Source organism: Manis pentadactyla, chromosome 16, assembly GCF_030020395.1.
Source record: "Manis pentadactyla isolate mManPen7 chromosome 16, mManPen7.hap1, whole genome shotgun sequence".
NCBI lineage: Eukaryota > Metazoa > Chordata > Mammalia > Pholidota > Manidae > Manis > Manis pentadactyla.
Window position 1 is genome coordinate 29,668,983 of NC_080034.1, and position 220,266 is coordinate 29,889,248.

Here is a 220,266-nt window from a genome sequence, read left to right on the forward strand (position 1 = left end):
ACCACGTGTGCCAATCATAATACCCCTCAATCCTCTTCTCCCTCCCTCCCCATCCACCCGCCCCCTCCTCTCCCCTTTGGTAACTGCTAGTCCCTTCTTGGAGCTGTGAGTCTGCTGCTGTTTTGTTCCTTCAGTTTTGCTTCGTTGTTATGCCCCACAAATGAGGGAAATCATTTGGTACTTGTCCTCCACCTGGCTTATTTTACTGAGCAGAATATCCTCCAACTCCATCCACATTGGTGCAAATGGTAGGATTTGCTTCTTTCTCATGGCTGAATAGTATTCCATTGTGTATATGTACCACCCCTTCTTTATCCATTCATCTACTGATGGACACGATGCTTCCACATCTTGGCTATTGTAAATAGTGCTGTGATAAACGGAGGGGTGCTTATCTCTTTTTGAATCTGAGAACTTGTTTTCTTTGGGAAAATTTCTAGGAGTGGGATATTTATATTTTTAGTTTTTTGAGGAACTTCCATATTGCTTTCCACAGTCATTGAACTAGCTTACATCCCCACAAGCAGTGTAGGAGTTCCCCTTTCTCCACATCCTTGCCAGCATTTCTTGTTCTTAGTCTTTTCTATGGTGGCCATCCTAACTGGTGTGAGGTGATATCTCATTGTGGTTTTAATTTGCATTTCTCTTATAATTAGCAATGTGAAGCATCTTTTCATGTGCCTGCGGGCCATCTGGATTTCTTCTTTGGAGAAGTGTCTCTTCAGATCCTTTGCCCATTTTGTAATCGGGTTATTTGCTTTTGGTTGATGAGGCATGTGAGTTCTTTATACATTTTGGATGTTAACCCCTTATGTCATTTACAAATATATTCTCCCATACTGTAGGATGCCATTCTGTTCTGCTGATGGTGTCCCTTGCTGTACAGAATCTTTTTAGCTTGCTGTAGTCCCATGTGTTCATTTTTGCCTTTGTTTCCCTTGGTGTTAAGTCCCTTTTAGAGCATCCAGTGCACTCCTGCTGGGCTCATCAGTCCAGGCCCTGCTGAGGGGCTACAGCCCACATTGTCTTTTGCACTAGATGCAACAAACAGTTTTGTAACCATTGGGCCACATCAGAGTCAGGCTTTCCTTCTAGCCACCATACCTGGGCCAGTTCATCTGCTTCATCAACTCATGGGGATGCCAGCAGCAAATGGCATCTGCTCTTTTTCAGAATTTTGACGAGAATTCAGTAAGTTGGTGAGTCCATTCAAGCTACTTGCAGGGACCCAGCCTTAACTGTCTATGGTCACATGGCCATCCATCTCACAGGGTCTTGACAGGTCTGTCACACTCAAGGCCTAGAAGGCCTTGGCCCATTTTTCAGCAGTGAAAGAAAATGCACGTCTCATCCTAGGCCCACCTGATGCCCATTCATAACACATGGTAGAAGGGCTTCATCATTTGTGCCAAGTGTGGGATACACACTCTCCAGTAGCCTAAAGGACCCAAAAACTCTTGCAATAGTGTGACAGTTCGGGGGCTAGGAAAAGCCTGAACTTCATCTATACTCACTGCTTCTGGGGTAACTTCAGTCTTACCTGACCAGACAACCCCCAGGAATTTGACTGACAAACCAGGACCCTGAAACTTGGTGCTGTTCACAGCCCATCCTTTCTCCTGTACGTGTTGCAGCAGTCTAGGTGCTGCACAATGTTTGTTGCATGCAGGACTTCTGGTAAGAAAATAAACAGTAAGCATGATACCATCAATATAATGGTACAGCTGCACCATTGGCAGGTTCTCCCATGCTGCAAATCCTGGGCTCCAAGTCCATGACAGACAGTGGGGCTGTGGAGGTGCTCTCGTGGAAGGACAGTGACAGCCCACTGCCATCCTTCCCATGTGAAGAAAAACTGTTCCTGACTGTCCTGTGCTGTGTTTATGGAGAAGAAAGCATTAGCAAGATCCACAACATAATATGTCCCTAGTTCATGACTTAGGGTATTCATGAGGGCTGTACTAGAGGGGACAGCAGCCTGCAGAGGGGTATGCCTTACTCAGTTCTCTGTAACCTATGGTCATATGCCAGGAGCCATCTGGATTTTTTTACCAGCCACACCAGGGGATTAAAAGGGCTATGAGTAGGTTTTATAATGCCCACTTTTCCAGTTCCTGGAGGGGTTCTCCAATTCCTTTATGCCCTCCAGGGAATTTGTATTGCTTGTCATGAGTCACCTGCTGATGCACAAGAAGAGCTACAGGCAGATGCTTAGTAAGTCCACTCAGAACTGCCTTTACCACACATATCCTCAGTCTGAACTCACCTGCAGTGGTCTGCAACCATAGGCCCTGGAAGATATCAATCCCCAAAATATATTTAGAGTTTGGAGAGATATACACAGTATATTTCTTCGGGTATAGATGCCCTATTCCTTACGGGATTCAGGCTTGATTAACTTTGGTGGCCTTACCTCTGTATCCAACTATAACAGCGGGGGTCCCTGAAACCGCTCAGGGTTGCCATAAATCAGTGAACATTCAGCTGCTGTGTCTGCCAGAGCTGGCATGTGTTGAATATTCACTGGGTACCAATGAATTGATATTTGAGCATGTGGCCTCTGGTGCCCCAAGGCGGGTGCCTTGACCCTCCACTCAATAAAACTATAGCCCAATCACCTTCGTGTGTGGGTTCAGGTGAGGATGGCTCACTGTCCAGCAGGAAGTCTTGCAGGCTCACAGGCCAAGACTGTGGCTTTGTCTCCATTTCTTGATCCTCAGCTGCTGGAACCACTGCTCTGGCTTCAGTTGTTACCACAGCTCCAATAAAATTCTGTTCAACTTCCCATCCAATTTCTCTCTGTCCGCTCCTGCCTCTCTCAAATTAATCCATATCTGGGTCCTTATGACGTTCACGGGGCCCTTTAAGTCCTTCCTCTCAGTAGTGGACTGCACTCCCTTCTGTGCCTTCATCACTTTAGCTTCCTCCAAATCTGCCACAATATGGGTAACCTCATTTATTGACTGCCCTAAGTGAGGGGCAAGAATGGCTACTAAGGGCCCAAACAGGGTTCAGGGAGCCATTTGCAGCACCATACCCTTATCTCCACTATAAACAGCTCCCTGTTTGGGTCATAATTTACTGGGTTATAAATGGTATTTTTCATGCCCAAATTCTGTAACACCTGTTAGAGCTTGGCATGCATCTGCCATCTAGTGGGGAAGATGGTAAGTCACTGGATTGGGCTGTATGTACAGTGTGAAGTGTGGCCATCAGCCATTTGAGAAGGGAATGGGTCCCAGGGGTCTGGTGTACATTCTGCACTCGCTGTTGCAAGAAAGGATGAGTTGTCAGGGAAGCCAGATTTCCCATCTCTGATTCAGACAGGAGGATACTCTCCACCTCTATGTCCCAAAGGTACAGGAGCCAGGCTGATATGGATTCTGAGGGTTTCTGCTGAGACTGGAAGCCCAAATCCACAACCTCTGCCTGTGTCTAGGGGAGCATAGAGTGCACTGTGCCCTGGAGAGCGGGCTGTACCTCTCCTGGAGGAACCTGCAGTTGCTTTCTCTTTATTCACTTGGTTACAGCTGGGCAGGCTTTCAATACAGGAGGGTTGGGGCCTCCAGCACCACCTCTGCCTCCTCATTCCCCTTCAGTGTAGCCTCCTCCACTTCCGGAGCTGACGGCAGCTATCTTGCTCCACAGAGCATGTCCTCTGCTACCTCCTTTACTTTCTCCACAGTGTCTCTCAGGAATGCTATCTCAGTGTGGGGAAACGGAAGCTCCTGTGGCCAAGATCCTCACCTGACCCTAAACTACTTGGTTTTCTAATTGGCCTACTGCTAGGCTAGTGCTTGCGCATCCATCGGCAATAAGCTAATATTGACTGAGTCACGATCTAAAGAGCTCTGCCCAGTGCCCTGGGTGGAGGCAGAGATGGAGGAGGATTATGGACCTGCAGACAGTTGGATGCAGATGTGATTCTAGTGCTCAGCCTATCGCCAGGAGAATAGAGCTGGGTGTAACCCTTTTACCCCAGGAATGTTCCATTGTCATTTCTCAGTCTCTTTTAATCCAAAGTGAGCTTGTGTGGGACTGAAACACTCAGTCAAGACAACTGGCTTAGCCAGCAGGATTCATTGTAGACCAAAGAATGGAAAAGGTTACCCTCATGGGAGGGTCACTTCAGCGGGATACCCCTATGAAAGGGAGACATTTGAGTGTCCCCAGTGGACATGTGGTCTGAGGTGGCTGGCCTCCTAGAGGAGTGGACCCTGTCCCAGGACTTGAGGTAGGTGGAGCCCACAGCATAATAAGGAGGTTCTTTAAGAAAAAAGAGTGGCCATTGGGCAGTGGGAACCATGATTTGGCTGTTTCTCACAGTATAAAAATATCTGGGGGAGGGGCGGAAGATGGCGGCGTGAGTAGAGCAGCGGAAATCTCCTCCCAAAACAACATATATCTATGAAAATATAACAAAGACAACCCTTCCTAGAATAAAGACCAGAGGACACAGGACAATATCCAGACCACATCCGCACCTGAGAGAACCCAGCGCCTCGCGAAGGGGGTAAGATACAAGCCCCGGCCCCGCGGGAGCCGAGCACCCATCCCCCCAGCTCCCAGCGGGAGAAGAATAGGCAGAGCTGGAGGGAGACAGAGCCCAGGACTACCGAACACCCAGCCCCAGCCATCCGGGCCAGAGTGCAGACACAGTACGTGCCCAGGGGGCCCTGGATGCTAGGGAAACAGGGCAGCAAAAACAGTGAGCGGGCACTGGAGGCCGGGCGCCGGAGGACATAAGAAAAGCGCGCGACCATTTTTTTTTTGCTTTTTTGCTGTTTTGTTTTGGCGAGCGCTTTTTGGAAGTCTTAAAGGGATAGGGACCCCAATACTAGGGAAACAGGGCAGAAAGACCGGTGATCAGAGGCCTGAGGCTGGCACCGGAGAATAAAGAAAAAGGAGCGACCACCATTTTTTTTTTTTTTAATTAAAAATTTTTTTTTTAATTTTTTTTTTTTTTTTTGGTGGTCATTGTTTTGTTTTGGCGGGTGCTTTTTGGAAGTCTTAAAGGGGCAGGGCGGGTCACTTAATCCAGAGGTAGGGAATCCGGGGATTTCTGGGCACCCTAACCCCTGGGCTGCAGGGAGCAAGGAGGCCCCTTATGGAGATAAATAGCCGCCCAGCAGCTCCTGCTCCAACGCGACTCCACCATTTTGGAGTAGCTGCCCGAGCCAGGCCACGCCCACGGCAACAGCGGAGATTAACTCCATAGCAGCCGGGCAGGAAGCAGAAACCCTGTCTGCGCGCAGCTGCGCAGCACAAGCCACTAGAGGTCGCTGTTCTCCCAGGAGAGGAGGGCCACAAACCAACAAGAAAGGAAGTCCTTCCAGCCGTCACTCGTCCCAGTTCTGCAGACTATTCCTATCACCATGAAAAGGCAAAGCTACAGGCAGACAAAGATCACAGAGACAACACCAGAGAAGGAGACAGACCTAACCAGTCTTCCTGAAAAAGAATTCAAAATAAGAATCATAAACATGCTGACAGAGATGCAGAGAAATACGCAAGAGAAATGGGATGAAGTCTGGAAGGAGATCACAGATGCCAGATAGGAGATCGCAGAAATGAAACAAACTCTGGAAGGGTTTATAAGCAGAATGGATAGAATGCAAGAGGCCATTGATGGAATTGAAATCAGAGAACAGGAACGCATAGAAGCTGACATAGAGAGAGACAAAAGGATCTCCAGGAATGAAACAATATTAAGAGAACTGTGTGACCAATCCAAAAGGAACAATATCCGTATTATAGGGGTCCCAGAAGAAGAAGAGAGAGGAAAAGAGATGGAAAGTATCTTAGAAGAAATAATTGCTGAAAACTTCCCCACACTGGGGGAGGAAATAATCGAACAGACCACGGAAATACACAGAACCCCCAACAGAAAGGATCCAAGAAGGACAACACCAAGACACATAATTATTAAAATGGCAAAGATCAAGGACAAGGAAAGAGTGTTAAAGGCAGCTAGAGAGAAAAAGGTCACCTATAAAGGGAAACCCATCAGGCTAACATCAGACTTCTCAACAGAAACCCTACAGGCCAAAAGAGAATGGCATGATATATTTAATACAATGAAACAGAAGGGCCTTGAACCAAGGATACTGTATCCAGCACGACTATCATTCAAATATGACGGTGGGATTAAACAATTCCCAGACAAACAAAAGCTGAGGGAATTTGCTTCCCACAAACCACCTCTACAGAACATCTTACAGGGACTGCTCTAGATGGGAGCACTCCTAGAAAGAGCACAGCACAAAACACCCAACATATGAAGAATCGAGGAGGAGGAACAAGAAGGGAGAGAAGAAAAGAATCTCCAGACAGTGTATATAACAGCTCAATAAGTGAGCTAAGTTAGGCAGTAAGATACTAAAGAGGCTAACCTTGAACCTTTGGTAACCACGAATTTAAAGCCTGCAATGGCAATAAGTACATATCTTTCAATAGTCACCCTGAATGTTAATGGGTTGAATGCACCAATCAAAAGACACAGAGTAACAGAATGGATAAAAAAGCAAGACCCATCTATATGCTGCTTACAAGAAACTCACCTCAAACCCAAAGACATGTACAGACTAAAAGTCAAGGGATGGAAAAACATATTTCAAGCAAACAACAGTGAGAAGAAAGCAGGGGTTGCAGTACTAATATCAGACAAAATAGACTTCAAAACAAAGAAAGTAACAAGAGATAAAGAAGGACACTACATAATGATAAAGGGCTCAGTCAAACAAGACGATATAACCATTATAAATATATATGCACCCAACACAGGAGCACCAGCATATGTGAAACAAATACTAACAGAACTAAAGGGGGATATAGACTGCAATGCATTCATTCTAGGAGACTTCAACACACCACTCACCCCAAAGGATAGATCCACTGGGCAGAAAATAAGTAAGGACACGGAAGCACTGAACAACACAGTAGAGCAGATGGACCTAATAGACATCTATAGAACTCTACATCCAAAAGCAACAGGATATACATTCTTCTCAAGTGCACATGGAACATTCTCCAGAATAGACCACATACTAGGCCACAAAAAGAGCCTCAGTAAATTCCAAAAGATTGAAATCCTACCAACCAACTTTTCAGACCACAAAGGCATAAAACTAGAAATAAATTGTACAAAGAAAGCAAAGAGGCTCACAAACACATGGAGGCTTAACAACACGCTCCTAAATAATCAATGGATCAATGACCAAATCAAAATGGAGATCCAGCAATATATGGAAACAAATGACAACAACAACACTAAGCCCCAACTTCTGTGGGACACAGCAAAAGCAGTCTTAAGAGGAAAGTATATAGCAATCCAAGCATATTAGAAAAGGAAGAACAATCCCAAATGAATGGTCTAATGTCACAATTATCGAAATTGGAAAAAGAAGAACAAATGAGGCCTAAGGTCAGCAGAAGGAGGGACATAATAAAGATCAGAGAAGAAATAAATAAAATTGAGAATAAAACAATAGCAAAAATCAATGAAACCAAGAGCTGGTTCTTCCATAAAATAAACAAAATAGATAAGCCTCTAGCCAGACTTATTAAGAGGAAAAGAGAGTCAACACAAATCAACAGTATCAGAAACGAGAAAGGAAAAATCACGACGGACCCCACAGAAATACAAAGAATTATTAGAGAATACTATGAAAACCTATATTCTAACAAGCTGGGAAACCTAGGAGAAATGGACAACTTCCTAGAAAAATACAACCTTCCAAGACTGACCCAGAAAGAAACAGAAAATCTAAACAGACCAATTACCAGCAACGAAATTGAAGCGGTAATCAAAAAACTACCCAAGAACAAAACCCCGGGCCAGATGGATTTACCTCGGAATTTTATCAGACACACAGGGAAGACATAATACCCATTCTCCTTAAAGTTTTCCAAAAAATAGAGGAGGAGGGGATACTCCCAAACTCATTCTATGAAGCTAACATCACCCTAATACCAAAACCAGGCAAAGACCCCACCAAAAAAGAAAACTACAGACCAATATCCCTGATGAACGTAGATGCAAAAATACTCAACAAAATATTAGCAAACCGAATTCAAAAATACATCAAAAGGATCATACACCATGACCAAGTGGGATTCATCCCAGGGAAGCAAGGATGGTACAACATTCGAAAGTCCATCAACATCATCCACCACATCAACAAAAAGAAAGACAAAAACCACATGATCATCTCCATAGATGCTGAAAAAGCATTTGACAAAGTTCAACATCCATTCATGTTAAAAACTCTCAGCAAAATGCGAATAGAGGGCAAGTACCTCAACATAATAAAGGCCATCTATGATAAACCAACAGCCAACATTATATTGAACAGCGAGAAGCTGAAAGCATTTCCTCTGAGATCGGGAACGAGACAGGGGTGCCCACTCTCCCCACTGTTATTTAACATAGTACTGGAGGTCCTAGCCACGGCAATCAGACAAAATAAAGAAATACAAGGAATCCAGATTGGTAAAGAAGAAGTTAAACTGTCACTATTTGCAGATGACATGATACTGTACATAAAAAACCCTAAAGACTCCACCCCAAAACTACTAGAACTGATATCGGAATACAGCAAAGTTGCAGGATACAAAATCAACACACAGAAATCTGTGGCTTTCCTATATACTAACAATGAACCAACAGAAAGAGAAATCAGGAAAACAACTCCATTCACAATTGCATCAAAAAAAATAAAATACCTAGGAATAAACCTAAACAAAGAAGTGAAAGACCTATACTCTGAAAACTACAAGTCACTCTTAAGAGAAATTAAAGGGGACACTAACAGATGGAAACTCATCCCATGCTCGTGGTTAGGAAGAATTAATATCGTCAAAATGGCCATCCTGCCCAAAGCAATATACAGATTTGATGCAATCCCTATGAAACTACCAGCAACATTCTTCAATGAACTGGAACAAATAATTCAAAAATTCATATGGAAACACCAAAGACCCCGAATAGCCAAAGCAATTATGAGAAAGAAGAATAAAGTAGGGGGGATCTCACTCCCCAACTTCAAGCTCTACTACAAAGCCATAGTACTCAAGACAATTTGGTACTGGGACAAGAGCAGAGCCACAGACCAATGGAACAGACTAGAGAATCCAGACATTAACCCAGACATATATGGTCAATTAATATTTGATAAAGGAGCCATGGACATACAATGGCGAAATGACAGTCTCTTCAACAGGTGGTGCTGGCAAAACTGGACAGCTACATGTAGGAGAATGAAACTGGACCATTGTCTAACCCCATATACAAAAGTAAACTCAAAATGGATCAAAGACCTGAATGTAAGCCATGAAACCATTAAACTCTTGGAAGAAAACATAGGCAAAAACCTCTTAGACATAAACATGAGTGACCTCTTCTTGAACATATCTCCCCGGGCAAGGAAAACAACAGCAAAAATGAGTAAGTGGGACTATATTAAGCTGAAAAGCTTCTGTACAGCAAAAGACACCATCAATAGAACAAAAAGGATCCCTACAGTATGGGAGAATATATTTGAAAATGACACATCCGATAAAGGCTTGACGTCCAGAATATATAAGGAGCTCACATGCCTCAACAAACAAAAAACAAATAACCCAATTAAAAAATGGGCAGAGGAACTGAACACACAGTTCTCCAAAAAAGAAATACAGATGGCCAACAGACACATGAAAAGATGCTCCACATCGCTAATTATCAGAGAAATGCAAATTAAAACTACAATGAGGTATCACCTCACACCAGTAAGGATGGCTGCCATCCAAAAGACAAACAACAACAAATGTTGGTGAGGCTGTGGAGAAAGGGGAACCCTCCTACACTGCTGGTGGGAATGTAAGTTAGTTCAACCATTGTGGAAAGCAGTATGGAGGTACATCAAAATGCTCAAAACAGACTTACCATTTGACCCAGGAATTGCACTCCTAGGAATTTACCCTAAGAACGCAGCAATCAAGTTTGAGAAAGACAGATGCACCCCTATGTTTATCGCAGCACTATTTACAATAGCCAAGAATTGGAAGCAACCTAAATGTCCATCAATAGATGAATGGATAAAGAAGATGTGGTACATATACACAATGGAATACTACTCAGCCATAAGAAAAGGGCAAATCCAATCATTTGCAGCAACATGGATGGAGCTGGAGGATATTATGCTCAGTGAAACAAGCCAAGCGGAGAAAGAGAAATACCAAATGATTTCACTTATCTGTGGAATATAAGAACAAAGGAAAAACTGAAGGAACAAAACAGCAGCAGAATCACAGAACTCAAGAATGGACTAACAGGTACCAAAGGGAAAGGGACTGGGCAGGATGGGTGGGTAGGGAGGGATAAGGGAGGGAGAAGTAGGGGGGTATTAAGATTAACATGCAAGGGGGGGTAGGAGAAAAGGGAGGGCTGTACACCACAGAGAAGGCAAGTAGTGATTCTACAACATTTTGCTATGCTGATGGACAATGACTGTAAAGGCGTTTATAGGGGAGACCTGGTATAGGGGAGAGCCTAGTAAGCATAATATTCTTCATGTAAGTGTAGATTAGTGATACCAAAAACAAAGAAAAAAAAAAAGGGCAGTTCCTGTGTGGTAACTTCCAACGAGTTCTACACAAGGGTATAAAGGGCATATAAAAGTGTAGGCAAAGGGTCTGTTTGTGTTTATACAGAGGATCAAAGCCTAATTGGGCTACCCCAAAAATGAACTAAGATACGATATGAAAAAGAACTTCCAACATCAGCACTCTCTGGAAGACTCATGCCAGAAGATGATCATCAAAAAACCCCAACAAAGATCCACGCACTGCTACAGCTGTAGATGCACTCATCCCACCAGCTCCTGGACTTGCCATGGAATGAGGAAGGAGATATCTAAGCTGGCCTGTGCATACAGCAAAACAACAAATTTGACTGGATCTATACTGTTGGAACTCAACCAAGAATTTGGAGAAGTGCAAATTGTAGCGCTCCAAACTCTTACAACTACAGACTATTTACTGTTAAAAGAACATATGGCATGTGAACAGTCCCCAGGAATGGGTTGTTTTAATTTGTCTAATTTCTCTCAGACTTTTCAAGTTCAGTTGGACAATATCCACCATGTCATAGATAAGTTTTCACAAATGCCTAAGGTGCCTAACTGGTTTTCTTGGTTTCACTGGAGATGGCTGGTAATTACAGATATGCTTTGGTTATGTAACTATACTCCTATTATGTTAATGTGTGTGCACAATTTAAGTAGTAGCTTAAAACCTATATGTGCTGAAGTTACTCTACAAGAAGATATGTCAAAGAAATAATCAATCTTCCCATGTTTTCTTCCGCCTGCTACTTCTATAGCTTTTCTTCTTCCTTCCTAATTACAACCCTTAAATAGACTTCGTGCCTCATATCAAATTTACCGAGTATCATAATTCTTCCAAGTGGTAAAGATACCTCAAGACAAATGCTGGGCATAGAAGCTACAGGGCATAAATATGCAAAGATGTAAAAAGCTAACCTTTTCAAACAATAAGGCTTCTCTCTCACTTACCAACTTCACATTTCCCTGTATGGCCCCGGAAGATGACTGGTTAGCCAGAGACGGGTAAGATTCCTCAAGGGAGGAACAACCTAAGACAGGCACAGTCGCAGGGGGGCCATCAGGTGAGAAATTGGGGATCAACAGAGGTGAGGCTTAGAACCTCACCCCCCCTGTTCTGAGAGAAATCTTCTGCATACGTGGATGTTTTATTGCCCTGGTCTAGCTTGGATTAACACATAGTCTACAGGCACACACCTGATCATCTACATTTGCTCTCTTACAACACTAAACTATGTTTTCTACCTTTATCTTGTATCTACCTACCACTTCAGCATTTTATTAAAAATAATAATAAAGAGAGAAATGTAGTATCCACACATAAATCAAGTATAAAAACCAAATGAGTATTCATATTTGAACTGACTGTTTAGAGTTCATAATGCATGAGCAAAACCGAAAGTTTCTGTGATGACTGCCCTTGTACTGTTCACTATGTAACTTATTCATTATGTAAGAATTTGTTCTCCATGTAAGAACTTGTTTGTTATGCCTCAGAAGATTGGAGACTGACGAAAATTAGGCTTGGGGTGGATTAATGATTGTGCATTGAGCATTGACTCCCCTATACAGAATTTTATTGTCGTTAACAATCATTTGATCAATAAATATGAGAGATGCCCTCACAAAAAAAAAAAAAAAAAAAAGGACAGACTTCCAATGGTAAAATAAATAAGTAACCGGGATGTAATGTATAGCATAAGGAATATAGTCAAGATAATGTAACCGCTTGGTAGGGTGATAGCTGGAACCTCGAATTATGTATATAAATGTTCTACCACTGTGTTGTACACTTGAAACTAATGTAATGTAATACTGTGCGTCAACTACCCTTCAATAAAAAAATAATAATTAAAAAAAAAAAAAAAAAGACACCATCAATAGAACAAAAAGGATCCCTACAGTATGGGAGAATATATTTGAAAATGACACATCCGATAAAGGCTTGACGTCCAGAATATATAAAGAGCTCACACGCCTCAACAAACAAACAAATAACCCAATTAAAAAATGGGCAGAGGAACTGAACACACAGTTCTCCAAAAAAGAAATACAGATGGCCAACACACACATGAAAAGATGCTCCACATCGCTAATTATCAGAGAAATGCAAATTAAAACTACAATGAGGTATCACCTCACACCAGTAAGGATGGCTGCCATCCAAAAGACAAACAACAACAAATGTTGGTGAGGCTGTGGAGAAAGGGGAACCCTCCTACACTGCTGGTGGGAATGTAAGTTAGTTCAACCGTTGTGGAAAGCAGTATGGAGGTACATCAAAATGCTCAAAACAGACTTACCATTTGACCCAGGAATTGCACTCCTAGGAATTTACCCTAAGAACGCAGCAATCAAGTTTGAGAAAGACAGATGCACCCCTATGTTTATCGCAGCACTATTTACAATAGCCAAGAATTGGAAGCAACCTAAATGTCCATCGATAGATGAATGGATAAAGAAGATGTGGTACATATACACAATGGAATACTACTCAGCCATAAGAAAAGGGCAAATCCAACCATTTGCAGCAACATGGATGGAGCTGGAGGGTATTATGCTCAGTGAAACAAGCCAAGCAGAGAAAGAGAAATACCAAATGATTTCACTTATCTGTGGAATATAAGAACAAAGGAAAAACTGAAGGAACAAAACAGCACCAGAATCACAGAACTCAAGAATGGACTAACAGGTACCAAAGGGAAAGGGACTGGGGAGGATGGGTGGGTAGGGAGGGATTAGGGGGGGGAGAAGTAGGGGGGTATTAAGATTAACATGCATGGGGGGGTAGGAGAAAAGGGAGGGCTGTACAACACAGAGAAGGCAAGTAGGGATTCTACAGCATTTTGCTATGCTGATGGACAGTGACTGTAAAGGGGTTTATAGGGGAGACATGGTATAGGGGAGAGCCTAGTAAACATAATATTCATCATGTAAGTGTAGATTAGTGATACCAAAAACAAAGCAAAACAAAACAAACAAAAAAAAAAAAGGGCAGTTCCTGTGTGGTAACCTCCAATGAGTTCTACACAAGGGTATAAAGGGCATATAAAAGTGTAGGCAAAGGGTCTGTTTGTGTTTATACAGAGGATCAAAGCCTAATTGGGTTACCCCAAAAATGAACTAAGATACGATATGAAAGAGAACTTCCAACATCAGCACTCTCTGGAAGACTCATGCCAGAAGATGATCATCAAAAAACCCCAACAAAGATCCACGCACTGCTACAGCTGTAGATGCACTCATCCCACCGGCTCCTGGACTTGCCATGGGAATGAGGAAGGAGATATCTAAGCTGGCCTGTGCATACAGTAAAACAACAAATTTGACTGGATCTATACTGTTGGAACTCAACCAAGAATTAGGAAAAGTGCAAATTGTAGCACTCCAAAATCTTACAACTACAGACTATTTACTGTTAAAGGAACATAAGGGATGTGAGCATTCCCCAGGAATGGGTTGTTTTAATTTGTCTGATTTCTCTCAGACTGTTCAAGTTCAGTTGGACAATATCCACCATATCATAGATAAGTTTTCACAAATACCTAAGGTGCCTAACTGGTTTTCTTGGTTTCACTGGAGATGGCTGGTAATTACAGATATGCTTTGGTTATGTAACTATACTCCTATTATGTTAATGTGTGTGCGCAATTTAAGTAGTAGCTTAAAACCTATACATGCTGAAGTTACTCTACAAGAAGATACGTCAAACAAATAATCAATCTTCCCATGTTTTCTTCCGCCTGCTACTTCTATAGCTTTTCTTCTTCCTTCCTAATTACAATCCTTAAATAGAATTCATGCCTCATATCAAATTTACCGAGTATCATAATTCTTCCAAGTGGTAAAGATACCTCAAGACAAATGCTGGGCATAGAAGCCACAGGGCATAAATATGCAGAGAAGTAAAAAGCTAACCTTTTCAAACAATAAGGCTTCTCTCTCACTTACCAACTTCACATTTCCCTGTATGGCCCCGGAAGATGACTGGTTAGCCAGAGACGGGTAAGATTCCTCAAGGGAGGAACAACCTAAGACAGGCACAGTCGCAGGGGGGCCATCAGGTGAGAAATTGGGGATCAACAGAGGTGAGGCTTAGAACCTCACCCCCCCTGTTCTGAGAGAAATCTTCTGCATACGTGGATGTTTTGTTGCCCTTGTCTAGCTTGGATTAACACATAGTCTACAGGCACACACCTGATCATCTACATTTGCTCTCTTACAACACTAAACTATGTTTTCTACCTTTATCTTGTATCTACCTACCACTTCAGCATTGTATTAAAAATAATAATAATAAAGAGAGAAATGTGGTATCCACATATAAATCAAGTATAAAAACCAAATGAGTATTCATATTTGAACTGACTGTTTAGAGTTCATAATGCATGACCAAAACCGAAAGTTTCTGTGATGACTGCCCTTGTACTGTTCACCATGTAACTTATTCACTATGTAAGAATTTGTTCTCCATGTAAGAACTTGTTTGTTATGCCTCAGAAGATTGGAGACTGACGAAAATTAGGCTTGGGGTGGATTAATGATTGTGCATTGAGCATTGACTCCCCTATACAGAATTTTATTGTCGTTAACAACCATTTGATCAATAAATATGAGAGATGCCCTCACAAAAAAAAAACAAAAACGGGACACACTTCCAATGGTAAAATAAATAAGTAACCGGGATGTAATGTATAGCATAAGGAATATAGTCATGATATTGTAACAGCTTGGTAGGGTGATAGCTGGAACCTAGAATTATGTATATAAATGTTTTATCACTGTGTTGTACACTTGAAACTAATGTAATGTAATACTGTGCATCAACTACCCTTCAATAAAAAATATTAAAAAATATATATATATCTACAGATGAGAGGAATGTGCTCCTGCAAGAGACATGAGAAATAGCAGCACAAGAACGTGAACGGCGAAGGACTGTGGATTTACTTAAGAATAAAATGGCATTAACACGAGAGGAGGCAGCTCGAGAATGCAAACTGTAAGGTGCTGTGGAGGAAGTAAAAAATTTGTTAAACAATGAAATGGTGTTGCTGCAAGGCACTGTGGAAGAGGAAAAGGCCATGGAGGAGAAGGATGTACCGCCGTGAAAAGCACAAGAGGCAGTGTGAGGACATGAGCCGTGAGTTTCTGTGGAGGAAGTAAAAGACTCTTTGCAGAATGAGATGGTGCTGCAAGGTGCTCTGAAGGAGGCAAAGGCCCTGAAGGAGGCAAAGGACATGGAGGAGAACGATGTACTCCTGTATTGATAGTCAGTTTATCAATTGCTGTGCACAGATTTAAATGCCAATTAGGGCTCGATACGCAAGACACACCACCACAAGCCACAGCTGTTTAGTATACTTTCATTTTATTAAAAGAGAAGTAGGAGGATAAGGAAAAAGGGGGAAACAGGGAAGTTGCAGGGAAGACAAAAAGGAAGAACAAGAAAGAAAGAAAGAATCAGTCTATCGTATTACTAGGACCCCATCATCAGCATCGGAAAACAAATCATTACGGGCAAGTCTCAGAGGACGATAAGGCAGCAGTACTCCAAGAACGATTGAGGGAAGGCTGCTTGCAGTTTCTCCAAGCTGATATTTATGCTAGTTTAAACAAAAGAGGCTCAGTGCAATAGGCATATGCATGAGTCACGTATGGACACGGATCTGGCCAGGAGCCGGGGCCGCGTTCACAACTCACTGTTATAGAAATGTCCCGGGCGCGTTTCCCAAGGTAGTTATCCCAGGCACATAGCCCAAGGACAAGTATCTCTGGCACGCAGCCCAGGGTGGTTGTTCCCTTCTCCCTGAGGAGTGTCCAGCTCCTTTGGGAAAGGGGTGCATACCTTGAGCCTGATAAACTCAAATGACCCCGAGCAGGCCTTAACATTCTATACTTCATTACAGCCCCTGAGGGAAGCACAGGAAGAGGAGCACGAGAATGCCAGCTGTGAGGTGTGGAGGTGAAGGCGAGAGAGCTGTTGACTGAGCCAGCATTGCTGTGAGTCACTGTAGAAAAGGTAAAGGGGGTAGCAGAGGAGGTACTCAGGGGAGTGGAAAGGAAGCTGCCATCAGCCCTGGAAACAGGAGGAGCCTGGGAAGGATGAAGGGGTGGTGCTGGGGTCATGGACCCCTCCTGTATCGAAAGCCCACAGAGTTGCAGTAAAGAAAGAAGATGCAGCAACTGTGGGTCCTCTGGGAAAGGTGTGTCTCCCTCCCCAGATCATGGAGCACTCTATGCCCCACCCCTATACTCAGGTTATGCTGGTAGATTTGGGCTTCCAATTTTGGCAGAAGCCCTTGGAGTCAATATCAGCTTGGCTCTTGCATCTTTGGGATGTAGTGGGAATGGAATTGCTCTGTCTGCATCAGGGATGGGAAAGCTGGATTCCCTGACAGTTCATCCTGCCTTGATGCGGTGGTTACAAAATGCACACCAGACCCCAGAAAGTCTCTCCCTCCTTGATTGGCTTATGACTGCTCTTCACCCTGGATGGTCCAATCAGGGTGATTTATCATCCTCTCCTGCTAGATGGTAAAGATATGCTGAGCTCCAACAGGTGTTAAGGGAGTGAGGCCATGAAAAATGCCATCCATAGTCCAGAGAATTATGGCCCATATGAGGAGCCTTTTACTGCAGGGATGAGAAATATGGTGCTTCAGACGGCTCCCATGTCCCTCTTTGGGCCGCTAGTGGCCATTCTTGTCCCTCACTTAAGGCAACCCATAAGTAAGGTCACCCATATGGTAGCAGACTTGGGAGAGGCTGAAACAATGATAGCACAGAAGGAAATATGGTCTGCTCCTCAGAGGAAGAATTTAAAGGGCTCTTTGAAGGTCACAGGGACCCAGATGTGGGTCGATTTAATAGGGGAAGGAGCAGACAGAGAGAAATTAGGTGGGAAGTCAAATAGAATCTTCCTGGAGCTGTGGCAACAATTGAAGCTGGAGCAGCAGTTCTGGCTGTTGGGGACCAAGAAGCAGAGGCCAGAGACAGAGCCACAAGTCTGGCCTGTGTGTTTGCAAGACTTCCTGCTAGAGAGTGAGCCAGCCTCACCTGAACCCACACAGGAAGAGCATTAGAGGACTTGATTTGACTGAGGGGAGGGTTGAGGTACCTGCCCTGAGGGACTTGGAGAGGACCAGAGGTCACTTGTTGAAATATCAATTTATTGGTACCCAGTGAATGTTCAGCACATCCCAGCTCCTGTAGACACAGAAGCTGAATGTTTACTGGTTTATGGCAACCCTGAGCGGTTTCAGGGACCCCTACTGTAATTGTTGGATACGGAAGTAAGGCTATCAGAGTGAAACAAGCCTGAATTCCATTGGGAATAGGGCATCTACACCCGAAGGAATATACTGTGTATATCTCTCCAACCCCTAAATATATTTTGGGGATAGATGTCCTCCAGGGCCTATGGTTGCAGACCACTGCAGGTGAGTTCAGACTGAGGATATGTGTGGTAAAGGCAGTTCTGAGTGGACATGCTAAGCACCTGCCTGTATCTTTTCTTGTGCATCAGCACGTGACTAATGCCAAGCAATTCAAATTCCCTGGAGGGCATAAAGAAATTGGAGAACCCCTCCAGGAACTGGAAATGTGGGTACTATAAAGCCTACTCATAGCCCTTTTAATCCCCTGGTGTGTCTGGTAACATATTGAGATGGCTCCTGGCATATGACCGTGGATTACAGAGAATTGAATGAAGTCATACCGCCTCTGTATGTGTCATCTCCTCTATTGCATACTTGACAGATACCCTGAGTCATGAACTAGGAACATATTCACTATGTTGTGGATCTTGCTAATGCCTTCTTTTCCATTGAAATAGAACAAGAAAGTCAGGAACAATTTGCCTTCATGTGGGAAGGGCGGCAATGGGCTTTCACTGTCCTTCCACAGGGAAACCTCCACAGCCCACCGTCTGTCATGGACTTGTAGCCCAGGACTTGGCAGCATGGGAGAAACCACCAACAGTGCAGCTGTACCATTATATTGATAATATGCTAACATCTGGTTCTCTTTCAGATCTAGAAGGTGCAGCACTTGGCTGCTGCAACATGTACAGCAGAAAGGATGGGCTGTCAACAGCACCAAGATTCAGGGACCTGGTTTGTCAGTCATATTCTTGGGGGTTGCCTGGTCGGGGAAGACTGAAGTTACCCCAGAAGCAGTCATCGATTAAGTCCAGGCCTTCCCTATCCCTGCAATGTGGCATTGTTACAGGAGTTTTGAGTCTTTTAGACTACTCGAGTGTTTATCTTGCACTTGGCACAAATTCTGAAGCCCTTATACCGTTTCGTTTATAAGAGCACCGGGTGGAACTGGGATGAGACATTTGTGTCTGCTTTTACCGCTTCGAGGAAACTCCACCCGCCGCCGGTACCCGCCGCGGTCAGAGCCGTCGCGACCGCACACCGCGTCTCCTCGCGGGTCCTCGATCTCAGCGAAGGCGAAGGGCGGCCCTCCGCGGCGATTCTTGAGATGGAGTTGCGGAGAGCGCCGCATTTGCAGAACACGTCCTCAGTGTCCTTGCTTCGCATGTCCGGAGGTAAGTTACCTGCGTAGATGTGGCAATCGCTGTTCCCTGCCGGGCCACGAATCACACCACCTCCCGACAAGGCGGCCACGACAAGCATGGACCCGGGCACCGGCCTTCCCACCGAGCCTAGCGCTCGGCGCAGCGAGCCCGCAGGACTCCACGTCTGCCCCATGGCAGAGTGTTTCTGAGATTTATCCTTGGTGCCTGTATCAGAGTCTTCCTTTTTTTTTTTTATCAGGGAGTGGTGTGCTAACATGTGGATACATCCGTTTGGTCATCCATTCTCCTACTGATGAACATTTGAGTTTTTCCAGTTAAGGTACAATATTTTTAAACCAGAATTTTGTTCATGGTATTCACCAGCTTTAAAGTGTTGTCATCTGGTCATTGTCAGCTGCATAATGCAATTAACCAAAACTTGAATTTCTTTTTTTGTTAGTAATACCGTCTGGTTGCCTGTTAGAATCATCTGGGGTGCTTAAAAAACAAAACCCAACAATCAGGCCACACCTGAGACCAATTAAATGAGGATCTCTGGAAGTGGGGCCCGGAGGCAGTGGTTTTGAAGCTCCCCGGGTGATGGCACTGTACGGCCGGTGGGGAGAGCTCTTACATGGTCTTCCAGAGACTGGGCAGGCTGGGTATGTTGCTTGCTAGTCTTTCACTTCCTGAAGTAACTGCGTCTCACTCCTCTTAAGTCTGGTATTTTTTTCTTCTCTTGAATTTGATGACATTCAGATTTCATCTCTCTACTTGTGTTTTTTCTTTAAGGGCTTTTGTTTTCCTTCCTAAAGTATTGTTAAGTTCCTTCTTACAGGCTTTCCATGTCCCCTTTACAGTCTCTTCTCTCTCAGTTCCCCCAGATAACAGGTAGTTTTTCCTTGCACTGACCCTGAAGCCTCCTAGAAGATTGCATTTTAAAGCCCAGGCACCTCTTCAGGTAAGTTCTCCTTTTATGCATTGATTTATTCAAAATATGTCTTCTAATAGGTGGAGCATCTTCAGGCTCATCTATTTACGGTCTTGTTCTGTCTTCTCCTGTGCTGTCTTGTTTCTCTGCTGGGCCATGACCCTGATATTCTCATTCACCATTGCTTCAGTTCCAGGGTCTTCTGGGTTTTGCTGCTTGCTCCTGTATGGATATTGGGAGCGGCTGATGGGACATCTTTCTCCACTGTTGTGGCTGTCTGTACCTGACCCAGAGAGCATTCCCTCCAAAGGTGAGTACTCCCCCTACCTCGCTTCTGTGCCTCCCAGCTGCGGATCTAGAGCAGTTGAGTTCCAGGGGCAGAAACCTGGGCAGGAGAACTGAGAGATTCCAGTATTGGACTGGGGTAGGTTAATGGGCATTTCAGCCCCAGGTCCTGGCAGTAAGGCAGCGCTTGGTCTGTGGAGATTTGTCATTGTAACGTTGCTTTAGGTTGTCTAGTTTGAATATCTAATATAGATTGTTTTCCCTATTTAATGATTTCCCACCTTTAATCTTACATCTGTGGCTTCTTAGATCCCTGCAAGGTTGCAAAATGTAAAATAGATGAGACAGATGTAGAGAATTTAAAAACAATAATAAAACTGATGAGCTTTTCTGTTTTTTATTGTAAAACCTTGCAATGGCAATCCTAAAACATGGCAGTGATAAAATGCTCCTCCCACTGCCCCCCAAAATCTTTTGCTACAATTGCTTTTGTCACTGTTGAATTTCAATTAAAAAACAAGTCTATCTGTGTGCTTAAAATTAGCACACTTCTATTATTTATCTTTAATAGTCTGCATGGAAGCTAATTTGGAGAATCCTTATATATATATATATATAGTAGGAAAATTCCCCCAACACAGGCACATAAACTCCGCTGCATGGGTTCATTTGGAAAGTACGTCTTTAAAGGTTTGAAATCCTACGAGCTCAATTCCATTGTATTTTGTGTCTCCAGCCCAAATGTTCTAGATATTCCTGTATTTAATTAGTGAATATGAAATAATGTCACAGTGGTTGTAAAAATGAGGAAACAGAACTGGAACCACTTCAATTTCCTCAGTTTATATAATCACTTATGTTTTGATTTTGTAAATTTAAAACATGTAAATGGAGTGTAAGGTGTATTTTTTTAATGAAAATATTTATTCATACATGGAATATTCCACGACTGAATATTTTTAAGTTTTGAAATTATTCCTTTTGTCTGTAAAACTGAAGGATGAATCAAGAAATGATTACTGATTGGAACATGATTATTGCTGAAAATAATTTTGTCTATAGAGAAAAAAGTGTTTAAATGATCCCCCCCCACCGGGTATCAAGTGGGCAAATGCCAGTGAGCACAGATGCCAGAGCCCTCGGTGGGGTATCCTGAGAGATTTGCTCCATCAGGCCTTTTGTGTTGACTTCTCTTGGATGGCTGAATTTCACCTCGAGTGTTTTCCTCGGGAAGAGCCCATGAGAACAATATTCCTTGAGTTTTGTATATTCAGTAACGTTTGGGAAGAGTATAAATGTCTTGGGTTACATTTGCTTCCTGCAGGATTTTGAGGCCTTACTGGCTCCCCTGTCTTCCAACTGAATACAGGTGTAGGGATGTGTCAGCCCAGCCACATCCTTTTCTCATACGTGACTTGGTCTGTTTTCATGTCAGTTCAAAGCATTCTTTCCAGTAACTTTGAAGTTCAGTAACTAGCATTTGGAAGAGTTGGCCAATTATATCCACTTTTCCTGGGGCATGGCCTCTCAAGATGTTTAATCATGTATTTTCTTACTGCTGGAAGCAGTTTCAGGGTTCTGTCTTTGAGTCCATTCTTTGAATTTGTTTCCTGGGGGACCCGGACACCAATCACATATATATTGGCTTTCTTACCCATTTGCTGCATAGGTTATTTCCTTTTAAGTCTCCTTCACTATGTCATCTGACTCACTGCTCACATTCTGGCCCTCCAAACTCCCTTCTGTGTTTTTGCAGCATCTATGCTCCCTGTGATGCTCTCAATTTCATTTTCTCTTCCTGCTGCTTTAATTTTCTTCTTTTACTTGTCTTCTAGGTTTCTTCAGCTCACATTTTGCTCCCTTTGTTGCCTTGCTGTTCTCCTACATCTTTTTACGCTTATCTTTGTGCTCTGGTTTCTTGGAAGAGTTTTTTGTTTTTGTTTTTTTACATTTAAGAGAAAATATTGAATTTTCCCCTGCTCATGGGTAACAATGTTCTAGTAAGTGGTCTGTGGCTTTCACATTTACCATGCTGCTTCTCTCCCCTTTCTCCTTCTAGTGTCTTTGTATAGGATTTCCGCTGCTCCCTCTTTGATTATTTATCTTTGATAGAGATGAGTTTTCAGGTGGAAGAGCTGGGGCCCTTTTCTAAACCAGCAAGAATTTTCTTAATGGCCTGGGGTTATTATAGCCTTTCCTTTTCCCCAGCCAGTGGAAGGCGGCAGCCACAGGGATAGTCACAATGCAGAGCCATTAGTATTGGCAAAAAACAGCAGAGTAAGGATGTCCAAAAATTCCTTCCTCCATAAACGCAATGAAGCAATGAGGAAACTGGCAGAATTAACTTTTCCAAACCCTGGAAATTAACTAAAGGCTTATGGCAATTCAGGAAGTGCTTATGCAAGAAAAATTGCTGAATTTCAGTAAGAACAGAGAGCTTTTCAGTGTTTTTTTTTTTTGTTAGCTTTTTATTGTTGTGAAATACCATCTTAACTGTTTTTATTGATGCACATAAATAAAATACACCAATTTAGTGTACAGCTCAGTGAATTTTGCCCCGTGTGTACACTCATGTAACCACCACCAGATCAAGATATTGAACATTCTCACTACGTTTTTTCCTCTTCACATATTTCACCCATATACCCGCCTCCCTCTCCTATGGCAACCACCAGTCTGTTCTCCATGTCCGAGTCCATTTCTGTTTTGTTTGTTCATTTGTTTTGGTTTTCAGAGTTCACATATAACTGAAATCACATGGTATTTGTCATTCTCTGTCTTACTTGTTTCGCTTAGCATAACACCGTCCAGGTCCATCCATGTTGTCACAAATGGCAAGATTTCATTCTTCTTATGGCTCGCTAATATTCCACTGTATACATGTACCTTGTCTTTTTTATGCATCTATTAATGTACACTTAGGTCACTTCCTATTTTTGGCTATTGTAAATAATGCTGTGATATACATAGAAGTGAGTGTATCTTTTTGAATTAGTGATTTTATTTTCTTCAGGTAAATTCCCAGAAGTGCAATTACTGGGTTGTACGGAATTTCTACTTTTAGGTTTTTGAGAAAACTCCATACTGCCTTCCATAGTGGCTGCACCAATTTACAATCTCACCAGCAGTGTACAAGGGTGCCCTTTTCTCCATGTCCTTGACAACACTTGTTATTTCTTATCTTGCTAGTATTAGTCACTCTGACTGGTGTGAGGTGATATCTCATTGTGGTTTTGATTAGCATTTCCCTGATGATTAGTGATGTTGAGCATCTTTTCATGTGTCTGTTGGTTATATCTTCCTTGGGAAAATGTCTATTCAGGTCTTCTGCCCATTTTAAAATCAGATTATTTGTTGTTTTTTTGGTGTTGAGTTGTAGGAATTCTTTATATATTTTGGATTTTAGTTCCTTATTGGATATATAATTTGGAAATATATGCTCCCATAGAGTAGGTTACCTTTTTGTTATGTTGACTGTGTCCTTTGCTGTGCAGAAGCTTTTTAGTTTGATCTGAACTAGCAGTGTATTGTAAAATTTTACATACATATTTTTCAAGCTGTGCAAAGTTAGTTTGGTAGGTCACTATAGTGTTTTTATAAAACAAAATAGAAAAGCAAAATAAAATGCTTTGCACATTGGAAGGATAAGTATTTTTTCCACAGAACTTTTATTTTAGAAGAGTACGTGTGTGAAATGTGTATGTGTGTGTGTGTCTATGTGGGAATAAGATAAAATGCTTCTCATTGTGGTCCCTGGTCTAAAAATTTGAAAGGCATTATACATAACTTCATCAGCAAATATATCATATTTTAATCTGATGTTTAAATTTGGAACTTTCAGGGACTTGGAATTGACTGAGGTTACCTAAGGTTACTGATTGTATGCAAATTAGCCTCAGGGGTCAGTTGATTTGCTCCTAGCACTAATGTCCACACCCTGGACACTAATCTGTGCAGATCTCCAGGGATCCCCCAGGCTGGAGGCTATTTCCTGGCCAAACTACAGCCCCTTCCCCATCAGAGTCCCTTCTGCGCCCCTGGGACCTCAAGCCCCAGCCCTATTTCCAGGAAGGGGTGGTGGGGGGAAGGGAAGGAAAGCAGTGGCTCCTCCCCCAACCTTGGCTGTTTTCTCACAGGCGAGGATGAATTCCACCACACCTGTGACATTTCAGCCCAGGAGGAGACCTCTGCGCAAAGGAAGGACACCTCACTGGCATGGAAAGAATCTCAGCTTTCCTGGGTATCCTTATTGTGTTGTTCTTTTTTAGCTTCCCAGCTTGGTTTATTCTGAACCTGGATCACTTGGACGACTTGTGCACCTACTACCTCCCCTGCGTGCATCCTTCCCCCCTACTTCCCAGTTCAGACCCTTAGGGTGAAAGAGAAAGAGGGAGAGAAGTTGCTTGACTCAACCTTTGACCTTCACCCCTGAGGGATACAGCTTTTAATGGGGGTCCATCTCGTGGATGCTAAGTCAAGCCATGGATTGGCCACCATTGGTCCACTCAGTTGTGTGGAAAGGTGTTAACTGGTAAAAACACATAGGCTTTCTTATCACAGGCTGGGGCCTGGGCCATTTCCTTGGGTGGGTCTGTCTTGTCTAAAGATCTAAAACTCTTGAAATTATAGAATCATAGGGTTGGGAGGATGTAAAGTCATTTGCTCCAACCCCCTGGGATGCTGGAATCATCTGTACAAGTGACGTCCTTCCCAAGTGCTCTGCTAGCTCAACGCTACTCAAACTTGAGCTGGCATAGAAATCACCTAGAGAACCTGTTAAAGTGGTTCCTGAGCTGTAACCCCGGAGACTTTGCTGTAGTAGATCTGGGCTGGCATCTGAGATTGTGCCTTTTTAACAAGCTCCTGGGTACTGCTGGTCCGTGGATGGCACTTGGTGTGGTCTTCCCTAGCCTATTCTTCGGCATGTTCAGTCAGGACACCCTTGCTGCCCTCAGCCATTCCTGGAGGCTTTGTGGAATCCATACTCTGTCTCATACCTTATCCCTGTCCCTACCCTCCGCCCAGCTCTGGGCACCCAGGGGGCCACTAACTACTCACAGCTGTGATCCGCACACTTGACATCTATCTTCTTTGATCCCCAGGGCTCCGATCAGCAGATGGGCTCTGGCAAGGACCTGGGGGCCATCTACTATGCCTCACTTGCCCCCCTGAAATACTTCGGCCCTGAAGACTCCATCTATGTCTGCCCCAATTGGAAGCCCAAGCCTGAACCCCCTCTGGCCGTGGAATATGCCAGCATTGCTGGAAGCAGACCCCAGCCCTCCAAGTCGGCCGCCCTCGAAGCGGAGCCCAGGATCTGAGGGCAGAATTCACTGGGCGGTGAGCACTTACCAAACGCCTACAGGGCACAGGGCAGCTCTACCAGCAAAGGGCTGACTGCAGTGTGGCAACGACAGTTGCAAACCAGCAAGGGCTCGTGCCTCCCTGCGGAGAGGGGCGGAAAGGGCAGCCAAGGAAAGGAGAGCCTTACCGATTCAGAGGGGAGAAGCTTTGAGTCTGAGGGCTGCCACGGGCAGGCTGTGGGGACCCTACAAGGGGTTTCTGGACCCTTCCTCCGGGTCTGGGAGGAAAGCCAAGGGGCCAGAGCCCACCGAGGTAGGGTCTGGGGCCCAGTGCCTCTGATTAACCCAATCTTCATCCCTCTGTGACCCTCCCTTCCTTCCTGTCCAGGGCTGTGAAATCCTGACAGATTGTGCAAGTTCCCCTGGTGGTGACTCTCTCTGCCTGAGACCCTCCTCCCTTCACTGTCCTCTCGGAGCCTCTAAGCCAGGCAGAGAAGGTCTGTCCCCCCACCCTGCTCCTCCTCTCCTTACAGCCCCCCAGTGCTAACTGATTCTCACAGATGACCCTGCCAGGACATGGACGGGGGTTTCCCCTGACCCTCGGCCTCGCCGGGCAGGGCGGCGGGGTGATTGCTTCCCTGTGGGAGCACAGCTCCATCCTGGGCTCCTCTGCCTTCTATGGAAACCGTGACCCACTCTGCTAACTGAGTCTCGGTCAGACACAGTGGGCTGAGGGGCACCTCCTGCTCTGCTGAAGTACACTTTCACGGGGCCCTTCTGGAGACAGGGCCCCTTTCTGTTCTGTGCCCCAAGGGGTGTCTGAGCTCTGGGAACTCCGGACTGTTGTGGGCAGACGGGTGGTGTCCTGCCACATCATGGGGAAGATGGCTTGGAACTGCAGATTCATCACTTCTCAAGGGTGGCATTAAAAGTCGTTGAATCCAACGGGCAGTGGGGTGCCAGAACCACCCTGTAAAATCCCAGTGAGTCATGCAGCCTCTGGTCTCATCTCTCCGAGGACGGAGAACTCACTGCCTCCTACTCAGGCAGCTCTTTTGTGAATGTTTTTGTCAGACAGGACATTGCTTACTCTCAGTCACAATGAGACATCAGCTTTGTCCATAGGATGGGACCTGAGGGTCAGGCTGCAGCATGGCCAGAAAGGAAGTGAGGGGTCAGAGAGGAGAAGGGTAGGCGGGCTGGGGTCTGGCAGGCCTCTGCTTTAGGATGAGGTCTTCCTCTGGGAGGAGGGAGAGGTAAGCACTTGTCACTTGTGACATCTCTGCTGTCATCGTCTACTTCCCAGGTTCCCAGGGTCGAGAATGTGGTCTGTCCCCAGTCTGGAGCTGCATGGGGACACCCAGGAACAACCCCCTGTGTTGGGGTGGGGAGTGGTAGCAGGGGCAGAGCAGGGTGCTCTGAGCTTCATCTTTGTGCCTCACGTCTCTGCCCCGTCGTCCTGCCTGAGTCCTTCTGCAGCCTGGATCTGATTGCTACTAGCTGGGCAATTGCTGCACCCTGGCCTCCCACCCAACAGGACCTTGCTCTGTGGTCACTGGCACTGAACTACAGCATCATTTGACTGCTGGTGCTTTGTAATTCTAGGCTCCTGACAGAATCTTTTAGGGTTCCTGGACTCAATTCCATGTGTGGAGTTGGGGTGCACAGGTTCCCCACACAGGACACCAAGCAATTCTCCAGCACCAGCAGGGTGTCAGACTGCAACTGAGTTCTCACCCTACCTGCCTGGAGACAGCACCAGATTCCCCAGGTGAAGGGCTCTGTTCTTGCCTGTCACAAGCCCCAGGCTGTTACCTGTGCTTCTGACCAACCAGCTACAGATTGGAGGTTCCCACGACCTACCACTAGGTTCTATTAATTTGCTAGAGCTGCTCACATAACTCAGGAAGACACTTATGTTTACCTGTTTAACAAAGGATACTGTAAAGGATACAAATTAACAGCCAGAGGAAGAGCTATGTAGGGCAAGATCCCAATTAAAGGAGCTTTATGCTCATGGAGCTTGGGGCCTGGCTCAGTAGCACTTGGAAACGTTCTGTTTCCCCAAGGGTGGGAGCTCTCTGATAAGGAAACAGGATAAGAAAGGGCCGAAACGCTGTTCTCATGGGTTTTTATGAGGGCTTCATTGCATAGCTATGATGGACTAAGTCACTGACCACTGGCTGGCCCAACCTCCAGCCCCTCTTCCTTCTTCGCTCCCTGGAGGCTGGGGCCTGGGGGCTGTGAGGTCCCTCCCTCTAATCACATGGCTGGTCCCCCTGGTAACCAGCCCTGCCCTTGGGTGGCTCCAAAAGTCAGCTTCATCAATAACAAGACACCCATTGCACCTTTATGGCTCTGAAGTATTTTCAGGAACTGAGCCTTACGACCAGACATATCTGAGAAATATATTTCAGTCATCTGAATATACCCACCAGGGGAGCCCTTCTCACCATGTTCTTCCCAGCCTGGGTTTCCTGCCTGCATTGCTCTGGCTGTAGCACCAGGAGCCACCCCAGGGGTCAGGTGCCTCATGAGCTGTCAAAACCCAAAGGTCTCAGACTAGAGCTCCTGGAGCCATGTTTATTAGAGAAGTACTTCTGGGTGCCTGCTGACTGGTAAGCACTGCTCAGGGTTGGGGATACAGAGATTAATTCCAGTAAGCCAACATTTATGGAGTGCCTCTTAGGGGCTACATTTATCTACATATATTAATGGCTCAAACATCCCTATAAGGTAAGTACTTTCTCTTCATTTAACAGATGGGGAAATTGAGGCACAGAGAGCTTAAGAAATTTCCCAGAGTCACACAGCTAATCAGTGGTGGATCCCAGCCCCTGATATTGTAGCCACAGTGCTTCTGGTCACTGTTCCTTTAAGGATCTCCATGTGCATGCACACACATGCACATGCATGGTGGGTACATGTATGCAGAAGTGACAATACAAAGCACTCATGGCTACAGTTACAGGAATGTTAATGGTGCTTGGGGAGGGTGGGAGGCATGACTTTTTCTCGTAAAAGCCTCCAGAAGCCAAGAGGAGATAGTTTGAGTTTGGCTGACTTAGCTGGGGGTTCAGGGGACAGCTTTGCAATTAACCCCTGGTCCCAGGTAAGAGGACTTCGGTTCCTCCGGCCCACCCTGGCCCAGGAGAGGTCTGGCCCTTCTGCTACCACCAGAGGCCTGAACACACCTTCCAAAGCTGTGACCTCAGGAATGCACATCTTTTTTCATGTCTCAGCACCGATGCAGACATGGCCAAGCCACCCCAAGATGCAGGTCCCACAGGAGGTGATACAACTCCTTGACCCTTGGGATATAAGCAGGCTTAGGCCCGTTGCATATATATGAGTTCCCCACCATTTGAGCCTCATCCTTCTCCCTGAGGGTCTGCCCACCAAATACCAAGTGGGTCCTCCCTTCACTTTGCACCCCCACCCCAGGATCTTTATGCACATGACATCATATGTAAGATTTCATTCATCAACTTGTCTATTTTATCTTTTGGTCATTGTTTTAAGTCACTAAGGTTTGGGATGGTGTGTTATGTAGCACTAAACAAAACAAATAGCCAAGACAAATTTGAAGAACAAGTTCAGGAACCAAGACTTACTGTGAAGTTACAACAATCACAATGCCGTCCTGGCATAGAAAATTGGCCAGGGCAACAGAATGGAGAGGTGAGAAACAGACCCGTGCATATTGGGAAACTTGATATTTACCAGAGCAGGCATTACGAATCGGGGGGAGAGGAGAGAGTACGGAATAGTGCTGGCACAAATGTCCACCCATACGGGGGACAAAGGAGATTAGCGGCCTATCTCATGTCTTACATAAAAATAAGTCCCACGTGGGTTATAAACCTAAAGTTCATTAGTAATCAAAGAAATTCTAATCTTAACTACATTTATACCTAGTGTATTGTAGGGAAAAATATATGTAATATATATATGCATAGATATAAAAATGTATATATTCATATATAGATAACCTCATATTTTCTGATTCTGAGAGCCCATGATAATCACAGAAAAAAAATTTCTGATCACAGAACTAGATCACCAAATGCATTTTTCTCTGTAAAAATGCATCTAAAACCACCAGGTATGTGGTGTTACCAGATTTTTGTTACATGAAAGGTTTATGTCACATAGATGGAAGAACAGAAAAATACTTAAACATGGCACTTTATATAAACTTTAGTGTTAAGTAAGTTCACTATAAAATTCCATCTAACGCAATACAAAGATAACATAAGCTTTTAACTTCTAGATCTGAACTACTTTTCCCTCTTTTTCTTCATTTTTTTTTCACTTTTAAACAGCAAAATATTATTTGACAAAGTAGGTGATAAGTACAAGTATTCGTTATATTAGTCCTTATACGCTTCTGCGTGCTTAAAATATTTCTTAATTTACAAAAAATAGCTATTGCGAAAGTGCAGGCAAAAGCTGCCGCAGACCTCAGCCCAGGGAGCTGGCCTCTGAGGAAGAGGGAGTGGGGCTGAGGAGAGGGCTCAGGGCTGCTGCCACCGGGCTTGGGGAGGGGGTTAAGGCCCTGAGGGCAGCAGAGGAGTGGGGATGGACATGGGGGAAAGAGAAGGGCGGGTGGCAGTTCCCTGCCCGGTATAGAAGATGGTGCGGTGGGGAGGAATTGAGGAACACACAGGATGTGCGGCCAGGCTGACTCGGAGAAGCCTGGTGGCCAGTGAGAGGGAAGGTGAGAGGCAAGTTAGAAGAGAGAGCCAGTTTAGGGAGGAAGATAATGAGTTTAGGTTCAGAAGCATTTAGAAGTATTCAACTGAAGGACAGCTAGGCTTAAGCAGTTGAAGGTGAGCATCTGTAGCCCAAAGGAGAGATCAGGACTTAGGGTCACTTGCTGACCCAGAAGAAAATGGCAAGAAGGTTCTGAGTCTTAGGAGATACTTTTCTTTACAAGGTGAGGGAAAGATGAGGATTCAAAGAAGCCACCAGAAAGGTAGAAGAAATGCCAATATTCCACAGTGCATCAGTCAGGGAGAGCTAGCTGCTGTAACAAAAAAGCCCAATATGAGTTCATTTCTCCCTCCTGAAGGCTGGTGAGGAAGCTCTGCTCCACACGGTCAACCAGGGATGTAGGTTCCTTCTAACTAGTGGCTCTATTATCTTCTACAGCATCAGAGCCCTCCACTGGATCTACACCTGGGCAGCAAATGAGGAGAGAGAACATTGAAGGTGGCACAAGAGGTCAGGCCTGGAAGGGGCAAACTTCATTTCTTCTAGAACCCAGTCACTTGGCTGCCTCTGATTGCAAGACAGGCTGGACAACATAGTCTAGCTGTGTTCTTAGGAGGAAGCAGTTAGGTGAATAACTACTTAGTTTCTTCCAAGAGTCAAGACATGGTGAAATAAAAGTTCTTAACGAATATTCTAAATCCTAGGGCAGCTTCCTTAGGGTTCAGAAATTTGGCCCGTCTTCTCTTTCCTAACTGCTACTGCCTTTTCTCCTGAATGAGCTTCTTTCTCCCCAAAATCCTCACTGGATTTCTCAAAACAAGCTCCTTCGTCCAGCTGTCGTACATGGAACCAGTGTGCAAGCTGGACTGTATGACTTTCCCGTCTTTCAGTTTCATTGGAGGACATCCAGGCTGACACCAACAAAATGCCTTTAAAAGAATCTGAAATTGTACTCTCAAGAAGACAGCAAGAGCACATTTTCAAAGTCCACATTTATCTTTCTGTCAATACCTGGCAGCTGCCTTCTCACTGACGTCCCCTTCAGCTCTCCCTTGACCCAGTTCTCCGTGGCTCTAGTCTTTCGCCCACCCCCCGGTGGTCATTAGTGTCTCCACTGCATAAATTGTGTCTTCTCTGCCAAAAACGTAGAAATCAACACGTTGGGCTTGAAGTAGGTGAGAGTACGGATCCTCCATATCTCTCTGGTCCCTGATATTTTAGTTCTTGTCCTTTAGCAGTTGAGATGTTTGTGGGGATGGTTTAGAGATGTGGGGGTGGGAGGCTGACGGAAGTGGGGTTCTGCTACACGACAGTAGCTTGAACACAAAAGTAAGCTGAAGCCTACTGCAATGATGGATGTATTTACATTGCTCCACAAACCACGAGTGTTTGAAGAGACATTAATAAATGTCATGGGAAAATAATCCATGCTGGTAATAGATTTTTTGCAAATATTTTCATGTTTGAAACTGTTAGAAGCTCAATATCCATGAATAAGAGGCTGATGAAATAAATCATGATATATCCGCACAAACATTAGGTAGGCATTACAGGAAGTGAAGTTAAGCTGTATCTGCGGATACAGAAAGATGTTCTGGATATATTAGATGAAAGAAGGCGAGCTATGAAACTATCCAGCATGAGCTCATTTGTGTTTGTGTCTGTGTGTGACCATATTAGAAAGACTAGAGGAACACACATCAGAATGATCAGAGGGATTCTCTCGGGGGCAATGGGATTAGAGGAGCGGAGGGGAAGTCCACTCAATAAAGTTAATCAGACTGGCCCTGGAGCCAGACTGCGTGGATCTACGTCTAGCTTCCATCTTGTACGAGCTGTATGATCTCAGGCAAGTTATTTACCTCTGTATCTCAGTTCCCCAGCACAATAATATTACCTCCCGCATAGGTAGTGACATAACACGTGTAAAGTGCTTGGGACAATGCCTAACATATAGTAAGCGCTCCATAAACACTAGTGTATATGAGGGGTGGAATTATGGACAACTTATACCTTTTTTAGAGTGAATTTTTATGTACTTTTCACAAAAAATTGATAGACTATAGTTTTGTTTTTTTTGAGAGGGCATCTCTCATATTTATTGATCAAATGGTTGTTAAACAACAATAAAATTCTGTATAGGGGACTCAATGCATAATCATTAATCAACCCCAAGCCTAATTCTCAACAGGATAGACTATAGTTTTAAAAGATTTTAAAACACACTTTATACAGTTATTCTTGTAGTAGACATAATGTCCCTTAAAGTTGTGTTCCACTCAACAAAAAGCTACAAACACCAAATTATAAAATAGATAAGTCATGGCGACAAAAGTACAGCATAGGAAATATAGTAATAATATTGTGACATCTTTGTATGTTGACAGATGGAAACTACCATTATCGTGATGAGCATTTAGTAATGTATGTAATTGTTAAATTAGTATGTGGTACACCTGAAACCAATATCATATTATATATTCAATTAAAAATACATGTGCATGAGAATCACAGAACTCAAGAATGGACTAACAGGTACCAAAGGGAAAGGGACTGCAGAGGATGGGTGGGTAAGGAGGGAGAAGGAGGGGGAGAAGAAGGGGGGTGTTAAGATTAGCAAGCATTGGGGGGGTAGGAGAAAAGGGAGGCTGTACAACACAGAGAAGGCAAGTAGTGATTCTACAACATTTTGCTATGCTGATGGACAGTGACTGTAAAGGGGTTTATAGGGGAGAGCCTAGTAAACATAATATTCGTCATGTAAGTGTAGATTAGTGATACCAAAAACAAAACAAAACAAAATTTTAAAAAAAGGGCAGTTCCTGTGTGGAGACCTCCAATGAGTTCTACACAGGGTATAAAGGGCATATAAAAGTGTAGGCAAAGGGTCTGTTTGTGTTTATACAGAGGATCAAAGCCTAATTGGGCTACCCCAAAAATGAACTAAGATACGATATGAAAAAGAACTTCCAACATCAGCACTCTCGGGAAGACTCATGCCAGAAGATGATCATCAAAAAACCCCAACAAAGATCCACGCACTGCTACAGCTGTAGATGCACTCATCCCACCAGTTCCTGGACTTGCCATGGGAATGAGGAAGGAGATATCTAAGCTGGCCTGTGCATACAGTAAAACAACAAATTTGACTGGATCTATACTGTTGGAACTCAACCAAGAATTAGGAGAAGTGCAAATTGTAGCGCTCCAAAATCTTACAACTACAGACTACTTACTGTTAAAAGAACATATGGGATGTGAACAGTCCCCAGGAATGGGTTGTTTTAATTTGTCTGATTTCTCTCAGACTGTTGGTTCAGTTGGACAATATCCACCATATCATAGATAAGTTTTCACAAATGCCTAGGGTGCCTAACTGGTTTTCTTGGTTTCACTGGAGATGGCTGGTAATTACAGGTATGCTTTGGTTATGTAACTATACTCCTATTATGTTAATGTGTGTGCGCAATTTAAGTAGTAGCTTAAAACCTATACATGCTGAAGTTACTCTACAAGAAGATATGTCAAAGAAGTAATCAATCTTCCCATGTTTTCTTCCGCCTGCTACTTCTATAGCTTTTCTTCTTCCTTCCTAATTACAACCCTTAAATAGAATTCGTGCCTCATATCGAATTTACCGAGTATCATAATTCTTCCAAGTGGTAAAGATACCTCAAGACAAATGCTGGGCATAGAAGCTACAGGGCATAAATATGCAAAGAAATAAAAAGCTAACCTTTTCAAACAATAAGGCTTCTCTCTCACTTACCAACTTTACATTTCCCTGTATGGCCCCGGAAGATGACTGGTTAGCCAGAGACGGGTAAGATTCCTCAAGGGAGGAACAACCTAAGACAGGCACAGTCGCAGGGGGGCCATCAGGTGAGAAATTGGGGATCAACAGAGGTGAGGCTTAGAACCTCACCCCCCCCTGTTCTGAGAGAAATCTTCTGCATACGTGGATGTTTTATTGCCCTGGTCTAGCTTGGATTAACACATAGTCTACAGGCACACACCTGATCATCTACATGTGCTCTCTTACAACACTAAACTATGTTTTCTACCTTTATCTTGTATCTACCTACCACTTCAGCATTTTATTAAAAATAATAATAATAAAGAGAGAAATGTGGTATCCACATATAAATCAAGTATAAAAACCAAATGAGTATTCATATTTGAACTGACTGTTTATAGTTCATAATGCATGAGCAAAACAGAAAGTTTCTGTGATGACTGCCCTTGTACTGTTCACTATGTAACTTATTCATTATGTAAGAATTTGTTCTACATGTAAAAACTTGTTTGTTATGCCTCAGAAGATTGGAGACTGACAAAAATTAGGCTTGGGGTGGAATAATGATTGTGCATTGAGCACTGACTCCCCTATACAGAATTTTATTGTCGTTAACAACCATTTGATCAATAAATATGAGAGATGCCCTCAAAAAAAAAAAAAAAAAAAAAAAGGACAGACTTCCAATGGTAAAATAAATAAGTAACCGGGATGTAATGTATAGCATAAGGAATATAGTCAAGATATTGTAACAGCTTGGTAGGGTGATAGCTGGAACCTAGAATTATGTATATAAATGTTCTACCACTGTGTTGTACACTTGAAACTCATGTAATGTAATACTGTGTGTCAACTACCCTTCAATAAAAAATAATTATTTAAAAAAAAAAAAAAAAAAAAAAAAAAAAAGAGAGAAATGTGGTATCCACATATAAATCAAGTATAAAAACCAAATGAGTATTCATATTTGAACTGACTGTTTAGAGTTCATAATGCATGAGCAAAACCGAAAGTTTCTGTGATGACTGCCCTTGTACTGTTCACTATGTAACTTATTCATTATGTAAGAATTTGTTCTCCATGTAAGAACTTGTTTGTTATGCCTCAGAAGATTGGAGACTGACGAAAATTAGGCTTGGGGTGGATTAATGATTGTGCATTGAGCACTGACTCCCCTATACAGAATCTTATTGTCGTTAACAACCATTTGATCAATAAATATGAGAGATGCCCTCACAAAAAAAAAAAAAAAAAAAAAAGGACAGACTTCCAATGGTAAAATAAATAAGTAACCGGGATGTAATGTATAGCATAAGGAATATAGTCAAGATATTGTAACAGCTTGGTAGGGTGATAGCTGGAACCTAGAATTATGTATATAAATGTTTTATCACTGTGTTGTACACCTGAAACTAATGTAATGTAATACTGTGCGTCAACTACCCTTCAATAAAAAATAATTATCTACAAAAAAAAAAAAGAAATAAAATAAAAATACATGTGCATGTGCTGAGACTGAATTAGGTCAAGGGCAGGCAGACAGCAGTCCAGTCTGGCAGCAGCTGGTGGCGCAGGAGTGGAGATGCAGGGTGGTGGGCCCAAAGGGAAGATCTGGGTGAGAATGGATTGCCCCTTGTGCTCTGGGTCTAGCACTCAGGCCAGGGCATTGCATGGAAACACTGCCACCGTGTGGGGTTCCCTTGGTGCTAGCGTTGGGAATCAGCCCCTCCCCTGGAGGAACCGTGTTCTTTCTTTTTCAGAAAGGCTGCAGTTCTCTAATAAACCCCTTTCATTTTTAAAGCATTTGCTTCTGGCCATGGCAAGACCAGTCTTCAGTTGGCAGATCTCTGTGGTCAAAGTCTGAGTCCCCATTTCCACCCGACGGGCATCCTCACTACTCAGCTGAAGCTGGGACACTGCCACCCAAGGGTGCCTCTCTGGCTGAGATGGCCAAATATGTCCCAAACTCGTTCTGATGCTCCTTCGAGGTCCTCTCTTCACTCCCCACGCCCAGGAATTGATCTGCTAGAATCCAGCCACTACGGATTTATAATATCAACGTCACTTCCAGTGCTTCCTTTGTTTATTGCACCTTCCTAGCGCCTAGTATGGTGCCTGGCCCAAGGCAGGTGTTTGAAAAACACTTGGGAATGAATGAATGTGCACTGGGAAGAGTGCTCCGGGCCCTCCCATTCCCTCTGCCAGAGTGAAAGGAACTTCAAGAAGGAGGGGAAGTACTGGCCAGGGTCCTTCCAGGAAGACAGCACACACAGGGTTCAATTGCTCATCGTTTTAACAGGGTTCTTTTTATTTATTTATTTTTCTTCTGCTATTATTAATGTACAATTACATAAACAATATTATGGTTACTAGACTCTCCCTATGATCAAGTCCCCGCCCCTACATACCCCGTTACAGTCACTGTCCAACGTAGCAAAATGCTATAGAATCACTACTTCTCTGCGTCCGGGCCCGGGCCAGGTCACGTGGCCGCGCGCTGGCGCCCCCTGGCGCGGGACCGCGAGCGGCGGCGGCGGTGGCAATGGCGGCGATGGCGGCCGGGGCGCTGGATCGCGGAGAACCCGGCGAACCCAAGGCGGGCCGCCGAGCCCTGTACTTCTGCGGGAGCATACGCGGCGGACGCGAGGACCAGGCTGTGTACGCGCGTATCGTATCGCGGCTCAGGCGCTTCGGGACGGTGCTCACTGAGCACGTAGCGGCCGCCGAGCCGGACACGCGCGGTGAGGCCACGGGGACGCGGGCGGGCAGGGGTCCGGGCCCGAGCCGGCCCGCCTGCCCCAGGACCGGGAGCCAGGCTCTCTCTCATCGCGTGTGTGCGAGGGCACCTGCGGGTGCCCGCCCTGACTCCGCGCTCAGTTACTATCTTGATCTTTGGGTCCCTCTTGGCGAACTTTCTGCAGCTTTTTCCGGGGGAGTTTATGGGGAGGGGCAGAATGGGAGGGGGTGGGGCCGCTTCAGTTCCCACCCCATCTGTGGGCATTTTCAACTCCACCTAAGGCGAAACCTCCTCCATTTGCCTTCTAGATATCAGCCTCTCTTAGACCCGACAGACGCCAGTCTAGGGACCCCAGCTCTCTCGCCCTCTGATGAGACAGTCACTGGTGTGTCCTCCTGGCTGCTGGCTCTCTCGAAAGCATGGCTTTGACCGTTAGGTTTGGAATCTTGCTGACGCTTCTAGTTTGAAAACTGTGCCCGGAACTCTTATACTTCCGCTCAGAAATTCTTAAGTGGGTACCCCATGCCCCACCCTGGAGCAGATCCAGGACTCATGGGCCCTAATGCAATTGTGGGAGACCTTGTTAAAAAGATTAAATCACAAAACTGCTGGGGTGTTGGAAATGGCCGGTGCAAGAGAGGGACTCTGAAGCCAAGGCTGGTTTCATGGCATGTCCACCTCCCACTCTCTCACCTTAATGGCTCTCAGACTTGCAGGTGTTTAGATATAATCTGAGGGAGGTTGTTTAAAATGCAGGTTCTCATGGCATAGTCTGGTAGGAAAACTTCAAATACAGGTTTAAGAAGCACTCCAGTAACTCTGCCGTGATGCGGTTGCTGTGGGCTCCACAGTCCTAGCCAGGAGCTTTTAGTCAAGCTAGAACACAGCCTCCGAGCCTGGTATACCTCTCCTACCTTCGGTTCCACCACCTTCTACTGGTCATACTTTGCATTCAAGCAGTGGTTCTCAAAGTTTGGTGGGAAACAAGAGTCCCCTGGAGAGCTCATGAGGTAGCCCAGAATCCCATCAAGTTCTTGGGTGACTCTGGGACCCACCAAAGCTTCGGAGCCATGCTGCTGGGCTTGAGCGGGGCTCCCGACTCGCCTCGCCCAGGGCTGTCTCTTGCTGCCTGCCCCTTCACCCCTGGGACGCAGTTCCTCCTTCTCTCCTCTGTGGTCACTGGGACCCACAGTGAGTGAGCCCTTCCCTTACTCTTATCTGTATCACTCATTTGGCCCTAATCACACATCCCACCTTGCACAGGATTGAATTTTTCTTGTGGCTATTCCACCTCCTCACCTTTTCATGGAATCTTAGTGTTGGGCAGGCCCCTGGAAGCCACTGAGTATGTCTCCCTCCCTCCCTGAGCAGGGTGGATGTGGGGGTGGTGAGGACAGAAGAGAGGGACCAAGAACTGAGAACCAGGGTGGGGTTGCAGCCTTGACCCCCTTTCCCTCAACCCCAGGGGAAGAGGCTGCTGGGGGTGACAGGCTCATCCACGAGCAGGACCTGGCCTGGCTGCAGCAGGCAGATGGTGAGTGGCCCTCCCTCCTATCTGCAAATTCCTGAGGTGTTGGATCCTCTAGACAAGCCTGGCCTCTGTACCTAGAGCTCCCTCCTTACCGTGCCCCGGCTCTGTCATCTCTCCCTTACAAGCCAAACAGTGAGTCTTAAGTCTCCTCCTCCTTCCAGTGGTTGTGGCAGAAGTGACCCAGCCGTCCTTGGGTGTGGGCTATGAGCTAGGCCGTGCTGTGGCCCTCAGTAAGCAAATCCTGTGCCTGTTCCGTCCGCAGTCTGGCCGAGGTAAGCACTTCCAAGCCCTGGATGGCCACTACCTCCCTCCCCAGCTTTCTAAGGACCCAGCCCACATCTTCTTTGGGGGACTGAATACAGTGCCTATCCCCAAAAAGGGATGGGGAAGGGAGCAGGGAGGAGGGAGTGTGGGAGTACCTTCACCTTCCTTTGCCTCCCCAGTGCTTTCAGCCATGATCCGGGGAGCAGCAGACGGCTCAAAGTTCCAGGTGTGGGACTATGAAGAGGGAGAGGTGGAGGCCATGCTGGATAGATACTTTGAGGCTGACCCTCGCTAGCTGGCGACTGCCTCCCCCAACCCAGCTGCTTGACTTAACCCCACTTTATTAGTCTTCTAATCCCAGACTTCTGCCTCTTAGCCCTGGTACCAAATTAAAAGGTATGTTTAGAATTCTAGTTTTCTGTCTGTATGTGTGATGAGGCAGGGTAGGTCCTCTTCCCACCCACTTCACGATGTAGAGACAAGTCTCCAGGCCCCAAGAGGAGGCTGGGCAGGGCCTGGGGTGAGCGGGCAAGGCTCCACCTGGCCCTGTCCCACGTGGACCTTCATTTCCCTCTCTCAGCTTGGGTGAACAGGGTCTGCGTTGGGCCTTCTCTGAGGACAGAAGAGGCAGGAGGTCTAAAGAACACAGTAAAAATGAAGGTTGGGTGCCTGTGGAGGGACAGGGGGATCTGAAGCTGGCCTTTGGGGAAGCTGTGCAGCCTGCTTGCAGAGAATTCTGTGAAAAAATGTTTATTCCATAAAGAGAGGTACTGTGGATACTGGGAACTGCCTCCCCCAGGACAGTGGGAAGGGACAAAGCCCTGCCCCCTTGGCCCAGTGGCTCTGGGCAGCTCCACGTGCCCCTGCAGCCCCGCCGCCCCGCTCAGTCGTAGGCCTCCTCCTCGTCACTGAAGAAGAAGGTCTCTCCGTCCAGGTTCTCAGACTCCTCATCATAGGAGAAGCTGTCATTGTCCAGCTCCTCGTCAAACGCATCTTGCTGCCACTCCGGCAGGTCCTCCTCCTCCTCCTCCTCCACCTCAAGCCCGGAGGAGCCCTGGGGCCTGGAGAGAGAAGGCGCCATGCGGAGTGGCAGGGAAGCCTCGCATCTCCCACGCCCCCTCCAGGCCTCGGCCCACCCGACTCACTGATTGCCAGGCACATTGGAGCCTTTTGCCTCCTGGGCCTCTAATGATGGACTCTGGAGACCAACCCGGAAATCCTGCCAAGAGACGGGGATGTGAGTAGTAGGAGGGGGGACATGAGCCCAGCGTCTGTGCCCAGCGCCCCTTCACCCACTGTCCTGAGGGCTGACTTGCGGCCGGGCCACTGGCGGGAATGCGCCCACCTCCTCTCCCTCCCTTACCACAGCACTCCACAAACCACTCTGCTTTGTACAATTTAACACAGAGGGGGTCTCCAGGGACCCAGGATACAAGTTGAGGACACCACCCCTGTGCTTCAGGAGCTTATAGCCTATGTTCACCCCTTTTCTGCCCAAGTTACTTACTAGTCCGTAAGCTCCCTGAGGGCAGGATTCATAGTTTAGACTCAGCATCAGTGTATCAGAGCTGTAAAGAACCTCAGAGACCTCTTACTCTAGTGGATCTCAAGCCCTTGGCCCCCACTCCTGGGATTCTGAATCCACATCTAGAAGTATGTCTGAAAAAGCCTCCCCAGTGATTCTGACGAGCAAGCGTCTGGCCAAGCCCCCTTGATCTGGGCTAACTCCTTTACTTTGTAGGGAACGCCAGGCAGTTAAGTGGCAGGGGCCAGCTGTACCCGGGCAGGCTGGCCCAGGAGCTGGCACACACACGCAACTCTCCCAACATCCCTTCACTCTTGCGGCCTCTCCTGCCTCCGCAGGGCGGGGCTGGCTGGGCGCAGGAGGCCCTGGGTGGGGTGGCATACCTGGATGGAATGCTGCAGGACAGCGAGCAGCCTCTCCCGGATGCGCCGGAGCAGCTCCAGGCCCGTGCTGAGGCAGTCCGCCCGCAGGAGGCGCAGCGAGGTGGCCAGGTCTGCGCACCGCAGCAGGGTCTCCTCTGCAGTGGGGGCGGGGCACAGGGCTCCCTCCCTCCTTTCATTCCTTCCCTTCACCAAACACCTCCTGATCACCCTCAAGTTCTACCAACACCCACCGGGCACAGCTCTGCCAAGGGGCACTCACTGTCAAGGGTTTTGCATGCTAGTGGTGGGAGACACTGTAATCAAAGGGGAGCTGAAGATCTGCACTCTTAGGCACCTGACAGCAGGTGCTGTATACCTTCATACCTGAATTTAAAAGGCTGATGGTGATAAGGCTCTGAAGAGTTAGGAAGAGTAAGAGGCCAGAGCAAAGATGGGGCTGCCTCCCCGCCTGTTTGTCTGTTGGGAGGACATGCTTAGAGGGGAGTGTGGGCAGGAGAAAGGTCTGACCCAGTGGGGCCAGGCTCACCAAGGAGGATCTGCAGGGCGTTGGTGTGCAGCTCCAGGTTCTCAGTCTGCTGCTCCACCACATCCATGTGCTCCATGTCCTGGTTGTAGAAGCTGTACACACAGGCATAGGCCAGCACCTAGGGGAGCCCAAGTCAGCCCTCTCCCTGGTGAGGTGGGGATCCCCACCGCACTCTCTCCTCATTCCCAACATCCAGGCAAGTTAGAGGAAAGAGGCCCAGCCTACCAGACCCCCTGGCACATCCCTCTCCCCCACCCCCACCTGCAACCACCTTTCGAGCCTGCTCAAGTCCCCGGCAGGCTTCGCTGAGGAAGGTGAAGGATTTGGGTGGGGGCACCTCATGGATGGCAGATACGCGGTTCCGCAAGTTCACAGCAAACTCCTGTGCAGAGGGAGCCAGATCAGCGTGGGTAGGGCATCCCTGTCCTCCCAGTCGGAAGAGCACCCATCCAACCTGGGTCTTTGGCCCCACCCAGCCATCTACCCCAGCCCTCTGCCCTCACCAAGCCAACTGGTTCCTCCCTGCTCACCCGGGCCTGGTGATGGAAAGTACACCTCTCGTTATAATCCTGGAACCGCTTCTCCTGGCGAGCTGCCTTGCTTACCTGGGAAGGACATGTTGAGAGGGCTGCTGGGTGCTTTGCTGGGGTGAAATAGGGTCAGTAATCACACTAGCTGCCATTCATGCAGACCCTTCACGACTACTCAGATGTCTTCAGGCAATCCTAGCTCTGTGAGGTGGGTCTCATTATTATCCCCTCACAGATGAGGACGCCGAGGTTGGGTAAGTAAGCAAAGCCACACACTAAGCAGTTGAACCAGGCTCTCACTCAGAGTCTGTGTTCTTCTCCAGCCTGCATGATGCCTCCTGAGAATGCCCAGCCCGCCCCAGCCTCTCTGTAGCACCCCCTGTGAGAAGTCCAGTTCTGGGGTAGAAGATGCCCATGCACGGACCTCCCAGGACAAGCCTCCCTGCACCTGTAGGCCCAGGGGGCTCCTGTCTTCTCCAACAAGGCTTTGTCCCAACAGCTGTTTGGCTGCTCTGGACACAGAGCCCTCTCTGCCTGGGGTCCAGCGGCTTCCCATCCCGACCACCCTGGGCCTCTGCTTCCTCTGGGCACCCAGTCTCTTACCATGGCAGAGCAGTTGTAATAGTCTTTATGATTTGGTTTCCAGGACTTGAGACAGCGCCAGCAGAACCCATGGTTGCATTTGGCACAGGTCATGCTACGGAGGAAGCTGCTGGTCAGAGGGCTCTTGCTGGCCAGGACCACACCAGGAATGCCAAAGGCCTGGACACACCACTGAAGATGCCCAGCCCCTCCCTGCTCATAATGTCCTTAACCTCACCAATCCCTACTGAACGCATCACGCTTCTGAGTTCTCCCATACAGTATAGACTTAATATTCCCCTGTACACTGTAGACTTAACGAGTGGGAGAGGAACATTAAGATCTAGAATCACTGCAGGATGCCAAGAGAGGGGTGACTGAGTAACTGCCCCTGTTTGCTGATGTTTCCAGTAGGCCCCATCACCCTTCCTTACTACTAGGCCTCCCATCCCCTCCTGTGCCCTCCAACTCTGCCAGGGCCCACAGCACCCGTCTCCCCTTCTTACTGCAGACACCCCTCGTTCTTCTCAATGGGAGCCTGACAGCTAGGACAGCGCTTGGAGATGAGCTTGGCAAGGTGCTTGCTCTGGGCCTCCACACTCATGCCATCATAGTAGCCGCCATCGTCCACCCACTGAGACATGTGGCCACAGCTGGCCGGGTAGTGTGCCTAGAGTAGGAGGGGCAGTGAGGACACAGCGTGCCCTTACTGAGGGTGGCACTGCTGGCATGCATGAAAGAGGGAGGGAGGTCACATTTGGAGAACTACAGGAGGAGGAATGGAGTGGCAACAGGGTGGCAACGGATGAGGACAAGGCGGTGTTTGTGGGGAGTGGGGCAGGACCAGGGCAGCACCCACCTCAGGGAAGCTGCAGTTGAAGCAGGAAGCCCAGCCACACTTGGAACAGGTGGTCCCACAGCCCAGGCCTTGTCGGCACAGGATGCGGTCACAGCCCTGAGGGTTGGTACACCAGGTCAGGTTGGAGCAGCTCTCCACGTAGCCACGCAGGAGGGCCTTCTCGTACTGTAGGGACATAGATGCCACGTGAGGGCATGGCTCTCCAGCATGCCACACCTCCGGGCCCCGCCCCACTATGGCAGCCCACTCCCTGCGGTCTGCCCCTTGGGCTATGCGCCAGAGCATCCCTCAGAGGAGAGGGATACCTTGGAGATGGCTTCTGGAGAGGAGACGATGGCTCGGATGAAGGCTCCGGTGGGCTGGGCAGGGCAGTCAGCAGTGGGGCAGGTGCAGTTCAGCACAAGGTTCTGCTCAATCCGGGTTGTCAGATACTCATTCCAGCAAGACTGGGAGGGAAGAGCAGGGGCTGCTCAGAGACGGGAGGGGAGCAGCACGAGCGGAAACTAACAGAGCACCCCTCCCCAATGATGCAGAAGGCCTGAGACAAGCCTGCTTCTGGGTCAGCCTCAAAGCTGCCGTGAATCCTTCTGGCTTCCACACATGTTCCTGGGATCGGCCCAAATTACAGCTGTATTTGAGAATGTGTGGGCCAGGGTAGCAGCCTAATTATAATTATTGGTGGGATGCACATGGAGAGAATGGGGAAAGAGAATCAAGAAACAGGAGAAGAATCAAGTTCTAAGAAAGATTTGGAGAGAGCAAGAAGGCAGGGAGGAAGGAGGCCTGGGGAGGCGAGTCCCCTTCCCCCCAGGGGGGCTGCCCTTGGGCACCACAGCTGCGGCCGGGCCTCTCCTCCGGGCCCGTTGGCTCACCTCGCCGCCTGCCCTGATGCTCCCATCTCCCCAGACTCAGCCACTTCTCCGCAAAACAGACCTGCCCACAGCAGCCCCCAGATCCTAATCAGTGGCACCACCACTCCCCCAGTCACCAGGGTTGGAACCTTCACTTCTCTCAATTCCTTTCCTTGCTCCCCCATCACCACTCCACCCTAAACCAGACCATCATGATGTCATGTGAGGCACTGCAGGAGCCAGACTGATAAAAGGGCTTCCTACCCCATTTTTCCCCACGCAGTCCACTTGCTTTATGTGTGATTGGCAGCCTGAGCTTCCTAAGAAACTCCATTGGAACCTCCCTTCTCTCACCTGCCGACGGCCAAACTTCCCAAAATGGTACACCTCAGTCCCTGGAGAGCACAGGGCCCTGTGTGTCAGTAGGATCACAGCTCTAGAATTAACAGGAAGCACCTTATCGGACTATTTTTACTCAAAGACAGTACCAAACCAAACCAATGAAACCTTTTTTACAGTGAAACAAACCCAGAGAAACTGGGCAGGTGTATGCAAAATTCCTGCATGTTTGAGATAAAACAGAATGTCTCCAAATTCAGACTGCACCCTTGCAGGCACACGGGCATGGCAGGGTCCCTCACAGCCTCAGAGGCCAGAGGCCAGCATCTGCATGGAGCCTGCCCCACTCTCCTAAGGAGCCCATCTGCTCTGGGCTTGCTCTCGGCTCCTGCTGTCCCCATCCCAAGGGAACGTGGTCTCCAACCTATTCTCCCCATCCCACCTCTGCCAGTCTTGCTGGCCCGTCACACTTGAAGTTGAAGCCTTGAGTTGAAGCCTCCTCCAACTGCTCCAGACCCCGGGATTTCCCTTTTCTGAGTTTTCCCGTATTTCATCTGTGCCGCTCAACTGTGACTGATTCATAGGCTTCTCCTTGGCTGGAACTGTCCAACCAGCCTGTTTGTCTCCGTCACGTTTTCAGGCTTCGGGTCTCTACGTCTCTCCCAGGTGAGGATACCCTGGGCCTGTTTCTCTCTCCCTGGGTGATGCCAGCCAGACCTCTCCAATTAATTCTGAATTCAAAACTTGACTCTCCATTTGCCAGTCCCACACCGGTGTCTGACAAGCAGATCAAACTTCACATGGCTAAAACATTGGATTTCCCCTCAAACACCTGCCCTCCCCTCAGGCCTGACACTTCTCCCAGCTCAGTACAACATGACACATCCCATCCACCCAGATGCTCAGGTCAAAACCCAGGAACCATCTTTGGTTTCCTTGTCCTAAGCCCCCACATCTAATCCACCACCCCGTTAGCTCTACCACCAGATGTATCCCAAATCCATCCACTTCTCTTCACCACTGTCCCTAGGCTGAACTACCACCATCTCCAATAGGCATCCCTGCTTCCACTCTTGTTCCTTCCAAGCCTCTTTTCCACACAAAGGGATCTTTTCAAAATATAAATCAGATCCTGTCACTCCCTGTTTAAGCCCTGCCATGTCTTCCCATAAAATAAAACCCACTGTCTGCAACCCCACCCCAACTGGACCCCTGTCCATCCCCTAAATCTCTCCTTCCACTGTCCCACCACTTCACTGTGCCTTAGCCACCAAGCTCAGCTTCTTTGCACTCACTGTGCCCTCTGCCTGCCACACTCTTCCCCCAAGATGTTCATCTCCTCAGACTGGCCCTCCTTGACCTCCCCAGTCTTAAGTCCCTGACAAGCCCCTCACCCTACTCCTAACCTCAAGCACTAGGACATGACCCCATTGTATTTTCTTGCCTTCACTTATCATAAAGGTATGGAGGGAGGGTCCTGGAGTGAGACTGTCAGATTCTGACCTTAGGCAAATTACTTCTCCTCTGAGCACCTCCATCTGTCATCTGTAAAATGGGGATAGTAAAAATACCGTCCTCACAAAACCATTATGGGAATTCAGCAAGATGATCATAACAGCAAAATGACCCAGAGTGAGTCCCCCAGAAATATTAGCTGCTGTTATGATTAGCTTGCAAGTCATTTTTCTTGCTTAGCTTTCCCCACTCCCTCACAGAGCACCCAGTGCTATGTGCACAGTAAGTCCATGACAAATGATTAGTTGAATGAAGAAGTGAAAGTACACAGGAAATAATTAAGGACCTGGGAAAAGGGAACATAGGCAGCTATGTGAGAAGAGTTACTAGAAGCCGAGAGGAAGGGAGGGAGAAAGAGTAACAAACACACGCATGCCAGGATGCATGTCCAGAAGACCCACCACTGGGGAAGCCGCTGTTGGGAGAGGCAGCTAGAATTCCCGGCAATGAGGGCGCTCATCCTGTTAAGCTGCTGTGTGGGGCTTGACACCAGTTCTAAGAGCTGTGAGGCAGGGAATATCAGACACTCAGTACCGGGGTCCCTGTGCCTCAGCTCCTCCCCACTGTCTTTGAAAATTACCCACTCCCCCATCCACTGTCTTTCTGCTTCAGCTTTACAGCAGCAGGCCCTGACTTCCCCTAATTCTCTCTGCTTTTGTGCTATTCTCTGGTTTGTACCATTTCTTATTTTTTTTTGTATTAGAGTATATGATGAAGTGATGATGCTCTGAGATAGAGACTTGAATGGTGATAAGGAAATCTCTAGTCAGCACCGATTCACAACAATTCCCATTTACAAAGTGCTGTGATGTACGTTATCACGTGTGCGTGTGATCTATTGCCTACCATCTATCAGGATTTCTGAAACTTGGCTCAACACTGGAATCACCTGAGGCATTTTTAAAACTCTGGGTGCCTAGGTCACACCTCCAGAGAGCCTGGTTTACCTGGGCTGGGTATACGGCTTGAACATCAGGACTTTTTAAAGCCCCCAATGATTATAATACGCAGCAAAGCTTGAGAACCAATGATCTGTGTCACTGGACCTTAGCAACCACTCTTTGGAGTGTCAAGGCAGGTGGCACGACTTACTGATGACCAAACTAATTTAAGGGGGACCAAGAGACTTGTCCAACATTGCCCAGGTTAGGAAATGGCAGTGCTGGGCCTACAACTCAAGAATTCCCAAGGAACTGTGTTAAAGTGGAAAGCCAGGGGCAGGAGAAAGGCCAGCAGGGCCTTACCTTACAGCAGTGGTGCATGCAGCAGAGAGAGGGCAGGTCTTCATCCGGCTCCAGGGGGCTGACACAGACAGGGCAGTGGTCGGGCCGTGTGGGGGCAGCCTGGGCCTGGGGTACACACAGCCCAGCTGCCAGCAGCAGTGGCCCAGGGTTATCACTGTAGCTCTGCAGCAGCTGTTCGGCCCCCCAGTGGCAATGAGCCAAAAGGTGCTGAGCCACATCTGGCTCTAGGTTCAGTGTCTCCTGCACCTGGCGCACTGTCTGTTCCATCAGCCCTTCCACCTCCTGGGGGCTCATGGTGCGGCCTGCAGGCATCTGCAGGGATGCCAGGGCAGCCACCACTTCTGGGCTTGTGGGGGAGGAAAGAATCAGCAGTGAGTCTCCTGCTCCGCTTATGCAGCCTACTAACTGAACCCCACCTTGGCCTCCAATTCCTTGTGTGCAACCCTTCTCACGCTTAACCAGTCTGAGGATAATCACCCAAACCAACTGTCAGACCACAGCCTGAGGATCACAACCAGGACAAATGCAACCAGGACTGGCATTTAACAAGACCCCGGGTTACTGATGTGTGAGCCTATGAAAGTTTCCTCTAGAGAACTCACTTGTACACAATGCAAATAGCAGGCAGAAAACTAGTACCATAACCACTTCTGGGGAACTGGATCTAATGTAAAAAGCTTTAGGGGTACCAGTTAATTAGGGGAATCTTATAGAAAATCCTTCTGTACAACAGGCTTCCTGAAAACTATGAAAACTAGAGTTTGTATATTTCACTGAGCAGAGTACATAGTCAGCACTCACCTGCATACCTCATTCTTGCTTAGAACGAGAGACATCTATACAGGAGCTTATCATGGTCTGAGTCCCCTGCCTAAGGGCTGGTTCTAGGAGGATGGGGAAAGCAAGACCCCCCGACTGCCAAGGCAAAGGGGATGACGATGCTGGGAGGGAGAATGAGGACTGGTCAAGTGGGGGAAGTAATGGGGTTAGACAAGGAAGAACTGAAATGCTTCTCCATAAGCGAGCTCGGCTTTGGCACTGCAATCCCTCCTGTGTCACTGCAGTGTCACCTGTCCTGGGGATCCCATCCCTCTCACTGGCCTGGAGCCCTTGCAGTGGGCACTGGGGCTGGGGTGGCTACCTAGGCTTGGAGGTCTCGGTGGTCTGGTTGCCAAAGAAGGGGACCTCTGCCTGACCCCAGCAGGGCACCATGGGCTCTGGGGTGGCATACACCAGGATCTGGGGCCGGTCGTCGCGCCGTTCCACATAGCCCTGGCCCAGAAGGTGCAGAATGCAGGAGAGGACATCAGTACTGGTACAGGTCACGCCCCCAGCAACGGCTTGGCCCAGGCTTCCAGGGGGATTCGGGCCCTTCTGCCAGGCCTCAAGTACCTGGACAGGAGAGGAACAGGCCGGATACTTTTACCTGGAGTAAACCTGCTGGAGTTCAGCGCCCAGCCCTCGCACTTCCTAGCTGTGTGACTGTGGGTAAGTTACTGACCCTCTTGTGCTTCACTTCTTATCTGCCAAATGAGATGATGATAGTAAGAATATTAATCCTATATTGTTAATATTATTATTATCATAGTAATAATAATAATCCTATCTCACAGGATTGTTGTGCAGGTTAAGTATGACTTAATCATGCAAACTCTTAAAATAGGGCCCAGCACATGGTAAACACTCACGTCTTGTCTCTACCTTCTGTCTAACCGCCCTGTCAGGAGCAGAAAACCCAGACAGAAATGTCACCTTACAGGGTCTCATATGAGAGAGTTTACCTTCCCTTGTGATGTGCCCTGGCCCCCACCCCCAACCCCAAGCATGACTCCCTCCCTCCCCTAATGTCAGGGTCCCCTCTGCCTACCAGACAGACCAGCTGATCAATGTGGAGGCCCTTTTCCCCGTGGGCTTTAAGAATACGGACAAGAAGACAGCTCAAGAGGTTCCTCTTCTGTTCCAGGGTTCGGCCCTCATCCTTCTCTACGTTCAGATATACCTGGGGCGGCATCAGCCACAGTGCCTCCCTGCGGGGCTGGCGCCCAGGGGCACGAAGCCGGAGCACACCTGCAACTCACTTCCAGTCAGTCCCCCGGGGGGTACTGATGAGTGGGTGAGGGGAACCCCATTCTTCTTCCCTACTGTCACCCCCACCCCTGAAAGCCCCCAGAAGCAGAGGCTCAGCCCAGCCCCCACTGACCTACCCCTGTGTGGAAAGTCCTGACCCTCCTGCAGGACCAAAGGGCCATTCTCTGTGGTGAGGGGCAGAAGCGCCTGCAGCAGCAGCTCCGGGGTGAGGTCGGAATTCTTCAGCAAGGTCTCTACTGACACCTCCTGGTGAGGAGAGATGGGGCTGAGCAGGAGTAGATAGTGGAGGGAAACGAAAGCAAAAGGGAAGAAGGACGGAAGGAGGAACAGAGTTTAGGAGAATAGCGACAGGCAAGGAGGAAGTGAAGACAGAGAAAGGCTAAGGAGCTGAGGCACCTCTGTCTCATTGAAATTCAGCAGCAGCCACATCTGCACGGTGGACACGTGCAGGGTCTGGTCCCCAAACTGCAGCTCAGCCCGGCCCAGCCACGTCCACTGCAGCCGCCGATGCGGGCCCATGTCCAGGACTGGATGGTTCTGACCTGGGGAAGCATTGAGGAGAAGGGTGGAGACAGAGAGCAGGGGAACCGAGAGGCTGGGGTGGAGGTGAGGGTGTGCCATGACTCAAGCTTTGCCTGCAGCCTCTGTTGGGAGGAGAGTCCCAGCACTTACAGACAGAGAAGTGCCGTTCGGGATTCCAGAGCTCGGCCTCCCCTGTCTGCCTCCCTGACAAGCCACAGTATCTGGGAGACCACCCTGTGCTTAGCCCTGCGCCAGGTGAGCGCTAAGGAAGAAACACCAGAGAAAGGAAACCTGGGTTTTGTCTTCAAGGAGCTGACAGTCTGAAAGACCCGCAGGCTGACCCCTTCCTCCTCCTCCGTCACAGCTCAGACAAGGTAAGCCTAGGATGTTTTCTCATTCTAGAAAGCAAGGACGCTGTCAAAGGGAGACACTACCAAAAGGAGCCAACCTCAAGAGGTGTTCTCTGGTCAAAGATGGAATAATTTAAGGATCAAAAAAATAACACCTGTGATGGACTGAAACACATGAAATATTTTTAAACCCATGAGTTCATAATGATATATATTTTTTAAAGACCTCATTGGTCATCTCTGGAAGATGCTAGAGAACTAACACATTATTTTGAAAACTAATTAAAAATAAGGGAGAGGCTTCTCATTCCTAGTGTTCTGTACTGTTGTTCTATTAGGTTTTGTGGTTTTCCAACTTATTTCTTTGTGAAGCAGCAAATTCTGATTTCATTTTTCAGTACTTTTTTTTCTAATTCATTATTTTCAGCTTTTTACCTTTATTAATTCCCTCCTCATTGTTTCTTTTTACTTTTCTGTTGTGTATTAAGTTGAATTCTCCATTTATATATATTCTGTTATATATATTATTTGTAATCAAAACATTTAAGGTATCCCATAGCCATATCCCAGAGGTGTTACTGTTTTCTCATGTTCATAAAAAAAAATAACAATAATAAGGGAGAGGAGGAAAGAAATTGAGCCTTTCCTGTATAAACTGTATTTCAGGGTAACCGAAGAGTTGATGAGAGGAAGTTTCTTTTCACAGAGAAAACATTTCAGCTAATACACGTAGAAGGAATGACAAAACCAGAATATCACTAGTTTGTAACCCCTAATAAAAAGACAAACCTAAACAATAATGATTGCCTGGTGAAAAGCTGATGGGAAACTGCATCTGATGGACAGATCAGACAGAAAACACTGAAATCCGTTGCTAAGATCCATCTTAACATCACAGAGACAGTTAAATGTTAACAGCCTCCTGGCGGAAATATACAACAACACAGCTGAGGTGTTCTTGCCCAAGAAATCAAACCCTAATCTAAATAAGCTTCTACACCTAAGTATGCTTCCAGGAAATAAAGGAGACAGAGAAACATGCTAGAGGACACCATGTGTATAAATCAGCAAAATCCAGCCCATGGAGAACTCTATTTGGAAAACAACCCAGTTTCCTCTACAATTTCAAAGGTAAAAAAAGGGAGGCAGGAACCTATAGATTAAGGGAGATAAAAGATGTAACTCATGAATGCAATGTGTGGGCTTTGGATAAACGAAAAAACTAGTCTTAAAAACTCAAGACAATTAGGGAAATGTGAACACTGACTACAGTATATTTTATATTTGGAACTGTTATTAGTTTCTAAAGGCTTGATCATTATGTGTCCTTGCACTTAAAAAGAGAGTCCTTATCTTTTAAATTTAAGGGCTGGGGAAAGTAGGTGAGGGTAATAGACGAAACAAGATTGGCCAAGAATTGACATATGTTGGTGCACTGGACTTTATCCCATCTACTTTGTGTATATCTGAAATTTACCATAAAAAAAAGGTTTTTAAATGATAGTGAAATAAGTCACTCTCAAATAAAAACTGATAATTTTCCACCAATATTCTGTCAATGAAGAAACTTCTAAATGATGTACTTTAGGAAGAAAACTGAACTCAGAAAGAAGAATCAAGATGCAAAAGGAATGGTGACTAAAGCAATTGGTATGATGGTAAACCTAAACATCAGTTGACTAGAACAAGAATAATAATGACTACCTGGGAGGTAAAAAAAGATAATTCTAAAATACTGAACACAGTAACAAGTAAGATGGGAGTTAGAGCTGGAGTTAAGATTTTCTATAGTCCTTTTATTATTCAGGAAGGTGGGAAGTGATACTAACAAGTCAAATATACAGGTTAAAATTTTAAGGGTAATCAACTATAGAAATAGAATGCCTAACTTCCAAAATTGATAAGAGACAAAAAAGGAATTAAAACACAAATAAATCCAGAAGAAGAAAAAAGTACACAAAAGCTCAGGGTAGAATCATACATATGAAGATGTTCAATTTATTCTACTTTTAATTGTACATATGTTTTATATGTATTTTTGTATATATGAAATAACCGAAATTTAAATTTATAAGAAGGGTAAACTAAAACATAAAATAAAAGGTTAGAAAAAAATTCAAATATATCACTACTCTTAATAATTATAAATAGGTTAAAAGTGACAACTCAAAAAGATAGATTGTAAGATTGAATAAAAAACAAATTCTAGGTATTTACAAGACACGTGTCTAAAACACATGAATACTGCAAAACTAAAAGTAAAACAATACTGGGGGAAATTCTGATGAGAGAAGAACACTGGCATGGTTTTAAAGACAGACTGCTCCCCCAACAGACTGCTTATTAGTAGTAACAAGGGAAGAATTATTAACTAACTATACAGTGGAGAAATCAAACAGCCTCTTGACCAAGTTGTCAAAATTAACATCACAAAAGAGAGGCAGACGGAAATTGTGTGCTTCCAAATGTAATACCCTGAGGAGCACATAATGTTATTTACTTAGTATTCTGGCCCAGAAAGCATACCCTGAATCTAATCATGATCATGAGGACACAGCATACAAAGTGAAAATGAGGAATGATTTAGAAAACTTGAAGGACTGTATCCCCCCAAAATATCAATGTCATTAAAGACAAGAAAGGCCAAGGAATTGTTTCAGATTAAAGGAGATTAGACACATGACAAATAAATGTAATAGGAGAACCTAGACTGGATGATGTCCGGGACTATGGAAAAAAGAAAAAAGACCTTACAGAATCAATTGACAAAACTGGACTATGGAAAGTAAATTAAAACTACTGTTAAATTTAAAATTTGATAAACTATGGTTACATAAGAGAATAACTTTATTTTTAGGAAATATGTATTAATGTACTTAGGGGCACAGGGCCTGTGTATATGCAAAGCTACTCTCAATGGTTCAGGAAAAAGAAGAGTCAGTATATATACATACATACATATATACATACATTTATATATACACGGAGAGCAAATGATAAAAGCAAATGGAACAAACTGTTAAAAAAGATAAACTTGGATAAAGAGTCTGTGTGTATTCTTTGTATTATTCTTACAATTTTTCTGTAGATTTAAAATTTCTTCCAAATAAAAAAACTTTTAAGTAAAAGGGTAACTGAATTATACACCTAAAATAGTTTAAATGGTCAATTTTATGTTAATCATATTTTACAATAGAAGAGACTTAGAAGAATTATAAAAAGAAAAAAGAAAGTAAAAGGACAGAAAAAGAGATATACTAAAAAGATGCTAACCAAAGAAACCTGGTATACTATTAATACCAGATAAGATCAGACTTTAAGAAGAAAAGCTTTACTAGAAAGAAAGGTCACTTTATAACAGTAAGGTTTAATTGACCATAATGATTCTAACCTGCATAGTCCATTATGGTAGCCACTAGCCATATGTGGTAACTTTAAATTTAAAGTGGTTAAAGCAATAAAATGAAATATTCAAACTAGTCACATTTCAAGTGCTCAATAGCCATGAATATGAACAGTGCAGAAAAGATCTTGTCCATCACTGCAGAAAGTTCACTGGACAGCACTGTAAAATGATTTTAAACCTGTATCTAGTAACAATGTCAAAAATAAATAAAAAAGCACAATTGACAAAGAAGTTTAAAAATTCCCTATCATAATAGTAGATTTTTGCACTCCTCTCTCAGTAACAGAAGAGACAAAAATGAGTAAGGTTAAAGAAGATTTGAACAACACAATTAACAAGGTCAATTTCCTGGAATAGGTAGAATACTGTATCCAGCAGCTGAAGAATACACATTCTTCTTAATCACACACAGAACGCTTTTAGATCTGACCATCAGTCAGGCCATAAGGAAGTCTCAACACATTGCAAAGATGCAGAATCCTAGAAACAATATTCTTTGGCCACAATGGAAAGAAGGTTGAAATCTAAAACAAAAAGATGACTAAACAAAGAAAAATTTGCTTGGCAATTTTAAAATATACTCCTAAAAAAACCTAATAAATCAAAGAAGAAATAATAATGGAAATGAGGACATTCTCAGAACTAAACAGTAATAAAATATTAAATAATAAAAAGTTATGCAACATCCCAAATGTCCATCAACAGCAGAAGGGGTACATATATTCATACAATGGAATATGACTCAGCAATACAAAGAACAAAGTAAGGATACAAAAAACAACCTGGATAACTCCTACAGACATGCTGAAAGAAATCAGACAAAGCAGAACACATTCTCTATGATTCCATATGATGTTCAAATACAGGTAAAAACCTATGCTGATAGAAGAAAGAATAATAGTTTCTCTTGGAAGGAGATACTAACTAGAAAGGGGACATGAAGGAGGAAGACTTCTAGGGTGTCAGAAATTGTTCTGCACCTTGATCTGAGGAGTGGTAACAGGAGTGTATATGGATATAAAATTCATTAAGTCATAATTAAAACTTGTGCACTTTACTGAAGAATAATTATGCTTCAATTTAAAAAAAATTTAAAAACTCCAAAAAACTTACAGAATGCAGCTAAAGCAATATTTAGAGGGAAATGAATAGCCTTAAATACCTTTATATGGAAAGAAGTCTAAAAAGACTAAAAATTTAGTAAGCTTACAACCTAAAGTTAGAAAAACAATTTCATAGAAAGTTTTAGGAAATGATAAGAGAAATTAATGAAGATTTAATCCACACTTTTTCACCATTCCCTAGGAGACCATTGTCCCCAGAGACTATTTTTCTTCATACGTACACATTCCTGTCCAAAGGTCCTCTCCTGCCACCCCAAATCTCACCCCAATCTCCAACTGCCTGTCCCTATCTCCTCACTCTGGCTGTAGAAATTGGAGAAGCAGTCAAGGGCATCACAGAATCGTGTGGGAAGGCACTTTCTGGGATGGTACAGGTAGCAGAGTGGGGAGACGGGCCAGCAGCGTGGTGACAGGACCAGTATAGAAACTGGTGGACTTGGATCTTCAAAAAATAGTTCTCTCTCAGCCTCCTCTGCTGCTTCTTCCTCCTGAGAGAGAAAAGGATTTCAGGGGCTCTTGTGCTCCCCTCTTAGGCCTAGTCTTCTCCTGCTCTCCTATTCTCCCACTCTTTTCTGTTGCTCTTACCTCCTTTCCTTCCAGATCCTGTTCCTCCTCATCCTCCTGCTCTAAGAGCAGCTTGTCAAGTCGCTGGAGCTGGTAGACGTGGAACTGGCGCTGCAGCTCCTCAGATGTGCTCAGGCTCCGCAACATCTGCTGGGGGAGGCGGTTGGGGAAGCAGAGGCCAATCTGCTCCAGCACGGCCTCCTCCAGCCAGCTGGAGCCCAAGCTCAGGAGACGGTCCGCCATGTAGTGCCTGCAGCACACACAGCCCGGGCCGAGCCTCAGTGTGGGTGCTCTGCGTGGCCTGCCTCCCCAGAAGGTCAGTCCCTCTGTTGCAGGAGGCCTGAGTCACAGGCTCTCCCTCACCTCTTCCTGCCCACTCCCTCTCCACCAGAGCCACGACCATCTCTGTATCTTAATCTCCCCTCCCCACTGCCCCCTCCTCATCTTCCCTTTAAGACCCAACTCTTCGCTCTCTCTAGACCCTAGGCCTTCCATCCCCTACCTTTCTAGACCTGCACTCACTGGTAGAAGTGCTCGAAAGTGGTGGCCAGCTCCAGGCCAGAAAGGACCATGATGGGCTCCAGGTGCCGCTGAAGCCGCCCCAGCATTTCCACTCCAGGGGCTCCACCAATCAGGCCACCCTGGATCTGTAGGTCGATGTGCCTAGCAAACTGCTCACTCATCTAGGGGCAATGAAAGAGGGAGTGGAGTAGGAGAGCAGGGAGTGAAAGGACGTCAAAGGGCAGAGTGAGGGATGAGCAGGGAGCATGAGCTTACCGCCCACAGCCGGGAGGCGGTGGTACTCACGTGAGCAGCAGTGAGGAAGGACTGCTGCAGCAATGCGCCTGAGAAGCCGCTGCGCAGGGCCAATGTGAAGGCTGCCCGAGGCCCAAAGAGCTCTGAGCCTGCTCTCTGCAAGCGCTCATAGAGTTTGCAGTAACGAGGCACGAAGTCTGGGTCCCTCCAGGCTGCAGCCAGGAACCTGCTGACCTGAGGAGACGGGGAAGAAAACATAAAAGGCTCACTCCCAGTCTGTGGCCAGCCCAGCAGCCCTTGTGCCTCCTTGCATGTCAGCTTCCTTCTGCCCACCTGCTCCTGCACCACTCTCAGCCAACACTGGGTTATGTTCCTCAGGCTGCTGCTTGGAAGAACTGGTAAAGGCCCGGGGCTGCGATCTGGACCCTTACTGTTCTTGCTGACTGTGGAGACAAAGGGCAAAGGGTTTCATCTCAGTCCCTGAGTCCAGGGGGGGTCCTGGGTGCTGACCCCTGGAAAGGCCCCTAGCAGGGCAGTAAGGATGAGTGAACTCCAGGAGGAAAGGAGCCAGGTATCCCTGCCGCCTCAGTTCTTAGCTCAGCTGGCCTCAGCTGGGACTCACAGGGCTGGGCGAAGGGCTCTGGAGAAGGCCCAGGACGCGGCTCCACATGCACCAGCAGGTGGCAAAGGCGACGAACTCGAGAAGCAAAGGATGCTGCCCGACTCAGGGGGTTCCAGGAGCTCTTTCTTTGCTCTAAGTACTGATCCAGCAGCCATCCCAGGGAGCTTACACCTCCCGCATCTAGAAGACAGGTCAGGCACCAGTCTCCACGAGAGTGGGGGAATGGATAGCCCGGAGGGGAGGGAGAAGGACCAGCTACACAGACAGGATGGCGGTGCAGCAGGGCCCTACTCCTCCAAGCTTACTTCAGGCCACGTCTGGGGATATGGTAACGGGAGGGTGGAAGGGAAGATGCAAATACCCGAGTCTCAGGGAGCAGTCCCCGGGGAAGAAAGGAGAAGAACACTGAGTGACAGGCCTTCAGGGATAAAGACAGGAATCCAGAGCATTAACTCAGGAGATCCCTGGGAATAATGAGGAGCTGGTTAGTGGGCCAGGGCTTGGGATGGCTACCGGAGGAGGTGATGTTCTGCACCAGGGGGCTGACCAGGGCCTCCCAGCAGGTCTTGCCCAGCGCCTGGGCGGCCTCATCATCAGGGAGGAAGCGATCAGCAAAATTTTGCTCATGGCGCAAAACCCTGTTCAGTCTGGAATAAACAGTATATGGTCAAGGATTTAAAGTACACATTCCTCTGACACCTCCACTCAAGTGCAATCAACTCCCAGTGTCCCCCACTCTGTACCTCACCCCTCTCCCCATCAGCACATTCTTCTCACCTGTGTTCACTTTCCCCTCATGTCCTGGCTACTGCTTCACCTTGCAGATCCCCACAGAAGTCTCCCCCTACTTCCTAATGTTGTCTTGCTCCCATAACCATCCCTCCGCCTCCCTTCCACACAGCCTGCCTCCCACCTTGCCCACCTGGGACAGAGCTGGAGGAGGCGCCTGTGGTCTTCTGCTATGTCCCGGCTCCAGGCCTGTGCCCAAATTGTGTAGAAGAGACATGTACGGCGACACAGCTGCTCCCGGAACAATGGCCAGAAGGTAGGCTTGGGGCCCAGGACCTCCACACCTCGGACCCGGGTGTCAATGCCGCCCTGTAACATGCACAGACTTACCTGTCACCTAAGCCACCAAGCATGACCAAAGCCAGGGCCCATGCCCTGAGGTCCCGAGAGCCACTCGAGACCTTCCCTCATCTCTTTAACCCAACAGGTTCCTAGGCTATCCCCAACCTTGGCCTGAGCCTGGCCCCCATAGGCTGGAGAACGCAGCCACCATGGAGACCCTGTCACACCTCCTGGGACCCAGCCCCAGCCTCTCCCCAGCCCTACCTGCTGGCAGCGCTTTATGCGGATCTGGATGATGGGCCAGAAGCGGTTCAGGTTCTCCAGGAGGACCACCCGGCTGGTGGAGGGCATCACATTCACCTGGTGGGGAAGGGGAGCGGAGGCAGAGAGCGAGCCGTCACCTGCAGAATTGTGGCTGAAGGACTAACGACAGAAACCAAGTTTAGGACAGCGTGTGCCCTTCACTTCTCCTGAGCTGAGCCCAGGGATCTATGTGAATCCACAGCTCTAATTCCACTCTTGATGCGTATGAGGCAATGCCTGCCGAGGAGGAAGGGATGTGGGAATTCCCAGGGACTGGGTCCCTCCGAGAAGGCCCTGGGACAAACAGAGGAAGGGGAGAGAGGTGACCGGGCCCCAGGGTCCCCACCGTGTTGAGCTCAGTGTTGATGCAGCTGGTACTGTCACCCCCAAACACCACCACCCTGGCGGGCATGTAACTTGAGTCCTCACTGGCCACCAGCAGAGTCAGCTGCCTGGGAGAGAAAAAAGAAATGAGTCACACCAGGGCACTGGTCTTTGTTCCAAACTCCAACTCACCACTTCCTCCTCAGGCTCCTGCCCCTCTGCCGGCTCCTTGAGCATCAGTCTTCCCCAGACTCCCTGCTCTTCTATCTACCCGCAAAGGGACTTCATTTAAAACCATAGTTGCAACTGAAAATTCATAACCTAATGAATCCAGATCCACATGTCTACCTCAGACCACTCTCGTCAGCTTTCGTGCCGTGTACCTGACAGACATTTCCAGGGCAACATGCCCAAATGGACTGACCATCCATCCACAGAAACCTGCTTCCTTTCCTACATCTCCTTCCTGAAAAAGGAAACTGACATCAACCTGACACTTAAACTAGTGACTTCTCCCTCTCATGGCTTCCCTCATCTAGCCAGTGGCAGGTCCTGCACTGCACCTCTTCAGAGCACCCTGCCTAATCCCATTCCGGCTGAGGACATCTGTCATTTCTCTAGACCTGCAGAGATCTTCCAACTCTCCTGGCCTCTAGTCCAAACTCCTGTAACTGTCAGAGTGAGTTTTCTAAATGAAAAATCCAGTTTTGCCTCTTCCCCTCTTAAAAATCCATCAATGACTCCCCAAGTTTCAGAATAAACTCAAACTGTTTAGCTCACAACTCTTTGTGATTTGGCTCTGCCTATGTTTCTGGTTTCTTCTCCTGCCACTTCACTACACACCTTTCATTCCAGCCAAACACTATTACTTAAAGTTCCCCCAAAACATTATTGTGTCTTTTACTTCCATTTTGTGCATATGCTGTCCCTCTGCCTGGAGTATCCATTGCCCTCTCTTTATATAGCTAATCTCTACTTCAAAACTCAGCCTTATCAACCCCCACTTCTGGAATCCTTCTCTGACCTCAGTTGGCCTCAGGATCTAATGCACATGTTGACGGTAAGGCTTTTTCTCACTCTATCCCCTTACTGACTTTCCAGCCTGGCTCCCCAGGAAGACTGAAAGTCCCCTGAAGACAGGTAATGTATCTTACTGTCCTTATAGTCCCAGACCCTTGCACTGAGGCTGGCACAGCAGATACCTTAAATAAACGCCCACAGGACAAGTGGGTAAGCAGGCTGTTACTTTCAATGCCAAGCACAGGGCAATGAGTTCTGTCCCTCTGGGAAAAACATGTCACCAGGAGGGAGGGAGGGGATGTCTATGCTTAGCAGAGGGAAAGCAGGTCAATGTGTCCATCTGTTCACTGCATAAATGGGTTTGAGTGTGTTCCTCTAGCACAGGGGTTACAGACTGGGCTATGTGTATGTAGTGCTTGGAGGATGCATATTGGGCATATCAGGATAGTCATGTCTATGTGCACATGCACTCGTGCGTGCTCATGAGTGTGTTCACACCTAACCAGAACACCACGGTGCATGTGCAAGGTGATGTAGTGGGAGCCAGTGCTGCCGTTGGACTCCCAGTAGGTCTTGGGGTTGCGGTCGGTCAGCTTGCTGGCCCGGTGCGGGTTGGAGGACACCTCCACCTTCTCCCAGCACTTGTCCTCCTTCACTTCCACACTGGAGCCTGGGGGCAAGTGGGAAAGGGTAGCGGTCACAGCCTGGTTAGTTGGGAGAGAAAAAGGGAAGGGACTAGGGGGTTGGAAGGAAAGGGGAGAACAAATGCTGGGGGCCAGGAGAAAGCAGAGGGGGCACGAACCCTGGCAGAGGTGTCTGAGGAACACGTCAAAGAAGGGGATGTTGATGGGCTGGTGGGTTCGCCTGTGGTCTTCAATCTGGCCCAGCACCATCTGCAGCCGGAGCGTCAGAGAGAAGGGGTGTGGGGAGGAGGGAGGAACATGGAAACACATATGGAGAGAGAGTCAAGGGGCAACAGAACACTCAACCGTTTTCTTCCCAAATTTTGGCACAACAGGACCATGCGGAGCAAGTCTGGGGAAGAAGTGTCCTAGATTTGCTAACACTTGTGCCAAACAGGGTTACCACACAGGGGCCACCTCTGGATTCCCTTTCCCTGCTCTGGGCTTATGCTCCTCCTCAGCCCCAGTTCCACAGCCTCCTCACCTGAATGCAGCCAGCCAGGATGCTGGAGGTGAGCTTACTATAGAGCTGGGCATGTTTTTCACACTCTGTCACCAGGTCCCGGAGCTCACAGACCAGCAGCAGCAGAGTCGGGTGCTTGTCCAGGACTTTGGAGAGGGCTTCTTTGGCTCCCAGGCAGCAGAGAACCACTGCATAGTCCTTATGCATTGAGGCCAGGTGATGCAGGAAGCAGAGCAGCTCCTGAACAATCTGAATCCAGAACCACAGAGATTAGTGCATGGGAAACAAAGAGCAAGCCACAGGAGGGCTGAGGGGTAGGTTTATGCAGAGAATGTGGCGGCTGAGATTTCAGAGAAACTTGAAACCCAGGGAAGGAAGAGTACCAAAGACAGGTTGGAACAGAATATCGGGGTGCTGGGACTCCAGAGGAAACTGGCAGGGGCAGAGGCTGGGCACAGCTTCCCAGGCTTCTTCCGGCCAGGGCTAAGGTTTCTCAAAAGCCAGCTGTCATGCCTGATTCTCACACACAAAGTACAACTCCCAGAGGGCTGGGAGCAAGGAATGCTTGGATCGGTGAATGTGGGCTTCTCCTAAACCAAGAATCTAAAATCCAGATGCAGCCCAAAAGGTTTATACTTCAAAGACCCTAGTTCTGGAGACTCTAAGATAACATCAGCTTTCTCTTTCCTACCCACCCCTTCCAGCGTCCAGACTCACCCAGAAGCGCTGTGCCGGGCCCCGCAAAGTGTTGCCAGGGTTCTGGTGCCCCAGAGGCTGCCTTTCCCTCCCCCACCCTTCCCCAGGCTCTGGTACCTCAGAGTCACTGCTAGGGCCACTCAGGCTGTTGAGGCAGGGCTCCAGGACCTCATGCCAGGGGAGGACCATTGCCTCAGGGTGATCCAACAGCTGGGTCATGACCCTGGGAAGGGGACAGAAACAAGTGAAGGCCCTGCAGTCTGCCAGCTCCCCTCGCCCCCTATGCACAGGTGCCTGAACAGGCCCCGCACCTCAGCGCAGTCAGCAACAGAGTTTTGTTGGGCCCAGGGGCATCCAGAGTCCGCAGCAACAGGAGGAATGGTTGGGTCTCCTGCTGGAGGCGCTTGAGAAGGGGTCTCACAGCGCCCCCTGGGCCACCCTCTTGGCACAGCACGCGCTCCAGGTCCAGGAGGAGTTGGGCAGATGGGCCCCCCACCAGGGATCGGATCAATAGCTCAGGGGACCCGTCCTGGCCCTGAGCACTGGGGCTTTCCAGTGCTGCTGCCCACACACATGGGAAGAAAAAAACAAGTATGAAGAGGAGTCAAATAAGCCGGTCAAACCAAGAACTGGGCAGGTCCAGAAAATTGTCCCAGATTTTCCTCCCATTTGCAGGTTTCTACCAAACTGTGGGTGGACTCTTTTCTGGCCCCAAATATATACCTAACTATATCTGAAAAAAAAAGTCTAGTGTGGCAAACACTGTCAAGTTAAACACGACACATTTTTAATCTCACACAGTTATACAATTACCTTTCATTATTAAGTGGTAGCTCTGCCCGTTACAGAAACAAATAAATATTAGCTGTTATAATTACATCCCATACCACCTAGCATGGTGTCTTTAGATACACAAACCTGAAGACACACATTGCCTATTTCAATTTGCCCCCATATTTCTGGGTTTTCACTTGTTTGTTAAACACAAAGGGCTTCTTCCTCACGACATCAACAATTCATGTTTCTAGTCACAAACTTTCTGTACCATAAGCTACAATTCCTCTAAAGAAGGCCTCTCTAGGAGTCATTTTAACCAACCGTCCAGTATCGAGATGGGACAGTAATGAGATGGAACAAAGCCAGCCCAGACAGATGGGAAGCCTCATATGTTTAAAGCCATTCAAAAAGGCAATTTCCTTGTACCTATTCTCAAGTCTCCCTCTCCTCTTGGTCAGGAAGTTCTAATTAAGAGCTAACTTGAGTACCAAAACCCTCACTCATTTCCTGAAGAGTCGACCTGTCTTTCCAATGAGATACTGGTACCTGAACCTTCGCCCCCCTGGCCATGGGCAGGCATAGTGTGATTTCTCAGCAGACCTGCCCCCTCCACAATGGTACCTTTGTGCTCAGGACTGCACGGTGGCTCTGAGTAGCGACTGAGAAGCATCATGAGGACAGTGCGTGTGGTGGGCACGGGTTCTGTCCCCGGTGCTATCCCCGAGTGGCTCAGCAAGGTGTCTCTCAGCTCTCGGGTTATAATCTGCTCTCCCAGAGTGTGGTGGTTGCACAAAAGTAGGTTGAGCAGGAGCAGGCCGTTTCTCACTGCGGAGGAGCACCTGGGAGGTGGGAAGGTACCCAGAAGAAATTGAAAGAGTGAATGCAGTGGAAGGGGGAAGCGCGTACAGAGAGGGAAGGAGCCCTGAAGCCAGGGAGGAAAGGGCTCTGGGGGTCCCTCTGAAGCCAGGACACCTGGTCCCGTGACCTCAGGTCACTCCTACTAGCCCCAGAAAGGAACAGAGTGTCCCTGCTCTCTCTGGGAATTTCTCTACCCTCAACAAGTTGCCCTCTCTTCCAGCCACAGAGAGGGCCACCGAGGCTTCCATCCAGAGGTAGCAATGGGAGGGAATTTCTGGGAGGCACATAAGGCTAGGGAAGTGGAGCAGTGGGGCTTGGGGCTGAGCAGGAGTCTGGAGAGTGAGGTCCTGACCCCTCGGTGTTCAGCATCAGGACCACGGCTGCAGGGACTGTAAGGAGCAGGCTCTCAGAACCCGGGCAGGTGGCTGAGTCAATGCTGGCAAAGATCTCTCTGGTCATCTGGGCATCAAACAACGGGTGGAGAGAGTCTCGGCCAGTAACAAAGGTAGGGATCTCCGAGGAGCTGGCAATGGCCAGCATCTTCAGGGCCTGCGAGGGGGATGTGGAAGCAGAGTTAGGAGTGGGCAGAGCCACCAAGCAGGAGAAGAGAGCAGGCCATTATTGTAGACCTCAAACTTGGGGCAGCTGAGCTGTTTGCAAATAGGTCAAGTAGGAGATGGAAATGGAAGAGGAAGTAATGTAACATCCAATGTTAAAAAGAAAGAAAAGAAAGCCAATTAAAAAAATCTAGAGCTCAATGGTAAAATCAGCCCATCTCTGCCAGTACCATGCTGACAAAGTGGGAGGGCCACCCCACCCCCGGCACCCCCCGAGCTTTCTCTCAGGATGGTACCCTTTCACAGCACCTAGCTGCCTCCAAAGGCTTTCCCTGAAGTTGTCTTCCATCTCACTTGACCACTCGTCCCTTTGCAAAACCTCTCTGCCCTGGAGTTCCGTGAGTTCATATCCTCCTGGTTGTCCTACCTCTCTGGGCTTCCTCCATCCAATCCGCAAACCAGGAAGTTCCTCATCCCTTTCTCAGCTCACTTGGCGACCTTGTCCACTCCCTTAGCCTCAGGTACAACCTTTATGCTGACACTCCCAAGCCTATGTCCCCTGACCTCGAAGCCAGTACGCAGCCCTCCTCGACAAGACTACTTGAGTTGTCTCACAGACACAGTAGTAGAATTATAGGAAAAAATACTTGTGGTATACATATTTGTTTGCTGGTACTACAGTAAAATTAAATTGCAATGAACACTACATCATTAGAGTGGAGAATGTCTCTCCAGGTGAAAGGCTGACACTTGAGAAGAAACATTCTAGGGATGGAGTTGACTAGAAATAACTCTCAGGACAATCCCCCTTATGAAGCCTGCATCCTCCAAGCAAATACGCCCTCACAATAAGGTTTTCTCCCTTTGGTTACCCCTCTCTCCCCCAGTTAGCTGAATCCTATAGACCTTAAGTATAATAAGATGATGCACAATGACACCTTAATTAAAAAAATAAATAAGATGATGCAAGTTTGTTACATGGCAAGTTGGAATTTAGGAGTAAATGCTGTATTTTGGTCATGCGATTTGAAAGAGTCAAGGAATTCTTTGAGCAAACAGGGCCTAGACTGTGAATGTGTGGCTGCTCTTGGTAGGAGCAGCATCTAGCTGGACCCATACAGGAAAGCCTCCCAGCCTCTCCCTGGGCAGCCTGCTCTAAGAGGACCTGTGCTCCATCCATACTGCTGCTGCCATTATACTATGGGACTGCATTCTCAGAACTGCTCTGGATGAGGCCTGCCTGTCCCCTTCAGGGACCCACAGGCTATACAGAGCACACCCTGTCCGTGCCTCCTAGCCAGCACTGCTGTCTATAGTAGTTAGGAAGCCAATTCTACAAGCTCCCCCAGTAGAAGGCCTCCCTTCCTCATTCTCCAGGCCCAAGGCCACAAAGCAATGGTCATGGTGACTTTGTTTTACCCATACCTGGTGAGGCGGTATTTTCTGTGTAAGCACACCACTCAGGTCAGAGAGTTAAAAGTTATTTTGCCACATCTAGAAATTTAGTCTCTAACCAGACACGTAACTATAACTAAAAAGACATTAGATATTCAATATACCTAAAAACTCAACTCCTGACCTCCCCCTGCCTCTTCCTCCACCAATATTCTCCTACTTAGCAAATGGCCACCTCATCCGCCCTGCTGCTCCATTTTAAACCTAGAAGTCATTCTTAAAAACATCCTTGTCCTTTCCTACAAACATGCATTCAATCTGCAAGACTATCCGACTGGAAGTCTTCAATCCACTTGCATCTTTCCATCCCAAGGTCTCCTCCCTGACCTAAATTGACATAGTATGTCCTCAAGATCAACAGTCCCCAACAGGCCCCTCGCGCCCATTGCTCCTCCCCACCAGGCCCAGTCCACTCACCGCCAGCCCTGCTTGCTGCACCAAGACGGAAGTCTTATATTCTTGCATGCAAACCAGCACAGCATAGATGCCACCCTCCCTGGCAAAGAGTGGGCGCCACTCATGCTTGGTCATGAGCAGGTAGAGCAGGCGCAGGGCCAGCACCACCACCATCTTCTCTCCCACCTGGTTGGTCAGCAGCTCCACCAGCGTCTTCACTAGCTTCTCTCTGAGACAGAAGAGACATTGGAGCTCCCCATCCCCAAAGTCATGCCTGACTCCCTGTCCAACCCTACCCACCAAGATGCAGCCTGTCACTCCCCACCGCTCTCCAACCTGCTTGCTCTCCCTGCCTTAGCCTTCACTCCTGACCCCCTTTTCTCTGCAGTACGACTGACTCTGGCTCCTCACCTCAGGAAGGAGGCCACACAGCAAAATTTTGGTTACAAACACTGGCTCATCTTCTCACATAAATTTATAAATTCAGCGTAATTCTAATAAAAATGCCTAAAAAGTTTAAAAAAAAAAAACATGGCAGGCAGACTCAAGCAAAGGAAGAGAAAATATGCAATAGTCAAGAAATGTTTGGAAAGAAATAATGGCAGATTTGCATATGAATTATCAAAATATAAATATAGACCTGTAATAACTAAAACTCTGGAAATGGTAGAGGCTGGCCAAACAGATCAATAGGTGGGAAGAGACATAATGGTGACACCTCAACCAGTGAAGCCGGGAAGGGCTGTGCAAAAGGTAAGGTGGAGACCTGGCTACCCATCTGAAAATAATCAAGCAGGAGCTCTGCTTCATTCCATCTGCAAAAATAAACTGCAAACAGATCTCTAAATAAATGTAAGAAACAAAATTATAGATATTCTTAGAAAACATAGGGATGTATTTTTATAATCCTGGAACAGGATAGAGCCTCTTAAAACCCAGAAGCCAGAAAAACGCTGAAAAACACAGCAACAGGAAAATCTAACACTTTAGCAAAACAAAAGACACTAGCGGTGAACTGAAGAAACAAGCCCCCCTGAGGTAGAGGGAAGAGGGAGAGCCCCGTGGAAATGCTGCTCAGAAGGAATGAAGAAGTGCCTCCAGGGTCCCTAGATCACAGTGAGCACAGCAAGAGGAAAAAGCCAGGGATGACAGCTTTGCCCACAATGACAGGGACACATATGGAGGTGGTGGCCTGGGAACTATGGAGCAAAGGAACACAAAACAAGGAATTTGGAGAAAGAAGGCAAACAGAAGTACTGGGAAAGTTCTGTGTTTATCTCTTTTCTCATGAGCTTTATGATGACTCACCATGAATCAAAAATGCTTTAAAGACATATCTCCTTTTGTAGCCATGATTTATTATAAACCAGTTAATGTATATATAGGTAATATAGAAAACTGGATATAGAACTATAAGGATTTTTACTAAATAAATGCTAACAGTGACTATCTTTGTATATAGAGTTTCAGATTATTTTTATCTTCGTAATTCTCTATTTTTTTACAGTAAGCATATATTATTTTACATTCATAAAATAATTAATATGACTTTGAGAAGACAAGCAAAATATGTGAAACACAAGTAACAGATTAATATGCAGAGTGCCTAAAATCAGCAAGAAAAAAATAAATATCCAATCAGAAAGTGGACAAAGGATAAGAACAGGTTATCCACAGAAAAAGAAACAAAATACAAACTAATATGCCTAATTTAACTAGAACTAAGAAAGTAAAACAGAGAGAGCAATCATTTAAACTTTTGCCAATCTGATAGATTTAAAACATGGTAATATCCAGGGCTGGGAGACTGAGAGAAACAGATCCATTAGAAAACAGTGTATTTGAACTTGGCTATAATCATATTGCAAAGTCCTACGCAGCAGTGAAAATAATGAGGCGGCTCTGTGCAGACTGACATGGAGAACCCTCGTAGACATACTGAGTGTGGGGGGAAAGTTGTAGAAACATGCAGAGTATGATTACAAACTAAATTAAAATGCAAACTCAGAAAACGTTCTATTTCCAAACACACTAACAAATGAAAATTAACAGGAGGTCTAAAGATACACACCAGACTGGTGACAAAAAGAGACTTTATGCTCTTTCATAATCTTCAGGTCTTTTAAAATGAGAACATATTTGTGTATATTATTTGTATAATTAAGAAGCAGTAAAAACAGAACTTTTAAAATAGAAAGTAGGTAGAGAGGGAAAAAGGAGAGAAAAAAGAGTTCAAGCTCTAGAGCCCAAAGCTCTAAATCCGGGCTCTGCTACCTGTCACACTCTGGGCGAGTTACTTACATTCTCTCCATCTCCTCACCCACAGAGTTGGTTAAGAATAGTATCAACCCTTCCTCGGGTGACAGAGGGCTTAATGAGAGAAGCACTCAAACTTTCAACACAGAGCCTGGCAGAGAATAAGCTCTCAAGAACATTAGCCACTGCAGTAATTCATCTTCCCGCTCAACGGCTCCTCAAGCCGAGCCCTCTTTCACCCCCAGCCTTTCTATTCTGGATCTCACAGCTCTTTCCCTCCCTTCCACTATCCTCTCCATAACAGTTTAAACCAAAACCCCTTCCCTCCCGACCCTTCTAACCTCAGGGATCTGTCAGGATGGACCAGAGGGTGGTCCTGCACAGTGACCTCCTCCACAGCCTGAGAGAGGGCATAGAGCCCTGAAAGCTGTAGCTTTCTGTCCAAGGTGGACATCTGCACAGTGGCCACAACCGCTGCCACATGCTGATCCAGGAAGCTTCGTGGTCCAGGACCCTGTAAGGCTCCAGCCATTTCTGAAATCGGTGAGGGAAAGGCAGTGGCTTAAAAAACTGTGGCACCTCCAAAGTTGGAAGTCTTTTAAAGATCGGGCCCAGTTATCCTATTGACATTTTAATACATTATTCATCACTGTAACTTGTTGCACTCAGAACTTTTCCAATTCTGTGTGAGGGATTTAACAATCAAACGGTCCTTTTCCAAGGATACCGAAAGAAAGGAGCAGTGACTGATTAGATACAATCAAGGTCAAAGGAAGAAAAATGGATGCATGCTTCCGAAGCATTTTCCCAGGCAAAAGTGACTTATTCCACAGCTTGCCCTCCAGCCTATCCACTTGTATGGGAACCAGCAGGACTTGACCCAACTTCTTTGCCCTCCCCTTCCAGCACCTGACTCACCACTTGCTGCCTCCTTCGTCTCAGGAGACAGAGTCATCCCCTCAGTCACCAGAAGCTGGTTAAATAGCTGTGAGTCACTCTGTGCCATGGGGGCCTCAGTTTTCCCCTTGGCAGGTTCTGCTTCTGCTTTAGGGGGCTCAGCCTTTGCTCGGGGGCACTCGGTCTCCTCTGCTGAGAAGGTGGCCTCTGACTTGGTCTCCTCTTCTGGGCCTGGAGTACAGCAGTGACTTCGTGAAGATGACGAGCTGCTCACTTCATCAGGTAGCAGCCCATACTTGATGTAGATCTGGGAGCTGAGCAGGTCACTCAGGGTGTTGCCCTCAAACCGATTACTCAGAACCTGTAGCAGACCCTCAGCCATCTCTACGGGCACAGAGATTTCACCAAGGGCCTTGTCACCCAGGCTCTGTCAAGAGAAAGGGGTACGCATTTTATGGACAAGCAGATACAAGCAGGTCCTGTGGACAGTAATAGGAAGGCTGGCCACCTCCTGCCACACCTCAAGCACCTTCTGCGTATTAGACCCTCACAGCATTTGTCCCCTACCCCAGAGGGACCCCTCACATTCTCTGACCTCTAGCCCCAGCCTCACCCTAAGCAGTCCCTTATCTAGAGCTCCCTGAAAGAATCCCACTTCAAAACCCACTACAAACCCAGTATCTCAGGCTTGCAATACCTCATCCAGGTTCTCCCGAAGATTCTGGAAAATTGGCTGTTGCTCACATATGTCCAACTTCTTGATGAAGAAGAGCAGCTCCCACCACTCAGCCTGGGTCAGGTATCCCGATTCTTCCTTCGTCTGAGGCTCAGGCTGGAGGTACGGCAAAGAGTAGAGCCCGTCTACAGGCTTCCAGTCCCAGGAGGGAAGTGCTGAGGATACAGGCACACGGTCTCAGCATGGATGAAGTGGCCTTCTGCATTGCCGGGGCGGCTCCTGTTCAGGAGTGGCTGTATCCTCTCTTCAAAGACATGCTGTCCACAGCCCCTGATCCCCACTCACCTGAGCCCAACAGAGAAGCCCCTGCCTCCGTCTCCACAGCTGAAGCTGTATCCTCGGCAGCTTCCTCAGGGCCCAGGATTTCCAGCATGTGCCAGTGTACCCAGTAGGTGCGGCCCGTTGACTGCCAGAAGACCTGGAATACAGGGAGGAAAAAAGGGAAAGACTAGAATGGGCTCAGAGGGCCTCTGGGCTTTGCAGGCTTGAGAGGACATGGCTGGGCCCAAACCTGGGGCACACAGCCCTCAAGATGCATACCTAGCTAGGCTCCCTTCCCCTACAGGTGTGGACCCCGCCTCTCATCTCTTCCTAAAGCTGGGGGCCCATGCTCTGACACTCCCTCCTAGCCAACTCCGCTGGAGGGGGACAAGTGTCTTGCTATATCAGTTCTGCTTTCTAGGTGTGAGTCTCTCCTTGACCTCACGGCCCATTCACTCCTGCCAGATTTTCTCAGCCTTCCAAATGGCCCCCCTCTCAATTGCTGAGCTCCTTTAACCACTCTAAATCCCTTAAGGGTTTTCTCCTTGGGTGGCTTGCTAGATGGAAGCCCCAGCTATGCCCCACCCAAAAAAGATCCTTAAGACTGTCCCCCCAGCATGCGCTTGCTCACCTGCACAGGAGGCACGCCATTGTTGCTCTGCTGAAACTCGCCCTTGTCCCCAGCACCGATCTCCTCATAATCATCCAGCATCCTCACTCGCATCCCGGGCTGCAGGGTCTGCTGCACATATTCACCATAGCCACTGCGGCTAGAGAACTCAGAGCGCTGGCGGAAGGCCCGCCCTTGCCTTCTGGGGGTGCTAGCGATGGTGGGGAGTAAAACGCTGGGGCCTGAAATGCAGGGCTGAAAGATGGACCGGGCTGGCCTGGGTAGTGACGTGTCCTGTTTGCTGAGGTTCTGGGCCCAGCCCATGCTCCGCACCAGCTCTGAGATAAGGTTGCCCACAGCCATACTGAACTCCAGTTCCCGCTGCCCCCGGCTTTTCTCCTGGCCAAGATCCCTCGGAGATGGGGAGCCTTGGTCTCCAGCCCCTGGCTCTGGACTGTTATTCAGATGATCCAGCAGGGAAGTGACACATAGGTAGCGTTTCACCAGAGAAAAGAGCAGCTTTCCTGGGATCTGCAGGACACAGTCTGTGGTGTAGGTTCATCTTCTCCCACTTTTAGCCCGTCTCCTTTCCCCTCAATATCATCCTCTAGAGAAAAATACAAAGGCTTCATCCCACACCTACAGTTCTCAAACTGAGATTTAGTGATTACGATATAGGGAATGTCTTAAAACACACAGTCCTGGATTCTAATCTCAGAAATTCTGAGTGGAAAGGGGATCATGACCTTTCATTTTAACAAGTTCCCCAGGTGGCTCTGGTACTGATGCAGTCCTGAACCACATTTTCAGAAATGATGCCCTAGGCCTTGCACACAGCATTGCCTCAACAGCTGCCAGAATACCTGAGGCAGGTGAATGCCCTCAAAGGCCATGCAGTGCTCCTCAGAGGATGTGGTCTCTGCAAACAGCTCCAGCAAAGTATAACAGCTGTCAAAGTCCATGTGCTGCTCAATGCCATCTTGTTGGCTCAGTGACAGGAGGACGTGAGCTCGACTCCCTGTAATTCACACCCAATCTGTATCTTCTCAGTCCCCAGTATTTTCCCCATATCTCTCCTAGACACTCTTTCCCTAACCCCAGAGGCTTTCAAACTTCTTTGTGCCTGAGACTCACTGTGACATACCATTTACATGGTAATCCCAAACACACACACACAACTGAACATATAATTCTATGAAAATTACCTTACAAAGTACTATGTACTGGTTACTTTACGTTTTTTTTTTTAATGTTGGCTGTAATCCACCAAATTGATTTCACAAGCAACTAATAAATCTCAACCCACAGTTTAAAAATTTAAACCTACCCCGTTCTCTTCTCTGCCACCTCACTGAGAATGAACAGATAAACCAGGTACTATCAATTTACCCTGTTTATGGAGCTGTTAAGAGCTTACTAACCCATACTTTTCCTATCACTGAATTGATTTTCACCAAACACTATGTGTTCTTAGCAGAGTTGGGAGACCCCTACTCTTTCTGTTCTTACCCCTGTGGCCCCCTTCTCTCCAGTGCTTTCCTTCTTCCCCTGGCTGTCTCTTACCAGCATCATGGGCTGCCAGAGCCTGCAGCATCTTGCCTGCACTCCGACGGATCTGAGGCTCAGGGTTGCACAACATGTGCATGAGCAGGTCCAGGGTTCCTGTCTCCCTGAAGACCCCAGTGAGGGGCCCGATGCTGGCGTAGGCGCTGAGCACGTGAATGGTGTGGAGCACAGCAGCTGTGAGGCTCGAAGTCCCACCTTCTGCCAGCTGCCGGGCAGCCCTGCGCACCAGTGCCCGCACATCAGCCTCCATCTCTCCCATTGCCATGTCATCCAAGCCTCCTGGATCTCCGGGAAAGCTTCCTGAACCCCCAGCTGGTTTGCATTGAGGTCCCTTAGATAGTGCCCGCTCACCTAATAGCATGGGGCAATTGGCGTAGACCTCGGGGGCTGACAGCCACATGTGGATATGCTCTTCCTTACCCTCTTCCACACCCTCTCTGCTCGCTTCCCCACACTTCAGGACACTCCATCGGATCAGGTATTCAGGACACCCATCATGCCCAGGCCGCTGTCGAATAAGTTCTTCAGGATAGGCCTGCAGCCGGGGCCCCAAGGGCACCATGAGGTCCCCAGCACGCTGCTCCCCCACCATCCTGACCTCCTGGGACACACAAGGAGAAAGATAAAGGCAGTATGGGAATGGAAAAAGACAACATGGAAGGGGTGGAATCTTGAGACACAGAAGGGTAAGTCATGGCTGATTGGCTGCATGGTGGAATTTAGAAGCCAAATAGAAAAGGCCAAGATTAGGACAGGAGAAGTAACTTGGACATACTTTGTGATTTATAAGAGAAGGAGAATGGAGTGAAAACAGCAAGAAATGGAAGAGGTTGTAAGAGATCATGAGAAGAATGGCAAGGTAACAAGAGTGACAATTAAGTAGAACAGCAGGGTGGCTGAAGGGGTACAGATCAGGAATTAGTAGGCTTATATGGGTGAGCAGGAAGGACAGCAGCACGTTAGATAGTGCAGCCAGAAAAGGTGAGGAAAGTGTGTGTGTGTGAGGACAGGCAGCATAAACAACAGGGTAAAGCCAGACTGTGGATATACAGGGGTGGGCCATCGCAGATACAAAGCCTAGAGATGAAAAGAGGCTGGGCTCTGGGCCCCCACATCCAGTCGGCTAGATGGCAAAAGTGTATGAGAGGACTGTAAAAGGGAGAGGGGCCTATGGGGCCAAACTAAATTATTAGGAAAAAAAGACTGGATACCACCCTGCATTCTGCTGTGTGTATGGTGAGGGTCTAAGTCAGGTGGCTGGAGGAGTAATTGTGGAGTTGAAAGGTAGGGAATAAAGTCAGGAGATGGTGGAGGTACTAGAGAGGCAATATGGTACAGAATACAGAGTCTGATAAATGTGACTCTGAATTCTGGTTTTTTCACTTATGTGCATAGTCTTGGACAAGTTATTTAACCTCTGAACCTCAGTTTCCTCCTCTGCAACATGATAATAATATTCATATTACCTCACGAAGCTGTAAAAACTTAAGTTCATGTATGTAAAGCATTTAGAACAGGCTTTAGCACATACTCAGAATGCTCAGTAAACACAATCTGATCTTATTCTTAGATGGAGAAAGTGGGGGCAGTCCTCAGATAAATGCCAAGTTATTAAGTCAGAAGATTATAAATGGGAGTAAGGTGAGGGCTACGCTAGTCATCGGAAAGTATATGTGTGATATGAAACAGTGTGGGGGCAAAAGGGAGTGGTGAGAATAAGAATGGCTGGTAATCTCAGATGCAGAAATGGTGATCAAGGGTGCGGTCATGCTGAGGTACAGAAAGGCGTGGAGAGGAGAGGAAAAATGGGAGGCGGACCTCAATGCGGGTCGGAGTCCAGTTAGCATGGGGAGAAGACTGGGAGGTAGCCAGTGACGTGGTGATGGGCAACGATGAGCAGGGCAGAAAAGTAAAACAATCAGTAGGCCTAAATGTCGCGGGAGAGGTCGATCTACGTGAGCCTAGAACACAAGCAATAAACTGTGGTGAGGAGATGAGGTCTGGATGCGAGGATGAGACAGCAGGGAGGCTCAGGCAGCAAGGTCAGGCCCAAGCTTGAAGACCAGCAGGGGCGGGGGAAGAGGCCACTACGGCAGTGGGAACGGGTATGGGGGGACGGGAGGATGGGGGGTGCGGTCCGAGGACGGTGCTAGGACTGAACGAATCTCGGAGAGCAAGACCTGGCTTCCGTCGTCGGCCACACGGGGAGTAGGTAGGGGTCCGGGGAGGGGACGGGACCGGGTCCGCGCGGAACTCTCCTCTCACCTCCCACCGCCCGGTGTGGCCCTCGCTGGGACCCAGCAGCCGGGTCCCACCGTCCCGGTCCCGCCTCCTCAGCAGCTCGCTTCCGGGTCACACAGCGAGTTCACGCACCGCCGGGCATCTACGAGTCGCACCGCGGCCCACAGTCAAGCGTGGCGGAAGAGCGCGCAAGTGGAGCATGCGTAGTACCCGCGGGCCGCTGCATTGCCGGTACGCCGCCGCGGGAGCTCGGGTTCGCCGTCTGGAGGCGCTTCACTGCAGTAGGCAGCCCTCCTCCCCATCACCGGAGGGTCTCTCATTTCTCTGAAACCAGGTAACCCACAGTCCCACCCAAGGGCTGTCCTTTGATTTGTCTCACTAGGTCACGTGGCAAGGAGTTTCCCAAACCCCCCAGCAATGCTTGGATTGGTTGAGTCACTTACCCTATTGATTAAAATTGCTCATCTCTATGTTGGCATAAACACCTATCAAAGTCATGCACAAAGATAAAGGCCCTAACTCCCTTCCACCCCGAAATGTTCCTTAAATTAACTCGTAAAGGTCAACAGCCCAAAGCACCCCTTAGCATCACTGGTGTTTTCTGTCACCAAGCTGCCAGACTGACTGCTCAGAGCAGCAACAGCAACTTAAGGAGTTTGATTCATGTTCATACCTCCCTCCCTATATGGAAAAACAGAGGCAAAGACCCTACAGTCTGTGCACAAAAATGATACATTTATTGAAAGAGTATTTTTTTTTAATACAAAAGAAAGCTCTGTACATAGGACTGTGATCATGTCCACTATTCCTGGGCCAGCATCCCAGGGGACGTAGAAACCACTGACATACACACTTCACATTCACACACACACATTCATTCAGGCACACACACACACACCCCAGAGCCACCAAGGAAGGGAAACACCAAGGGTTGCTGCATATATAAATGCCACCTCATCCCTGACACACCCAAGCTCTCCCAAGGCCTCGCTCATACAACACACATTATAAGCACTTTGCCTGATTCACTCATGGGTCTGTCTTTTGTGGGAAGGAAAAGAGGAATTGATCAAGGCCTTCTCCCCAGGGTGGGGGAGTGGGGAGTGAGTGAGTGATAGTGGAGTGAAACGAGCAGAGAAAAGGGGCTGGGCAGTTACAGACCTGAGTCCCAAGCTCCCCCACTCTCTGGCCCCTGATTTGCCATGCCCTGGCCTTGTAGGCCACCCATAAGCCCCAGCTATCTCCAGGAGAAAGCCCTGAAAGGTGACTTCCATCTTGGCACCCCAAATTGGGGCAGAATAGCAATGGGGGCTAGAGGTTAAGGGGGTTCTTAAAACACGTTGGCAAATCATCCCCTTGATAACTAGGCTGTGCGTAAAAACTTCCCCCACCCCTTCGCCTAATCACAGCAGGCTTGTTCCTGCTGAAGGCAGTCATAAAGGGTTAATAAAACTCCACCCCAACTGCTGCCCTGTTCTGAAAAAGCTCCCTTTCTGGATATAGGCGGTGAAGGTAGGCTCTGACACAGGGTAAAGACCCTCCCCTTATGCTGGCCCAACCTCAAGGTCTACCCCAAAGGGGCCAGAGGCGGGTAGGGCACGGCCCCTGTACAAATTACATAAATACTGAGGTTACACTTAGAAAAATAAAGTCATTTTCTTCAAGGCTTTTTGTCTTAATTTAAAAAAGTTACAGTAGCTGCTCACTCCCTGGGAGAGCTGCCCATTTCTGGCTCCCCTACTGCTGCACTCAGCCCAAGAGCTGCTCCCGTTTCTTCGGACCTCCATTCCTGCCTCTCACCCCCTCCCAGACCCCACCCTGCTCACTGCAACTTGGGCCCCAGGCAGCTGCAGGCCTGGGGGAGCACAAGGCTGCAGTGCCTGGGCCCCAGGCAGCTGCAGGCCTCAGGGAGCATAAGGCTGCAGTGCCCGTGCTTGTGGCACACATGAAGTCAGCTGCCCCTACCTGACACCCTCCCACCCCCACCCCCACATTTGGTCTCCCTCTTCCCTCTCCCTTGCAACAGCCCTGAAGGGCAAAAAGAGGCCCAGAGCTGTGGGTCACCCTCCCCACCCTGTTGGGGCATGGCCTGAGGGCCCCTCCCCCGGTTTTCTCCTGGAAACAACCCAGGACCGGGCAATCCCAGAGTCTCCCCCACACACTGGTGGGCCCTAAGCTCATGGGGTGGCTCTGTCCCCAAAGGCCCAGCCAGTTCCGGGGAGCCCTAGGGCTCCCCAGGGAAGGAGAGCTTGGGCAGGGAGGGGGATGAGAAAAACGCCATAAAAAAAAGTTAAATATTTTAAAAATATATATTTATAGATTTGTTTTCACTTCGTCTCCTCAAATAAAAAGTTCAAAATCAACTTTAAGTAAAGCAGCTGGGAGGCGAGGGAGGAAGACAGGGAGAAGGAACACTGGTGGTTCCCTCCAACCCAGGAGGGCCCCTGGAGTTCTCAGGAGAGTGGCAGCGCAGGACAGGTGGCCCCTGCTTCGTGCCTAGGCCCCTCTCCCAGGAGCTACAGGGACAGTGGGCAAGGGTGTGAGGAGAGGAGAGAACCCCCGTCTCCCCAGCTGGCTCCCTGAGGGGCAGGGATAGGGTTCTTTTGACCCAGCCGGTGACGGACACAGTGCTGACCTGGGGTCAGCAAGGAGGCTGCGGAGAGAACCCCAACTGCTTCCTCAGGGGGACACAGTGCCTAGTCCCACAGAAGCCTTTGTGTGGGAAGGTGGGGCACGGTCCCATTGGGTAAGCTAATACTCATGGCAAACATGGAGCCAAGCTGGCAAGGGGAGTCTGAGGAGGGAGGGCAGCCCCACCATCAACAGAAATGGGAGGTGGAGCGATAAGGAGGGAAGGGCGAGGAAGGACGGCATGGAGGGAAGGGCGAGGAAGGACGGCATGGAGGGCAGGTTGGCCCATTCTTTGGCTGGAGAGAGAGGGCTCAGTCCTGTGGCTGCCTACTCCTCCTCCCCGCCTCCCTCCTGTGGCCCGCCAACGTGTGTGTAAAGAAAACGTGAAAAGGCAACAATAAATAAGTGGTGCCGTCCCTTGGGCCATCCGTCCAGGGCGGCAGGGCGGATCAGTCACTCTTGGTGCTGTGGGTGGCATCCAGGTTCACCACCTGTAGCTCTGTGAGGTTGCTGCTGCTTGCCGCCTGCTGCCCTATCACAGCCATCTGGAGGAAAGGGGATGTGTCAGTACAGGGGGGGCAGGAAGGGACCAGCCAGCTCAGGCCCCCACTGCTTGTGTGCCCGCCCACACAGGCCTGACCAGGAAAATAGGCTTCTTGGCTAGGGATCTTGGAATCTTGGCTTTGACCAACTGGTACAGCACCCTTAAGGTCAAGATAAAGAAGTGGCTGGCTGGCTGGTTGGGATGGGGTGAAAGGTGCCCTCGCCTACCTGGTGAAGCTGGACTGCAGACACGGGAATCTGCACAGTCCCAGATGGTGCTGTCAGGAACACTTGGGGGACGCCACCTGCATTGCAAAACCACAGGAGATACTCAAAGTGCTTGTTTAAGAGAAACTTCCAGGTATTAGAGGAGTGGTGATAAATGCATACGACTGGGTAAGTCTCAGATCCGAGGGACCAAGGGTGAGTGCCAAATGCATCCAATGCTGCCAGTGGGTGTGAGCATTCAAGTGTGCCTAGGTGCCCAAGTAGACAAGCATGGGCATCAGTGTGTGTACAAGCATTCTTTGTGTGTCTGTATGTGTAGTATACATGTGAGCATCCGTGTATATGTGTGTATGAGTTTGTGCGGAGGCATTTGTGTGTGTGTGTGTGCAAGGCAGGAAATGGTCCTCCTTTCCTCAGTCCTGCCCCCCAACTCACCTTGCTCCTGGACCTGGCTGTGGGACACCTGCATGGTGGATGGCGCCTGGGAGAAGGCATTGAGCACGGTGAGGCTGCCATCTGCCAGGCCTGAGGTGGGTGTATACATCACCGCATGGGGGCTAGGGTACATCATGTGGCCGCCCACAGTTGTGGGCACGCTTGATGTCATGATGGTGGCGGGCAACGTCACTGGCAAACACAGACACATGTCAGGGAGGTTGGCACTGGCTTACTGATACCCCTCATCCCACCCCCAGAACTCTAGGCCTCCAGAACCCTCTTGCCATTTCTCAGTCATACAAGGCTCGTTCCTTTGCTCCCTGTCATCAACTAAGAAAAGGCTTATTTTTTCCTTGAATACAAAAGCACTAACCTTTTAATTGTATCCTATCACATGGTGCTATTTGATTGTCTATCTGCTGCATTCTCTGTTCCAAGACCCTAAGGCTCTGGGAAAACCACAATTACAATGACCTACCCACCCTAAGGAAATTCAGATACTCCTGTTCATCCCGTTTTTCATTTGTTCTCACTCCTCCTCCCTCTTCCTAAATATGTAGCTAACAAATTCATCTTTTAAACAAGCACTTCTCAAATGGTAATGTAGGAACAGTCACTTGGGGGTCTCATCAAAATGCAGATTCTGATTCAGTCAATAGGTTTAGGGTGAGATTTAAGAGTCTGCATTTCTTTCAGGCTCCCAGGTGATGTAGCTCCTCTTCCATAAACTACACTTTGTGTACAAGGTTGTATAAAAAAGTTATAAATAACTAGAACTAAAAACTAATTTTATTTTGAAAGCATCTCATCATTTCTGAAATGACTAGAGACACCAAGGGGAATTTTAGCTACTCAAAACCTAGACCACTCCCATGAGACAACTGCTCTATAAATTCTTCCTGGTAATTAAGCAAACTTATGTCTTTGGGCAAGCAACTTCTCCTTTCTGGGCCTCAGGCTTCTCATCTGAATGAGGCAGAGGGTGGCTTCAATGGTCCCTAATTTCTTCCTGGCACCTGCAGCCCCATTGCAGGGCAGGATTCCAAACCCTTCCATCCTCACCTGACTTTCCCATAAGGAAACCATAAAGGTTAAGTGAAAAGCCTCAGTCTCTGCACTGAGAAATTCTCTGACCTTAGTTATAGGAGGGATACTGATGGATACCTACTACTAGGTCTCATGAGGGAGGCAGGGCAGGGAGGTGATAGAGCTTCAAGCTATACCTGTCCCGCTGGAGGAGGTCTGCGTGAGGTCTGTGCTGCTGTCACGAGAGGGAGACGCTTGCTGTGGGGTCTGGTGCACCTGAATGGCCTGCACTGGGACCTGCTGGGCCACTGCCCCACCTATGAGACACAGAGACTTACTCATGCTCAGTCCTACCCAGCCACCACCAGCACCAAGCACCCTTAAACACCCCAGGCACAGGGTCTGGCACACTCCTTCCCAGCTCCCATTACTACCTTTCCTTAGAGCCAAAGAAGCCTGAATCTTGTCTCCAGGGGCTTCTGTACTCTGCTCTTGCCCTACCCTCTTCCCACCCAGGCCTTGCTTCTACCTCCTTCACTTGAGACAGGAGCTGGCACTGTTTCATCAAGGACATAATCTGCCCTCCAGTCAAAATAGTAGAATGTCCACTGTCCCTGTGGCAGGGGGGGCACAAGGCTGGGCTAGCTACATAAGGCCAGAGCACAAGGTTGAAGCTGGCTGACAAGAGGGGTCCCAGTGGGAGGAGCAAGCCTGCCAGTGGGACATAAGACGCTTCTCTCAGGATCTGGCCCTTGTTCACCCTCCTTAGCAGGGAGAGGTTCTCCTTGTGCCAGCCTTAAACCCACTCTTAGCATACTCACTTTACCCCTTGTTACTCACCAGGCATGAGGGTGAAGCTGGTAGGCAGCTGCATGAGGCCCCCTGAGGAGACGGGGCCACTGCCCGTACTCTTCAGCACAGTCCCGTTGGCACTGCTGACAGCGCTGGGGCTGACACTAGCAGACACTGGAGCCAGGTAGTTGGTGATGGGAAAGGAGGGGCCACTGCTGACTTGCATGGTGGTAGAGGTGCTGGGTGCTGTTTGGATGGTGGAGGTGGTACCTGGCAGGTTGGTGACTGTGAATGCAGGTTTCAGTGTGTCCTACACCCAGAGTAAAGATGAAGCGGTGAGTCTCTACCAAACCCTGCCCCTGCAGGAGCTTTGTGTGGATTCACAGCCAGATTGGAACCAGAGTGCTTGAGCTCAAACCACAGCTTTGCCATTTAACTGCCATCTGACCCCTAGGCAAGTTATTGAGCTGCTAGGTTTCAGTTTCCTGTCTGTAAAAGGAGAACAATGCCTGCCCCATAGGTGTTGTGAAGATTAAATAGGCTAACACACATAAAGCACTTAGAATAATGCCTAACACATAAAAAAAGCAATAAGTACTTGCTGCTCATATGATGATGACAATGATAATGTCGTCATCATCGTAATTCCCTGTGTTCTCTGCCCCAGTGGACTGTGGTAATCACACTGGCTGGGTAATCAGGACACCCATGTTCTGTTCCCAGCTCGGGCAATGATCATCTGTGTGACCCTGGGAAAATCCCTTCCTCTCTCTGAGCCTCATTTTTCTTCTTCTATAAACATGAGGGGGCTGGGCTATTATATTCTCTTTAAAAGTGTCCTTCCAGCTCTGATTTGCCAGGCTTCTGAGATAGGAACCAGTGTTTTTCAGGGAACTTAGGGTTTGAGAGGGATCTTGGGAGTTCGGCAATGAAGCACTTTATGCCAAATACTTAAGATTAAAACTACCAAAGGAATTCATTCATCCAGCAGAATTTCTGAGAATGTATGAGCTCTACGACTAAGAGAATCAGAAAAATATTACAGATGATATGCCACTAATAGACGGGGAAGCCCAGAGCACTGGCTCCCTTCAGGGAGCCTTTGTTCTTAGAAGGGTAAGGAGGAAGCCACGAGCTGAGAACGAAGCCCAGAGAACTGAGGGGGTTCAAATACTTGGGAGTAGATCCGCGCAGGATGTTTGCTAGGCAGCCTAGCTATAGGCCCTTGATTGGTGGAGGCGTTGCTAAGGCAAACAGTGCCGCTTCCTCCGATTGGCCAGCTAGTGAAGGGCCAACCTGGAAGGTGGAGCTCCCTAGAGGAACTAGGGAGGAAGCCCCGCCCCCTCCCCATACTGGGAAAAGGAAGGGGGAGGCGTAACTAGGATCGGCACCCCTCGCAGCCAGCGAACACAATCCCCAAGGTGCCCAGGCCCGGATATCCTGAAGAGGTAGGAGGCTGGCAGTAAGTAGTCTCTAGCCCAGTCGATCAGCCTACCCGCAAAGTGCTGTGTTCCCAGGACGCTGGAGCCCATGAGTGCTTCTTTTCTACTCCCTGGCAACCCAGCCGGCTGGGAGGGCAGGGCTAAGCTACGCCCCCGCCCTCAGCGGGGAGACAGCTGGCGGGAGGAATGCAAGGGCCCTGCCAGGCAGGCAGGCAGGCTGCAGGCGGGAGGCCGGCGTGGAGCCGGAGCCGGCCTTATATGGGCACGGAGGCCGCCCGCTTATCTAATAGGGCCGGCCTCCTGTCAGGATAGCAAGGATGGACACTTACTTGTCCCCTAGGTTGAGGAGCACTAACGCTGCTCCATTCCTCATCAGTGGGCACCTATCCACCTGTCCTGGGTGAGGGAGACAGAAGGTTCCCCCTCCCCTCTCTGCCAGTCAATTCCCTCCCCTTCCTTCCCCTGAGACAGGGGACCCAAACACACCTTGGTCTCCCCACTGCTGTCGGACTCCGACACCTGGTAGGTGAGGTCTGTTTCTTCAAAGCCCGTGGCACTCATTCTCTGGTCTGTGGTGGGGTCTGAGCGGGGTGGAGAGTCTGGCGAGTTGAGGCAGGTCTGAATCAGTGCCTTGCCAGTCTCACTGGTGATCATGGGCTGCAGTTTGCGGGTGGCAAAGGTATACACATGGCCTGTCTCACTGGCCACCAGGAGCAGCACCTGTGTCCCTGTCAGCGTGGACAGCTCATAGGCCTGGGAGGTGGGGGGGGAGGGGAACAGGCAGGTCAGCCAAACTTATCTCTACCTTCCTTGGGAAGTAGGAAGGAGAGGAAGTACACAGTGATCTCAGTCCCCTCTCCCATAATGACCTTCCTCTCCAGTGACTGGAGGGGCCTGGGGTGGGAGGAGGTTGTTCTATCAAGGTATCTGAAGATGAGCTGGAGATCAGGAAAAACTATTTATGTTCCGCCTTTGAGGAGCAGCCCCAATGAACTGCAGATACCCCAAGCAAATAGTCACAGAACCCTGGTGACAGAACATATAATCTCAGAGGACACAGAGAGTTCCCGGTAACTGCTTCTCACTACAGCCTGGTGCCCAGAGCCTGGTGGAGAGATGGCTCCCACCCCCTCCTCACTGTCACAGGGAACCAGGAGGAAGTTGCTACCACATTGGATATCACGTAAGACACTACAGATAAGGGTCCACCTAAGTTCTAAGCTGTCCTGTGTTCCTTCCTAGGACCTACATAGGCCCTAACCTATTGCCATTTTCTCCTTCTGCCCTGTAATACTGTGCTACCCATTTTCTTTCTTTGTCTTGATACAATATTGTCTGGAGTGATGAAAGATGGGTCTAGTTTAGCAGCTACTACCTTGCCATAAGCCCGGAAAAGGACCTTCAAGGATGGCCCCATAGGTGGCATCCTCACTCCCAAAAGAGTTCTACAACCCACCTTGGAAGCAGCTCTGGTTTCTATGTGGGACAGATAAAGGCACAGCTAATTTTCCCAGGGTTCTAGCTTCTTGTTTCCCAGTTCCTCTGTTTCCATCTCTTCCCATATCTTCTATACCCCAAGAGGACTCCATTCCTCACCCCTTTTCACTGATAATCAGCTAGAAGAGGAGGAATTTTAAGTACCTTTGAAAATTCCCTGTCATCCCCCCAGACCATGCACAGATTCTTCCTAGGGCTAGAAATCCCACTTGTCCCAAAGGCAGATGCTTCTGAAGCCTGTCCTGCAGGGAGTGTGCAAGCTTCCAATGGATGTGATGGAAGACACATGGTCATCGTGGAACTTGGTCCCTGATGCTCAGGGCAGCACCAGTTTTCCTGCCCTGCTCCCTTACCTGGGGCTCTTGAACCCCATTGGATCCTCAGCCCTGCCTGTCCTTCCAGTCAGCACTACTCTAGTGGTGCCCACCTTCCTCCCACACATGCTGGCTCATTGTTGTTACTGAGCTCCAGCCTCACCTCCATACCTTCTCTTCTGCTCCCTGCTTTTCCGGCACCCTCCCCGGGACACAAGAGCGCACTGGACCTACTGACCCCGTGTGTTATTAACCACCGCCCGGGCTGCCTCCAGCTTCCCATGACCACTACTCACCCCTTGGCTGCGCAAGGGCACTTATTCCTCTCTCGCGCCCGTCACTCCCACCTCGGTGCCTTTCCCCTCTTTTCCGGACGATCGGGGCATCACCCCTCTCCCCACATTTCCCTGACGGCCCCTCCCCTTCACCCTCCCTGGCAACAGCCATCCACTCCCACACACCTCCTGCGGACTCGCCGCCTCTCATCTCCGCCTCGGCTCTGCCTTTCTCCCGGGCTCCCCTGCGCGTCCCCACCCTCCCGGTCCCCGGTGGTCGGCCAGCTTCCTGGCCCCGTACCTTCTTCATGATGCCTGTCTTCCTCTTGCTGAAGGTCGTGTAGCGCCGCAGCTTGTTGTCGATGAACTCCATCTTGATCTTCACGCGGCCCCGAGTCTTCTTACCCGGTTTGGCCCCGCTCACCGCACCACTCACCGGCCCGTAGCCTCCGGTGGCTGCCGCCGCCGCCTCGGGCCCACCGACCACCACGCCAAGCTCCATCTCGCTCAGGCTCCGCTTCAGGCCGCGCCGCTCCGCGCCCAGCTCCTCCTCCTCGCCCGACTCCGAGTCGCCCTCGCTGCCGCTGTAGAGGGCCCCCGCGGTGGGCGCCGGGGTGGCTGTCGCTGCTGCCGCAGCCTCCCGCTCGAGGCGGCCCGGCCCGAGCCCCGCGCCGCTCCCGGGGACCCGGCCCCCGTTAGCCCCGCGAGTCCCGCCGCCGCCGCCACCTCCACCGCCCGGCCGCCCCGTCGGGGTCCGGTTCAGGCTGCCTCCCAGGGCCGAGCCCCGGCCCAGCGCCGCCGCGGCCCCAGCTTGGCTCGGTAACATGGCGCTCAATGCAGGAGGGCAGACAGGCAGTCAGCGAGGAATCGGAGCCGCCGCCGCCGCCATCGGCTTCCCGGCCCAACCCGGCACTCCCGCTGCTGCTAGAGCCGCTGCAGCTGCCGCCGCTGCTGCAAACCAGGAGCCCCTGCACGCCCGGGCCGATCTGGGCCCTCACTTTCCTGCCCCAGTGGCCCGGGTTGCCCCAGGCCGCGCGGAGCGCCCCCTGTCCGTATGCTAGGGCGGCGCGCCCGGCGGCCGTCAGCTTCCCCCGGGGGGCAGGGGCTGCTGGCCGCGGCCGAGACGGCGGGTGGAGGGGGCCGGGACCACGCGCTGGCGGCGGAGGGATCCCCCGACCCTTCCCCCCATATAAAGAGATACAATGTTTCCTTTTATGGCTAGGCCGCTCCTTATATGGTGAGCCCCTGCGCCCCCACCCTATTGGTCCGCGGTTCCGGCACCTCCGCTCCCCATTGGCCCACAGGGGGCACTTATTTGCATAGGCATACCGAACTTGCTGCTGTCATTTCGCGTCAGACGGCGACTCCAAGAGGGGAGGAGCCGACGCCTCTTAAAGGAACAGGAGAGGAGGTACGACTCCGCCCCCCTGATCAGAGAATGGTGGAGAGTTGGGAGGGACCTGAGAAGTGGAAGCCTGGGAGGGGAGGGGAGCGCGGTGTCGCCGAAGAGAGGGAGCTGCTTTGGGAATCTGGCACTGCAAAGGCTGGAAGCAAGCACTGGGGTAGTACCTTAGTGGATTGTGCCGGTAGCAGCAAAATAATATAGGCCAAATTCCTAGAAAGTGCAGGGATTGGAGCGCTTCCCTACGCCGTACTGAGGGAGGCAAAGTTTACTAGCCGAGCAGAGGGGCTTGCGTCCTTGGTTTACAGACTCGTCGCGCCCCCGCCGCTCGGCTCCAACCCCTCCCCTCCCCTCGACTTCCTTTCCTTTTCCCTCTCTTTTCAAGGCGACGACACTTTCCCACCAGTCTGGCTCCCTGGCCCTCATTCATCATCCTCTCTACTGGAGGGGCTTTGGCGCAAGTACACCTGGAAGAGACCGGGGAAGACAGTCGGCCTTCCCTGCCCTAATGCGGGCAGGGAGGCGGGACTGAAATCAGTGAAGACTTCCAGCTGCGAGCTGGGCTGGGGGAGGGGGTTGCCCCGGGGATAAGGCCCACCCCCAAGCCTGTGCACAGGCCTGGGAAAAAGTTTAGCCCGGCAGAAAATTTATGCAAGCGAGCAAGCGAGCAAGCGCGCTCACGCGCGCCCTTGTCTAGGAAACCGAGGAAAGCCCGTGGGAGGGAAAACACGAAAAAAAGTTTAGAACTAGGGTGCGGCAAATTCCAGGTTCAGGTTCTGGTCTGGGTCTTGGTTTTAGCTTCAAGGTGGTGAAAATAGCTGGGGCTTTGCTGTTAGAGAAATTATTAAAATCTGGAATCTGCTTCTTCCTAGTCTTGTGGCTGGAAACGAGTGTTTGGCCTCTCCAAACTCGGTATTTCCTCATCCTTGGTACCCATTCCATGAGGTTCTTAACGCAGATTTAAATGAGATAAAGACTAAAGCACAAAATTAAGTGGTCAGTGAATGGTTAACAGGAGCTACCTGGGGTAATCACTTCATCCCTGGGAGAAACATCGGTTGTATTTAAGGGATTGGGAAAGAGTGGTGATGCCTGCCTTAAAAGTTTTTGTGAAGATTAAATAAAGCAGCTGGTTGCGGCCCATCAGTGACAGTGATAGTGACATCAATTAGTGTACTGCAACCAGCATTTAAAATAATAAATGGGTAATAAATAATGGGTATCACAAAAATACTTAATGGGTATCACAAAATGCAAGGAAAGATACTGTTAAACAAAATTTTTGTGTGCAAAATTTTCATGTTGAACTATATAAAATTGCCATTTTATAGGTCGAGTGTGGAATATTGTCCATTTCATATGATCCAATGTGTGTGCTACTAGATGAACATATCAGCTGCATTTCTTACTGAGTCACAATCCAAAGGCTTTGAGAAATACTAAAGTGTGTTCAAGTGATTTTTAAGATACAGCATGTGTGTGTGTGTGTGTGTGTGTGTGTATACACACACACACACACACACATAAAGCTATATACACACATGTATAAAAACATGGGCTTATTCACCAAACTCTTAAAATACAGGAATTAAGAGACCTCCTCTTCCCCATTTCCCAATAGTTTCAAAGCATTTTTTCTTTTCCTAATTCACTCTATACAACAGGTAGTTAAACATATGGAACGTATTAGTTCAAGAGGAAGAACAGGTCAAATAGATAAATAGTTTCCAGAAGGGCTTTAGGGGCCACAAATGGTGCTTAGGACTGATTTGTCTGAGCAGCATGGTCCTACCACAGCAGCCTGGGGGTTTCATTCCCACCTGGCTTCTAAATACTTTTCTATTTAAGATCCCTAATTTAGACACATGCAGGGTTGACAACCCTCAGCAGTGGCACTGCTCAGGAAAATTGCTGTGTGCCACATCCACAAGGTAGGGTGCCCAGGATGAGCACAATTTTCAGCTTCCCTTCAAATAGGCTGCACTCTCTCTGATTTCACCCAGTCCTTGGGCCATTGCATACCAGCATTAGTGCCACAGCTCCTTGGCCTGCTTGGGAAGGCTTCATCGTCACAGGCCTTTCAGTCACCACAGGGCAGTGGGAGACTTACATCCACACTATATTGGATTACTGCTGGTTCAGGAGCCAACATCATTGATGTGGATAAAGTAAAAATAAAAAACAGGCTCATAGATGTGTTTTGTTTGGACCATATAATATTTTTAAATCAGATTTACCTAAAAACCTGAATTCAGATTCTCTCAAAAAATTGGAATTTTTATCAACTCCAGGTCTGTGCGCCCATAAGAGCACTATAGCCTGGAACGGAGTTGAGTGATAGCCACAGAGCAGGTATGTGCTCTCAAGTTCACTGCAGACTCCATACAGCCCACTGAGCTCAGATAAGTCCCCTGCCTGGCCTCTCTGGAATGTGAGTTTGGTGCTTCTCCGATAAGACCTAAATCACCATAGCCCCTGGAATATGGGAGCTCATGTCCACCCCAGACTATGAAGGACCTCCAGAAGGACATCAGAATTCCAGATGCCCTCATACCACACCATTCCCACCCAACCTTTCTTTCTCCTGGTTTTTATCACCCTAATATTAATCAGAACAAAGCTTAAGGATTACTTTTTTAAATTACTATTACCAAAAAATAAATAAAAATTACTAACACTCTAAAACTGTTTTCATTTGGAATTAACCTTTACACAGGGATTCTTAACTTCATGTAGTAGAAAAGAGGTCTCAGTTGTGATGGCAGCATTAGAGGGAATGAAAAGGAAGAGGTCTTGAGTCTGTGTATCCAGGAAAAGTCTGGAAACCCCTGTTCCAAACACTAATAGTGCTAACCACTGGATAGTAAGGTTGGGGACTAGAAGAGTATATTCTTGCTTTATGAGTCTGTACCCTTTGACTTCTTCCATGATCGGTATTACTTTTATATACATTTTTTTCTCTTAAAATTAAGCAAAAATGGAAATAGGACAGAGAGAGAACAAATGGATCTTGGTGACAGGCGGCACAGGGAGGGGGTTAACACAGAGAAGAGGACTCATGATGGACTGAGATTTTGAGTAAGGATGACTATTCTCCAAACAGTGGTACCATTCATGAAAAGAGAGAATGTGGCTGGAGAGAACAGGTTTGAGAGACATAAGTTCAGTTTGGGCCCAGGGAAACAACAGAGGGAAACGTCCTGTATATAGAAAAGGGGGAGCATGTGTCTGGAGCTTAAGGTAAGCGCTGGAACTGGAGCTAATACTTTGGGAACTGTCCACACTGAAGAAATTAAAGCCTTGGGAGGTGAGGTGAGATGAGATTCCTGAGGGTGAGAATTTAGAGAGAAAGCCCAAGAACAGAATCCAGAAGAAAAGCCATCTCGGGGGCAGGCAGAAGAAGGAAGCCTCAGCCAGGGCTGGAGAAGGCCCAGTCAGAGAAGATGGAGATGGTGTACCATCATAACGTCAAGGGAGGGGAGGCAGATGTGGCCAGCAATGGTAGCTGCAGCAGAGTGGTCAAGGAACACCAGGAGGGAGAAGAGGATTAGTGACTATTGACTCTGCCTTCTCAATATTTCTGAGTACAAACCACAGTAAGAAATCATTACACATTGTAACGTGTACTGCATTAATTATTGCTCCCAATTCTTCACACCTTGTGTTGGAATTAAGACTTCTACACCCTTTGCCATATGACTTTCCAGTAGCCTCCTACTGGTGTTGATGTTGGGTTTCAACATGTGACTTGTATTGGCCAATAAAGTGTTAACAGACTTGTGGTTGTAAATGTGCCTGTATGATCTGTCTCAACCTCTTGTGCTCCTGCCTCTGCAGGAGAGCATGCTCCAGGCCAGCAGAGGAGCCCCAAACCAGACCCACAGTCTGAAGCCAAGCCCAGATGGATTCAAATAGGTCCAGCCAAGATCAGCCAAACTTCATCAACCTGCAGATCCATGAGTAAGAAAAACATTGTGACTGAGATTTGGGTGTTATTATGCAGCATCATTACCCCAATAGCTGACTAACATAACCCAATATACACAAACATATATTAAATATTACAAACAAAATTTTGTAAAAAAATACCCTTAAGGTACACAATGTACTCTATAGTTTCTATTATGTTTCTTTTTTTTTTAATGTTGTTGCGACCCACAGTTTGAAAAAAACTGCTTTAGAGGAACTGTTCTTGGGGTTTTTTCACCCCAACACACTTGAGGGATGTTATACACTAAATCAACAAGTGGCTTACCTACTAGCTGTGTGACCTTGGGGAAACTTCCTGACCTCCCTGAGCCTCGGTTTCCTAATCTGTGAAATGGAAACAATAACATCTGGCTAAGAGTGGTCACAGAGATTCAGTGAGATAATGCATGCTAAGTGCTTAGCAAAGTGAGTGGTACAAAACAAATATACAATAAGTACTAGCTGTTTTTTTCATTACTAAGAAGTTTGGTGAGGAATAGAAGGAACTAGAACAATTTAAGAGTTAAGGGCTCATTTCTTTAGGATGGGGAAATAGGCTGAAGTTACTGGAATTGGCAGAATATAACTGATGATACAAGGTCTAGGAAATGAAGGGGACAGGAATCAAACCAGTTGAGGGCCCTGGAGCAGTGAGACATTAAGCACCATCTCTTTGCTCAGTTCTACCTACTCCATTCCCTCCTAGAGTCGTAAAGGAACAGAGACCAGAATTTGTCATTAACTCCTCCAGTGCTTCTCTGACTTACCCCCCCAAACACTTCTACTCCCCCAACCTAAGCATGAGGACTAGGCCAGCCAGCAGAGAATAAAGTAGTTGGCATTCAAAGAGCAACACAGGGTCACACAGAGAAAAGATGGCCTTGCCTCCTCGGAGGCCACAGTCTCAACTGTTTGTGTACCAGAAAGACTGGTGTTGGCTGGTTATTCTCACTCAAGCCCCACCAGACTTCATGAGGCATGTGGCCCCTTCCAGTAAGTGAGGGACATAATCACTCATGGGCAACAGCAGGGAATGCGCATCAAAAGCAGGTTGTAAAAAAGGCTTCTTTATTGAGAGCAGCGAATGTAAAAAACAAAACAAAACAAAAAAAACAAACAACAACAATAAAGGTGTAAGGATGGATGGCCCACCTTCCCCATCTCCAGGGCCCACCCCTCCCTCTCATTCCCACCCACCCCACGCTGCAAATACATACAAAAGCCGCCCATGGTGCATACAAAAAGGGCGGGTTATATAGTGTCAAAAGCTCCTGAAAACTCCTTCATCTGCCAGGCACTTAGGATGAGGAAAGGAGGGAAGGGTGGGGAGGAGGCATGGGTATGGGTCAGTGTGCACAGTCCACGGGGGCGGGGAGGACTCACTGGCTGTGTCCTCCGTGATCCTGGTGTGGACCCTGGTGTGGGCCTCCTGGGCCAGAACTACCCAGGAGCTTGAGGATAGTAAGGAACTCCTTGCAATCCCAGCTCATCTCTAGCCTAGCCCTCCCTGGGCAAAGCTGGCAGGTGAGTGGTAGAACTGGACCTGGTCAAGGGGAAGAGACCCAGGCCAGAAATTGGGGTTACCTGAGGCACCCACACTGTCCCTGATGGGAGAAGGGGTGGCAGAGAAAGCTGCCCAGCTCAAGGCCCTAGTCACCCAGACTGGGCCTGAAATCAGCCTCCACAAGGGCTGAGGGTGAAGGAGTAGGAAAGCCCAGACCCTGCCCAGACCTCAGCAGTGCCTGTGGTGCCAGGGCGGGGCCTCCGGGGCTAGGAAGAACCGGGAGCTTGCCCATCATGCTGTGGGTACCCCTCAAGAGGTCCTCCCCTGCCCACGCCATCCTGAGGCACAGCCTGCCCGGGCTCCCTCCTCACGGCTTGCTGTCTGCAGGGCTATCTCCCAGGGTGTTGGCAATCTCGCTGAAGGAGGGCCGGTCCTTGGGGCTGAGAGCCCAGCAGTGCTGCATCAGCCGGTAGAACTTAGAAGGGCAGCCCTCTGGCTGCGGGAGTCTAGCCTTCCCAGCCTGCAAGTCTGCAGAGATGATGGGGGCAGTGTCAGTCAAAACATTTAACCACCTGTTCAATACACTAGAGGCTGCAGTTCTCACAAGCAGCCACATGAGGGTGACTCGGGGTCAGGGGCACTGGCCCAGTGGTGGATGGGCACTAATGGAGTATACTGGAAGTATCTTGCAACCAAAGGGGATGACTCCCATAGCCCCAACTCTCTCTGGCTGGTTGGGGCAGCATCCATGTAGTGTAGGAGTCAGGGGGCCAAAGAGGGGTCAGTGGGCAGGCCTCAGAATAGCTCCAGTGGGCACTGTGGGTAAGGGCCATTTGCCAATCAGTATGAAAGCATTTCAGCAACTAGAATGGCTGTATCTGTGTACTTGCTAATACCAGCCCTTCGAGGTGAGGCAGGCTGAGCCGGCCCCAGGACCCTGAGCAAACCTCCACCTGGAGACATCTGGAATCATCCTTTGGAAACACAGTTGCCTACCTGCCAGAACTTCATCATCAGCCTGCCCACCATGGGGCATCTCCCCATGGGTGAACACTTCCCACATCAGCACACCAAAGGCCCAGACATCGGACTTGGTGGAGAAGTCACCCTCCAGGACGGCCTCGGGAGACATCCAGCGCAGCGGCACCCAGGCCTGGCGGAAGTGGTAGTACTCACTGCAGGAGAGAACCACACACATGGATGGGAGCGGGTGCTCTGTGGCTCACAGGATGCGGTGGGTAAGGGACACAGGCAGGGATCCCAACCTCACCCCAGGTCTGGGCCTCATACCCGAGCTAGGACCTAGCTCCTTCTACATGATGGCACTCAGAGAAATCAGTGACATATATACTGAGCACAGAGGTATACGGGATGAAATCTGGAGGCATCCATATGGAATTTAATGGTTAAAAGTCCCATTAACAATCAAATCTTGCCTGAATGTTAATATTTTAAAAAGCTAATAATCATATGTACTTTCTCTGTTGGTTTTTAAAAATGTGAAAAGTGAGAACACATCAAATGGAAAGAATGTTTAAAGAGCTTTACATGATAAACCAATCGAGACTAAAGCAACAGGCAGACAAACTGGGGTGACTCAGAAGTCAAAGGGAAGTGCCCAGAGGCACCATGTAGTGTGTGTTGGCATTCCAGAGCAATTTCTGGCCGTGGGTGCTGAGCTTTTAAGTCTTAGGCCTCAAAATAATTACTACTGAATTCAGGAAGTAACGGAACCACACAAATAATTAAATGATATAAATAAATTGTTATAAAGACTGACTAGTTATTTTTTTTTAAGTTTTCTAACTTTTTAGCACTAGAGAATTTATAAGCATCAGGGACCTATTTGCCCACTGCCTAGGAAGCCTGCTACACCTTTGCAGAAAGGATGGGAAGCCCCGCCCCACACACCCCTAAAGTGCATCTGCCCTCTGCCCCTCGCCCCACCCCACCTGTGCCCTTCTACCTGTTGTATACATCCTTGCTGAGCCCCAGGGCCGACACCTTCACCTGTCTCTGCGCGCTGACCAGGCAGTTGCGAGTGGCCAGGTCCTTGTGCACAAAGCGGTTGTTGGACAGATGCTCCATGCCCAGGGCCACCTGACTGCACAGGGCCACCTGGAGCAAGAAAGGGGCCTTTCAGGGTAGCCCAGGACTAGGGAATCAAGGTGAGAACCTCTGGTGGGGTCTCAATGCCATCAGTGTGATGCTTGGGAAGCCCAAAAGCAAAGGCACAACAGCCTCAGTTTCCTTCTCTGTAAAATGGCGATAACAGTGCCTTCCTCACTAGTTGTTAGAAGAACTGAATTAAATGAAATTAAGCTCTTGGATCCACTTCGACACAGAGGAGGTGCTAGATTAAGTGAGTGGCACATGGGGCAGGGAGAATACATGGTAACTACTAGTTGAGTGAAAAATAACTGGGTAGTATTCATAGCTTACATCTTCATGAATTGTTTCTTATTTTTTAACTTCAAAATTACATATTTTCTACTAGTTGTGTTTTAAAAACAAAAACAAAAAGCAAAACAAAATACATATACATATAAAAAATAACATGTGTGTGGTATGTGTGAGAGAAATAGAGAGAATGGATGTACAGACACACACATGACTAGTTGCCTCCAAGCAGGGGAGCTAGGGGCTAGAGAATAGAAAGGTAGGGACTTGTGACTTGTATTTTTTTAAATTGTGAACTACATATAGGAAAGTCCATAAAATACATGTATACTTTCACAGATAATTACCAAGCTCATACCCAGGTAATGGTCACTAAGTTCAAAAAAAAAACAACCAAAAACCCAATATTGCTAGTATCCCAGCTTCCCCCAAAGGGTTCCTTCCCAATCATACATTATCCCTACCTCGAGGTAACCTGACTTGTAATGATAGTAATTTCTCAGTTCTTTAAGTTCTTTGTAGTTTTAGCACTTACGTATACATTGCTAAACAAAATAATTCACTTTTGCTGTTTTGGAACAGAAAAGGCTGGAAGCACACAAAATGTATACTCTTTGTTCCTTGATTCTTTCACTCAACATTGTAAGATTCATGCTCTTTTTTTGGGGGGGATGTATCATTGTACTAAGTTCTTTTTCATCATGAATACACCATAATTTATTCATTCTAATACCAACAGAAATTTGTTTTTTTTTAATAGTTTTTGGCTACTAAGAACAGTGCTGCTCTGACCATTCTTATGGATGTACACATACATGCATGAGTTTAGGATACCAGGCGTGGGTCATGGACTATGAGTATCTCTAGCTCTACAAAATAATGCCAAACTATTTTCTAAAGTGTAAGAGAGTTGGGGGTATTTTTCACTGATACCCTTTTCAAATTTTTCAGGCCTGTAAATATATTATATATATCATATATATTATATGTAAGTATATATTACATAAAATATATTACATAACATTATTGAATGTAACTATTTAACTATATTATCATTTTTAAAGTATACATCAATGCACTGAACAAACCGTAATTGAGCATCTACTGTATACCATACAAAGCCTGGTTGGTGCTGGTGGACTATAACAGGGATGGCAAAACAAGACTCCTGCTGAGAGGGCAGTTTAGAAGGGAGAAAAGACTCATATGCACAAAAAGGCTGCAGCTGCCAGGGAGATGGTATCCATCCCCAACAGGCAAAATCAGAGCACTAGGAGAGTGCTTGTAAAGACCCCTGGCCCTTTCACCTGTCTCCTTATCTAAACCACTGAGGATTCATGGGACCTGTAGCATCTCCTTGTATAGAAAAACCAGGCAAACAGAAGGCAGAGAGGTCCCTGTGGAAGATCACTTAACAAGTTACTGGCCAGCTGTGTGTTTCTTCTGACAGATTCTGAAGGTCCACAAGGGAAAAGTCACCCACCATCTACCACCATCACGGACAGGTGAAGGTAAGAATGTGGCCAATAACCAGTATCATCAGTGGCCAAGGAAATACAAATCAAGGCTTGACAAGGTAGCATTTTACACAGATCTGACTGCAAAAGGTCAAAAGTCTGCCTCCAATTTCTCTCAAATGGTTCAGGAAAAAAAAATGCATTAAAAAAATAATATATGCACACAGAATGATAAATGGGGTAAATGGGGCAAAATGTAAAGAACCAAATCTGGATAAAGGGTTTATAGGAGTTCCCTGAGCTAGTCTTACATTCCTTTAGGTTTGAAATACCAAAATAAAACTGACCACACACACACACATATACAAATGACCACTAAGCACATTAAAAAACAACAACTAAGTAAAAGCATCCCGTGTATGAACCAATAACAAAGAGTATGTCATAGACTAATCAAAGATTATGGTTAATCTGACTCGATGTCCCTGAAGTTCAAAAAGTGGATGGGAGTAGTAGAAGGGCTGCTGCCAAGCCACCTAGTGCAAGGAGACCACCCAATCAGAGAGAAAGGGATGGGCACACTTGTTGAGCACCCGTCATGTACCAGGGCCCTGAGCACCCACTATGTGCTGGGCCCTGAGCTCTCCTACTTGCACTCTGTGAGCTGGGGCTCATCCTCAGCTTTGCCCACAGCCCCATGCAAGGCTTTACACCCAGCCTAATGCGGCCTGCTCTTCCCCCAACACCACAGCTGCCTCTCCTGGGTCACAGTGCTAGTGATGGGGGGCAAAGAAAGGGGTGTCTGCCAATCAGCGAGCCCGAGGTGAAGTGCTGGCTGCAGACTAACCCTTCAGCACCCCTGGCTGGCTCCAAGCAGCTTCACCAACCTGGCTCCCAGGATCATAAGGAGCTGATTCTGAACCCTGAGAGAGGGAGTCACTCCGAAGACAGAGCTCAACCTGTGCGCACCAGCCACTGACATTCCTGCCGGCCCCACTGCCTCCACCGGAGGTTTGCTAACTACAGTCACAATCTGTTAGTGCGTCGTGAAACCAATGTAGTGAATCATTACCAGCATTTTTAAAACATGGAATAGAAAATGTCAGACTGCATCACACTTAGTAAGGGTATCACTTTTGAAACTTTTTCCATTTTTTAAATATATATACACACATGTGTTGAGCTGTGATGCAAAATATGCTTTTTGCTATTGTGGGTCTCAGTCAAAAAATTTTTTAAAAACAAGGGGCTAAACCTATGCTGTCCAAATAATAGTCCACAGCCCCATGTGGCTTTTTAAAGTTAACTAAAATATAAAATTAAGTCACACCAGCCATATTCTAAGTGCTCAGGAGCCACGTGGGGCTAGTGTCTATCACATTGGACAGGGGTACCTATGAAACATTTCCATCATTGCAGGAAGCCCTATTAGATAGCACTGAGCCAGTCCATAACCAAACTGGGCCCATCTACATATCCAATGTATTGCCTGGCACTGCACATGCAGAGGTGCTGAACACAGGACACCATCAAAAACTGGGGAAAATCTCACCTTCTTGGTGCATTCTTTATTAAAAATTAAGACACAAAAATTTCTGGATAGCTTCCAACAAAATGTGTGTAACCAGTGAGGAGGGTTAAAGAAGAGGTCAGGTGAACAGGTCTGCCAGAGTTCCTGGGTGCAGAACCCTCCACTGGGTCTCCAAGGAAAAGCAGAGGCCACACTCCCCAAATAGTTCCCAGACTGCCATCCTCAGAATGTCCAAAGTGCCACTGGTGGTAAAAGGGCCACATGGCCACTGAAGTGGTCATTGTAAATGGAGACTACTTCAGGCTTCAAAACCCCAGGGCACTGCCCAGCCTTGCCTCATTATCTGCATCCCTGGTTGGCTTTCATAATGACTTGCCATTCCCCTTGGCCTGTTCTCTCTGATCTGGCTCACAAGCCAAAAAAATCTGCTGCTAGTCAAGGGAAACAGAAGACAGTAGACTTGGCAATGTGACTAATTTGCTTTCTTCCAGAAAGGCAGTGCTTCTGGAAATACTGGCTAAGTGAGGACAGTAAGAGGGAATTCTGTTAGACCCAAGCCAATTAAGTGTTTCCTTACTGCTGGGCAAGATGCCATCAGATGGCCACTGGATTAATTTTCAAATACTGTTACAGAGATCTGCTCTTTGGTAAACAGACCCACCCCTTCCTTTCTGAATTTAACAGTCTCAGGGCTAGCCCAAGATTGAGACACTACTGTGCTCTTCTCACAAACCTGCTCTGTTTCTCACCACAGAGAATCTGACTGTGGAAAGCGCTGTGCACCAGATGTGCCAAGCTGACCCTGTTCCTCGTCCTGTCGGTAGCTTGCAGGTGATCCATGCAGAAATCACAGGTTATAGCTCTCTGACTTCAAAATGTCCATCATCTTATCAGCTATTCAAACATTACCTACAATGATGCCAACACCTAGAGCCCATGTCTGATGTCTAATTTCTATCACTATCCACTATTATCCCGAAACCCTCCTGGGGCTCCCCCTAGCCCACCCACGCCGGGTAGGCAGCTTCATTCCAGTTCTAGGGGGCCAGGGAGCACCCTGCCTACCACTCCACCTCCCTTTAAAAACTTAACTCTTCCTCCTTCCATTCCCCCAGGACCCTAAAGACATAAAGTGACACAGTAGCTCACCAACTTACAAGAAAGGATCTACACTTTCATTAAATCATTCCTAATAACTTTCATTTTCATAGAATCCTCAAAAAGCAGCATTTTTCAAACTATTGGCCAAGACCCACTTTGGTCTCAAAACCAATTTAATGGGTTGGATGGGGGTGGGGGCAGGGCAGGGGGGTGAAGACTAGGATAGCAAATATTAAGTATATCAAATACAGTGTTGTGTAAGTTTAATTTTGGGTGTGTGTGTGTGTGCTGGGTAACAATATAAAATGCATTTCTTATGGGGGATCCTAATCAAAAAGTAATTGAAAGCCACTACCCTATCCCAAGGCTCCTTGAGCTTTAATGAGCTTTATCATCAGCTGGAGAGCTTGTTTGAAAAATGCAGGTCTTCGGGTTAGCCAGAGACGGGTAAGATTCCTCAAGGGAGGAACAACCTAAGACAGGCACAGTCGCAGGGGGGCCATCAGGTGAGAAATTGGGGATCAACAGAGGTGAGGCTTAGAACCTCACCCCCCCGTTCTGAGAGAAATCGTCTGCATACGTGGATGTTTTATTGCCCTGGTCTAGCTTGGATTAACACATAGTCTACAGGCACACACCTGATCATCTACATGTGCTCTCTTACAACACTAAACTATGTTTTCTACCTTTATCTTGTATCTACCTACCACTTCAGCATTTTATTAAAAATAATAATAATAAAGAGAGAAATGTGGTATCCACATATAAATCAAGTATAAAAACCAAATGAGTATTCATATTTGAACTGACTGTTTATAGTTCATAATGCATGAGCAAAACCGAAAGTTTCTGTGATGACTGCCCTTGTACTGTTCACTATGTAACTTATTCATTATGTAAGAATTTGTTCTACATGTAAAAACTTGTTTGTTATGCCTCAGAAGATTGGAGACTGACAAAAATTAGGCTTGGGGTGGAATAATGATTGTGCATTGAGCATTGACTCCCCTATACAGAATTTTATTGTCGTTAACAACCATTTGATCAATAAATATGAGAGATGCCCTCACAAAAAAAAAAAAAAAAAAAAGGACAGACTTCCAATGGTAAAATAAATTAGTAACCGGGATGTAATGTATAGCATAAGGAATACAGTCAAGATATTGTAACAGCTTGGTAGGGCGATAGCTGGAACCTAGAATTATGTATATAAATGTTCTACCACTGTGTTGTACACTTGAAACTCATGTAATGTAATACTGTGTGTCAACTACCCTTCAATAAAAAATAATTATTAAATAAAATAAAAAAAAATGCAGGTCTTTGAACCCCACTCTCAGATATTCTGATGCCCTTGGTCTAAGGTTATCATCCTGAAATTTCCTTTTTTTTTAAACAGTCCCTCTGCCCCCACCCCTGCAACCCTCTGATGTAGAATATTATCTTTAGAGAATGTGGAACTCAACTTATTGAAGTTCCCCTAGCAAATTTAAGATGCTATAGAGAAAAAGTGTGGGAGAGATCTTTAGTAAAGGTGGTGATGACTTTCAGCCAAATAGTCTCTCGTGTCATGTGACAGAGGTAACTGATGTCCTACCAGCCTGTCAACATCCCTGTCCCAGCGAGAGAAACCTACCTTAACTCCCCTCTCTCCTGAAGCCATCCCCTTCCTGCCATTCAACTGCTTCCTGTCCTTGAGAACTGAACTCAAATGGCTTTCTCTACCAGGAAACCTTCTTTGTTAACCACACTGTCTGTCCGCCTAAAGGATATAGATATCTTCAATGTCTCTTAATTTGTCTCTCTCACTCACTTCCTGTGTTGTACCTGAAGTCTAGAAGGCACATGCCATACTCATTTACCCAAGCTCCCCACTAGATCCTCCATGCCCCCAGAATGCCCGGCAGATTCACTTTTGCATCCCCACGGGCCTTTGGGCCATGGCTGGCTCAGTGAAGATTCGCTGGCTCCATGAATGTCCTGGTTTGTGAGCTCTCGGATTCTGACATCCCACTGAGCTAGAGCAGCATCCTATCCTGTGTCTTCCCATCTATGGCCACAGTAGACAGTTCCTGCAGCTTCACAGGGATGGGGGCAGGGGCATGGTATCAGGGGGCTGGTTCACTTGCCCTGTGAGGGCCTTAAAATTCAGGTATATTGCGAGGAGGTCAGCCTGACAGGCACAGTCACTTCCCCAGAGAGATCAGAGGCAGTCAAGGCCCCACTTGCCTGACTGATCGACCAGCCATGCCTTTCTGTCCTGCCCCAAGTTTGTGACTGGTCAGCCTGCAAGGCAAGGAATGGCCACCTGGGAGGGAGGGCCCGAGCAGTCGCTCTGGTTGATTTATGAGGTGACTGTGCTGTCTGCCTGGAAGCACAGTGCCCAGTCACACAGAAGGAGTGCCCAGTTCCACTTCAAAGGGGAGGGGAGGAGGTTATGGGCAGGAAGAGCTGGACCAGAGGGTACATCTGAAGTGGGCCAGGGTGGTAGGCAACCTTTCCCTTCTTCACTGTTTCAACCCAGGTCTGCTCCACCATGGCACCCCGGCCAGGGCTCTGTGCCCAGAACAACCCTCTGCCCAGAAGGCAGGAGGACAACCAGAAGGAAAGGTTGGGTGGCCACAGTCCAAGTGAGAGCAAGAGTGTGAAAACCGCAACCCATTCACAGACGTCTTCCACATGCAGAGGCTGAAGAAACATGCTCAGCCACACCCGGCCCCACAGGCCCCTAGACATGCTGCCTGCTGCTCCTGTGAGTGGCTCAGAGCTCCCTGCAGGGGAGAAGCTATCCTGGTCCAGCTGGCGAGGGTGGTGAAGAGCAGCTTTTTCATATGAAGGCAACAGAGCAATACAAAGCCACCTGCAGGCGACAGGACCCGCTGCAACAAGTCCCTTAACCTCTCTAAACCTCAATTTGGGGTTTCAACTGCAAAATGGAGATATATATTGTCAGTCCTAGATGATTACTGTGATGGCTGAGCTAAAACATGTAAAGCACTCACCAGACGGCCTGGCCCACAGGGCACCCTCCATCAGTGGCACCTCTGTTAGAATGCCTGCTCCTGGCCCACTCTTGGGAGCCTCTCCCTCCAGTCCTCACCTTCTGCTTAGTGCTGAGGGGCTGTGACTTCAATTTTTCATCCTTGCTCTTGGAAATCCTCAGGAACTGCTTGAGGTCTCCCTGAGGGAAAAGCCAAGCATCTCTGTCAAGCCAGAGCCCAGCCACTATGAAACCAAGCAGGTGCCCACAGGCGTGTCGGCCTGGACAGGTGGTGAGAAACCCTGACCTGGACCCCCACCTAGCCCAGACCCCTCCGTTGAGGAAAGTCTAGTGGGAATCAAAAAGTATGCAGGGGATGCTTCTCAGACACTCTCTGTGCCAGAGAGAGAGAACCGCCAGGCTTCTGTCTTGGGAGACCCTAAGACAGGAGGGTGACAAAATCTGGCCATCAGGGAGCCAAGAGGAAAACACAGCCTCCAACCTTCACAGACCCGAGAGGAAACTCCACTTGTCTGGGTGTTAATTATCTACCAGACATGAACAAACCAGGGTTGGTGGGGCCGGGGGAGGCACCAGCAGCAGAAACATACATAAACCGCCATCAGGACTTGTTAATGGAAAGATTAAGGATTATTCCTCCCCCTTCCTACCCTCACCCCCAAGCCAAGATGGGGGATTTGATAAGCAGCAGTTTGAGGACCAAGGGGCTTAGGCCCAGATCAGCTGGGGAATGAAAAGAGAGGGGCAGATCTGGCGTGACAGCTGAGTGGGTGACTGGGCCAACACTGGGCCCCCAAATGGTACCGGATGCCAGGAAGGAAGGAAAGCCAGGTTCAGGTAAATTTATACTCACGGGGTGATGAGCCCTGGGGAGAAGGGAAAAATGACAAACCAAAGAAAACCAGAGTCAGGGAAGAAGAGCAGGATGGCATCCAAGCAGTGTGCATAGTGAACTGCTTGTGCATAGTGAGATGCTGGGAAGAACTTGGGACCAACCCCCAGACATGGGGCTGGCAGATGGGAAAGACGGCGCACTGGTCAAGAAAAGGCAGGTGTCGGAGAACTGGGGGAGGAGGAGGCTGCGTGTCTCAAGGGGGCGCCTGCAGGTGGGCAGAGCTCTGGTTCCCACGGCGCCCCACCCCCACCCCGGCACTGCCCTGCCCTGCAGCGGACTCCCAGGTCCCCTGCCAACAGCATACCAGGTCCACATACTCCAGCACCATGTAGTGGGGCTCGGCCTCCCGACACAGCCCCAGGAGCCGCACCACGTTGGTGTGGTTTAGCTTCCCGAACATCTCAGACTCCCTCCGGAAGTCCAACTGTTGCTGCTCATCCCGGCTCTGCAGGCTCTTCACAAGCACCAGGGTCTCTGCCACTCCCTCCTCCAAGCCCTGTGCCTTCGCCAGGAACACCTCCCCAAACTCACTTTTCCCTGTGGGCACAGGTCTGAGTCAGCCAGCTGCCTTCACCCAGGCAGAGCAAGGCCCCAACCTGGGGAGGAGCTCAGCCTCTGTCACACGGCGGGAGTGTCTCCTGCACTCCACCTCCCTGCACTGAGCACTGACCCCTCGGCAGACCCTTCCCCCTCCTGCCCTGGGCTTCAGGTTTTCAACAGTAAAGTAAAGGGGTGCAATTCCTATTTAGCATTTTCCAGAGGGTGATTTGCATGAGAATTTTACGTGGCCCATGATAAACATGTCTTAATAGTTACACGTTTTAATGCATGCTCAGAAAAAAATTTAACTAGCACAAATCCGTCATTTCTCATATTTTTTTCTAGAACAAAGTTAACTTCAAGTTTAAGAACAAAGGAGTCAAAAGATGACATCAAATAAATAACATGCACGAATGACAAAAGCTGTGGAGGTAGGGTGTGAATGGCAGGTACTGAGGACCCTCTAGATTAATCTCCCCTATTCGCCCCACTCCATCTCTAATGTTCTAGGTTTCGGGACTTCAGAGCCACCAGCCCTATCCTAGCCTCCTCCAGACAGTACAGGTGGCCTGTAGTTAAGCAGGGGTAGCTGTGGCCAAGGCAACATACCCAGTGTGGTGATGGGCTGCAGGCTGGCCCGAGGGAAGTGCATTTTGTCACTCGTGCTGTGGCGTTTGTTGGTAGCTGCAGGGCCGGAGCCCAAGCTGGTCAAAGCCACTTCCTCTTGGATCTCTGCTGAGGGCTGTCCATTCTGCACAGGCCCACCTGGGAAGAAGGGCCATGGGGGAGGGGGGCCATCAAGATGAGATCAGACACTCCACAGGGACCTCAGTTCTCTCCCCAACCCCCACTTCCACAGTGGGTCCAAACATGCTGTTCCACACAGAGGCACCAGTCCACCTGATGAACTGATGGGGCTTGGGGGGCAGGGGGCATGGGCACCCCTGAGCATGCAGCCACTTTCTGGCCATTGATCACGACCTCTGAAATGGAACAAACTGCACAAGTCACTGTCTCTGGACAACACATCAACATAAGAATTTTGCTTTTATACAGCCTCCTGTGTGCAAAGCCCTCAACAGGTCTAACAAGGCAAGACACCTGCTCCCGAATGCCTAAGCTGATAGGGGAGACCCAGCAACGCCCCCAAGGAGCTCACAGTCAAGGGAGGAGGGTAGGAGGAGAGAGACAGACAGACAGATTGCCCTTGGGAGACTCAAAAGACTAATGGGGGGAGACAAGATGTTCAACAGAAACTTGAATCCATACACTAATTATGCCTCTCGTGCTGCATGGAGGAAAGGCAGGGAAACAGAGGAATCTGGCCCAAGAGGCTCCAGTGAGGAAGTTTTGAGCCAGACTGCTCGGAAACAAGGCCCTGGGAATTGGCTGTTGCAGGCGTCCAGCTGGGGTGGGGCAGCTCTGCTCTGGCCCTTCCAGCAAGGGTGCAGGGCCAGCCAGCCGTTTCCACCAGGTCTGCAGCTGTCTCCTTGTGGCCGCAGGAGGGCGCTCAGCACCTGCACAAAGGCAGGGCCACCCACCTCGAGGGCCCTCACCATTGAGGCACTCCAGCTCAGGCTCTTCGCCTTCTGGCTGCTTCTGAAGCCGCTTGGCCTTGCAGCGCTTCTTGCAGTAGAACATGAGGCCCAGCACAGCAATGATGTAGGCCACGGCAGCGCCCACCGACAGCCCAATGGTCTGGATCATCTTGTAGGGGGGAGGGCTACCGGGGCCCTCTGAGTCCTCCAGCACGGGCTTATCTGGGAAACACAGATAGGTCTGGGCAGGGGCTGCTGAAGCAAAGCCAGCCCTACTTCCCCACTAGCCCATTCCCTCCCCACACGATACCCCACACACACTCGATGGCATGACCAGGCCAGAGACCCGGGGACGGTCACCACTGTCACTGGCTTTAACAAGGGCCAGGGCCTCATGCCCGACCAAGATCATAGGGAGCTCTGAAGGACATGAGGCCAGGGATTCCCAAACTGGCTGTGCATCCAAACACAGCCAGGGACACACATAAGAAACACAGCTGTTTGGGCACCACCACAAACCCACACTATTTTATTATATTTGTTAACAAGCATCCTAAGGTACTTCACATTGTGAGCCAGGCCCTGAACAGCAGCCTCTGGGACTTCTGGTTTAGAATCCCAGACACTTCGTGACACAGAAGCAGGTTCTTCAAGAAATGTGTTTGCAGGAGGAGTCTTCTGACCTAGGGTGGCTAGGGTCCCACAGAGAAAGAAGTGCCAGGAGCCATTAGGGGAACTGAGGGAGGGAGGCCCAATGGGGAGACCATGCAGGATCCCCCAGCTCCCACATATACCCCCTTGGCCTTCTCACTTCACTGCTATCCATCTAAAGTTCTACATAAAACTTTGTCAGGAAAAAAGTTCTGCCACTAAACCAAAAATGTTTGAGAACTTCTCACATAAGCATTCCCACCTTACAGATGCAGAAACAAGCCCCTGGAGAGGAAATAACACCTCGAAGGGCCCAGAGCTGGTTAGCAGGGAAGGTCAGATCCAAACCCCAAGTCCCTGTCCCTAGTCAAGGCTCTTCACCTGACATAGCATCCCTTCGGGGCCTCACTGGGCCTCCAGGACAAAGAACTCTGGGCCTGAGCCCCTCCCCGCCCACCCAGGGGTATGTGTGTCTGCTGCCGGGAGGAAACACCTTAGGTTGAGAGCAGCCACACACATACAACACATACACACCCACCAGATGCAGAATGTTAAATAAATGACAGCCCAGCTCTAGGCAAGGAACCTAACACCATGGCATGGTGGGGGGGACACAGCTAAATGCCCTCCCCCGCCCGAAAATGGTTTAAGTGCCTTCTGTATACCAGGGCTAATGAGTGCCAAGATGAGAGAGAAGCTGGCCCCACCACTTCCTATGCAGGACAGAGCTCCCAGACCATACCCACAACGTAGAGGGGTGCCTCGGTGTGCTTGATGTTGCAACTGTTGCCTGCAATGCAGGTGTAGCGGCCCGAGTCCTCAGGGGCCACATCATGGATCACAAGGGAGCCATTCTGGAAGATGTGCATCCTGCCAGAAGAGAAGCCACAGTGCTGCCTGCCTCGCTGGCTCCTAAGACCAGGCCAGGCTGCAGGACAGGTGGGGAGGGTGTGGGAGGGAGACAGCCCTACCTAGGTCCCAGCTTGGTGGGGTCCAGGATGCGATCTTTGCCCTTCCACTGAATGAGTGGCTTGGGGTCCCCTTGGGCCTCGCACCGCAGCAGGGCCGTGTGGCCCTGGTACACGGTTGTGCGCTCTGGCTCCACCTTGAAGGTGATGAAAACTGGATGGGAAGAGCCCAACAAGGGGCAGGGAGCAGTGAGCAATGGCGTTGGCAGGCTGCAGGCTGCTGTCCCACAGGGCCTGCCAGCCCCACCCCAGGGCCCCGGCATGGCCGCACCTGCCACAGTAAGCTGGACATGGGCACGGATCTGGCCCTGCAGCCCATTGGAGGCGATGCAAGTGTAGTTGCCAGCATCATCGCGGGTCACCCTGGAGAAGTGCAAGGTCCCGGCATTGTCTGTCACCCACTCTGGGAGGTTGCTCCCATCTGCAGGGACAACAAAGGGAAATTGTGGGATCACCCCAAGTTATGTAGGTGGATGGCCTTTCCCTCAGCCACTCACCTTTCATCACAAACAGTCATCACTCCCAACGACCCTCAGAGTCCAAACTCCTAAACCAGGCATTGAGAGTTTTTTTTACTCCTTTGCCCAATTTTGGTCTCACCTCCCCATATTGCCCTATGCCCTGCTTCTGCTGAACTGCACTTCTGATTTGGGCCTCAAATTTGCCTTGTTCTCAGTCCCAGTGGCTGTCAGTCCTCACTCCTAGAACCCCTTCCTGCTCTTTACGACCATTCCAGGCTTCAGATTCATTTTGAGCCCCACCTCCCACAGAGAGCTCCCCCAGACGATTCCAGCACAGAGAGCCCACTTCCTCCTCGAAACCTACAGCCCCACTCTCGAACTCACACTGTTACTAATGGGAATGTAAAATTGGTCCAACCCTTTAAAAAACAATTTGGCGATCCACAGCAAGGGTTGTAAAAGTGTACATACCCTTTTATACATAATTATTTAATTTCCAGGAATCTTTCCCAAAGGAAATAAACCCAAATCCAGAAGAAACTTTGGCCTAAAGATGTTTATTACAGCAATAGAGACAGACAGACAGAGAGGGAGAGAGCGAGGGAGGGAGGAAACCAAATCACCAATATTTAGGGAATATTTAACCAAGTTACAATGAATCCAATCATTACTGCAATCGTCCAAACCACTGTTGACGTAAAAAAAAAAAAAAAGGGAAAATGCTTGATAATGACAAATAAAAAAAGCATATAAAATTACATAGTTATCTGCATGTTCTACTTCTATGGTAAGCATGACTTACTCATTTAAGTTTAATAAGTGGAAATTATATGTATAATAAAATCGCTACATAAAGACAAAGAGATAATACATAGAAAAAGAAGAGAGCACACACCCAAAGATGATGGGTGGTGAGATTATGCATTTTTTTCCTCTCCCAAAATTTTCTAAAGGAGCCCCTGTTAAATTTTATATCCACAAGGATGACTATTTTGGAAAGGGGGAAGGGAGGACTTTATCCCACCATGCACCAGCCCACTTACCCGCTGCCTCAAGCCGTCTTCTGTGTTGCCTAATGCTGTAATCTGACCTCTTTTGTGCCTGGCTTTCTTCTTCCTAACGGGACTGTAAATCGGCCCTGCTGTTCTTGTCTGCCCCACAGTTCCTGGCGTGGTCCTGGACACTCAGCTGCTCCTCAGACATGCACACGTCCGAGCAGTAGACTGCTTTGCCTGTCCCCACCCCATGCTCACATGCCACCCACCTGCCCGTATCCACTTAATAGTGGGCTTCTCTCGGCCTGTGGCTGAGCAGGGCACCGTGGCCTCCTTGTCAAACTCCATGCACTGCTGCGGCCGGGGCGGTGGTGTGAACTTGAGCTTTTCTGTTTGAGTGGAGGGAGGGTGGGTGGGGTGAAAGAGTAGGAATTGAGGCAGTTAGATGGGCTGGGGCAGGCCTGCATATCCTAGACCCTGCTGCTCCTGCCCCTTTATTCTCCTGCCTGCCAGACAACACCATGCATGCCAGCTCACCCAGCACTTGGACACGGGCTTGGGCCTCGATGCTGCCGGCTGGGGTGCTGCTCATGCAGCGGTACCATGTCCCATCATACACCTCCACGCTGTTGATGCGCAAGGTCCCGTTCTTGGAGACCTCGAACCGAGAGTCCTGCAGCACAAAGATGTGAGGTCTAGGCCTGAAATCAAATCTCCCTGCCCCACCAAATCTCCCTGGGGCAGACTCAGGGGAAAGAGCGCTAAGGAGGTGAGCATAGAAGAGCAGCAGGAGGGGGGCCGGCCCCCCTACCCCAGCAGCAATCCTTCTCACCTCCGAGATGAGCATCTGATTTCTGTACCAGATGACTGTGGGTTTTGGTGTGCCCTCGGTCAGGCAATGCAAATAACCTGGCTTGCCCTCCTCCAGCTGGCTGTCTTGGGGCTTCTTCAGCCACGTGGGCACAGCTAGAGGGAAGGGAGGAAACAGAAATCTGATTAACATGTTTGCAAAACCAAAGGCTTGAATCCCAGTAAATTCTAATACCTCACTGGGCCCTGAGCTCAGAAGCCCCATCTGCTCTTGGTGATAATGGGAGTAATTGCCCCTTGGTGAAGGCCTATGTGCCAGCACTTTTTGAACACTATCTTAGTTTATGGTTTACAAGAAACCCCCAAGGTATATATTCCTGTACCCATTTTACAGCTAAGAAGACAGTGCTTCAAAGAAGTAATGGTGATTTGCTAATGCATGATAGAGACAGAATTCAAACTCTGGTTTGTCTGATTCCAAAACCCTTGCTCTGTTTGGTACAGCACAATGTTCTAAGGCTCAGCACTCGGGTCTCTGTTCTGTGCCAGCCACACTCATTCCCTGAATGATCTCTTCTAATCCGAGTGGATGACTCCCAAACGTGTAGCCTGACTCCTGACCTCCCCCTACTCAAGAGTTTCAGATCTGCAGATCCAGTGGCCTACTGCCATCTCCAGCTGGACAGCCAACAGGCATCTCAAGCTCCATATGTGCAAACGAGAACACTTGATTTCCCCCAAAATCTGCTCACTTGTTTTCCTACCTCGGTAAATAGCACTGCTATCTAGCCAACAGCAGAAGCCAAAAGCCTAGTGTTGACTTACAGCTCCCTCTATCACGTTCATTCCACACAAACCCTATCTTATTTAGCTCCAAAATATATACTGAATTTCACCACCTCTCACTTCCACTGCTACCATCTCTGTTCAAGGCCCCTCGACATCTCCCCTTGACAATTACAGTCACCTACTAACTGGCCTCCCTCTTTTGATTCTTGCCCCTAACATTCTAGTCTTGTCAGAACAGCCAGAGTGATCTTTTGAAAATGTCACTCTCCAACTCAGATCCCTACAAGGCCTTCCCATCTGACTTAGCAAGGCGGATTGTTTGCAAAGATGTCTGTAAACATTTCCCCCATTCCTTGCATTTCTTTGTAATGTGATGTCACTTTCTCCCTCAAGAGACAATTTTTCTACTGCCTGAAATCTGGGTAGCCAGATTCTTGACTTGCCCTGTTCAGTAGAACACAGGACGTGACACTGCGACTCCTGAGCCAGCTCCTTGAGAAGCCTTGCAGCTCCCACTTCTGCACCCCTGCATGTGAGGAAGCTAAGCCAGCCTGCTGGAGCACGAGGAAGAAAAGAACCAAGGTGTCCTGGCAGACACATCCTCAGTCAACTGCCACATAGGTGAGTGAGGCCATTAGGACACAGCCAGCCACCAGCTGACTGCAAACGCACGCATGAGTCCAGCCAACAGCCTGTGGAGCAGACGAGCCGTCCCAGTTGAATCTTGCACACAGACAGATAAGCACATCAGTGGCTATTGTCCCAAGCCACTACATTCTGGAGTCATCTTTTACACAGCAAGAGATAACTGATACACTTGGAATACAAGTTTTTCCAAGGCTCCACATGGTCTAGTCTCTACCTCTTGGGCAACTTCAACCATGCTTCCCATCACTAATTCAACTCAAGCCACAGAGGCTACTGCTGTCCCTCCAACATACAAGCCCATTTCTGTCTCAGGGCCTTTTCACATGACTCCCTTCCCTAATTTAAGTATTGGCTCAAATGCCACCTGCTAAAGAAGTCTTCCCTACTCCTGGTGGCCCTCATCCCATCTCTCTCTGTCACTTACCCTATTTTATTTTTCTTCATGGCTCTACTGCCACCTAAAAATATGTATTTCCATTCAGCTGTTTTCTTGGTTGCTTTGTTACTGCTACCAGACTATGAGATTCCCAATTGGAGGGGTTTTTTTTAATCTGCTTTGCTCATTGCTGCAGTCCAGTATTGGGAACAGTGTCTAGCACGAGAAGACCCTCAGTAAATCTACTGATGGAATGCAGTCACAGACCTCTCCTGCCTCTGAACTCCACCCACTATCACTCTGCACCTGCCCCAGGCCCACTGGCATCATGCACTTTAACTTCACAGACCTCCTCAAAGTGCAATACCACGGCTATGTCAGTGCCCGTCAAATGACTGGTCCAAGCCAGCTTTCCCCACCTTCGGCATAAACACCACCTGCGGCACCTTTCAACATTCCCTGCCTGGGTCCAACCCCCCAGAGCCTAGGTCAGCTCTGGGGTGGGATCCCAGATTCTGAAGTTTTAAAAGCAGCCCCAATGAAACAGGTGACCCACAGACCCCGACTGGAGAAAGGCTGACTGTGGTTGCCGGCATTAGTCTGCACGCCGCCGTGCAGGTGTCCTGAGCACCTGTGCACTGCAGCTTCCCACCTGAACCAGGAGCCTGAGCACAAGGGAGCATGTTGCCAAGGTTTCCGCATCTTAACAGAAATATATCATCACGACTTCAAATTTACAAAGGCCTTTTCATATTCAATATCTTCTTGAATTTTTGAAATTTACCCACTTGGAAAGATGGGGAGGTAAATGGAAGAAGTAGGATGCAAAACTGTGGATATGTGTGTATAAAAGTTTGCCTCGTATAACCCTTTAAATTATCACAAAGGTCTGGAACAAGCACCATGTAAAGAAAAAAAGCAAATACACAAATTTCATGCCTATAGCAAGGGTATATGGGTCTTTATTATATGCACTTTCAGTCATATTTACTGCTTTTTTTCCCTCTTATTTCTTAAGTAGTGTGTTCATTGTAGAAATTTATGAAGTATAACAAATAAAATCATAACAACTATAACTTTGCCAATCATCACCTTCCCAAAAAAGAAGAAAAATCCTTTTTATCTATTTCATGTGACCTTTCTGACCATCTTGTAGGGTAGGTGTGGGTTATCAGCCCCCATCTCATGGATGAGGAGACTGAGTGCTAGCAAGGTGGGTGACTTGCTACCCACGGTCACTCCATGCCCTAGGGAAAGAGTGGGACCCGGGTCTCTATGTTCCCATCCATTGCTCTTTCCTGGGTAGCCAGAGGACCATTTTTCTGTGAGTGCTGTCAACCCAACCTCTGTGCCTGGCTCTCCACTGTCCACTCCAACATCATCTCTCAGCAGCTGCCTAACTCCCAAGCATGCAGGGCCCAGAGCTGAGAGGGCCTCAGGTGAGCACCAGCGGGTCTCTGTCCATCACACCCAGGGCCCAAGGCCTCCCGGGACCTAACTCCCCTCCACCTCGCCTTGACCTTCAGGTCAAAGGTGCTCACTGGCCACGGTGATGTTGACCTCCTGTTGCCGCTGACCAGCCAGGTTGGCTGCACGGCAGGTGTAGACACCAGCATCACTCTCAGCAGTACTGGCAAACACCAGCTCATGGCCCCTCTGAAAGACCCTGCCGTGGGCAGGCAGCCGGACTCCTGCGTGCTCCCACCACACACTGGGCTCTGGCAGACCCTGGGGGGGTAAGCAGGCCACACGCTCCTCGCTGCCAGCTGTGAACACCCGTGGCTCAAAAGGTGGCATGTCCTCAATCTCTGCAGGGATGAGAGCAGGAGGCAAAGAGCAGGATTACTTCAGGTTTCAGGGTATCTGATGTTCTCCCACACAACCTTGGGCCGTTTCCAGCACAAACTCTCCCCAAAGGCTCTGCATCTCCTCTTCCCACCCCCAGCATCCTCTCCCTCCCTCTGCCCTCCAAGCAGCTTTCTGAGTGGAATCAGGAGTCTAAATCTCTATGCACCACATTGAAGGCAGCCCCCCCCTCAGCATCCCAGACTGAGGGACCCACCTGCCAAGTGAAGTGTGGCTTCGAGGATGATGGGAGGGCCCCTCTGCCCCTGGCCTATGCAGCGGTAGACCCCGGCATTGCGCGGCCGGACTTGGGTCAGCAGTAGGGACCCATTGGCAAACACCGTGGCTCTGCGGAGGTGTGGGGGACTGTGGGGGGGAAAGAGTGCTATTTGCAAGAAGTGGCCCACAGGCCTCATTCGGGAGGGGAATGGGATGGAAACCTGTCCCACAAGGTTCAGAGAGATAGGAAAGAGTCGGCCAGGAGCAGGGCAGAGAGAAGGAAGCCAACACATCATGCTGGTGTGTGTGTACGCTTGTGTGTGTGTGTGCACGTGCATGCATGTACTCATTCATGTGCATGTGCGGGTGTGTGCTCCAACTACAGAGACTCAGCTTTTGGGGTCGAAGGCAAGCAGCAGTGTGAGTCATCAACAGTGTGCATCTGTGGAGACAGCAGGCCACCTTCGCACAGGGTCAAGGGAAGCCTGCTGGTGAGGCACCCAGCTCCAGCAAGCAGAAGCCCCTTGGCCACAGCACATCAGCTACCAGTGGTATCCTCTGGGCTGAAGCCAGATGGGATCCAAGCCCCTAGCCTAGGGAGACACACCCCCAGGGACCATGACCACACCTGGCACTGCAAAGGTGCTCTCTGCTCTCAGGACCTGGGTGAGGACAGAAGTCCCTATAAAGGGGCTGGCACTCCCAGTACGCTTCCTCCAAAAAGTATGCGTGTGTGTGTATGTGTGTGTGTGTGTCTGTGTGTGTGTGTGTGTGTGGTGTCTTTACCATCCATGACCTTCCTATCTAGACTGTGATCACCCAGGTCCCATTCCCTTCCATCCCTGAGTCTCTAACCCCCATTCCAGAAGACCCATGTAGGCAGGAGAGGATGGGGGAGAGAACAGAGACGCCACTAGTCCACACAGTGGCTTTGTGAGAATGGAAAAAGTTGCCCTTCTAGAGAGACTTCCCTTTGCTGGACTCAATTTTTTAACAGCAAGGCATTCTACTGCCATCTGCTGGAACCTTGCAGTAATACATGTACAGTCTATGATATCTAGGATATTAATCACATTCTTTTAGAGAAGGCATGTATGCAATACACAACCTGCAGCACCGTACTTGAAGGTCCCCTGCCAGATGCCTTACCGGCTGCGGTTAGTGATGGGGGTCTCATCCTCAAAGACCCATTGCAGGCTTGGGGATGGATGAGCTGAGAACTGACAGTGGAACATGGCCTCCTCATTCCTCGCCACTACCAAGTCCTGGGGTGCCAGCACCACCCTGGCAAAGCTCTCATCTGGAGATAGGTAAGTAAGGGCATGTGAGCAGGCAGAGTGAAGGGGCAGGGGCCCCTCCCATACTGGTCCCCCTTCTCCATCCCCACCCTAGGCTTACCAGCAATGCTCAAAGTGAAGTTCTGGCTGCTGCAGGCCTGGCCAAAGGCATTGTGGGCACAGCAGGAGTAGAGGCCACTATGCTCAGGGCCGGCTGGCCGGAGCATCAGGTTCCGCTCTTTGCTGCTGACCGTGTGGTTGCTCTGAATGTCAGAGAGGGGGCTCCCATCTCGAAACCACTGATAGGTGGGCCTACAGGGCCAAGAGGGTCAGCAAGCAGGGGTCGAAGGCACTCAGGTGGCCAGTGGACAGGATACAGAATCAGAGGGTCAGGACTAGACTCCTTAGTTTACAAATGGGGAAACTGAGGCCTCGAGAGGGGAAGTGACTTGCACAAAGGCACACAACAATTCAGGGGCAGAATAAGGTTGAGATTCTTCAACCCTCAGCTCCCAGAATCCAGGATCACTCTGAGGCACAATGCTGCCCCTCCTCAGGTCACCAGGGGCTGGCACGGAACAGCACATAGACAGGATAGTTAAAGAATGAAGTGAGGTGCATCTGAATAGAGTCCAGGATCTGGGGAGACACCCTACCTGTCTAGAACAGCCCTCTCCATTCCCACCCTCAAAGTCAGCTCCTTACCGAGGGTGCCCGTCAATGTGACAACGCAGCGTGACCGGGGTCTGTGGCTGGATCTCGGCCTCTGAGGCTGGATGCTTCAGGACCACAGGGCCGGTCTCAATCCCTGTAGCAGAGGTCATGGTTGCAGAGTGAGGGGCAGAGTAGAGCAAGGGCAGGAGGGCAGAAGGGAAGCAGTATGAGCAGGAAATAATGCAACTTGGGGGCTCTGGCGCCAAGGGACAGTGCAGGGAAGCCCCATGAAGCTGAAGCCGGAGCTGCAGACGAGGTAACCAGAGGCAGAATGCCTGCCCAGTCTCTGGCAGGTCAACCCTGACACTTGGCCATGTTGCCTCACTGCCCTTGTCATTTGCAAAAGCATCCAGCAGATAAACGGGTCCAGCATTTTATCCAGCAGATAAAAAGATTTGCAGGAAAAAGAAAAACCTTTTGGAAAAAACTTTTAACTTCTTTTCCACACAAACACAGAGAGCTGACCCTAACTGCATTCTGCCTACCCCACTCAACTGGAAATGGGAGAAGTGGAGGGAAAGCAGGGGTCCTGCAGGGCTCGGGAGTTGGGGGGTCTAGCAGATGGCAGGCACAGCCCCCTGGCTCTCACATTTGATGTTGAAGGAGGCATTGGCACTGCGAGCCTCCTCTCCAGTGGCACCATCCCGGGCCACACACTGGAAGGCTCCGGAGTCCTGCAACCGGTCCACAGCTGCAAAGGTCAGGCTGTTGCCTTGGGAGAAACGCCGCTCAGTGTCCTGCACAGGAGCCCCATCCAGCAGCCAGTACACGCGTACCGGGCCCAGAGCCTCAACTTCACAGCGGAGCAGCGCCCGGCGCCCCTGCAGCGCATCCTGGGAGGACGGCTCCTTAATGAAGACAATGGCTGCCTGGGCACCTGCAGAGGGGGACACCGGAAAGGCATGGTCAGGAGGAGCTGCAGCCACTGTCCTAACACAGGTCAACCATCACCCTGTGCACAGGAGGAGGAAAGGGGCTGTACACAGGAGGTGTCCAATAAGTGCAGGTGAGAAGGATCATGATCATGAGACCACATGACCTGTGGGGAGTCTGTGCCAAGTGCCCACTGAGGAACTTATAAACTATGCTGGGTGCTGTTCAGAATACGGAGACACTGCACCCTCCCGGATGTCAATCTGGAGGGGAGCACAGGACAGTACTTTGGACATATCAAGGCTCATGCCACATGAAGAGTGTGGCCAGTCAGTGACTCTTAAGACACAGAAGGGCTGGGGTGGGGGTCAGTGGCACTGCAGAGGCTCTCTAGAGGGAGAAGGCCTCGGACCTGCAGGACCAGATTATAGATCTTGATGTTGGGCTAAGGAGCAGGGGACATTAGCAGGCAACCTTCCCCACCATCTTCAGAATCCAGGATGTCGAGCAAAGTGTAATCATGACCTAAAGAGCACTTGGATGGATTACTCTCACTCACACACCCACTGAAGGTCCAGCATCAGAGGTGGCTCTGAATCCCACCCACAGATGCTCTGCAGCCCAGTGTCCCCAGAGGTTTCTTTGGGAGAACCCCCCCAGTCACAGGAGAAGCCAATATTCTCTAGAACTGGGGCCATTGTCAAAGACATGCCAGGGCAACCCCACATCCTACCCTCCATCCCTAAGAATTCATCTGTGGGCAAGGCTGGCTTTTCTGTGCTGAGTTGAGAGGTAAGCCAAGTGGTTTAGATTTTCACCTGAATCCATTCTCATTCCTGCACTGCTGCAGCTCAGCTCTGGCCGGGGCCCGGGGGGTCACTGCAACCAAAGGTGGAACCGCAGCTGTGAGGTTCTGTGCTGAGCAGCAGATGGGTTGGTCGGTGGGGAGGGCAGGGCCTGGCAGGTGGCACTGTTACAGCAGGAGTAACACACTAGGCTTTGTTCCTGGCCCACGTGGGTGTCCTGCACAGGCCCTGAGTCGCTGGGCCTGGAACACAGCTGCCTGCCCAGGGTGGGTGACAGCACGGAAGAGGACGTGCCACCCCTCCAGGAAGAAGAGGCCACCTGGGGCTGCTACATGAAGCAGGCTCTGCCTCTGGCCAAACTAGGCTTGGCAAGGGCAGGAAGGACGAGGCTAACAAGGTCCTGCCCTCCCCTCCCAAATTACTGGAATCTAATCTTGGCCTAAAGAGAGTCCTTCCAAGTCCCTGGAGGTAGAGGTTGGTTTGTTAGGACACAAGAACCAGTCTCCTCTTAAAGTCAGTGTCAAGAAAAGTCCAGGACCTCCCAGGGCTAGGTCCAGATGAGGGGCTGCCCCTGGAGTTGTTCCATCTTCGAGCAGTCTCAGAGGTGCCAGCCCATAAGACAGTCTTGGAGCTGGAAGTGACCCAGAGGACCCACACTACCTCTCAGCAAGTGGCTCTCTCCACAGGACAGTTCTCCCCCATGCTGGGCTACCCCACCCACCATGCAAGTTAACAGATCTGCCCTCCGGCACTGGGCACTGCTGAGCACCCCCAGTCACCCTGACGACCCAAACATCTCCCACTCGCTTCCAATCTCCACAGAGGAGTGTGGTCCTGTCCCTGCTGGGCAACGTGGATGGATGGATCCCTTACAGTGCAGAGGGGTGAAATGAGGTCCAGAGAAATGAAGGGATTTGCCCAGAATCAAACAGCTAATTTGCGGAAGACCAGGCCCATGCGCCAAGGATGCCGACCCCGAGCCCTACACTCTACCCAGTCCTGCCCAGGAACTCAAAACCAAGCCTGAAGTGCCTGATCCCACAATGGCTCTCAGTCCTGAGGCCAAGTAGAGAGGTAGACACACCTCTGCAGACAATGCCAGGCACACACAGGTGCTGGGCAAATGCTGGCTGAACCGAGGTAACCTCAGAAGAAGCGTGGGGCAAGAGCTGGTGAGCATGGAGGCTTCTGGAGCACCTCCCAACCACCTCTCATGACACAGATGGGCAGACACAGGCTGAGGCCCCATGGGGCCTCACCAAGATCTTGGAACGCTTGGCCCAGAGTTCCGCGATGCGTGTTAAGAAAAGCCACCTACCATCAAAGTGTAGGTGACCACCACTTCCTCGCTCACTGTCTCCAGACACAGTGGGGAGCCGGGAGCCCCAGCCAGGCAGGAGGCCTTAGTTCAGGGTGTGGAATCAGGCTGATCCGGCTCAAATCCTGACTGTCACACTCTGTGTCTGAGCCGAGGTGAGGAATGTGGACTGTGTGTGCCTCAGCCCCCCATTATCACCCTTCCTGCCCAAGGACTCATGTTCTGTGGACATTAAAAAGCTCCCCCCTTGCAAGGCTCAGGACCACTTGCAGTCCCTAGATGGGGACGAGCGACCACAGCAGATAGGTCTGAGGGGGACAGTCAGGTGGGGGATGGGATGGAGGGGAAGGGGCTGTGGGACTGCAGGAGCCACAGACCACTGGCTACAGATATCTGAGCTGGGAGAATAGTGGTGTGACTCAGAGGGACCCCAGCTCAGCCGGCAGCATCCCCTCCTGGGGCCAAGGCTGCTCCAGAGCTGTGGTGAGAGATACCGCATTCCCAGACTGCCACTCAGAGCCTTCTGCGCCCCCATGACAGGGCCTGGGAAACATCAAAGCCGCCCCGCGGGGCCCTCTGTCCTGACGTCAGCTCACAGCAGGTCCTGGTTAGTGCTTGGCTGGGGCAGACTTTAGATGTTACAAAACGCAGGGAGAAGAGCCCACAGACCTTCTCCAAGCCACTAGCCCCGCTCTGAGCACCCCCAGCAGGCTGTCCTGGTGCTGTGGCACCCACGTTTGCTGAGGTGTGCCCCATCTGGCCATCTGCACGGTTTGCGGGACAGGCAGAAATGCTGAGACTCCAGAAAAGGAGAGGCTGGGAGGTGAGGAACACTTCAGAAGCTTTGGCTGACACCAACTATCAGAAATGGAGGACAGCACTGACAGAGAAAGAGGAAGGCTTTTAGGGGTGGAAGGGGCACCTGCCTCAAGGCGGTAAGGTCACCAGCACATTCGTGTTCAGGTACCACCTCCGACTTGAGGATGCCAGCAGGGCTGAGGTCTGGGGAAGGCACTCTCCGTGGCACACTGGTCCTGGACTTGCCAAAGTTGCCCCCTCTTTCATGATCCAACCACACCGTGCATCATACCTTCTACACACAGGCCCTCATGGCCCATGTGGCCATGTGCCCGTAGAGGCAGGCTGCTCAGTAGAAGCTTCAATGCTGCCCATCAGCCCTGCCCCAGCCCTCCCTAGCTATGCCACCCTGGCCTGGCTTTTCTACACCCCTTTCCTTGCTGTGAAATGAGGACTCTGCCCCTAACACTCAGGCAGCATGAGGCTAAGTGGGTTCATGTATACAAAGCCCAGAGCACAGCAGGGAGTTGGCAGAGGGTAGAGGGCTGCCCGCTTACACGGGGGGCTCAAAAGACCCCTCCACAACCACAGGCAAGCACAGCCATCTGCCCGCAGCAGGTGCCAACCCCAAAAAGCTGGAGCTGCAAATGCCCAATAAGGGCATTTTCCAAGCTATCTCCTCAGCTCCCCAAAGCCATCTACATGCAGACACTCACTCTGCCTACACTCTTGCCCCAGCCCCACTGAGAGAGGGCTGTGTGGGCAGCGGCCCAGCTCCACTCCCCGCCCCCAGCAGGCGTCTGGTCTGGTGCCCGCTCTCCTTGCTGCTCTCTGGGCTCCAGGCCCAGTCAACCCATGTGTGTATTCCTCTGCATGTGTGCACACACATACATGTAAACATGATTTTATGGAGAGCAGAGAGCAGCAGGAAGTTCTCCTGCTCTGAATTAATTTCAGCTACTTTCATCCTAGTATCCATCTGGGCCACTCAACTGCCCATCTTACAGGGGCCAGTCCTGCTGGTCTAGGAAAAACACCCCCAGGACCTGTATAGGCATTTGGCATGGCTGTGTGGGAGCCCCTGAGATCTCTCAAGCCCAAGGCAACCCAGCCACAGAGAGGTGACTGACTCCTCCACACCTAAGACTCAGTCCCTGGGTCCTGGGACCAGGAGCCCATGGGGGACATTCTGACTCCCAGGGGCCCCCTGGCAGTCCAGGCAGAGGTGGCTCCCATCAGGGCTTAAAACCTCCAAGGGAGAGGTCTGCCGACCTCCTGTGCCCTGTCTGGGGCGAAAGCATCAGGGCGCAGGCCAGGAGAGGCAGCCCCCAACCTAAGAGGCACACAAATGGTCCAGGAAACAGAGCAACCCCCGAGTCCCGCCCCCCCCTCCCAGGGACAGCCCTCCACACTAGTCCTCCACCTGGAAACTCTAAAGGCCCCCAGTGGGAGGCCCCACGGTACCAGGGTCTCTGCCTCCTCCCCAAGGGGCTGCCACACTGTACCACAGACCCTTGGCCTTCAGGGATTTAACTGGCACACTTTCGGCTGCTCTTAAGCCACTCCGAAGAGCCATGACCCACACATACTTGTAGTTTTTGTGAGGAACAAATCTCAGTAGCTGCAGGAAAATAAGGCACCTGGATAAACAGCAAGCCCAGTCGTGTCTCCCCTGACCCCATTCACCCAGGTAGGCCAAAACGTCAAATGCTGCAGTAGCGTTTGGGAATCTGGAGATCCAGAGCGTCCCTCTCTACCCCCAATAAATCACCAGTGTACTGTATGTGGTTTTAGCACCAGCAACCCAAACCGTGTGATGATATGCCCAGAACATCAGGATTCAGAGGGTTGCTGAAAATCAACCTGACTCTGAGACCCAGAGGCAGAGCACAGAGTTCTACCCCTTTCTGTCTTCCAAGGGTCTATGAAAGGCCCGAGGTTCACCGACAGGAAAGAAACCCACGGCCCTCCACAAACCATCACAGCCCTTGTTCGGAGCAGTGCAGGAGGGAGCACAGCCAGGGAGCCAGCTGAGTCTTCCTGTCCTGGGACTTAACTATAAATATTTGGAGAGGTTCCCACATCCGGATTAGAGGAACAGAACAAAATCACCAGGGTTTAGGGCAGACGCAACCTAGCAGGCAAACTCTTCTACCTTAGATGAAAACCTGACCTGTCCTGTCCACTCCTGGGAAGCCCTGGAGAGGGAAGATCAACCTCTAACAGTAGAAACAAGTCCTTATGTCCAGCATCACATGGCAGTTGAGTCCAGAGGGACAAATACACCACCCCACGTGGTGGCTTAAGATGCTCCCCAGCCAGCGGCCACACCAGCAGTTCCATGAACCAGCCTGTCTTTTGCTGTGGCTGGGAAGGCTATACCTGGGACATGTCTCTCACCTTTAGTAACCCTTAAATGGCTGTGATGTCCCCAAGGAAGCAGCAATGAATGAAACACACAGCTAGAATTGGAGGTGGTGTGATCAGGTGGAAGGAACATGGGGTATGGAGACCTGGGTTCTAGTCTCTGTACAACCTGTAACAAGTAGAGTGACCCCGGCCAATTGCTACCCTCTCCCCAGGCAGTCTTAGTATCTGTAAAGTTAAGGAAATGAGAGACTGCATCTGGACTAGTCGCCAAGACCTAATACTGGATTTGCTGCCCTGAGCCTCAAAGGCAGTTACAGAAACAGAAGGCTACTCCCCAGAGTGGCCTTCCCTCCGCCCAGCCTCCTGCGCACAGCAGTCCCCAGAGCCCAAGCAGGAAATGCAGGGCCAGCCCCAGAGGAATTACAAGTGATGCTATCATGGGCAGGTGTGCTGGGAGTTGCAAACAGGGACCCGTCACTTCTGACCAGGCTGCTCCCATTCCTGCAGCTTGGTTGCCTCCCGCCTCTCCAGGAGATCCCCCCTCTGCCCTGGCCACACAGGTACATGGACGGCTCACTCACCGCCTGTGACACTCCCGGTCTCCCCACTTGTGCTGTGACTGAGAGCTGTATCCCCCACGCTAGGCAGCAGCTCGAGGGGAGGGCAGACATTTGTGTCCAACATGATACAGCTGTTCCCCGGGGGGGTCTGGGCTACACAGGAAATACCCCGCAGGCATTTTGAGGGGAATGAGGTCACTTCAGTCTGTTTGACCTAAAATCTTGTCCTATGTCTTCCTTTATCCAATCTTGGCCAACTTAACTTCTCTGGGTATCAATTTCCCTACCTGGGAAATGACAGCCTTGAAATCTATTTTAGTGATCCTTTTTCAGACCCTTAGAAATATACATTAAGTACAGACCCACAAAATTTGCATATTTTTCCATGAAGTAAAAAAAAAAACAGAAGTTCTAGGGAACTATGAACCCTAGATTAAAATGTCCTTGGATAAGGTGATCCCCTGGAGAGTTGAAAGGCCTGGTGAATGGTGGGGGGCAGGGGGAGGCCTGTCTGGAACAGAATTACCAGAGAGTACCAGGAGTTTTCTGCACCCTTCATGCCTGGGGTGTTGCAGGCATTCTCAGCCCCAAAGCCAGAGAGAGAGAGACAGCAATCAGCTGTCTCTTGAAGACACGCCAGTGAGGAGCCTCCAGAAACAATATACATCGCAGGGAAGGCAATGGGGCTGCTGGACTGAGAGACTGGGAACTCAGCCCCAGGAGGACCTCAGGGTGCTCAGCCAATGCGTTCAGGGGCCCTCCAGGGGATGAAGAGTCCAGCCTCACTATGTGGACTCCCCAGTCATTCATCAGGAGACCCACCCCAGCACCCCGCCAGGTCTGCACCAGGTGAACCTGGCAGTGAGCTTCCCATGGTTTATCCCATGGAGGCAGGGGGCAAACTAAATGACAGCCTGGGGACCACTACCTTGGGACTGGTTAGAGAAAGTCTTGGCTTATTAATTTTCAAGACAGGCTCAGAAAATTTTACCCATCTTTGCCTCACCCCCAGGAGGCTGACAAGGCAGTGAGCACAGATCCCAGACCTAAACAGAGTGGCCATAGCAGTTTGCCCCAAATTCCCTGCCCTTTCTTTTTAGGTGCTGTGGCCTCAACTCCATTCATTAAGGAAAATCCTCTCTGGCCCCTGAGAAAGTTAAAATACCCCTTGGACCTACTCTGTCCAATACAGAAGCCACTAGCCACATGGGGCTTTTCAAATGTAACAATTGACAATCATTTCCTCGGTCACATTAGCCACATTTCAAGTGCTCCAGAGCTGCGTGTGGCTAGAGGCCACCGTGCTGAACAGTGCAGATATGGAGCAGCTCCGTCTCTGCGAAAGATCTGCTGGACGGCGCTGCCTTAGCTCCTCTGTCTGCTTCCTGCCAGGCCTGTGCCCAGGCACATTATTCCAATCACAAAGGCCCTCCCCATGGCTCTGCCTCAGTTTACAGCAGAGGAGACTGGAGTCGAGGCCATCCCAGCACATGACAGAGTCAGCCTCTGCTCCTATGCGTGTGTTCTTTATGATGCCTCGCTGGCTGCTTTGCGTTTCTTTCACTTACTTGCTTTTATCCACATTCATCCCACAACTGTTTTATCATGTTTACTGAAAATGCTTTCCTGTGAATGTGCTCTGGCAAAATGTGATCACTGTTTTGTGTGCAGGTATTTTTACTGAGAGGTAATGGTCCTGCATTATCTCACACTCTGCTTCATACTTTTTTTTCCATTTGGCACCATGTTTTGAAGATCCTCCCCTGTGGCCATCTCCTACATCCTGCCCTAGTAGGTGAACATGCTGTTGGATTTGGGTGAGGGAGAAGCAAATGAATATTTTTTCAACAAGTAAGTGGCTGAACATGGCTGTCCAGAGTTTGAAAATCAGCCTTTAAGCCTGTGCCCTCCCCTCTGTGTGCCCCCAGGACCCTGCCCTGGCCTCTACTGCTGCTCCTTGCCCCACACTGTTTCCCCCACCCTGCTGGGTATCATCAGAGCCTGGGAAACCCCTGCACATGCATGCACATGCACATGCACACACACACATGCACACCCCCTCCCCAGCTTCTGTTCCCCTTTCTCCTCCCATCAAGCCCACCAAGTCACTAAAGAGGCTAGGCTTCAACTGGTTTCAAAGGGATAAGAGAAAGAGTCGGTCTCATACTTTTATATTTAGAAGAGTTCTGCAAACCACTTCCCGGAGCAGACAAGAGTGGAGAATGTGAGGAAATCACTTTGCTATGTGTGATGTGGAAAGCACAAGTCACTCAGGGCCTGCGGCAGCAGGCTGCATTTGCCACACACCCGGTGACATGCAATGACGCCTAACACATGTGCAGAAGATGAACATGGCCCTTGGCAGCCTGGAGGAGACCCCGTCAGACAGCACACGTTGCGGCCTGGCTGCCTCCTCAGGGCCACAGGCTCAGGAGTCAGAACCAGACAGCATCTTCAAAATGCCCCAGGCTTCCTTTCCTCTTCTCTCCGTCTCCACCTGTCTGACCAATCGCTGCTCCTAAGAACCAACCCTTCTCTCTGGGGCAGGGTCTCAGAAAGAGATGCTCCAGACTTCAGACCTCAAACTGGGACACAAAGAGAAGAATCCAGACTGAGGGAGGAGGCCTGGCAGAGCCACTGGCTTGAAGAGGCAAGGGTACCCTCCCAGACTCTATGGGTACCTTGGGGGTGTAAGATGGTGCACAGTGCCCACTGCCTTCTCTGGACAGATCTGCTCCTGCCACCGAAAGCTCTCCTCTCAACCACCTCTGCTACCATGTGTGGCCGGGAAAACGTTGGAGGGCTAAGACGTCTTGTGAGGGGGATAAGCTACTGTGGCCATGACCATTGCTAAGATATGACTGCGATGTAATGGAGTCTGGCCCAGGGGCATGGTGCGGAGAACAGGGCTGTCAGTGGGCGGGGGGAATGAAAGGCAGGCCAGCTGTTTAATTAGTCAACCCATCAAGATACTTCCTAGACTCCTTATAAACCTCACTTCATTGCTTAAAATATAAACTTACTACCAAGGAAAACTAATTTTATTATTTTATTTAATCTCTTACTAATGATTTTCACCTCTATTTTTTAAGGAAAACAACCAAGAAAGAGTCAGGTTTTCTTAAAAAAATCAGCTGTTTTAGGGAAAGCATTCTGGCTAAAGATGGCAAAAAAATATTCCAATCTCCAAATCAATAATGACACATGAAAAAAATACAAAGTGATGAATAATGGATAGAAACAATTCCTTGTAAGTTATTTTTAAAAGCACCAAAAATTTACAACTCATCACCAGATGTTCAAAGCCTGTGGATAAACAACTTTGAGGGGGAAAACTTTACAAAACATAAAGTCACACAAATAACTGAAAGAAAGCCCCTAAGAGTGGCTGATGCAACAACTGAATTGAATAGCCAAAAAAATGACAAAAGACTTAACATTTGCTTCACGCCTACTCTGTCGATCTTTAAATCAGGGTCTGGAAGGCACCGAGATCTGGCGTCACTTAAGTCCGGAACTGGCAGTCCCTCAATTCCAGGAGGTGCCTCTTACAGACCTCTAAAGTCACGCAGAGATTGGGGAGGGGTGGGCAGAGGTAGGAGCAGACAGTTACAGAGAAACAGGGAGAGGAGATGGAGGGGGCTGGAGGGAGACTGACAGAGACAGAGACAGAGAGGAGACAGAGACAGAGTGCACGCACGCACGCGCATGCACATGCACACTAAATGACAGAGACAGAGAGACCATGACACGGGGGATTAACGAGTGACAGAGAGAGAAACAGAGGCAGGCTGACAGACTTAGAGAGAAAGAGATACAGGCAGAGAGTGTCAGAGAGAGACTCAGGCCCTGACAGGGAGAAAGTAAGAGATAAGCAGAGAGACAGGGACAGAGACAAACCGAGAAACAGAGTAACACAGAAGAGAGAGACCCAGAGAAAGGAAGAAAAGCAAAGACACAGAGCACACATAAGCGCGCACACGTAAGCACGCACAGGGCTCAGGCTGCGGGCTGCCCAGTGCATCACCAGACACGAAAGGTGCCAGCCAGCCTATGAGTGGGAGGCCTGGGGAAGCGGGAGGAGAGGGGAGGTGGCTCCATAGGCACCAGATTCAGTCCATTTACAATGGAGAGCCCTCAAATTAGAGGCTCCTGGTGAATAATTCACCAGGAAAAGTACAGTACCTTCCCGGGGCTCATCCATTATTCACCAAGATCAATGTACCGTATTGTTATACTTCCTGACATCTAAAAATGGTCTGAGCCATTAGGCCAGGAGCAAGAAGACAGCGGGGTACTTTCCACCCAACTTTTCCAGAACCCTTGACCCAGGAGTCCTGGTGCTTTTGGAACATGCTCCTCACACAAGCGCAAAGCATTTGACTTCCAAAAAGGGCCAGGACTGGTTTCAGACCAGGGATCCCAAGAGCAGGACCCCAGACCTCCCGAGAGAAGGACCCCGCACAGCCCTCAAGAGCACAGAGCCAGGTCGGGGCTGTGCCCAGAAAAGTCCTGAGTAAAACCCCCCCATATCCACCAGACTCTGGAATTTGGGGCCCTCACAAAAGGAAAGGCAAGCACTTTGCTTGTACCTGTCAAAGGGCAATTATGTTCCTAGAAGGTTCAGAGTTTGATGCCAAATGAGTGTCAGCCACCGAATGCAGAAACACCTGCACCCTGACTTAGCTCTGAGCAAGTTCTGTTACTCAGTCTACTCTTCAGGCCTTCATTTCCCCAGATGTAAAATCAGCAGCTAGCTGCTCTTTATCCCATAGGGCCTTTAAAAGGTCAAAATGCCCTCCAGGAGGTTTGAAGAGCAAAACATGAAGGCCTTGGCCTATGGCATATGGAGATGGGGCAAGAGCTCAGAGTCTGGACTCGAATCCCACTTACCACGTGATGACCTTGGGTAAGGCCTTTATCCTTTCTATGTCTCCATTTTTTAATCTATAAAAAAGTACTAATAACAGTACCTACCTCATAGGCTTATGAAAAGCAAATGCACATGTTAACAAATGTAGCGTGTTTGGAACAGTGCCTGGTGTGTATTAACTATTACTTGAGTTTGGGCTTTTAGCCATTATTTATTATTATTATTATAGCTTGAGATTTTTTTTTTCTCTTTTAGGAACTATATCCCGTCACAAACTTCTCTTATCCAATAGAGGCCTCCGTTAGCATTCCTCTCATGCAGACCATTTGGACTTGCAAAGTGCTCTCTTTGACTTGCCAGTCACCCAATCTGCCATCTGGGTCTGGTGGTTTCTCTCCTCACAGATCCTGAGGTCTGAAACTTTGTCCCACTGCTGCCCAACAGAGGCTGGAACCGCCTGGGCACTGCACGTGCACACGTGGGGTTCCATGGTTCAACGGGTGCTGCCCTGAGTTGGTGAAGTTCTGAGGGGAACTGCTGATTACTGGGAGTTTTGCATTCTGTTTGCCCGCTGCCCTAGAAGCTTCCAGGCAGTGCTCAGGTTAGTGGTTGCTCACAGTTTGATTCACTCCCTTCCAAAAGCCGTTCAAATCAGACACACCTTCACTACAAACAAGAATCAGACTGAGTCTGTCAGGGTGAAATGGATCCAGACCATCTTAGTGTAAGGCAGGTCTCTGGCCTCAAGGAATACAAATGTGGTTAGGCGAGAATACAATGAATGCTCATGCCTGCAGATACCTGGTAGGCTTCAGTTTTCTGATCCTGCAAGGCCCCAAAAACAGAGGCCTGGAAAATTCTATGCTTTATAGAGGAAAACACCTGACTACATAAAATAGAAGTTGTAGACACCCTCAATGGCAAACAACAAATTAGGAAAATTATTTCTAGCAACAAACAGAAGAAGGGTTGCTGGCCTTGACACACAGAATTACTTCATAATAATTACTAAAATTCTAATAGTAACATGGTCAAAACAACATGAAGAGTTCTCAAAACAAATATTAGTAAGTATAAGAAAACATCTCAATGCACTTGGAATCTAAGAAATGCAAATTAGACAAGTTATTCTAATAGGAAATGAACAGAGAGACCCAGAAAAAGGGAAGAAAAGCAAAGCAGCGTGTACATGTAAGCACGCAGATTTTAAAAATAACACTCAACATTGGTGAGTCTATGAAACAAATGGTCCTCATGCTTTGCTGATGGGAATGTACATTCTATAATTCCCTTCCTTTTGCAAAGTGGTTTGGTAAAATTAAACCAAAATCCTAAAAAATTCATGCCTACCCTCATGGGAGAAGTGCCTGATTCCAGGTTTGGGGCACGAAATGTACAAGACAAGCCTGGAACATTTTATCACAGGCAAGGAAACAAGCAAAAACTATCAGGGTCACATCAAAAGATTCAGGGCCAGCTTGAAAAGCCTCCTATGAGCCAAAGATAAGCCCATTTAAGCATCCATCAGGGTAAGGACTACATGGACTTAAACATATCCAATAAGTTTAAAATCCAAGAGTTCATGGGTTTTTTTTTTTTTTTAAGCCCAAAGCCTTCCATTGGTCACCTCTGAAGGATGCTAGAAAACCAACTCATTATTTTAAAATAGTTTTTAATAGTGAAGAACCAAACATTTATTTTCCCTCTCTTAAACAGTTGTACCTCAGGTAACCAAGCAGTTAGTGAGGGGAGATTTGTCTTTAAAGTCTCCAGCTGATAAACAAAATATCACCATTTTACAACCGTAATGAAATAATGGATCTGGCAAAGATACTGATGGCTGCTAATTCCGGAGAGACAACCAGATGTTATGTGTCTACTGAGGAAAGTATACATGGCCAGGGGTGGTGGTGGGGGAATCAAGTCTGAATCTGATGAAGCCTCTAGATCTGTTTCATTTTTAAAAGTTTACTAAGTTTCCTAGAACAACGTTGGAAAACAAGGAAGTTCGATAACGTGCCACTAACTGAAAATAATAACTGGGATGCACATTCTATCTGTCTTCATTGCTTCCACAAATGGTTATTAAAAACCTAATATTGCTGTTTAACATGTCATGTGCTTACAAACTGTCTTTGCCCTAGATTCCAAGCTCCCTGAGGACAAGGTCAGGTCCCACCCTTGTTCGTCCCCTCCCCTGCAGGTTCCTCACCTATTGGAGGTGCTCAGGAAACACCAGCTGACCAGTGGTGGTTTTACTAAGCCAGATAATTAGCCCCATTATCCCTGCATGATGTGGAATGAACAGAGGGTCAAAGCGCAATATGGGATCCTGGTAGGGAATTATATTAATTATCATTAATTCAACAAACACATATTTAGAGCCTACCATGTGCCAAGTACTCTGCAAGACACTGGGCATGAAGAGAGAAAAACACACAATTGCGGCCTTTAAGTATCTCACTTAGTGGGGGAGTCAGATGAGTAAACATATAATTACAATAATCACTAACACTTACTGACCGCTCACTAGGTGCCAGGCACTCTTCCAAGTGCGCTTTAACCGTATTAGCTTGTTAATGCTTCCAACTACTACTTGCCCATTGAGGTAGGCACTTTGATCACTGTTCTGCAGATGAGGAAACAGGTCAAATGTAAAGCAACTTGCTCAAGGTCACACAGCTAGTACATGACAAATACAGGATTCAAATCTCAGGTCATCTGGCTCCAGAGCAAAGTCTGCTTAATCCTCAGGCTTCACTGCATTATCACACAGCGTGATGGGTAGATGCACAAGACAAGTTTCTCACTTGGAATAGGGGCAGGCACAAGGAAGAATCCTGGGAGAAGACTCTTTAGAACCATCTTTTAACAAGGAATGGGGCTTGCCAAATACAGACAGCAGCATACAAAGGCAAAGCATGGTCAGAGAACTCAGGTAATTCAGGATGCTCCGAGTTTAAGAGATGGTGAGGGGGACACAGCAAGAGGTTACAGACACTGGTGTGGAAGAGGAAGGCAAAGGAGGTGGAATACAAACTCACCCTGCAAAGGCTGTTGCCTCACAAAAGTAGCCACCATAGTCAGTCCGTTTCATTTCCCAGAAGGTGGTCATTAGGGTAGAAAATGGACTGAAGCAGCTCTTTGTCATGGAGAGAGTGGCAGGCACGTTCACAGAAGCCGCGACTGGGGGATAACATCATACCTGTCCTATTGGTTTCCTGGGCTGTTGTAACAAATTACCACAACTGCGTGGCTTAGAACAACATAAATTTATCCTCTCACAGTTCTGGAGGCCAAAAGTGTAAAATGAAGGTGTTGGCAAGATTAGTTCCTTCCGGAGGCTCTAGGGAGAGCCTACTCCATGCCTCTCTCCCAGCTTCTGGAAGCTGCAGGCAGGCCTTGACGCTCCCCGGCTTGCAGACACAGTCACTCCAATCCCTGCCCTCATCATCGTACAGCCATCTTTCCCCTGCGTGTATCTATTCTCTTTCCTTCTTGTAAGGATTCACCCAGTTACATAGGATTAGAAGCCCACCTTAATGACTTCATCTGAACTTGATTACATCTGCCAAGACCCTATTCCACATAAGGCCAATTTATAGACACCAGGGGTTAGGACTTGAGCATATCCTTTTGGGGGATATCATTTAACCCAAAACGCCTGCTATTCTGCAACTTGCTTTCTTTTGCCATACAATTAATCACAGATATCATCCCACCTCTGTTAAAGTGGTTCTAGCTCATTCATTTCGACTACTGTATATTATTTCACTGTTATCAGTGACCCATAATCTGTTTATCCAAAACCCTAATAATGCACATTCAGATGGTTTAATTTTGTTGCCATTACAAACAATGCTCCAACTGAAGCCTCTGGACAGGCACCTATGCACATTGGTAATGAGTGTTTCTGTAAGCTGACTTCCTAGAGACAGAACTCCCACTGGACCAAACAGAATACAGTTTCAAACTCTGATAAATGACAAATTGCTCCTTTAAAAGGTTAGGATGCTTCCTTACAACACTGCTACTAATTTATGTCAATTTGAGAGGCGTCAAATAATGCTTTGTTTTTATTTACAGTTCATTTGAGACATTTAATTTGTCCTTAGCAAGACAAAGCAATCTTTTCCTATGTGCACTGGTTAGCTGAATTTCTTCTTGTCCATTTTCTATTCAACTTCACTGTCTATTTTTTTCTTATTAACTTGTAACTAATAAGGTCCTGAATATAAAGCCTTTTCTACATTACATGTTGCATTTCTTCACCCCTGAGAATGGTCATTAAGTTACCGAATGCCTACTTGGTGCCAGGCATTATTCTAAGTACTGGGAATGCAGCAGGGAACGAGGGCAGTGAAGGTTCCCGTTCTCAACTGTTATTTTAAGTTCTAAGAAGAAAATGTGTTTGCACATGATCTGGGCTGGAAAATAATAGGAAGTGAATTTTCACCCTTGGGTGCATATTTACCTTGCAATTAATTTAAATAGTGTCCTGCTCTGATATCTTTGAGAGCCTTCTGGAGAAAAATACTACTCTGCTCTTCAGGTGTCCTGGAAGGATCCACGAAAAAACAGTAAGGTCAGTGAATGGAAGCAGGAAGAGCTGACAGGCAGTTTCACCTCTTCCTGGAAAGAAGAGCCACACGCCCAGGCGCCCACAGTCCCGGACATTCACAGCTCAGGAGTACAGGTCCTTCAAGAGTTCAGAGGGCAAGGGGTGGGGTTTTGAGGAGGAAAAATTCCTCCCTATTGCAGTAGAGGCACTACCATTGGAGTGGCATGCCAACAAGCCCCAGGGAGTGGTGAGGTCAGAGCATATTTGGCTCTGACCCTTCCTCCCCTACCCATTTAGGATGGAGGGCATCTGCCCCTGCACATAGGACACATTTCACATAGGAAACCTATGCAGACACACAACATGGACACAGAAACATTAACTCAGGAATGAGTCAGACAAGCTTATTCTCTTCAGGTTAAAACTGCCTTTATCAGTAACAAACGTCATACACTCATCTCCATCTGTCCAGTTCCTGTATCTGTTTTTCTTTCCTTCCTCCTTCCCTCTCTGCCTCCACTGGTTTCAAATTCAGAGGGATATGAGTGAAATACACCGACTCCTTCCACATGTAGTTCCCATTATAGTGCTTTATGCCTGAATATTTTTGTCCTTGTTGGTTTTGTGGATGGGATAAATGTCTGCACTGTATTTTCTAAAAAGGTTACTTGCTGACAAGTAGTGAACCTTCTGGGTTTTGTGTAGTTTTGCATTTGGCCAAATGAACCAACTCTCTTATTGATTCTAGTGGCTCTCCGCTGATACTTGGGTTTCACACATAAAAAATGATACCATCTGCAAAGAAATTAACTTTATTTTGACTTTCATTTGTTTTCTTACAGTATTATTTCACCTACAATTTCCAAAATAATGTTAAATACTAGTGACTTCATTATTTTAATGTAGTGATTTCTTTATTTTAATGAGAACAGCATGATAGTTCTATCTTTGAAGTATGTTATTGACTGTGATTTGAGGTTGTTTTTAAAAATCAAGAATATACGTTAATTTGTATCTAATATCGTTGTTGCACCTATTGAAATAACTATGATTCCTCTGATTTCTTATTTTGATAAATTTTATATTTGACTTTTACATCAGTATTTCTCTAAATAGTGTCTTTCCTTTCTGCACTGGCAGTCAGCATTCTGGGAGCAAGGTAATAACAACTTTGTGACCTGCACACAGTGGCCATCCACCTGTTTCTCGGCTCTGTGACAGTCTTTGCATTACCAGGCTCTGTTCCCTCAACATTTTTCAGAGTTTCACCTCAAAGCCCTCGGATACAACAGTTTCAGGTTTTCTTCTTTTTTTTTTTATACCATCTTTCAATTGATTTTACTAGTTACTGGGGTTTAGTCATTCTAATGGTTCTTGACTAAATTTCAGTCATTTGTATTTTCCTAGAACAGATTTCTCAGCACAGCACTGAACGTGGTAACCCATTATAAACTTTAAAGTCTTTTCCATTGCAATTATCACAACTGTAATTATTAGTGTACATTTTCATAGCCCTCTGCGTTAAATAAACAGTAAGCTCCATCCCATTCCCTGCTAATCTATGGTATCTACGAGGCACCTAGCATGTGCTCCAAAAATTGCTCAGAGTTTAAAGGAATGAGGTTAAAGCCTTTTTTCCTTTCTGGTTTTGCTGTTGACCTTTCATTTCCTCGACTTACCGATGTCTTACCAGAGTTTACTTCTTTTATTGCCTTTCCTCAAGCAATGGATCTTAACTTACCAATTCTACAATTTTTCATTTCAAATTGTCACGGGAGTGTTCTAGCAGCAGTCTGCCCTTGCGGCATTTTAGTGTGATCAACCCGTGCCTGCTTTTGGCCATACATTGCACACACAGTAAATCACACCCAAGCCCAATCCCTGGCTGCCTCCCAAATAGGATTTTTTTGCTGCCCAACAAAATGAATTTCAAAGCTATATTCAGAAGAAAGTTAATAATCTTAAATTGTTTCCTAAATAATGAAATAAATTAAACTACTGGCCTAAAGTTAGAAAAAGAGCAACAAAACAAACTTTGTCACTATTTTAGGTCTGTCTCATGTAAAGAGCGTGAGAGATTTTTATTCAACCTCAACTTCGTCAGCTCAGTGGGAGACTTATTCTACTTGTTAGGAAAGAGTATAAAACCTAAATGTGATTTATTCCCACTAGGATGTTTAAACATTTTAACAGTAAAGTAGTAACAAAGGGTCACGTGGTGGAAGCTGCTCGGGCTGAGAGTGGGGGTGGGGGAATTGATAAGGGCCTGGCGATACCTGTTTGAGTTTTTTAAAAGAAAGAAAGACACAACTGGCTTAGGCGACGTCCGGGAAAGAATGTGAACCCTGCAGTACTCAGCCAATGAGGAACCAGGGGAGGGACTCCCGTACTAGAAGATAAATTATTGGCGCCAATCTCCCCAAGTGTGCCTGCCCACCGGACACCCGATCTTGCAAGACCGTCATTAAAGCCTCGCTCAGCTGTTCTCTTTGTCTCCGTGTCCGCTTATTGAATTTGGACCAGTGAGTGTGTTCCTCACAATTTGGGGGCTCATCCGGGATCCTCTTGCCTGTGTGTGGTGGGGGCCCAAGCGGAGTGTGAAGAAGCGTCTCGCCCGGCTTTGGGCGGCCCGCTGTGTCTGGGCATCTCACCTTTGCACGGAAGCCGAGGGGAGACCCGAGACTGTTGTGCGGAGACAGCGTGACCGACACAGGGGAGATAATGCAGGCACCCCGGCAACCAGGCAACTTCGTGCACGAGCCAAGGTGGGAAAATTGGGCTATAAGTACTGTCTTGGTGGTTGGGCATTTTTCAGAGGTCGAGTGTGTGTGGCTGAAACGTGTAATCTTGGGGTGTGTGCAAGAAACTTCCATTACGGGGGGTTGAGTACACAGAGATCTCAGACACAGGGACCTCTTGAAGGATGGGAAATACAAATTCTAGGCCTAGGGAAGCAGAGAAAGGGAACCAGATGAGCTCCCTTGGAATTCCCCCCAGATAGCCTGCTGGGGTGAAGGTTACGGTACTGGGGGGACGCCTCCTGTACCGGGTTAAGGACAAACAGAAGATGATCAAATTTTGCTGTTTTGTCTGGATTAAAGTTAGATCAGATGAAAACTGGCTTTGCCAGGTTTGAGTTATTTTTTGGTGGTAATAAAGCCTCCAGTTCACCTGAGGAATGTGTTAGTTACTGAGGGCGCTTCCCCTATTTCCCCTCAACACCAGGGAAGGGAAAGCTAGGGACAAGGAAATACAAGAGACCTCCCAAGACAAGTCCTGGTGTTGGGAGAGCGTTGTGTGTTTTCTTCGGTCTCTTTCCCCGCTGTAGCCGCAGTGGAGAGTTGAGAGGTGGGGACACGGCGGTGAGGAGGAGTGAAAGTTTTGTTTGGAGTTACTCCTGGACAGAAAGTGAGGCCTCCACAGGAGGGAGGGGCACCCTGGGAGGTTGGAGAGAGAAAGTTTTAAGTTAAAAAGTTGTGCACTTTGAGGGTGCTGATAGCCTCGGAGAGAGGAGCGCCCCAGGGGTTGGGGGTTCCCTTTTTAAAGATTCTTTAGGAGTGTGGCCGGCACCTGGAGGTGTAGACTTGTTGGGTGGTTTCAAGTATCTTTGATGAGACATTATATTTCTTATCAGTCCTCTGGGTAATTCTGCAAAATTAGCTTAAGACAAGAAATTTACTTCTTTTAGTCCCCTCCTAGGATGGCAGCTTCCTGGTTTGAGAGCATATCAGGACTGGCTGCCCTTCTTCCAAGGTGGGGCAGAGTTATTGTCTGTTTGCTAAAGAGTAAGTTGAGAATCTTGCTTCTTGACCTCCTGGGTATTAAAATGCAATCTTTGAGATGAAATCCTTCCTGCCTTTTGCTATGTTGTTTACGGCTGCACCTGCATGCTAAATTGATTTCCTGGGTTGCAGACTATTTAGGGTCAGAAAGAAAAAAAATAGCATATAGGTAAAGTTAAAAAAAAAAAAAAGAAGAGCTGGGCCTGTATGATTAACATAATAAAGACAGGCTATGCTGAGGGACCCTCTCCTTTATCTGAGGAATATTCAAACATTCCAGGCCAAGTTGCTCCTGTCTTTTTGAGCTTTAATTAATTAATTCTGGGTCTTTTAAGTGGACTTTCCTGGCCTTTTTCTCTTTCCACCCCACTCATATCTATTTAACATTGGAACCCACTTTCTTGTCTCCCAACCTGTGGGTAAAACTGTAACTTCCAGAATATCTCACCTGGCTTTGGCATATCTGCATATCAACAGGCGTTCAGAAGTGGAAAGAAGTAAGGCTTTAGTGCATTTGCAGCTTTCCTCAGGCTGAGAGAAGTTCATCTCCATATCAATGGATAATTACCTGGGCAAGTAGGGCTATTCTGTACCTGAGAGGTGAGGGGGAGGGCCGGTTTTTGGCTGATGCTAGAGCCTGAAAGAGAGAAATGGCCCCAGACCACAGCTTGTGAGCAATAAATAGATTTTAAATTTTATTTCTCCCTTTGACTGATTTCAGTTTTTAGAGGTATTTTTCCCTAAGATTTCCTCTCCCTGGACTTAACAATGTAAGAAAGACTTAGAGTTTCCCCATGCCTTCTGGGGAGTCCACCAGGAATCCCAAGATGTTTCCATTGAGAGAGGTCCCACTAGGACAAGGGGAAATTTGTTAATGCTCTCCTCATGGGGACTGAGGTGAGAAGTTTTAAGCATTGCTCGAAGATCCCCTTGCCCTAGTGGACCAACTAGATCAATTCCTGGAACCTAACATATATTCTTAATGATGATGTCCATCATGAATATTCTAGTCCCTGGTGGTGAGAGGGGGGTGATCAAGAGAGCTACTGTGTCCATTTGGGAACAAAAACACCTACCGGGCCAGGGTGTCCACTCAGCAGAACAAAAGTTCCCAAATGTAGATCCTAGATGGGATAATAATAATCTAGGGGATAGAATGAAAATGCAGGATCTTCGAGGGCTAATTATAAAGGGAATTAGGCAATCGGCCCCAAGATCTCAAAATGTTTCTAAGGTGTTTGAAGTCCAATGGGAAAAGGAAGAGACCCCAACTGCATTTTCATAGAGACTCAAGGACCAGATGAGAAAATATTCAGAACTTGACCCAGAAGCTCAGGTAGGACAGAACCTTTTAAAAGTCAATTTTGTAACCAAAAGTTGGCCAGATATTGCTAAGAAATTATAGAATTTAGATAGATGGAATGAGAAACCTATAGAGGAATTACTGAGAGAAGCTCAAAAAGTGTTAGAAGAGAGGCTAGAAACTTGTACTTCAAATTATTAGAGAGAGAGCCAGATTCTCTCCAATAGACCCCAGGGGAACTGCAAATTCTAGAGAAATTAAAAGCAATCCTTAGTAACCACCCCAGTCCTGGCACTCCCATCATTAGAGAAGCTGTTTCACTAGTTTGTTACTGTTAAACAAGGTTCTCTGTAGGGTTTTGACCCAAGCCTGGGGAGGAAAGAAACACCAGTGGCCTTTATGTCTAAACTATTGGACCCTGTCTCTTGAGGATGGACTGAATGTGTTCAGACCATCGCAGCCACGACCTTACTGGTGGAAGAGAGCAGGAAATTAACTCGGAAGAACCCTCACGGTCAGTACTCCTCACCAGGTTCAGGTCATGCTTACTTAATCAGTGGGCTGGGCACTGGCTAATAGATTCTCAAATTTTAAAATATGAAGCAAGTTTACTTGAAAAAGATAGAATATGTGCTAGCTATGTCTTTTAACTTCTCTCAAGCTGAAAAGACTCCTCACCCAGACTCCCCCGCTTGAGATCTTCACTCGCTGCTTCCAGCCTAGAGACCTGGGGTTAGTAAAATCCTGGAAAGAAGATCGACTCCCGCCCAGCTGGGAAGGCCCCTACCAAGTGCTCCTGATCACGGAGACTGCAGTGAGGACGGCTGGAAAGAGTTAGACTCATTACACCAGAGTTAAGAAACTGACTGGGGGATCTGGGGACAAAACAGAATTAGCAGGTGTCCCAGGTAGCGAACCAACCCTTAAGGCTGAAACTAAAAAGAACCTAAAAATGTTAATTTTTATCCTTCTAACTGTATTTCACAGGCAAGTCGCAGGAAGCCCTAGAATGGGAAGGAACTCCTGGTTATCCTGTCAAACTGGTAATCAATGTTACTAAAACATCAAGCCCCAAACCATTAGGTTTGATGCTTGTCAGGTTCTCTCTTGTGGTGATCTAAATGACCAAAGACAGCTTTCTGGAGATAATAAGTATCTCTGTCCTGAATGGACAAATCTTAATAGAATAAAAAAAGGCAAGTAGGCTCCATGTCCAAGGTAGAGCAGTGTTTGGTGGACTACCCAGTTTCAAGGGTGGACAGCCCCTCATGCAGTAGAAAAATCTTTAAAAAGAAAGCTCCACTTAGCTAAAGGAATTCCTCCTGACAATTGCCAGGATAGACAGTGTAAACCCCTTTTATTAACTATACATAAACCTCAAGACGGACTCGGTGCAGATGTCATTGGAGTAGATCCTGTGGGAAGGTCTTAATTTAATCAAAGGCAAGACTTCACCCATAGTGGCCACCCCCAATCCTGAGGGAAATATTGAGCCAGAGCTTCCCAAAAATGACCCTAGACTAGTTACTGTAACAGAGATAAAATATTTAAAACAGACTCTTGAAATAGAGATAAGTTATGGAGACACCAATGCCTGGGTAAAGTAAGTTAAATTTTTAGTACTCGCTTTGAATAAAAGCGATTGTTACACATACGCTGCTGGATGGTCACAGGCGCAGGTGGTCCCGTTCCCTCTCTGCTGGGACACAGACCCCACTGGGATGAACTGCATGTTGGCCTTGTACCAGGACAAGGACGCTTGGGGAAATGAGACTTGCAAGGGCTTGTCTTTACTCTTTCATGCACTAAAGAAGTCAGACCAAAGAGCAATCCCCTCTTTTTCTATAAGGAAGATGAATCACTCCTCATGCCTCTCTAGGCAAGGGGAAGGTTTCAGAACTCCTGTGGGGAACTTACTGACTTGTACCCGTGTCCTAAATGTCTCTAAAGAGGGCAACTTCTCGAAATTACACATCCCCCGAGCAGATGTTTGGTGGTACTGTAGAAAGGGGAACCTGCGCTACTCGTTGCCACCCACCTGGACTGGGACTTGTGCTTTAGTCCAATTGGCCATTCCATTTACCCTGGCATTTCTCTCCACGCAATGAAAAAAAATGTTCATAGAAGTCAAATGTATACATTGACTCAATAGGAGTCCCCAGGGGAGTCCCTGATGAATTTAAAGCTATAAATCAAATAGCTGCAAGATTTGAGTCAGCACTATTTTGGTAGTCCACCATCAAGAACAAGATGGCCTGAGAAAACAGAATAGCATATGTTAGCAGAAAAAGGAGTCTGTGTTATGTTAGGAAGAAAATATTGTACTTTTATCCCAAATAATACTGCCCCTGGTGGTACTATTACTAAAGCCCTACAGGGACTCACCACTTTAGCTAATGAATTAGCTGAAAACTGGCATCAGTGACCCTCTTACAGACTGGTTAGAAAGATAGTTTTAAAAAAATAGAAAGGTATGGTTGCCTCTGTTTTAACATCCCTTGTTCGGTTGCGAGAGTTTATACTGTATCATCCCTTGTGTGAGAGGCTTGACTCAAGAGCTGAGAGGCAGCCATAAACAAGATGAGAGAAATTTGAGAAAAGACCAAGCGTAAATTAAAATGCATTACTGGGAATAAAATCAGAAATTCTTAAATAAAAAGAGGGGGGAACTTAGGAAAGAGTATAGAACCTAAATGTGATTTATTCCCACTAGGATGTTTAAACATTTTAACAGTAAGGTATTAACAAAGGGCCACGTGGTGGAAGCTGCTCGGGCTGAGAGTCGGGGTGGGGGACTTGATAAGAGCCCGGCTATACCTGTTTGAGTTTTTTAAAAGAAAAATAAAACTGGCTTAAAAGAAAGATATCACAGTCTGGGAAAGAATGTGAACCCTGTAGTACTCAGCCAATGAGGAACCAGGGGAGGGACTCATGTACCAGGAGAAAATTATTGGCGCCAAACTCCCCAGGTGTGCCTGCCCACCAGACACCCGATCTTGCAAGACCTTCAGTAAAGCCTGGCTCCGCTGTTCTCTTTGTCTCCGTGTCAACTTATTGAATTTAGACCAGTGAGTGTGTTTCTCACATATTGAAATGTGTCATCACAACTGATGTCGCTGCTTTTATCTACTTTACATCTTAATACTACTTTGTTGTATGCCTTGTGTTTTGTTTGCCTGTATGGCAGCATCTGTAAGGTACATACACTTCCTCCTTTTTAATTCTACCAAGATGCCCTTTGCTTACTGCATTTTAAAACACTGAATCTATTTCCCCAATTAACATTTTCCTCATTTTCATCTCACTGTACATGTTCCTCATAGGAAATAGGACTCTGCAACTGTAATAATATTGATTAGATTCAATATCTGATTCGGGCCTTTAAAGACCATGCTAGAAACTTAGTTCTGCTATTGTGTTTTTTGTTTCCTTATCCTCATGTCAGTCAGTCCCCTTTGCACTGCTTCACTCTTCTTGATCAGTTTCCTTTTCATCCCAGTCTTTTTTTTCTCATCTGATTTTTTTATCTTGGGTTTCATAAAGCATGTCTTTTGACGTTTTTGAATTGCCTTCAAAAATTCACTTTTTCCAGCAGTATTCCAAGAGAGAAATAACAAGAGGTGAACTAAGCCATGGACTATGGAATATAGGGTGAGGGGTGGGGGACAGAGCAATTAAGGGGACAGCAGTAAATGGAGAAGACAAAACAAACCTAGACAGCCAGCAGTGCCTAAAGGGCTCCCAAGTGTGTGTCCAGTGTGGAGTTGTGGATGTCCCTAAAGCTCACCTCTGCACAAACTTTACCTCTATAGGCCCTCACAGCCATATGGAAGTGGACATCGTTTTCATCCCACAGATGAAGAAGTTCAGAAAAGTTAAACTGCTTCCAGGACCCCAATCCTGGTCTTGAAAATCCAAGAAGTTCTTGAGCAACCACTGAGTGTCTGGGACAGGGTTAGGCTTTGTGGGAAAAAAGAGGACAGGAACTCGGGCCCACAACACCAAGCTCATCAAGGTCGGGACAACACATCTGACAGATGGACAGTTAAGAGGGGCAGGCAATTCAGAGCTACATGGCACAGAGGAAAGAACATACATAGCCTCAGAGATCAAGGAATGAGATCCCTGTGGGCACTAGGCCACCATACTCCCAAAATAACCTGGAACAACCCTGGCTTATATGCTGTCTTGGCATAATTATCAATAATGTCCCAGTCTGGGCAATAAATTCTCTGGCCACCCTCACACTGCTGCACATTTCAACCATACTTACGAGCTTTCACATGCTATCCCATGTGATTTTGACAGACTACTGTACAACAGTGACTGAAATTTGATAAAAGCTATAAACTCCCTCCCCAGAAAAAAGACAAATTTAAATTTTGTACACAATTTGTTATGTTCTTATCCAGAGCGCCTCCACTTCTGGGAATTTATCCCACCGATATACAAGCACAAGGGCAATGAAAGGTACAGGACATTCGTGGTGGCATTGCTTAAAATAGCAAACCCTCAGAAACATCCTAAAGTCCATCCGTAGGGAACGGGTGAGATAACCCAGGAAGGGAGGTGGGGGTGGGTCGTCTAGACAGCACTTTAGGCCAGGCTACCCCTTAAAATATGTATGAGCCTTCTTGCCTCCCACCCCATGTGCCCCCAACTCAGAAAAGGTCTCGGGAGGAAGAGACACGAGTAAACGCACAGAAGGACACTAAATAATGAATTCTAAGTGTGTTTTCTTTGGCCAGGGCAGTCTGGCCAAGCTCTGGGGGCTGCTGGGCAAACATTTTTCATATTTTAGTAGCTGGCCTATGCCCAAGGCAGTCAAAAGTTAAGTAAGCTTTGAATGAGCTGCACCCATCCTCTCCCAGCCCCAAGAATTCTTAATGAGGTTCTAAGGCCTCCAGCAAACCCATCGTGTTGCCTTAAATATCACTCACCCTTCACTACTTTTAATGAATGCAAATGATTCAGCAACAAAACACTTAGCCTGGAGTGAAATCTGTCTTTGTGTAGCTGGTTTCACCAGCTTACAGCCCAGCTCAGGCAGGGCCCTACGCAGGCGGGCAGCCCAGCAGAGCCCGAGGTGCCCAGGCTAGCCCAGGCAGACCCCTGCACAGCCAGGATGAGGGAACAAAATGCAGGAAGTGCTCAGCATGAGGGAAGACACCCCCTACCCCACACTCCACCCACCACCCCAGTCACCAGATGCAGACCCTCACAACTCCACCTCTTTACAACCCTGGCTCCAGGGCAGAAGAAAGTGTGAGCGGAAAAACAAAAGGTATTTCTTTGATCTAATGAAAGGGGCTGGTCCCAGGCACCTCAAAGGCCTGTCTGGTCACCACACAACTAGCATTCAAGGGCACTACACCCTGACACGCCCACCCCACCTCCTCTTCACCTGATGCCAGGCAACCGGGAACCTGAAAAGTTCCCCTGGATCTGTGCCCTCCTCCGCCAACTTCATGGAAGTAACAAAAACAGAGACAGTGTAAATAACCCAATTTACACCATTTTCAGAGCTCTCTTTTGGCAGCAAAAAATGGAAAGCAATTTGTCAGGAGTCTAAGAGCAACTTTTAACTAATTTACTTCCAACTTGGGGCTCAGGGGAGACAGCTGTTAATTCAGCTGCCACAGTCGTCACCCCCACGGTCAGCAGCTGGCAGGAGACCCACGGAGGTCCGTCCCAATCCTCTCTAGGCTTTTCTGGTCATGATGCAAATAAGGAATCAGGGCTATTAGACCCAAAGCGTGCAACTGGCCAAGCTCAGGACAACGGAGGGTCCATTGGTATCTCTCTGGGTGCCTTAGAAATCAAAAGAGCTTCCAAGAATCTGCTGACCTGGTCTGAAAAGAACCACTGCCTCTTTCAATCTTCAGGAAAGAGAAGATGGGAAGATTGGCTTCCCAGGAGAAAACTCACATTGAGCTTTAAAGGGCCTCCAAAAATAAGTTTTATAGCATTAAAAATGTCCTTACCAGTACAGTATATTAAAGGATTTCAGGAAAAGAGTACTGGAATTTTCTTAACCTCAACACCATTCTTTCTGACGGTTCGAGGCACATCAGCTACAAGACCTTATTCTTCTTCAAAGCACTCCCACTGGAAGCCAGAGAAAGCAGAGAAGGGCATCCACTTCCTTAGGGGGCTGGATCTAGACCCAGGGACTTGCCAGCTCTTGTTTCCAGGTGATTTGTTCATCAGCGCCTTTCCTACCTAGCTGGGCACACTTACCCAAAGGTTAAAAATCTGGGTGGCCATGGGAAGGATGCTTTCTGAAACCCCTAAAGGGTGGGATGCCTAAGCCTAAGAAGTGAACATCTGGAAGGCTTGAAACAAATCTACACGGCAATCTACTGAAATTGAAAAAATTTTTAAAAATCTAACAAAAACCTTTGCCTTTACCACTAATACATACAAAAGGGACATATCTTTCACTTTTCATCCACCTTCAAAACCCCGACCTCACAGCTGATCTATCCCACCATCAAATGAACCAGAACTCAACCAAATGAAGAACTCTGGGCCTTTGGGCCACCAGTGTCCTGAAGGGGGAAAGGGGCCAGTGAGCAAATGCCTGGGTAGCACACAGCAGAATGAATAGAACCAACGGTCTCCACAAAGCCGGGATCGAACCCACACAGCTGGGCCACCTGGAAGGGAAGACGACGCTACCACCTCCTGCCGCCTGCCTGCCCCAGCCAGGTCTCCATCCTCTGAGTGCCTGGCACTTACTGTGCCCCTCTCTTCGGGGCTTCTCTCACTCTTGCCTTGCCACTCACTCGCCTGTGCACAGTTCTGTCTTGATTTACCTACCAGACAATCCATTCTTGGACCGAGTCTCCAGTCCTCCCCAGGAATAGCTCAGCCTTTTTAAGTAGAGACTCTACCAACAGAGGCATTTACTTTCTGTAACAGATTGTTTTTCCCTTACAGACATCTACCTCCTCATCAGGACATCTCTTGTCTTCTAAAGACTTAAAAGTACCCCCACCCCTACCCCCACACCACCACCCCCAGACAGACCTCCCCTAGCAGGATGCCTTATGCCTTAAGTATCATTTGTTACTTATGTGCCAGACGAAAAGGAAAACGTTTCTACTGAAAGCTACTGATACACTGGGAACAAAAACAGACCTGTAAATAAATCACCCTCATCCCATTGTAATTATTTTTTACTGAGCATTCACTATACTGCAGACTTAATTCCTTCATATACAGGGAATTTCAAAGATGCCACTGCTTTTAAGATGCACCATTATTTCTGTTCCACTAAAAGGAAATGGTACCAGTTAAATTAAGACATAATACTACATAATTGATTATTACTCACATCTTTGAAAAGATGTGAAGCTGTGAAAAAAAGAACACCTTAGAGTTAATGAAATACAGTACTATCTCACTTAATTCTCACAAGAAGTCTACTAGAATTGGTATTATTATCCCCATCTTACAAAAGAGGAACTCAGAGAGGTGGACTGGACTGTCGAAGGTCTCTCAAGGAGCAAGTTGTGAAGCCAGAACCAGTTCCTAAACAGAGATCTGAATTTCCCTGGTTAGGGGCCGGCCAGGCCTCAGGCAGACCATTCTTGGTTAAGCTGCCTCATCAAAGGCGAGTAACACTTGTCTAGCTGATTCCTAAAATCTGGGTCTTCTTAGCAATTGCCCCTTCACAGATCTACTTCCAGAAACAACGAAAGGAAAACAGGTTTCCCTAGCTCCTTCCTCACAGAACTGGCTGGAAGTGAGGGGGCACCTCTCAGCCAACTTGTTATATATAAAGCATATTTAATGAGCCTTTCAAGCTCTGGGAGTGGGAGAAGGAAGGGTTCATTGGAAATCTGATACTTTGGCAGCAGAGCGACACAGATGAGGCCCTTAGCATCAGCCCTGGGGGATAAACACCATCCCTACCCCTTTGTCTGCCAGAAGAAGACACTTCCTAGGGCCGGGGCAGGAGGCAGCAATGCTTTTTATGACAAAGCCCACCTAACAACAAGCCTCCACCGGACACCTGGCTGGGGTCTTTGTATAACCCACCTAACCATAAACCCTCTGTCCTTTCCCAAACCTGCTGGGGTCCCTCTTCCCACAAATACCTGTGACTGCCATAAACACCCTTAAACAGCCCCCGTTTACTGCCCAGCCTGCCTGCTGCTAAATGAGGGCATTTGTTTCAAATTTGCAAATACCGAAAGCAGTAGAAACCTAAGTCCACTCCTAAAATGAAATGTTCTGCATTCCTCCAGGCCTGAAGCACTGGGCTTCAAAAGCTCCAAGAGGCCCTGGCTGTTTACTCACTGGTGGGGTTATTAGAAGAGGTATTTCCCTGTTCCCTGTGCAGGCTCCTTTGATCCGGGCTGGGTGGGAAAAGGCTGGGGAGCCTGGGCCTGACTGGGCCCGGGCTCTCCTGCCCCCTTTCTGGGTCGCCAGCAGCAGCTTCAGGGGGCCTGAGAAAGTGAGTCTCATGGGGAAGCTCAAGTAGAGACTTGCCTAGAATTGTTGCTGGACACTGCGCAGGACAGCTTGGCAGGACCTCTCAGACCATCTTCAAAAGGCTCTCAAAACAAAGATAAAGAGTAAGGACAGCCCACAAGGCTGGATAAGCAACCCAGCCTCCTAACAGAAGAAGGGACACGTTCCCCATCCCACTCCTCCCACCGTATCAAGCGACTCAGGACACTTCATCAGGGCAGAGTGCGGTGTTTACTACATAAAAGCCTTTTGTTTTAAGAAGGAGTTTTCAGAAGGGGAGAGTGGAGAGGAAAGAGAAGACAGAGAGATCCTCTTCCAGGCCCCCAGGGCTGTTCCAGGGCCCAGCACCCCCTCCCCTCCAAGCTCCTCCTGCAGGAGGCCCGGACCCCTGGGTGGAGGAGGAGCCCGGATCACAGGCCACAAAGCTGCTAGCAAGCTGGGCATTTCTTAAATTGGTCAGTTTAACAACTGGTTAATCTGCTAATTTAACAAAAAAGAATGGCTTGTTCTTTGTAGCTGGAGCTACAAGACCAATAGCCTTGTCTTTTTCTTTTTTTCCCCTAAGGCTTCAAGACCTTTGTTTGTGATTTGTTTCATTTTTCAGGGGGCTGGTATCTCAAATGCCACCCTAGCACATCACCTCTCTGAGGACCTGCTGGCCTGAAAGATCCTGTTTTTTCTCCCTGTCAGGAAACAGCTCAGCTTTGTGTTGTTTTAATAGATGAGCTGTTACAATTGAATGAGAACACCCAAGTGTCACTTTGTACCCTTCCATGATAGAACACAGGTTCCCATGTTGGAACCTGAGAACTTTAGAAGCAGGAGAACCAGCTCAGAAGAATTACTAAGAGCAGTCAGCAGCTCAGCCAAAGGGAGATGTACCTGGCACCAAATGACTGACGTCTCCCAGAATGACAGAGATCGTTGTCCAACCTCTTCTGAAACCTCTTGAGAATTAAAAGACTTGCCTCCAAAGTCAGAAAGGAAACCTATATCCATCAAGCCCCTACTATGTGCCAGGGTCTGTACCACCAAATGTGGGCACATCTATCTATGAAAACTTGACTAACCACAGCAGGGATGGCTCTGTCCCACCTACATGGTCTCCACCACAGCAACATCCCAGTGGGCACCTCCCAGCAGATACACCAGTCTGGAATGCAGCAGCACACCTGCAAGCCAGGGCCTGCAACTGCCTGTGACCTTCCCAAAGCACCAGGCAGAAGAGACTACGGCTCATGGGTTCAGGAGAAAGCTCAAATCCTGGGGATTCAGGCACAGTTTCTGGACTCCCAAATTATATATGGTCTGACCATAATTCTAAAAATATTCAGATGTATACAGACCTCTGAATGGGTCGTTGGAAACCTTAAGCTTGCTGTTTTCCAGCAACAAAAAAAAAAAAAAAGGGAGAAAAATTGGCAGTCTTGAAAGCCATGGCCCAAAAGATCTACCCATATTCAAGTAATTGATACTCTTTATATAGAAAGACCAAAGGTTATTCCACCCTCAACTCTAGCAGGACTGCTCCTACTCCCACCCAAGGAGTTATCTCCTCTGGAAAATCCACTCCCCAACCTTTAGGTGCTCCCAGACATGTGTGTGTCATATTTCATAGCCTCTAATAATGACAAACACACAGGATGTATGGGAGCAGAGATTCAGCTCTGTCACTTACCAGTTTTGCAGTGCTGAGCTGATGAGATTTTGTGCCTCTGACTCTGCCTGTCAAATGCCTCCCACCCCTATACCTCCACAAAAACACAATCACCCTCACGCAGTCTATCTCTAAGCCCTGTTGATAGGATCAAATGTCAGTGTGAGTGAAAGCATTCTGTGAACTGCAAAGCTGGGTACAGTTGTGCATGATTACGGGGAAGGTGCTCCCAAAGCACACCCAATTCCTTCTTCCCAACTTTCAGCCCCCTTCAGTTGTTCTCCCTTCCCTGCGAAAGAAGAAAAGGTGCTCCCCACCCAGGCACTAGTCCCTCAAATACTTGAGGACTAACCAGGTAAGTACTTCTGCCTTTTCATACTAAGATAAAAACTCTCATGTTTTTGTTTTTCTCAAAAGAGCTCTCTCCTAAACCTCTCCAAATTTACTCAAGCCTTTCCATTCCCTGTGCACCCAGGGAATTATAACCTGATATGCACATCACCAGTTGATCGTGTCAAAACACATCTGGGCCCACTCACTAGAGACTCCAGAGCAAAACACAGCCACTTAAAGTCCTCTTACCAAAACCAAAAGCAAGGAGGCGTGCCTGTAAGGTGTGGCAGCAACACAAGTGGAGGCTGCGCACGGCAATCTGGGTCAGCCTCAAAGGTCATCACAGTAAAGTGCCTCTGAGGTCTTCTATCTTCAGATGGGACTTGCCCAACATCACACACAGTCTGGGACAAATGTGGGAGCTGGGTCCACATCTCCCAGCTGCCAGCCCAGCGTTCCTCCCAGTGCCTTCCCATGCTAGGAGGAATGCACACCTCAAAGAGACTGAGTCCATCAGGACCGAGGACCCATCTTTGTGACTAAAGTCATACCACTTCTACTGCAGGATTTCTTTCAAATCAGGAATGCCCACACACTTTACTTGAGGTGCTGGAGGTCCTGGGGTGCCCAGGGAGAGAGCACACAGGCAGAGCCAAGCCTGGAACTTCTTATTGAAACGTGAAGTAAACTCTGAGTGAAATACCCTCTTCCCTGAAGACTCAGTCATTTCTGTATCAGTTATCACATAAGGCCTTAGAAGTCCGCATCTGCAGGGCAGCAAATCCCGTGGTGGGGAGAGAAGCCCAGAAACAGGCCAAGACCTCAGCAGCCACAGACATACTGTGGCCTGAGTACAGCATTGGGCCCCACCTCCCATGCTTCGCCTACAGTAGGTTATAAGCAGCAGGGCCCTGCCGCCCCCACCACCACCACAGGAGGCAGGAGACCTGTAGGGGGAAGGGCTCATGTAAAACATATTAGAGTAGAGGTCACCAACAACATGTTGGCCCCTCCGGTAAGAAGCAAAGAGCCACTAATTGCCAAGGCCCTCATTCCAAAGGTACAAACAGGTGTGACTGTACAAGGCAGGCACTGATGGAGATGCCTGGACACAGTGTTAAAGTGTTAAGACTAAAATACTGTCCTGGTGCAGGGTTATGTCCCCTTGGAGGAAGGGTGCCTATTTCTAACTGACACAAAGGCACTGCAGGAGCTAGCTGCTGGGACACCTCAGAAGTCCCAAAAGCAGATGAGCATTCTCACTGCCCTACCACCAGCACCCCAAGAAGGGGACAAAAGAGAGCCACTGTGTGTCCTAGGGGAGAGGCAGTGCATGGCCTCCTTAGCCACCCACGGGGAGAGCCCGCCACTCCTGACCGCAGTGCACCTTGGGAACCTCCCCGTGCTGTTGATAGAAAGTCCCAAAGTTACACAGAGCAAGTGACTGGGGAAACCTCCACAGCCGCCCTGTGATGACAGAAGCCCCTCCCTCGGGCATTATAAAGTCTGCCTAGGCCGCAAGAAGCAGTTCACTGCCCACTCCCTGGAAGAACGTCAGTATGCCAGGGGAGACGGTGGCCCTCAGCCAGCACTGACCACCTGGGGAGAATCTGCTGCTGGGACACAGGGAGGAAGAGTTCCCACCAGGAAATGCAAAGTGGTTGTGGCCACAGTTCCCAGCTGCTGTTGGAATACTGAGCCCCATTTAGAAAATTTGTGCTGCAGAATGAGGAAACATTTCTAAAGCTGCCAGGCAAGAGCAACTTTGTTGGGCCCTCACAGTTCATTCTAGAGACTAGGGACTAAAAAGGAAAGCTGGTACCTTAAAGGGAGAGAAAGGTAAGGACAGTCTCCAGGAGGAAACATCAGAGCTGGCCAGAGGGGCTGCATCCCTGGGTCAACCATCACCACAGCCACGAGCGCTGCATCGTAACTTCCTGGAGGCAGGCGAGGTCGGGATCAGCATCACTTGCATTTTGCAGATGAGGAAACTGAGGCTCAGAAAGATTAATTAACCAGCTCACGGTCATGTGGCTAGGCAGCAACTGAGCGAGGACCAGAACACAGAAAAGCAGGTGTCACAGGACCATACATGTCACTTCTCTTTCTTACCATGCATTGACGAGTGTGATACTAGACAAGAGCTACCCAGGTTTTCAGACTCCCAGGCCAATATGATCAATCACCACAGCCTACATCTACTGGCAACTCAATCCTCTCCTCTCTGAAGCCCTTCCACTCCCCATTTGCTCCTGTGTCATGGACTGACTTACTGTCCTACACAGTATGGAATGTTTTCCTACCTATTTAACACTTTGCCAAGTACTGTCTTCCATTGTACTTCACCTGATTCACATCTCTCCATCTTGTCTCCTTCCTGCCTCCCGCCTCCCAACCCCCAGACAGAAGGCACTCAAACACTTTGAACTGATCCCACTCTATGCCCCCCAATGTTAATACCAACCTCTTTCTCATCACCACACCTCCACTTTAGACAGACAAGTTCTCCTTACAGCTGCCCATTTGGTCTCAAACATGACTGTCAGTTAAGAATCTCTGGGAAGCTCTTTTAAAGTACAGTTTCCTTTTGAGATGTGACTGGATTGGTTATTCAAAAACTACAATAGAATCTAACAAATAAGAAAACAAAACACATTCTCTAGCTCCTCCCCTTATGATTCTGATGGGCAGGTCTGCAGTAAGGCCCAGGCAACTTAAATTGTAAACAATACCTCTGGTTACCAGCCCTCCCACTATATTACCCGACGGTCTCTGGACCATACTTTTGAGAAACACAAATCTACATCTTCCTAACATGTGACACAATCCCTACCCAGAAGTTAAACACATACCTAATCAGCAAATGCACACCCTGCTCCTCAAGGCCTAAGCTTCTGGCAGGAGCTTGGGGTCTGCAGGACAGCTGGGAGGCCGCATGCCACCAACCTGTGCATCCACGCAGGGTAATACGCACAGGGATGCAAGAGCTTGGTGACCCCAAACCAGGCTGCAAGAGAGGAAAGGCGCGCCTGCCTGCATCTGCTCTTCCAGCAAAGCTGCCTCCCTGCCCTGCTGCTGCTTGCATAGCATTACTGAGATGGGAAGGTCTACACACAGAGAAGAGGATGGAAAAAGTGACACACTACAGAGGGCTTCCTCAAACCACTGATTAGCTGTAGCAGCTCCTGTGCCAGCAACACCAAAGTGCCAGGAGGCTCACCAGGGCCAAATGTGCACTCAGCGATTAACTCAAAGAACCCCCAAGACAGGACTCTAACCCAGCCACCATGGCAGGACTTCCACCCTTGGGGCAAAAAGGGACCAGGCAGATGTGGGACCAGAACAGGAAGCAAGGAGAGAGGCAGGCAGCCAGCTCCAGGGCAAGGCTAAACCAGGGCCAGCAGCCATGGCCCCCAAGCCTGGGCCCCACCATGTGGCTCTGCCAGGGGCAGCGCCAGGGGCCAGGTTAGGGAGAGCAGAGGGAGGCCAAGGGACACATGCAAGGCCACCCAACCCTGCCCAATGACCCTTTATTCCATCAGGAAAACACCGAAGGTTGAATCCCTGACCTCAAACTGCTCTCGGCTCAAATATTAGAGTTTGAACCATCCCAGATGAGCTTCATAGAACCTGCACTGACCTAAACACAAGCTCACACAAACCCCCTCACTCCAAAGTATGAAGTCCTCCAGAGACTTAATGACACTACAACTGCGGAAGCCCAGTAAAGATGTTGCCTCCTTTTATGAACCAATTGTACTACTCCTGAAAAGTCATCCACGGACCAAATTTCAGCCTAACAAATCCAATTTCTCCACTGGCTTTCATTATAAAATGAGACATACAGTCCTCTAGGAAAAGTTGAGGCTCCAAGAGAAACTGAACATCACATTTAACGTTGCAAGCTTTCTAGAGTCACACATTTAATGGGCAAGTTTCCTGACAAAACCTAACTCAAATTCAACCCAAAGTGAGGTAATTTTGAACTACACCCAGAACAACAGAGTGTTCCCATGGACTAAAAGTTATTGAGTCTCAAAATGCTGTGCAAGATCGAGGGCCCCTAATGTGTAGTACTGCAACAGGGAAGTTCTGCAACTCGTTTCTGTACAAAAAGGGGTGCCCAGACCATGATTTCTGGAACTGTGGGGTACAGTCACCTGGGGAGCTTGTTAAAATGCAAATTGGGATTCTGATTTGTGCTCCCAGGGAATGCTGGTGCCACTTTGTCTTTAGACCATATTTTGAGGGCCCCTACACAGTTCACAGTTTTTAAGCTGTGCCCTTTCAGGGGGGTCAGTTTCATGTGTTGCAGTGGCTACCCATGCCCAGGACTCGGAGGAAGCCAGAAGCCCTGTCACATCAAAACTCAGAATAACTGTCACAGAGAACAGACAGCCCAGAAACAGAGAAGGAAGGCCTGGTCCCTTGACTGGGTCCCAGCTGAACAGGCATAAGGAGGAACACACAACCCCAGCCCAGAGAAGCTGGAAAGGGTTCAAAAGACCCCCAATGCCTAGGAGGCAAAGAGGATGTTTACCTTTGCCCTTGATTACTCCTCCCTATACCCAAAAGGTTCATTCACCTTTTTAATAAACCTAGGTAAGTAAAGCAAATAAGATACTGTAATGAATTCTACAAGGGGGAACCCTTCAGTAAGTTAAAACCCAACTGGGGCAAAAATATGTCAGTGCCCATGAATGTCAAGGGTCTAGAAGTTCTACAGGTGTCCACTTTCTGCAGGAGAGACAGAGCAGCTTTGGGGAGGATGAGGAGGTGGGACTGGGCAAAGGAGAGATGGGGGAGACAGTACATACCAAGGACTGGCCAGGAAGGGCAGAAAGATCTGAGAAACCACGTATGTTTTAGGAGATGGTAAACAGACTAGTTGGGCTGTAATGGAGGGCTCCAGTAGGTGGAAAATGTTTATTGTTGGGGATGACTGTAAAGCTGGAAAGGCATGTTGGAAGCACACCAGAAGAGAGGGAAGAACAAGAAAGGGGCCCTTTATATATTTCATTACGTGTAATCCTCTGCACAACTCCAGGAAGTAAGTCCCTTTACAGAAGAGGCAAACTGGGAGGTCAAGAAATTTGCCCAGGGCTGTATAGGGCTTGTCAAAGAGTTTGAACTGAGTTTTGCCAAATATTTCATCTCCACAGCCTGGGCCTTCGTCTCCACCACTCAACCCTGCTCTGAATGCCAGGAGTTTGACTAGATACTTAGGCAAGTAATGTGGAGATTACCCTTGCCCTCCCATGGTAGTTCTCAACATCTGAGAAAACCCATCACTGCTCAAAGCAATCCCGACGCCTGAATCACAGGCTGCAGAGCCTTGAGAAATCTGCGAGACAGCTCATCTCAGAATGTGACAATTCAATTTCCCCAAAGAAACAAGAGGCTGGAGGAAAGAAACCCAGAGAGGGGGATGGGAACTGGGGTGGGTGGTGACCACAGCGGACCATTCAAAAGGCTGGGGCTAAGAATCCCAGGTTTCAAACGTCAGGCGCTCTCCTCCTCCACCTTATTTATCACAACAGGGATCTCAAAGTTTGGAAAGTTACTCAGCCATTTACAGCATAATTACCCAAACTTCAAAATGGTCTAATCCACAAACCCAGCCAGTCTAGGTCCCTCACCCAGCCTTATTAACAGTGGTGTCTCACTACAACTCCAGTTAATTAGGCAGTTAAACAATGAAATGGAAAAAATCTACTGTAGTCTATTTAAAAATCGTTGCCCCCTGAAGTCATGCTGTCCGGGGTGGGTCGAGTCCCCAGATTTCACTATAAGACACCAGGCACCTTAGCCTGGCCTGAAATTGTTTACAGCACATGGACAGGTTCCACACCAAGGCACATTTGGTGCGACTGATTTAAGGCACTCATTAAAATGTTCCTTTGTTGAGCACGAGACATCTCCCCACCCCCAGGAGATTCCAGACCTCCAGTTCCAAACCCTCAGCCTGCCCTAACTTCTCCCAACAGGACCTCCCCGCTTCCCCTTGCTAAACATCCGTCACTGGATTAACATCGATTAACATCACAGTCGTCTTCTCACGGAAGGAATTCAGGAAATTTGGTATTTGTTAAACGTACAAGAAAGAGCCTCATCTTCACCATAATCTCCCCTTGACTCCAGAACTCTAAACATCAGCAGTGAAGGCGCCATAACAGGCAACCCACATGCAAACAGCCAAAACCCAAACAGTTGGCCAACCTAAGAAGCCTGTGAGCCCGGGCTCCTGGCCCATATGGCTGATCCCCTGATCCCGTCTGTGCAAAAAAACTTCCATACTTCCTCTGGGAGCAGATGCAGGCTCTACCATGAGCAATAACCACCCCACACATCACACGCAACACAGGGCAGCTCCAGAAACACCTCCTGCGAGTCCCTGGGTTACAATTACCTTTCCTATTAAAATCAGGGGTGGGGGAGATGTTGATTTCATCAGCACCAAAACCCCTCAACAATTGGCAGGCCAGGGAGATGTCAGAAAAGTTCATTGCTACCCCCACCCTACTCATACTACTCTTCAAAGAAGGAAAGTAGTGAGCTAGGACCAGATCCACTGGGCAGTTCCCCCCCAGAGAGGGCTGCTGTTAGGATCATTACCAAAGATTCGGTGTTTTTGGGGGAAGGGAGGCGACCATATTTCTAGTCCAGGCTGATGGGGTGTGCAGGTAGCTTGGCACTTACGGTAAAGCACTTCAACACCTCAGTGGTGACTCTCAAGTGTTACTGCGCCAGGAAATAAAAGGGGGGTCGGGATGGGGGATCGGGCCCTGTCCGCCCTGAGGATACGGACCACACCCTCATCAAAATGCTGAAGCCCTCCTAGAAGACGCAGAATGAACTCTTGTCGCCTTTCTGCCCGTAGAACGAGAGATTTTCTTTTTCTCAGTGAAGAGAGATAAGGTGGAAATTCAGGAAGGAGCAGAACGAACCCCGTCCGCACCTTTGCAGGACGGCCATGCCCGATTTTGGCAGCGGCCTTCACACATTAGTCACCGCGACAGCCTGGGACTCTGCGCTCCCCAGATTCGACCCGGCAGGGATCGAGGGCTCAGGGCTTGGGCCCAGGAGCTAGAGGAGATGGGGCGGCCCCTAATTCTTCCCTTCTTCCGCCCTCACCAGCAGGGCCATCAGGGGTCCCAGCTTGGCCCAGGAACTTGGAGGGAAGCCGGGAGCGTCTGGCCGGCGTAGGTAACAAAGCTCCGCGCTCTGCGAGCCGCAGGTCGGTCCCGCATCCGGCCCCAGGCCGGCCTCCCTCACCTAGACTGAGCCTACCGGGCAGATTCCGTCTCCCCCACCGCCAGCAACCTCAATGCACCCCCCCTTAGTGGGGATTAGTCGTTTCTCTCCCGTAGAGAAACTCCCCACCAGGGCCAGAGAGCCGGCAACTCCCGGCAGTTGCCGAGCAAACTCCCCTCTCAGGCCGGGCAAACTGTGGAGGATGGAAACGCGTCTTCGAGGGCGCGGGTGGGAGAGGGGCCCCGACCGAGAGCGCGGGGGCTCGGCCACTTCCCGGCCGCCGGGACCTCGCACCCCCAGGGAGCCTCTCCACCACTCCAGGGTGTCTTTCCCGCTCCATCCGCCCAAGCCCACATTCTCGGGTACTCCCTTTTGCCCGCGGGGCTCCCGCACTTCCCGAGCCCCGCTCCCCCCGCTCGCTGGGACTCACCACCCAGCAGCTGCAGCAGCAGGACGCTGATCAGAGGCAGCCGGCGGACGCTGCTCGGGGCTCCCCGCGCCGCTTGCATCGCGGCGGTCCGGGGAAGGCAGCTGGCGGGCGCGCGGCGGGCGTGCGAACTGCGCTCCGCGGCGGGCCCAGGGGCCGAGCGCACCGGAGGCGGGCGCCCCTGCAGCAGCCGCAGCCGGAGCGCGAGCCCGAGCCGCCCCGAGCCGTCCGGAGCCGGAGCCGCGCGCCGTTGGTACCTCCGAGTCCTCGCGCGCCGCCGCCGCCGCCGCCGCCGCCGCCGCCGCCGCCGCCGCCAAGCCCCGCCCCGCGACGCCCCCAACCCGCCGGCCGCTGAGCGGCGCCCCGCCCCTTTGACGCCCCCTCCCCGCAGTGGAGGGGAGGAGCTCACAGTTGGGGGAGGGGTCTGGAGAGGGGCCTGGGCTGAGGGAGGTAGGACCTGCGGAGAATGGGGGGGACCTGAGCGAGGTAGTGGAGCGTAGATGTATCTACAGCCTACTCTGCAGGGACTTAGGGGAACCAAAGTGACTTTTATGATTGTGTGGCTCCTGGGGAAGATGGTCAATTCTGGGCCTCCCTAGGGGCTCTGACCAACAGTTCCTCCAATTCTCTGGGTAAGATGGGAAAAAGTGGATTTTGGCTTACTTCTCAGCAACCTGAAATCCTGAGGGAGACCCAGGACAGAAGGGTTTCCTTGGTGTCCCCAACCAAGACTATGGAGCCCCAGGAGAGACAGCCTGGACAAGTGAGGGGCCTGTGCATGGCTGGAGTCTCTGGTTTGGCTCTGGACCAATCTGAACCCAAAGGTAGAAATAGACCGGGCTCTGAACGCCCGGTTGAAGGCTGTTAAACTGACAAATTCATCTCAAGTCCATCTCCAGGCAGTCTGGGCTGTGTCAGGGCATGGCCAAGTCTCCAGCTGTGGGGAGGCCCAGCACAGCCCTTGTTCCAGGCACCCCCCCCCCTCCCAGAGCCAACCCCCCCGACATTCTTTCTTTGTTGTGAAAGCAGTAAGGGGTGTAGGAGGCGGGTCAAGAGGAGTCAAGCTTTAGAAGATGGGCCCCAGCTGCTCCTCAGGACTTCAGGATATGCTTAGAGGGGATGGATAGTGAGTGCCTGTCCCCCTCTAGTTCCAGAGCTCCCCCCCTAACCCAAGGCCTGCTTAGACCTCCCTTCCCCCAAGCAGCTGGGAGGAGGAGGGGCAGCCACAGAGGGCCTCACAGGCCAGGAGCAGTGGCGCCAGGACTCCAGGGTCCTGCCACATGGCCACCACATGTCCCTGACAACCCAGTCCACAGCACCTTCTTTTTGGGTTGTGGGCCTCCTTCCCCATCCCCCAGATGCCTTCCTGCAGGCCCTGCTGGAGAGGAAACAAACAGGGGAAGGAAGAGAGGAGAGATCCAAGAATCAACACTTCTCCTGCTGCCCCATCCATCATTGCCCCTTGCCCTGCTGTGAAGGGCCCCAACAAAACCCTTGCTTCCTACCCGCTTCAATCAGGACGCAAGTGGCAGCATGGTTACCTGATTCTTTTATTTAAGAAAAGTGAAATACATGGACCTGAAGTGAGGCAGCAGAGGGAACAGGAGAGGCCAGGGCAAAGCAACTTGGCTGGCCAACCCCAAACCCTCTGACAGAAAGCCAGCAGCAGGCTGCATCTCTGAGGTACATACCTGCTCCTTACCCATCTTGAGGGCCTCTGAGCTAGCTACTCTAGAGGACTACAGGGTGGAGAGAGGATGTCCTGAGGGTCCTTTCTGAGGGGGATTCCTGAGGACAGAGCTGAGACCCCAAGGGCAGCAGCAATCTCTGGTTAACAGCGCCTCCTTCACTATCCCACCATGGGGTTGGAAGAGCCAGGAGCAAGAGGGAATGCTGTGAGGGCTATGGGGGGACCCAGCAGACCTGGGGTTTAGGGGTTGAGGGTTGAATGTCAACTGCTTGAAGAGAGGTCCATAGTGCTGGCACTGAGGCCCCGGGAGACCTGAAAGAGACAACACCACACCATCAGCCCAATGACTGGGCCTCCCGAAGACTGTTGCCTGCAGTCTATCCACTTCATGGCTGTAACCTCCCTCCGGACCTAGGATGGAGCCTGTAGCCTCAACCTCAAGCGCTGGGGCATTGTTTAGCCTGTGCCAGGATGTCCCAGAAGACCATGATCTGATGAAGAAAATACCTTGAAGAGCCACATGAATATTGGCATGTACTTTGAATGTGTTGATACAAGTGGTCATTTCCAATTAAAATGTCATTACTGTTTTCTCAAGTGGAGATGCTTTAATACATTTTTTCTTTTCCTTTCTCATCTACTACTGAGTCCCCAAAGTGAGGAGTATGGTGGCTGCAGGAGGAAGAGCAATTAGTATCCCCAAATCATTCTTGAATTATTCACAATTCCAAAGTAACCAGTTTAGAAAACATCGATTCCTATTCCCCTTCTGATTAATGTATTTGCTATCTCTGACCTGAAACTGTCCCTTAGTGATCACCACCCATAATAAGCAAGCTGTCTGCCTGATTTCTGCTGTCGACTCCACTACCCTGACTAGAACCCTCATCCCAAATGACTCTCCCCTCTTCCCTAACTCCCACTGGATTGCTCCATGCCTAGTCTGTCTTTCTCACCCACCAATATGCTCACCTTGAGAGGAGCTGCACTGGGCTGGTTCAGGTAGTTTAAGGAGGCTGCCCGCTTCATGTTGCTGCTACAATGGACAAAGAAAGAATTCAGGCCTCTTCTCTTCCCCGTGAGTGATCCTAAACTGTGGGCCTCTTGGGTACTGCCACATGAAATCAAATCATTGCTTCCCCACCATCCAAACTCCAGCACACACACACACACAAACACACTCTCTCATCTTCATTAGTAAAGAGTACCACCTCAGGTTATCTTTTTCCCCTTACTGGGGCACCCAGTTTTCCCAAAGTCTCTCTCCACTGCCATCCCATTGACATCTCCATGTTTCTCTCCAAGACACCTCTCCTCCAGCGATAAGGGGCCAAGAGGAGCTGGAGGTTAGGACTTACTTGTCTGCTTCGCCATACCTCAGTCTCCCTGGTTACCTGGAGGGCCGAGGCTCAGTTCCCTGGAGCTTCCTCACCAGGAGTTCACTGCTTCTACGGAGCACATCCCGGATCTTGCCCAGAGAGCCACTTCTCTGCAAGGCCCCACTGCCATCCTGGTAGATAGCGATGGGGAACAGGAGCTAAGGGAACCCTACACAGACTGGCTTCTGAGTCTACTTTTGCCATTTATCCTACACATACCCCCTCCCCTAAAGCTCAATGACTGAAAAAAAGAGCCCTGCCAGTTGCTGGGATACCCCCGGGAGGGATGGTTAACTGAACCAGAATGGGGATAGCACACCCTCACACCCCACGTGCTCAGGCTCAGATCCTCTCACCATCACCGTGCAGGAGAGATCAAGGAGCAATAAGCAGACTTACCCCTGACCACTCCACAGCCACAGAGGCATCTTCACCTCCTTCAAATTTCACGCTGCCCCCAGGGCCCTCCTGGGAGGTCCTTCCACTGTCACCCTCCCCAAGCAGCTCAGCCACCTTGGTCTGGCTGATAGGATCAGTGCCCTGGAAGGAAAAGGAAGGAGTTGGGACTTGGGACTTCTTAATTCCTCAGAAAGGGGCTTTCAAATGTTTTTCGCCATCAGCCACAGCAGGGAAAACATTTTCCTTTGTGATGTCCCAGTACACACACTCACATACTGAAACAGTACTCACCTCCTCTATGTGCAAGGCATTCCTGCATGTAGACGCTTATGTACTTTTAAGAATGGCCCACATTGAATTGATTTCATGACCCACTGATGAGTCAAGACCCACAATTTAAGAAACTATGACTTAGGGCTCCCCTCAGCCTCATCCCCCTCACCACACCCCTCATTCCCCTCTTCAACAGATTCTTCAAAGTGTGGAAGGGCAGGGCTTCCCTTTCAATAGTCCCACTTAGTGAAGTGAAGCTTGAACTCAGACTCCTGACCAAAAAGGGCAGGTGGGGTATAAGAACATGCTTAAAAATAACTGCAACTGAGGTGAGGCTTAGAACCTCCCCCCTCATGTTCTGAGAGAAATCTTCTGCATACATGGATGTTTATTGCCCTCGTCTAGCTCGGATTAACACATAGTCTACAGGCACACACCTGATCATCTACATTTGCTCTCTTACAACACTAAACTCTGTTCTCTACCTTTATCTCGTATCTACCTACCACTTCAGCATTTTATTAAAAATAATAATAATAGAGAAATGTGGTATCCACATATAAATCAAGTTTAAAAATCAAATGAATAGTCATATTTGAACTGACTGTGTATAGTTCATAATGCATTAACAAAACCGAAAGCTTCTGTGATGACTGCCCTTGCACTGTTCACCATGTAACTTATTCACTATGTAAGAATTTGTACTCCATGTAAGAATTTGTTCGTTATGCATCAGAAGATTGGAGACTGACGAAAATTGGGCTTGGGGTGGATTAATGATTGTGCATTGAGTATTGACCCCCCTATACAGAGATTTGTTGTGGTTAACAACTATTTGATCAATAAATATGAGAGATGCCCTCACTATATATATATATATAAACACACTTCCAATTGTAAAATAAATAAGTAACCGGGATGTAATGTATAGCATAAGGAATATAGTCAAGATATTGTAACAACTTGGTATGGTGATACCTGGTACCTAGAAATATCATGTATATAAATGTTGAGTCGCTGTGTTGTACACCTGAAACTAATGTAATGCAATGCTGTTGTCAACTACCCTTCAATTAAAAAAATAAATAAATAAATAAATAACTGCAACCACAAAAACGTCTCGCCTTCCTCCCTCCATCTTCCTCCTCAGCTCTCCTCTCATTCTTCAGAAATCCACAGGAAGCCTCAGTGGTCCACTGCCGCCCCCCACCCCCCAGCTTGGCCCCAGGGCCCTGACGTCCAGACCTCCTTCCCCTCCAGGTCTCTGACCTGTTTCTGAGAACGCAGGGCACATTCCTCCAAGGTCTCAGCTGCCTCCAGCTTTCCCTGGCGCCTGTACAGAGCGCCTAGGTTTCTCAGAGTGGTGTTCACTGTAGGGCTGTTGGGGGTGAGACCAGGGAAGGAAGTGAGGATGGGGTCAGAAAAGAAACAGGAGGGAGCAGAGCTAAGGCCAAGGGAAGGTCAAAGGGAGGAAGGGAAAAGGTCCAGGCAGCCAGGATGGGGGCTTGGATGGAAGACATCAGAAACCAAGCCAGCTTCTCACTGGCAGCTCACCTGGTCACTTTGCAGGCCTTGTACCAGCCTCCATACTCTGTATAAGGGGTGCTGCCCTCACGGTGCCGCCTCTGCAAGAGGACAGAGGGGAGGGGGAAGCCTGAGATGAGAGTACAGAAATGCTGGGATGTCAGCTGGTGGGGAGCTAGGGTGCAGGCTGGGTTGGGGAGGGCACCATGCGTCTGGGGCCAGTGCTCCAGTGGGAGGTGAGGAGCTGGACCAGTGCGAGGAATAAGATGGAGGCCCCAGAGCCTTGGTAGCCTCAGGCTTCCCAAGCTGGGACCCCCCCCACTCACTTTGCTCATTTCCTCCCGCTCCTCTGCATGCATCCAGATGGGCTTGTGGTCGTCTGGGGGTGATACATAGGATGGGGTGGCAAGGTTAGAGAATGGAGCTGGACAGTATGGGGGGAGCCAGGACTCAGAGGCCCACAGGGCTGGCCTAAAAGGATCTGGCTCCCCCTCGGAACCACTGTGGCCTAACCCCCCACCTTTGGTCCGTATTTCTTTTCCCCTCTGCAGCAACCTCCCCAGGCCTTCACCACTCACCATCCACAGACCCAAACTCCTGCACATGGGCTCGGGTCAGAATCTCTTTGTAGAGTGTCTCAGCCTCGGCATATTTGCCCTGTTTCAGGTAACAAGAAGCCTGGGGGCAGGAAGTCAAAAACATGGGAGTAAGAAATGGAAACAAGGTCTAAACCAGGCTCAAGAGTTTCCACTTCTTGGTCTCTTTATGACTGTCCCCAGAGATCTTCCTCACACCTCCTTTCTAGCTTCAGGGTCAAGGGTGTTCCCTCTCCTAAGAGGCTATGGAACTCTGCCTTCTGACTGGATGAGGCAGATCCCTCAGCCCCCAAGGCAGCCCCAGAGATGGGCACACATGCAGTGTGTCTAGTATACCAGACTATGATGCCTTCCCTTCCCCTTCTCCCACTGTCTGTGTCCCTGCATCCCTTCCTCCCTTACCAGGTTGTTCTTGGTTCGGGCAACATTAGGGTTGTCCGGTCCCAACTGCCCCTCATAGATGGCCAGTGCCCGCCGGTAATAGCGTTCCACAGCCTCATACTTGCCCTGGTTTTGGCACAACAGGGCCAGATTGTTCAGCTGTTTGGCCACATCTGGGTGGTCAGTGCCCAGGACCTGAACAGGAGCAAAGGGTGACAAAGGTCTAGGATGGCATGTACACGCCTGCACACATGCTGTGCAGGGAGCAGGGGGAACGGAACGACCAGAGAGGGTACAAGGCAGAGCGAGGGGGATGAGAAAAAAGAGGTGACAGAAGACAGATGGCCAAGGAAGGGTCAGCAGCAGGGGAGAATGGGGAAAGGGAACAGGCACCTTCTCTCGAATCTCCAGTGCCCGCTGGCACAGCGGCTCCGCCTCCTTGTATCTGCCCCTTTTACCATAGAGCACAGCCAGATTGTTGAGTGTGGCAGCCACCTAGAAAGACAGGCCTATTCCCTCAGACACTGGCTTTCAGGGGCCTTGAGAATCGGAGGTCCCCCGCCAGTGTATAACAGAAGCCAGGGCTGCACAGGTGGAGAGCAATGGCCTCTGCCACCCTGCCAGAGGTGGGGCAAGGGACCTGTTCAACTGGACGGCTCTGAGGTTCTTTGTGGCAGTGGTATTGCCCTCTAGGGGGATTGTTAGGCGTTTCTGGAGGTGGGGTTTTTGGTTGCCATAAAGATCGGGGCACTATTACCTTTGGGAGGTTAGGATGCTACAGATGTTCTGCATATGTGGGGCAGCTCTGCCAACTTCTGAATGTCCTGACAGAACTTCAAACACTGAATCTAAGTCCTGACACTGGGTGGGATATCAAGATAGGAGGCACGTTTTCTGAGACATCATCCCTACTACATGTGATGACACAGGGAATTATTTTTTGACAGCTCATTTTCAAAAATATCTTATTTCTCATTTTCTCCACTTTGACAATCTAACACTAGTCTTGGCATGCTAATCCTACTTAAGGTTATTTGTCCCTTTCTCTTATTGCATACAAACAAATACGGTCTGTCATTACTTATTCTAACATTGGATTTTAATCTTGTCCCCACTGACATTTCCACTCTGTCATTTTTTAGTACCTCTTATATAGAACGACTTACTGGTCTTACCTCTTTAAATCTGAAATTATTCGTTATATATCAGGTAATTACGTCTTCTAGCATAGTTGTACTCAATACAACTGGTGTTGTATTTTAATTTTATTGTAATGTACATACTATTTTATAATAAATTACTTTATTTATTTATCTTTTGTATTGATAGGATATCATTGGACTTTTTTGGAAATTACACATGTAGGTAGATTACATTATACGAACTAAGTTTCAGGAAAACACTCATTATAAGAGTCAGTGGGTCTCAGAGAGTCGAGAACTGTTGGGATCAGCACACAGTCCTGGAGGAAAGGTGTCCTCGTGTTTCCTTCCTAAGCTCCCCTAGAGAGTGTGCTGAGGGCAGCAGAGGGACGACCTAAGAGGGGCCAAAGTGCATGGGGGAAGGAGGGCAAGGAATACTGACAGCAGGGTGGTCCCGGCCCAGGGTGCTCTCCCGGATGCTGAGGGCATCATTCAGCAGGTGGGCAGCTTCTTTATACTTATTCTGATCCCTGGAAGAGGACAAAAGTGACAGGGGTTACCCTGAACTCTGCCCCCAAGCCATCTCCTTCCTTTGGGGTGACTGAGGTATACTTAGGGGTTGGGGACCCGAAGAGGAGACAGGAAGCCTGGGGGTGAGCAGTGGGGGAGCTCACCAACACACTGTACTTAGATGCAGGGCACTGACATGCCAAGAGGGGACCACAAGTTATAGGATGCAAGAGACAGAAAGAAACTCCCCAGAGGTGAAACTGAAGAAGCCAAGAGCCTGAGAGATGAGTAGTCTCTGAGGTCAAGGGCTCTCAAACAGAATGAGTACTCTGGTACAGGAGAAAGGTCCCTGTATACCCCTCTGGGGTGTACCTGGAAGCCCAGCAGGGAAGGGAGGTACCTGCAGAGAGGAGGAATGGGAGCCAACGGTGGATCAAGATGGGAATCTGGAGGCAGATATGTTGTGAAGGGGACAGCAGCACTCACCGGTACACCAAAGCAAGGATGTTCAGCATGGTCGCGACATCAGGGTGGCCGCGGCCAGATGTGCGCTCCAGGTCCTCCAGCGCCTGCTTGCAGAGTGGCACAGCCACCTCATAGCGACCCTGGGCCGCATACTGGATCACCAAGTTATGCAGTGTCCGCAACCTCGCTGGGATCTCGTATCCACTGTGCTGGGCCCCCTGGCCACGGGACACTAAGCCATCCCAGGAAGTGAACAGGAGACTTCCTCAGGGACTCATCCTCTCCCCTGTGCGGGCTGCCCTCCCCACCCTGCTCCATGTCCTGTCCTGAGCCCATCCACAGGCTCTCTCCTGAGACCTGCTACAATGCTGTTATTTTGCCCATGCCCTTGCACCTGTGCCCATCACCATCCCATTTGTTCGCCCAGTAATTCATTCATTCAACAAACATTTACTCAATAAGCATGAGCAAGGGGCTGTGCCAGGGCTACAAAGGTAAGAAAGGCCAGGTTCCTTCCCCTGAGGAGCTGACGCTCGTCCACTCCAGCGTCATTCTCCCACTCAACTGGGAACTCCTTTCTAGAGAGACCTGTGCCACCCTCATCTCAGCATTCCCAGTACCTAGCACAGTGCCTGGCACATACAAAGTGTTTAATAAATGTTGATGAATAATGGGGAGGCTGAGGAAAGCCAAGTATTAGCCCAGTCCGTGCCCCATCTCTAGAGGAAGTGGAGAACCTATTTCTGAATGGTGAGCATCCTGTGTCCAGGGTGGGCCACAGCTGGGACCAGCCTCCTGCTGCCCCTCTTCACCCTCCAGTTCAAGAGGCAGACTCACAGCCACTGCTGGGATCTTCTTCCTCCTCGTTGGGGAAGAGGTCATCCAGGGACTCCTTGGGGACATCACCCTCTTTCTCTTCCTGGAAAAGAAGCAGCAGCAGGTCTGGGCCAAGATATCCCCAGCAGCCTCTTCAGGGCCCCTCTAAACCATGAGATCATTGACAGATGGGGCCCAGGAGAAGACCCTTGCTCACATCCCTGCCCCCAAGAAAGCCAGCATCTGCCTCGCCAAGCTCAGGCCTCTCTTATTTGTAAATTTCACCTTTTTTTCCTTGAGTTTTCTTCCTAAACACCCTCACTATCCAGCCTCCTCCTCTCCCCCTCAACTCTTGTCATTATAGCCCTGTGCTGAACCCTGTCTGTTCACATTGATTATATGTTTGTCCTGTACCTTCTGAGGGCAGAGGGGGTCTGACCTTATTGACATGTACCAAAGCGTCTAGCTCAGCCTTGTGAGCATCACCTGCTGCCGCTCACACTGGCCTTAGTGTCCAACCCTCGCTGTCTAACCCGTTTCCACGCTGGCGAAACGTGCTTTGCCTCACCGGGCACTGCAGTCTTGTACAAACATCTCCAACCCTCCTGTCCAGCTTCACAGTGTGTCCCCATACAAATCACCCCACTTTCTCTGTGGCTGACCAGCTTTCCCACTCTGAAGTCTTATCTAGGACACACACACTCCCACCCCCACAGTCTAGAAAGCTCCTCCTCATCCATCAAAATCCATCTTAACTTCTAACCTGTTCAAATAAAAAATCCAACCTAAATCTTACCTATCCCTGAACCTCACCTCCTCTATCAGTTGTTCTCAGACCATTCCAGCCCAGGAACCTATCTCCACAGACTACCTCCCATACCGACTAAACCACGTCTGCAGCCCTGAGTACTTGATGCTTTGAGTTGTCACATACGTATTCCCATTGAGAAGCCTTGTTCCTGTAGCTACATTATAAGAGCAAGAAGGCAGGAACCCTTTAATTTTGTTCTTTACATCTCCCAAACATACATCTTCCTGCACTGACTGTGTAAGGCACAGACATATATAAATAACTGTTGAAGTGAGGATTAAATTTCATACCACTTTGACAGCAAATTTTAGGAGGGTCTTTCTCAACTGGGCCATGCTTTCCCTAATTGTAGCACTTAGGTTTCTGGATTGGAATTGTCCAGGTGCTTATCTGTCTCCCGCCACAACCTTTAATTGTGAGGCAGGAACGCTGTGTGCCTCATTCACTGCTGCATCCCCAGCAGAGGGCACAGCGCCTGACATATACAGTAGTCATGTAATTAGACGTTGATTGAATGAGTGAATACTGTTTCCCCCTTGCTGTGATCTGGAGTTGCGTCAGGACCCAAATTCTGCCCGACGGGGGCAGGTTTTGCAGTGCTGGCGACCCCTGCAGATGATGGAGCAACTGCCCCCATGTTTGTGCTGACTCCTGGCTGCCCGCCCTCCACCCATCCAGCCTTGGCGGCACGCGCACTTACCACAGCATGCCCATCCTCGTCATACTGCCGCAGCTGCCCCAGGAACTCCAGGTGCTTCTTTTCCTCCTCCAGCTGAGCCACGGCCTGTTCACTGCGCTGGAGCCGCTGCTGGGTGCCTGCTAGCTCATCCCTGAGCCATTGGTTTTCCTGGCAGAGCCGCCGTACCTGAGCCCGCAGCTTCTGCTTCTCTGACTCCACTGTGCTCAGGTGGCTGGCCAAAGCCAGCATCACCTAAACAAGCACATCCCGTGAGCACCAGACTCTGGATAGGAATGTTCAGGGCAGGTGGGAGGGGAGCCCACTGGGAGGTACAAGACAGGCAGGAGCCATGAGGTAAGGTTGGGTGGCAGTGGCTCTACCCTCAAAATACACCCTGAATCCAATTTCTCACGACCTCCATAGCCACCACTCTGGGCCAAGCCACCATCAGTTCCCTGTGGATTTGGATTACTGTAATAGCCTCCTCACTGGCCTCCCTGTTTCTGCCCTTGTTCCCTTAGAGTCTGTTCTCAACCCAGCAACCAGCCAATCCTTTTTAAATGTTAAGTTAGACTACATCACTCCTCTGCTCAAAATACTCCAATAGCTTCCATCTCACTTAAAATAAAATCAAAGTCCTTATGACTGGCCTCCAAGTTCCACATGATCTGCCCCCTCTTTACCAAGCCCACTACTTCTCGAACTTCATTTTCTATTTTGTTTCCCCTCATTCACTCTATTGAGCCTCACTGGCCTCTCACTGAACCCATCAGCAAGGGTCCAGTTTGGGGCCTTTGCACTTACTGTCCACTCTGCTTAGGATACTTTCCCCCCATTTATTGTATGACTCAATCCCTCATCTTCAAATCTTTGCTCAACTGTCACCTTTTCAATGAGGCTTTTTTTTGACCACCCTAAATTGCATCCTCTCTCCATACTCCCTAATCCCCTTCCTGAGGTTTTATTTTTATCCTTAGCAATTATCATTCTAGCATACTGAATCATTTACTTGTGTATTGTTTGCCTCCCCCAGCTAGAATGCAAGCTCTGAGATAGCAAAGATTTTTAACTGTTGTGTTCGGTGATGTTTCTCCAGTGTCCAGAAGAGGACTGCCTTGCAAACTGTAGGATTTTAAAACATATATATTGAATGAAAGAATGCAAACGTCTAGGACAAGGGGATCCCAAGTGACCCCCAAAGCTCCAGTCAGACAACTGCTCCTCCATGGGCCACTTGGCACTACCTCCTCCCTCTCACCTGGGCCTCACTCAGTCCCAGCTCGATGTTTTCCATGGACCGGCGCAGCTGCCGGGCTTTCTCGTGCACTAGCCCTTCTTCATGGCCTCCCTGTTGCAGACACTCAATGGTATGGGACAGACTTTGCAACACAGCCTGATGTTCACTGTGTAGGGCTTCCAGCCCTTGGCTCACCAGCCGAGTGCTTCCCAGGATCTCCTCCTGGCTGAGCCGGTGCCCTGCAGGCTCATCCCGCTGCCCCAACATCAGGCCCGACATCCTGGCCAGGGAAACCTTGCCTGGACTAGGGAGAAACAACATTGAGTTCAGCTGCGATAAATATAAGAAAGAGAGGCTGAGTACCTTGGTTAGAGTGTGGTGGGGATCCAAGTGAATGAGAGAGAGTAGGGGTGACCTCTGGTTTAATTAGAAACAGAGAGGGACCAGTGGGGAGGGAACCTACAACATTACACAGAAAGCTAAGGTTGTGGGAAAGAGAGAGGGAAAGGAATTGACTTGAGAGAAGAAAGACTACAGAAGGAACAAAGGTGCTGAGAACTACCAGAGGGATTCAGAACTTGAGAACAGAAAAGGCGTTGGAGGGGAGAGCTTGAGTAAGGAAAAGGCCTCAGGAGATGAGAGCACTATACGGACACACAGCGGGTGTTCAGGGAGAGTTGCAAAGATAGAAGGGTTAAAGCACACAGGATTCAAAAAAAGGGAAGGAATAGGTCTCAAAGCTAAATCAGGGAAGAGAGGGAAAAGAAGAAAACCTCAAGGTTTTCAGGCTATGTCACCCACAGAGTTAAGCCCAGCATCTCCACAACTAGTTAGCCCTGCCTCTTTCCCCACCGGCCTTCAACCCATACTTCCCACTCTCCAGGTGTCCAGCTGTCTTCCTACTTCCTCAAAAGAGCCTTGTTTCTCATTTCTGACGTCCTCTTACCAGTATACAGAGCAGAGCCCTTGGCTGTGGTGCTCAGACCAGAGTCCCGAAGTAACTCTGTTCAGCAGCCAGGGACTCACAGGGGTCTGCCCTGCCCAAAGTCCAGAAGTCCAGTGTCCCCACCCCTTCTCTCACCACTTCACAGCCTCCCAGAGGACCTGGCACAGAGCCCCACCCAGGACAAACACCCTCCCTCTCCCTGCCTTTTTCAAGGTTTTCAAAGACAGCCAACGTCCTTCGTCCTTCCCCAAGCCAACCTCCCAACCCAGGCCTGGGGAGCTATTTTCTCCCAAGAAGGGAGCGAGACGGGATCTGAAACCTGCCGCAAGGGGCGGGTCTTGGGAAAGGATGAAGAGAAGACCTGAGCCCTCCTAACCCAGTTACTGCCATGGCTTTGTCTCTGTCATGATCACCCACTAACAGGTTCTGAGAGAAATCACCTTAGGGTGCCTCCCAGACGGCTAATGATGCAGGGAAGAATGGAAGATTTGCTGAGCGGATGCAGGGAAATACGCGCTGGGAGCTGGTCTCCCGTGCCTGCGAATGCGATTGAGAAGTGTCCCAGGCTGCCGACCTGCCCTGGGCCTAGTGTGCGGGCAGAGTGATATGGGTTGGGCGGGGGCGACAGGGGCTGGTGCAGCTGGAGAGCCGATGTCCGCGTCGCAGGTGAGGACGCAGGGGCCGGACAATCCCGAAGTCACTGAGTCAGTCGGCAGCGCGGGGGGCGGGGCGGGGCAGGCCTTCTGTCTGTCTGGACGCCGAGGGGCGGGAAGAATAGCGGGCTGGCGGGCGGGAGCGGGGAGGCGGAGTTTTTTATCTGGAGCTGTGTGAGATGAGTCGGAGCGGGTTTGTTCATCTGTCCGGGAGTGCGAGAAAGAGGTAGTGGAACCTCAACCCTCAGCCCCAGAGACACCCTCAATGACTCACCCGCAGTCTGCCAGTCTGGCTGCCTCCTTGCTTGTACTGCCCCTTTAAATCCATCATGGCTGCCGCTCGAGGCAATTGTTTTGACGGCTCCGAGGGGCGGGGCCTGTTTCTCAGTCACGCGACCTGAGAGCCCGCGGAGGATTGGCTCTGACCGCGCGCAGAGGGAAGGAGGTGTGAATATCCAGCTTGGTCTCAGGTTCTCTGCGCTCCTTCTTTGCGTCATGAGGGAGCGACGGCACCGGGACCTGTTAGCGTCACCCAGGAGAGCCAGGCGGCTTGGCTAAAAGTTTGGTGGCGTGTTGAACCCAGCGGAGCCTGGCCATCCTCATGGCCCTGCGGGCACTAACCCTCGCTTTGGGCTCCCTGAACCTGAAGCCCCCGGCCGCCACCTGTCCCGGCCCGAGCCTGCTCTCGGCCGCCCAGGTAATCCACCTTACCCGCGGATGAGGCTGTTAACGATCGGGCCGCGGGAGATGGGGGCACCCGAGGATAAGCCGGGGATGCGAGTCCGGTGAGGAGTCACGCCGATCCGTGACCTTGGTTAAGTCACTGTCAGTCTCAGCTTTCCCTTCTGTGTTAAGTGTTGCTGTCATACTGCGCCGCCGAATTCCTCAGACGAGATACTGGAGGTGAAAGTGCTTTACAGATCACCGTTTGTATAGGATTCAATAGTAACTGGCAGGTATTGGGCTCCTATCGTAAGTCAAGTATAGGTAGTAGCCGCTTTAAGTAAATGAATCCCCTTAACCACTCTATAAGGTGGTTATCATTCCCACTTTACATATGAGGAAACCGATAAGCGGTCCAAGGTCATATACAAACTACTGGAGAGAGTCTGGCTTCAAAGCCTGGCTCTTAACCATTAATGATGAGTTGTAGCTGAACTGAGAGAATGCAGGGCAAAATAACAAGAATGGGAGCCTAAGGTGAAGGTATCCACAGCTTCCTAGTGGGCAATACGTGAGTCACAGAAAAGAGAAGTTGTAAACCTTGTTCCCCTGGACCTTTCAGACTGATGCCAAGAGTTTGGCAGATGCATACTTAAAATTCAGAGGTCCGTGAAATGCTGGAAGTACAGCAGGGAATAAGACAAATGATCCTTCCCCTCCATTCATATCTGAAAAACCCCCAGAAAGATAGTGCAGACAGGCAAAAGGCATTGGTGCTGACGGTGGTACATGAATGTGTGGAAGTTACCAGCTCTGGAAAAGGGAGTTGTCTAGGGAAAGAAAAGTTTCCTGGAGGAGAGTTTTGAGTCATATTTGGAAGGAGATTCATCAAGGGGAGAACATTCCATCAAAGGAATGCTTCAGAGAGGTTCAAAGAGGAGAGGTAATCAACACACATACACCTGGATAAACATTCTGCACTTGTATTTGTGCAAACTGTGAAGGGTGCAGTTTTTGAACAACTGGTCTGGGACACTTTCAGGAAGAGATTGGCTACTTGGGCTGTATCCTCACCCTTGGTTCTCTGATGCTTCTCCTTCAATTAGCTTCCAAGTGAAAGAGATTTCTCTTTTTCTTTAGGTGACAAAAAATTGTATCTTCCAGTTGCCCTCTACCTCAGTGTTGCTCCCCTGCCGCTCGGTCTTTACTTCTGTGGCCCTTAGTGCCAAGTTTGTGTCGTGGAAGAGTCGTACCAAGTACACCATTATGCCAGTGAAGATGAGGAAATCTGGGGGCCGAAACCACACAGGTGGGAGCAAGGGCAAGAGGATTTGAGCAGTAAAGGGGAAAAACATAGGACACTAGGCCTATACATTGAGACAGGCAGAGGAACGTAATTAAAAAGCATTTGTTAGACTTCACCTGCATGTAGTATGTGTGTAAGAGTGAGAAAATAGAATACAAAACAGCAGATGAGCTTAATCTTAAATTAATGCTAGGTATTTGAAGAAAGCTAGACATAGAAAATTCCATGACATTTTTCTTCATACCCTTCAAAAATTTACAACAGTTCCAATTGAGCACTATTATTTACATGGCTTTCAGTAAACTTACTGAATTAAGTATTTGTAGAGATTTTATCTAGAAGTTTTATACAATTTCAATATCATATAATTAGGTCTTTCCCAAGCCTTGTGTTTCCCCAACCCCCATTTACCCATTGTGCTGTGCAAATTTTTATCATTTTCTGCTTGTGTCATAATGTTGGGAAGCACTGCTGTCTGCCCAAGATGGGCCTGTTTCCAGTGCTGGGGAGCTGATCCATCTGACCTGGGTCATGTCCCCACACTGTCCTATCCACAGGCCAAATCCAAGTGCATGGTATTGGTGGGGGCCACAAACAACGTTATCGCATGATTGACTTTCTACGGTTCCGGCCAGAGCAGGAAGCCAAGCCAGGACCATTTGAGGAAAAGGTGGTCATCGTCCGCTATGATCCCTGTAGGCAAGTTTGGGATATGGAGTAATGATGGTTCAGCTAAATAACCACTCTGTGGCTTTTCAAATGTGGGGCTGCCTAGATGGTCTACTCACCTGTCCCTCACTCTGAGCAGGTCAGCAAACATAGCTCTGGTTGCTGGAGGCAGCCGGAAACGCTGGATCATTGCCACAGAAAACATGCAGGCTGGAGATATAATCTTGAACTCTGACCACATAGACCGAATGGCAGGTGAGAGATGGCTGCCAGATGTGTGTGTGGGCTGGGAGGCTGCAAGGTTTCTGGTGCTGATGAAATTCTGTCTTTTAGTTGCTGCTCTGGAAGGGGATGCACATCCTCTTGGAGCCTTGCCTGTGGGGACCCTTATCAACAACGTGGAGAGTGAACCAGGCCGGGGGGCCCAGTATATCCGTGCTGCAGGTATGAGGAAATGAGCTTCTCGGGGTCTTATAATTTGGAACGCCCAGGGGTACCTGAAGTCACAGTTCTATGAACCCATAAGCCTATATCTGATCCACTGGCAGAGAAAAAGTAGGAAAATGGGGATGAACAGGTGCCTGTGTTTTGACCTAAAACATTGCATGTATCCAGCTTCAGTGTATCTGCTCCTAAACAGCAAAGCAAGGGCAGCATATGAGGTATGGTAAATCTGCTTCCAGCCTCCTTTGTGGAGGGTGGCAATGCTGCTTTTCTCCTCCCCAGGGACATGTGGTGTGCTGCTCCGAAAAGTGAATGGGACAGCCATCATCCAGCTGCCCTCCAAGAGGCAGATGCAGGTATGTGTGTGGGTACAAGTAGGAGGGATCAGCAAAGGAGGAATTTTTAGAATGTACCTTTCCTGTCTGGATAGCTCCCAGGTGTTTCATGTTAGGAACTGCCTAGAGCTGGGTCTGGCCTCCACTGTCATGTGACTAAGCGTGCCTTGTCAGGCTGGCACTGTCATGGAACATGGAACAGTGCCTTTCGTTTGGGGCTCCTTCCTATAGAACCTGCTCTCGCTTTCAGTTATGTTATGCGTTTTTCCTTGTCCTCTCCCATCCCTCACCTAGCTTAAGCAGCCACCCAAGAGCCCATGCCCTTTACAGTGCCCTGCCTCTTCCCCAAGGTGCATTCTCCACCCTCTGCTTTCTCTCTCAGGTGCTGGAAACGTGCATAGCAACAGTAGGCCGAGTATCCAATGTTGATCATAACAAACGGGTCATTGGCAAGGCCGGGCGGAACCGCTGGTTGGGCAAGAGGCCTAACAGCGGGCTTTGGCACCGCAAGGGGGGCTGGGCTGGCCGGAAGATTCGGCCGCTGCCCCCAATGAAGAGTTACGTGAAGCTGCCCTCAGCTGCTGCTCAAAGCTGATATTCTGGACTCTAATAAAATAGACCCCCATTTTTATCTGTTACTGTTTTTTTGGAAGGGAGTACGGTACATACTGGACCAGGGAAAAAGACCGGAGCACACAACTGCCGGGGAGGAGAAAGGACGGGACAATATAGGGCAAAGATGGGCTGCTCCTCCCTCATCTCCAGTTGCCCCCTGGTCTCAGTTCCTTTACGTGTAATAGCGAAGGGGTTATAAATGACCTCCAAGGCCTTTTCCAGTCCTGACTTCAGGGAATGCACTTCCGGTAGCAGGAGGAAGGACGAAAAGGAAGAGGAAAGGGCGGTACGGAGGAGGTGCTGCGCGTCGTCGAGGTGGCACCGGCGACTCCGCCCCGGCGCTCTCCCAGGGCCCCTACCTTTCCGCTAAACCCGGCGGAAATGAGCTGCGGCTCCGGGCGGGTGGCGGAGCCCCGAGAGCTGGGCGGGAGCGCCGCAGGCTGGTACCAGACCGCGCCCCGTCCCGCCCCAGCGCCGCGGATCTGCGGGCGGGCGGTTACAGTGACCCAGCCCCACGGCCCTTAGTCCCCGCGCGCCACGCCCCCTGCCCGCCCGCCTGTCCGGAGGCACGCCCCCTCCCGCCTCTCCAGGTCGACCCCCTCGGGGGCCCAGGCGGGGCCCAAATTTCTGCCAGCATCGCCGCCATCGTCTGTGCTGCGTCCCTAGCTCTGAGAAGGACAGGCCTCGCACCAGGACCCCCATCGACTTCTGAGGTGGCCAGAGCCCCACCGCGGCCCCTACCCCTGCTCCTGCCCTGGGTTTTCCTCCATCCATTCGCCCACCGAGCGTTGTCCTCACCCCACCTCGCGTTCCCCCACCCTCCGGCGCCCTGGGATTCTCGTTGATGCAGCCAAGCCCCCTCCGCCGCACCTCGCCGCGCGCCCCCAGCCTCTCGGGTCTCCCGCCCAGGTCCACCAAGCCTGGTGCTCCTCATCCACCGGGTCTCCTGTGCACGCTGGCCTGGGCCTCGCGTCACCCACCCCCCACCCCCCGGCCTTAGGGCCCAGAACCCCCAGTCCATCAGCCCCTCCTCCCAGCCCATCGCGCCTTGCTCCCTCACTCCACCACCAACTCCATGGGTTCTTGCCTTTGCAACTCAGGCTCTTGCGCTTAAACCATACACTCCGGGGTTTAACGCCTGCAACGCGTACCCCTCTGGGCTTCATAAATCTCAGGGCTGCTGCTGCCTACCCCAGGGTCTTGGGATTCCGCTGTAACTTCAAGGCTGCCCTGCCCCCACTGTCCCCTGCCACTGCTCCAAACCAACTCACTCTAGGCTGCGGGGCCTTGGACCCTCCTTTTAGCCCCAGAATTTTGTGTTCTCAGAACAAACACCCCAGTGTTCCTTTGCTTAGGCCTGGCCCCTCCCAGATTGCAGCAGGCAACTTCTGGACCCCGCTTTACCCTAGCCAGCCCAACAGCTGTTGCCACATTTGCTTCCCCAACTTCTGGATGTTCCTGATAGTCTCTACCTCCCCTCTCACTCTAGCTTGCCTGTTCTCTTTTCCTTGTGTGTCCCAGGTGCCAGGATGGTGGGGGAACTCCGCTACAGGGAATTCAGAGTGCCCCTGGGGCCTGGCTTGCATGCCTACCCAGATGAACTCATCCGCCAGCGGGTGGGCCAGGATGGGCGTCCTGAGTACCAGATCCGCTGGCTCATCCTCAGGCGTGGGGACGATGGAGAAGGGGGCTCTAGCCAAGTGGACTGCAAGGCTGAGCACATCCTGTTGTGGATGTCCAACGACGAGATCTATGCCAATTGCCACAAGATGCTGGGCGAGGATGGCCAGGTCATCGGGCCTTCCCAGGAGATTGCAGGGGAGGCTGGGGCCCTAGACAAATCTGTGCTGGGGGAGATGGAAACTGACGTGAAGTCTCTGATCCAGAGGGCCCTTAGGCAGCTGGAGGAGTGTGTGGGCACCATCCCTCCTGCTCCTCTGCTTCACACTGTCCATGTACTCAGCGCCTATGCCAGCATCGAGCCCCTCACTGGGGTATTCAAAGACCCAAGGGTCCTGGACTTGCTCATGCACATGTTGAGTAGTCCTGATTATCAGATTCGCTGGAGTGCAGGCCGGATGATACAAGCCCTGGCCTCCCATGATGCCGGTGAGGAACAGGGTGGGGAGGATGGGAAGCAGGAGCAGGGCTGGGCCAGCTCAGGGCCTCACTGGGTACTGTGGCAGGAGCCTCTGACCTTGTCAGGACATAAGTGATGCTGTTACCCTTCTTTTTTAATTGGAGTAAAAGGAGACAGGAAGGTGGGTGTGGGCATCTCTGCAGAAAGAGGAAAGACTGAGTCCACAAGTGCATATCAGGTAGCTTTTTATGCTAAGGAGTTTTGAGTTGACTCTTAAGACTACTGCAAAATGTATAAAAAGAGAAAAAAATAGTAAGTTTTGGCTGTTGAAGCAAATCAGCAAAACGTGTTATTCCTAGTGTATATGGCTTGGACTGAGACTAGGGGTCGAGGAGAGATGCTTGGGAAGGGTAAGGTTAGGGAACAGTAACTGAATGGGTTGTGGGTTATAGGGACCCGGACCCAGATCCTTCTGTCACTGAGTCAGCAAGAGGCCATTGAGAAACACCTGGATTTTGACAGTCGCTGTGCTCTGCTGGCTCTGTTTGCACAGGCCACACTCTCTGAACACCCCATGTCTTTTGAGGGCATTCAGCTGCCACAGGTATTCTGCTGGGGGATGGGGGAGTAGTGAACAAGATAAGGACCAGGTCTTTATACCTGTCCATAGAGGATGGTGTGGAGAGAGGGGATAAAGCTGGGACAAGGTGGACATAGGCCAAAGGTTGTGTCCTCCAGGTTCCAGGAAGGCTGCTCTTCTCTCTGGTGAAGCACTATTTGCATGTTACCTCCCTCCTGGATCAGCTGAATGACAGTGCTGCAGAAGCAGGAGCCCAGAATAACTCTGCTCCTGAGGAACTGAGTGGGGAGAGGGGTCGGCTGGAGCTGGAGTTCAGCATGGCCATGGGCACCCTGATCTCAGAGCTGGTGCAGGCCATGCGCTGGGACTGGGCCTCAAGCAGACTGGGGCCCTCGGCACGCTCCTCCTGTTCCATCTTCCAGCCTCAGCTGGCGGATGTGGGCCCAAAGCTGCCACCTGCCCATGCCCAGCCCTCCCTCAGGAGGTCAAGGCGGTTCCGCCCTCGCTCCGAATTTGCAAGTGGCAATACCTATGCCTTGTACGTGCGGGATACGCTGCAGCCTGGGATGCGAGTGCGGATGCTGGATGATTATGAGGAGATCAGTGCCGGGGATGAGGGCAAGTTCCGGCAGAGTAACAATGGAGTGCCCCCTGTGCAGGTGAGCAAGGACATGGTGGTGGGACACTGTTGGGGATCTTTCTTGAGTGGGGCTTGGCTGAGGTTTCCATGTAGCAAGCTTTGGCAGCCCACACAAGGAGAAAACCCTCAGTAAGATGGGATGGTGAAAGGGAGTCTGCAGTTGGGAGGGGAGCCAGTTGGAGGCCTGAGGAAATCTGGGTTCAAGAGGCTATGAGGTCAGGAAGACCCACTCCCAGGAAGAAACAAATACTGCAAGACTTTCCGTAAGGTTACGGTAGGGGGGACAGGGTAGTTGAGGCCAGGAGGAAGTGTAGGGACATAAGCCTTCAAGGATAGGGTGGTAGAAGAGGTAGAACCCGGCCCCAGTAGGAGGAGGTGTCCTTTGTGTGTGTGTTCATGTTTTCCATATGCCAGTGTTTTGCTCTTTGGAGGGTTTTCTAAACCTGGCCGGGTAGTCACCCTGAGGGCTGCATGTCATCGTCATTCAGCCACAGCCAGTCACTATGTGAGCCCCTCTGCCCCGTCCCTCTCTTTTGTTCCTGTACCCTCCAGGTGTTATGGGAGTCGACAGGCCGCACCTACTGGGTGCACTGGCACATGCTGGAGATTCTGGGCTTTGAGGAAGATATTGAAGACATGGTCGAGGCTGATGAGTACCAGGGGGCAGTGGCCCGTGGAGCCCTCGGTGTAGGTGAGCCCAGAGAGGTAGCAGGAGTCAGCGCTAGCATAGGAGCAGGGATCTGGCTCAGCAGGCAGTGACATCCCTGTGCCCTACGACCCATTTCCACAGCCTTGCCCTCTTGGCGGTGGAAGCCCATGACAGAACTCTATGCTGTGCCCTACGTGCCGCCTGAAGATGAAGACACAGAGGAGAGTGAACACCTGACCCAGGCTGAGTGGTGGGAGCTCCTCTTCTTCATCAAGAAGCTGGATGGACCTGACCATCAGGAGGTTCTCCAGATCCTCCAGGAGAACCTGGATGGAGAGGTAGAGCTGGTCTTAGAGACAGAAGTGGGTGGGCTCCACTGAAGGGCTGGACTATGGAAGAGCATTTGGAAAGCTAAGGATGAAAAATAGAGGTCAATAGTGTAAGGGGCTGCAGGGGAGGGATCTAGGATGTTCAGAGGTGTTGGTGAGCTATTTGGGAGGAGCCCGTGACCAGCCATGAGAGGTTCAGGATGGAGAGTGCCTATACAGAGATGCCTACTCCTAGCAAGTGCCCCTGGAGCCTTTGTGTCAGCAGGTAAGGCTGCCTGCAGTGAGAGCTTCTCCCCGATGACAGATTCTGGATGATGAGATCCTGGCTGAGCTGGCCGTGCCCATGGAGTTGGCTCAGGACCTACTACTGGCTCTGCCACAGCGACTTGATGACAGCGCTCTCAGGGACCTGCTCAACTGCCGTGTCTACAGGAAATATGGGCCTGAGGCCCTGGCAGGACAGCCAGCTTACCCATTCCTACTGGAAGCCCAGGCCCAGCCTCAGGAATCAGCAGATGCAGCCAGAGTGGAAGGTGGGGTGCTAAACAGACACAGCAGCTCTGCAGACCTGTGTCTAGAGGCACATTAGCCCAGGAGAGATGTCTGTGCCAATTTCTAAACAGTCCTGTCTGAAGAGAAGGCACTTTAGGAAGAGTCTGGAACTTCGAGATAAGCAATGAGTGGAGAAGTAGACATTGTACTCCCTCTAGAGAATGAAGGAAGATGTACAGTTAGAATATCGCAAGAGATTTGAAGCCTTAAAAAGCCCCCACGTTTAGTTTTTTCTTCTGTAGAGCTTTTCTACTGCATGCTTTACATGTAGGGAAATGCTCTGCTGTTTATAGACAGGAAGTTCCTTTGCTATTTTAAGTATGTAAAATATAAAATTTGTCATGAAGTTATATTAAAAGTATATTAAGAGATGTTATAAGATCTTAAAACCTTACTTTTAGGGGGACAAAAAAAGAATCAAAAACATTTGTAGGAGAAATTAGGAAACAAGATGGAGACTCATGAATCTTTTTCCGATCCTTCATGTCACTAACAGTGGCCAACTCTTGTGACGTGCCCCTTCCTTTAGCAAAAGAACGCCTGTCTCAGTTCCCTGACACTCCCCTGCGGTGTCTGGTGGAGGGTTATGGTCCAGCTGGGAAAATCTTCCTGGATTTGGAGCAGGCCCTCAGCTCAGAGGGGACCCAGGAGAGTGAGGCCAAGCCCTTACTGCTGCAGCTACGGCAGCAGCCCCAGCTCTTCCTGGCACTGATGCGGAGCCTCAACACTCCGGCAGCCAACAGGGCCCTGCACCTGGCTGTTCTGAGGTGAGGGAGTGGTGAGAGGTGGAGGTGGGCAGAAGGGTCTCTGAGGCTGGCTGCACATCTCTCTCCTCCTGCCCCCTGCCCCCCAGAATCCTGATGCGGCTCGTAGGCTTTCCTGAGGCTCTGCTGCTCCCCTGGCACGAGGCCATGGACGCCTGCATGGCCTGCCTGCGGTCACCAGACACAGACCGGGAGGTACCCCTGCCCTGCTCTGGGAGATGCTGAAGGGAGAGGACGCAAGGCAGCCTCCAATTAGGCTGACCCCTGGGGCGAGGCTCTAGAGGGCACAGTGGAGCCCTTGGGCTCTTGGTTTGGGTTTTGTTTTTAAAATTGAATTTTATTTCTTTACATAGGTATTACATTCACACAGTTCACAAATAAATATGATGTAACAGGTATACACTGAGAATTCTTACTCCCACCTGAATCCCTGTTCTCCCAATACTCCCCGCCCCAACCCCTTATTAGTAACCACTTGTATTAATTTATGTGTCCTTCCTGTGTTTCCTTATGTAAATATAAACAAACCCAAATGGATGATCTTATTTGCCAGCTCCTTTCTTACATAGAAGGTTCTGTCCATATTACGTTAAAAGCCTCAATAGCTCGTGTTTGGCTAGGCCTATGGGGAAGAGTGGCTGAAGGAGGCTGAGGGGACCATCACATTCCAGAGTCCCCTGCCACAGAGAGGTCCTGGGTGAGGAGGCTTGGGAAGAGGCTAGAGAACGAGGGATGGTAGCAGGGATGTCTGCAGTACACACCTTTGGCTGTTACCCAGATTTTCATTTCTGAGGTGGATTCACTAAGGGTCCACACTCACATCTGGCTCCTCTTAGACTGCTTTCTGCTGTCAGATGTCTGTTCCTGGGACCTTAGCATCTCAAAATGCACTCCACAGCTAGTTCTTGGGTCAACTGGGCCTGCAAAGAAACAAGCTGGGATGCTCTCTGTACCTATTGCTAACATAAGCAGTAGTCAAAGAACCCCAGGGTGGCAGGGCATCTCTTAGCTTTTTCATTTCAGTTTGTCTTTGCTTCTCTAACTCTACCCGGCCCTTGTGTCTCCTCCATCTGTGTCTCCTTACTAATTCACTCTGTCTTGTTCACTGCAGTAGCCCCAGCACACAGTAGGTGTACAGTAAATACTACTGAAGATGCCCTTGTGGCCCATGCCTTGTCCCCTTTATTCCCCTCCCCCATCCCCACCCCAGGTGCTCCAGGAACTGATCTTCTTCCTGCACCGCCTGGCTTCCGTGAGTAGAGACTATGCCGTGGTGCTGAATCAGCTGGGGGCCCGCGATGCCATCTCCAAGGCCCTGGAAAAGCACCTGGGAAAGCTGGAGCTGGCTCAGGAGCTGCGGGACATGGTGTTCAAATGTGAGAAGCATGCCCACCTCTACCGGAAACTCACCACCAACATCCTGGGAGGCTGCATCCAGGTCAGGAGGAAAGGCGGACAAGTGTGTGGGCTCACAGCTGGGTAAGAAAATGAAACCCAAGCAGTGGCAGGGGAAGGGGGTGTGTCCCTGAAGCTGGGAAAGGCAGCTTAGTATAAGGGACCTGGGGACAATTGTTTCCACCACTCCTCCCTATCTGGTCCTACTCTGCCTGGGTCATAGAAGAAATCCCATTGCTTCTGGGTTTTTCACCATACGTGTTTCTGTGTTTTTATGTTCCTCCCTCCTCCCCACACCCCTTCTCTCTGATGCTCCGGCTGCAGATGGTGCTGGGCCAGATTGAAGACCACAGGCGAACCCACCAGCCCATCAACATCCCCTTCTTTGACGTGTTCCTCAGACACCTCTGCCAGGGTTTGTGCCCCCTCTGCTTTCTCCTGGCCCCCCAGCATTTGTTCTCCCCTTTCCTTCCAACCCCCTAGTCCCTTCCCTTTTTCTCTCCCAACTAACCAGGCTGTGACCGCCACCCCTTCCCACTTGCCCCCAGGCTCCAGTGTGGAAGTGAAGGAGGACAAGTGCTGGGAGAAGGTGGAGGTGTCCTCCAACCCGCACCGGGCCAGCAAGCTGACCGACCGCAACCCCAAGACCTACTGGGAGTCCAACGGCAGCACCGGCTCCCACTACATCACCTTGCACATGCACCAGGGCGCCCTCATCAGGTAACACATTCCATGCATATGCTTAGCCACACGCCAAGCTTTCTCATGACTTCCCTGTTTCTTGGGGGGAGCACCACCCCAGTTGTGACCAAAGAGTCCCCGTGGCTCTGTCTGCAAGGACATGCCTGGTTCTGGTTCCAGTCGGTTCCTCTTCCCCGCTTCCAGGCAGCTAACTCTGCTGGTGGCTGGTGAAGACTCGAGCTACATGCCGGCCAGGGTTGTGGTGTTCGGAGGCGACAGCACCAGCTCTCTTAACACAGAACTCAACTCGGTAGGGACCTCTGTGCTGTTAGACCACCCCTCATAGGATCCACCCTCCTGCCCAGACTCCTACTATACTCCTAAATTCCTCCCTGTCTTGAGCCCCAAAGAAAGTGAAGTCCTTTATCCCTGTGCCTGTGTGACAGCCCTGAGCAGTGAGGATGGCATTAGGATTCCTCTGTCAGGACCCCACACATGCCAGGACTGGGGGAAGGCAGAGACACAAGGAGGAAGCAGGAGCAGATGTGGGTGCTCTCTGCACTCCCATCCACACACATGGAGCTGACAACCCTCTCTGCCTCCCACCAGGTGAATGTGATGCCCTCCGCCAGCCGGGTGGTCCTCCTGGAGAACCTGAACCGCTTCTGGCCCATCATCCAGATCCGCATAAAGCGCTGCCAGCAGGTAGGGCAGAGGGAGGGGGTTAGGCCCCTGGACTCTGAGTTCTGTAACAGATCATGGGCCATGCTCTAGCCTGAGTGGTGGGCAGCTCCAGGAGGGAGACATGACAGTGTGGCTAACCACAGCATGTTCTGAGGAGGATGTGGGGCAGGTGAACACAGGCCTGTGTGCATTGCAGGGTGGCATCGATACACGCATCCGGGGGTTAGAGGTCCTGGGCCCTAAGCCCACATTCTGGCCAGTGTTCCGGGAGCAGCTGTGTCGTCACACTCGTCTCTTCTACATGGTTCGGGCACAGGCCTGGAGCCAGGACATAGCAGAGGACCGCAGGAGCCTCCTGCACCTGAGTTCTAGGTGTGTGTGAGCATGTGTGTATGGATGGGGAGAGTGTCACCATGACCACAGGGTGGGGCTCTGCAGGAAGCAGACAGGGATACTTAACGTGCTTATGGCACCTGGAGGGTTCTGCACTTTGGGGAGGGCAAGAAAGAGTAGAGAGAAAAAATTCTCTGGCGGGCTGGGAAGGGGATGAGCCAGCTAACACCGGGAAGTTGTGAAGTACCGAGGGGGTGTGGTCTGGTTGCTGGGAGTTAGCCAGCACTCCTAGAGAGTGATGCTGATTGTGCCTCAAGCCCCTGGCACCTTCCTCCCCCATCCTCATCCCCAGACTCAACGGGGCTCTTCGCCAAGAGCAGAATTTTGCTGATCGCTTCCTTCCTGACAATGAAGCCGCCCAGGCGCTGGGCAAGACCTGCTGGGAGGCCCTGGTCAGCCCCCTGGTGCAGAACATCACCTCCCCTGGTAACCGTCCTGAGCCCTGACTCTCTTACCCTCCCATTGCTTGGCCCCACTAACCAGCCCCTCCCAGCACTGCCCTAGAGCCACAGGGTTGGGCTCTGGGCCCTTTTGGTACCTGCGTTAGTTTGGCACCAGTGCCCCTCTTCTCACAGCTCAGGGGCCACCTCCTCTCCCATGTCCCCAGGTGCCAGCTGACAACCACAGGGACAAGAGGGCCTTGCTCCCTCCCCCACTTCCTGTAGCATTCTGTCCAGTTGCTCTTTTCCATGCTCCTGGAGGCCCACCCCACCCTGCTGCCCTGGAGGCATGCCCTGCCTTGGCTTGTTTTTCCCAACCTCTAGATGAGGATGGCATCAGCCCCCTGGGCTGGCTGCTGGACCAGTACCTGGAGTGCCGGGAGGCTGCCCACAACCCGCAGAGCCGTGCGGCAGCTTTCTCCTCACGCGTGCGCCGCCTCACCCACCTGCTGGTGCACGTTGAGCCCTGCGAGGCGCCCCCTCCTGTGGTGGCCACTCCTCGGCCAAGTGAGTCCTGGGGATTCAGGTGGGAGCTCAGTGCGGAGCAGTTCCCTGTGCCCCACCCCAACCCAGGAGCATTGGTTTGGGTGGCAGCATGTCAGGAAAGGCCCCCAGGCTCACCCTTGAAAGGGGACCCAGGAACTGAGGGGCTGCCCCCACCTTGCCTCTGCCCCTTCCTGTCTCCACAGAGGGCAGAAACAGAAGCCATGACTGGAGCTCCCTGGCTACCCGGGGGCTTCCCAGCAGCATCATGAGAAACCTGACCCGCTGCTGGCGGGCTGTGGTGGAGGAGCAGGTGGGCAGGAGCAGTGCTGTGGAGGGAGGGTGGACCTATAATGGCACAGCCAGCGGACGTGCCTCTTCACACTGCTGCCCCTCCCTCCAGGTGAGCAGTTTTCTGACCTCACACTGGTGGGATGATGATTTTGTGCCACGCTACTGTGAACACTTTAGTAATCTGCAGAAGTCGAGCTCCGAGCTATTCGGGCCGCGGGCGGCCTTCTTGCTGGCGCTGCAGAATGGCTGTGCTGGTGCCTTGCTGAGGCTCCCTTTCTCCAAAGCTGCCCACGTAAGCCTCCCACTCTGCCTCACCCCTGCTTCTCTCCCCACAAACTTCCCACCCCGCCTCCCGAAATGGCCCACCCTTTCAATCCCACTCAACACGGAACATGTACTAGCATGTAACCATATTGCCGACAATTCAAGAAAAGGGAAAAAACTAGTGACCTGCAGTGTGGTGTCCTAATATATCTTGATGTACTTTCTTCTCTTTGTGTGCATGATTTAACAGCTTATTCATCAGGAGCTACAATGCTTTATCTTGTTTTGTTTCGATCATTACATAGAAAGCCTTTCTTGGCCTTGTTGTTTGTCCTCACTCTTAATTTCTGCATCATCCATCTAACAGATACACTATAATTTACTCCACCATTCCCATAGTTCCATAAATATTTAATAAGCTCTTAAAACGTGTCAGTCAGTGTGGTAAGACCTGAAGAGAGACAAAGTCCCTCCCTCAAAATTTATAATCTTCTCGAGAAGACACACAGTTAAGCAAGTGGCAAACCAAAATGCGACCAGCACCCTGGTGAGCAGAGAACAGCACAGTGAGAACATGAAGCGGTGGCTGCTGCCCTGCTTCCCGTCATTCCATTTTATCCGTGAGTTGGCAGTGCTACTGTCCTGCACATAACTCATCTCCTCATATTAATATCATTACTAGTTTGGTTTTTAGACATGCTCAGTGTGAAAAAACATTTCATAATTGCTACTGTTACTAATTTGCACAATTGTTAATGACCTCATAAATGATTTATGAACGTGCTGACCAACTTATAAAGCTAGCCATTCCTATCTACTTACTCAGCACCTCCCCTCTCACCCCCTCATTTACCAACTCTGCTCATTCACTCGTTTTCCTGTGCTCTTTCCCCTTGCCCAGGTGAGCGAGCAGTTTGCCCGGCACATTGACCAGCGGATCCAGGGCAGCCGGATTGGGGGGGCCCGGGGAATGGAGATGTTGGCACAGCTGCAGCGATGCCTGGAAACTGTCCTCGTTTTCTCTGGCCTGGAGATAGCCACCACCTTTGAGCATTACTACCAGTGAGTGTGGACCTAGGGGATGGGAGGTAGGGGCAGGCAGGATGACAGGGGCAGAGCCAGCTCACACAGCCGGGGAGGCTGGATGCTCATGGAGTCCGGGCAGGCTGGAGGCCTGGAGGGGGCAGCAGGCCATGCACATTGCCCGCACTGAGGCTCAGCCCGGGCTGTGTGTGCTGCAGGCACTACCTGGCGGACCGTCTCCTGAACGTGGGCTCTGGCTGGCTGGAGGGGGCCGTGCTGGAGCAGATTGGCCTCTGCTTCCCCAACCGCCTCCCCCAGCAGATGTTGCGGAGCCTGAACACTTCCGAGGAGCTGCAGCGCCAGTTCCACGTCTACCAGCTCCAGCGACTCGATCAGGAACTCCTAAAGCTAGAGGACACAGAGAAGAAAATCCAGGTGGGTGCCAGGGAAGGGATTAGCAAAAGGGAAAGGGGTGCCCACTGGCTTCTGGGAACCCTGTATTCCTTCTTCAGGTGGGCCATGCAGCCAGTGGCGAGGAGCATGACCCAGAGAATGAAGGGGAAGCTGAGGAAGGGGGCGCCACAGCGCCAGCAGCCACGGAGGAGTTGGGGGAGGAGGAGGAGAACGAGGACCTCTACTACGAAGGGGCCATGCCAGACGTGTCTGTACTGGTCCTGTCGCCACACTGCTGGCCCACTGCCTCCATCTGCCGTACCCTGAATCCCAGAACCTGCCTGCCCTCCTACCTCAGGGGCACTTTGAACCGATACTCCAACTTCTACAACAAGAGTGAGAGCCAGGGAGAGGGCACTGGGGCCTGGAAAGAGGATGGGATGCCGGGAAGGACCTGGGGTGGGAGCCATGATGGGGAGGATTTGAGAAGGGCAGGAGCTTAGGTTTGTAGTAAGGGGGTGGGGCTATCAGGCACGAGATCCCTAGATGGTTGCTTTTTCTGTCCTTAAAATAAGACACAGGACTCTCCTTACGGGTGGTGGGGAGGATGGAGGTAGGAGGCCTGAGACCTCCAGAAAGGGCTTTCCCTTAGTGTGTCTGGCTCCTGGTAGCGTAAGCTCCCCACTGGGGGCTGATCCTTTTGGGCTGGGCAATAAGAAAGGAGGGGGAAGAGCCTCAAACACTGCCCTCAGGGGGCGGCACAGACTAATGAGGAGACATTATTTCCTCACTCATGGAGATTCCAGTTTGATGAGAGCTCCAGCCCATCCTTATTTCATGGTTTTCTCTCCCTATAGAAAATGGGAAACTCCTCAGAGGCACTGATCGGAGCTGCATGGGCAGGGCTAGACACAGCGTGGTCTCCCAGACACCTGATGCCTAGCCAGGAGCAGACACAGAGAAGGCGGGGCTCTGGAAGCTTAGACCAGGAATCACAGTGTCCAAAACACAGGGCCACATGCTCTGCAGAGATTAGTAGGTGCAAAGCTTGACCAATGGTGTGTCCTCAACAGCCCCGCCTCACCCTTCTCCCCGTCCTTCTCAGGTCAGAGCTACCCTGTCATGGAGCAGGGCCCGCATCGGCGGCTGCAGTGGACGTGGCTGGGCCGGGCTGAGCTGCAGTTCGGGGACCAGACCCTGCACGTGTCCACCGTGCAGATGTGGCTACTGCTTTATCTCAACGACCTGAAGGTGGCCCAGCCCCCTTACGCCTCCCTGCTCTCTCCTCCCTTGTCCCTCATCTTTCTTCCCAAGACCTCAACTCTTTCTCTGCCTTCCCCCACCCTTTCCACTCCACTCCTTGGGAAGGCCCTGAATGTTTCCCTCCTCTTCTCTAAGATGGTCTCTGTGGAGAGTCTGCAGGCCCTCTCAGGGCTCTCTCCAGACATGCTGAATCAGGCGATCGGGCCTCTCACCTCATCAAGAGGCCCCCTGGACCTTCACGAGCCAAAGGATGTCCCAGGAGGTATGCACTTCTGGCAAAAGGGCCTCTGCTCAGAGCCAAGGCCAGCCTCCTCGTGGGCTCCCATCAAGTGACTGGCACTTGTTTCAGGGGTGCTCAAGATTCGAGACAGCAGCGAGGAGCTCAGGCCAAGGAGGGGCAATGTGTGGCTCATTCCACCTCAGACATACCTGAGAGCTGAGGATGAAGAGGGCCACAACTTGGAGAAGAGACGGAACCTTCTGAACTGTCTCATCGTCCGAATCCTCAAAGCCCACGGGGATGAAGGGCTGCATATTGACCAGCTTGTTTGTCTGGTAGGCAGGAGGTGGGCAGTGGTGAGGGGGCTTCGGGGTGTGGGGTGGTCCACCTCTGAAGTGTCTGAATCACTGTGGAGCCTGTGGGTGGTTGAGGAGTGAGGCTGGGTGCTTGTGCTGGAGTGGAGGCTAGAGGGGTGAGCAGGGTGTCTCTGACTTACTGTCTCCCCTCCCTCTTCTTGCCAGGTGCTGGAGGCGTGGCAGAAGGGCCCGTGTCCTCCCCAAGATTTGGTCAGCAGCCTGGGTTGGGGTTCTGCCTGCAACAGTACCGATGTCCTCTCCTGTGTCCTGCACCTCCTGGGCAAGGGCACAGTGAGACGCCATGATGACCGGCCCCAGATGCTGTCCTATGCAGTCCCCGTGACTGTGATGGAGCCCCACACCGAGTCGCTAAATCCAGGCTCCTCGGGCCCCAACCCTCCCCTCACCTTCCACACCCTGCAGATTCGCTCTCGGGGTGTGCCCTATGCGTCGTGCACCAGCACCCAGAGCTTCTCTACCTTCCGGTAGCCCTGAGATTAGGCCAGGGCTAGGTAGGGCCGGGGCTTTCCACAGAAATAAAATGCAGGTGTTTGATTATGTGGCCCGTGTGGTGACTGCTAGGGATCTGACAGGGGCAGGGCGTGCTTCCTGGGTGGAGGGGGAGAAGAGCTTTCTGGCTCTGGGGCTGTTTCATGCCATGTCAGGAGATACTCAGCAGGATGGCAGCAGCGGGAGAAAGAGAGAGGGAGTCAGGTGTGACCACTGGCAGGGTGATTAAGTGGGTGGGGATAGATATCTGCCCCTTCTCAGGGTATGTGATTGGAAGTGCTTTCACCTGGCAGACTGGAGACCCAAGTCCACTTTGCCACATGCTGGACAGCTTGCAACCTGGGAAGATTATCAAGCAGGGCTCTGTTTCCCTCGCTTGTGGACTGGACCAGAGACCCTGTGGGACTCTAACAAGCTGCAGTGTGGAAGTATTTAAAAAGGTGAAGGAAGGCTTTTCCAGTGTGTTGCTGTCAGCCACCAAGCCCATCAGTGAGGGGGATGCATAGCGCCTTCCCTCCGTAAGACTGCCAGGGTAAAGGTGAGACAAAGGACCCTTGCAGCCATCACAGGCACCCAGGAGCCTCAGTGTGCGCTCCATCTGCACACGTTAGGAGCGGGGTCAGAAGCAGATTGAGAAGGAACCGCGCTCTCAGGAGTTCCTCCCTTACCCCTCATCGGGTGTGTTGAGAAGCCGCTGTCCAGCTCGCCCAATAAACAGGCCTGAGCCACCGAGGAGCTTCGCGCTTGCTGCTATGACTGGATCTCTTAGCTCCACCTACACCGAGGCAGGGTGGTTCAGCTAGAGGACCCAGTGCCGGGGGTGGAGCTCTGCCAACATAGGCCATCAGGGGAGGACAGAAGGAGTGACCTCAACAGCCTGAGTCCATACTGAGAGGTGACTAAGAGAAAGCTGCAGAAGAAAGGAGCAGGGAGAGGGAGGAGGAAGAGTCAAGTGGTGAGAGAGAACACAGAGGTCAGACAGAGGGAACCGGGTGCCACCCAGGACTGAGATTTGGAATAGAATCTGTCAGGGAAAAAGGCCAGGGCTTGGGAGTCTGGATACCCAGGAGAGGCAACAAAACAGGGTGGCCGCAGAAGGCCCTGCCCACTTTGCTTTGCAGCACAGTGGCCCTGTGGTGCTGTTAGCAGTGCTCACAGCAGAGCCATCCCGTTGGTCCCTGCAGTTCTGCAAGGCAGAAGACAGGCAGCAGCAGGCTGGGGCAGCCCGGGCCCCCGGTAGGGGCCACACCGAGGTTGCCGCAGTTTGTCACCGGGGGGCCTCTCCACCTTTGTGCCACAGACCAGGCCCATTTGTTTTATTGGCCCAGGCCGTGCCTTTATTTTTGAGCTAGTTCTCAGGGATCAGAGCTTTTTGCCCTTCTCTGGGCTCTCACATTTACAAGCCTAGCCTTGCCCACCAAAAACCAAGAGGTAGCCAGGCTAGCCAGCATGCAGTGCACGTAGGGGACAGGATAGGCCTTTCCTCTGCCGTCCCATGCTGCTGCTCCCCTCACAGGCTCCTGCAGGGCTGAGCTGTAGGCCACTAGTCTTCCTGCATTGGCTCAAGCCCTCATTCATCCTGCTTGGTCACCCTGCCCCCATCTCCCACAGGGTACCTACCTGCTACTTTGCAATAGGTGAGTCTCCAGTAGTTCTTAAGGGAGGAACACACCAGCCTCGGCCCCCAAACCCTGCATGTTCCTGTTGTAGTCCAGCTTCTGGGTTGGCCACTGTCCTCAGCACACGGTCTAACTTCACACCCAGACTTTGGCCTGGTGGATTTGCCCAAAGCCAGCCATCTGAGCAAGCAACCCTGACTCTGCCTTTCTCTCCCCAGAATGAGGAAAGACCTGAGCCTCTCTTTGTCCTCAGGACTTTCTATCTCTAGAAGCCAAACATTTCCTGGACAACTTAGGGCAGAAGTTAGCTACCTGACCCCCTTGAGAGACTGTCCTTACAGCCTCAATTCCTTATAACCCTACAGGTCATTTGCATACAAAGGACCACATATTGATTCCATTTATATGAAATAATCCCAAAATAGGCAAATATAGAGACAGGAAGTGTTTGGTGGTTGCCTAATGCTGGGGGACTGGGGAGCTGAGAAAAATGGGGAGTGACTGCTAGAGGGCATGGGGTTTCTTTTTGGTGTGTCGAAAACATTATGAAGTTGACCGGTGATGTTTGCACAATTCTGTGAATATACTAAAAACTATTGTACACTTTAAATGGGTAAACTGTATGGTATGTGAATTCTCTCTCTACAAAGCTGTTACTAATACTGCCCCCCACCCCTACCCACCCCCAAAGAAATTAAAGCTCAAGCTCAGAGCTCTCTAGTTGCCTCTGGGTCACTGTTGAAAGGGGAAAGTAGTAGTTCAAAGGCCTGGGGTGCTGATATAACCTTGTAGTGGACACACATTGTGTTGTCTTGACCATCCTTCATCTGAACCCTTCATATGTTGGAAATTCTCCACCAGAAATCTAGGTACAAGATAGAGTCCACCTCCTACCATATAAAATGCCAGATACTTGCCTTCCCAATGTTCCCCCTTGCAGCCATACGGCCCAGGCTTGGTTAATCAGACACCTCAGCTGGGAATTTCTCAACCCAGGGCAAAGCAGAAGGGAAAGTGAAGTACTTTTCATGGCAGCAGTGACCTGTTCACATCCACACTCCACTTCTGAGATGCAATTTGGAGAGCTTTTAACTGCTCAGACCTTATCTCTGCTCCCTGCCAACATTTTCCTGAGCTTTGCACCAACTGTTTCTCTCTCCTTAATGTTGAGCCCAACAGTTCAATAGTATTTTCCTGCTTTTATCCGCCAGAATCTGTTCTTTGGCTTTAAAGACTGATGTATGTGACACTGGGGACCCTGTAGCACTGGATCCCTCACTCCCTCTGGGAAAGGGTAACTATTTGGCAGCTACAGTCCTCAGTTTACAATCACCAGAAGAGCACTGTTATGTATCATCTCACATTTCTGTCATTGGAACTGCATCTTCTCCCCCATCCCAGAAGCATCAAGCACTAGTTCTAGCTTCTAATTCTACCTTTTCTTTCTAGCTGCTTTTTGGCTGTTAGATGTTCATCTTTCTAATATCCTGTAATTTCTTATGGTTTACCTAGCTTCTCCCCGAGCCCCCAATCCTGTTTGGCATTAACTGGGCTGCTTGATTCTTAGGGTTTATAAACTTCAATTCCAGAAAATTCTCGGCCTCTTGAATATTCTCTTTCTGGAACTGTGACTGTATGTGCCACACATTCTCACTCTATTGTCCATGCTTTTTAACCTCTTTTCCTTAGTTTCCATTGCTCTGTATCCCTGTGCAGACCTACTTTGTTCATTCTCCTTTTAGGTGTGTCTAATCTGCTGCTTAACCATAAAGTTAAAAAATTTTTTTTTAATTTCTAACTTCAAATACTCTAATTTTTCATTTTTTAAAGTTTTCACTTTTTATCAAACCAATTTGATCCTTTTTAGTATTCTTTCCATTAGTTTTACTTTTTCTTTAAATATAAGTAAGACATTTTACAATTTGTATTTTATACCTCCAGTGTCTCAGTCTTTGCTGGTCTGATTCTGCTGCCTATTACTCCCCATGATTCCTGCTTACGGTGGTTTCTTTCCTTGTGTGCTTTGTTTTTTCACTGTAAGCTAACATTCTTTGAAATTCTGAAGGAACTCCTTGAAGTCTGGGATTAAAGTACAATCCTTAAGACAGGCTTGCATTTGCCTTTGCCAGGTACCTGAAGGAACTACCAACCTGAGACCACTTTAAATCGAATAACCAGCTCAAGGATTTTCTAGTCCACATGGGTAGAATGAATTCTAGACCCAAACAGTATTGAGAGCCAGCTTTGGTTACATGTTATTGAGGAAGCTTTTGTTGCATCCAAAATTGAAGCTAAGTCAGTGAGCTGTGGGACTGTTTCACTCTTTCAATAATTGTGTCATCTTTTGGGTTTAAGTAGGAAGAGTATTTGATCAGAATTTTCACTTTGTAGGAGCCTTAAGTTTGTTGCCTACTCCCACACATGGTCCACAAAACTAGCTCTGGGCCACCCAAAGGTCCCACAAAAAAATGCAGAATAAAAAGATGAATGACAAGGATGTTTATGAACTGGCTCCACAGAAAGTTCCAGCCCTGGGAACGACTTACAGACCCATGCCTTCACTGGCCTCTTTTCTTCTAGACCAAGGTCACCGGTTTAAGGCAAAGATGGGAGAAGACACAATGATGTGATAAACCAGATCCAAGCAGAGGAAGTGTGGCTCAGCAGAAGGCTGAGCTGCTCTTCTTGTCCAGCTCTGGAGCAGTCCAAGCGCCTCTAGTGGTCTCTGAGCCAATCATGTTCAAGGGCATCTGTGACCCTTGCCCTCGGATGGGAAACAACCAGAAAAGGCCAAGCCCAAGCTCTGTTTTCACAGATTCATTTCCCACTGGGGAAGTGGAAGAGCTGAGGACAGTTTATTACTCTTTGCTCAAAGGGAGATGTCTCCGGTCCTTGCCTGCATTTCGACGCCTCTTTCGATTCAAGAAGCTATCTAGCTTCTTGCTGCGTTTCAGCTCCTTGAACTTCTCAGCCAGGGCTAACTGGCGCTGCTCAGCTAGAGAATAGAGAAAGAAAGCGAGTAGGCAAAGGAGGAAACGCCGTCTTTCCCTTTCCCTGGGTCAGTAATTCTCAACCACTCTGCTGGGATACACAACTTGTTTCAGTTCACTGGTGCATCTAAGCAAGCTGACTTTTTCTATCATTTCAGTCTTTTTCAATTAAACTAACTGTGAGCTCCTCTTATGTGCCCAGCCCAGCATATGTTGGGTGGTGAGACAGAGATAAAATCAACACCCTCTGACCATAATCTAATTGGGGATGCAAGTTGGGTTATAGGTAACTCCTTCCTACTATTTCTGCTTTCCTCCAGCTTACCATGGAATCCAGCCTTCATGCCTCCCTTAGGGAGCTCATGGACCCCCAACACAGTATCTGCCACTATGGCCACTGAACCTGTCCGCGTAACCAGCCTGTAATAGCTGTGCTCCACTCACATTTCTTCAGGAAGTACGGCCGACGGCCCTGCTGGGCCTGAGCCCGCCGCTCCCGCTTCAGGGCCAGGCGCAGCTCCTGCTGCCGCTTCTGTTCCTGCTGCGCCAGTTCTTGCTGCTCCTGAGGAGCAAAGGTAAGAGGAATAAACAGGAGGGACTGAGAATCACCTCCTGCCTTGACCTGCTCTCATCACCAAGGCAATTCTGACCACTCACCATTCGCTGAAGCAGCTGCTGCAGTTTCTCATGCTTCTCCCTGGAATGGTGCTTCTTTAGTTGCTTTTTCACAAGCTCCACATTGGAAAATGAACACGATGGTTGGCATTAGCATTCTGTAAACGTTAGCTGACACGCTGTGTCAAGAATTATTCTAAGAGGTTCACACGGTCACTCAGTGACTAACTATACAAGATAGGAACCGTCATTTCTTTTTGTGATTAGAAAACTGAAGCAAAGGTTAGGTAATTTGCCAATGATCACACAGCTAGTAAACTGACCAGCCAGGATTTGACTATGTAAGCACCAAATTAGGGAGAGTTAAATCTGCCCATCACTGCTCTAATCTGTGCCCTTGTTTGCATCCCTCAGAACCCTCACTCTCTCACACTGCACACCTTTTTCTCTTTGGCTCTGATGTCATTCAGGAATTGATATGTCTTGTCAAACACCTCAGGATTATATTCCCCCGACAGATCATCAAAGCGGGGATCCCGGGCTACCTTTGGGGAAAACAGAGAGAATATAAAAGAACTGTTCAGTGTCCTTTCACTGAGAAAGTGCTTCCTGCCTCTTCCTCACCTTCTTACTGATGGGGACAACTTGCCGCAAAAACGGCACGCGGACCTTGGCTGACATTTCCAGAGGTCTATGGAGAAGACAGAGGACAGATCAAGATGATGCCAGTCTTGGTCAAAGGCCTCCCACATGCCACCTAAGAAAGCAGATACCTCCTCAAGGTTCCAGGTACCTTCCAATTCCCAAGGCAGGTCTTGCTCCTCACCTGTGCTTATCTGCGACACATACATTTTGGATAGGTGGCCGAGAGCCTTGCTTCTTAGTACTGTTTCTGGCTACTGACTGTTTGTATGTCTTAGTCCCCTCTTGGCTCTGCAATTCCAATAGCTCCTCAAATGACATGTTAGATGTGCCTGTGGAAGAGTGGGGAAGGCAGAACACAACCCAGTTCAGCATCACCCATTGAAGCAAAGACATCATCCCATCCTCATTCCTTAGGTAACTGATCATTTTCAAAATCCCCATCAGACGAATCACTACAGAGCCCAGGCAGCACAGGCTGTAACTGTACTACACCGACACCTAACTTCCCAACTGTTCCAGTTATCTGGGGCCTCACCTTGATAAAGAAGGCTCACATGTAAGGCTGGAGGACCAAGCCATGGTCCTTTCTTTTTTACCCTCTTTAAAATTTTTCCTTCACAGGTTTCCCAAGGGCCTGTCTCCCTTGTCAATGTTCCATTTCTACTCTCAGCACCTCTCACCTCAATCAGTGCTCTAGCCTCCTAACAGGTCTCCTGACCTCCAGTCTCACTCCTCTCAAAGCTATGCTCCCCGCTTCACCTGAGAGAGGCACTGAAAATGTATATCTGATCTTTTCATTCCCACCTCATTTCCATAAACATGTACTTCAGATCATGTCACTCTAGAAGTCAAAAATTCCCCAACAGCTTCAGCTTGCTCAGAGTAAAAGCTACAGGGCTTACAATGTCTGAAAACCCTCAGGTAACCCAGCCCCTCCCACCCCACTACCTCCATGCTCTCTAACCTCATCTATTAATCTCCTTCCACTCCTCTCCAGTCAACCCTCAGTCCGCCAGCCTCCTAGCCTGGCAGCTGCCCGTGGCTTCCTGAGCAGGAAGGTATGTTCTTTGCCACGGTTCCTTTGCGCCTGATGCTGTCTCTGCTTGGAACACTATCTCCAGATATATTTATTGCTTGCTCCCTCACCTTCTACAAACCATTGCTCAAATGTCACCTACCCTGTGAGGCCTCCACTGATTACTTAAAATTACTATCATTCCCCTGCTTTATTTCTCTCCATAGTCCTTATCACCTTTCGGGAAAATTGAGATACAATTCACAGACCATAAAGTTCACCCTTTAAAAATATACAATTCTGTGCTTTACTGCCTTTCAATATTATTAATTTGCTTTTATTTTTTTACCGCCCTTTCTAAAAGGTAGACTCCATGAGGACAGTTTTGACTGCTATATTCATTACTGTATCTCCAGGATCTAAAACTGTGCCTGCATACAGTAGGTGCTCAATAAATGTTTGCGAAATTTGTTGAATCCTGACCTACTAACCCTTCCCCAGCAACCCATGCCTTTCCCTGACTCTGCTTTGCACATTTCCTCCCTGCGTCACACCCTCACTCCCCCCTTTAAGAACTACGCAGGATGTCCTAACTGGCAGCGTACCCTGTGGCTCCTCACTTTCCATGGCGCTGGGGCCACTCCCCGTGTCTGCAGCCTTCCGGCAACCGTCTGCGGGCTCGGAGCCCTCACTAGCCCTGAGCTTCGGGGCGCGGGGCGGATGCAGCCAGCTGGCCCTGCCCCCGCCCCAGCGCCCGCGCCGCGCGCCGCCCCTCGGCCCGGCACCTTGCCCTCACCCTTCCGCAGGTCCCCGGCCCCGCGGGGAGAGCCGGCGGCCGCCCCGGCAGAGGCACTCACTCTCGGCATTGGCTCAGCCGGCGCGACAAGGACGAATGGCGCCGCTTCCGCTCGGGCGGCTCCCGCCCCGCCCCTTCCGGCATCTCCGGGATCCGGTCCGCACCGGCTGGTGATCAGAGCTGAACACACCGACTGGGCTCCCAGCGCGGGAGACTGCTGGTGGGTGGCAGGGAAGCCCTAGGCCGAAAAGGGCGCCCACTCGAGATAACGTCGCCAGCTTTTGTCACATGGCGCTGGACTCCCTCCCTGCCAAAGAAAAACTTGGGCCAGTGCCTGCTGGCATTTGATTTCCTAACGCTCTTGGCTGTGTTAGCCAGGAAAATAGGTATGAGGGGGCTCGAGAGAGAATAAGGTCTATAAAGCCCACTAAAAGGGACTCCGAAAGTTAACCAGTTAAAACTAGAGAGCCAGTAAAGACTCACAGAGTAATGAGTTAATCCGTTTAAACTCCAAAGGCCTGGAGCAACTTGGAATATCCAAATATTCCCCAGATAAAGGGAAGTATGAGCGCAGCTCGTCTTCATCGTGTCAATTAGATCATGCCATTGTTTAAGATTTACTTTAGCCTGCTAAAAGGCTCAGTTTATTCTTTAACTTAATCTGTATGTTGTGTTTTTTTCTCCTCCTCCTCCAGCCTCTAATCAAGTAATTTGCAACCTGGGCAGGAGACACGCATCATGATAATTATCCAAACAAGCCCAGATATAAACAGCATAGTAAAAGTTTCCAAGGTAAGATTGCATTTAAAACCCAGGAAGTTAAGAAGATTCTTAACATATTCTTCAGCGGACAGTAACTCAGCCCACCTTGAGGGCAGGGCAGGCGGTTTTGTTATGTTCCCAGAGGGAAGCTGCTATCCATGGGAGGAACCGTTATCAGTAAATCTGTATTAATTTTGCAGAATTACCTGGAGGACTGGTAATAGAAGAGACAAAATGCCTCTCATCGAAGATAAACATCTTGAGACCACTTAAGAAGTCTACACCCCTACCCTTTGTCACATTCCTGAAAAATCCTTAAAAGGGGAAAAACCCCATCTTTCAGTGCACCTCTTCTCTGAGGTAGCCCACACTCCCCATTCTCCGAGTGTGCACTTTTGCCTTAAATAAAACTTTTTCTCAGCCTCTCAGGGCACCTCTCTCTGAGGTTACCCGCATTTTCTTTTTCTTTAAATAAAAAAACCTCTCAGGTTTTTCTGAAGTCCCCTGCACTTTTTCTCAACCTTTCAGGGTGTGCCTCTCCTCTCTGAGGTTGCCTGTGTACTTTTTCTCTTTGTGTAACTTTATTAAATAAAACTGCTTCACTACTGTGTCTCTGCCCTTCAATTTTTTGTTGCAGCAGGACAAGAACCAAGAAATACACAACACCCCGCTAACTGCCGAGTAACCAGAACTTGTTACCTGCCTTCTTTGCAAACTTCTGCCATCCCCAGCATATTCCACATAAACAGATCACACGTTTGGAGGTTATTTATTTTTATAAAATCTGAGCTGGCTGAGAGCATCAGGGTACAGCAACAGCTCAGGAAAGGGAAGGGTGGGATTATCTGCTGGTCCTTGCCTCCCCAGGTCAGGGAGGAGGTTTCAATGCAACAGCTGCAACTCCTCTCAGCTCCCAATCAATGCTCATGGCTCAAGCAGGAGGAAGGGTGGAAACAGGTGGGGGGAACTCCCGAGGCTCAGACACTGCTTGCTTCTAGCTTCTCCCTTCTCCCCATTCCCTTCACTTCCCAGCAGGGCCTGGCTGGCCTGGGGCAGAGCAGAGGCCCAGGAGCAGTTGGAAGGAGGTGGACGGGACAGAGCACCAAGGGAAGGGCCCAAGGGGGAAAGAGACCTAGCGCTCCCCCTACAGCTCCCCACTGAGTTCACAGCACAGACAACACCTCTAGTCCAACAACTCCACATGGAGGTATACCAAGTCCAGGGTCCAAAGGGGCAGGCAGGTGAGAGATGGGCAGGGGCAGTGAAGATAACAGCAGGCTCAGGAGGGGAGGCAGCAACAACTTCCTCCTACCCATGGGAGGAGACGATGGGGCGGCTGATATTGCTGTTGGTGGTCATGGCGTTCAGCTCCCACCTTGGAGGCCAATAATGACAGGCAGAAAGAAACAAGAGTAAGCCTCCACCCCAGGCCCAGAATTGCTCCAACAAAGCTATGAACACATCAGTCCCTTCAACTTCCTAAACCTCAACCACCGACAGCCACCTCTTCCTTACAGCCCTAAGTTTATCAGGCTCCGCCTACCACCAAATTCAGTTTATCACCCATTCTTCCATCTGCACGCTCACACAGAATTGCTGCTTGTTTTTGTGTCTGTGTGTCTCTATATATTCTTGTGTCCCCAAGAGCTGGAGAAAAGGACCTGTATACACATCTCAGTAATTGTCTTCCACACTCCCTTTCTGCCTCTGCTCAGATCCAAACCAGGCAACCCCTCTCCTCCCACCAAGAATACCCATTTTTGCTCTCAACTCCCATCCCTTTAAGGCTCTGATTGGGCTCTCTTATCCCTCCTGAAGCCTTGTCCACCCATTCCACCATATTAAAATTAAATCCCTCTTTTTGACAATTCTGTCACTCTACAGAGACCCACCAAGTCCCTCCCTGTGCCAAGACACTCAGTACAGTCTACCTGGTATTAGACACTTATGTATGTGTTGTGTCAATCCTGGGCCAGCCCAGGATCCATAAATTCAGCCATGCATACCATGTCAGCAAATACTTAACACACAGACCCTCAGCAAATAAAAAGTCAAGCTAAACTGATACAAGGGAAGGGAAGTGTCTCACAATAACCCAGAAGGGCACAATTATACACACAGTAACTTTCAGTGCTTAATTTGGACCTAAGAATGGAATTCAAAGAGAAGTAGGTAGGAGGGACCTCCCTTAACTCTGGAACTGTTATCCTGAGGTTCCTAAACTCGTCTTTACTTTGCAGCTGGGTTCGAAGATTTAACCAAACTTTTTCAGCATGTTAACAAAACTAACTGTATAGGCTCAGTTCTCAAGAAGTGATGCTTGAGTGTGGTTTGAAAAACTGGTTTGTCACCTAGGTGACAGTTTTCTAACTCCTTCCATCTCATTCTCAAGTATACCACATCTCCAGCAGAACAAACCCTCATCTCCTCCACACTCAGATCAAGCTAATCAGTTCGTTCTCCTACTACCCACTCACCCTCAACCAATTCCTCCTTTCCAACCACCCAGTTACCTGATGTCATGGGGCAAACAGGACTGGTCAAGGTTATACTGAATCACAGCTAGTTTGCACAGAGTCTTCAGACTAGGGCCTTTAAAGAAGTAGGGGAGAGGGAGACGGTCAAAGCCAAGGGAAAGGTCCAGTCCTGGATGTCACCACCCAAAGAGAGGGACCCTGATGGCAGGAACACTTTGGGACTAAGTGTACTTACTGAAGTCCAAGATGTGTAAGTCAGAATGGTCTATGAGGTCAAATTCATCTCCCAGGCCTTCCTCAGGTGATGGACTGTGGGGACCGAGGAGATGGAGGAGGAGGAAGGAAAGACCACATGAGACCCTCTTGCTCAAACGCCCCCATGTTAGTCACAGATGCAGGCCCTTCCCTAAGCCCTCCCTGCTCTCCTCCTAACCTGGTACCCCCGAAGAGGACAATCTTGTCACCAACAATACAGCAGCACTGGCGCCGGCGGGGACATGGCCCCTTCCCCTTCGGTTCAATCTTCTTCCAGGTAAAGGACACTAACGAGAAGTTTATGCAGAGGCTCAATACCTGCCCAGTCTAGACATCCTCCCCAGTCCCCATCCCTTACCCACTCAGGATTATTCTTTTCTACTCCCACACCTCCACCCCTTGTCAACCAACTGCTTCTTGTTTCTCCCTTAAAGGCAGCAAGCACTCTTTACCAGGGTTAAACTTCCAGAGGTCATGGAAGTGCCGGTTCAGCCTTGCATTATAGCCACCAAAGATGTACAGCTCCCCGTTGTAGCCAACTGCAAGGACAGAGGAACATCAAGAGTCTGAGGACAATGAATGGGAAGAGGGACTTTGCGGGGACCTAAGAGACACTCACAGGCTGAATGGCTCCGGCGCCCCTCAGGCAGCACTGGAGTGGGCGGACAGTCCAGCCAGGCCTCAGTCCTGGTGTCAAAGACACGGATGCGGTTGCAGTAAATCTCATTGTTAGAATGGAATGGCCCAAAGCGGTCGGCACGGCCCCCAAAGACATACATGTGACTGCCCAGCATCGTGGCTGAGTGGAAGTCTCTCCATCTCGCAGGGTTGCCCTGCGCAGAAGCAGAGAGATGAGGGGGAGGGAGTCAGCAAGGAGGCCAGGAAGGGATCTGATCTCACTGTTTGAGCTCCCTATGGTTTCTTCAATTGAGGGTAGGGATCCGGGAAAAAGAAAAAAGGGCAGACCTTTGTACAGATAAGTGACCATGTCATGGTGCTAGTATCCAGCTTGTGAATGTCATTGGAAAAGCAGTCCGCCTGAGTGGAATGAGAAAGGAAGAGAAGAAAGGAATAAAAGAGGGTCACTCACTGGTCACTCTCTGACCTCAAAACCTGCAAACAAGCCAAAGCCTCCCCACCACCCTCAACTCCTCTTCCACTTTCTGATTCCCACTCTAAACCTCTAGTTTCTTCCCAGACCTACCAGCTGCTCATAGCCCCCAAAAATGTACATGGTCTTGCCCAGGACACAAGCCGAATGTCCATCCCGGGCCCCAGGAACTGTTCCTGACACACGGGGTGTGGACCACTTGTGAGTATCTGAAGGAGATGAGAAGATGGACCAGGTAAGCAACCTCTGCCACTCCCTTCTGGACTCTGGGGTTCCCAATTCCCAGCTGCCTGAGCCCACACCTTTCCCAGCCCAACGCACCATTTGGTAGAACACAGCCCCTCTGAGACCCATACTCACTGACGTCAAAGGCATACAGCACATTGCAGGCCCCTTCGGTGTCATTCCGCCCGCCCCAAAGGAAGACTGTATCGTCGATGAGAACGGTTGAGTGTCCATACCGCATGTAGGGTACCACGGGAGCCTGCCCCCGGATGGCAGGCCTCACTGGGGGCAGCTTTGTCCAACGCAAGGACACTGTGGGCACAGTTCTGCTCAGCGCTGGGAACCTCCATCCCCAGCGGTACACCTTTTCCTAAGCCAGATATTCATTCCCCCATCCCTTTTGGCTACGGGGACCACCACAAAACCTCATTCACCTGCCCGTTCCCCTCCCTGATGTGGGCACCCAGGGCTGGTTCCAGCATTAGCTTACCTGCATTGAAAATGTGCACATCAATCTGACGCAGTGTTTCATAGTCTTCACCAGAGCAGTAACCCCCGAAGGAGAATACCCGGTGCCCAACAGCCACGGCAGCATGGTTCACCCTGCGGGGCCCGCCCTCCAGGTGCACTGTCCACCGTAACATCCCCTGGGCCACGGGTCACAGCAACATGCCCCCCCGGCACGGCCTGCTGCCTCTGCTGCCTGCAAACAAGTTCGGGCCACAGGCTCCTCAGGCAGAACCTCTGTCTGGCTCACTGTGACTCGGTCACCCTGGTTGCCCTCCCACACCACCCACTGGCAGCTTGGGTGGCTAGCCCTGCCCCAGGGGCACTGCTGAGGTCAGGGAGCTAGCCGTGGCCCTGTGTCCTCCAACAGAGAAAAGTGGGGCCACTCCAACCTGACTGCCAGCTCAGAATCTGCTGATCAAGGGCTCAGCATGGTTGCCCCCTACTCAGGGGTTCCACCCTGTCCCTGGCCTGGCACAAGCTCCATGCTCACTTCCAGACCAGTGTGTTCTCATCTCTCTGGCTCTGCTTACTGCCACCTCTCTAAGAATCTCTGTGCTCTTTAAGGTGGGGACAGAGATCTCAAAATACTCAAAGTTATTTATAGCCCAGCTGGCCTGAGATGGTCCACTAAAAACCAGCATGGATGCTTACAAGCAGAAAAGCTTGTAGGCTTTTAGAGTGGAAGAGCCCCCTATCTATCCAGGACAGGGACCTCCATGTCACCATGGACGGTTAGCCCCTCACAGGCAGTTCTTGTCAAGCTGAGGTGTTGTCACTGGGGTCACCCAGGGCCCCTTACAGGCACGAGGAGTTTCTGACAGCTGTCCCTGGTATGCTGTGAAGACCAAGAACTTAAGCCAGAAAGCATGTGTCTGCCAGGGACTGAGGGAATGGGGGTGGGGAGGAGGGTTTTTCTCCACCTGCCACTTCCCCAAGCCTATCATGATAGAGAACAAGCTGTTTCCACCTAGCAGCTCTTCTCCCACCTGGGTCCTTGAAAGGGAACAGGGGTGGGGGAGTGCACTGGAAAGGGGAAAGGAAGCAAAAAAAGCCCTTGAGTAGGATAAGAAAAGATCCAGGCACGAGACCCTCTTTCATGGTCTTTGAAAGACAACCTGCCAAGCTAGTGAAAAGGGGTCCACCTGAAGGTTCTGTCAGGCAAATTCTCCTGCAAAGGCGCTGCCTCTGCTGGCAAGCCCCTGTTGGGTCTGGGTGCATCATCTGTTCCCCATTCAAGAAGCCCTAGCAGAGGGAAGAATCAGGCAGAACCTCAGCACAGCAAAAGCTCCAGTAAGGGAGGCCCCTCGCAAGAAAGAGACATAACTTTTGGCTGGCTTGCCAGTCTCCAGCCACCCCCCTCCATCTCCCTCAACCCTCCACCCCTTGCTTTAAATAGTAGCTACCCTGCCAAACCTAAAATAGCCCCAGCAGGAAACCACTCTCACTTCATTACTCCCGTCCTCTATCCAAAATATCTTGGATCTGGGCTTTGGGGGACAGACAGGAGGTGGAAGGGCTTTAGAATGGGAGAACTTCATCTTCCCTCATAGCTTCTACTTCCTCTTGCAGCTATGTCAAGGTATGTCAAGGCGCGGTGTGGGGGAGAGGGGGCAGGAAGCAATTCCACCTGAAGATGGAGAAAATCTTAGCTTCTTCGTAAGGGCAATTCAAGTTCATGAAAAAAGAGCCTGCACCCTCTCAGGGGCTCTGCTTATCTCTGAGTCCCCTGCATCCTTCATCATTGCTGCATTCTCAAGTTTCTTCAATTCCCTTCATTTACCTACCTGCCTCCCTGGTCTCTTGTAATTTTCACTCCCTATTTCCGGCCCTTCTTGATCTCCTGAGAGCTTTGCAGTTTTTTCTTTTTTCCTTCTCAGGCTGCTTCAAGCTCCTCCCCAACAGCCCTCCATTTTCCCTCTTCCACTAAGGGGCAAAAGCAAATATTCATTGCCCTCTTTCGGCCACAGATATATTCCTCCCTGTATATGACGCTATCCTGTGTTCTTCCAGTCATCCTGACCTCCCCTACCCCAGAGCCAGATTCCCCTCCTTCTGTTATCTTCGGCTTCTCCGTTCTACTCATAACCCAGGCTCCTTCCAATTCCCTTCAGAGCCTACTCCAGCCACCCCGTCTCTCCCACCCATTTCCTTACCATCCTCCCCCGGCCCTTCTTTCCCCATTAACACTCTCCTTTCCCATCATCCCCCTAGTTCCCTCCCAACCCCCACCTCATCGCTCTCAAGCCCCTCCCCACGACGCCAAGCTCCAAACGCGAGCGACCCGAGCCCCTCCAATTTTCCTTATTCCTCAACCCATCCCGGACTACCTGCCAGGCCGGGCCGGGGCGGGGCCGCGGGTCGTCGCGCTACCTGCAGCCTAGAACCCGTTGTGCGCCAACCGACTACTAAATCCCCAACGAGATAAACACAGCCAGGCTCCCGCTTCCGCCGGGCAGCTGTGTGCGCACGTGCAGTCAAGAGATACGCACGCAAAGCCTACCGGGACTTGTAGTCCACGTGTTTAGGGAGAGACGCAAGGGTCTGAGGGGCAGGCAGAAGCCTAAAGAGATTGAGATTGTGCGCATGTGCAGATGTGTCGTTTCCCCCCCAAAAAAACCGTAGGGGTCACTGGGTAATGTAGTCCGTTGTCTGGACAGAGGATGGCGGAGGTGGAGCAAGGGCCGGACTCCTCGTTTCCGTTAGTGCGAATCATGAGCACGGGGCGGGGCTTGAGGACTAGGCGCTCCAGCACGTCCTGCCCCGCCGGAAGTGAACGTTCGGGTTTGACTCCGGGCTCCGAGCTGGTGAGGCGCGCGCAAACACCGGCGCCGAGAGACGGTGGGGGCGGGTGGGGGACGACGCAGCTGGGGCCATTTGAGGACAGCCCCTGGGGCCTGAAGGGCGTTTATCAGGTGGTACAGAGGGCAACCCTTTGAGAATGTGGAAGGGGGCGACTACACCCTGTTTAGGGGAGCTTGGCGACCCGGAGTTACCAAGTGCGGGGTGGGGGAGGGTGAAATTATGGAAGGGTGTCTTTGGGGAGGTGGCGTGGCCTGCTATTAAGAATTTGCCGGAGCAAGGTGGGTGGGCCTCGGTTCGAGATAAGAGACGACTTAAAAGGTGGAGAGCCCAGAGAGGGTGGGGTGCTGGAAGCTTGGGAGCATTTAAATGTTTTGTGGACTTAGGAGACCACAGGTGAGTGGATAAGGGGCTGAAGGCGGACCTAACTTCATTCGACCCCAATTTTCCTGTCCCCCTATTCAGCCCTTGTCCGGATGGCAGCAGTAGTTCTAGGGGGAGACACCATGGGCCCTGAGCGAATCTTCCCCAATGAGACTGAGGAACTAGGGCAGCAACAGGGCCCCACAGAAGGCACTGGGGATTGGAGCAGTGAGGAACCTGAGGAAGAGCAGGAAGATACGGGGGTAGGCCCAGCTGGCTACTCTTACCAGCCCCTGAATCAAGATCCTGAACAAGAGGAGGTGGAGCTGGCACCAGTGGGGGATGGAGATGTAGTTGCTGATATCCAGGATCGGATCCAGGTATGGTGGGAGAGGCATTGTTCCTGAGCAGGTGAAGCTGGGGTCCCCAAAGGGCTGGCCCTAAATTGTGTTCTCTCTGACTCTGCAGGCGCTGGGGCTTCATTTGCCAGACCCACCATTAGAGAGTGAAGACGAAGATGAGGCGGGAGCTACAGCATTGAGCAACCACAGCTCTATTCCCATGGACCCAGGTTAAAAAATCATTCATTCTGGAATAATTATGGAAGAAAGAGACTGGTCAGAAATAGTAAAGTGGCAGAGGAACACCCTGTTCCTAAAAGTTTGTAATCTAAGATTTTGCAGGCTTCAGAATCTAGGTGAAATGCTGTTCTACTAGACTTGGAGGATGGACAGGCGTGCCTAGAAATAACCGGATGGATTTGGTGACCTTACTAGCCAAAGGGTTCTGGGTTAATTCAAGAAATAGAGAGGGGAGCCGGTCCCACTGTTCTCTTATGTCCTAACTGTTCCTCACTTGATTTCAGAACATGTAGAGCTGGTGAAAAGGACAATGGCTGGGGTAAGCCTGCCTGCACCAGGCGTTCCTGCCTGGGCTCGGGAGATATCAGACGCCCAGTGGGAAGATGTGGTACAGAAGGCACTCCAAGCCCGGCAGGGGACCCCAGCGTGGAAGTGACCACCCTGAGAGCTGCCTTATCTCCCAGCATTCCATGCCAGAACTAGCATAGAATTGAACATATCCCTGGTTGTAATGTCCATGTCATCCTCCCATCTCCCTTTCTACATCAAGGCAATTCAGACTTCTCAGAGACCCACTTTATTCAGTTCTGTACATATTGGGACATCTGCCCAAGCCCAACCCACCTTAGCATGTATCATTCTGTGAGCACAATAAAGCACCCTATGTACACAGCCAGAGCTGCACTGCCTGTGCCCCTGTAACCTGGGTCCAGCTGTCCTCAGCCCCTTGCTGCTCCAAGGTGTCTGAAAGGGACAAGGAGGGCCTGCCTAGCATCAACGCAGACAAGGAAATAAATAGGTGTTGGGGGAGCCATGCTTGGGGCACTGCTCCCTGCTTCCTCTAGCTTTGGGGACAGCAGTCAGTCCCAGGGTGGTCCCTTCCATGTCTGTAGTCCCAGGACTGCTGCTCACCAAAGGTGGGGCACAGGCAGGGTGTTCATTCACCCTCTCCTCTTGGTCCATCTGGGCCCTATGTTCATCACCTATTGTCCATAGCCTGTGTTCTTTTGACCTCCTACCTTGTCTTGGTCAGGCAAGGGGCAAGAGGAAATAATTCAACCCCGTGAGCCTGCACAGTGCTGGGGCTGGGGGCCTATTGTGCTGTTGGGGGTTGGCTCCCCTCCAGCTGCTGCTCACTCCAGGTGCCAATGGGGCTTGACTTAACTTTGGTGAAAATAATCTCCCACTGCTCCCTATATGCTTCTGCAAGGGAGGGAGAGAAGGAAAGACAGCTGGAGTTCAAAGGAAGATGAAGGGAAGGGGAGAGGAGTATATACGTATTCCTGTATGACTTTTCAGAGCAGCCTCAGATAGCTGTGGGGTTAGGAGCAGAGGGGACAGGCATCCATCCCCACGTTGTCTGAGCATGGAGATGCTCAGCCTGTCTGTACTAGCCACAGGGAGGCATGAACACATTTTGGGGAGAAGAGGAACCACTCTGGGTGTCCCTGCTTCAAGTGCCACATCCCCTCCCTAGAGTAGCTAGAGAGGCCCTGCTTTGCCCCAAGTCTGCCAGTGGGGAGCAGAGGGTGGAGGGTTGGGGCAGTGTCCCAGGACTGAGTGGGCTGTGGCCCTGTGGTGGGAAGGTGAGGGGGTCAGAGCGCCTCCTGGCTGGCAGTTAGGAACTCTTCCGCCCGCTTGTGGGCCTCCAGAGCCTTGATGGTATACACGTCCTGGGGCAGCTCCGACTTCCTCCGAAGCAGCACTTTCTCCTTCTTGATGTCCTTTAGCATCTATGTGTGAATATGGAGAAGGTGAGAAACAGGACCAATTCACAATAAATTCCACTGTTCCCTCCCCTTACTCCTCGGCTCTGTGGCTCCTGTCTCCTCTCCCTTCCAGCTTTTACTTCTGCACGTCCCCTGCTTTGTGCCCTCCCACCTGCACAGCCTCTGTCTCCACTGTCCGCTTCAGCAGCTGGATGTCCTCTGCTGTGGGGGTCTCTGTCTCCATCGAGTACACAGGAGGCAGCGGTGGGGGGGCTCGGAACATGGGATACTGAGAAGGAAAGGAGGCATGGGCAAGGCTGAAGGCCACTTCAGAAGTTCAAGGACCTATTTGCTTCATATTCTTCAAAAAACCATCCTCCAGCCCAAGGTGGGCACCTCAATTTAGGGCAGTGGCAGAAAAAACTCACCTGGGGATTAAGTCGGGCCAGCTCCTCAATCTTTTGCCACATCTCTTCTCTTTCCTTCATTCGGAACCGGCCCCTAAGAAAGCAGAGGTAGTTTGCGGTTGTTCTTGAGAAAGAAGCAAAGGAGGCTGGTGGGAGAACATGAAAGCCCACCGTAGAGACTCACTTCTGTTTCTCTGCCTTGTATTGTTGTGTGCAGTCGTCAAAGAGCTTCTGATTCATCTCCATAAACAACTTGAGCGCATTATAGATCAGTCCATGGATCGTCCTACCACCAGCAAGAAAGATGAGGTATAAGAGGCCAGGGCCTGCCCTTAGTGCCAGGACCCTAATTTGCTCTCTCCAAGGAGGTATTCTCATTTACTACTACCATTTCACAAACCTCTGTACAGTGTAAACTCATCTCTGGCCAAATAACATGACTTAAGATTGCCTCTCAGCATCTTCACAAATATTGGCCCATTTGTCCATCTTTCCCCCCAACCTTGTGCTCTAAGACCTACCTTCTTCCCACTACTTCCCATTTTCTAGCCCACACTAGGAGCCTCCCAACAGCATGGTGGACACATCTGCACCACAGTGCACTTGCTTTTAGCAAGAAAGCTTTTTTACAACACTGGGATTCAACACATACTGAAGAACACATGGGATTCTCACAGCAACAAATCACATCTCCAAAGCTAAGAGTATCTGACTGCAAGAGATGTGTTACAGGCCACTGGATCACTGCATCACAGAGATCTCTCACAGAGGTACCTTTCCTCCCCAATCAGTCCCTCAAGGTCCTAGCAATGCACTGGGCACCTGCCCCCTTGCTGAGTGACCAGATGAGACCATTGGCTCTTTAGTTCTTCCACACCCTCACAGCTTCCAAAACCAGAGCCCCACCACCCAGGCCAGGCCCGGCCCCCTACTTGTTCCAGTGGCTCTTGGAGTTCCTGTAGAGTGCAGGGAACATGATGGGGAGGACTCGGGCGGCGTTGTCACTTATCAGGCTCATGATGTACTCATTGTTCCAGTAATAGAGAGCACGCTCTGCCACCTGGTGAGGACAGGAGTAACTCAGTGGGAATATGGCTCCCCTTGCTGAAGACCCTCCTCAAGCTTCTCAGAGGCAGCGGCTGGGATATGCTGGGGCTGGGTCTCACCTGGAAATGGGGGCTGGAGACACACTTGGCAAGCTGACGGAAGAGTGGTTCCATCACTTTGCTGAACTCTGAAGGTTCAATGACATCCAGAATCTCCTCCAGCTCATTCAGGAACATCACTTCCTTGGGGCTGTGGGTCTTCGGCCAGAATTTGAGAAGTCCTACAATTACCTGTGAGAAGATGATGACATGAAGATAAAATTGTCACAAACCTGCCTGGTTCTCCAGGAAGTTTTCCTGCCCTCTCTCCCCAACCCTGGTGGGCACAGTGTGGGTGACTTCAGCTAGCTGCACGTGTTTCTCTGGCTTGGATTGTTTCCTAGGTGAATATAGGTTTTACTTCTCCTTCAGGGAGGAAACCACGTCATCTGCTGGGCCACATCCCTCCTGAGCACTGCTTATGGTGCTGCTCGATAGGTACAGACTGGCAAGTGCTGCTGACAGGAAGGAAGAGGCGGACCCTGCGGCCCAGAAGGGGAATTACCGGCTCAGTGAGGCTGCTCTCCTTCTCCAGGAATTGTACCACACAGTATGCCAGCTGCAAAAGGTTGCGGCAGAAAGGAGGTGAGGTGCAGGGCCCAAGTCTCAGGTCAGCAAGAGAAGCAAGACCCCAGACAGGAAGAGGAAGTGTAGAGAGGAATTCTCCCGCCTGCTCCCTCTGCACCCCCGACCCAGCTGGAATACCTCCCTCCCTCCCTCTGCTGCCAGTCAGGGATCACCAGGAGGAAGGCGGCTCACCTGAGGGTGGTAGACACTGAGGGACTTGACCTTGTGAAGGGGAAGGAGGACACGGATGAGGAACATCTTGTGCTCTTCCTTAAGGGGCAAGGCAAAACCGTTGATGATGCTAGGAGTTAAGAGAGGTTTGTTAGGACCAAAGAGCCAGGCCCAAGCTCAGTGCGCCAATACCCCTGACCTATTTCAGGCACATGTACCCCCACCCCACCTCTCACCTGCCCAGGATCTCTAGGAGCTCGGCAATCCCGTTGTGATGTTCTGTCTCATAGATGAACCTGAGGGAAGAAAAAGCTATCTTGACAACCCCTCACGTCCCTCAGTATTCTGCAGAGCTTCCCCCCGCATCCCTTCCCCCATGCCACTTTAACGGGGCCTTGCTTTGCTCCTAAGCCTGGCTCCTGGCCTCACCTGTAGAAGATGTGGTTGATCTGCCTACGGATATAAGCCCGGAGCCCCAAAAACTTGCCATAGATACGGTGCAAGATGGTCTTAAGGAAGTCCCGCTCTCGAGGGTCCTCACTGTCAAACAGGTCCAGGAGCTGCGAGTAGGCAGGAGAAAAGGTGGCAAGTGAGGCAGGAGCCAGGGAGGGCTCCCGATGTAGGAGCCTCACCAGGGGAAGCCCAGAGGTTCCCTGGAGGGGGGGGTGGGGACAAGTGTCTGGAAAGCAGGGTGCTTCTAGTATACTGTTTTTCCCAAGGTGAGGTAAGGGTATATATTTTTGCAACCTCACTGGGTAAAGGTAACCATGTTGCTTTTTATTTCCTTTGATTGTGCTGGAAGCTTCTCAAGAGCAGAGGAAGTTTGTTTGTATAGTCCCTTTGTGCCAGACAACATTCATTCAATGCATTCAATTATATGTACTGAATACATTCAATACACATGTACAATATACTCAGCAGAGAAAGAGCCCTGGGCCTGGAGTGAGGGTGGTAGGGCTAGAGTTCGTGGCCTGGAAGGAGGGAGGAAGAGGAACTTCAGGGACTCACAGCAAGGACAAACTTCTGGTCAATGTACTTCTTGGCTATGTTTGGCTGGAAATCCGGAGACTCAAGGAAACGTAAGAAAAACTCGTACACGAGCTGTGGGGGGAAGAAGCATCCATTCGGGTATTCCCCAAGGATCGGGCGATACCCCTGCTTTGGGTGTCAGGGTGGCTCATGTGCCGCAGCCAGGGCCAGCCCTCCTCCTTGCCCCGGTACCTGGAGATGAGGCCATGCAGCTTCCAGGGTGGGCTCGTCTTCCTCTGGGTCAAACTCAGCCCCAGTGGGATTTGAGGAAGGTGGCAGTGTCCGAAAGAGGTTCACTGAAAACTGAGGGAGCACCAGGTGAGAGCACCAGCCGGGCCTCTCCCGAGCCCCTGCCCCTGCCCACTCTCCCCTTGCCTTGTGCCCACCATGGTGACAGCCTCTGGGTAAATGGCCTCAGTGACAACATCGCGGCTATGGGTGATGTACTCCACCATTTCATTGAGTCCTGCCCGCTTCACCTCCTTGAATTTGAGGTCACTGAGTGGATCTGACACAAAGTCAAAGAGGACACAGCACTGGCGTAGTTTCTGGATAAACAGCTCCTCCCGCTCCTGGGTTGGAGAATCTGAGGGGTGGGCCACAGTCAGGTCTTCCTCCCTAGTACCTCACTGCCACCCCCCAGTCGTTCATGGGCTTCCCCCACCCATCCTGCCACCCCCAGTCCTACATTCCCCCAAAACTCACTGCACCAACGCCCAGTGCCCCTAGGCCTGGTGTGCCTCCCCCTTAAGGCACCAAGTACCTTTCAGTGCTGGAAGCTTCTGTAGCTCCCGGTTCTTGCTGAGGTTGAAGCGGGAGGAGCTCTGCCGTCGCTCCTTCTTGACAATCTGGGGGCCCCCTGAATACTTGATTTTGCTGAGCTGGGTGGGGGGCGGCGTGCTGTTGCTGGGACGCTTGTTGGATGGTGGTGGTTGAGGCTGGGGCTGGGGCTGAGGCTGCGACTGGGGCTGGGGCTGGGCCTAGTCAAACAAGCAATTCAGTGAAGTCCACTCCCCAAGATATGCCTCCCACACCAGGCCTAGGCCACCCCCACCCCACGTCCATTTATGCCCAGACAGGCCTGGACAGTAAGCAGCTGTCTCCTGCCCCGAAGGAGCTAAGGGCAGGGTCAGACATCACTAAGGGTTATCCCTGGAAGGGAGTGGTCAACAGTTGTGTCTCCCAAAATGATGCTCACTGGTTAAGAACTTTCAAAATATTCATTCTAGTTCACAAACAGGCAAAACTAACTGATGGACTGATGATGACAGAAGTCAGCAAAGTGGCTATCTTGCTGGGGCAGGGGTTGGGGGGTGCAGGAATTGACTGAGAAGGGGCATGCAGAAATTGAGTAATGGAAACACTGTATCTTGACTGGATCTCCAAGGTGGTTCATAGTGTAAACAAACATAAAAATTCACTGAGCTGTACTCTAAGATACTCATATTTTACCACTTTACTGAATGTGTGACATTCTTCAGTTAAAAGAAATTCATTCCCTTATCTCTGGAATTTACTCAATACATAGCTTAAGAAAAATCCTAAATATAAAAAAAAGGCTCTGTGTGCACTTTTTACAGCCTTATTTATAACAGCAAATAATAAATGGAAAATCATGGAGTTAAAATTATGTTTATGAAAACTATGTACAAAATGTAATCAGACATGGCTCAGCTGTGAAAAATATTTACACAAAGTAATTTACCCAAAATTGGTATTAAATACTTTTGGAGGAGGGAAATGTCTGTATGGAGATACAAGATACTGAGGCCTTAATTTTCCACAGTAGGAAGTCAGTAGATATTACCTAAAGCTTAAAAACTAAATGAAAAAAAGGCAGTAAAACAATCTTATTTTGGAAGTATAGACGTCACTCTCTAAGGAAGGAGGGGCGGATGCCAGAGAGCAACAGAAGAGGGGATGGGGCATGAGCTGGGCTTCTCATCACAAGCCCAAGTGTGCTGTATGACTTTCTGAACAATTTACCATGGTGTCATGTTGATAGAAATTTAAAACAAAAAGCCTAAAACTAATGACAGAAAATTGCTTCCCATGCTAAGTTAAATAAGGATAATACAAAACTATACATGCAAAACGAGCTCACCCACATTTCAACACATGCACAGAATCCAAAACCCAGATCAGAAAAGAGCAACTCCACCATTGAGCTCATGACCATCTCCCACAGTAGCAGAATAATAGGAGACTTTTTCTATTTTTCTAAATTTTCTGTAAGTTGACACTTGCTTTTATAGTGGGAGAAATACTGCTAACTTTTTTAAGCTATCTCTTTACTTCCTCCCAGACATGGATGTCAGTGCCCCATAAAGCCCATTTCCAGAAGCCTATACACAGGCGTTTGCAGGGCTACCCCCCCACAGGTGCTGCTCAGGTAACTGCTTGTTAGGAATGGAAGAGACCGAGCCACAGGCCAGCCCTTGCCCCCAGTCAGAGACTGCCATAGGGTGAGAGTGCTGAGGACATGTCCAGCTGGGCACCCACACCACAGAAAAAGCTAACCTGCCCTCCTACTCACCATCCCCACCTCTCCAGCACCCCCACCACACTCTTAACCCTTATCACTACAATGGGTGGATCTGAGATCCTCCTGGATAGGGGGTAGGAGGAAGACAGAAATGTTATCCTTTGTATGCTCTCAATTTTTAATAGAAACAATTATGTCAAGCTTGTGCCCTATCTGGGGATCGGAGGAGAGGAGGGAAACGCTGGACCAGCCTTGGGCAGGCCTGTGGGTCCATGTAGTTCATTACGGCTCTGGCCATCTGGCCCTCTCCTCCGCATGAAATGACAGCCCCAGACACCAATCTGACCAGGGGAATGCCACGAAGTGGGACAAGAGCAGCCATCACACACCTCTCCTGCCATGACCAGCACTGAGCCAGTGTGGTTTTAGTTAGACAGGGCAGGCACCTGGAGTCTGGAGTTTCTCTTCCTGCATATGGTAGATGGATCGCACCTTGGTTGGGGACAGGGAGAGAGGCAGAAGGTTGGGGGCCAGAGCTTGGTGTGCATCAGATCCTCCCCTGCTTCAGGCCTTATCTGTAGAGTTTAGTGGTGAAGAACACAGACTGGAGGCAGACTGCCTGGGTCTGACTCCTAGCTGTCACTTACTAGCTGAGTAAACTCCAGAAAGCCATAGTCTCTCTTGCCTCAGTTTCCTCATCTGTACAAAGGGGATGACAACAGTACCCTACCTCATAGGGTTATAATAAGGATTTAAGTGAACAGTATATGGCACAGAAGACTGTTTTATAAGCAATGTCTTCTATTATCATCATTATTAATAATTACTTTCCATCCCTGGGTTTTAGGAATGCATCTGTTCAGGAATCCCTGGAAATTCCTGAAACTAGCCCACCTTAAATATTCCTCCGAGTCCATTATCCTCCTTGTTTTAAAATGGGGGAGCTCAAGTACTCATTGAATCTTTCAAGACCCAGCTTAAGTCCTACCCTCTTCCAAAATGCCTTCTTAGATCATTCCAACCCTCAGGTGTCTACACCCCGCCCCCAACCACCTGGCGCTATTTGTCTGTTCCAGTGGCTCTGGGATCACCTCCAGTGACACCTCTTGCTTGGCCTGTTCACGTGTCCAACTAGACAGACAGCAAGCACCTTGAAAGCCAGGCTCCTGCTTTGCCCCCCTTCATGGTCCCTCAGCACCGACACCTAACAGGCATTTAACAAGTGGTTGGTTGGTTGCCCGCGTCAAGCCCAGCCCCTTCCTGTCCCAATCCGGGAACCCTCATAACGGAGCCCTGTGCAGTGTCGGGAGCAGAGTGGGAAGGAGACAGATGAGCGATGCCAGAGTGAGGGGCTCCGTGGCAGCTTAGGAAGAACACATCTCTCCCGTCCTCCCAGGTAAGACACACAACACACCCTGCACCCCAGACTTGAGGCGACATCCAGAGAAAGGAGGCATTTTTCCCACAAAGGGAGATGCAAGGCCTCAATTTCCTCTGCTAACAGGAGGAGGCTGAACTAGACCAGTGGTTTCCCAACCATTCTCCAAGTAGGATGTCAAGAGAACAGAGGGCTGCATAACTAAAAATCAAGTTTAAAAAACCACCGACAAGAAGTTATGTCAAAGAAATAATCAATCTTCCCATGTTTTCTTCGGTCTGTTACTTCTATAGCTTTTCTTCCCTCCTAATTACAGCCCTTTAGTAGAATTCGTGCCTCATTTTGAAAATTACCGAGTATCATAATTCTTCCAAGTGGTAAAGATACCTCAAGACAAATGCTGGGCATAGAAGCCACGGGGCATAAATCTGCAAAGAAGTAAAAAGCTAACCTTTTCAAAGAATATTGCTTGTCTTACTCACCAACTTTACATTTCCCTGTATGGCCCCGGAAGATGGCTGGTTAGCCAGAGACGGGTAAAATTCCTCAAGGGAGGAACAACCTAAGACAGGCACAGTTGCAGGGGGGCCATCAGGTGAGAAACTGGGGATCAACAGAGGTGAGGCTTAGAACCTCATCCCCCGTTTTGAGAGAAATCTTCTGCATCCGTGGATGTTTTATTGCCCTTGTCTAGCTTGGATTAATACTTAGTCTATAGGCACAGACCTGATCATCTACACTTGCCCTTACAGCACTAAATTATGTTTTCTACCTTTATCTTGCATCTACCTACCACTTCAGCATTTTATTTTAAAAAATAAAATAAATAAAAAAATAAGGGAGAAATGTGAGTTTCACATATAAATCAAGTATAAAAATCAAATGAATAATCATATCTGACTTGACTGTTTATAGTTCATGATGCGTGATCAAAACCAAAAGCTTCTGTGATATGACTGCCCTTGCACTGTTCACCATGTAAGAACTTATTCACTATGTAAGAACTTGTTCACCATGTAAGAACTTGTTCGTTATGCTTCAGAAGATTGGAGACTGTTGAGAATTAGGCTTGGGGTTTATTAATGATTGTGCATTGAGTCCCCTGTACAGAATTTTATTGTTGTTAACAACCATTTGATCAATAAATATGAGAGATGCCCTCTCAAAAAAAAAAAAAATTAGATATATCCTCACCATATGACTAGAAATATGTCCACAAATATCCTGGCAGTTTTATCCATAATAGCCAAAAGCTGGAAACAACTCAAATGTTCATCACTGGGTGAACTGATAAACAAATGGTGGCATAGCTATACCATGCAGTACTATTACAGCAATTTTACTAGTACTTATGACAACATAGATGAACCTCAAATGCATTATGCTGCTGACATAATCCAGATTTAAAAACCTACATACTGTATGATCCCATTCATATGAAATTATAGAAAAGTCACAATTTTAACGAAGGAAAACAGATCCGTGATTGCCAGAGGTCTGGGTGGGGAAGGAGGAGTGAATACAGAGGCGAACAGGAGGATTTTGGGGGTGAGTAAAATGTCGGTATCTTGGTGGTGATGGTGTTACATGACTGTATATATACATTTGTCAAAACTCATTTAACTACAAAATTTAAATGGGTGTATTTCATACTTTATAAATTACATCTCAATAAAGCTGACTTAAAAATTAAAAAAAACAAACAAACAAACAAAAAAACCACCGACAAGTTGATGCCTAAGTAAGTTCCTTTCCCCACTAGGACTGCATTTCTGAAGGCTGGGTGGTGGGAGAGTGTTCCTGAGCAGGCTCAGCCTGCTCGCCTCCACCCCACTGGGCCACCCTGGTTTTACACGGACCTCTGGTTGCCAGACCGCAGACGCAAGAAGCCTCTGAGAGGCAGCTGATCCAGCCGGCAAAGCCCCGTGCCCAGCACTGGGAGACACCCCCTGCTCGGGCCACCCTCCACAGGAAACATGCTTGTCAGCAGGGAGGCAGGGGGATGCCAGCCACTCACTGCATGGTCAACCCTTTTCCCTAAAAGCTCCAGCTCTTAACTTCGCTATGGACCTGGGGCTGGAGGCAGGGGGGCAGGCGAGTCCCCTGGAGAACCTTCCGTGACCCTCAGGGCATGGGTGCACACTGACCATGGCGGCCCGGCCGACCTGCCCTCCAACTTCTAAGGCTCTGCAGTGGCACCTCCTGTGCCTGAAGCACCTTCTCCTCCCACTGCTAACAGGATCCAAACCCCAAGACTTTACCTAGGCTCAGGTCTTGAGCGATCAGGTGGCACCTTGAATTGCCGGGCCACACTCACACTGCAACTACAATGCCCCTCTCAGCTGACTGTGGTCCAGCACAGTCCCAGTGCAGCCCCCCACCATCAGTAATTAACAAATATTTAAATGTGAAGCAGGAGACAGAAATACATACTAAGCACTGTATAGAAGTTATTGTAAGAGAAAAATGAAAGATAAAACAATGGAAAATGCAACAATGAATGCACAGCTTTTGCATATTGACTTGACTAGCCAAATAGAGATCGTTTTACTTTAAAACTCCCCAAATCACAGAGGCAGTCTCTTCTATGCTGACATCTAGAGCTCTGTCAAGCTGTGTTGAATTCTCTCCCCCTTCCTTCATTCCATAAACATCATGCTAAGCCTTACATATTAAAAGGTGAGCAAGACTCGGCCCTTGCCCTCAAAGAGCTCAGTCCAGTGGGCGAGACAGACACTCAAGCAGCCATTAGGACAAGTGACATGCCAAAACTGAGTGCCACCAAGATATGGGAACACAAACTCTACCTGAAGAATCAGGGAAGACATTCTGAAAGAGGTGACTTTCAATTTGGCTCTTAAAGGAAAAACATGAGTTTAGTAGACAGAAGAAAAATAAAGCAGTCCAGGCCAGTGGAATCGTATCCAGAAGCGCCCTGAGTCATAAAAGGGCTCGTTGTAGCCAAAGATAGAAGTCCAGTGAGGCAAGAAACCAGACGGCATGCGGGCTGGGCTGGAAGAATGGGTGGGGCTGGCTCAGAAGAGCCCATTTTAACTTGTAAGCAGTGAGATGCCAACAAAGGACTGATAAGACCAAAAATGTTTCAGGGTAACAACTCTGGCTACAGGGAGGACAGGCTGAAGCGGGGGAAACCAGAATAATATCTTCCTCCCTCTCTCCCCACTCCCAAAATGCAGGGCAGGACACACAGCACACAGAAGAGTCCCCAGCAATGAACGGCTTTCTTCAAAGACAGACCAGGAGAGCCCCTCGTCTGCAAGCACCAGGTCACCGTGAGTCTGACATTGCCTCTCCAGGCAACTTTCCTTCTCAGATGCTCTTCTAGCAACTCAGAGCCAGTGTATCATGTCATTAAGAACACAGGAGAACTGGCTCTGAAGCCACACAGACCTGGGTTGAATTCCAGCTCTGTTTACTCACTGACTAAAAGTTATTTAACACTGCTATTTAACATTCTGTAAAATGGGGATGACAATAACAGAATGACCTCAAGGGAGTGTTGTGAAGATTAAATGTGATTAAAAAACTAAATGCACACAAAGTTCTAAGCACAGTGCCTGGGACAGAGTGTACTGGGTTGACCAGTGTCCCCTCAAAATTCACATCAACCCAATACATGTGAACATGACCTTATTTGGAAATAACTCTTTGCAGATGTGTTCAAAATAGGTGGGCCCTACATCCAATATGACTGGTATCCTTGTAAGAGGGAAATTTGGACACAGGGACATAGAGACACACAGTAAGAATGCCACGTGAAGACAGAGGTAGAGACAGGAGTGATGCATCTGTAAGTCAGGGAACACCCATGATGGTTGGAAGCCACCAGTAGAGAGGCATGGAATGGATTTTCCCCTAGAATGTGAGAGGCCGTGGCCAGCTGATGTTTTTTTTCTTTCTCCCAGCTGATGCCTTCGTTCAGACTACTGGCCCCCAGACCTATGAGAGACTAAATTTCTGTTATTTTAAGCCACCCAGTAATTTGTTATAGCAGCCCAAGGAAACTAATAAACAAGTAACTGCACAATAAATGTTGGCTGCTCTAATTATTAGAATGTATTGGAAAGGGTCTGGCAAGTGCATGACATAAGTAAATTTGGCTGGAAAACCCCCAAATTCTAGAATAGAAAAAGAACTGCACCCAACAGCTTTTGATGCCCTGGGCCTCACAGCCTGATTCCCAACTTTTCCACCATCCCTCTGCCTGTGGCCACACGGGTACCTTCCTAGAAAATCATGGAGCAGAATTCCTGCAGATGCCTCATACAGGTGAGCCCTGAGCAACATTTCACCAAACAGAGCCCAAGGTGAACTCACAACTCTCCTTTTCTAAAGGGCTTGATATCGACTCACTGCCTTTAACAGATTTGTCCAGAAAGGCAATGAGGAAATCCTAGCAGTTGGTCTCAGCATATTTCTTAACTTGTTTGAAGCTTTGTTTTCTCACATATGAGAAGTGAGACTCTAAGGTTCCTCCCAGAACTTATCTGAAGTTGACTGGTTTGCTCATTCACTTACTAATGCATTCAAATACTAGCACCTCTGGTGTGACAGGTCCTTCAAAGGGGAGCCTCACGGAACCTGTGTGCTAACACAGCGGACAAGTGATCACAATGAATTCACGCGGAATTGTTTAACTGCAGTTAAGTGCTGCCGGGCAGCGGTACTGGGTGCCAGAATAGCAAAGAGCAGGAGCCCTGACCAGGTATGTCCTGGGGATGTGGGTGGGTGGTCAAGGAAGGCTGTTTTCAGAGCATGACATCCAATCTATCTAGTGACTAACAAGTAGGAGTTAGTTCGACAAAAGGTGAGAGCAGCCTTGTAACTATTCCTTTCTGTCCCTTTAAGTCCTGTTCCTTGCTGCTTTGAATGTCAGGTGCCAGCTCCCAACTATCTTCCCTGTGGGTTCCACAGATGTCATCACTCCTGAAGGGGATGGAGCCCAGAGGCAGTGCTGCTCAGAAGCAGTTACCGAAGCTTTACTAAGAACCAAGTGCACAGCACACGGTGTGGGGAAGAAGCGTCGCCGAGCGATGCCCAGCTCCTTCCCCAGAGTTGTCTGGTGGGGAGAAACACACACTGAACAGTTAACACCACTAGGTGATAAGGACCGTCCGAGAGGCAAGTGCCGACTATCCTGTACATGGAGGGGAAGGAGGGATTTATCTTTTGTGGCCCTCAACTTCCATCCTGTAAAATGGGGAAACCTACCCTGCTTCTCCCCAGCTACTCAAGGGAGGCCTCAAACAGTGGTCACAGGTGTGAAAAGTGCCTGGATCTCTTTAGAGGTAGTTGGGACCAGAAGGACCTAGAAAAATCTACATGCAGAGTTAATCCTACATACTTGTTAACTGATTTCTCCCTCTCCCAAACCCCCAAGACCTGCCCATAATTAGAGCGCTGTCTCCTGTTCTCCTCCATCCCCAGGAGTAGGCTACAACAGGAGGGAGGAGGCAGAGACAGCAAGGATCACCAGCTTCCGGGTTATACAGGGGCTTGCTCAACATGTTCACAGGGTCGCTCCCAAACTTCCACAGACATATTCGGGACTTAAGTCCCTCCACCCTCCAGTGCTCTCTCTGCTTGCCATTTATTGCTTTACAGCCCTAGAGAGCCAAGCTGCACTGACCTCTGCTCACGACTGTCCTTCAGCAGCTCCCATTTGATCAGGACCAAGGGCAGTGGGCCAGGCCTGCCTGATGCAGGGACACCAGCCACACCCTACCCCCTGCCCTACCCATGCTGAAACCACCCACCACCCTACTGAGAAGAACCCTTCTCCCCAAGACCCAGGACCCCTAGCTTTCTGCCCTAAAGGAAAACACTCAAAGTCAGCAGAGAAATGACCTTACAGGAGTTGCTGGGGAGCTTATTTGGTCTATACCAGCCAAAGGGAAGTCTGCCTGAGGGCAGTCCGGGGGGCTGTCCAGGTTCCTCCCAGGCTGTGGAAGCCTCTTTCCCTTCTGCCCTGAGAGCTTCCGACCTGCTGGGATCCCTCACCCCACTAGCTATCAAGCAGCTAGAGCTGGTGCCTGCACATAACTAGGGCTATGCCCCTGTCCTTACCTCCTCTGTACTCTCGCCTCCACCATCCTTGCCCGAGCTGCTAGGCTTGGCCATGCCTTTGGCAAGCTTGGGGGGCTCCTGCAGGCAGAAGATGGAGGTAGAGTTAGCAGATGCCATGAAGAGATCTTGTCTAGGCCCCTTAGGTCTTTGCTGCTGTAATTATCAAAGGCCCCTTAGGTCCCTTGACTGCTGAATCAATCAGTCAGTCAGTCAGAACCACAAAGCACCTACCATGTACCTAGCCCAGGGGGAGAGGGGTTGGGGTACAACGAAGTGGGCTTTAGTCCCTCCAAGGAGTTTAGAATCTGGTATTGGGTTTAGATATCACCAACACAATAATTAAGCATGATAATGCTCTATTATGTCACAAGGCCAGTGTGTGAGTTAAGAGTCTGGGAGGGTGTCTACCAAGGAACGACCAAGAAAGGAGTCTTACGGAAAAATCAAATACAAAAAAAGGCATTTTTTGTATGTTGCAAACAGGACCCAAACTAGAAGGTGCTACTGGCATAATCAGTGGGGCCCAGAGATGGTTACAGGTATAGGAACTGTCCCAAGAACGCCTTGTGGGACAAGGACAGGGACAGGACAGGTAAGGCCCCAAACAGCTACGAAGAGAGAACACCAGTCTGAAGTCTCCCTCAGGAACCTGGCCACTGGCTCAGAGCCCTGGCCTGCCCAGCAGCTCTTCCTATGCTTTGAGCCAAAAAAAGCAACTGCACAGGGACAGGATGGGGAAAATGTGAAAACGACTTGGGGATTTAGATCTAACAGCAAACTCAACACAAATCATCCATGTGCTGTAGTTGCCACAGCAGCTCACGTGACCTTCTGTCCAGTTAACAGACCTGCGTGGAGCGCTAGGCACTGGGGAACAGACGCACCCCTGTCCCTGGCACTGATGAGGCCATTCTGGAGGATCTGCTTCAGGTGTGAGCATCAGACTTTTGGAGGAACAAAGACAAATCCTAGGTTTTCTTTGGGAGCAATGTAATTCATACTGGGATTCAAAAGCATGTCCTGAGAGCAACAGCTGCAGAACCCGGATGGCTAACAAAGGAAGGGAGGAGTCCTGGCAGTGGGGGAGTGAGAGGGATCCTTACAAATAAATGAAGGGCTGCCATGTGGACTAAAGACACAAGTTGTTCTATGTGGATCCAGAGGCCCAAAAGCCATGAGCTGAAGTGGCAAGAAGACAGGCTGAGGCTCCAAACAAGGAAGAATTTTCTCCTGGACCAGGTGCACAGAAACCAGGTGCCTAGTGAGGCTGCAAGCTCCCCAACCCTGAGTGTCCAAGCACGGGTGCCTCCGTGCCTCCTCTAAGGCATGTTGCAGAAGGGATTCAAGCTTTAAAGGACAACTGGATTGGAGGACCTTGGAAATCACTTCCAGCTCTGACATTCTGCCACTCAATAGCACCTGAGCCCCTTCAGTGAGAAGTGTTAAATCAAGTAATTTGTGCCTATGGGGGCAAAAGGATTTCAGGAAGAAGAGAGCTCTGCGTGAGATGCAGCGGGGGAGGCTTTCTGGGGGTGGGAAGGAAGAAAGCCATTCCCAGGTGCCAGCAGCTCCAGGCAGGTGCACCAGGGAAAGGAGCTCCTTCTTTGGCTGAGCACTCCTCCACGGCCAACTGACCAAGCTGGGCACACTGCCCCCTCGCCAAGGGGCCATGGAGTGGCTCAGGGCTGGGGTGGAGACAAAAGGGATGAGGGGGATACAGGCAGGCATCACTGAGAGACTGCACACACCCAGACATGGGCCTCTCGGACAAGGCTGACCATCTTCGTGCATGTCTCATCTCTCTACTTGATCACAAGCTCCTTGTTCTTTTTTGTATCCCTTCAACCACCCTCCAGCGCTCAGACATCTCTCTCAGGGAATGTGCCTAAGAGGGATCCCAGCTGCCTGGCTGTGCGAGTGTGTGTGGGTGTAGGGGAACCAGGCCCACCACCCCAGTTCCCTGGGCCCTGCAGAAGACGTGACCTGCACACACCACAGTGGAGCCCTGCCTGGCACTGTGATTCAGAGCCAGCCCTGTGTGCCAGGTCCGACTCTTACTAACTACACAATCACAGGCAAGTTAACTAGCCTCTCTGAGCCTCAGTTTCCTCATCTATGAAGTGATGACAACCACAGTACCTAATTCCCTATAGCACAGTGTCTGGCACATGAAAACCCTAAGGTTAGTCAATTTTATTACTACTATTATGAACAAAAAGCATGTGGGAGGAGCAGGGGCCCCTCACTGAAGTCCCTGAAAGAGACGTTTCATATCAAAACAAGAGGGAGAGGAGAAAAGCAAATCCCCGTAAGGAACTTGCCTCAGAATCCATCTACCGAGCGCCCACTGAATGCCGGAGATGCCACGGAGCTCAGTTATCTCAAGGAGGAAGACAAGTCCTGTCCACAATTAATCCCAATCCAAGGGAACACAGGAGGCCCATAAGTGACCTACCAAGTGTTCTGCAAATCCAGGGGAGGAGTGGGAGCTCACTCCCAACTGAGGGTCAGGGAAGGCTTCAGGGAGGAAGCTGTGAAGGATGGTCAGGACTGGGACGAGCAGAGGTGGAGAAAGGGGAGAGGTGGTAGATGAACAATGACTCTACCCACCCCTCCCCTCTGCCCCCAGCCCATCCATGCAAACCTCCCTCAGTCAGACTGTCACCTCCCTCCCCCTCAGGATTTGTCCACCATTGAGGAAGGCCACATGCAATTGGAAATCAAAAGCAGAAAGTTAAATATTAAAGGGGATCAAGGGAGGCCTGGCCCAATGTACCCCAATCCTACCAACACTCTTTCCCAACCAAATACTTACATCTCTGGTCCTACCAAGTCTAGTTAATTTTTCTTCTTCTCAATCATCTAGTAGAGAAAGGCTTTTTGTGGATGGGATGGTATCTGCTCCATCAGACTGAAAACTACAGATGGGTGGGGAACCTCACTTGCTGCTTCTGAATTCCATGCCCCTCCTCATGCCTGAAAGGAACCCCTCAGCCCCTGAGATGATTGACTTGTGTGTGCATCATGTACAGCTAAGCTGCCCAAAATACCTAAGCATGTCCACCCTCTAAGGACACAGGGCATCTGTGGGGCACACAGACCCACTCAGCTCAGCACCCCAGGAGGCTGAACGCCTAGCACACCAACATCGACCCTACACTCAGGACCTTGGGCCTTGGCAGTTATGGGGACAACCCAGAATCAGGAGTGGCTGGCAAATCTCCAAAAGCCACAGGATAAAGAATTTAATTGATAAAGTCAGAGTTGGCAGCCCAGCACGCCAGCCAATCAGAGGGCAAATGAAAGCAAGACACCTTTTGGAGTCATAAAGCGGGTGAGCAGAACACCGGGCCAGAGCCAGCCCCCACCACAAGGGGCCAGCCTCTGGAGAGGAGAAGCTGGGGGAGGCTGGAACTGGTATCCTAGCATCCTCTTGTAAGTCTGTACCTCAAAGGAACCACACCTCTGAGTCAGACCTCAGCAACAGCAGGAAATAGAAGGTAGAGAAAGGCAGAGATGAAGAACAGGAGAAAGTGGTATGGAGGTAGAAGAGGAATGTGAAAGAAGGCAGCATCAAGAAACAGCCTGTATCTGAACACCAGGACAAAGGCAAGGGTGCCCAGCAGTGGCTGGCTTGTGGGGGAAGAGGGAAAATTAATCTGATAGTGAGGACGGATTCCCATTTGAAGACAGTGTGGCCCAGGAAAGATGGAAATCCAGCACTGGTGCAAAAGGGAAAATGCAAAGGTTATCCTAGGATTAGGAGCAAGGGGAAGAGCCTGCTCAGATTAGGAAAGGTGGTTGGTTTAAGATGAACCTGGGAGTCGACTGACGGGGGAAAAGGGGGGACTTTACAGAGGAAGCCTTTAAATCAGGAGAACCAATATTGCAGCTGGGCCTCCAGCAGGTTGTGTGACCTTGGCCAAGTCCCTTCCCCTGTTGGGGCCTCAGTCTCCTCATCTGTATCACTAGAAATTACACTAATTATGCTCTGAGATCCCCTCCAGCACTGACGTTCTGAGGTTCCATCAAGAGACGGACGGGCTAAGTCCTGGCTTACAAGTTTATGTGTGGAGGAAGAACTAGAAGGAGGGGCCTAGGCCAGATTTGGTGGAGGAGAAAGCAGAGCTGTTCTAGGTCAAGGAGCTTGGCAAGGAGGGAGAAGGGGTAGTAGGGGACAGTGGAGAAAGCGGCCCAGGCCCAAGCCCAGGCGGGGAGGGAAGGGGCTGCGTGGGGGCGGGGAGCTCTGGAGGAAGGTGCTGCCTGAGATGAGGGGCTGTCCCAAACGGGCAAACGAGCGGGGGATGGGGGGTGGAAGCAGGGGAGTGGGCCAAATCTAGAGCGAGGAGGACACCCCGGGCTGGGAGTAGGTAGGGGGAAGAAGGGAGGGAGGTGTACATAGGGGAACTCCACCCCCGGAAAGGTGAGGGAGCTTTCCCAGCAGCCCCGCAGGCTAGGGGTGCGACCAGCAGCGGGGGCGGAGGGCTGGCCCCAGGAGCCGCGCGGGGGCCAGACGGGAGGGTCAATCTGGGGCTGTCCCGGGCCTCGCTCAGGCCCCTCCCAGAGATCCGCTCAGGCCCCAAAGCGAAGGCGCATGGAAAACGGCCTCGCTCACCTTCTCCTTCTTCAGTTTATAGGGCATCTCCGCCCGTCCGGACCCGGCCCGGCTCCTGCGGCCCCGCTCCGGCTCCGGCTTTGCTCGGCCGCACTCGGCCCGCTCGGCGTCTTTTCGCCACCGCCTGCGCGCTGCGCCCGGGTCTAGCGGTGTCTGCGCCTCCAATTGGCCCGAACTCTTACAAACCTGCCTGACAACCGGGCGCCGCCTCCTCGGATTGGTCATTGGAGCCAAGCCGCTTCCCTTTTTTCTTATTGGAAAAGAAGAGTACAAACCGCCAGGGTTCGCCTCCCAGAATTGGCTGGAACTGGAGGTTCCTCCCTCAAGTGGGTGGAGCTTAGCAAAGGAGGCGGAGGTAAAGGGAAGCCTAAGCTTCGCACGGAGTGCGGCACTCCAGCGTCTGGTGTGCGTCGTCTTCGGCCATTCTTCGCAGCCCATTCCCTTCTCAAGTGGCTTTCCTCTTCTCCACTCTGGTACTCCGCCCAGTCCCAACTGAAGGAAAAAAGCCCTAAAATGAAGGGTACCATTCTTCATCAGGATAACGGAACACTAATTTCATAAACAAAACTGATGGAGAGAGCTCCTAAGAGACCTAGAGGGCATCCGAGTCCTAGACAGGGCTTTTAAGAGGATTGAAGCCTCGCAACCAGGACTTGGGTGAGATGAGATGAGAATCCTCGGCTTGTCGCAACTTTGGAAAGAGGGTCCCCGTTCCCACTACAAGTGACCTGGGATTGGGGAACCAGTTAAACTGGAGCACTTGTGAATGCAGTGGAAAAGCCACCTCATTGTTGAGTGTCTAGGGAAACACATTCCACATTCCCCGCCTTGTCCAAGCCAGTGTCCTAATAGATAAAATCAGTTCCTGCCCTCAACCGTTTGCAGGCTGGTGAAATTCAGACATGTACAAACAGATTATTAAGATACAATGTAGTGGGTTTGGGGGGGGACTTGGTGAGGGGGGAGCCTGGTAAACATAGCGTTCTTCATGTAATTGTAGATGATAGCAAAAAATTAAAAAAATAATAAAAATAAAAAGATACAATGTAATAAATTACATA

The 220,266-nt window shown here is 49.5% G+C and overlaps 10 protein-coding genes and 2 long non-coding RNA genes across 40 annotated transcripts; 6 read left to right on the top strand and 6 right to left on the bottom strand.

Moving 5' to 3' along the window:
* The first annotated feature begins 36,663 nt into the window (after positions 1-36,663).
* Positions 36,664-39,107, top strand: DNPH1 (2'-deoxynucleoside 5'-phosphate N-hydrolase 1). The gene is made up of 4 exons (XM_036907276.2): positions 36,664-36,903; positions 38,365-38,433; positions 38,592-38,702; positions 38,874-39,107. The coding sequence occupies exons 1-4, from the start codon at positions 36,705-36,707 to the stop codon at positions 38,987-38,989; spliced, it is 495 nt and encodes a 164-aa protein (XP_036763171.2). The 5' UTR covers positions 36,664-36,704; the 3' UTR covers positions 38,990-39,107.
* Positions 39,108-39,428: 321 nt separating this feature from the next.
* On the bottom strand, positions 39,429-73,824 carry CUL9 (cullin 9). Of its 11 annotated transcripts, XM_057494243.1 has the most exons (43): positions 73,675-73,804; positions 73,228-73,370; positions 71,830-72,010; positions 71,407-71,627; positions 70,707-70,861; positions 69,865-70,374; positions 69,258-69,390; positions 68,934-69,127; positions 68,258-68,663; positions 67,681-67,873; positions 65,105-65,312; positions 63,028-63,224; positions 62,439-62,656; positions 61,352-61,601; positions 61,158-61,263; positions 60,366-60,593; positions 60,001-60,091; positions 59,697-59,868; positions 58,201-58,306; positions 57,816-57,911; positions 57,403-57,578; positions 56,994-57,127; positions 56,481-56,660; positions 56,192-56,301; positions 55,910-56,092; positions 55,625-55,785; positions 55,124-55,352; positions 54,837-55,026; positions 49,533-49,678; positions 49,253-49,382; positions 48,916-49,115; positions 48,190-48,440; positions 47,049-47,394; positions 43,405-43,545; positions 43,100-43,264; positions 42,747-42,910; positions 42,262-42,355; positions 41,659-41,733; positions 41,400-41,510; positions 41,129-41,246; positions 40,603-40,736; positions 39,840-39,913; positions 39,429-39,755 (listed from the first exon to the last, which is right to left on the bottom strand). In XM_057494243.1, exons 3-43 carry the CDS (start codon positions 71,877-71,879, stop codon positions 39,578-39,580), a joined length of 7,224 nt encoding a protein of 2,407 aa, XP_057350226.1. In that variant the 5' UTR covers positions 71,880-72,010; positions 73,228-73,370; positions 73,675-73,804; the 3' UTR covers positions 39,429-39,577. The 11 variants fall into 11 exon arrangements, 9 of the variants coding, with proteins under 9 accessions (XP_057350226.1, XP_036763101.2, XP_036763096.2 ...); XM_036907206.2 differs by lacking the exon at positions 73,228-73,370 and having other exon boundaries at positions 73,675-73,823; XM_036907201.2 differs by having other exon boundaries at positions 71,407-72,010; positions 73,675-73,805.
* Positions 73,825-75,940: 2,116 nt separating this feature from the next.
* SRF (serum response factor) lies at positions 75,941-83,995 on the bottom strand. Its single transcript, XM_036907256.2, has 7 exons — positions 83,138-83,995; positions 81,237-81,503; positions 79,357-79,618; positions 78,714-78,833; positions 77,488-77,679; positions 77,053-77,129; positions 75,941-76,826 (listed from the first exon to the last, which is right to left on the bottom strand). Exons 1-7 carry the CDS (start codon positions 83,660-83,662, stop codon positions 76,731-76,733), a joined length of 1,539 nt encoding a protein of 512 aa, XP_036763151.1. The 5' UTR covers positions 83,663-83,995; the 3' UTR covers positions 75,941-76,730.
* Positions 83,996-84,087: 92 nt separating this feature from the next.
* On the top strand, positions 84,088-90,732 carry LOC130681327 (uncharacterized). 4 transcript variants are annotated; one of them, XR_008994385.1, is made up of 4 exons: positions 84,113-84,247; positions 84,624-87,316; positions 88,076-88,198; positions 90,611-90,732. It is a non-coding gene; the product is annotated as an uncharacterized LOC130681327 (long non-coding RNA). The 4 variants fall into 4 exon arrangements; XR_008994384.1 differs by having other exon boundaries at positions 90,572-90,700; XR_008994383.1 differs by lacking the exon at positions 90,611-90,732 and having other exon boundaries at positions 84,624-87,101; positions 87,211-87,316; positions 88,076-88,326.
* PTK7 (protein tyrosine kinase 7 (inactive)) lies at positions 89,249-151,784 on the bottom strand. Of its 3 annotated transcripts, none has more exons than XM_036907245.2 (20): positions 151,327-151,784; positions 112,517-112,804; positions 111,919-112,021; positions 111,335-111,525; positions 111,086-111,236; positions 109,935-110,083; positions 109,414-109,680; positions 106,082-106,215; positions 105,787-105,922; positions 105,519-105,638; positions 104,065-104,214; positions 103,797-103,947; positions 103,568-103,695; positions 102,193-102,396; positions 101,246-101,401; positions 100,401-100,633; positions 99,301-99,381; positions 91,678-91,829; positions 90,708-90,886; positions 89,249-90,239 (listed from the first exon to the last, which is right to left on the bottom strand). In XM_036907245.2, exons 1-20 carry the CDS (start codon positions 151,403-151,405, stop codon positions 90,079-90,081), a joined length of 3,213 nt encoding a protein of 1,070 aa, XP_036763140.2. In that variant the 5' UTR covers positions 151,406-151,784; the 3' UTR covers positions 89,249-90,078. The 3 variants fall into 3 exon arrangements, with proteins under 3 accessions (XP_036763140.2, XP_036763142.2, XP_036763141.2); XM_036907246.2 differs by lacking the exon at positions 151,327-151,784 and adding an exon at positions 150,601-150,735 and having other exon boundaries at positions 89,250-90,239; XM_036907247.2 differs by lacking the exon at positions 105,519-105,638.
* Positions 151,785-152,852: 1,068 nt separating this feature from the next.
* On the bottom strand, positions 152,853-165,174 carry KLC4 (kinesin light chain 4). Of its 3 annotated transcripts, none has more exons than XM_036907252.2 (16): positions 165,099-165,174; positions 163,247-163,529; positions 162,010-162,240; positions 160,520-160,601; positions 159,704-159,914; positions 159,150-159,237; positions 157,959-158,060; positions 157,587-157,760; positions 157,167-157,266; positions 156,915-156,967; positions 156,619-156,689; positions 156,334-156,442; positions 154,792-154,932; positions 154,408-154,523; positions 153,986-154,049; positions 152,853-153,325 (listed from the first exon to the last, which is right to left on the bottom strand). In XM_036907252.2, exons 2-16 carry the CDS (start codon positions 163,502-163,504, stop codon positions 153,275-153,277), a joined length of 1,851 nt encoding a protein of 616 aa, XP_036763147.1. In that variant the 5' UTR covers positions 163,505-163,529; positions 165,099-165,174; the 3' UTR covers positions 152,853-153,274. The 3 variants fall into 3 exon arrangements, with proteins under 3 accessions (XP_036763147.1, XP_057350033.1, XP_036763148.1); XM_057494050.1 differs by lacking the exon at positions 165,099-165,174 and adding an exon at positions 164,612-164,994; XM_036907253.2 differs by lacking the exon at positions 165,099-165,174 and adding an exon at positions 164,172-164,291.
* Positions 165,175-165,286: 112 nt separating this feature from the next.
* Positions 165,287-168,872, top strand: MRPL2 (mitochondrial ribosomal protein L2). Of its 2 annotated transcripts, none has more exons than XM_036907268.2 (7): positions 165,287-165,521; positions 166,628-166,796; positions 167,351-167,492; positions 167,602-167,717; positions 167,796-167,906; positions 168,189-168,262; positions 168,624-168,872. In XM_036907268.2, exons 1-7 carry the CDS (start codon positions 165,426-165,428, stop codon positions 168,834-168,836), a joined length of 921 nt encoding a protein of 306 aa, XP_036763163.1. In that variant the 5' UTR covers positions 165,287-165,425; the 3' UTR covers positions 168,837-168,872. The 2 variants fall into 2 exon arrangements, with proteins under 2 accessions (XP_036763163.1, XP_036763164.1); XM_036907269.2 differs by having other exon boundaries at positions 166,652-166,796.
* A 132-nt stretch (positions 168,873-169,004) lies between these two features.
* On the top strand, positions 169,005-182,894 carry CUL7 (cullin 7). Of its 2 annotated transcripts, none has more exons than XM_057494048.1 (26): positions 169,005-169,569; positions 170,378-170,965; positions 171,389-171,540; positions 171,675-172,175; positions 172,709-172,847; positions 172,947-173,143; positions 173,439-173,667; positions 174,183-174,453; positions 174,540-174,645; positions 175,661-175,888; positions 176,170-176,260; positions 176,394-176,565; positions 176,731-176,836; positions 177,136-177,231; positions 177,407-177,582; positions 177,896-178,029; positions 178,368-178,550; positions 178,733-178,839; positions 178,930-179,112; positions 179,986-180,146; positions 180,326-180,542; positions 180,620-180,896; positions 181,606-181,751; positions 181,899-182,025; positions 182,113-182,318; positions 182,505-182,894. In XM_057494048.1, exons 2-26 carry the CDS (start codon positions 170,386-170,388, stop codon positions 182,826-182,828), a joined length of 5,109 nt encoding a protein of 1,702 aa, XP_057350031.1. In that variant the 5' UTR covers positions 169,005-169,569; positions 170,378-170,385; the 3' UTR covers positions 182,829-182,894. The 2 variants fall into 2 exon arrangements, with proteins under 2 accessions (XP_057350031.1, XP_036763111.2); XM_036907216.2 differs by having other exon boundaries at positions 174,216-174,453.
* Positions 182,895-186,952: 4,058 nt separating this feature from the next.
* Positions 186,953-198,355, bottom strand: LOC118923443 (kelch domain-containing protein 3). 7 transcript variants are annotated; one of them, XM_036907263.2, is made up of 15 exons: positions 198,197-198,355; positions 195,850-196,062; positions 195,495-195,671; positions 195,228-195,343; positions 194,990-195,061; positions 194,643-194,856; positions 194,476-194,562; positions 194,202-194,310; positions 194,004-194,077; positions 188,900-189,047; positions 188,698-188,764; positions 188,514-188,618; positions 188,116-188,190; positions 187,903-188,020; positions 186,953-187,463 (listed from the first exon to the last, which is right to left on the bottom strand). In XM_036907263.2, exons 2-15 carry the CDS (start codon positions 196,001-196,003, stop codon positions 187,327-187,329), a joined length of 1,653 nt encoding a protein of 550 aa, XP_036763158.2. In that variant the 5' UTR covers positions 196,004-196,062; positions 198,197-198,355; the 3' UTR covers positions 186,953-187,326. The 7 variants fall into 7 exon arrangements, with proteins under 7 accessions (XP_036763158.2, XP_036763156.2, XP_036763157.2 ...); XM_057494311.1 differs by lacking the exons at positions 186,953-187,463; positions 187,903-188,020; positions 188,116-188,190; ... (1 more) ...; positions 188,698-188,764; positions 188,900-189,047 and adding exons at positions 192,045-192,666; positions 193,805-193,883; positions 197,654-197,792 and having other exon boundaries at positions 198,197-198,342; XM_036907260.2 differs by lacking the exons at positions 186,953-187,463; positions 187,903-188,020; positions 188,116-188,190; ... (1 more) ...; positions 188,698-188,764; positions 188,900-189,047 and adding exons at positions 192,045-192,666; positions 193,805-193,883 and having other exon boundaries at positions 198,197-198,354.
* LOC130681367 (uncharacterized) lies at positions 190,613-191,901 on the top strand. 2 transcript variants are annotated; one of them, XR_008994473.1, is made up of 3 exons: positions 190,613-190,749; positions 191,225-191,321; positions 191,492-191,901. It is a non-coding gene; the product is annotated as an uncharacterized LOC130681367 (long non-coding RNA). The 2 variants fall into 2 exon arrangements; XR_008994474.1 differs by lacking the exon at positions 190,613-190,749 and adding an exon at positions 190,778-190,915.
* A 163-nt stretch (positions 198,356-198,518) lies between the features above and the next one.
* Positions 198,519-200,284, top strand: MEA1 (male-enhanced antigen 1). 2 transcript variants are annotated; one of them, XM_036907282.2, is made up of 4 exons: positions 198,519-198,673; positions 199,134-199,411; positions 199,500-199,602; positions 199,897-200,284. In XM_036907282.2, the coding sequence occupies exons 2-4, from the start codon at positions 199,145-199,147 to the stop codon at positions 200,046-200,048; spliced, it is 522 nt and encodes a 173-aa protein (XP_036763177.1). In that variant the 5' UTR covers positions 198,519-198,673; positions 199,134-199,144; the 3' UTR covers positions 200,049-200,284. The 2 variants fall into 2 exon arrangements, with proteins under 2 accessions (XP_036763177.1, XP_036763178.1); XM_036907283.2 differs by lacking the exon at positions 198,519-198,673 and adding an exon at positions 198,678-198,781.
* PPP2R5D (protein phosphatase 2 regulatory subunit B'delta) lies at positions 200,174-219,363 on the bottom strand. 2 transcript variants are annotated; one of them, XM_036907254.2, is made up of 16 exons: positions 219,206-219,363; positions 214,591-214,668; positions 205,404-205,620; positions 205,027-205,226; positions 204,833-204,943; positions 204,620-204,712; positions 204,041-204,171; positions 203,848-203,907; positions 203,633-203,741; positions 203,379-203,432; positions 202,895-203,065; positions 202,661-202,788; positions 201,913-202,014; positions 201,750-201,822; positions 201,494-201,610; positions 200,174-201,345 (listed from the first exon to the last, which is right to left on the bottom strand). In XM_036907254.2, exons 1-16 carry the CDS (start codon positions 219,230-219,232, stop codon positions 201,208-201,210), a joined length of 1,809 nt encoding a protein of 602 aa, XP_036763149.2. In that variant the 5' UTR covers positions 219,233-219,363; the 3' UTR covers positions 200,174-201,207. The 2 variants fall into 2 exon arrangements, with proteins under 2 accessions (XP_036763149.2, XP_036763150.2); XM_036907255.2 differs by lacking the exon at positions 203,379-203,432.
* Positions 219,364-220,266: the final 903 nt, after the last annotated feature.

What these genes read in the sequence shown, in the direction of transcription:
- CUL7 (XM_057494048.1), top strand. Translation starts at nt 170,386, where the DNA reads ATGGTGGGGGAACTCCGCTACAGGGAATTCAGAGTGCCCCTGGGGCCT. An exon ending in ACCTTTGAGCATTACTACCA is followed by an intron (nt 180,147 to 180,325) that starts GTGAGTGTGGAC and finishes TGTGTGCTGCAG; the next exon opens with GCACTACCTGGCGGACCGTC. An exon ending in ACACAGAGAAGAAAATCCAG is followed by an intron (nt 180,543 to 180,619) that starts GTGGGTGCCAGG and finishes TTCCTTCTTCAG; the next exon opens with GTGGGCCATGCAGCCAGTGG.
- PTK7 (XM_036907245.2), bottom strand. Translation starts at nt 151,405, where the DNA reads ATGCAAGCGGCGCGGGGAGCCCCGAGCAGCGTCCGCCGGCTGCCTCTG. An exon ending in AGCCACACTTCACTTGGCAG is followed by an intron (nt 109,681 to 109,934) that starts GTGGGTCCCTCA and finishes TCATCCCTGCAG; the next exon opens with AGATTGAGGACATGCCACCT. An exon ending in GCAGCCCATCACCACACTGG is followed by an intron (nt 100,634 to 101,245) that starts GTATGTTGCCTT and finishes CTGTGCCCACAG; the next exon opens with GGAAAAGTGAGTTTGGGGAG.
- MRPL2 (XM_036907268.2), top strand. Translation starts at nt 165,426, where the DNA reads ATGGCCCTGCGGGCACTAACCCTCGCTTTGGGCTCCCTGAACCTGAAG. An exon ending in GCCTGCTCTCGGCCGCCCAG is followed by an intron (nt 165,522 to 166,627) that starts GTAATCCACCTT and finishes CTTTTTCTTTAG; the next exon opens with GTGACAAAAAATTGTATCTT. An exon ending in TGGGGGCCGAAACCACACAG is followed by an intron (nt 166,797 to 167,350) that starts GTGGGAGCAAGG and finishes TCCTATCCACAG; the next exon opens with GCCAAATCCAAGTGCATGGT.
- PPP2R5D (XM_036907254.2), bottom strand. Translation starts at nt 219,232, where the DNA reads ATGCCCTATAAACTGAAGAAGGAGAAG. An exon ending in CTCCTAGAGATCCTGGGCAG is followed by an intron (nt 203,742 to 203,847) that starts GTGAGAGGTGGG and finishes CTTAACTCCTAG; the next exon opens with CATCATCAACGGTTTTGCCT. An exon ending in TGGCCCGACTTAATCCCCAG is followed by an intron (nt 201,611 to 201,749) that starts GTGAGTTTTTTC and finishes TTTCCTTCTCAG; the next exon opens with TATCCCATGTTCCGAGCCCC.
- CUL9 (XM_036907203.2), bottom strand. Translation starts at nt 72,001, where the DNA reads ATGGTGGGGGAGCAGCGTGCTGGGGACCTCATGGTGCCCTTGGGGCCC. An exon ending in GCATAAAGCGCTGCCAGCAG is followed by an intron (nt 57,579 to 57,815) that starts GTAGGGCTGGGG and finishes TGCATGTTACAG; the next exon opens with GGCGGCATTGACACCCGGGT. An exon ending in CTTTCCATCACCAGGCCCGG is followed by an intron (nt 41,511 to 41,658) that starts GTGAGCAGGGAG and finishes CCCTCTGCACAG; the next exon opens with GAGTTTGCTGTGAACTTGCG.
- SRF (XM_036907256.2), bottom strand. Translation starts at nt 83,662, where the DNA reads ATGTTACCGAGCCAAGCTGGGGCCGCGGCGGCGCTGGGCCGGGGCTCG. An exon ending in CAGCTTCACCCTCATGCCTG is followed by an intron (nt 78,834 to 79,356) that starts GTGAGTAACAAG and finishes TGTGTCTCATAG; the next exon opens with GTGGGGCAGTGGCCCAGCAG. An exon ending in CTGCAGTCCAGCTTCACCAG is followed by an intron (nt 76,827 to 77,052) that starts GTAGGCGAGGGC and finishes CCTTTCCTCCAG; the next exon opens with ATGGCTGTGATAGGGCAGCA.
- DNPH1 (XM_036907276.2), top strand. Translation starts at nt 36,705, where the DNA reads ATGGCGGCGATGGCGGCCGGGGCGCTGGATCGCGGAGAACCCGGCGAA. An exon ending in CTGGCTGCAGCAGGCAGATG is followed by an intron (nt 38,434 to 38,591) that starts GTGAGTGGCCCT and finishes TCCTCCTTCCAG; the next exon opens with TGGTTGTGGCAGAAGTGACC. An exon ending in CCGTCCGCAGTCTGGCCGAG is followed by an intron (nt 38,703 to 38,873) that starts GTAAGCACTTCC and finishes TTGCCTCCCCAG; the next exon opens with TGCTTTCAGCCATGATCCGG.
- KLC4 (XM_036907252.2), bottom strand. Translation starts at nt 163,504, where the DNA reads ATGTCGGGCCTGATGTTGGGGCAGCGGGATGAGCCTGCAGGGCACCGG. An exon ending in CCCGAACCAAGAACAACCTG is followed by an intron (nt 157,267 to 157,586) that starts GTAAGGGAGGAA and finishes TCCTGCCCCCAG; the next exon opens with GCTTCTTGTTACCTGAAACA. An exon ending in TGGCTGTGGAGTGGTCAGGG is followed by an intron (nt 154,524 to 154,791) that starts GTAAGTCTGCTT and finishes GCTATCTACCAG; the next exon opens with GATGGCAGTGGGGCCTTGCA.
- MEA1 (XM_036907282.2), top strand. Translation starts at nt 199,145, where the DNA reads ATGGCAGCAGTAGTTCTAGGGGGAGACACCATGGGCCCTGAGCGAATC. An exon ending in ATATCCAGGATCGGATCCAG is followed by an intron (nt 199,412 to 199,499) that starts GTATGGTGGGAG and finishes CTGACTCTGCAG; the next exon opens with GCGCTGGGGCTTCATTTGCC. An exon ending in CTCTATTCCCATGGACCCAG is followed by an intron (nt 199,603 to 199,896) that starts GTTAAAAAATCA and finishes ACTTGATTTCAG; the next exon opens with AACATGTAGAGCTGGTGAAA.
- LOC118923443 (XM_036907263.2), bottom strand. Translation starts at nt 196,003, where the DNA reads ATGTTACGGTGGACAGTGCACCTGGAGGGCGGGCCCCGCAGGGTGAAC. An exon ending in GCGCCGGAGCCATTCAGCCT is followed by an intron (nt 194,563 to 194,642) that starts GTGAGTGTCTCT and finishes CTGTCCTTGCAG; the next exon opens with TTGGCTACAACGGGGAGCTG. An exon ending in CTTACACATCTTGGACTTCA is followed by an intron (nt 189,048 to 194,003) that starts GTAAGTACACTT and finishes ACTCTTCCACAG; the next exon opens with GCACATCTAACATGTCATTT.